We start from the raw sequence: 218297 nt of genomic DNA on the forward strand, positions 1-218297 counted from the left end.
CGCACAGCTACGTCCATCCCCACAAATGTTCTGTGGGATTCTTGAGCACATTGCTTGAACCAACCAGCCTCGGTGGTGTCGTGGTTACGCCCCATCGGACATAATGCTGGTAGGTATAACAAGTCAATGGGTAGGTGTAAGACCACTGCACCGACTTCTCTCGTACTAACAAGTTACCCACTGTCCTGGACACACAGCCCAGATAGCTGAGGTGTGTGCCCAGGACAGCATGCTTAAACTTTAATTGGATATAAGCACAAAAATAAGTTGAAATGAGCACACTGAGTCATGAAAGAACTTGTTTGCTAATGATAATCGGCATGGACACATTTTGTTACAACTCCTTAAAATTCATGTGATTTTAATTAACCGAGAACTTTCATATAAATAGAATAAGTTACAGTTGCTGAAAAATAAAATGTATTTTGGTGCCTGCTGTACATAACATAAGTGTAATTGAAAGAAAAAAGTGTAGGCCTGTTTTACACAAAAATTACAAACACTTTGAAACGGAAAGTGGTTTGTACGAAAACTAACATTCCTGACATTAAAGTGTTTAGTAGAAGATTATAAGAACTAATTTTTCTTCAGTAGTAAATGAAGATCCACCAAGTGTTAATTAGTAAAACATCTATGCAGACACTCCAGTCAAGAGAGTAGCTATTTTGCATGTTTTATAAATATACATGTGTATATATCCTTGCCAACCTAAAACAAATAAAAGCAGAAAGATATGTCTATACTGAACAACAAAAGAAATGTTAAAATAAAATTAATTGTCTTTCATTTTAATTAAATTATTAGGTTAGAATCACATTAGTTTTGTGTTGATTAAATAAATCTACATCTATGTCTTGTGAATATTTTACACCCATTTAGACTGTCTATTTTCAGAATTGATTTTACCATGAATTTGTTTTTTTCTAAAATTATTTTGTTATGTATTAATATATTGTACTGTTAACAGCACTGTCTTCTCTTTTTTATTTTTCGATCATGTATCACAATTACTGTATGTTAAACACCAAAATATAAACAGTGTGCTGCAGGGACATACATGTAGCGTGATCTGGACCTGGGAGGAAGTTCGATTATGAACCTAATGGACCCTTTTGTTATATTTTCCCTTCACCTGGTATATGAATAGCTTAATATTGCACTGAACTGACCGACCGATTGTGTTTTGTTTAATTTTTTATACTACCCGGTAGTATCTACAATGAAACATGATGTCAAGTTTTGTCCACCAAATAAAAAGTTTTAGCAAGTAAGAGGGATCCAGTTTTAAGATATTTCACTGAATATGTGTATACTAACTGCAATCTGTGATGATATTTTTCAGTGCATGAGGAGATTTAAAACCCTGATGATCTGGATATACTACGAGCACTTGATGTCAAGTTTGGTCCACCAAATGAAAAGTTCAACAAATCAAAGAGAAAAAACCTCTTACATCCAACACCAGGTGATGAGGATGATAAATTACATGAATAATACAGCATATCGGTAGTGATAATGAAGGAATAAATGTTTAATGACACCCCAGCACAAACTTACACATCGGCTATTGGGTGTCAGTAGTAGTGATAAATAAAGCGAATCCCTTCTAAATCGGACACTCACAGGGCCAGGTAGACAGTCCAGTTTTAAGAGATCTCGTGTAGAGAGGTTATCTTCTGTACTTATATTTAAAAAGGGACTGAAAATCAACTCGTTTTAATGGAATTACAGTTTAGAGAAGTTTTACTACGGTATATATGGATACATGTATCCAATTAAGGTTCAAATATATGTGTCGAGTACATTGTTATATAAAACATTTCCTTCATTCCATCATTAGTACTATAGTAGACAGCAGATGGATTTTTTGGTGGCTATATCTGCCATGACCATAACCTACTTTTAATGTACATAGAAATACACATCACTGTACTAGATATAGCAATAGTAGATATAGCACTAAGGTCAATGACAGTCACTTTTCGCACCCTTGTTTTGGCTGTGTTCACAATAAATAAAACATATCCAATGGTAATTTTTTGATATGATATATTTGACAAAAGGTACTTCTTATTTTTTTCATCTTTTAAAACTTAAACATAATATTTGTCCAGAATTATGAAAAATGAAAACATACCAACCTGTAAACAGCGTTGTCTGCTTGTTATAGAATTTTAACAGTTCTCAAGGTTAGTAGACCAATTTTTATTTTAATGTGGCAAAGCACTGTAATAATATAGCTAATTTTGAATTTGAATGACAGTATTCCAATGACATCACTTTGCATCTCCTTACAATAACCATAAACTGAATACATGACATTTCCGTTTTAAGAATGCTGGAAAAATTCCAATGCAAAACTTGCTATTGAAATTTTTTTGTTTGCACATTACTAATGTACCTGAATGTGTTTGAAGAAAATCTTGTGAGTAAAAAGTGATACCTTTTACTAAATATGGATTTCAAGTGAAATTGTGGTATGATATGTAGCCTATTTATTGTGTACAGAGCCAAAACAAGGGTGCAAAGAGTGACTGTCATCGGAAAATCTATATAGCTTCCTCTTTTTTTCAGACTTCCTACTTTCAAGCTGATGAACCTTCTGTTTATATGTTCCTGGTTATATTCTTGTAGTTAAACCTTTATACATGTATTTTTTAAATATTTACCAACATACAATAGTCAGTACTGTTTTGAGAACAATGCACATATAAAGTGGTGTTGTGGTTATGCCATCAGACATAAGGCTGGTGGGAACTGGGTTCGCATCCCGGTACCAGCTCCCAACCAGAGTGAGAGTTGATGGGTAGTCAATGGGTAGTTGTAAAACCACTATACCCTCTTTTTTTCTCTCACTATAACCGCAAACAACTAACAACTAACTCACTGAACAGATGGTCCAAATAGCTGATGTGTGTGACCAGGACAGCATGCTTGAACCTTAATTGGATATAAGCATGAAAATAAGTTGAAATGAAATGAATATGAAAGAGTTGATTGACCATAGCTGTGTGGAAGTTCACTATTCTCCCAAATGACTGGCTGTAATTTGTTTTTCTTTGACACCTAAAACGCAAATGCTTAACCATCGTCTGATAAATCCTCATGTTCACATGTGACAAAAAAACAACATCTTAATTCTCAATGTTACAAACTGCAGAACCAAAATATATTAAAGTAACAGACTCTAGTTTTTAAATACTTCGATGTATTTATCATTATTAAAGCCATTTTTGACAACTGAAATTAGACATTCCTTGCAGTTTATTGGTTAGATTATCGATTTCCATACATCTGAGTGTTTCTGGTGATCCTGGTGTTTGTAATACATGTGTACCATGAAAAGCATTTTCCAAAATTCTAAAAATGCATGTACATATATTTCTGAGAAGTAACAATTAAGAAGACAAGTTCTAGTCTATTTTTAAAGGGTATTTCCCGATTTCATCCGACGCCATATAACCATAATTAAAATGTGTTGAGTGCATCGTTAAATAAAACATTTCCTTCCTTCCTTCCTTCCCAATTTCATCATCACAGTCTCTTGTTTTACTCTGTTGTAACTTTATATGCATGTGTTACAGGTTTGTATAGATTAAACAAACTTGGTGTTCATGGGTTGAAACTAGGATCTGCGCCTTTAACATCACTAGATCCATCTAGTTTTCACAACATTCATTCCTTTATTTTGTTTATTTGGTGTTGCAAAGCCATTATTTGTTGAAACTTTCAAGGTTTGCGGCTGTTTGGAAATACTGTCACTGTTTCCACAATTACCAGTGGTTGTTAGGGCTGGAACTGGCAAGTGGTGATAAATGATTGGTAAATGTTTACAAATGTGTATGATATTGTTTGACTTTGCTGTTTTCAATATGGTGGTGTTGTCAACAAGCACAGATCTTTAAGAGATCACTGTCTAAAAATAGCTTACAGCCGGGGTTTTTATTTAAGTAGAAGTCAGCAAGGAAGATTATGTCAGTAAAAGTATTTTCACATTTTCACATCTATAAAGTACACTTACCTGATAATGTGGCATTAGCAAACAGGGATTGAGTTGCAGCACCTCTGAGTTTAAGAATGAACCCATTTCATGCCTCATTTCTTATACAGTTAGGGATAAAATGTGGAACCATATTGGTGTTTATAAGCATAATGGGTTGAATTTACAAAGCCTGTTTTTTGTCTTACATACTCACATACATTTACATCGTAACCATGCTTAATGCTTTAAAAACATCTGTGTGTAAGAAAACTCAGCGTTTAAGAATCAAAGTTTGGTTCACTACTAGTACTTGGTTCCAGAATGTTAAGGATTACATAGACCTTTGATTTGAATACATTAGAAATGTTTGGAGACGACAACATAATAAATATAGCAGGGGTAAAAGAGCCGAACTATGCTATAAGTATGATAGAAAACCAGAACCTTTTTTAAAATATAAAAAGCATAGTTTAAGTTAAAGCTTGTATTGTTTAATAATTCCAGTAGAGCATATTGATTCATAGATTCGGGGCAGGATGTAGCCCAATGGTAATGGCTAGCTTGATGTGCTGTCGGTCTGAGATCGATCCCCGCTAGTGGGCCCATTGGGATATTTCTCATTCCAGCCAGTGCATCACGACTGGTATATCAAAGGCCATAGTAGGTGCTATCCTCTCTGTGAGATGGTACATATAAAAGATCCCTTGCTACTAATGACAAAAACGTAGGTTTTTTTTCCTCTTTAAGACTATATGCCAAAATGACCTAATGTAGCCGATTATTAAAAATAAATGTGCTCTAGTGGTGTTGTTAAATAAAACAAACTTTTGATTAATGGATCATCAGCTCCTGGACTTCAAACATTTGCTCATCTTGACACAGATTGGTCAGGAGAAATCTGGTTGGCATGGGAAAAACATGATTAGTTTGCCAAGGAGGTTCTATCCTATGTCCCAAACACCTCACGAGAGCACTCTACCCATTGAGCTTAAACAGCATATAGTTTTCTATGTACTCCCTACCTCACCCATAAGAAGACATACTATGGTCATCATAAGTCAGTTATGATGCACTGGTTGTAAAGTGCATTTCATATCCTGTTCCTGGTCTGATAAAGATTGCTTTTTAGTCAAGATAATAAATAGCCAAAAGTATGTTAAAGGCACTGACCCTAATTATTAGACAGTGTAAACTATATTTTAATTATTACAAAGGATTTTACCATTAAATTACACATTGCTTACCTCTTTTTACTTAAATAATCAATTTTGGCAAATTCAGTGTGTTTCTGGCCATCATGTTGCTTTTGTATTAACTTAAACTACATTTGATAAAATAAAAATGGTATGTTCCTCAACTACTAAGAGTCCGTGATGTTAATATTGCTCTGTTAACCTGCATGCTGTATTATAATAGACCAGTAACCTTAAAACAATTTGAAACACTAATATTATTTTTGATCTCAACAATAATAATTATCATGACAACAATGTGTGTGCTTGCGAATGTTCTCAGATTTGAAATAATATGATTCTATTTTTACAGTTTTGTTTGTGAACAACAGTGCGTTTTACACGCTACATTGGTCTCTGGCAGGCATGTCTAATTTATAACACCCTTGTCTAAGAGTGTCATTATGGTGGAATTGAATGGTTAACTAAAGGTACTGAAGTTGACATTGTGGTGACAAGACAGCACCGACAGTCTTCGCTGTCAGTTCACCAAATGTTAGTGGCCCGAGGCGAGGTGATTTAATTTATTGGGTGTCCAGTTGGGTAAACCTCATTAGCTGACCGATGGTGGCACATTAATGAGATGACCATCAGTGTTTATTCTTTCAATAATAATCATTATCACAGTGCTTTTGTAAGGCACGGTCCCATTGGCTGAAATGGTATTGGTTTTGCTGCGGGACATTTTCCTAATTCAAAACATTCTTCTTGGTTGTGGTAGGGGGTGGGTGGGGGGGTGAGTATGGAGAATATTTGTTTACAATCATATTTTTGGTTAAGATGTAGTGTCTCATTGAATGTCCCCCATAAACTTCTCTTGCCAGTCAAGAACCTTCCCTCATGTATAAATTTATGCACATGTGTCAAGACAGTGTAACGTATTCCATTTACTTTTGTATGGAAATGATTAAATTGTTTGTTTATCATCTTACAATGGAATAGTTCCTGGCTTGTATTCAGAGAATACTTTTTGTAACAAGATGTGGCTGCTTAACACAGGTTAGACTGTATCTGTAATTACTGTACATCAGTCTGTTTGATTCTACGAAGGTAGAGGTTTCAGTATGCTATAGATTTGTAGTGTGTTCGACTGCCCTTGATGCATTCAACACCTTTCCCATTCCAACAAGTGCTCCACAACTGATATATCAAAGGATTTGGAATATGTAGTGCTGTCTTTAGAAAAGTAATATAAAAGATCATTTGCTGTTTTGTTGGAGGAGTAGATCCTTAAATTGCTGCATGTGTTTTGGTTATGAGTAGCATACGTGGCAGTTGTAGCTTTCCTTGTGATTAAGTGTCAGAACCACCATGTTTGAAGACACCATAAGTGCAGTAGTCTAAGCAGTACGTGAACTGCACTTTATCAAGTTCAGCTCTCTAAATCTGTATAATTTTCAGCAGCTGCAAATAACTATATTAAAAGACACCAAAATTGCAGTACCGTAGTCAAAAAGTACATGGGGACTCATTTTTCTTTTCTTTTCTTTTCTTTCACTTGTGAGGTTTTCCTTATCATGTTCAAATGTACATGTACATAGTTTAAAATGTACATGAAGATACATCTTTCTTTTCTTTTCTTTCATTTACGGTGAGGTTTTCCCTTTGAAGTAAAGCTGCACTTTAACACGTTCTGCCCTCGGAATTTTTATCATTTTGCAACTGAAATTTAATAGAAATAATACCAAAGTAAATACCTGATAATAATAAACATGTCATTGCAAATCACTTTTGCAACAGAATTTTGCAGTGGCACCGCTCACTGCTGAAGGGGCAGGATTTAGCTCAGTCTGTGAGTGTTCGTTTGAGGTGCTTGCATCGCAAGGTCGTACCACCATGGTGGATCCATTCAATTGATTGCATTTTTTCTTGTTCCAACCAATGCACCTCAACTGGACAAAGGCTGTGCTTTCTTGTTTGTGGGAAAGTGCATATAAAAGATCCCTTGCTGCATTAAGAAGAACGTAGTGTGTTTCCTCTAAGTATTATGTGTCAGAATTATCAAATGTTTGACATTCAATAGCCGATGATTAATTAATCAATGTGCTCCGGTGGTGTCATTACACAAAACAAACTTTTTTGCTCAGTGCTGATTGCCGTCGTGAAATTTGAGGGCTGCAAGTTTGAGTTTTGTGTGTGGTAATGCGAGTTTGAGACACAAGTGAACAGAGCTGTCAGTGTTCAGTGCAGTGGATTGACACCACTCGCAGTTACTGTTGCATGACACTCCAATCTATGGCACACCATGAGGGATGAATTTTCTCATTTGCCACAAAAACATGCATTCAATGGGACAGCAACAAACACCGTGACATGTTTTCACCTTTCATTTAGCTGGTTTTTCTCTCTCTAGTGCTACAGCTTTGGGCCATTTTATCATTTTGTAATGGCTCAAAGATTGAATGAATAGCTTCGTATTTTCATTTTTGAAATATATACTTGCTTCACTGGCTATGTGAATAATAGTGTAAACAACAATACCTTGAGGATTTTTTTTATCACAAATACTATTTAAATATAATATCCTGCATTTTTTCCCTGACTATGGCTCATTATAGCACTTTGCTGACATATTCTAATTTCATAAAAAAAATATACTTCTACAGTTTCACCAGACATTTTTTTTATTATATCAAATATAAACTTTCATAAAACTTTAATAAAAGCATTTAGAAGCCAATGGTATGTAACAAAGCATTTCCAAACACTAAATTTACATATATCCAATTACATTTGTACTTCATATACCGTAGTCATAAAGCTTAATTTGCATGTCAATCGGAAATTTGATTATTGCATGTAATGCTGCATAAACTTGTGATGATTAATGTTATATTTGGCAGATTAAGAATCCGTAAAAAAAATTAGCAATAAAATTATCTTTTGTAATGGTATCATAATACTTTAATATTGTGATAAATAATTTATACATATCTGAGAGCAACTATAGTTCAGATTCACCATTTGGAAATGTGGAATGGGATTCCACTGCACAGAAATCACATTCTACATGTAGTAGGTTCCTGGGAAATGATTGAATCTCCACACTTAGCAAAATCAAATGCAGCTTTAAAAAGAACAACTATTCATGCTATAAATAAGACAAAATCTGAATGAATGGTTTAAAACATATGAGAGAGCTATTGTTTTGAATCATGAATGAAATGAGCTATCCGATAACTTTCAAAATCTGAATGAATGGTTTAAAACATATGAGAGAGCTATTGTTTTGAATCATGAATGAAATGAGCTATCCGATAACTTTCAAAATCTGAATGAATGGTTTAAAACATATGAGAGAGCTATTGTTTTGAATCATGAATGAAATGAGCTATCCGATAACTTTCAAAATCTGAATGAATGGTTTAAAACATATGAGAGAGCTATTGTTTTGAATCATGAATGAAATGAGCTATCCGATAACTTTCAAATGCTATTAGGAGGATATCATGAGATACATGTATACTGGTTTTAAATTGCTTATTAGGGTCAGCAGGAATGTTCTCAATGACTGTGTAAACCTTTTTAATTGTCACTCATCACATACCAAACATTTGTTCTACCATTCATTCATTCATTCATTTATTCATCCATATGAAAAATATAGCGGGTTTCCTGTGATGACTAAGTGTCAGAATTACCATATGTTTAACATCCAATAGCCAATGATTAATTAATCAATGTGCTCTAGTGGTGTTGTTAAACAAAATAAACTTTAACTTCATTTATAGTTATATTTTCATGCTTATGTCCAATTAAGGTTCAATCACGCTGTCCTGGACACACCTCGGCTATCTGGACTATTTTGTCTAGGACAGTGTGTTAGTCATTCATTAATGGTTAGTTTGTGGTACCATACAGTGATATACCATATATGTTGGAGACGGATTGAAATTGAAAGATGATCAGATGATTGGTTGTTCAATAATGATTTAACCTAAATGTCAAAGTCAAACTGTCCACTGAAAATAACACTGGCGAACCCAGTTGCTACCTGATGTATAAATTAACTGTGCAAACACAATTGTTGTAAATAAGTTTTAGTTGAAAAAGATGCTTAAATTTCTTTTAAGTCTGTTTTTATAGGATATATATAAGAAATAGAGTATGTACATTCTATCTATTGGATATCATTGATTCATGGAGTCGAACACTGTTTTGCCAGATACCCATTTGACTCTGTGTTGTGCAGAGATACGGCCCTGATCATGTATTAATGTTTTGTCATTCAGATTTACAACTTGTTTAAAACAAAATCAATGTGCTCTAGTGGTGTCATTAAACAAAACAAACAAACTTTGTTTAAAAGATTTTCAACTCATGTTTTTTCAGTAGATATTTTTAGAAACAACTTATAAATAAATGGTATCTAATGGCCACTCATGTACTGTTTTGTTTCCTATTTATGACATCATAGGCAGAATATTTGCAGTAATCCGTTTGTTATCTTTTGGATATTCTCATGTTTATTCAAGTTACAACATTAAAGGTTAACTTTATAATGAAATAAATTTTTAAAAAGGCAAATATCGACTGGTACCATGCAGATCCCCCATGCATCACTAGTATGAGAAAGTTAAGTGTGTTACTGACATTCAGTGCCACAGTATTGACATTATCAGTCTCACATTACATTCCTGAGTTTGCTGCATTGTAAAATATTTCCAACTAATAAAATATTTCTACGATTGAACTTGCATATTAAATATATTTTCTTGTTTAGAATATCAGTTTCTGTATATTCAATGTATTTCTGGTCGTCTTAATATTTGTAAGAAGCCCAAACTGGATTTTGTCTATTTTTAGAAAATAAAATGAAATTTAACACAGTACAAATATTAGAACGATCAGAAAGATGTGTAATATACAGCCACTAATATTTTATGCAGAAAAATATATTTCATATGTAATTACAATCGTTAAAAAAGAATATGTTAGTCGATAACATCTTAAAAATTGCAGCAAACTCAGGAATGTCCCTTTAATACATACAGAATACTACATTAATTTTTGCTGGATAACATTTTAACAAAACAAATGAACTTCCCATGTTAACAATAGTTTGGTCAGATACCATGAGAAGTTCACGAGTTTCATAAAAATTATATCTAGCAAAAACAAGTGTGGTATTTTATTTATTACCCACCCTCAAATAATATAAAATTTTAAAATTGCTTTTAACATTACTCAGTGGGATGTGAATGCACACAGCTAAGACCAGTGAAGATTATGTCCGTTACCAAAATGATGTCATTTTGATACTAATCCACATACATGGTAGTTAAAAATATTCAGGGAAATATAATCAGTATGACACATGTGTCATAATGATTTTAGGTGCACAACGAATGACATAATTTTGGGAAGTGACATCTTAACATAATGCCACTTCTCAAGCCTTAGCTCTGTGTAAATGCTTACAAAAATAATGTCAGTTAAGTTTGAAACATTTTCACATGGTCCTAGCTTGTTATTTGTAAAAATAATATTATGGATAATAAAAAAATTATTACATTCGCGTGTGTATCGTACTGATTTTAAGAAACTCGTGTCAGGATTCATTTATTACCCTCCCACTCGCTCGAGCAATACAAGAATCCTGACACTCATTTTGTAAAATCAGTATGCCACACTAGCTTGTATAATAATCTCTATATACCTACTCTAACAGTGAATTATATTTGGTCTCAAATACCATATGTGTTCCCTTATTTCTTTCCATTAGTATATTTTGAAATATTCTTCATGTGATGTCTAAAAAGTCAATGGTCAAGAAAATGTTGAAGATAAATTCTTATTTTTCACACATTTTGTTTCTGACTGCTGTTTGATTGTTCAATTACCATTCATTTTTACTGCAGTTTAATTTATTTGTTGATTTACATGTTAAACATAACACCATTCTTTTGTCGTTAAGGTAGAGTACTTACAGAAATAAAGAGATTTAAAATTTAAATTTTGGACCAATTTAGATCATTCCGGATTTGGAAGTTGTGAGTTTAATTGGTTTTAAATGATAATAGTTCTGCAGAGACTTGTCAGCATCCATAGACTGTGGACCTACTGTGTGGTTTATCTTTGTTAAAATTCCCACACCCCATACACCTAGGGTCAGCCAGCTAGGGAAAATTTTATTGCAGGTTTCTGACTTGTGCTGACCCCTAGTGGTGACCATTGCAAAGTCTGGATTCAGTGTTTATAATTTAATGCTGGTATATTATATTTGTTCATTTTTTAAATATTTAAAAAATATTTTAAATATTTCATGCTTGTTAAATGTTTTTCTCAAACAGTGTTTTTATACCCACATAGACACACCTCATAATATAACTTCGCTTGATGTGCAGTCAGTCTGGGATCAATCCCCGTTGGTGGGCCGGGCTATTTCTCGTTCCAGACAGTGCACCATGACTGGTATATCAAAGGCTGTGGTATATGCTATCCTGTCTGTTGTATGGCACATATAAAAGATCCTTTGATGCTAATCGAAAAGAGTTGCCCATGAAGTGGCGATAGCGGGTTTCCTCTCTCAATATCTATGTGGTCCTTAATCATATGTTCGACGCCATATAACCTTCATAATTAATATCACTTGCTATTCCTGTTATATTCACATAATTATGATATATAATAGTATCTCATTAAAATAATACTATGCTGCATGTTTTAATGTTAAAAAGAATTATTCACAAAATCATTTTCCCACCACACAACAGCAATAGTTTAAATTTTAAAACAATTTTCAATCTGCACTACAGCACGTTTTACATTTTGTTTAACACCAAACAGATAATTGTTTTTGTGCAGTCAACAATTCCTTGATGACATTTGGTCACTTAAGATGTCACAGTGACCAGTCTATGCAGACAGATTATTCAGGTATTTTGTCATCTTTTCCTGCTTCCCACTTCATCTCACCAGGCTTCTATTTGTGTCCAGCATTAACTTTAAAACCCTGTCTAACATCGGAAATTCTTCAAGTTGTCCGCATTAATACTTCAGCTTTGTACTAAACATGTCTTCTTTGTGGCCAGTGAAACTGATCATTTACATTGCCAATTCTTTCACTTTCACGGGCTTCAATGTGTGAAGATTAAAGTTTAAACCTCTGAGCTATGAAACTGGACCAGCCAGATTTTGAGGATTAGCAAAGTGAAAATTAAAAAGGTGGCATATATGGCGCTTCTGATTGTGAATGATCTTAGTAACAGAAAAATGTAAAATTTTATTTCATTGCCAAGTAGTTGAATACATTACATTTCAATGTGACGTAAATGAAAAATGTATATGTTTGTTCATTATATATGAAACATTTTTTTTTTTAATAATCTCATTTTTGTTTTTACAAGAGCAGACTTTAGTCCATTGGTTGAAGCCTTTGCAGTAAAATAGTAATTATAAGATTCATTTGCAGACCCTTTGAGTTTTTTTTATATGTTGAATAAAATGCTGTATATACATGTACATGTAGCACTTTTAGCCACATATGTTACTATATTGTATTATGTGCGATTTTATTTGGCAGTATACACCCTGTAGCAGTTTTAGCCACATATGTTACTATATTGTATTATGTGGGCTTTGGTTTGGCAGTATACACCCTGTAGCAGTTTTAGCCACATATGTTACTATATAGTATTATGTGGGCTTTGGTTTGGCAGTATACACCCTGTAGCAGTTTTAGCCTCATATGTTACTATATTGTCATCTGTGCAATTTGATTTGGCAGTATACACCCTGTAGCAGTTTTAGCCACATATGTTACTATACTGTCATCTGTGCGATTTCATTTGACTTGGTGGTCATGGTGGGTGAATCAACTTTTGTGTTAAAGTTTTGTGTTTAAACCAATTTCTCACAAACCATAAGTCAATGAAACTTGGCTTATAGTTGGACCTATGGATATTCATCACAGTACATCAACATTTTTTATAAATGGCAGGCGAGACATTTAATTCTGCCAAATTCTCTTCTTTTTTTAACAAGACCTATAGTGATAAAAAAATTGTTTTAAAAGTTTTCAGATGAGTAATTTTGTTGATTGTTAACAAAAGTCTCATTGTTGTTTCTTTGAATGGCTATCAGTCCGTCTGCTACAAACTGCCGAATGAATGACTATCTATCAGATGTTCAGTACGTTATGCCTGGGATCTCCATTACACCCAGCCTGCTGCTGTATGTTGGAAAGGAGCTATGATAGCTGACGAGATGGCTTGTTTTACACAGGCTTGGGTTATTCACAGCTCCTCAAGCAGAAAATTACAGTGTTGAGGGATATTGTTTGGGGAAGACTATTGCATATTTATGGCTTCAGTTATATTAGACCAACATTATATGGCCCAGAACAAAATGTGCGAATTGTACAGTTTGTAAAAAACCCATAAAACTTGGCAGGTAGGTAGACTAGGGTAATGAGTCAAAAATCCTCTAGAAAAAATTGACAATAAAACCTGTCCTTGTTAAAACTTCCTTGAGTCAAAATCCTCTCCCTTAATCAGTTAGATTGGTAAAAGTTAAAGTTAAAAATTTTTTTATTTGTTTAATGACACTACTAGAGCACATTGATTTATTAATCATCGGCTATTGGATGTTAAACTTTTGGTAATTTTGACATAGTCTTAGAAAGGAAATCGGCTACATTTTTCCATTAGTAGCTAGGGATATTTTATATGTACCACACCACCGACAGGATAGCACATACCAAGGCCTTTGATATATCAGTCTTAGTGCACAGTCTGGAAAAAAAGAGGCCCAATGGGTCAACTGATGGGGATTGATAATAGATTGACAGTGTATCAGATGAGTGGCATCCCTAGATGGTAAAAAAAAACCTTCTCGTTTTCTAGTCTCGTTGAAAGTGACCATAACTTGAAAATTAAAACTGGCAGGCATACAAAGCCATATACTCCTCTTGACCAGTGTCTCTGTGATGAATGCAATATCATTGAAGATGAATTTCATCACATTGTACAATGTAAGAAATATAAGTATCAACGGTAAAAGTTATTTTATTTGATCTCTAACTACAACTACAACCCTTCATTTTTAAATAGGACACCCAAAGAGCAGTTTATTTTCATTATGAAAAATCAGGACCCAGCCAACATAGGTGTTATTTGCAAGTTGGTTTTCCAATATAATTAATAGATTGTAGAAGTGATATATATGTATATTTAAGAATTGACCGCAATTATTTTTTGGTTCATGCAAGTATGAACCGAAAAAACTATGTGCATATTGTATGAGCCCGCGTAGCGGGTCATACAAAAGTGTGCACATTGTTTTTTCGGTCAAATCTTATAATTAAATTTATATGCATACTTTAACGATACATAACTGAATTTATTTTGTTTAGCTTTAAATACGCCTGTAGTATTGTTTGTGTAAACTTCATTGATACTTATGTCGCGTAAGAATGCGAACGTTCATTCACTATCATTTGAATCAGGTGATTTTTTTGTAAATGACGTCATTTCCTCTAGCTGCTGTGCATTTTTACGGATCGTTTAGTTATATTGGAAGGAATTGTCCTATTTGTGTTTAGTTTATATTTTATGAAAGTGAATGAAGAGAACGTGTCTAACATTTATGCTGTTGGTGGAACCGTTTAATTTTCGCCAACAGCTGTAGAACATCGCTTACAAGTAAGTTACAGAAGTGAAGTTTCCTACATGATTTCTTTGGCCACCAACCGAGTCTCATGTAATGATTAGCTAAGAGGATGGGTTTTTGGGTGTGTTTTTTTTTTTTAATCAATGCGTATATATCTACATGTCTACTTTGCTATAACATTTTTCATTAATTTATTGTATACATTTTTTGTAGCTTTCACGTGTATTTTCTTTAAAATATCTAAATATGATTGCCAGAATAATCTGGCTTGTTGCACAAAAGTAGTGCGAGTCAGTAGGGGGGAGGGGTAGTAGGCGTGGCTTAATTTTTTTCGGTTCACCTCTGGACCAATCAGATTGCCATAAAGTGTATAGATGCAAAGAAAATTTAATTATATGTATATGAAACTTTAATCATTACTTGTTTGTTGATATTGCAACTTTTTGATGTTATTTTCTGCACTATGTTCCCAGGTGGATGTTTAAATGCAATACATTTTATCTTATCTTATCTTTAAACAGGCATATTTACAATTTAGACAAGCTGTTGAGAATTAAATGATTTTATTGACCTTAGGCTCATCTCAGCTGCTACCATAGTTTGTTGTAGTAAGAGGAACGTACATCTAAATTCTGTATATTAACAAACATTGACAAATATGTCAAAGACTATATATAACAAATATAATTAGACATAAATAAGGAGTTAACAAGAAATATATTAGTTATTTATGCCATCAATGCTTTGAGAAATATATCAGTTCTTTATGCCGTCATTGCTTTGAGAAATATATTAGTTCTTTATGCCATCATTGCTTTGAGAAATATATCAGTTCTTTATGCCATCATTGCTTTGAGAAATATATCTGTTCTTTATGCCATCATTGCTTTGAGAAATATATCAGTTCTTTATGCCATCATTGCTTTGAGAAATATATCTGTTCTTTATGCCATCATTGCTTTGAGAAATATATCTGTTCTTTATGCCATCATTGCTTTGAGAAATATATCTGTTCTTTATGCCATCATTGCTTTGAGAAATATTCTTGTAATGGATGACAATAGATTTGTTTTGTCAATAGGAATAGAGGTGAAACCTGGGCACTTAGCCTAACCAATCTGTCACTGGCTGCTCTTGTATCTGTGTAACAAAACAAACCAGAAATCAGCGAAGTCTGTATGTGTTCACCATATGATGGAATGGTATTCTGCTGAAAAGGTGGCCAACCATCTGCGACTAGCTCTGTCTGTAATTTTGGAGTTGAAGTGGCCAAGTACTTGTGGCTATAGGCTTGTCTGTCTGTATGTAAAGGCTTGTCTGTCTGTGTGTAAAGGCTTGTCTGTCTGTATGTAAAGGCTTGTCTGACTGTATGTATGTAAAGGCTTGTCTGTCTGTATGTAAAGGCTTGTCTGTCTGTCTGTATGTAAAGGCTTGTCTGTCTGTCTGTATGTAAAGGCTTGTCTGTCTGTATGTATAGGCTTGTCTGTCTGTATATAAAGGCTTGTCTGTCTGTATGTATGTAAAGGCTTGTCTGTCTGCATGTAAAGGCTTGTCTGTCTGCATGTAAAGGCTTGTCTGTCTGTATGTAAAGGCTTGTCTGTCTGTATGTAAAGGCTTGTCTGTATGTATAGGTTTGTCTGTCTGTATGTAAAGGCTTGTCTGTATGTAACTGATTATTAGCAAAAGGGTTATTATTTTATCCACAACCTCTCCTGTTTATATAAATTATATAACAAGAGTTGTGAGGGCTTGATATAACATGCTATAGACTGGCCTCGGTGGTGTCGTGGTTAAGCCATTAGACATAAGGCTAGTAGGTACTGGGTTCGCAGCCCGGAACCGGCTCCCACCCAGAGCAAGTTTTAACGTGTCAGTGGGTAGATGTAAGACCACTATACCCTCTTCATGGTAAAAGATAATGCAGTACAAAGATAAAGGTATGCTTTAGTAAACTAGTCTGGATGTGGCAGTCCTCTGTGGTGATGCAAGAGTGGTTGTTCTCCTATAGATGAAGCGGTGGGATGTAGCTCAGTGGTATAATGCTTGCCTGATGCGTGGTCGATCTTGGATCAATTCCCTTGGGTGGACCCATTGGGCTATTTCTCATTCTAGCCAGTGCTCCACAACTGGTGTAACAAAGACCATGGTATGTACTATCCTGTCTGTGAGATGGTGCATATCAAAGATCCCTTGCTGTTAATTGAAAAGAGTACATAAAGTGGTGACAGCAGGTTTCCTCTCTCAATATCTATGTGGTCCATATGTCTGACACCATATAACCATAAATAAAATGTGTTGAGTGTGTCGTTAAATAAAACATTTCCTTCCTTCCTATAGACAAGGCACTATATAGAGATCCATGGAATCATCCATTATTTTGCCAAATGCCTATTCAACTGCTTTGTGCAGAGATACTGCCCTGATCATGTATTATGGTTGTGTCATACAGATTACCTTGGATGTTCCATCAATTGCCTTAAAACATGTATAAAAAAAAGAAAAGAGTTAACCTATGCAGTTTGATGGTAAAGATTTTTTGTTTTGATTTACACTGCAATTTTACCCCCAATAAAATGTTATTTGAGATGGTATGGTTTAAAACTTAATAAATTAATATGTTTTTTATATGAATTTTATCTTTATTTGTTATGTTGGCGCTGTCAAAATATAGAACATGTTATATGTCTTCTGCTGCCAGATTTGTAGTGTGTTTTATCATATTCGATTCAGTGTCAGTATGTTTTTGTTTTGACTAGTACTATACTTGCCAGATGCTAAAATTGATGGCTGCCCAATGGACTACCTTTGTAAAATTCTTGGTGACCGGGCGACTGCTAATTTTCACCCTGGATATGAACCTAATACATATCAGTCCTAAATCCAAAGAAATAACAATCCTTATTGGTGGGTCCTTTGGGCTATTTCTTCTACCAGTCAATACTCCAGAACTAGTGGTAACAAAGGCTGTTGTATGTACTATATTGTCTGTGAGATGCTGCATATAAAAGATCCCTTATTGCTAATTGAAAAAGAGTAGCTCATGGCAGTGGGTTTCATCTCTCATTATCTGTGTGGTCCTTGTAACCGAAATTAAAACTTGTTGAATGCTTCCTTACATAAAGGTTTATTCCTTTTCTTTTTTTTTTAAAGAAGTAACCATGCACTGCACCTGACATGTTCTCATTAATCAGAAGTGATTTTCTTTTTGTCTGAGTCTGAATGCAGACACATGAAGATTTATAATGTGAGACCAGATACACGTAACTGATATTAATGTGAATATATAAGTCTGTAGGTGAGCTGACTAACAAATGAGGGTTGCATGTCTTGCAATTGATTTTTTACAACAGGTTAGAAAAGTGTTATAAAAGTAATTCACATTAATAAAGAGATTACTATTCATTTGTTTCCTTTAATAGAGCAAGGTTGTCTGTTTCACAAACCATTAATGACCTATTTGTGAGATATGATGTCACCGAGCTGTAAGTGAAATGGATATGCCATATGTGATATGCAGAGTATAATAAATGAGTTACCAGTTATTATAAAATGTATGTCCCAAATGAAATAATTTTCAGTTGTCACAAGTTTATCAAGTTTGACTTTAATGATGAATAATTTACCCATCTTTGACAGAGTTATGGCCCTTGAACTTAGGAGATATGAAAATTTGTTTTCTGGATTTTGTTTTTCCAAGTGTATATATAATTTATATAATGTACTCCCCTGATGCCACCAGTTGATGGCTTTGAGTGAAATAAAGTTCTTTTCTGTTCTGTTCTGAGATATTGAGCTGAAATTTTGTGTATAGCTTTAATCTATACTGTTACAAGTCACGTTTTGACTTTCATGGTGAGTTACCCATTTTTGATATAGTTTTGGCTTGGAACTTAAGAGATACCATTGGGTTTTTTAACAGATGTTTTTTATCACAGTGCCTCAAGGTACTGAGCAGATATTTTGTGTATAACTTTATCATGTACTGTTACAAATCAAGTTTGACTTTCCATGACATTGTACTACTTTTTCACAGAGTTATGGCCCTTGAAGTTAAGAGATACCAAAATTTGTTGGGCCCTGTAGGGGACATGTATTGCTTTAGCAGTGCTTTCAGAATACCTTTTTAAATGTTTACCAATAATTGTTTTGTTCTCTAAAACCGTTTAAATTTGTTTGTATATATCCTTACATGTAGGTCAATATATAAACAATGTAAAGTACTTTACACACTATTCTGAGTATTGCTATAACTTAAAAAAAAAATTCAAAGTTCTATTTATTTTTAGTTTAAAAAAAAGAAAATATCTGATTAAAAATTTGTATTAAAATTACATTTGGGGAATGGGAAATTTAACAGTGGAAACAAAGAGGCGTAAATGCACTCTTTAAACTATGTGACATTATTTTGTAAGTTTGCCAAATCATGATGACATGATATTTAGTATCAACAAGGTCATTGGTTTGTAAGCATCAAATGATCCAATCATACTACAATATTTCACCAATGTATATTTCTCGCTGAGAAAATATTAAAAATATTTCCCCCATTGTGAGTGATCAGTGGGGCACTGACTAAAATTTTAAGCATTGTTTATTCTGACCTTATGGACAATAAACAGATACATGTTGCTCAGTATACATGCCATGGTTGCCATACAGCAAGTGATAACTGACACTGACACTCGGCCTGCAATACCTGTGTGCAGCCTCGGTGGGTATTAAACAATCTGCACAATGCATATCGCCCTACACTGCTATAGCATGCAAACACCAATCAGCTGTAAATAGAGTGTCATAGGATCGAACCACCTCAGTTGATCCATTCAACTAATTAGGTTTGTTCTAGTTCCAACCAGTGCACCACAACTGGTCAAAGGCCATCATATGAGCTTTCCTCTCTATGGGAAAGTGCATATAAAAGATCCCTTTCTGCATTAGGACAAATGTAGCGGGTTTTCTCTGATGACTATGTATCAGAATTACCAAATGTTTGACATCCAATGGCTGATTATTAATCAGTGTGCTCTAGTGGTGTCGTTAAGTAGGACATATCATACCATGGATATACCAGTTGGGCAGTTACTACACATTATACAAGTAATCTACTATGGAGCTATATCCTACTCCACAAAAAGTTAAAGTTAAAGTTTGTTTAAAGACACCACTAGAGCACACTGATTTATTAATCATAGGTTATTGGATGTTAAACATTTGGTAATTATGACATGTAGTCTAAGAGGAAACCTGCTATATTTTTTCCATTAGCAGCAAGGGATCTTTTATATACACTTTCTCACAGACAGGCCAGCACATACTATGGCCTTTGATGTACTAGTTATGGTGCACTGGTTGGGATGGGGGGGAAAAGCAATCAGAGTCCACTGATATGATTTGTTTCTACGACACGAGCACCTTGGGCAAGTGCTCTACCAACTGAGCTAGATCCCACAAACACCCCCCCACCCCCCCCCCCACCCCTCCCACTCCGCAACGTCTCTGTTAAAGATCAGCAGAAAATCAGTTTATATTGTTATGTAGACACCATAGCTATATTTAATTTTTTTTTTTCAAAAACAGTTTGGTTTGTTTAACAACACCACATTGATTTATTAATCATCGGCTATTGGATGTCAAAACATATGGTCATTTTGACACAGTCATAAAGAGGAAACCTGCTAAATTTTTTCCATTAGTAGCAAGGGATCTTTTATATGCACCATACCACACACAGGATAGCACATACCAGCCATGGTGCACTGGCTGGGACGAGAAATAGCCCAATGGTCCCACCTACAGGGATCAATCCCAAACCGACCGCTTATCAAGCGAGCGCTTTACCACTGTGCTACGTCCTGCCGCCTTCTTTTTTCATATTCACAATGTAAATGTTATATTCTTTCTGCCACCTTGAATAGGAATTTGTTGAACCTCTTGTAGGGAAATGTAATAGTATTGTTAACAAATATTTTTGATTAGAAAATCATGTTTTCTTACAAAACTAGTTGGTTAATAATGGAAAACAATATTTCTTATAAACTCTTTACTCCTGCTTTGCATTATTAACATCTGGAATAATGTTTGACATTTCATCAAATACTAGTACAGCTTTGTGTGGAGGTATCAAAATAACGTTATTTCAAAGATATTATTTAACAAGTATTTCATGCAGTAACCATTTGTATGTGTCAGATTTACTGGCAAGCTGTTCTCCATTACATCAATATGGAGTATATTCGGTTTGAACTCTTAAATATTGGAAATGGTAACAGCTACATGCGAGTATGTAAGGGCCACCCATGGTAGCTATGGAAACTAGTCTTTATAACCAAGTGGCCATACTGTTCAAAGATATTTTTTTATATATATAGAAGACAGATATTTTTTATTTAAGTCTCACCATATGTACACAGGTTTAAAAACATTAAAATACAAAAATACAGGAATAAAAGTACACAAGCCACTCCTTACAGAATTACGAGAGAATGACATTAGAATAATACCTTAAATAAAATCTATATATACTATATTAATATAATTTTATATAGAAAGTAGATGTTATGCAAAGTGGACTATAGCATTGGCAGGTCGTCGTTTATTAAAGTGTCGCTTATAACAGGTTCAGTTCTAACGTATTTATAGCTGGTCTTAATGAGGTGTTCATGACAGGACATAGCTCAGTGGTAGAGCACTCGTCTGGGCTATTTATCATGCTAGCCAGTGCACCATGACTGATATATCAAAGGCTCTGTGGTATGTGCTTTCCTGTCTTTGAGATAGTGCATATAAAAGACCCCTTGCTATTAATAGAAAAATACAGCGGGTTTTCATTAAAACTATATGAGCGTATGTCGAATTAACAAGTGTTTGACATCCAGTTGCCAATGATTAATAAATCAGTGTGCTTTAGTGGTTGTGTTAACGTTTCATGTTCTTAAAATAATAATGGAATTTCCAGCAGTGTATTACATAATCTTACAGATCTTGCTGTCCAGCTGGCCATGTTTCTGTTTGTAGGTCTGACATGAGCCAATATACATAACCGTCACTCCAACTGTTGTAGTCCTGCTTTTGATGAACAAGCTTCTGTGGGCAGTTCCACACATAGGTTTTTGTCATTTTCATATGCATTCACAATGTAACATGTAGAGAAAAGAATGTTTTGTCCTGTGGTGTTTTCACTGGTCAGTTAGTCATCTGGACACATGACCTAACATTGGTTCAGATTAGATCTTCTATTGAGACCTCCAAAGCAGCAGACATTTGTCAGTAAGATCTTTGTTATATTTACGTTTACTCTAAACAAATGTTAACCACCTGGATATATTTTTGTTATACTTCCATACACTACAATGTATCAACCACACTCTAATGGGTAAATGTGTTGCAGGAAATTAATTTTTAATTTAATAATAATATTTTGTTTTTCAGTGATTCAACATGGCAACCGTGACCTTCGGCTGTGTTCCACCTGCCATTGATTGACGTGATCCTTGAGCCCACTATTAATAATATGAAGAGTACACATTACCCAAAGACAGAGATGAAAATTGGCTATCCCTTGTTGATACTGCCCACAGGTAGTTTGCCGGATTAGACACACTGTTGGCAAGATTATGCAGGACATCAAAGGCCTTAACATAGTAAGTTATGAAGTGTTGGTGTGTGTGTGGGGTGGGGTGGGGGGGTGGGGGTCATTTATAATCTGTTTGTTTATATGTACAGTCGGACATGTTTATTAAGACCACTCGAGGTTCCACAAAGTTTGCCATTTATGTTGAAGGTGGATATTTCCACCAGGACTGTACCTAGTAGGCTCTAGGTAGCAATGAGGGTGGTACGAAAGATGAAAATGTTGTTTTAGTGAAAAGTGCCATTTTTATCTAACTGGAAGACACTGTATTTCTATGCTCTCGGGGTTTTCTTCTTTTTTTCTCTTTTTTTTTAGGCAGTATAACAAAAGCAGTCATCTGTCTTAAGCTGTGTGTGTGCGTGCACACGCATACTCACGTGCATGCATGTATATGCATATGTGAGTGTGTCTGTGTGTGTGTGTGTGTGGTAGAAACATTCTTTGATTCACTCATCCATGGAAGTAACTATCAGAAAAACACAAAAAGAGCCTTTGCTGCTTTTGAGCAAGAATAACCTAATTGCTGCAGGTAAATCTCCCTCTTTCTCTCTCTCTCTCTCTCTCTCTCTCTCTCTCTCTCTCTCTCTCTCTCTCCCTCTCCCTCTCCCTCTCCCTCTCCCTCTCCCTCTCCCTCTCCCTCTCCCTCCCTAAGTGAACCAAATAGCTATATTTTAAAATATGCTGAGGTGTCATTAAACACATATTTTATTTCTTTGCTCTCCTTTGTATTTTTACTGTTCCCTTGCTAGCACTAGAAATTGATTTGGTGTCCGTTGTGTCAATAATGTGTCAGTTTACAGTCATACAGTTATTTTAACATAACTTAATTAAACTATTTTGGTTCATATCATTTTGACAAGTGTAGACAACTCGGTGAGTGATAATTTGGGGCCATGCTCAACTTTTATTTATAAATATTTTAAAATTTGCAATAAATAAATCTAAGTTGTAGAAGATAGAGTTCCATGAACTTTGGTATTTAATATGATCAAATGTGGATTTGAAATGATCAGACTAAGCTCACAGCAATTTAAGCTGATGAGAAATAATGCAAATGGCCACAAGAAACAAGCATTTGTCATTTAAAGACAAGGACTGGGATATGGAGATGGACAAAGACAGAGCAAATTTAGTTCAGAAAATTGGAAATGAATATTGCATATTAGTTAACTGTTTGTGTTTTACATGTCAAAAGTTGATAGTGGTAATGTATTTATCTTTCAATATTTAACTTATTAAAGGGACACACCCTAGTTACGTTTATTTGTTAACCATTACGGCGTTGTTTTTCGCTATTAAACCCCATTTTTCACAAATAAAATTGCACTTTACTTACATTTTATTATTTAGAATACACATTTCCATTCACCTGAAGTGCTTTTTGGTAATCCTGATGTTTGTAAAACCACGAAATGCATTTTTTGCCTTTTTTCACAAGACGTGTTGTCGAGAAAAAAACGTTAAGCAAGCGAGGTCCAATCTATTTTTAGAGGGGATATTTGCATTTCAATGTCACAGACGTTGGTATATCACGTGACCGTTATCATTTTGGTTCGGTTTGTTTTCTCGTGCACGGTTCGCGCAATCAACATCCGATTTGTTGTTGTTCATTTGTGAGATTTTTCTTCACAGTTCTTGAACATTTTCAGTAACAATAAAGTTCAGACAAGTAAGTGTCTCAATACAAAACGTTACAAACCCTTAAAACCAATAATTTTGCTAAGTCTTATGATATCTGGAGAGGGGATACAACCAGGACAGAACAGTTGGAACATGTCCAGGAGAGGTGAAACGAACGCACCCCAAGTCTGTGAAATTTGTCGTGACGTAGGCATTGTTTTGCTTCGAGCGACATCTACCGGTGACATCAGAATACTAACTTTCAAAATTATTTCAAGCAATTGGGACATGGGGATTCCCATGGTATTTATCGATATAAAACCTGCTTTTTCACTCCATTTGATAAAAACGTGATCTAAGTGTTATAATTTATTTTCACTGGATGGAACTAGGGTGTGCGGCTTTAAAACTTCAAAATAATATAATATTTAATAATGATGTTCAGAATTAATATAGGTATTATAAAAGATTTAATGTTATTGATTGTTATACTGAATGTAATATTATTACTCCAACGGACAGTCGTAATCAAAGAAATAAAAATCGTAAATTCTGACTGAGAAATTATCATACATTGGTATTACGTACAATATTATTGGATGATTTGGTGCTTACAAACTAATTATTTTGCCTGTTCTAAATATGACGTCATCACGATTTGGGAAACACATGGATTGATTGATGGCTATTGTTTTAGACACTCATATCTAGTTACGGTTCAGGCATGTCCACTCTCCGACATCACCACACCTCTTGTTCAGGGCCCCGTTCCACGAAGCAATCTTAGCCCTAAGATCACCTGAAGTGCATAACTACCTTAAGGTGATCGTAGCACTAAGATCGCTTTATGGAATGAGGCCCTGGGCAGAAAGTGAGAGAGGTAACTGTAATTTAATTGCATCATTTCTAGTACTTACTGCTTTGAATAAATAACTGAAGTTCATTATATCAGTAGATCTTTTAAAGGAAACATCAAACAAAATCTTTAAAGCGGTATTTATGTAGTATTAATTAACAGCAGTCCTGAGGTAGCTGTTAAGAATGTTAACACCACCATGTAATTAGGTTTACTAAATGAAGAGTCATTTCAGGCAGTCATTTGTTTTGCAATAAACACAAAACTACAGAAGCTAATACTAATTTCCTTAAAGGAAAAGAAAAAAGATGTGTGGGGTTTTTTTTGGTCGAGTTCTCGGTAACTCGTGTAGTGAATTACTTTACCTGTAGAGGTTTTCAGTGTTATGTTTTATTACTCAAGTGGTTTTACACGGTCTAACACAATGCATTTGTTGATTTCCTATTACGAGAGCTTACGGCACGCTTTACTCCCTTCATCACCAGCATTTCCACTCTGTTTTGTCTAATCTCGTAATGCAAAAGCCAAACAATGAGCCTCTCTCTGTACACACTTCCCTATGTTATTCAGAAGCCATCGGATACCGAATTGTCTGGCCCCTTCACAGGCTCTCTTTACAGTGAGGATACTGGCTGTGAGGTGGTATGTTTTATATTAGTTTTTAATCACCTTATCAATAAAGTCTGAAGGAGTGGTATCTTATTCACAGTCTCACTTCACACTAAGGATATCTTCTATTAAGTGGTATGTATTAAACTGGTTTTTAATCACTTTATCAACAAAGTCTAAGGAGGACCTATCTCTTCATAAAATATACTTTTTTTCAGTAGCTATTGGAACCCACATTGTCTGGTCATTCACTTAACAGTTTGAATATCACTTATAAGGTGGTATGTATTATATTAGTTTTTAATCACCTTATCACTAGGGTCTGAAGGAGGGTATCTTATACCAGAGTGTCTGTCTTTATTCAGTCTCACTTCACACTAAGAATATCCTGTTAAGTATGTATTATATATATAATCTGTTTTTTAATCACTCTGTCAATAAAATCTGAAGGAGAACCTATCTCTTCATCAGTGTTACTTTTTTCAGTAGTCATTGGATACCACATTGTCTGACCATTTAACAGTCTTACTTCACAGTTTGAATACCACTTGTGAGGTGGTATGTATTATATTGGTTTTTAATCACCTTATCATGTCATGTCATGTCATAGGGTTTTACATGCACATTCAGAACAAGCTGTTGTAGTGCACGCCTGTCATGGGTGCAAGAGCCGGCCTTGGCTGGCTCCTCCGTCCATGACAGGAAAGGTGGGGGGAGGGGAGAGGAGGGACCGCCTGCACTGGCAGGTGCAAGGGAGCACTAGCAGCCTGATCAAATCGGTAGCAGGCAGGTGGGGGTGGTGGTTGTGCTATGGAATTTGAATGGAGCAGTTAAATGCCAAAGAAAAAAGGGTGTGCAATTTTGATTGAGGGAATTTGGCGCAATTTTGAACGGTCAGTCGAAAGGTAAATGGCCAAGCTAATATAGGTTTTGATATTAGTGAATCGAGAGTAGCTCGTTAAATTATCACCTTATCAGTAAGGAGGGTTTTTTATACCAGAGTGTCTGGCTTTATTCAGTCTCACTTTACACTAAAGATGTCCTCTGTTAAGTGGTTTTAAATCACTTTATCAACAAAATCTGAAGGAGTGTATCTCTTCATCAGAATTACTTTATTCAGTAGCAATTGAATTCCAGATTGTCTGCCCATTTAACAATCTATTGAGAATTCCTCACTTTCAGGAGTGATAATGTAAATCATAAGCATTTATCCATGTTTATTGAAGCCTTATGCATTTTAGTCTATTTGAAGATTTATTTGGAGATTAAGTTTTAGAATTACTCCTCACTTTCTAGCAGTTTCTTCCAGATTAAAATTGAAAAGGTTACGGTTCCTTCTAACTCCCCAAAATCATATTATGTATCTATGATTAATTATAAATACAATGTATTTAAGAAACGGAAGAAAAATGTAATGTCATTTATTTGACTATTTCAACATGCAGCCATTATTAGGCAGTTTAACAGATGTATGAAACATTATTGTAATAGATCAGTTTGGGCAAATAAAATGAAGGAAATGGAAAGAAAATGATTGGTTGGTTGAATAAATGAATTAATATGTCTGGAATGAATATACTTGTTGTTTTCGGCCATCTTGAGAATAATGAGAATGAAATGATATTTTAATTATTCTTCTGGCCAGTTAACTGCCCTTTCTGATTGGAATCAGGCTTGACTGAACTTGATGTGATTGTGTTTCATACAAGTCTGCTGGGGGCAGACAAAGCGGTTCAAAATATAGCACTAGTATGTTTCATTTCCTTGTTTTATTATTTCTCTCGGTTTTTATACTGTTTTGCAAGCAAATATTAAATTTAGTAATAGTTCATATTTAAAAGACAACTCAGTATATATCAGTCAGATTGAAAGGGAGTGAGGGAGTTATAAACTATACTGACGTCCAAAAGAAACTATACCAAGAGAAATTTATTTAAATACCTATATAATGGAAATGAAATGGTGGTTAAATGTTTCAGCTTTTAAAGGAATGCTAAAGTAAGGCTTTTGGACTGGTATGCATATATTCAACGATACATAATGCACATTATTCCTTAATATCAACAAGTATAATCATATAGTTAATTAATAAAACGGTTAAATGTGACTGCTATTATATATAACGGGCGCAGCCATTTTGTACCATCTCAGTGAATACGCCCTCTGGCGAGCTGGTGGTTATGTAATACTTAACGTGTCACGTCAGGAATTAGTCTTCGAACGGAAGAAACAAAACATACCTGATTTTTGCGGATGCATCTCAATGTTCTGTAATAATATCCATCCCAGTAACACAGCATTGTGTATATGTGGTTTATTTTTCAATACAAAATAAACCACCATTGTCAAAGTGTTGAAATAACTGCATTATGTTTTGTATATAAATTAACCCACGTACTGAAATAATAGTCGGAGTGTTTTCTTGGTTAATTGGTCTTTTCTTTCCGTGGCCTGTACCTGTGGTTCTTGATTGGCAGGTGTATATTTAGACGGTCCCCAGACACTGTCTAGACACTAAAAAGACGTGCCTCTTTTATTAAGATCACAGGGTATTATGTGATAACCTCAAATCGTAATGGACTTTACCAGCCGTCCTGCTTTATTACTGTAAGTAATTCTGTAAAAGCCTTGATTAAGTAGACTTTCCCATCTAAGATCACAAAACTGACCAATTACGTAGTCCCAAAGAAAAGAAAATTATCATTTGGTATCGTGAGTTGTCGTTTTTGCTCGAACGTATCCTACCAATAGGCCTAATAATATGCATTGTTTCTTTGGATTTAAAAAAAAAAAAAAATACTACAACTCCATTTTGTTACATTGATGCAAATTGAAATATATTTAGTTAAATAGTTTATTATACTATCAAGTCATTTATGTTGTTTTACAAGTCAGGTTGATGAAAGCGAAGCGCCTTGTCATAAATTAGAGCGTTTGTTTACACTGTGCATAATAGAGAAGTTGGACCTGAGCTGACGTCACTTCGCCCCAAGCTATATACCACCGGACGTGGCTGCCCCCAGTTAGCAGGAATAATCATGGTTTTTTGTTAATTCTAAAATTACGCGTTTTTCATTTGTTAAAGTGTCAGTATTTGTTGGTGGTCCAGGTATGCATCTTTCCAAAACAAGGCTCTTGTTGGAGTTTAGTCTACCTTTAAGGAATGAAGTTTTTATGTACAACATGCCCAAACACCACTCTCATGATTATATATCTTTTGAACATGCAACATGATTTGTTTTTTCCTTGGTAGTCTCTCAGAGTCTTAGTATAGTTTCTTTTGGACGTCAGTATAGTTGTTACAAGCCATCACACACAAAGATTTTTAGATTATTTTAATATCCAGTTTTCTGCATTCGTCCAAAGATCAATGTTACAGCACACTGCACCTTAGGAAAACTCTTCTACCATTAAACTGCTGATTTTGGTGGTGATGGTGATTATTATAAACCAATGTTAGTGTAAAAGAGGAAACCTGCTGCCATTGTATAGGCTACTCTTATTGGTAGTAGCAAGGAAGCTTTAATATGCATTTTCTATACAAGTATATTATATATTATTATTATTATTATTATATATTATATATTTATTTATATTATTATATATTATATATTTATTTATTTATTTATTTATTTATTATCCACATAGTTCAAGAAATATAACCAGTATGACCTATGTATGTCATAATGATTTCACATGCATGACGTAATTTTGTGAAGTGATGTCATAATTAATGCAGCTTCCCCGGTTTAAACGCTTATCGAAATGTCATTTCATCTCTTTTTAGTTACGTTTGAAACATTTTGACATGGTCCTAGCTTGTTATTCATGAAAATAATATTTTGGATAATGTGGATAATAAAGAAATTATTACACTCGTGTGTGAATCGTACTGATTTTACAAAACTCAGTGTCAGTTTTCATGTGTCACAAAAATCCTGACACTCGTTTCGTAAAATCAGTACGACACACAAGCTCGTATAATAATCTCTCTATATATACTGTAGACTGAGACATCACCATTCCATTACACCTAGTAGAGGCTTTATTCACTGTGAGATAGAGCTCTTCACCATCAAGTGTGGTCTGGTCCCACTGAGCAGGGTGGGATGTAGCCCAGTGGTAAAGCGCTCACTTGATGCATGGTCAGTTTGGGATCGATCCCCGTCGGCGGGCCTATTGGGCTATTTCTCGTTTATGACTGGTATATCAAAGGCTGTGGTATGTGCTATCCTGTCTGTGGGATGGTGCATATGAAAGATCCCTTGCTGCATTAGGAAAAATGTAGTGGATTTCCTGTGATGACTACTTGTCAGAATTACCGAATGTTTGACATCAATAGCTGATAATTAATTAATCAATGTGCTCCAGTGGTGTCGTTAAACAAAATAAACTTCTTTGGTCCCACTGAATGGAACTTTGACATGAGATTCTGTCTTTTATAAGGGCAGGTGGTAAACTACTTGCTTGGTGTGTGGTCAGTCTGGGATCGATCTCAATCAGTGGGCCCATCTGGCTATTTCTTGTTTCAACCAGTGCACCACCACTGTTAAATCAAAGGCTCTGGTATGTGCTATCCTGTCTGGGATGGTACATATAAAAGATCCCTTGCTACTAATGGAAAAAAGTACTTGGTTTCCTCTCTAAGACTATGTCAAAATTACCAAATGTTTGACATCCAATAGCTGATGATTAATAGATCAATGTTCTCAATGTTCAGTACTTTATTTTACTGTCTTTTATAAAGAGATGATGATTTTAATAACTAGTGATCATTGGCCTCTGTGGACTGTTTTGCAATGTCTTAGCCATTGGACTTAAGAAGGAAGGAAATGTTTTATTTAACGACGCACTCAACACATTTTATTTACAGTTATATGGCATCAGACATATGGTTAAGGACCACACAGATATTGAGAGAAGAAACCTGCTGTCGCCACTTCATAGGCTACTCTTTTTGATTAGCAGCAAGGGATCGTTGTTACACCAGTTGTGGACTGGTACGTGTATGTACAGGGTTTGCCACTCATTACCAACTCCCATCCTAAGGCCTGATTACTCATCAGTGGTTCAAATATGAGAGGTTTACTCCTTTAATTAAGCTCCAATAAACTTGCTTTGCAATGGATTGTTGATCATGTTGATCAGTTGATGATCAGGGGCCTAATTCACAAAGCTCTCTTAGGCTTTGCTAGACAACAAAGCATCCTCTTTGCAATATCGCAAAGTTGCAAGAGTTTTGTAAATTAGGTCTCTGGCATGCAAAATTGTTCACTTCAAACAGATTTTGAGCAGAAATCAAAACTGAATCAATGGCATGAAATGTTTATTCTCTCTCAAATAGCATTTGAACATGTATTTGAAGTGTCAGTGTTAAATCTTAACAACTCCGTGAGGAGGTGTATATGGCCACTATACCAACTTTCTCACACTAACAACTAACCATTAATCCACTGTCATTTCATTTCATTTCAACTTATTTTCATGCTTATATCCAATTAAGGTTCAAGCACGCTGTGGGTTAATGTTAGTGGTTGGTTAATGTTAATGGTTAAGTGGTTAGTGAGAAAAAAGAGGTTGTAGTGGTTTTATACCTACCCATTGAGTCGTTAAAACTCACTCTTGGTGGGAGTCGGTACCGGGCTGCGAACCCAGTACCTATCAGCCGTATGTCCGATGGCTCAACCACGACACCGCCGAGGCTGGTAATCCACTGTCCTAGACAGACAGCCCATATAGCAAAGTCATATGTGCCTAGGACAGTGGGCTTGAACCTTAAGTTGAAATAAATAAATTATTAAATCTGGGGCCATATGTTTATAAAATTTTAGTCTTAAACTCAAATCTCTAATGACGTCACATGCATTTCATTTTATTTCAACTTATTTTCATGCTTATATCCAATTAAGGTTCAAGCACACTGTCCTGGGTACATACCGCTCTGCTATCTGGGCTGTCTGTCCAGAACGGTGGGTTAGTTGTTAGTGGTTAGTGAGGGAGAAGAGGGTGCAGTGGCCTTACACCTACCCACTGAGTCATTAAAAACTCGCTCTTGGTGGGAGCCGGTACCAGGCTACAAACCCTGTACCTACCAGCCTTATGTTCGATTGCTTAACCACGACGCCACCGAGGCCGGTCATCGCATGCATACAATTTGTACGGCATTGCCATGGCCTTAAAGTCTCAAACTCTATTAGAGTCTTGAGTCTACCGACTCAGAAAGGCCTTGTTCGATCTCACTATAAAGCTGAATGGAGCTTTGAGACGAGAGACTCTTGTCTTGTATAGAGAGATGATCCACCACAAAGACTTGAGCTGTGTGTTGATTTACACCGTGAGCTGGAGACATGTTGGCATTGTCACCAAACAGACTTGATTTATTGCAGCATCACCCACATCTCTTCACCACACCATGTCTTGTCTGTAATTAGCAGCAGAGGATATCCCTCAATTACTGTTTTCACTGCTCTAATTAGTGGGATACAGTTACTGCCAAGACTTATTAAGACATCCCCCAATCCATCAACTCCATACTCATCCACACTCGGATCATCTGAAGTTAACCAGCTGAATTTATGTCCCGCTGCACACTGGTTCATGGAATTTTTCTCATAGCTACTTGCATACTGGGCAGCATCAATTGTCACATATTGGGCATAACCTATGGCTATACACCTAGCTGGAATGCTGATTGTTGTTGCACTGAAGCCGAGTAGTATTACCTGATGAGTGTATTAGAAGCGATGGTATGTGTTACCATATCTGTTGTGCTGAAGTTAAGGAATACTACTTGATGAGAATGTTAAAAGCCATGGTAAAGTTTGTTTTGTTTAACAACACCACTAGAGCTTGATTTATTAGTCATCAGCTAATGGATGTCAAACATTTTGTAATTTTGACATATAGTTTTAGAGAGAAAACCCGCTACATTTTTCCATTAGTAGCAAGAGATCATTTATATGCAGGATAGCACATACCACAGCTTTTGATATACCAGCTGTAGTGCACTGGATGGAATGAGAAATAATTCAATAGGTCCATCAACAGTATGTACAACCCTATCTGTTGCATTTAAGTTGAGGAATACTACTTGATAGGTATAATAAAAGCAACTTTATATGTGCAACCTTATCTTTTGCTTCCTGCCTGTGGGAAGTGCAAATAAAAGATCCCTTGCTGCCTGTCGCAAAAGAGTAGCCTATGTGGCGACAGCGGGTTTCCTCTAAAAAACAGTGTGAGAATGACCATATGTTTGACGTCCAATAGCTGATAATAAGATAAAAAATCAACGTGCTCTAGAGGTGTCGTTAAATAAAACAAACTTTACTTTATCTTTTGAATTTAAAATCAGCAAAGATATATGATGGCATATTAAAACCATGGTATGTATTGCCATGTCTGGTGCATTAAAAATAAGCAATGCTACATGATATGTATTTTAAAGGCTATGGTATGTGTTACCCTATCTGTTACAATGTGAATGATGAGTACTCAATGTATATTGAAGGCCATGCATTACATTTACATTGAGAAAACATGCAGATGAGTTATTTTCTTAAAGAAGTTATCAATACATTATATATATATATATATCTCTCTCTCTCTCTCTCTCTCTCTCTCTCTCTCTCTCTCTCTCTCTCTCTCTCTCTCTCTCTCTCTCTCTCTCTCTCTCGTTCACTTTCTCTTTCTCTCATTTTAATGCCTTCTTCATACAGATTTAGGCAAATCTTTAACCTAATAACCCTAAGCATTACTGTACATGTTCTTTTGTCACCAGTGCACTGATTTAGATCTGGTGTGAGATATATAAGAAACAGTATTTCTTTTCCCTGGTACGGTGATAAGGATAATTAAGCCTAAGTTGGTCCTAAAATGCAGACAGCTTTGATGAATGGCTGAAATGAAGGAAGCAGATTAATTTGCTGTCTTGTTTTGGCTTGGGCCAGTAAGTCCCGACTAAAGATATTCAGAAAGTTCAATAATTGTTTTGCTTGAAGCTTTTCTCTATTTTTGCTGCTGAATGAGGCAGTGAGATGCTTCATTACCATGGAGAAGTCAAGTTTCCATTCAGTGTCTGCGCATAGTCTGATTCAGGCTCTCTTTGCAACTTGATTCGGTCCTTGATTTTTGGAGCACCATCCCTTGATCTGATATTTTGATACTCTATTTGCTGAAGATATTTAAGCTGTATTGTGTTGGGAGGCCATTGTGTCAATTAAATTATAAGGTGAGTGCCATGGATATTATAAAAGACTATACTCACAAACACACTCTTTGATGAGTATAAGTGTGTGTTGTTTGGGGTTTTTTGTTTGTTTTTTTGACTACTTTTATGTTACTCATTCATTTGAATGTTTTCCAGACTTTATTTTCAGAAGGCCTTGAGATATTAATCTGAAATTGTGTGTATATCTTTGTCATGTACTGTTACAGATCAAGTTTGACTTTCATAGCGATTTACCAATTTTTTACCAAATTACAGCCTTTGATCTTAGGAGATGTAAAAATTTGAGCCTTTGAGATATTGAGCTGACATTTTGTATATACCTTTATCATGTACTGTTACTGATCAAGTTTAACTTTTATGGTGATTTACCCACTTTTAAGTTTAACAGAAGTATGGCCTTTGAATTTAGGAGATACAAAAAACATTTGAGTTTGGTAGGTGACATGCATTGCTTTAGCAGTACTTTCATAATTCTTGTTATTAGTGCTATGTTCAAGCTCTTAATTTTGAACTTTTCAAACTTGTTTCAAACCTGTAGATACTGTCTGCTGTTACATTTTAAATATATTTTCTTCAGTCTTGTGCTGTTTGGGGTTTTTATTTGTGGCTTATATACTTGGTACTTGTGCATATTATATATTTGGTTAATGTAATTGTACTGTACATGAATAACATATGCAGCAGTGCTATATAACAAATATTTTCAGGAATCTTAATAGCAAGAAAAATGTGTTTTAAAAATGCAGTTTTGGGGTGAATTAGAAAGATTATAGCCATATCTAGTGGGGCAGGAGGGGAGATGCTCCCCCTCCTGAACAAATAACAACCTACCCAGTAGTGCCCTCCGAGTTGAGAAGTATTCCTTTACACTAGCTGGAAAAGGCCATCTATTACTACAGGTGTGTTCTGATTCTGTTGTACGGACACGGTGCAGCACAGCACTCCTACTTATTTTAGGCTAGGTACAGCAATGAAGATTGTTGTGCTTATATTAATTTTACTTAAAGGGACTGCATGTTCTCAAATTTCTACCATTGTAACATGTTTGCGACTAACAGATCATTTTTGATGACTTAAATTACACATTAAAGGTATTTTTCCTGTTTGGAATATCACTCTTTGTATAAATAAACAAGATGTTTGTTGTTGTCCTAATGTTTGTAAGAGCCAAAACCAGATTTTACCTTCCAATGCAGTGGCCTAGTGTGGGATTTTCAGGTGGTATGCAGACGTATTCGGTGATGGAATAAAAAGCTATTGGCATAGAGCATACACACATTTACATCATGTATTTTAATAAAACAAAAATCTCAGGTGATACGCAGCTGTGTACCTGCATATATGGGAGCTAGGCCCCTGCAGTGCATGCAATTTCATACGAAAAAACCCAATATTGTGAAGTAAAACGAAAAGTGACAGGTACAGCCATTAGCATATAACTGCAGACACATTGCATATACAGACACTAATGTTCTAATTAAATGTTTTAATGAATATAATGTCATTTTAGTCAGCAAAGATGGAAGCATCCTCCAACTGCTGCAAACTCGGACCAGTCCTTGTAATAAGGTCATCTTCAAACAATATTTATTTGCTCTGTCAGTCAGGTTAGAGCAAACAATTTTATTTTTAAAGGATGAGCAAGGTACTGTTTGTGAAGAATTTACAGAAAACAAAAGAGAAGTAAAAAAACCAACTGAATTAAATTTGTACATTCCAGAGATGAAAGTTTTTCTGGATTTATTATCATCTGTGCAATAGTTTTACGTTTTCTGCTGTTTGTCCAAAGTGTTCAGTATTCTCTGTCCATGACTTATGATATGGTTTCAGTTGGTGCTTTGCATACATTCTAAATGGATTCTACATGGGAGCTGCTGTTTTAGACCTTTATGCAGTCCTAACTCTAGGGCTAATCTTCATGCCCAACCACCAGTATTAAAATTTCTTGGTGGGTTTTTTCATAACCTTCTTTCATCTCTGTACATTCCATCCTGTGTTAAGCAGCCACCTGAGTGAAAAAGCTTCTTAAAAAGACACACACACACACATTCTTTAACAGGAAACCTGCTACATTTTTCCATTAGCAGCAAGGGATCTTTTATATGCACTTTTTGCACAGACAGAACAGCACATACCATAGCCGTAGATATTTCAGTCATGGGACACAGGTTGGGATAGGAAAAAGCCCAATCAGAGAATGGCTGCTAAATACAGTCTGACTTGACCCAACTTTAATACAATATTAATTAACATTTCCTCAAATTGAGGACCTGCCGTAGCCCAATCAGAGAATGGCTGCTAAATACAGACTGACGTGACCCAACTTTAATACAATATTCATTAACATTTCCTCAACTTGAGGACCTGCCGTAGCCCAATCAGAGAATGGCTGCTAAATACAGACTGACTTGACCCAACTTTAATACAATATTCATTAACATTTCCTCAACTTGAGGACCTGCCGTAGCCCAATCAGAGAATGGCTGCTAAATACAGACTGATTTGACCCAACTTTAATACAATATTCATTAACATTTCCTCAACTTGAGGACCTGCCGTAGCCCAATCAGAGAATGGCTGCTAAATACAGACTGACGTGACCCAACTTTAATACAATATTAATTAACATTTCCTCAACTTGAGGACCTCCCATAGCCCAATCAGAGAATGGCTGCTAAATACAGACTGACGTGACCCAACTTTAATACAATATTAATTAACATTTCCTCAACTTGAGGACCTGCCGTAGCCCAATCAGAGAATGGCTGCTAAATACAGACTGACTTGACCCAACTTTAATACAATATTCATTAACATTTCCTCAACTTGAGAACCTGCCGTAGCCCAGTGATAAAGCGCTCGTTTGATCCACAGTTGATCTAGGATCAATCCCCATTGGTGGGTACATTTGGCTATTTCTCTTTCTAGCCAGTGCATCATGACTGGTATATCAAAGGCTGTGGTATGTGCTATTCTGTCTGTGAGATGGTGCACATAAAAGATCCCTTGCTACTAATGCAAAAAGGTAGTGGGTAGAGCACTCTAAGACTATATGTAAAAATTACAAAAATATTGACGTCTAATAGCCGATGATTAATTAATGAATATGCTCTAGTGATGTTGTTAAATAAAACAAACTTTGAGGACCTCCAGTCCACCAGCAGGAGTGTAGGTCTGTGTGTGTGTGTGTGTGTGTGTGTGTGTGTGTGTGTGTGTGTGTGTGGTGAACCCCATCGCTCTGGTAAATCCATTTTTACAGTATAATATTAGGCTATTCATATAGATGTCCAGAGGAAATGTAAACAAGAGGGTCTGCTGAGTTCATGCCATGCTACTACGCCCCTGACTAGAATGTTTTCCTATTGTTTTCAAGTGAATATAGGTTACTTGTATCCTACTAAATCATGGCTATCTGCTTGAATCACACTTGTTGAGAATTAAAACCATTAAACGTCTGGGTGGTTTCATTACTTGCCCATTAGCTCGACAATAATAATAACTTTGCCTCTTTCTGCTCGGTTAAAGCAATTTATGCTGTATTAAATCTCCATTACTGCCAGCCTTGTAATATCGGTATTGTCTATTGGCTATTCAGACAGCATGATCGCCTTACCAAGGCATGCTGGGAAATAATCACTAATTACCTTCAGGATTATAAAATATAATTTCTGTCCATTTTCCTCAACAACATAACTGAATTAATTAAATTTATTTTGTCTGTTACTGCATCAACCTCACTTATATAAATTTGTCTGTACATACTTATATTTAAATATATCTTAGTCTAGAAGGAATAGAACAAAGATATTTGGTGCCATTAGTTTCTTGATCTGCTGTCCCTTCATCACAATAATTTTTTTCTATAAGACCCGCTGGTGAGAACATCATATTTACTTTTGATAATACACACTAATAACACATATATGTGTGACAATGATTTAAAAACTCCTAGGTGATGACAGGGCCCTATTCCATGAAGCAATCATAACCCTAAGATCGTCTTATAAAAGTGTAGCAGTTTTCCTCTCTAAGACTATATGTCAGTATAACCAAATGTTTGACATCCAACAGCCGATGATTAGTAAATCAATGTGTTCTAGTGGTGGTGTTAAACAAAACAAACTTCTTCTTTTTTTAAATTACCTTTAGTGCATAACTGCCACATCCATTCCATTCAGTGAAAAAAGGACAATCAATTTCTTTCTTTTTTTTCTTTCTATTCTTTCTTTCTTTTTTCCTTTCTTTTTTCACCGGCCTCAGTGGCGTCGTGGCAGGCCATCGGTCTACAGGCTGGTAGGTACTGGGTTCGGATCCCAGTCGAGGCATGGGATTTTTAATCCAGAGACCGACTCCAAACCCTGAGTGAGTGCTCCGCAAGGCTCAATGGGTAGGTGTAAACCACTTGCACCGACCAGTGATCCATAACTGGTTCAACAAAGGCCATGGTTTGTGCTATCCTGCCTGTGGGAAGCGCAAATAAAAGATCCCTTGCTGCTAATCGGAAGAGTAGCCCATGTAGTGGCGACAGTGGGTTTCCTCTCAAAATCTGTGTGGTCCTTAACCATATGTCTGACGCCATATAACCGTTGAGTGCGTCGTTAAATAAAACATTTCTTTCTTTTCCTTTCTTTTTTCCTTTTTTTTTTCTTTTTTTCTAGACCAAAGGTTAGGCTGTAACTCAGTATCAGAGCATTCACCTGAGGTGTGATGGGTTGCAGGATCAATTACCCTCTGTGAACATGGGTTTTCCCCCCATCTCTAGCAGTGCCTGGCATACCACATACTGTTGTGTACTGTCCTGCCTGTGGGAAAGTGCATCTAAAAGATCCCATGCTGCTTTATTGCTAGGAGTAGCTAATGTGGTGCAATGTGCTTTTTCTGGTTCTCACTATCGACCAATGACCATTTATTACCATTGTTTGACAACCAATAGCTGGGTTTTTTGTGTGCATTTATATGTTACATACCAAATAGCTGTAGTTTAAAATGTACTGAAGAATTGTTAGACATACATGTACGTGTGTTCCCATTCCAGATGTTGCAATTACCATCTGATACCTAATAATCGCTAATTATACCATGTGATGTGGTATCATCTGTTTGACACCTCTTAATCTCTAATTAAACCATGTGATGTAGAATCATATATTTGACACCTAATAATCACTAATTAAGCCATGTGATATGATATCCTCTGTTTAACACCTAATAATCTCTAATTAAGCCATGTGATGTGGCATCATCTGTTTAACACCTAATAATCACTAATTAAGCCATGTGATGTGGTATCATCTGTTTAACACCTAATAATCGCTAATTAAGCCATGTGATGTGGTATCATCTGTTTAACACCGAATAATCACTAATTAAGCCAGGTGGTGTATTACCATCTGTTTAACACCTAATAATCACTAATTAAGCCATGTGATGTGGTATCCTCTGTTTCACACCTAATAATCACTCATTAAACCATGTGATGTGGTATCCTCTGTTTAACACCTAATAATCGCTAATTAAGCCATGTGATGTGGTATCATCTATTTAACACCTAATAATCTCTAATTAAGCCATGTGATGTGGTATCATGTGTTTAACACCTAATAATCACTAATTAAGCCATGTGATGTGGTATCATCTGTTTAAAACCTAATAATCGCTAATTAAGCCATGTGATGTGGTATCATCTGTTTAACACCGAATAATCACTAATTAGGCCATGTGATGTGGTATCCTCTGTTTAACACCTAATAATCGCTAATTAAGCCATGTGATGTGGTATCATGTGTTTAACACCTAATAATTGCTAATTAAGCCATGTGATGTGGTATCATCTCTTTAACACCGAATAATCACTAATTAAGCCATGTGATGTGGTACAGTCTGTTTGACACCTAATAATCACTAATTAAATTATGTGATATGGTATATGGGATGTGATATCATCTGTTTGACACCTAATAATCACCATTTAAACCATGTGATGTGGTATCATTAAACAAACATTCAGTTCTTTTCTGTAGACTTAGTTTTCATTCACAAAGTAGTATTGAATGACTTCAGTGAATAAATAAAATTAAAGAGTTCAGTACACAAACATAAACACTTTGACTTGATAGTAATGTGATTTAACTAAACATTTTTCAAATAGGTTCTGACATTTGACTTCTAAGCCTCCAGTTAGGAAACAAACATTGTGGTTAAAAAACATGGGGTCAGACAATTTCGGAGTTACTGCTGACTTATGAATCAGTTAAACATAGTGTTTATCCCAAATCTTCCTTTTCAAAGTGACACGAAAATGTAATCATCCAAGTGTGCAAAATGTGAAATTCTGAATCTCTGCAGGAACTCTGTTTGACTCTAACTCCACACCATTGATGGGGAAATGCAGAAAAACATGGAACACAAAACCTCAATTGGGTGGAGAATTATCCCCACCTCCCTACCCGTGACTCTCTCTCTCTCTCTTTCTCCATTCACTTGGCTTTGCTTTGTCCACACCACTCACGCAGATTTTTATCTCCATCTTATTACTTAAGTATCGTCAATGGAAGCATTTTTTCGCAGGTCGGATAAAAGAGTGCTCACTGGTGGCGGAAAGTGCGTATTGTCGATGCTAGGTGGGCAGCCAGCTTGATGTTCCATTTTCTACATGGCTTAATCATCATCCCACGTTGATGATTTTCGCTACACTTGATTCTTTGGCGCTCGGTGAAGTGTGTCGTGCGCCTCGCTGGGTGTCAGTGATACAATGACTGGGGCCGTTTTATTGCAAATTTCTCAGTGATTGGGTGTCCCGGGATCTTCTCTATGCCTCCAGTGTGTGCCCAGTTGTGATAGCTCTGTTCATTGATGGCGCAATTCATGGGGGGTGCCTGCCAACAAAGGGAGGTAATTGGATGGTGTGCAGATTGCTAGGGGTGGTGAGGGCTTGACGTTTATGTCAGGATGAGGAGTGGCTGCTGATGACAGTAATTATAACATAATTGTTAGAATACAACTATTTCACTGGCTTTCGCCAAGCTAAACAGGTGAGCACTTACCCTAGTTATTTGGTTTTGTATCAATAAACTAACAATTTCTGTTTGTCCATGCAGTTGAACATGTAGTATGCGTGCCATTATTGTGCCTTGTATAGGGCCAAAATGGGTATTAATAAACTCATAATTTCTGTTTGTCAAAACAGTTGAACATTTCTCATCAACAAATTGTATTAAAGATTTTTGTATTTTTTGTTGTATCATTAGTATGGGTGACATTATTTTAGTTTGTATTGGATATGCTTCAATATAAACTCATAATTTGTACAGGCAGTTTAACATTTGTCATCGACAGTTTTGTAATTTTGTCTAATTTTTACTACTTTTCCAATGGTGGCAGCAGTACTTTTGTATTAAAGTTTCGTGTTTTCTCATTAACTAAAGGTCCTAGGTTAATGAAACCTGGTTTATAGTTGCATGTATGGATGTTCATCACAGTACACCAAAATGTGAAACATTTAATTCTTGTTTTCAGTATTGATAAAGCAACTTCGATGTGAATTTGATATTCAGTGGATTGTTGATAATGCATATCATCTCGTGCATTGTCCTTTAAAAATAAATGCCTCAAGTGTGTTTGAATAGATTTCCAAATAACCGCAATATCCAAATCCAAACAAATTTAGCATGCCCATATGCCCTAAGGTTTAGGTATGACCACCATGGCCATAGTCTCTGACCTCACAACAATACTTATTCTATCATGTTAATTAAGTACAGGAACTTACCCTTAGTGCATAACCTTATTTGGATTAAATAAAGTAACAGTGTTTAAGAAGTAAAACAAACATTAATTCTTATTGCAAAACACAGCAGCATCAAGAGTATGGGGTACCTAGGGCAGTAGCCTTGAGATCCAGGTTTGAAGTGGGAGATGGTGTTCCTTTTGGAAAAGAATCCTTGAAGCCAAAAGTGGTAGCTCAAGTGAAAAACCCTCCCCTATTACATAAAACTGGGGGTTTTTTTCTCTGCCCAGGGGACTGATTTTACTTTTGATAACCCTGCCAGAGTCCATTGATAACACACAAAGATCTCTTCTGAAACCTGATGTTAAATCATTTCATTTAATCCTTAAGTCACAGACCCTAATTTGAACCTGTAACACATCTGGATAAAGTTACAGTAGAGTGAAACAAGAGTCTGTGACATTGAAATGGGGGAAATATCCCCTGAAAATAGACTGTAGGGCTTGTCTCCATAACCATTACTTCTCAGACGTACCTGTGTTTTTGTAATTATGACAAATACATTTTGTGGTGTTGCAAACATCTGGATGACCATAAACACTTTGGCTGTACAGAAAATGGATATTCTAAACGATAAAATGTGAGTAATATCTGATTTGAATTATCATAAATGGCTTTAATAATGAAAAACATGACAGTGTTTAAAAACTGTGGTCTGTCACTTTAATGTTTTTGGGTAGGTTTTAAAAAATCTCTTCTACATGCTTTCCCACCCATTTGCCTATTGATATGCCTTCTGAACCACCCACCAGTGGATCTATCAAACCATCTGCCTATTCACCTGCCTTCTGAACCACCCACCAGTGGATCTATCAAACCATCTGCCTATTCACCTGCCTTCTGAACCACCCACCAGTGGATCTATCAAACCATCTGTCTATTCACCTGCCTTCTGAACCACACACCAGTGGATCTATCAAACCATCTGCCTATTCACCTGTTTTCTGAACCACACACCAGTGGATCTATCAAACCATCTGCCTATTCACCTGCCTTCTGAACCACACACCAGTGGATCTATCAAACCATCTGCCTATTCACCTGCCTTCTGAACTACACACCAGTGGATCTATCAAACCATCTGCCTATTCACCTGCCTTCTGAACCACCCACCAGTGGATCTATCAAACTATTTGCCTATTCACCTGCCTTCTGAACTACACACCAGTGGATCTATCAAACCATCTGCCTATTCACCTGCCTTCTGAACTACACACCAGTGGATCTATCAAACCATCTGCCTATTCACCTGCCTTCTGAACTACACACCAGTGGATCTATCAAACCATCTGCCTATTCACCTGCCTTCTGAACCACCCACCAGTGGATCTATCAAACCATCTGCCTATTCACCTGCCTTCTGAACTACACACCAGTGGATCTATCAAACCATCTGCCTGCCTGCTTCTGGCTTGTTACTGCTATAATTCAAATGCAGTAAGTTGTAGCAAATGAAGTTATAGAGGAGGAGTAGTTGTAGTAGTAGTAGTTGTAGTTGTAGTTGTAGTTGTAGTTGTGTTGTTGTTGTTGTTGTTGTTGTTGTTGTTGTTGTTGTTGTTGTTGTTGTTGTTGTTGTTGTTGTTGTTGTTGTTGTTGTTGTTGTTGTTGTTGTTGTTGTTGTTGTTGTTTACCAGCCTCAATGGCACAGTGGTTAAGCAATTGGACAGTAGGCTGGTAGGTACAGGGTTCGCAGCCCGATACCGGCTCCAACCCGTAGCGAGTTCTTAAAGGCTCATTGATTAGGTGTAAGGCCACTACACCCTCTTCTCTCTCACTAACCACTAACCAACTAACAGATAGCTGAGATGTGTGCCCAGGACAGCATGCTTGAACCTTAATTGGATATAAGCATGAAAATAAGTTGAAATAAATAAGTAGTTTTGTTTTGCTATTAACCAGGTGACTTATACTATCAACAACTTTTGTAGAAAACCTATACAAAAAAGAGTACAGTTAATTTAGAATCCATAATCCAACATCATTGGATACGTACCTCTTCTTTGTACGGGCGGGACATAGCCCCATGGTAAAATGTACGCCTGATGTGCGGTCAGTCTAGGATCGATCCCTGTCGGTGGGCCCATTGGTCTATTTCTTGTTCCAGCCAGTGCACCACGATTGGCATGTCAAAGGCCATGGTATGTGCTATCCTGTCTGTAAGAAGGTGCATATAAAAGATCCCTTGCTACTAATGGAAAAATATAGCGTGTCAAAATTACCATATGTTTGACATCCAATAGTCGATGATTAATAAATCAATGTGCTCTAGTGGTGCCGTTAAACAAAACAAACTTCTTCTTCTTCTTTGTACAGTTAATTTTCTTTAATGAATCCTGCGGGTGCATACCCCAAACTGCAAACTTGAAAGGGGCAGGTCAGGTTAGGTCAGAGTGTTTAAGCCGGCTCCTCTGTCCAGGAAAGGGGTGTGGTAAGTTGGAGGGGTAACAGGTGGAGGGTGGAAAGTGGCAGGACCTAGCTCAGACATAAGTACTTGCCTCACTCATTCTGTCATCTGTTCTGAGTGCAGTGAGGTTCTTTTAGTGCAGTGAGGTTCTTTTAGTGCAGTGAGGTTCTTTTAGTGCAATGATGTTATTAACAGCTGCTGAAGACTTGTGGATATTCAGAAATGTACTTCAAAGTTACTTCAACCTTAATTTATTAAGGCTTAATATTTGAATGGTTTGAGCTGAAATATTTTGAGGTCAGCATGTTTGTATTTAATTTAGGAGTGATTATTTTGGGCATACTACACATTTTGGGCAGTTCATTGCCTTGATGTTGGTGCAGTTTTAAAGCCTCACTGATGTGTAGTTGATCTATATCTCATTTCAGCCAATGCTCCACAATTTTGGGTACCAAAAGCCATGGTATGTGCTGTCCTGACTGAGATGGTGCATATAAAAGATTCTGTGCTGCTATAACAAAAAAGAGTATCCCATGTAGTGGCAGCAGTGGGTTTCCTCTCTAATTATCTCTGTCGTCCTTTACCATGTGTCCGGTACAATATAACCATAATTAAAATGTGTTGAGTACATTTTTAAATAAAATATTTCTTTCTCTTTTTTTTTGTACTCAAAAAGTGCAACAAAATCCATTGTGTAACATATATATGCCTATAATGAATGTATTTTTCTTTTGTGGGAACATGTAATATCTTGGTCAACTGGTTACTGCAGGTTCTCCTTCTTTCACATTAAATCGACACAAAACTCCTGCAGCCGCCCCTGATGATATATTTATCTAAATGTGTTTCTTGTGGTTCCTTGTGAACTGTGGCACTGTAAAGAAGCCATGGCGTGCTTGTGACCAGGGTTTATAACTGAACACTTGATTTTGTGTTGAGCAGCTCGAGGACCATTAAGAAGGTAAATGTGATGTTTGCATTCACTTCATTAACGCAGCTCTCACCACAGTGTCAAGTCTCTCCCAGTTATGTGAACAGCCTGTTTGCGGCTCGAGCGGCTTTTTACTTCTCTGTATGTGTTAGTATTTTTCAACAGTTTTAAATTGAACAAGTCACGTGTTGTTGAAGTGGCATACCTAGACATACAAACTTACAAATTGATAGTGAATATTAATGATGAACAAAGTTGTTTTTAACTTGAAGCATAATAAAAATGTAATGTGTTAGTATTTTGCAAGAATTTTTAAATTAAAGAAGTCAGATGTTGCTCATGTGGCATACCTAGATGTACAAACTTACAAATTCATAGTGAATATGAATTTTAACCAAAGTTGTTTTTAAATTGAACATAATAAAATGTTCTGTCTTTTAATGTGTTGGTATTTTTTCAACAGTTGTGAAATGAAAAAGTGACAGTATTAAGTGGCATATACAGATTTACAAAGTAATACATTTGTGGTGAATATAAATTATGAGTTAAAATTTTAACTGAAGAAATAATATTTAAAATCTCAGCCTTGTAAATATGTTAGTAATTTGACAGTTTCAAACTGAACAAGTCACATATTCTTCAAGTGGCAAACTATGTAGATATAAAAACTTATAAATATATGGTGAATATGAATTATAAACACTTTTTTTTTTTTTTACTTGAAGCATATACAATCCCTGCAATTGGCTGTGGCATTGGACTATATTCAGGTTTTGTTTTCAATGGCATGGGCTTTGTTTTTTGCTGTGGACATTTTCTTAATTGCTTGGGCTGAGCATAATAAAATTGGGTTTTAAATTCAATTACCATAAAGATATTTTCATCCAGTAGAACACTTAAGAAGTATGGTAAGATGGAATTACCGTACACATATGGGTAATTAAGACACTCCCTTCCTACAGTAATGATTTCTCACCAACTAGTCTTGCTATTATGGTAAAGTGTGTATACTCAATAAAGTTAACATACAGAGTACAGCAATTAGTGGCAGAGTCAAAATGGTACACAGTTACAGTCTTAACATGTTTGCTCATAACTTGTTTAACATACAGAGTACAGTGTACAGAAATCAGTGACAGAGTCAATATGGTACACAGTTACAGTCTTAACGTGTTTGCTCATAACTTGTTTAACATACAGAGTACAGCTCACAGTGGCAGTGTCAGTATGGTACACAGTTACAGTCTTAACGTGTTTGCTCATAACTTGTTTAACATACAGAGTACAGCTCACAGTGGCAGTGTCAGTATGGTACACAGTTACAGTCTTAACGTGTTTGCTCATAACTTGTTTAACATACAGAGTACAGCTCACAGTGGCAGTGTCAGTATGGTACACAGTTACAGTCTTAACGTGTTTGCTCATAACTTGTTTAACATACAGAGTACAGCTCACAGTGGCAGTGTCAGTATGGTACACAGTTACAGGTCTAACGTGTTTGCTCATAACTTGTTTAACATACAGAGTACAGCTCACAGTGGCAGTGTCAGTATGGTACACAGTTACAGTCTTAACGTGTTTGCTCATAAATTGTTTAACATACAGAGTACAGCTCACAGTGGCAGTGTCAGTATGGTACACAGTTACAGGTCTAACGTGTTTGCTCATAAATTGTTTAACATACAGAGTACAGCTCACAGTGGCAGTGTCAGTATGGTACACAGTTACAGTCTTAACGTGTTTGCTCCTAACTTGTTTAACATACAGAGTACAGCTCACAGTGGCAGTGTCAGTATGGTACACAGTTACAGGTCTAACGTGTTTGCTCATAACTTGTTTAACGTACAGAATACAGTGTACAGCACGTACTGACAAAGTCAGTACGGTACACAGTTACAGTCTTAACGTGTTTGCTCATAACTTGTTTAACATACAGAGTACAGTACAGCAATCAGTGACAGAGTCAGTACGGTACACAGTTACAGTCGTAACGTGTTTGCTCATAACTTGTTTAACATACAGAGTAAGGGCCAATAGTTTCTTTTGTTTAACAACACCGTTAGGAAGGGAAATGTTTTATTTAAGGATGCACTTAACACATTTTATTTAGTTATATGGCATCGGACATATGGTTAAGGACAACACAGATATTGAGAGAGGAAACCCGTTGTCGCCACTTCATGGGCTACTCTTTTCGATTAGCAGCAAGGGATTTTTTATATGCACCATCCCACAGACAGGATAGCAGACACCACATAACTGTAATTAAAATGTGATGAGTGTTTCATTCAATATAACATTTCTTCCTTTCTGTGTTCAAAACTTGCTAAAATAATAAAATAACATAACAAATTTTATTGCTAATTACACAGGATACACATAAGTTACACATAATGTACATGGTCATAAAGCAACATTTTGACAATAAATTGATACCATATAAGAGATAAAACTTCTTCTGCTTCAATCTTTTTACGGCTGTCATATCAGTAAACTGGATGTGGCGATGAAGTTTGCCATCTTCCAGAGGTCATGGACAGGTCCCCAGAGTTTGGTGTTGAGGGACATGTCTTGCGTCCAAACTTTCTGTAGAATTTTTAGAGATAAAACTGTTAACTAACAGTTATGGCTGTCATTATGGCTGTCATTAGCAAAAAGGGTTTTTGCCAGAGGGTACGGAGGGTTTAAATTACATGCCCTAAAATCTTGGAATTTAATGTATAGAATTTTAGAAAACAGATTTTATAGATAATAGTAAGAAAACTACTGTTTTAGAGTTGTTAATGTGCATGGAATACAGTGAGCAATCACAAAACATTTGCAACCTATAACCACCTAGTCGGGGCACTTGTGGTCTGTTTTGTTTTTATTACGGACCCTCAAAAAAATTTGGGGGCAGAAAACCTGGCAAAGAATTACCAAAAGTCTACTGTCCCTTAATGAATTGTATTGAGTATATAACTCAATTTTAAAATGCTGGCTCTGCTTCAAAATTTCATGTTTATTTTTGGGGGTAAATTGTCCGACGCACTTTACTTTGGCAGCCCATCAAAACTGTTCAAATCACCTGAATTTGTTTTGGCCGAGCATTAATATTTTCTCTTTGGTTTTAAATTTTATACGAGAGTAGAATTTGCAATTAATGACTTTTGGTTTTAGGTTCTAGACGTAACTTTTAACTTGGTATTCCAATTTCTGCCCATTTCAAACTTACCCTCCCCTCTTCTGTCCTGGACTGGGTTGCTGGCATGTCCACAGACTGGGCCCAGGATGGACGTGCCTGAACCTAGTTAGGATGTAGGCATTTTAATACAGTTACTCGATTCATCTCAAATGTATAACTCTTTTCATATTCATATCCCGTTCTAAGTTTCAATCATATTGTCCAGGATACATGCTGCTCACTTGGCAGCGAAAAGGGTTGATGTATGAATAAAACTTGTTGCTGCTACTTCTTCTGTATCTGCCGCTGCTGCTGTTAATGCATCAACTGCTGAGGTCAGGTCAGGTCATGGGGCTTAACATGCACATTCAGAGCAAGCTGTTGAAGCATACGCATGTCATGGGTGCAGGTGTTGACCCATGCTGGCTCCTCCATCTAGGATAGGAAAGGGTTTGGGTGGATGAGAGGAGGGACTGCCCACGCTGGCAAGTGCAAGAGATCACCAGCAGCCTGACCAGGGTCGGTGGTGGTGCTATTGAATTTCAAATGTCCCGTAGCATTAAGTCCAAAATATAAAGATTGTGCAGTTTTCGTGAGGCACATCATTTGGAACAGTTCATCAAAAAGAAAAAATGGAGCTATTTGAGCAATTTTGACTTGCCAGATAGTTTGCCAAATTGTAGCTGATCTTGCACACATTGCTTTTATACAGACAGGACAGGCAATTACGTTACTAGTCATAGGGTACAAACTGAAATGGGAATAAAGTTAGTGGGTCTATAGCAGAGAAATTTGGTGTGTCTTTTGTACCATAAGTCAGTGTGTCTGTAGTAGCAGAGATACATTAATCCCATGAACTTTTGCTGAACTGCCCTTGCTACTTCTATTGCAGTCGAAGTCAAAAACTTGTCCAAAAAAAGAGAAAAAAATGAGGGGGGGGGGGGTTTAATGATGCACTCAACACATTTTATTTACGGTTATATCACGTCAGACCACACAGATATTGAGAGGAAATCTGCTATCACCACTTCATGGGCTACTCTTTTCAATTAGCAGCAAGGGATCTTTTATATACACCATCCCTCAGAAAGGGTAGTACATAAGCATTTGATATACCAGTCATGGTGCACTGGCTGGAATGAGAAATAGCCCAATGGATCAACCGACGGGGATCGATCCCAGACTGACTGTGCATCGAGCATTTCTTTCTTTCGTTTTGATTTACCCATTTTTGACAGAGTTATGGCCCTTGAACTTAGGAGATACGAAAATTTGTGTTCCCGAACATTGTTTTTGCACAATGGCTCCAGATGTTGAGCTGAAAGTTTGACTTTCATGATGATTTACCCATTTTCACAGAGTTATGGCCCATGAACTTAAAAGATATTAAAAGTGGATGGGCCCGGTAGATGTCGTGTATTGCCTTAGAAGTACTCGCAAAATGTATGCATATGGAAATAATTGATGGGTTTGTATTGTGAAATAGGGACTGCTAATTTTGCTTAGTTTGCAATAACCAATACAAATTACTGATTATTTTGTGTTACTGTTGATAAGATGTGATACCCAATATTATTAAAAGGTAACATTTACTATGTTATCACTTACCAGTATATATGAAGTAAGTTAAAGTTAAACGTCAGAGTCGGCCACAATCCAGGAGCTGTAAGATTTACAATATTTGGGCTTACATTTTAGTGGCATATTTGTGCAACCACAAATGATCCTTTAAAAGAAGTCCAGCCATGAATGGTGTGGGAAGCCTCTCCCTCCATCAGAGCCCCCCCGCTGGGGACTTCCATGATCATCACTCAGTGATGAGATTTTTAAATCTCTTGCTGTCATCATTTAGTGGTTTTTTATTGGCTGCCTCTGATAAACAGTGACCCCCTACAGGGGTGATATTACACTATGAGTGGCATTACATTATGACAAATATGCATGCATGGCTGCACTACAAAGAGAGTGCTTCATAAACACCTTATGTGTCATGAATGCTTGCAAACAGTGTTTTACTGTGATACCCATCTTTTGAGACGTCGCTACATCCAGTCATTTGGAAATTTAACTTGAGAAATTTGTCGTCTTCTTTGTTAGAGTAGGAAATAAAAAAGAGAGCCAATTTTATCCTGGACGTGTGAAGGTTAGTATCACATTGGCTGAGTTGGGGTGTTCAGGCAGTATGGCTTGCTGTATTTTATTGTCATTGCAGGTATTTTCTGAACCACAAATGCACTGAAGCAGGAAACATTTGAACATAAAATATGTTTGTGGAATAGTTACTAAGCATCACTGACCTTGAATACTAATTTCCTATTTTGTATCCGGATGGTTACCCTATGGATTGTCTCATGTCTGTATATACTGTAGTCATTCGAGGTGATATCTGTACAGTTTTTGCTATAGCTATACTACAGACATTATAGGCAATAACTGTATGGTTACTGGGGTATTAATATTATAGGCAATACTGAAAGTAGCACTGCTTCACTGTACCGGTAGTCACAATTTGTACAGACGTTAATTACCGCTATGAAGTGTTAAACGTTTTTCAATTTTGGTTTTTTGGTGTGTGTTTCTTTTGTAATATTTAGATGGTTTTTATGATGTCTATATAATGGGCATTATAGGCAGTATCTAAATGGTTCTTATAGATATCATAGGCAATATTAAGACACATTTTTATTGTGTCTATACTAAGGGTATTATTGGCAATATCTAAATGGGTCTTATAGGGCAATACACCCATAATATATTTAGTTTTTATGAACTCTGTACTATGGTATAATAAACAATTTCTGGGTAGTCATTCTGATAATTACACTGTACAAATTTTAGATACTATTGGGATATTTTGGGGTTTTTATCTCGCTTCTACAAAGTAAAAAGGTGAGATACATGTATTACATTTCCAATGCGACATCAACTTTTACATTAACGTTTAACATTAAAATTTCACGTTTTGATCAGTTTCTCACAAACTGTAAGTCCTAGGTCCATAAAACTTGGTTTATAGCTGCACCTGTAGATGATCATCACTGTGCATTGGAAACTGTTTATGGTAGCTGAGACATTTAATTCTGCAGAATTCTTGTTTTAATGATCTCAACATTAGGATATTTAGACAATTATATCTCAACAGTTTCTTTCATATGACTTTAAACATTTATTTCATTAATTGACAAAGTGGGTGTTTAATATCAAATTGCCATTGGTAATTTTTAGTCGTGGTCACAGTGTCAAGTGTTAAGTTTTCAATATCTGACCCTTTATCTTCTCTTAATTCCTGTCCTGCCAGAATTAGCTGTTTCTCTTCTCACGTTTACTGCAAATTCTCTGGACAACAGGCTTGCCCTCGTCCTGTTCTAATCTCATTGGGACTCATAATAGGGATGTTTTTCCACTGTACAAGTGATAGGGACAGCCACCGTAAGCCAATTTATTTGAACAACGAGCTTGTTGGGGGTGTGGGGTGACAGACTCTCATCTCTTGACAGCCACCGATGGATAACCGTGCGACACGTTGGAGCTTTCTTCGTGTGCACTCGATCTTCATGCTGTCAGGAGTCTAGTAGTCCAACTCTTGGTGTTTTGTGGCCTCTCTGTCCTCTCTGCCCGGAGACCACTTCGAAATCCACTGTCGGTCAGTAGTAACAAGTCGTCGGTCACTAGTGGACAGATTGCCCGATCTCCAGTGGTGAAAAACTAAGCCTATTGGTGGGCGGGTGTATCCAATCTAGCTGCAGGCCGGGTCGCTAAATGGGATGGCTGGCTGTACACAGATGAAGTGGTTGGGATTGTTATGCAGTACTTCACACAGCTGTTGAAAGACGAGGCTTTAAGCATTAGAACATTAAAGTGTTTTCTTTATATTCTCGAAAAGCTGATCCGGAATTAAACAACTATTATTGTTATCAAAAAAGAGGATATATTTTCATAACTGCATGAAGTGAGTATTTTAATAATAGTTTTGAACAAAGTGATATATTTAATAACTTTTTATCTTTATCTAATAGATTTAATAACTTTTTGTCTATATCTAATAAATTTGATAGGTTTTTTTTATCTGATAGATTTAAAAACTGTTTGATTTTATATAAAGGTCCAGATGAAGATTTGAATCAAATAAAAATGAACAAGTCCAGTTTTAAAAAATGTTTGTTGTTTATAGTATTTCAAGACATGTTATAATTTATTGCAGTAGAACCAGGTCACATTTCAAACATGTAATAGCATAGGTATAAGTATGTTATTGACGTAACCAAATATTTATTATAATTAAAACAAACTTTATTAATAATAAAATGTTAATCTATTTACTGTTCTGACAAAAGAACAGTATTAAATTATAGATGTAGTTTTTATTATTAAGAATTTAAGAATTTTCCAATAAAATATTAATTGCTTTTAGGAATATATTTTGTTTTTATATTTTTGTCACATAAAAAATAGGCTAAATAATAAACTTAGTGTAAAAATTGTTTAAGATTATTAAACTCTGCATTAAATATTTATTCCTGCAAATTATTTGTCTATTTAAAATAATTTATTCAGTGAAAGATATTTATTTACTTTTTTTTATAAATAAATATTTTTCTTAATAACTTAATAAATAACAAAATAAATTATATACTTTATTATTCATTTTTTAACTTTTAAGTTTTACTAAAATCAATTAAAATATATAAATTATTTAAAATTAAAAATTTAATAACCAAAGTATAACCAAATAAATTATATTCTATAATACATAATTATTGTACATTTAAAAAATATTTATGAAATTTTATTTCGCAATAAATCCTCTAGGTGTTATAAAGGCTCTCTCTCTCTCTCTTTTTTCTTCACCATCGTCTGTGCAATATGTGTCGTACCTACCAAGCATGATAATACCATCCCAGGTGCAGGCATTAAAGTCTGAGAAAGGCTAACATGGATAAAACGCTGGATTTGGTTTGACATGGAGTGTGTGTTACTGGAAGCATGAGATGACTGCTTATTACATGTTCTTAGAGTGATTATACCACTGTGGGTAACAACACAAACCATGGGTCAGGTGGGGGGCTTACACAGTGTGTCATGCAATACAGGTACAGTAAAGTACACTTATAACGAACATGCTTAGAACGAACTACTGCATAGAATGAACTGATCGTGAAGTCTCATTTTGTCTCCCTATATACATTAATTAATAATCAACTTATGTGTATCTGTACAATGAACTACTGCTATAACAAACTAACTACCATGGTCCCTTCCGGTTCGTTATAAGAGTACTTCACTATATGTAGAGGTACTCAGGTATTTGTGGTGTCCAGCAGAAAGGCTCTTTAAAAACAAAATACCGGTGCATTATTGGCTATTAGGTTTGTAACTCAGGCCCATGTGAACAGTATCTAGAGGGGGGTGGTGGCACAATCTCTAGTAGAGTGGAGCACAGTCTGTAGGGGGTGGAGCAAAATCCTGATTTTTGTCTTTATTTATACAGTGAAACCCCTCTAAACCGGACACCCTTGGTACTAAGACAATTAATTGTCTGGTTTTAAGAGGGATCCGGTTTAGAGAGGTTACATTTTGTACTAGTTTTTAAAAAGGGATGCTGAAAAATGTCAGGTTTTCAGGGAATTCTGGTTTACAGAGAGTCCGGTTTTGAGAGATTTCACTGTATATAGGACAACAAAAAAAAGAGTACATTTTCACCCTCCCCTAGTTTGTAATTTAACATCTGCTCTAACCCATGATGAACTAGTTTATGGCAGATGTTTGCATGCTACTGTTAATTACGTGAGAAGTGTTTATACTAGTATACTGAGTACAGTGAAACCAGCTAAAACAGGCACCTCTGTAGCATAACTAACTGTATTACTGACCTAGTCTTAGAGAAAACATGCTATATTTTTACCATTAGCAACTAGGGAGCATATATGCACTTTTCCACACACAGGACAGCACATACCACAGTCTTTGATAACACCAGTCATGGAGCTCGTAAACAGATGCATTGCTTTAGTGCACAAAGACAAGAATTGTTATCATCAAATAAAAATGTATTTTAAGCAATATAAACCTAATTAATACTAGTGACAATTGTTTTCTTAATTTAGTACAAGTGATATATAAAGGTTATTACCAGAGTGTTTTTCGGTATCATCAGTATCATATATTAGGAATAAAAATTGTATTATGCGAGCCTCTGGCGAGCATAATACATTATTTTTATTCCTAATATATGATATTGATGATACCGAAATACACGAGGGTAATAATCTCTTTATCATATAAGCTCAAGCTTAATACAACATGTTTTTGTAAACTGTACACGCAACTTTAATTCCAGTCCACCATTACTAGATATTCAAATGACGTAAGAATATGTGGTGCGGTGTATTTTTGAATGGAAATGACGACAAACTCGAATGATGTCATTTTGGATGTCCTTGCATCAAAATAAAGTTATACCTAACGTTTTGTTTTCTGAATGCTGCGACAGCTTTCAGTGTCAAATTGCCATTGAAATGTTTTTATTCGATGACTATGAATGCATACGTCAATCATGGAGTGTCACCCAAGTACGTTTGCTTAAATGTCAATAAACCTAGTTCCGAGACCTCGACTAATTTACATCTAATTTGCAAAGTTATCAAATTCTTAAAGTATGTGATCTGAAATATATCACATACTTTGACTGCACTGAAAATGTAAGATATTATATGATAAATCAAATTATTTTACTTTATCAGCTGTGAGGAAACAATTAATTCCTCCCAGTTCCCACACATTTATGGAACAGCACCAAATAAAGGAGACTACTAGTCTTAATACGTATGTCATCAAGTGGGTTTGACAAATTCAGTTGACGGCAGATGTATCAGACTAAAGGGCTACAGGTATATCAGACAACCACCATTTAGGGGAGCTATCACTCTCACTTCCATACACTCCCCTGAGACTGGTTCAAGGAGAGTAATTTTTAGCACCCTTTATCATGTGAATTTGATGTGGTGTCAGTATATAAATATCTTAAATGGCTCCCCATAATCTAAGTTACAAGAGCAATTAATTACTCTTCATTAAAAAACAAATCATGGTAATTACGTTCTGGTATATCACAGTATGTTTGTAGTTTTGCCCTCTGTGTATATTTTAATATGATATATTATAACACTGTAATAAGCTGTAAAACTACAGTATAACACCAAGGAAAGGAACATTATAGTTTAATCAGCAACTATCAAATGTGAACACAGTAATCTCAACACTTACAATAAGACAATAAGATAAAACCTACAGCTACCACATAAACTATTCCTAATTAGCAGCAAGGAGTCTTTTATTTGCTTTTTCCAAAAGACAGGATTGTACATGTCATGGTCTTTGGTCAGAAATTATAAATCTTTTGTTTTGACCTAAATTCTGGATTGTAATGATGTCCAAAAACTTCATATTCTTCTTCTGTCCTTCTTCTTGGGCTCTGTCCTCTACTTTTCCAAACTCTACAAAATGTTCTGGATTTTTTGTCCAACATTATTTTCATCCCTATTTGATATTCCAGTGATAGAGCATGGGGTGGAATTGAAAGCAACCAACTGTACATACAAGAATGAATGTGAAAATTTAGGAAACTCTGGATTTGAGCCAGTAATCTTCTTTGCATTGGTTTGCATACTATATTATGTCCATCATTATTTTCATCCCTATTTGATATTTGATATGGGGTGGAATTGAAAGCAACCAACTATACGTATAAGAATGAATGTGAAAATTTAGGAAACTCTGGATTTGAGCCAGCAATCTTCTGTGCATTGGTTTGCAGACTAGATTATGTGATGCTTGATGTATGTGTAGTGAAAAGATCTCACAAAATTAAAACTGAATCATACTAGACACTACAGGAAATCACTAAGAGTTAATAACGACACCATTACACCGATATGAAGTACTTTGAATAAGTACCAACTTACACAGTGAAGTGTTTACATCCATCTTGAGTAGACTGGGATTGGTATTTGGAGGGAGATCACACAATCGGTGTTCTGTTAGTCAGGATTTGGCTATCTCAAATCAGAATCATCTTGTCAGTCATATTGCTTGTCACTCACTTGGTAGATGCACGTGATGTATAATGTGATGTTTTACAACATTAGTTTGCTATTGGTACGGTAAAATGATGACCAGGACTAGGATATGAGCATTATGCTGTGTTGAACTGGTCTAGTGATAGAGTATCGGTATTTGTGAAGAATTTTCTACATTCTAGTGGAATATACATAACTTGAAACTTACCAAAATGAAGGCAAGTTCATTTCACTTTAATTTATTTTTGTTTATATCTAGTAGTTCAATTCAAGTTGTTTTGAGACAAATAAAAAATATTTAATTATTATGGTACTTGTATGTCTCTGTTTTACAATTATATTCATTACCAAGATATAAATACCAACACTTGTTTCCCTTTAATCACAATACCATCTATTTCTTGTGTATAACGACGCACTCAACACATTTTATTTACGGTTATATGGCATTGGACATATGGTTAAGGATCACACAGATATTGAGAGAGGAAACCCGCCGTCACCATTTCATGGGCTACTCTTTTCGATTAGCAGCAAGGGATCTTTTATATGCACCATCCCACAGACAGGGTAGTACATACCACAGCCTTTGACATACCAGTCGTGGTGCACTAGCTGAAACAAGAAATAGCCCAATGAGCCCACTGACGGTGATCTATCCCAGACGAACTGCGCATCGAGTGAGCGCTGTACCACTGGGCTACGTCCTGCCCCTTTCTTGTGTACAAACGCAACGTTTTGCTGTTTTGATTTTGTTCCTGTCTGTATTCAAGAAACTGGTTTCTTGATACAGTGATTATCATGGTGTTTAACAAGATTCGATTTACTTTGCTGGTTCCACCGAGTCTCCTTTAACCACAGTGCCATAAAGACCACCAGCAAACTGTTCAAGCACACCTTCTGTCCAAAATAGGATCAAAACTAGTATTTTGTTCCTGTGTATGTTTGAGAAAATCTTCCCTTGATACAGTGCAAGTAGATGTTATAATGGTTGTGAACAAGACTTGATTTACTTTCCTGTTTTTCCCGAAGTCTCCGATAACCACAACGCCATCATGATTGGTAAGGCAGCAAGTATTTTGTTCCTGTGTAATATGTTTGAGAAAATCTTCCCTTGATACAGTGTGAGTAGACATTACAGGTGGTGAACAAGACTTGATTTACTTTGCTGTTTCCACCAATCTCTATCACCTCTGAGAACCATGGCTGTTACAGCATGTTGGCAGCATTCACAACACACAAGACTTAACACACTGACTGCTTGGAGAGTGAATTAAAAGACATTTGTCTTCCTTATGTTGTCTGCAGTTTGGGCAGATGATATTTCTTCCAGTCTGTGTGTGATCTTGTGAAAACACTTCTCAGACTCAGTTTGAATTTGGGATTATTCTATTTATTATATGAATTGGGTATATAGCTGAAGATATCACCAGGTGAGGGTGTTTTGTAAACTTATGATGTTTAATATGTATAGAGATAGAATACAAGCTTAGCCTATAGATTTTTAATCTGTTTTATTTTATTTAAATGTTTGCTAAAAAAAAATGGTAGTCTTTTTTTTAATGTTTGATTTGTTTAATGACACTACTAGAGCACATTGATTTATTAATCATCGGCTATTGGATGTCAAAAGTGATAATTCTGACATAGTCTTAGAGAGGAAAGCCTCTATATTTTTCCATTAGTACAAAGGGATCTTTTATATGTACCATCCCACAGACAGGATAACACATACCACGGCCTTTGATATATCAGTCATGGTGCTCTGGCTGGAGTGAGAAATAGCCCAATGAGCCCACCAATGGGGATAAAGTATTCCTTTAAGCATAATTTTGTACGGGTAGGAAGTGCCTAGTTCTAGGAAATAAACTTTTATAAGTGACAATGAAATTACATGCAGAAACTGTTCTTTAAAAAAACATAATTTAGAATCTAGTGTTCTGTTGTTGTCATTCTGAATGTAATGTTTTGATAAAAATAGCACATGTACTTAATATTTGGTTGATAACACAGGGCTAGCTCTGGCACTCGCCAAATCCGCCAATTGCGAATTTTGAAAGCAGTTGGCAGATTTTATTTGAGTTTGACAAAATAATTTCATGTAATAATTGACATTTTTTAGAAAACAACTGACAATTTCTGCAATTTTTGAAGTTTAATAAATAATTTGGCGAAGTGTTTTGCTCACCCAGAGCTAGCCCTATAACAGCACCTTTTTGTTTGGACTTTTATTTAACTGTTTATTATATATTTTTCAACCATAATTAAACAGTTTTAAAATGATGGCATATTTCTTTTTACCTGTTACTCTTCAGAAAACCTCAGTGAATAAAAAGTTACTTTAAATGTTAAATTAAATTTTCCGATAATATTTAAGCAATTATTAAATTATTGCATTTACATATCGCTATAAAATACTGGTTTTATTCTTAAGGGGACATACCCTAGTTTTTAAACACTAAGGCTTACACTATTAGAGCCATTTTTGATAACTGAAATCATACTTTACTGAGATTTTATTGTTTAGATTATCCATTTCCATTTCGGAGTGTTTTTGGTCATGCTGGTGATTTTATCACAAAATGCATTTCTCATATTTTTAAAAACGCATGTGCGTCTGAGAAGTAGCAGTTATGGAGTCGAGTTTTAGTCTATTTTTAGAGGGTATTTCATCATTTCAAAGTCAGAGACTCATGTTTCACTCAATTGTAACTTTAAGAAATTGTTTGCTTCATGGTCTTGCAAAGTACCGAATAAAATATGTATGTAGTATGTATTTAACTTTTTATTTACATTTCAAACCATATTACAGCAATTTTAAAATCATAGCATGTTTCTGTAGCTTTGTGCTATTCAGAAATTATTTATTTTGATGGTCTGTCAAAGTGAAACCTTGCTGAATGGATGCATCTGTTATTTGCACTGTTGACAGCACGGCTATAAACCTGTAATTTTAAGCATCGCTGAACCATAATGTTCACTAATAAGCACTTAAATATATATCTGAGAGACACCATGTAACGCTGATAGAAAGTTGAAAATTGTCCACGATTTTCACTCTTGTATAATAAGCAGTTACACTTGAACTTTGATCTGTGTTTTCGGTTGGCATGTTTTATTAATATTATGATTTCTGTATTGTGTATTTCATGATGTAGAGTAGAACTTGTTCCAAGGAGAGGCTGAATTCAGATTTTGCTAAGAGTTAGGAGGCTGTAAAAAAAACCTATACGGAGTATATTGTTAAATATACTGTTTAATCACTGACTGTTAGATGTTTATGGTTGTGGCACTTACATGGATGTGACAGCTATGCGGAAATGTGCTTTTCCATTTCGTCTAAAAAAAACAAAAAAACATGATGTTCAATACTGTTGACCACACAAGGTTCATTTGCATGTTTTCACGGTTTCAAGTTTATGATGTGTGCCTTATATTATAAGTTATAACCAGTTTAGATTTGTTAGCACTGAATGCAATTTTTGGCAGTTCCAGGGGTTGCAAACAACAATTTTCCTTTAGGGGCACTGGAGCAGCCCCTGGACACCGTCTGCAGTAAGCTGTTTTGTTCCAGTCCCTCTCACATCCCTGCAGTTATTTTAGAGTGATAGATAAGAAACCTGATGCCACCCTAAAGGCTCCCCCCATATGCTTAACATTAACATTAGAGATTAATTTATATCCTGTTTGTCACAGACAGGATAGCACAAACTATTTTTAAAGCACTGGTTGGAATTGGACATAATACAGTGGTTTCACTGAGGAGATGAGTCCTTTTAGCTACCACCAAGTACCTCAAATAGTAATATATAATACCTGGGCAGAATTTAGCTCAGTCAATAGAAAGAAAGAAAGAAATGTTTTATTTAACGACGCACTCAACACATTTTATTTATGGTTATATGGCGTCAGACATATGGTTAAGGACCACACAGATTTTGAGAGGAAACCCGCTGTCGCCACTACATGGACTACTCTTTCCGATTAGCAGCAAGGGATCTTTTATTTGCGCTTCCCACAGGCAGGATAGCACAAACCATGGCCTTTGTTGAACCAGTTATGGATCATTGGTTGGTGCAAGTGGTTTACACCTACCCATTGAGCCTTGCAGAGCACTCACTCAGGGTTTGGAGTCGGTATCTGGATTAAAAATCCCATGCCTCGACTGGGATACGAACCCAGTACCTACCAGCCTGTAGACCGATGGCCTAACCACGACGCCACTGAGGCCGGTACTCAGTCAATAGAGTGCTGGCCTAAGGTACTTGAATCATGGGACCCGTTCTCTGATTGGACGTTTGTTCCTGTCCCAACCTGTGCCTCACGACTGGTATATTAAAGGCTGTGATATGTGCTGTCCTGTCTGTGGAGAAGTGCATATAAAAGATCCCTTACTACTTGTCTAATTGTTATAATTATCAAATGTTTGACATCCAGTAGCCAATGATTAATTAATCAGTATACTTTAGTTGTGTTATTAAACAAAACAAACTTTAAACATTTATAAACAATTTATCGTTTTGTTGTCACCAGTCTCATCAGTATTTAAATGTTTTAATAATTTTTGGTTTATTTCAAGATACGGTATATGGGGGGATTTTCAGGAGATACAAAGTGGTAAAAAAATTTTTTTAGATAAGACATCATAAATGGAAAATGATTGAGTTGAGATTACATTTAGGAGTTGATTATTTCATAGCAAACAGTAAGTTTTAACAGTTGGCCTCAGTGTATCTGAGATACTGGAACCAAAACCACAAACTAGTGTGATGCTTCTTAGAGAAAAAACATAACTTAATGTGATGGTTTATGCGTAAAAAAAAAGAGTTACTTATAGGAATGTATGTTGTCTGCGATAGTTTTTTTCCTAGCTTGTAATCTTGTGTTGTGATCGTTAGAAAGATAAAACTGCCAGAACACTTCAGAACTTTTTTTTATGATTGGAGATAAGTTTACTGGCTTTGTGGACAAACAACGGAACAGTTCTCATCTCAGTGAAAGATATATGAATTGGATGATATTTTTATAGCTCTCAAATTATTACACATCATGCGAGGAAGGGTTAAGGAAGTATGCTTTGATAATAGTGACAGATGTATTTATGTGAAAATTGTAATTTAATTTCTGTAATATTTTGTAATGTAGAAGATATGAAATCTTCGTGTATGGTACATTGTAGATGTAAAGTTCTGTATTCATAATATATACTGCTTCTAGAATCATTGTATTTAAAGTGTCCAATTTTATGTACTTTGTTTTGTAAATGTAAAATTTTAAATAACCATGGTGTAAAATGTTTTAAATATGGTGTTGTTAATAAAACATTAGAAATGTTATAAATGTAAACAGTCAGAAATGTTGGTGGACATTGGATTCACAGTTTGTATGAAAAAAGGAGGGGGGTGGGGAGTAGTACATTAATGATACGTTTTTAGTTTAGATGGGGGGGAGGAGTAGTACATTAATGATAAGTTTTTAGTTTAGATAGGGGGAATAGTACATTAATGATAAGTTTTTAGTTTTACTTAAAAAAAAAAAAAACGTTCCCCAGGCTGTGTGCCTAAAGAAAACTCATTCTTGGCTTTCTTTACTCACTTGCTCGCCACCACATTGGATGAGCAATAAATACCAATAAAAATGTCAATGATTTTTTTAATCAGTAGATTTCTCCGATCCATTCCCATTGACCTTTAGTGTCATTGATTTTCATTTCATTTCAACTTATTTTCGTGCTTATATCCAATTAAGGTTCAAACACGTTGTCCTGGGCACACACCACAGCTATCTGGGCTGTCTGTCCAGGACAGTGGGTTAGTTGGTTAGTGGTTAGTGAAAGAGAAGAGGGTGTAGTGGCCTTACACCTACCCACTGAGCCCTTAAGAACTCGCTCTGGGTGGGAGTCGGTACCGGGCTACGAACCCTGTACCTACCAGCCTGTAGTCTGATGGCTTAACCACTGCGCCACCCCAAGGCGGGTTTTCTCTGATCCATTCCCATTGACCTTTCGTGTGATTGATAATACCATTTGCTGCCTCCAGTTGTCTGATAGTGTTTGCATGCAATGCTGAATTACCTGGATCCTCTCTCTCTCTCTCTCTCTGCACATTCCTCAGCTACTTAGGAACCATTGACTGACCCAGACGTAGGTAATTTTCATCCGTTTAGTTTGGATTGTCGTTCGGTGTGAGAAGGAAAATAGTACCTGCTGTGACCACTCACTGAGGATTAGTGGTTACAGCCCTGTTCAAGTGAAGTAAATGATGATGAGGCCAGCTAGATAAATGAGATTGGAGTGATGACAATATTGGAAAATTGCTCCTTCATCAGTGGCATAAATTAATCACTTGACCAGTGACTGAGAAATTATTCTATTATTTCTGTTGGCACATCGTATTTTGTAAAATGGTTATTTCTGGTTTTATCTATTTTCATCAGTCTGTTTATCTGACCTACCATTTCGTTCGTTCATTCGTTCGTTCGTTCGTTCATTTGTTTGTTTGTTTGTTTGTTCGTTCGTTCGTTCGTTTGTTCGTTCGTTCGTTCGTTTGTTCGTTCATTCATGCATTCAGGGCGGGACGTAGCCCAGTGGTAAAGTGCTCGCCTGATACGCAGTCGGTCTGGGATCGATACCTATTGGTGGGCCCATTAGGCTATTTCTTGTTCCAGCCAGTGCACCATGACTGGTATATCAAAGACCATGGTACATGCTATTCTGTCTATGAGGTGGTGGATATAAAATATCCCTTGCTACTAATGGAAAAATGTAGCGGGTTTCCACTCTGAGACTATATGTAAAAGAATTACCAAATGTTTGACATCCAATAGCCGATGATTAATAAATTAATGTGCTCTAGTGGTGTCATTAAACAAAACAATTTTTTTTCATTCATTTATTGATTCGTTCATTCATTCATTCACACATTCATTTATTCATACTCATTTGGGCATTCGTTCAGTTGTTCAGTTATTTCATTCATTCATTTATCCTTCCATTCATCATTATTGTCTGGTTTTGATATTTGAAGTATTTAGTCACAATATGTAGGCTTTAGCCTGTCAACCAATCCCAAATCAATTTCAGCACCTGGAAAAATATTAAAAATTAAAAATATGCTTCTAGGAATATTCATGCTTCTTTAAGGCATTTAATTAAAAACCCACAAAAAATCTCCCCCGCCCAAAAAACAAACAAAAACAACAATCCAAATAAACAAACAGACAGACAAAACTAAAAATTTTAATTTTGTTATATTCTACCCATGTTTCTTGCTGTATGTATTTTATCTACTTTTGTTGAAAATAAAATTGCTCACGTTATCTAGTATTACTAGTATAACAGCACAGACTGTACAGTTTATCATAGATTATGAATCTTCAGATTTGGGGGAGGGACATACAATGTAGCTCAGTGGTACAGCGCTCGCTTGATGCGTGATCGGTCTGGGATCGATCCCCATTGGTGGCAACAGCAGGTTTTCTCAAGTAGGTTTTCTCAGTCAATATCTATGTGGTCCTTAACCATATGTCCAATGCCATATAACCATAAATAAAATGTGTTGAGTGCCTTAAATAAAACCTTTCCTTCCTTCACTTCATTTTTTGTCCATAGTTTGACACCCAGTGGCCGATGTATTTTTCATGCTGGGGTGTCGTAAAACATTCATTCATTTTAAGTATTTATCTGAAATGGACCTTTCATCATTGTTTGTTATATATAATCTCAGATACTTTTTCTAAAACCAAACCTTCGGTCACTTCTATAATCTAGTTTGAGTCACCAGGTAAAATTAACTGATACAAGTATTTAGAAAACAGAGAAAATTGAGAGTTTTGAAAAACCTTCTCTTGTGTTGTATTTCAGGATGTGTCGGTTGGTGACAGCTGACTAATGGACCATGTAACAACTAGCTGATATTACCTGTGGAAAGATAACTTTACAAAAGTGTATGCACGGAAGCTATCTGGTGTAGTTGAGTGGGATATATGCACACAGCTTCAACAAATGTCACATTAGTTGGTGAATACAGGTAAGAAATTGGTCTGTAGTTGCTTAGGAATGAAGCAGATCTTTGTTTAACGATACTCCATTTTGTAAACATTGCAGGTGTTGGACATACTCATTGTAACTCACAATACACTTATTGTGATTGTGACATTTTTATTTGTGAACACACACATTTTGTAATTGTGACATGTCAGACATATTGTACATTTTTAATTGTGAACACACATTTTGTAATTGTGACATGTCAGATATTTATAATTGTGACACATAAGCCATATTGTAATTGTGACAAGACATTGTAATTGTGACAAGACATGTTGTAATTTTGACATAAGACATATTGTAATTGTGACATCAGTCATATTGTAATTGTAACACATCAGCCATATTTTTATTATGGCATCACACATATTGGAATTGTGACATCATAACTGTGACACATTTGGCATATTGTTATTGTCACGAATGGTCTCATACATGGAATCATTGTAAGCTTGTATTATCATTCATATCACAACATTTCTAATCTGAACAACAGAACAATAATCCATGATAGAAACCATATCTTGGCACAATGCAGAGTCAAATGGACATTCCATGAATCTATATCTAGGAAGGAAATGTTTTATTTAACAACGCACTCAACACATTTTATTTATGGTTATATGGCGTCAGACATGGTTAAGGACCACACAGATATTGAGGGAGGAAACCTGCTGTCGCCACTTCATGAGCTACTCTTTTTCATTAGTAGCAAGAGATCTTTTATATGCATCATCCCATAGACAGGATAGCACATACCATGGCCTTTGGTGTACCTGTCGTGGTGCACTGGCTGGAGCGAGAAATAGCCCAATGGGCCCACTGATAGGGATCGTTCCCAAACCGACCTCACAGCAATCTTTACCACTGGGCTACCTAATCTATATCTAGTGTTTCATGTATAGGATGACAGCCACTCCTAAGGAGATCTTTTACTGGACAACAATTCCTTCCTGCACCTGATATGATTCTTGTATCACTGAACTATATATACTGGGCTCATTTCAGTTTTGAATTCTAAATTCTTATTGTGAAATACCACACACACTGTGCATGTTGTATACAGAACATACTGCACACATGGGCTGGAGGTATTTTATTGCCAAATGTAACAAATGACATAATACCTGCAATCCTTGCCACCAGGGACCTGGGCAGCACTTTGATAGTTCTGTGACAAGGCAGGCCATGTTTACTGTGAAAGCAGCTCACTTTGAACCCATTCTTAGAAAATGTCAGACATTATTTTCATACACTAACAATATGGAGTTCATTCTGCACTCATTTTATTATGACAATGGCATGCAGACATTCACAACCAGACAAAGGATGGTTTTTGTTTCTGTTGTTTCTACATAAGAATGTTAGATGTATACATGTTGTGTGTGTAAAGACAACAGAAGACAATCTAATTGATTAAAAATATGACATTTGCTTGGCCATGTCTAGAATTAGTGATCAACATTCCAATGCACTTTGTCAGTTAAGGATTTTTTTTTACCAAATTAAGTAGGACTGATCATCAATAATTATTAGAACCAAGTCACATTAATGTTGGCAAATACTTAACAAAAAACTATATCTGATTACCAAAAACCTGTATAAGCAAGTACTTTTGAATCAATAAGAACAATTATCTAGTTATACACTTTAATTTTTAAAACATATATTCTGGAATTATCATTACCCACATAAGATTGCACTAAATATTCTTCAGTTAAGTTTGCTACAAAAGAGGGCACCTTTATAAAGGGCATAAAAATATATCATTCTCAGTTTTGACCTCTGAATAAAGGTCATTTGTTTGTTTGGATTGTTTAAACAAACATTGTTATTTTCCTTTAAAATATACATAATGTTATTGTTAGAATGCTATTGTCCTATGAAAATACCTGGCAGTGCATGTTGTTGTCAGACGTTTCCTCTCTTCATTATTTTTTTTTTTTTTAAACCCACTGGCCTTGGGGGTGTTGTGGTGAAGCCATTGGACATAAGGCTGGTAGGTACAGGGTTCGCAGCCCAGTACCAGCTCCCACCCAGAATGTGTTTGTAACAACTCAATCATGCATATGGGTAGGTGTAAGACCACTACACCCTCTCCTCTCTCACTAACCACTAACAACTAACTCACTGTCCTGCACAGACAGCCCAGATATCTGAGTTGTGTGCCCAGGACAGCATGCTTGAACCTTAATTGGATATAAGCATGAAAATAAGTTGAAATGAATGAATGCATTAATAAAACCCCCAACTAATTACAATTACATGTATATACAGTACCATCAGTCTGACTTGTAATAGTTTATTATGTTAGAAATTTATTGGTCTTTTATTAAACATACTTTAATATCTCTATCTTCCTTTTGCCTGTTACTGTTTAATAAAGTCAGTTTATTGGTTAATATCCCGGAAACTTGATTGTAATGCCCTTCACAACATTAATATTCTCACTGGGTGATTTTAGTGCTGTCATTCACATTTGCTTGAAGGAAACAGTTGTATAGAAAATACAACTAAGTATTTTCTATGACTTTAATGTGAACATTAATGCTTGTTTTTGGTAAAAGGAATTTAATTGATGCCAAAAATAATTTCTTAAGCAGTTTGGAAATCTGAGGAATTTTTAATTATATGTTAATTATACACCACACACGTGAATGCATGCATGCACACATGTACACACGCACACACACATTGGGTACTGTAAATCAAATAATTTTAGCAAGCATAAAATATTAGTGATTTTATTGAGGTCATACTAAACACTAATATCTTATGATGCTAAATATAATAATAAAGAGACTTAAAATAGACTGTTCCAAAAAACATTTGTGCAATTGTTTTGTCGATGATTAAATGAACACATAACAATGGTTACATACTATTGATTAAACCATAAGTATGGCAATAACAGTAGTTAGTTAGCATGCACATTACTGCAGTTTTCAACTAATTTTAAGTTGTCTGTAAGCAGCATAACATCAAAATAAATCAAAAGTATTCTCTCAGCCGATCCTGCAACTTAAATTTAATTTGTTTAATATCTAATAATGCTAACCTCTCTAATGTTTTGTGTTGCTAATATATGTAAAAAAAAAAAAATTTGCTAAATTTTAATATTGCTAATATTTTATGATTTTGTAATAGTGCTGTAGTGCTGTATTTGGAGAATGCTGGTTGGGAGGGGGGTGAAACTAATTCATCTGCTCCTGCTCCATTTTCTAGCATGAGCAACTGCAGTATATTCTGAGAATGAGCAGGAAACACCAATATAAACTCTTGTCCTATTGAAAACTTGATAAGGTGAAGCCTTCAACAGGTGTAAACCCAAATTAACTTTTAATTCTGGAATATGGCACATTTTGGTGGGTGGTTGGAATAAAGTGATGCCAGAGCTAGTTCAAGTTTCTTATCAAAAATCTTTCTGAAGCTATTAACATCAATGGTGTACACAGCTGTTGACATTTTAAATTTGTATAATAAGTTGTAAAATGTTTTTAACATTCAGCATTTGGTGCTTGTATAAATAGTCTTGTCAGATTACAGAAGTTGGTTTTGGAACTTTAAAGAAATAAATTTTAGGACATTAAAAGTAAAAAAAAAAAAAAAAAAAAAGGTTAAAGGACATACCCTAGTTTTTAAACACTAAGGCATAGTTTTTACTATTAGAGCCATTTTTGATAACTGAAATCACTTTTTTCTTAGATTTTATTGTTTAGATTATCAATTTCCATACATTTGAAATGTTTTTAATATTACAAAATTCATTTCTCATATTTTTAAAAATGCATGTGCATATGAAAAGTAATAGTTATGGAGTCAAGTTTTTAGTCTATTTAATGTGTTACAGGTTTGTAAATTTTCACGGGTTGAAACTAGGGTCTGTCTCTTTAAATAAAATAATGATAATACATATGCATTTGAAGATTCCAGTTGGTGCACGTTGCCACCCTTGCCTTCCCTCTTTCTGACACCTATCTAATAAAATGTTTATGAAAGCTACATTATCATGATCTCTTAGAGTGAGAACTATCAGTTAATAACAGAAGGTATTACCCAACCAATAAATCAGTGATAAGGTATTTTATTGGTGACGTCTGCTGACATGTTTGTGTGTGCTACTATCTAATCAGTCATATTGCTTTAATGTGATCGAAGTTTCTCTTCTGTCATTGATCTTTACTGCTGTTATAAGACAAAGACACCTTTATGACACTGTGAAATTCTTTCCAGCACTGTGTAAACTCTTTTGATTTAAACCCGTCTTATCTTTTGATATCCATTCAAATAAGAAGAACTGGTAATATATTTGTCTTGTGATTACATCAAGATGTCGGCCCTTGTGAACTGGTTTGGAAGGAGAAATATAATAGAAAAAATTATCCATTTTTGTTTGGTGCGCGATGTGAAATGTTCTAAATGAGACGTCGAGGATTAGAGAATTAGTAACAGTTATCCACCTACATGATTCGATAGAAGGCTCTCATGAAATAAATTACATTCCTGATGAAGGTTAAAGAAATTTGAGTTATTGTTCCCGTCCGACTACTTCAATTAGCCGTAATGCTGGCTTACCTCTTCAGATAGCCGGCCATAAGATATGTTTGAGTTAACGCAGCCGGAAACTTCATTTACCAAAGTAACCGACTGTAAAAAGTCATCATGAAATTGAATATGAAATGATTGTGTGTACTATTGACAGAATGCATTAATTAATGCCGTGCTTTGACGTCATGAAAAATTTTCATTAACAAGTAGGTTTATTAATACTGTCAAAAAATGCTATTAAAAAATAAGTGCAAGACATTTAAAAAAAAAAAATTTAATGTTTTATTTTCTATAATTAGCATCACTGATTCATTTGTGGGGGTTTTATGGTCAGTCATTATTTTATTTTATTGTTAAATATACAATGAACAAAAAAAGATGGAAAGAAGGAAATTATGGTTTTAAGGGGTTGGAAATTGGTTGGCATTTCATCAACAGATATCAGTTGTATAATTGGTTTACACTAATGAATCAGCTTTCAGTTATACAATCAGTTTGAATCGTTGAATTGTTAGGACAATACACTCCTCATCGGACAAATCTTGTTGATTTTTTAATATATATATATATATATATATATATATATATATATATATATATATATATATATATATATATATATATATATATATATATATATATATATATATATTTTTTTTTTTTTTTTCAGTATCTGATTTTCTTTACATTATGCATTATAAAAAATAAATCCATGTTGGCACTATTTAGCTATTTAGATACCAAAAAAGGGTCGGAGATATAAGTGTAGTTGATAGCTTTAAAATATTTGATACTATGATAACTCCAGTTTTAACTTAGGGGTCAGAAATCTGGGATGTTACTAGAAGCAAGGTAATAGAAGCCATTTAGATTAAATTTTGTAAACACCTTTTAAAGGTGGGGAAGTCAGTAAAAAATGATATGGTATTAGGTCAGTGTGGAAGAGCTCTTCTCCAACTTATTTACATGACTTGTGCTATCAAATACTGATGTAAATTAATACAGCTTCCTCTCTTCAGATTGCCCAGACTAGAGTTATGTCATGCTTAAATCTCTTGATGATGCAGGTCATACTACTTGGGCGACAGGCATTAAACAAATTCTTTTCAAACTTGGTTTTGGATTTGTATGGATAAGCTAGGATGTGGGAGACATCAGTAGTTTTATTAATATATTTAAGCAAAGACTATATGATATTCTACAACAAGAATGGGCATCATCTATGAACAGTTCAGATTCTTGCTATTACTATAATCAGTATAAATCTCTATTAAATGTTGAATGTTATTTACACATGAATATCCCCTTGAGATTCCAAATTGCATTATCAAAATTTAGATGTAATAGTTTTGGTTTATGTGTATATACAGGTAAGTTTAATAATATAGTATATGAGAGAAGATTATGCACTTTTTGTCAAGATAATAACCAGGTTTTTTTTATTGAAGATCAGCTCCATGTATTATTTGTATGCAAAAAATATAGTTATTTGAGAAATATGTACATTTTACCCTTTGTGAAAGTAAATGCTGGTCTACCATTAACAATTATCTTCATTAATCTGATGTCATCTCAAAATAATTTTTTTTTACTAAATTTATCAAAATTCTTATACTATGTATTTAGATTGAGAATGAATGGTGAACTTTTTTTTACACTAAATATTTATAAATGCACTGCCTTACTATTACTATAATATAAAATTAAATGCCAGGCCGTTATGTGACTAAATCATGTAACGCATGCTCTTAAATTGTGTAAATTGATTGTATTTTTGGCCAGACGTCTTTTACTGAATAAACTGTCTGTCTGTCTGTCTGTCTGTCTGTCTGTCTGTCTGTCTATAACAAATGAACCACCCCAGCAGAATTCACATTTATTTTATTATCTGAACTGTTGGGATAATTACAGTTAACATTTTCATTTCATAATCATTCATCACACCAAAAAACTCAACCAATGAATTTTTGAAATTGATCATTGGCAAATCATCACATGACTAAGACTCAAACAGTCAATTCACACATCAATTTGTGGATGGTTTCTTGTTTTTCATATCCAGATTGAACGTAACAGAGATAACAGTTAAATTTGAAACATACTTACTAATAATCTTTTTATTGCTATGGCTGTACCAATGGGATGACATTAAATTGTAATGAATGTGACAGAAATTTAATTATTTCTTTGTATATTAATATGTCTGAGTATTAAACAATGTTTCAGTATTTCGAGATGTAAACTAAGTTTGAAATTATGATTACATTAAAGGTAGAAACATCATAACTGAGACCCCAGTAAACTTTGCACATATATATATATATATAAAGAAAAAGTCAGAAACCTCCTTTAAAAGTCATATATCCCTCTTTAATTCAAATGTTTGCCTGTTCAGGCTTCATCAGGGAAATCTGTCGACAAAAATAAAAATACGCACATAAAACCACTAGCAAAAACAGAGTTAAAGCTGTAACTAAAATAATATATATATATATTTTTTTTTTTTATTAGTATTTTTTTTTTTTAATTTAGGTGGAAGAGTATATAAAAGAAAAGCTGTAAATACATGTACAGGTATACATTATAATATTTTACTTAATTATACATTTTTAAAATTAATAATTCCGTTCAGTAATTAAAACAAAACTTTTTGCAAGTTATCATAAATAAAGAATTAGTTGCAACATTTCATTTTATTATTGTGCAGGAAAAAAAAATCAGTTGATTTGTTAGACTGTTTACTGCTTGTTTACTTTAAAATGTGCTATTCACAAGACAACTTAACAGACGTGTAAACTGATATATGTTTTGTTTTGCCCTACCATGGTCATTCATTCCGACACAGACCGCACAGCACTGGCTCACCTCCAGGTGAATGAATGAGATCATGTGACTGGTCATGTGACCAGCAGGTGTTATGAGAGGCTAGTTTTGTCAGGTCTACAAAGAGATGATGTTAGTCTTTATGTGTGAATTTGTCAAAAACATGGATAATGTTTACCTGAGGAATCTATTTTGACAGTTTCAAGTGAGTGTTTGATTTTCTCTTAACAGTTGTACTTTTTACTGGTTATACCAAGTGGAAAGTGAAAAAAGTTAACTTTTAAAACTTTTTTTTGTTCAAATATATATAAAGTTTATTTTTCTGTACTGTTCAGTCTTTTTATTATTATATTTTAAAAAAGATTTCATCAGTGTATTAATATAAAATAACACAACATCAAAAATAAAATACATTTTTTAAAATTAAATATATATATATTTTTTTTGTGATCCTTCCCCACCACTTTTAAAAGAGTTTTTACTTGTATTTTCATTCATTATTCTGTTCAATTAAATGTATATATATTAGTAATTAATAATAATATGTTATTTATATATATATTCTGATACTGAAAATATGTCATCACTTAATTTACCTCTGACATATAAACTCTCTTAAACGACAGGTGAAAATCAATCACTGGTATTATCACCTAGCTGTTGTCATATCACTGTTATCAGTGTGTCACATTTGATAGACAATATCAATACCGAAATACATCTACCACGACCATTACAAGTGACATAATTTTCCTTTGCGCACCTTGAGGTGTTGATCACTTCAATTTGCTCGCTGTTCATCGCTTATAGCCAACATTTTTATTACTAATGTGCCCAGTATTATTCTAAAGATTGTCACCTGGGTGGATACATCATGTGTTATCATTAATCCCTGGGCTATATGGCTGTGGGTATTACCCTCAGGCTTCTGTAACCAGCATTATATCACCAGACAGTTCTAAGTGGCTATTACAGCATGTTTTACATCACAAAGTTACCACATTGAATACCACACATAGCCCCTTTAACAGTACTATGCAAGTGTTGGATTCATTGTACTGAATCTAAATATGAATTGAGCTTTGGAAATGGTTCGTGGGTTTTACATTATTTTGTTGTTCTGATTGATATGAGAATATGACCACCATATCAGATTTGTGTTTTTTAATTATTAAGAATTAAATTTGATTAAAATTACATTTTTAGTTTTTTATTATTTTTATTTTATAATTTATTCTTTGCTACTTCTGATTTTAAAATTATTAAAAATATTTGATGATTGCTTGGATATATCATTCCAAGTTCACAATAAAAAGGGTATAATTTAAATAGCATATCTACAGTGATGAAGTAGATTTCAGTGTAATATCTACTGTCTGGAAGTGACCAATGTTTTGGGGTGTTGAGTTTGTCTGAGGTTTAAAAAAAAAAAGAAAATCTATTTCAGTTTTCAGATTTGTTTTCTAAAACTCCTAAAAAAATTTAGTTGTATTTTGAGTTTATACATATTACTGGACAAATTTCTTTTAATTGATTAGTATGTATAAAATATATATCTATGTGGAATATATTTTACTAATTTAGTGCTAAAGGTTTGGGATAAAATTTATAAAATAATTTATAACTCTATGAAAAAGATTCAAATGTTTTGTTATATTGTAAACTCCACGTCAGATGGTGAATCATAGAATAATGAAACAATGAACTGTGTTTGGCTAAAATGTCCTTTCACCATTACCCGTGGTGTTAAATGTCACTAAAGAGTGAGATTTAGCTCAGTTGGTTGAGTGCTCGCCTGAGGTGCTTGCATCACAGGATCGAACCACCTCAGTGGATCCACTCAACTGATTGGGTTTTTTCTTGTTCCAACCAGTGCACCATAACTGATCAAAGGCTGTGGTATGTGCTTTTCTGTCTATGGAAAATGCATATAAAAGATCCCTTGCTGCATTAGAAAAAATGTAGCAGGTTTTCTTTGATGACTACAAGTCATAATTACCAAATGTTTGACATCCTATAGCTGATGATTAATTAATCAATGTGCTCTAGTAGTGTCATTAAACAGTGGACATGCACCACTCTCTAGCATCGTAATCCTAAATCAGTTTGATATTTTGCTATGTCATTTACAGTTGATCTAAACCACCAGTTTAATAAGACTACAGTTGATATCATACACCGTTACTAGTTTAATATGACTACAGTTGATTATCATATATTTAACAGTTTATTCAGCCTATAGTTAATAATAAAAAACACCTACCAGTTTATTAAGACTGCTATTGACAATCATATACATGTACTTGATAGTTTATTAAGACTGCTCATATACATGTATTTAACAGTATATTAAGACTACTGCTGAATATCATATACTAGTACTTACCAATTTATTAACACTACTGTTGACTATCATATAATTAATAGTTTATTAAGAAGACTGCTATTGACTATCATATATACTTAACAGTTTGTTAAGACAATAGCTGATTATCAAATACTTAACAATATGTTAATGCTGCAGTTGATTATTATAGATAGACTTACCAGTGTATTAAGACTAAAATACTGGTAATAAAGAACAGGAACCCGTATGTTTTTATTTGGTTTAAAGTGGTAATACAGTACCCTCCATGATAAGCTGAATTAAGAAAAAAAGAAGTCTAAATCCACTGAGAAATATTTGTTGACATGTTAACTCAGTGAAGTGCAGAGATCTTGTTATCTACCTCTTGGTTATTTCTGTAAACTCTGGGTGGTCCTGATTATATTTGTATTTATTTATAATTACTTGCTAGGGTGACATCATTGTGTAAGGCTAGTACGTTTTTACTGTATAATACCCTCTGATAACAGGGTACAGTATCGGCTTCAAAGATACTTTTACCTGCAGATCTGTATTAGGAAAGAGGGAACTCATAAATTAGTTGGGGTTTTTACCGGGGGAAACCTGTTGGGATTGAGTTACATGAGAGGAAAAGAAAATTACAAACTTCAGTTACAAGGAAGCATTGAAGAAGATGTGAAAATATTCTTTTGGAATGTAGTATCTATTGAACACTAGCTGCCTTTCAAATATCTTAATGTTTTTATTACAGATATTTTGAAATGCTTCTCTGTTATTAATGGAACAAATTGCATATTACATTCAAATAATGTGGTGTACTAATGTAATAAAATACTGGATATACCATTGTTAGTAATATATTTAAAATTAATTCCGTGAGCATCAATTTTGTAAACAGCAACTGTTTCTGTTGCTATTTAAAATATCTGTTAAAGAGACCCTGTATCAAAGGCAGGAACAGTATTTTTAATTTGACCTTTGGGTACACTTTTAATATAAAACCTTATATATATTGGTATGTATATGAACATTAACCAAATATATATTTTTGGGTATATGTGTTAGTTTTTAGGGGTTTTTTCTTAATTTATTTTTCAAAAATATTTAAATATGCAGTAATTGTTAAACAATAACAAAATGCAATTCCTGATCTCATCTCAACTTTCCTCACCTATCATGTAACTCGTTGGTCCCCTTTTGATGCAAATGGATCCTGTAGCACGCTAAGTTATCACAATCTCTTTCAGTATTTATCTGCATTCCCCCCCCCCCCCCCCCCCCCACACACCCTATCAATGTCACCATCGACATTGTACAATGAATGAATGAATGAATGAATGCATGTTTAACGACACCCCAACACAAATGGTAAGTATATGAACCGACATTGTACATCCCTGTAACTTCCTCATTGTTAAAAAAAATTCTATCCACTTGAATACACATAAATATCATTTTCCATTCTTTATGTCTACACCACCATTATCATCACTATCACCACCAAACCTGCATCATTATTACTGATTCAACAATTTCCATCTATCTCCACACACATCACTTTTCCATTCACATCTAATATTTCAAAATCTTAGGTAGGTAGTCACAAGTCAGTTCACCTGATTTGTAATCTAAGTAACTGATTGTTCGGTTACATGAATTTGTATAGATATTAGTATATATATATATATATATATATAAAACTGAGTCGTGTTATGACTGAGAAATACCACATAACATACTTATCAGTTACGCTGACTACAGCTTATTTCAGGGGTAAATAAGGTACTTTTTTCAGTTTGACTTCTTGTCTCTGTGTGGCGCGATAAAGCACTCGCTTGATGCACAGTCGGATCGATCCTCGTCAGTGGGCCCATTGGGTTAATTTTCGTTCCTGCCAGTGCACCACGACTGGTACATCAAAGGTCATGGTATGTGCTATCCTGTCTATGGGATGGTGCATATAAAAGATCCCTTGCTGCTAATTGAAAAGAGTAGCCCATGAAGTGGTGACAGCGGGTTTCCTCTCTCAATATCTGTGTGGTCCTTAACCATATTTCCAATGCCATATAACCATAAATGAAATGTGTAGAGTTTGTCGTTCAACAAAACATTTCCTTTCTTCCTTCTTGTCTCTGTAACACTATTATTGCTACCACAATCTCCTTCATTCGCCATCTCAGTACAGATTTGTTTTCTCTTCCATTCCTACCTCCATCACAATCCTCAGATGAAGTTACTTAAAGTTAAAGAAAACATTTGTTTTGCTTAACAACATCACTAGAGCACATTGATTAATTAATCATCAGCTGTTGGATGTCAAACATTTGGTAGTTCTAACACATAGTCATCAGAGGAAACCCACTACATTTTCTTAAATGCAGCAAGGCATTTTTTATCTGCACTTTCCCACAGACGGGAAAGCACATACCACGGCCTTTGACCAGTTGAGGTGCACTGTTTAGGTACTCATATGATTGGTGTAATCATTAGAATGTTCATATTAACACAAAGCTATAACCATCAACTTTCTCCCACTATGTAGTTGGGGCGGGACGTAGCCCAGTGGTAAAGTGCTCACTTGATGTGTGGTCGGTCTAAGATCGATCCCGTCGGTGGGCCCATTGGGCTATTTCTCGTTCCAGCCAGTGCACCACAACTGGTATATCAAAGGCCATGGTATGTGCTATCCTGTCTGTTGGATGGTGCATATAAAAGATCCCTTGCCGCTAATCGAAAAGGGTAGCCAATGAAATGGCAACAGCGGGTTTCCTCTTTCAATATATATGTGGTCCGTAACCGTATAATGCCATATAACCGTAAATAAAAAGTGTTGTGTGTTGTTAAATAAATAATTTCTTTCTTTCCTTCCATCTGTTAAGAAGCTGTAAAAGAGAATTTTGTCACAATTCTGCCAGAATCATAAAATGATGTAATATAGATATTTTGGCATTCAATCTTATAATCCTACGCTTTCAACCAAAAAATCTCGGATTTGAGGTAGCACGAAATCATGTCAAATTTGCAGCCTTCCTATTAAGCCAGATGGTCACTCAGCAGAGGTAGTCACTTGAGCAGGTTTGACTGTCATTAACTAAACCTGACACAAAACATGTCAAGTCTTTTCCTGCTGTGGTAAGAAAATCCAACTTTGATTTATATCTGATATCTGGTTATTATATATCGTCTCTACTACATATTCGGCAAAGCAGAACCATTGCTTAATAGAATGCTTGGCCTTTCTTTAGATTGTAAATCTGTGTAAATCAGACACCGACCAAGCCATCACACTTTTTTATAATGTCAGGCAATATATTTAAAGCTAATAAAAAGTAATGCTTTACAAGTTGGGTTTAAAAAGTAACACCACGCCAGTGTAATCTGTGGTGTTATGCATTATGTTCTTGTCAGACTGCTAATGGCTGCCATAAATCATTTCTTTATTGCACCTCTCACAGTTCAGAAAGATGAGACAGATCAGGATACAACTCGGGGACTGAGAGCACTTGATGGAGGTGTGGTGGGTTGTGGGATCAATCCCACTTGATGCCCATTGGAGCATCACTGTCAAAGGCTTATGATTTATTTTATGAGATGAAAAATATCTCTAGATTTTTATATAGTGCCCTTGAAAACTATACCTGTCCTTGATTTCTGATGACAGCTCAGAGTTAAAATAAACCCCCTACTTTTTATATTTTCTTTATTCCAGATCATAATTTATGATACTGTGGAGATATGCATAATATCCCATACCAGTACCTGTTTAGTTAATCTTTTGCTGCTCTTGCTGCAGTTATTCTCATTTATCTCAGTTCAGCACCCAATAGCCGATATGCGTTTCATGCTGGGGTGTTGTTAATCATTCATTGAGGTCTAACCACAGGATGTACAGAAGGAAGGAAGGAAAGAAATGTTTTATTTAACGACGCATTCAACACATTTTATTAACAGGTATATGGTGTCGGACATATGGTTAAGAACCACACAGATATTGAGAGAGGAAACCTGCTGTTGCCACTTTATGGGATACTATTTTCGATTAGCAGCTAGGGATCTTTTATATGCACCATCCCACTGATAGAATAGCACATATCACAGCCTTTAATATACCAGTTGTGGAGCACTGACAGGAATGAGATATAGTTCAATAGGCCCACCGACGGGGATTAATCCCAAACTGACTGCGCTTCAAGCAAATGCTTTACCACAGGGCTACATCCCTGTGCTTGGTGCCATAGGATCAAACCATGGTGGTACCATTGGGTTTTTACTCCTATGACTGGTATATCTGTGGTATGTACTGCCCTGCATTTAGAAGATCTCTTGCTGCTAATGGAAAAATGTAGCAGGTTTCAGCTGAGAGACTGTCAGAATTACCAAATATTTGACATCCTTTAGCCGGTCATTAACAAAAAAACCTTTTATATAGAGCCCAATGGTTAAAGCATTAAATTGTAGAAAGTACCTTTAATTTATTAGTATTGATTATTATTGGTTGCTATTATGTCTGGAGTCAGTATTTATTTTGGCGGTTATTTGTTCCAGCTGTATTAAAGCAAACAGTATGTTTATTGATTTCCGTTTCATGTCAATAAGTGGAAATATTTTGATAAATTGTCTTGGCATCCACCATGAATATAGATTTAAAACAAGAACACATTGTAAATAAAACAATACATGTAGCTGTCAGTACATTTAAACTCTCATATTCCAATGTGTGGGACGTTTTAAAAGTTAAACTGTAAATGTATTAACAAATCAGGGCCCCATTTTACCAAGCAGTCTTAGCACTAAGATCACCTTGTGCACTTATGGTAATCTTAGCACTAAGATCACCTTGTGCACTTATGGTAATCTTAGCACTAAGATCACCTTGTGCACTTATGGTAATCTTAGCACTAAGATCACCTTGTGCACTTATGGTAATCTTAGCGCTAAGATTACCTTGTGCACTTACGGTAATCTTAGCGCTAAGATCACTGTGTAAAACAGGGCCCTGGTAACTAAAAAAGGTAAAGTATTGTCAGTCACTAAAAATGTGGTGTTTTTGTCTATAAACTGTATAAAATTCAAAACAAAATTTTAAAAGTTTGGTTAAAGTGTTACAATATTTTTGTTTCATTTTAAAAGCTTGTTTGCATGTTTTACATCTCCATCTACTGGAGAAACATTAATTCTGTATATTCACTCATTGTGATGTTAGTAAGTAATAGTGTTGGAAATCGGTTGCAGTTTTATCATCAATCATTGGTTATAATCAGTTGGCAACAAATGATCAATTATTTATGAACATATAAGAAGAACTTGAATTATAATAACTGTGCACCTACATGTATTGGGAGCGGGCCGTAGCCCAGTGGTTAAGCTGGGATTGATCCCCGTCGGTGGACCCATTGGGCAATTTCTTGTTCCAGCCAGTGCTCCACAACTGGTATAACAAAGGCTGTGGTATGTACTATCCTGTCGTCTGTGGGATGGTGCATATAAAAGATCTCTTGCTGCTAATCGAAAAGAGTAGCCCATGAAGTGGCGACAGCGGGTTTCCTCTCTCAATATCTGTGTGGTCCTTAACCATATGTCTGACACCATATAACTGTAAAATGAAAAAATGTGTTGAGTGCGTTGTTAAATAAAACATTTCTTTCTTTCTTTCTACATGTATTGTTAATGTTCACCCTAATCTAGACCCAACAAATGGTAATTTTACCTTTAATGGTCACTATTTTAAAACAATTTCATAAAAATAAACCCCAACCCTAACATATTACATCAATTCCACCATCTAAACTGGAGGAACAGTTACAGTTAGCAGTTTCCCCACACAATCAATTATGGATTTTTATAATTAATCATCACATCGGTAGATCCAAATGGATCAATTTTCTGTTATTATTGATCACTGGAACATCACTATTAAGTAACTACTACTGAGTTTTTATTCCCAAAGCCACATGGAGTTCTTCTTGTTTGGAAGGTTCACTTTAGCAAAACTTTGGCATCTCAATTCCATTGGGGTGGGATAAAATTCAGTGGTAGAAAACTCGTCTGCAGTACAATGGGACATAGGATTGCTTGCCCTCAGTGAACACAGGATTTCTCCATCTCAGTGCTAGGGCACATACACTGTCCTGTCTGTGGGGAAAGTGCACATAAAAGATTCCTTTCTGCTATTTGGTAAGAGTAGCCTATGTGGCAGCAATGGATTTTCTCAAACTCATTTTATGATGCAGCTACCACATGTTAGTCACCACATGGCTGTAGGTATTGTTTCTTTGCTTGTCTCCATTAATCATCCAGCCCTTATCTTTTCTAAGAGAATTCTGGTCATATATATATATTTAATATTATTTGATGAAAATGATAGGCAGTGGGTGGTAGATATGAAAGATAAAATAAATTAAAACATCATTTGCTTGGCAGATATGAAAACTGTTTTTATCTTTAAAACTCCAATGTCCTGACTGCAAGATTATGAACTTGACTTCCTGCTGCTATCGTTCCAACCAGTGCACCACAACTGCTCAAAGGCCGTGGTATGTGCTTTCCTATCTCTGGGAAAGTGCATAAAAAAGATCCCTTGCTGCTAATGGAAAAATGTAGCGGGTTTCTTCTCTAAGACTATACCAGAATTACCAAATGTTTGACATCCACTAGCTGTTGATTATTTAATCAATGTGCTCTAGTGGTGTCGTTAAACAAAACAAACTTTAACTTTTACTGTTTATGTTTAAATGTTGTGGTAGATTATACTGTGGAACATTGAGGACGATTGTTCAAACAGTGAAGTCAGGAGTCAAGTTAGTCTGTGAGAAGATTTTCACTTGCACAGTTATAGACTCCGTTTCGGTTGTTAGCCAGTGAATGTGGCAAGCTTATGTTGTGGCATTTCATCTGTCATGTGTTGTTGACAAACTGTTTTCTTACCGGACCTGAGAAAATACTGAGCACCTTAGTGTATTAAGTCTGACATTAATCTGTATTTGAAGATGATACAGAGCGGTTTGCAAAACTGTTTTTCTTCTTCACTGGAGATATTTTCCCATGTGCGTCTATCCTCTCTTGAATGTTATACCTTTTGTCTGCTGACCCATGCTTTGGAAAACACAGGAAATCAAAATCTGGATGTGCTTGTCATTTCTGTGCTGATTTTAATTAAATGCTATAATAATGTCCTAGACAGACAGACCCATGCAGATAACTGAGGTGTGTGCCCAGGACAGTAGGCTTGAACCTTAATTGAATATAAGCATAGAAATAAGGATAAAATAACATTAATGAGATGAAAAGGCCAAGCACTGCTCACAAGTTAAGGAATAACTTGATATTAACTTAATTATATTGGATGTAAATACATTTATGATATAACATTTAGTGAAATATCTTAAAATATCAGTGAAATAAAAGTGTTATCAGTTACTCAGTGACTCTAAAATGTGTTATCGTCACTGTAGAAAGTGTTATCTTCACTGTAAGAAAGCCGGAACTATCTTGCTTTTGGCATTTTAAAAATAAAGGTAAATTGCCGAAAGTTATATAATAAATATATAATCAATCTAGTGAAGTTTGCAATTGTATCACACTCGTCGTGCAAGCGCGACTTGGGAGAGATGATTGCAAACTTCACTCGATAAAATATAAATCATATTTGACAAAAAACATGAAATATCCTCTCAGTTCCTCTGTATATTTGAGAACAAGAAATTGACTGAAAGCTGCATGAAAATATGTACAGAGAAAAAGAAAAAAGAAAAACCTTTACTCTAAAATATCAATCTCTTAGGCCATAATAAAATAAATCCCAGATTTTCTCTCCACATGCCATGAGGATAAAAGTCCACCCATGTTATGTTTCATCGGCAAAAAATAAATAAATAATAATAATAATTTAAACATAAATGATGCTCAGTGTTAGTTACTTCCAATGTCCTGAAAATATAAAATAAAAAATTAAATCCAGTGTCTCATCCATTTTGAAAAAAAGTGTGAAAATTTAGCATTTATTTTATTATTCCCTTATGAGTTTTTCCAGATTTTTCTGTTAATGGCAAATACAATTCCATTTATTAAAACAAATTTACAAATATTTTTCTTTCTCACATCATTGAACTATTATGACTGGAGTGGAAAATGTTTGTTTTTGTTCATTTTCAATCCAGTGGATTGATTGAGATAAAATCTGACAAGTATCCCCAACTAAGCTGCATGTTTACTCTCCCCGCAGTTCCGTGATACAGTTAGCCATATCTAACGTGGTGTGACTGAGTTAGCCATATCATAATGTACTATCACTGAATCACGGTGAGCGGGCTGGCTTGGCTTCTCTGTGTTGTAGCAACACACAGAGTGGGAGGAATTTGTCCATCACATCTGCTGTATGACACATTTCACCGCCATGAAGTTTGGGGGAAAACATAGATTATAAGACTTCCATCATAAGTGATCATGTGGGATGGAAAACATACACCCGAGGTGGTGAAACGTTTGGCCTGGGATGATGCTTGCCCAATCCCAGGGTTGAAATTTCCACCACCAAGGGTGTACTTTTTCTATCCTACAATGTGACCTAAGAATGAGAGAAATGCTGGTCTATCACTGAGAAATAACAACTAGAACTGGTTATGTCCACTTATTAAAATGACACCACCAGAGTACCTTGATTTATTAATCATCAGCTACTGGATGTCCGACATTTGATAATTCTGATATTCTTCAGAGGAAATTGTTACAGTTTTCCATTACTAGAAAGGGAAGCAGGGGATGGGGGCCTGTGTCTCACATATTGAAGATTAAAAGGCAAATTAATATATAATTGATCCCTTGTCCACACCGTCACCTCACCCACAAGTTGCTGGCATCTTGTAATGCTTATGGCTATGGCATTTTATTGTGGAGTGTTTTGGTGTTTGTTTTTTCGTAAGATACATTTTTAGAGGCACACATCTATAGCAGGAGTGATGAAGAGCTATATAATTTAACTAAAACATAAAATTGCTTACTTTTCAGATTTAACAAAAAATTCTAACTTGAAATACTGTTTTCTTGAAAACCATGATTTTGGATAAGACCATTTCTGGTTGTCCATCACTGACCACTTCTAGATGTGAAGGAAAACACAAACAGATTGGTCAATCACTGACCACTTGTCGTGACATTCTGACCACTTGACATGGCATTCTGGTGTTGTGTTTCTCACTGACCACTGGTCGTGATAGTCTGACTAGTTTTGTCCTTCATGTGATGCAACACGGTCTGTGTTAATACAGATCTCTTGATGCTGTCCGACAAACTCAGCACACGAAATATGGAAAGTCGTGATGTTACCTGATCTTGTCAGACAACATCATTGTCTCTTGGTGTGCTAACACTTCCTGAGTGTGATACGGTTCATGTATGTTTTTAAACTGTGCACAAGATTCACATTAGTAAAGAAAGACTTTCTTGACACATTATGATAACTGTAATGTGGTGTGCTGTAAACCAATAGACAGAGAGACAGACATAACCATGTGGACAGACAGACATAGATTTACAAACACAAGGCTCAAAATTGACAGGGAGCTGGCAACAGTTGAAAATAAACTCCACAAGGAGCTTTTGCTTTCCTAGATTTTCAGAAATGACAATATAAATCTTATTTATTTATCCACTTTTGTCTCAAGCCTTCCACATTGCTGTTAAGAAGTTACACTATAAGTCTAATTTTAAGACTTAATTTCTAAAACTGCTTCTTAATTTTTAGCATCTGCCTCCATCTTGAAATCTGAGAAGTAAAGATTGCTTTTCTGCTTCCTACTCCACAAAATAAATTTCTCTCCTTGCATACATACAAAAAAACACTGCAATTAAAAAAATGTCCACAGCAAAAAAACCTGCCATTGAAAAAAAAACCTGAATATAGTCTAAGGCAAGAAAATGCCATGGAGAATTAAAAACTCCATAATAATCTCAACGTCATTGCTGATTGCTGTGGGCAATTACAGGGGTTGAAACAAAGGCATAGATGGACAAACACACACATACACACGCCCATGCACACACACACACACACACACACACACACACACACACACAGAAATACAGACATATGAATAGACAGATAGATGAAACGATCTATAGAAATTTGCTATTTTCTTTTCTTAGGGCTGGGATTTAGCTCAGTCAGTTGAGTGCTCGCTTGAGATGCTTGCATCGCAGGATCAAACCACCTCAGTGGATTCATTCAAACAATTGGGTTTTTTCTCATTCCATCTAGTGCGCCACAACTGGTCAAAGCTGTGGTGTGTCATTTCCTGTCTATGGGAAAGTGCATGTAAAAGATCCCTTGCTGCATTAGAAAAAATGTAGCGGGTTTCCTCCACCACGATATCATTACCCTAGTTGTATACACACCACTGGTGTACTGTAAATCATACAACTGTGACAGGGACTCTATGCTGAGTATGATGGCACACTACTGCCACCATGATATCATACTGTATACACACCACTGGTGTACTGTAAATCATACAACTGTGGCAGGGACTGTATGCTGAGTATGATGGCACACTACTGCCACCACAATATCATTACATTGTATACACACCACTGGTATACTGTAAATCATACAACTGTGGCAGGGACTGTATGCCGAGTATGATGGCACACTACTGCCACCACAATATCATTACATTGTATACACACCACTGGTATACTGTAAATCATACAACTGTGACAGGGACTCTATGCTGAGTATGATGGCACACTACTGCCACCATGATATCATACTGTATACACACCACTGGTGTACTGTAAATCATACAACTGTGGCAGGGACTGTATGCTGAGTATGATGGCACACTACTGCCACCACAATATCATTACATTTTATACACACCACTGGTATACTGTAAATCATACAACTGTGGCAGGGACTGTATGCTGAGTATGATGTCACACTACTGCCACTACGATATCATTACATTGTATACACACCACTGGTATACTATATAGTCACACTACTATGTCAGGGACTCTATGCCGAGTATGATGGCACACTACTACCACCACGATATCATTACATTGTATACACACCACTGGTATACTATATAGTCACACTACTATGTCAGGGACTCTATGCTGAGTATGATGGCACACTACTGCCACCACGATATCATTACATTGTATACACACCACTGGTATACTGTATAGTCACACAACTATGTCAGGGACTCTATGCTGAGTATGATGGCACACTACTGCCACCATGATATCATTACATTGTATACACACCACTGGTATACTGTATAGTCACTCTATGCTGAGTATGATGGCACACTACTGCCACCACGATATCATTACATTGTATACACACCACTGGTATATTGTATAGTCACTCAACTGTGACAGGAACTCTATGCTGAGTATGATGGCACACTACTGCCACCACGATATCATTACATTGTATACACACCACTGGTATACTGTATAGTCACACAACTGTGACAGGGACTCTATGCTGAGTATGATGGCACACTACTGCCACCACGATATCATTACATTGTATACACACCACTGGTATACTGTATAGTCACACAACTGTGACAGGGACTCTATGCTGAGTATGATGGCACACTACTGCCACCACGATATCATTACATTGTATACACACCACTGGTATACTGTAAATCATACAACTGTGGCAGGGACTCTATGCTGAGTATGATGGCACACTACTGCCATCAGTGCTGCTTTCATGACAAAGAGCCTCCACTTTGAACTTGTATTTGAGGTTAATCTATACCTATTAGAGTGCTATTATGATACCCAGTCCACATGACAGCACACCAAGTGATGAATACTGTTCAGTTTAATGTACCATGGCAAGTCACTGGCCGCCAGTAGAAAATGAGGCATACCCATACGACTTTGATGTCTTGTTGGATTTTTTATGTTAATCAGATACGGCTCTTGGCATGACAGGTTTGAGAAATTTCAGAAATTGTTGTCAAGCCATTAGTACGGGGTATTAAGTCTTCATTCTGTTATGTCTAATGGTTTTATATGTATGTCGTGTATTAATTTATTTCTATTATTTGGCAGATACTGGTACATAGATTTATATCAAACAGCACTTTTCATCCATGAGTGATTGAAAATACCAACATATCAATAGCATTAACATTGTTTCTTGAAGGCGCGGACCCTAGTTTCAACCCGTAAATCTGGACACTAAGTTTGGTTAAGTTACAAACCTGTAACACATTTGTAAAACGTTACAAGAGAGTGAAACAAGTCTGTGACATTGAAATTGTAAAATATTGTTAAAATAGACTAAAACCCGACTCCATAACTGTTATTTCGCAGACACACGTGCATTTTTGAAAATATGAAAAATGCGTTTTGTTGTATTAGAAACACCAAGATGACCAGAAACACTAATATCTAAACAATAAAATAAAAGTAATATTTGATTTCAGTGATCTTAAATGGTTCTAATAGTGAAAAATATGCCTTAGTGTTTAAAAACTGGGGTCTGTCCCTTTAAAGGGAGTGGATGAAAACAAAAATCAGGAGTTGATGGTGTAATGTTTTGAAACTAAATAATTAAACATTTATGCATGGTCAGCAACAATAATATTTTCATATATTTATTACTCAGCAGCTGAAGTCATTGTTAAAAGGCATATTGTCACAGACCACTGACCTATTTAATGGTCTAACAAAGTATTACCTGAACACAAATAATTTGATTTGTCCCTAAATGAACTTTATTCAACCATCTTCATAACCACCATACTCCATTTATTAATGATATTTTGTAAAAATAATTGAATTATGGCAATGGTCCATAATTCAAAAACTAAAATTGCTGAGAGGGTTGACATGGATTTCACTCCATCATGGTACAGTTAAGGTGATGCGATAGCTAGATTTGGTTTCCAACAATTAATGTAATTTTTATCTATCCAATTTTAGAGAAATAAGGTCCTTAAATCCATGACAGTATGCCTTTAAATCATGATATTGAATATTTAGGCACCCTAATTTTATCTAACGGGTATTGCTTTCCAGCCCTACATGTAGAAATAAAGAAAGAAATGTTTTATTTAACAGCATACTCAGCACATTTTAATTATGGTTATATGGCATCAGAGATGATCAGACATATAATTAAGCACCACAGTGATAATTAGAAAGGAAACCTGCTAGTCTACATTTTGGATTAGTAGCAAGAGATCTTTTATTATGCATTTTCTCACAGACAGGGTAGTATATACCAAGGCCTTTGTGACACCAGTTGTTGAGCACTGGCTGGAACGAGAAATAGCCAACAGGACCCACCATGAAGATCAATCCTAAACTGACTGTGCATCAGATGACACTTTACCAATGGGCAACATCCTGCCCCCACACCCCCCTCCCCCATCAACCTGTTCTTGTTTTTCCTATAATGTGTTTCCTATAATGTGATTAAGACTCAAGGGATATGTGTTTTTTTCCTCTTACAGGAATATATTTATCATAAATTTGTAATAATATCTTATCTCTTGAGCTTTTACATAATTTAGGAAATGTTATATAAACATGTAGTATCAATGTCAGTTTTATACTTGTAAAAACCAATAACCTCATTGGTTGATTGACTACATGTATATACTGCTTTCTAAACTACACATGATACAAAGAAGTGTTTCAACAGTCTCCGTGTGTGCGCGCGCATGTGTGCATGCATGTATCTGACCTGTCCTTAATTAAATTAGCTGGTTGCTAATGCATCTATTTATATGATATGGCTAACAGAAAGTGTTTGGCTTAAAAGTATTTACTATTACTTACTAACTTCATTCATATTTCATGAATATATACATATACCTACTCCATATTTGTAAAAGTTAATTATTTGTTTGTTTTATAAATTTCAGTTTGACCATTGAATATATATACAGTGAAACCCCTCTAACCAAGACAAATGTTCGGTTTAAAGAGGGGTCTGGTTTAGAGAGGTAAATTTTCGGTTTTGAGGAAATTCCGGTTTACAGAGGGTCTGGTCTTGAGAGGTTTCACTGTATGTACATACATACTGTGGTAATTGTTTTACTATATTGCATGAGGTGTCTACAAAAACAAGTTAGACAAGTTTCATATGTTGGCTGGATTTTGTTGAATCATGTGGGCACTCACTGTTCCTGATAGTACAAGGCTTCTGATTGGTAATTACGAGGAGACATTAGAGCTTCACAGCCTCCCTTCTTAATAAGTGCTGGCTTGTAACAGAGCCAGACGAGTGGAAAATTTTGGACAATACCCATCATTTAGATATGCAACACAGACGCACTGTTGCGACTAACTTATTGATTTGTGTTGTTACCGTTGAAACCCAAATCAGTAAATCTTCATTACATAAACATAATGACCATCACCACAAATGACAATGTTAATTGATGTTTATAATTGGTGTATGAACTAGTTTCCATAGTTACCACATAAATCATATCTCGTCCAGATTTTGGATATTGCGGTTCATAATGTATAAGTTTATAGAGCTCTAGAAAGAGGTGTTTTTGTGTGCAAAATCCACGTTGGGAAGACTTGCAATTTGAAAGGATATATATTTTCCAGAAAAATAAGGTATTCTTCATTACTTATTTACAAAGAAACACATAGTTCAATACTTTTTATAAGTTAAATATTATTAGAATTTCATATGGGATTTTTAAATTCATACTTGTTGAAACCAGACCCTGAAAAAACTGGAATCCTGTCAAAACCAGTCAAGTTTCATGGTCCTGAGTTCTCTAAATTCTTTCTTTCTTTCTTTTACTTATTTTCATGCTTAAATCCAATTCAGGTTCAAGCACGCTGTCCTGGGCACATACCTCAGCTATCTAGGGCTGTCTGTCCAGGACTGGGTTAGTGGTTAATAAGAGAGATGAGGGTGTTGTGGTCTTACACCTACCCACTGAGTCGTTAAAACTTGTTCTGGGAGGGAGCCGGTACCAGGCTGCGAATCCTGTACCTACCAGCCTGTAGTCCGATGGCCTAACCATGACACCACCGAGGCCGGTTCTAAATTCCAAAACTTAAACCTCTAAACACCTGATTCTGTCTAAACTGGATAAATATCACATGTACAATGTAGGTCCTTGATGTGATCCGGTTTAGACCGGTTTCACTGTACATGTATTATGGTTCTCTTTTCTGAAGAAAAAAACCTTCAGCAGTTTTATTAAATAATCTTTCTTTTAAACGGCAGAATATAAGATGGGGAAAAAAAAGAGTTTTCATTCATCCTTCCATATGCTTGTCAGTCAGAATACTATTTTATTTAAAGAGAGAGACAGAGATAAAAATGCCGGTAACCATTAGTTAATGAATCTGTAACAGTTGGCGTAACTATATATACCCATACATTATATTTCACCATCACTGTTATTACTAAATCACAACTATACATCATTTCTCATGACAAAAGAAAAATGCCCCTACTTCATATTTCTTCACTTACAGCAATGAAAAACCAAAACCATCCATACTTGAAAATGTTTTCACCATCAGCAAACTTGAATGAAGTTTTATTTGTAAAGCAGTGCAGTACATAGCCATGTTCGAAATATGCTTCTGTATAAGCAGACGTAAAAATCAAATGAAAATGTACCATTTTGCATCACATCTGCCTCCTCAAGTGTATTGGCATGCTGCTGTTCAACACAAACAGCCCAGTGGAAGTTTGCATGGATGCCCACTTGAGATATAATATGGAGACTAGTGGAGCGGAAATTATGAGATCTTCAATAAGCAAGAAATCTCATGTGTGTGTAGTGTATTTGCAAGATGCTTTTTCATGTAGTAATAAGAAGGACTCGGTACTACAAGGGTGTGATAAAAGGGAATGTAACGACCGACCGTAGGACAGTTTACTGCAGGTTGGTGGTCATGTTGAGTGGATTTTACTGTTTTAATGTTGGGATGGGGCCTTTTCACAAATGTTAGTTAATATTTTATATGTTATTTAAATGTTGTATTAATATTAATGAATAGGTTTTTATTTGTGATAGGAAGTAAACAGTATTGATAACTGGTGGATTACGTTTTTTTTTAAATCCCACTGTCCCATTTCTTTTCTTTCCTTTCCTTTGAATGAATATCATTTCTGTTTTTCCCACCTTGGCAGTCCTTGCTGCTCCTTTTAGTCTACTTCTTTTGCTGTCCACCACCACATACTAGTCCTTGTCTGTCCAACCATGATAACAGTTACAATTTCTTAATTTACACCAGTAATTGAGTAATGATTTATGTATTAATATCCTAACAATTAATAAATCAATGTGCTCTAGTGGTGTCGTAAAACAAAACAAAGTTTAAAGTTTGAAAATATTCTTTAAATTGCATTTGATGATTTGACAAACGACAGTTTAAACCCTGGGTAATATGACTGTTCATCACAGTGTTATAACTAACCACATGGTTTCCAGACTTGATTTCCGATCTGTGTTTCAGGCCGTTTTACATGAGCTACTCTTTTGAAGGCAGGACTTACAAGAGGTTATCTGCGTTTATCGGTCGTCTTGTTGACTGCTGTTGTCATCTGTAAAAGAAACCCGCAATAAGCTCCTCTTTCTTATCTCACTCGGATCATCTCACGGGCTCTACACATTAGAGTTATCTTACCTGCCAGGTCACTTGGGGGCAGCACCGACAGTATTTTTCACCTAGGTCTGGATGAGAAGGGGTTCTTACCACCGGTCTTGGCCTCGGTGGTGTAGTGGTTAAGCCGTCGGCCTTAAGGCTAGTACGAGGTTTGCCCCTGATACTGGCTCCTACACAGCAAGTTTTAATGGCTCAATGGTTAGGTGAAAAATCACTAAGCTGAAGTCTCTCTCACTAACCACTAATACCTAACCATTAACCCCTGTCCTTGACAGGGGTATGGAATGTAGCCCAGTGGTACAGTGCTCGCTTAATGCGCGATCAGTGGGCACTTTGGACTATTTCTCATTCAAGTCAGTGCACCACAACTGGTCATGATATGTGCTATCCTGTCCATAGAATAGTGCATATGAAAGATACCTTGCTACTAATGGCAAAATGTAGCAGATTTCTTCTTTTAAGACTGTGTCAAATTACCATGTTTGACATTCAATAGCCAATAATTAATTATAAATCATTGTGCTCTAGTGGTGTCATTAAACAAAACAAACTTTAATTGTCCTTGACAGATATCCCAGATTTCTGAGGTATGTTACCCAGCCTGAACCATAAGGCTAGTACAAGATTTGCAACCCCCCCCCCCCCTCTCCAGCGAGGTTTAATGTTCAATGATTAGCTAAACAATGGCTCTCTCACTAACCGGGGCAGGATGTAGCCCAGTGGTAAAGTGTTCACTTGATGTGCTGTCCATCTTGGATCAATTTCCTTTGGTGGACCCATTAGGCTATTTCTCGTTCCAGCCAGTGCCCCACAACTGGTGTAACAAAGGCCGTGGTATGTACTATCCTGTCTGAGGGATGGTGCATATAAAATTCCTTTGCTGCTTATTGAAAAGAGTAGCCTATGAAGTGGTGACAGTGGGTTTCCTTTCTAAATATCTAAATTTCCTTCCTTCCTTCCTCTCACTAACCATTAATCCCCGTCTTTGTACAGAATTCTCAGATAGCTGAAGTATGTACTTAGGAATGCATACTTGAATCTTAATTGGATTTAGATGAGTACTGGTAAGTAAACTCATGATGATTGCGAATGACCCCAAATGGGGTGTCTATAGCAACTGTTATGTGAAGAAGTCAATGGTTATTAAATCAGTGTGCTATACTGGTGTCGTGAAACAAAACCAACTTTGTTGTGTGAAGAAGTCAATGGTTATTAAATCAGTGTGCTATACTGGTGTCGTGAAACAAAACCAATTTTGTTGTGTGAAGAAGTCAATGGTTATTAAATCAGTGTGCTATACTGGTGTCGTGAAACAAAACCAACTTTGTTGTGTGAAGAAGTCAATGGTTATTAAATCAGTGTGCTATACTGGTGTCGTGAAACAAAACCAACTTTGTTGTGTGAGGAAGAAGAAGAGACCGGCAGGATCTAGCTCAGTCAGTAAAGTGATCAACTCAGGTGCTTGTGTTGTAGGATCAATTCACCTCAGTGGACCCATTCACTGATTGAGTTTTTTCACATCCCAATCAGTGCACCATGACTCTTGTATCAAAGGCCATGGTATGTTGTGTCCTGTTTGTGGGAAAGTGCTTATAAAAGATCCCTTGATGCTAATGGAAAAGAAAGAATTGTTTTGTTTGAGTACTCCACTAGAGCACATATTGTTTAATTAATCATCAGCTATTGTATGTCAAACATTTGGTAATTCTGACTCATAGTCAACAGAGGACACCAGATACATTTTTCCTAATGCAGCAAGGGATCTTTTTTATGTACTTTCCCACAGACAGGAAAGCACATACCATGGCCTTTGACCAGTTGTCGTGCACTGGTTGGAACAAGAAAAACTAACAGAAAAATTAAGCAGTATCTAAGACCACTAGTAAATTTTTGTACCAAATGTTTGATATCCAATGGTTGATGATTAATAAATCAATGTGCTCTAGTGGTGTCGTTAAACAAAACAAACTTTAACTTTAAAAAGAAGAACATAATAAAGAATATTTGAAAGTTTGTTCTTGAATATCTACAATTAAAAGTGTTTTTTGTTTTAATCAGTAGAGATCTATAGCACAACATTTTGGGTTTTAAACTGACTTGAAGGTGGCAGGACGTAGCCCAGTGGTAAGGCACTCGCTCAACGCACGGTCGTGAGGGATCGATCCCCATCGTTGGACCCATTGGGCTATTTCTCATTCCAGCCAGTGCACCACGACTAGTATATCAAAGGCTGTGGTATGTGCTATTCTGTCTGTGGGATGGTGCATATAAAAGATCCCTTGCTGCTAATCGAAAAGAGTAGCCTATGAAGTGGTGACAGCAGGTTTCCTCTCTTAACTTCTGTGTGGTCCTTAACCATATGTCTAATGCCATATAACCGTAAATAAAATGTGTTGAGTGCGTCGTTAAATAAAAAATTTGTTTCTTTTTAAACTGACTTGAAAAACTCTACAAAATGAGACCTGTTTGTGATGGAAATGTATGTTGAATTAGGGATAGTCATTGTATGAAGAGGGTGTAGGTGGTCACACAAGCCTCTTTTCACTGAAGAACAGCTGGGTGTGAGATCAAAGTTGATGGAAATCTCTGGATACACAGGTAGAACCGAAACAGATTAATTCAATCCAGGGTGTTGTATTACACCTTTTATCTAGATGTAATACGCCGGTTATCTAGATGTAATGGATGGAAAGGTTGTTAAAGAACACGTCAATACATTGCTAATCAGTGACTATTAAGTGCCAACATGGCAATTGGGGCACGGCCATCTTTTACCGGCTGTTTCTTTTTAATAATTAGCACCAAATGATCCTTTGAAAGGACTTTCCACAAAAGGACGAAACACATACAATAGGGCCTTTTCATGGAACTCATGAATAACTTGTTGAATCAGAGAGGAAAAAAGCTTGTTTTGTTTAACAACACCACCAGCGCAAGACATATTAATCATCAGCCAAAATTGTGAAGGAAACAAATGGCAACAATGGATTTATGTTTCTTTGGGATATAAATAATGTTTAAAAATACAATTATTCCAAATGTAGCAAAAAGAAAGAAAGAAAAGAAGCAAACTCCTAAAACTTGACGTAGCAGTCCAGACTATATTGGATGTCAGACATTTGGTACCTTTGACACATTGTCTTAGCAGCAAGGGATCTTTTATGTGCACTTTCCCCACAGACATGACAACACATACATGTACCATTTGAATTTGATTTTTTTTTTTATGAGAGACTGGGTCCACTGAGGTGGTTTGATCCTATGATGCAAGCATCTGAGACAAGTTCTCTACCGACAGCTAGATTCCACACCAAATCAGAGGACATCAATCCGTTGGTGTCTTGTTGTCCTGAATAATTTTATTAAATAATATTATTAAATAATATTATTATGTTACACTGGCATAGGAAGTGGGGGTAGGGGAGGGGGCGGGCTTTACTTTACAGCAGCAGTGATGGTTTTTATATATTTATACATGTATTTATATGTGTATATATGTATGTGTGTGTGCGTGCATGCATGCATTTTGTTTTGGGATTTTGGGTGTATGTGTGGGGTTTTCTACCAAATGATAGCTATAATTAATGATATGATAAATAGAGCACCTTCTTTTGAAGTCTTTTTTTTTTTTTGTTATGACAAAAAATGAAACTAGACCAAAGAAAGGAGACGAGGAATCCCTGAGAATAAAGTGCTATCAGGTCCAATCATGAGAGTTGTGTCAGAATGCCAGCCCCAGGTATTGCATTACACCTGTTCACCTTGTGCAAACGTTTAGGTGGTGGAGATTTTACACAACACATTCTGACATACCAGGTGTTAGCTGCTTTAAAACATTGATCAGGCCAAACTACTCAACAACAAGTTCACAGACAAGCTTAGAGAAACAACTGCACTGGCTATATACAGTGAAGTCATAAACAAACATGGATGCCCATGTAGGTTGAGGAAACTTGCAAATCATACAGTTTTCATATACATGTACATACATTTGCTTGATATCCAATAGCCATCAACCGCTGCAATTAAGAAAATATCTGCAGCAAAAAAAAACATACCATGGAAAGAAAAATTGAATATGGTCCACAGCTAACAAAGGTGCCATGGAGAATTAAAAACGTCACAGCAATTTCCTTGGCATTGCTGATTTACATGGGCTGAGCCATTGTATTTGTTCATGCACTAAGGTGTCATTACAATTCATTCATTCATTCCTGTGGAAACTGCTTATTCACCTCAACCCAGTATTAAGATTAGATCTAAAAAGTAACACCACTCATTACCCCAAAAAGGCTAGTTTCAACTTTTATAAAGATCATTATGTTAACAAATAAAATGTAATATTTGATATCTTTTTTTTTTAGAAACTCAGAATATAAAATTTGGCAGTAACTGTTAATGAAATCTTTAAGAACATTCTTCAACATGATCTTAATCAATTTTAATAGTATGAAAAACAGTTGGGATTTCAAGCACATGACCAGAGGTGGGATTTTAGGGGCTGCAATTGAAACCCCTTTCTACCCCATGTACACTTTCTGGGTGTTTTCAATATATTTTTTTCAGGGGAGCATAACCTGAATCCTTTCTAGAAACTTCACTCACCTCTGTCCCACCTACACAATTTCCTGCAAATATGCTTAAATTTTCCAGGGTTTTATTTCTAAAATTTGACTTGACACCCATGGCTTTGACTGGGAATTTTAGTGTCATTTTACAAAACAAAAGACAAAATTTTTATCTATTAAACCAAGTTAGATTTTAAAAGAGTAATAATATACATATACACATACTTTTATTTATTCAAATTAATATATCTATTTTGTGTTATGAAATGTTATGGGTGAGGGAAGGAGTATTTGTCAAGTGTTACATATTGATTTCAGAATATATCTGTATATAATGATCAACAAAAGGAATATCTACATTCGGATTGGGAATGTTTTAATCCATAATTGGGAATAAAAAAACGACATAGGCTTTTGTGAATGTTGGGGAATGATGCCGATTATCGGGAGTCTAGAAACATACCTGATAAAACCTTGTTTTCATATCTGATTTAAAGTAAAATTGGGGACATTCTCTATCTGACTAAAACAGAGACATCCAATATCCCACGTAGATCTGCCTCTGTAAGTTTTGCTGCAAACACAACAATAAAACAACCCACAGAAAAATCTATGCTCATAAAAATAAAAACACAATTCCCTTTGGAATCATTCTCTAGAAGTGGCTGGATTCCGAAAGCCTCGAGAACCGTGCATGGTGGTTGGTCTGTTGATTCGTACATCAATAATTATTGTATACAAGAAGATCATGGTGTGTTTGTGTTTTTCTGCCCTTTGAGAGAGTCGTGTGGGACATGTTCGTTTTTAATAACAAACATGCCTATCTGCTTGTTGTTTTAACGTGGAAGATAAGGAATCTGGCTCCACAGCTGAGGAGAATCCTATCTACTTCATGTTGAAGTTCTTCATGATCGGTGGATGGGTATACAGAAAAGAGCGTGAACTTTTGTCATACACATGGGAGATGAGAATTAGATTTCGTCTAGGAGCAGAGTGTAACTCGGTGGAAGAACTCTCACTTGAGGTGGGTGCTACATAGGCCAAATAGGTAAAGCACTCACCTGATGTGTGTTCGATCTAGGATCGATCCCCATTGGTGGTCCCATTGGGCTATTTTTCATTCTAACCAGTGCTGCACAGGTGATGTGACAAAGGCTGTGGTATGTACTGTCCTGTATGAAATGCTGTAGATAAAAGATCCCTTGTAGCTAATTGGAAAGGGTAGCCCAGTGCGTGGTAAAACACTTGCCTGATATGTGTTCGATCTAGGATCGATTCCCATCAGTGGTCCCATTGGGCTATTTCTAATTCCAACCAGTGTTGCACAGGTGGTGGTAACAAAGGCAGTGGTATGAGTTATCATTTCTGTGAGATGCTGCATATAAAAGATCCCTTGCAGCTAATTGGAAAGAGTAGCCCATTTCATGGTGGCAGCAGTGGGTTTCCTCTCATTATTTGTGTGGTCCAATGCCATTATAACCATAATTAAAACATGTTGAGTGCATTATTAAATGAAACATTCCTTTCATCCTTCACTTGAGGTGTGATGAGTTGTAGGATATAGTGTATTTGGTGGATGGGCTGTAGGATATATTGTCTTTGGTGGATGGGCTGTAGGATATATTGTCTTTGATGGATGGGCTGTAGGATATATTGTCTTTGGTGGATGGGCTGTAGGATATATGTCTGGTTGACTGGTTAGGATTACCCAATTCCAGCTATGCCTGATATATCAGAGAGGTTGTGGTATATACTGTCCTGCCTATGAAAAGATTGTGTTCAGTAGGAATAGCCAGTGTGGTGGCAGTAGGCTTCCTCTCATACGCTCTAGACCAAGTGTCTCAAGTAAGTATAGTAAAACCTATCAAAACCACACCCTCTGTAAACAGGAATTCCTTCAAACCAGGATGTTTTTCATGGTCCTTTTTTTAAGGTAGTTGTGCACTTAAAAATGATCTTAGTGCTAAGATCGAAAGAAAGAAAGAAATGTTTTATTTAACGACGCACTCAACACATTTTATTTACGGTTATATGGCATCAAACATATGGTTAAGCACCACACAGATTTTGAGAGGAAACCCGCTGTCGCCACTACATGGACTACTCTTTCCAATTAGCAGCAAGGGATCTTTTATTTGTGCTTCCCACAGGCAGGATAGCACAAACCATGACCTTTGTTGAACCAGTTATGGATCACTGGTCGGTGCAAGTGGTTTACACCTACCCATTGAGCCTTGCGGAGCACTCACTCAGGGTTTGGAGTCGGTATCTGGATTAAAAATCCCATGCCTTGACTGGGATCCAAACCCATTACCTACCAGCCTGTAGATCGATGACCTAACCATGATGCCACTGAGGCCGGTTGCTAAGATCGTTTCGTAAAACAGGACCCAGAACTGAACACAACCTCTCCAAACCGGATATCCCTTATAACCAGACTTTTTACTTAGTCTATTATGTGTCTGTTTTAGAGGAGTTTTACTGTACCCAGTAACTGTATGTTGTACACTAAATAGTCATAGTTTAATATGTGCTGAAGTGTTGTTAAAACAAATGGGGTTGAATTTACACAGCCAGATTTTTATTTACACACATGTAATTACATACATTTACAATGCTGAAACAACTGGTTTTAAACAGAATCAAGCTTCATAAATTCAGCCCATATTCTTTTTCTTTCCTAGTCAAGTAGTTGTCAGGAAGCCCTGTTATTTTTGTTATAATAATATTTTCTTCTCAGTTTGAATCATCCTTTTATACTCCTTTGTATAAGTGAAATTATGAGAAAATGTGGTTTTCACCAGATCAGATTGTGAAAATTAAGACTTCTAGCTTGGTCAGTAGGATGCTTGCCTGAGGTGCTTGGATTATAGGGTCAAGCCCTCTTGGTGGACCCATTCAAAGGCTGTGGTATGTGCTATCCTGCCTTTGAGAAAGTTCATATAAAATATCTAGGAGAGGGCCTCGTAAGTTGAATAATTTGTACCCAATCCTTTTGTATATTATATGCAATAAAATATGTTTCAAAGAATATAAAATATCATTTACTGTTAAGACTGTATCTCGGAATTACAAATGTTTGACATCCAACAGCTAATGATTAATAAATCAATGTGCTCTGAAGGTGTCATTACAACTAAACAAACTTTAACTTTATTTAGTTATAGTTTGGTTTAACAGGGTTTGATACTAATTGCCATAGGTCAAGGTCTTTACCAATGGCAATTTTTGGGTTACTGAATACCAATTATTGCCTTTATTGGTTAAAGGGATCATTTTTGGTTTATATATTTGATGCAGATATCTCAAAATAGCTGTAGTTGAGCATTTTCATGACAAATTCTTAATTTCGAGCCTGGTTTTAAAAAGATGGAGACTTGTAAGTTGCTCCAAGACACATGATGATGTCTGTTATTATGTGAGGTTCCCCTTAACCAAATTGGTCAAGTATTGGCTGCTTCAGCAAGGTGTGTCAGTATTGGTAAACAATAGATAATCAGAGATAAATGTTTTGTTTTTAATTTATCCTGAATTTCAATAAAGGCCATGGTTTGTGCTATCCTGCCTGTGGGAAGCGCAAATAAAAGATCCCTTGCTGCCTGACGTAAAAGAGTAGCCTATGTGGCGATAGCGGGTTTCCTCTCCAAATCTGTGTGGTCCTTAACCATATGTCTGATGCCATATAACCGTAAATAAAATTTGTTGAGTGCGTCGTTAAATAAAACATTTCTTTTTATCCTGAATTTCAAATCTGTATGACATTTTCAGGTTTTCTGCTGTTTGTCAAACATTTTCCATATTCTCAATATGCTTTCAGCTACTACTTTGCATACACTCTGAATTGGGGGAGGGGCAACCATTTCAAGCCATTTAGGAACCCTACCCAATCTCAGTACCCAACCATTAATATTCAAATTTCCAGATTTTAGTTTTTTTCGTAACCTAATTTCATCTTTTTATAACGATATTGAAATATGATTGTAATTAGTACCATCTTGTTGCAGTGTCTGACATTAGATATTGTAACAGTTGACATCATGGCAGTTTATAAAGCCTTCCTCTACAGACACCACAAAGTAATACTGTTTATAGTTTAGACAATGTTGTTTTTATTGTAAAAATAAAAACTTTCTCTGTGAGTAGTAACACTTGACTAGATTCGGGTGATTAAAGTGTAATTTGGTTATCCTACTTTCAGCTATAAATGAGGATTCCAGATGGCAGCACTGTGTTCCTGCTTCAGAGACACAAGATGGCGCTGCTCCACAGGAATATACATTTTCATCTGGATTACGAGCCTGGCGCTGCAGACCGTGAAAGCAGGTGAGGTCTCCTCCAGTGATTAGTTTGTGTCTAAAGAAGACTTTATCGAGGAGCACGATCAGGCTCAGTTGGTAGAACGCTCACCTGACTGAGGTGCTAGGGTCTAAGGATTGAATCACCATGGTGGACCTATATTCTGAGTTCTTTCTCATTCCAAACAATCCTCAATGACTGGTATATTAAAGTCTTTGGTATATGCTGTCCTGTCTGTGGGAAAGTGCATCTGAAAGATCCCTGGCTGCAGTTGAAAATGTAGCAGGCCTCATGCTTATAAAAGTTTATGTATTTTAGAGCCTGGACTTAAGAATCTAATCAAATCTGAGACTTGATGCATGTGACATGATGAGTCTAGACTCTAGAATTGATAAGCACAGGCACAAGACTATATGTCAGAATTACAAATATTTAACATCCAATAACCGATAAATGTGCTTTAGTGGTGTTGTTAAACTTAACTCCAGGGCCCGTGCTTATAAAACATTTAGAGTCCAGACTCTATCTCTAATGACGTCACATGCATACAATTTGTATGGCGTTGTCTTGGAATTAGTGTCTCAGACTAGTCCAGACTCTATCTCTAATGACGTCACATGCATACAATTTGTATGGCGTTGTCTTGGAATTAGTGTCTCAGACTAGTCTAAACTCTAAAAGTTTTATAAGCACCAGACTAGGTATTCTGTTACATCAGAAAATATACAGGCAGTTACCCAACAGTTTATGTCAGTCGTTGTTAGCTGTAGAAGTATTACATAATTAATACAAGCATTTGGTTTTCACTCGGTTGTACTTAAAGATGTTACAAGATATAAAATATATAAGTAGTTCATCCTCACCCAACAATTAATAATATCAGCCATGTTGCACTATATAATATTTATACAATACACATCTGAAGAAGTTGCATTTCCAATAGCTGATGATTAATATATCAATGTGCTCTAGTGGTGTCATTAAACAAAACCAACTTTAAAGTTCAAGTTGCATTTTATCTGTAATGTATATATACCGGCCTCGGTGGCGTCGTGGTTAAGCCATCAATCAACAGGCTGGTAGGTACTGGGTTCGGATCCCAGTCGAGGCATAGGATTTTTAATCCAGATACCGACTCCAAACCCTGAGTGAGTGCTCCACAAGGCTCAGTGGGTAGGTGTAAACCACTTGCACTGACCAGTGATCCATAACTGGTTCAACAAAGGCCATGGTTTGTGCTATCCTGCCTGTGGAAAGTGCAAATAAAAGATCCCTTGCTGCTTATCGGAAAGAGTAGCCCATGAAGTGGTGACAGCGGGTTTCCTCTCAAAATCTGTGTGGTCAATAACAATATGTCTGATGCCATATAACCATAAATAAAATGTGTTGAGTGTGTCGTTAAATAAAACATTTCTTTCTGTAATGTATATAAGTTATTCTTCTTCATTGAACAGTTAATAATAGAGTATATTTGTATAATATCTGAAAATATCTGAAGAAGTTGCATTTTATTAGTAAATATACATGTATAAGCCATTCTTCTTTATCCAACAGTTAATAATGTTAGCCAGGTTGTAGAGTATGTTCCTGTAGCAGTTATCAGAAAGGAAAAGAATGCTTGTTTAACAATTTTTTAAATTATGGCTTTTTTGTGTCTAACATATACAAGGGGCAGAGAGGTACATTAATATTATGGTGAATTAATATTAATATATACACACACACACACCGCCCCCCACCCCTTACCACCCCCACCCCACTTCTATCGCCATTGCTGGCATCCTCCAACACCTGTGCTACTCAAGATAAACAATGGTTCTCCTCTTTCTTATTAACTGAAACTAACTTTTTTGCCAAAAAGTACATTGCTGAAATAAGTCTGGGTCTATTAGGATTTTGGTAATGATCTGGTGTATTTTAAAAACTAAAAAAAACTTAAAGATTTCAGGTACCTGTGAAGGAATTTATGCAGGGGGGTGTCTAGACTCAGTCAGTCTAGTGGGGCATTGAGTCATGCTCCCCTCCCCCAGAAAATATATTTAAAAAACAAACAAAAATTGGTTTCAGTGGGATGTTTCAACCTCCTCCCGAAATCCGCTTGTACATATACATTCATTGGTGCTGAATTAATTGTGTAACACCACCTGACAATACACCGGAACCTCCCTGCCTGGGAGGTGATCAGTGGGGCACTGCTGAGCATGCATAACATGCCTGATGTGATCTAGCCATGCAATAATTGGCTGCATAATAGAGGCTGGTATGAGGTGCAGGGAAATATTGCGCATTCTTTCGCTGGGGAACTTTACAGATAGCTGGTGTACAACAATGTAACGGGTGATATCGGTGAGGATAACAAAAAACAACCAAACAATGATGATTACATCCAGTTAATTAAAAGAAAGGAATGTTGATTTAACGACACCTCAACACATTTTGAACTTTATGACATGGATATAACTGTAACTTAATAATTGTGGTGCAACCAAGTGATATGCACACATACACACACACATACACATACACATACACATGCACACACGTGTGTGTATATGTATATATATATATATATATATATATATATATATATATATATATATATATATATATATATATATATATATATATATATATCATATAATATCTTACATTTTCAGTGCAATCAAAGTATGTGATATTTTTCAGATCACATACTTTAAAATTTTTATAACTTTGCAAATTAGATGTAAATTAGTCGAGGTCTCGGCACTAGGTTTATTGACATTTAAGCAAACGTACTTGGGTGACACTCCATGATTGACGTATATGCATTCATAGTCATCAAATAAAAACATTTCAATGGCAATTTGACACTGAAAGCTGTCCAGTGTTCAGAAAACAAAAAACTTTATTTTGATGTAAGGACATTCAAAATGACGTCATTCGAGTTTGACGTCATTTCCATTCAAAAATACACCGCGCCACATATTCTTACGTCATTTGAATATCTAGTAATGGCAGACTGGAATTAAAGTTGCGCGTACAGTGTACAAAAACATGTTGTATTAAGCTTGAGCTTATATGATAAAGAGATTATTACCCTCGTGTATTTCGGTATAGTCAATATATATTAGGAATAAAAATAATGTATTATGCTTGCCAGAGGCTCGCATAATACAATTTTTATTCCTAATATATGATATTGACGATACCGAAAAACACTGGTAATAACCAGATGTTAAAATAGATTACTATTGAGTGTTTTGTCGCCAAATAAACACCACAAGTCAATAGGTTTCTAATTGATGCAAGTACACAATCAGTGTTAGGTTTCTAATTGATGCAAATACACAATCAATGTTAGTGATATTTTGTTTCTTGTTCAGCTTGGGGAGCAGTGTAATCTCATCTGTTGAGTGTAAACACGTTATTTCCTGACCAATGCTCAAATTATAGATCTGAGGCTGGTTTCTCTTCACTTGTATTATGTTGGACAGGTTAAGAGAAAGGGTTGGAACCACAAATCATAGAATGTGCAGGAGTTTACACTTTGCAATTTGTTTGGCCTGCCTTCTAATATTACTTACTAGAGCATAGTGTTTTTAGTAATTACAACATCGTGCAGCAGTGATGAAGCTCAGTCTGCTTAGGATTTTTGTAATGAGTTTTAATAGCTCGATGGAGAAATCTAAGATCAGGGCACCAACCTTTCTCTCACAAACCACTTACAACATATTGGTTAAGCCATTGACCTTAAAAACAGAACCATCTGCCACCCACAATGAGTTTTAATGGGTCACTGAAGAGATTATACAGTCATTTTACTGAAAATCACCACTACGAAGTCATTAACCTTCAAATCACCAATACAAAGTCATTAACTCTCATTCTTGACAGCCTAAACATCATGGCTACTCAATGAAATTAATGTTTATAGGGATGCATAATATAATGTCATGGTATCAACTTAAAATTGAAGATTAAATCTTTAACGGGCAGGATTTAGCTTAGTCAGTTGAGCTCTCGCCTGAGGTGCTTACGTGGCAGGATCGAATCACCTCGGTGGATCCATTCATCTGATTAGGTTTTTTCTCATTCCAACCAGTGCACCACAACTGTTAAAAGGCTGTGGTACATGTATGTGTTTTTCTGTCTGTGGGAAAGTGCATATAAAAAATCCCTTGCTACTAATGAAAAATGTTAGCTGATTTCCTCCCGATGACTACGAATCAGAAATGTTTAATATCCAATAGCCGATTATTAATTAATCAATGTGCTCTGGTGGTGTTGTTAAATAAAACAAACTTTAAATCTATAACAGCACCTTTCAGTAATGATACTGTAAAACATGAAACAATTGCACATACTGAGATTTTAAAAGAAACCTGGTGGGTTTTTTTTTAGGAATTCCAGATATTAGCACTATATGAAAATAATTCCTATCTTTGATCTTTGATGATAAATCCACAGTAATGCATTGATTTTTAAGAACCTTCAACATTTTCCAAATATTCTTCACTGAACATTATATTATAAACCATGTCTGTAGAAAGGAGGGTTCGAACAAACCCCCTAAAATTATCACAATCATGTAAATGTAAATCATTTTAAGATTAATGGTGTGCATCCTCTTTCCTCATACTGCACCTAAATGCAATTTAAAAAAAAAAAATCCTATATATGTAGAAAGAAAAAGGGGTCAAATCTTTTTTTGATCACTCTACTTGTCAAAACATCTCTTTCAAGATCCACCCCTATAATAATTTGAAATCTGTATGAAGAATGATATCAATATAGATAGATATTTGTGGCTGAATTTACAATGACTGTTTTTGTCTTACACACATGTACACTTCTACATTGAATTACAATGCTTAAACACTTGCATTTAAGAAAAACAAAAACAAGCTACGTAAATTTGGCCCTTGATGTTTATTACTGCTGACAGTCTGCACTGCACATGCAATTAAGAAATGCATGCAGCGATTAAATAGCAAAATGGCTGCCCATAGGGTTCATCTTGTGTCTCTTTGATTTGAATGGCATTAAGCACTAAATGGTGCTGCGTGTTTGACAGCCATGCTAATCTACATGGAGAGGTGGTGAGGTGGCGGTGCCAATCAGAGTTTATCAACACATTCAAATTGTCGTCCACAATTAGCTCAACTTGATGAAATCAGCTGTTTTATCCCCACTGCGAGATCCACTTTTTACAGCTCACATTGACCCTGCAACCTCAGTCATACAATTTGCCCATTCTAATCAAGATAGACGAATAATGAGATGGGGAAGTTCTAGTACAACTTGAGGAAAAAACCCTACAAAACATGTACAGTTAAACTTCAAAAGATTAGCCTTTTGTCCTCTATTTCACCCCCACAGCCTCAAGATTTTCAATTTGGCCAATTTGGAACCTAAACGGTCTGCTTGGCTGTAAAACAATATTTCTTAAAAGTGACCATTAAATTTGAAAAGGAATTTTCAGAAGATGTTTAATGAAACTAATCTTTGTCTTAAAATAATAAATTTGTTCATGTTATTTTAACCAAAAAAGAACTAGCATTAAAATACGTGTAACATGATTTAATTTTATTTTTTTGATTTAAAAAAACATTTGTGATAAATCAGCAGCTTAGCAGGCTTCTTAAAGGGACATTCCTGACTAACAGAGACTTTTAAACGACTAATTACATATCAGATATATTTTTCTGCATAAAATATTAGTGGCTGCATATTAAACGTGTTTCTGATCGTTCTAATATTAGTACTAGGTTAAATTTCATTTTAATTCCTAAAATATATTTTTGTCATACATACGAAATTATATTTTCAGGCGAATAATTTTTACATGCTCATATACCACTAGAGTTTTGAGCATGTCTGTCTCTGGATAGCCAGGGGCTTGTCCCGGGACAGATTTTTTCAAGCATTCTTGTAAAACCAATCTAATTTGTTGGATGCGGTTGTGGTGATAATATTTAACCAACATTTTTTTGTATTTTGAAAACCTAAATGTGTAAATTCTTTACAACACTCTGGCTTCAAGAATGTATTAAAAATGCCTCGCTAATCCGCTTGTGATTTTGCTGGTGTGTGTACATATCACTTTTAATGACACGGACTAAGGGACAAATACTTTTATTACATTTGTTTAACGCGACTAAAGATATGGCTGCAATACATTTCACTCTTTTGTCAGGCCGTGAGTTAGGCTAATCCTAAACAAGTATTAGGATTTACTGCATTTACTGGAGCTATTTGCACCTGTATCAGTAAATCTCTTACATGATCTTGGGTGGCAGATATATAGACCATTGTAAGAGGGTAACTATTGTAAAAAGCAGCACTTTACTTTAAATGAAAATGTCCTTAGTTAGTATTAAGTAGCATGTCTTGAGAACAGAATCCAAACCTATATTAAGATGTATATCAACTCCAAACTTGATGTCTTTTTTTATTTTTTATTCCCCCTTATTATATGGTGCAAGTATATTGTAATGTGGTTTTATGCTTGTCCTTCCATTTAATATATATTTATCCATCCATCCCCACATCAACATTCATTCATCCATATGTTCATCCGTCTGTCCGCTGGCCCATCCATTCATTCATTCATCCATCCATCATTCCCTCAGTCCATCTATCCATTCATTCATTCATTCATCCATCCATCCATCCATCCATCCATCCATCCATCCATCCAACCATCCAACCAACCAACCAACCAACCAACCAACCTACTAACCAACCAATCAACCAATCAACCAACCACCTAGCCATCCATCCATTTGTCCATTCATCTATCAATCTGTAAATCTATCCATCCAACCAACCATCCATCTACTCATCCATCCATAAACACCTATACTAAATATATTTTAATTAAATGTATTCTAAAACCAAGCACAGCTGTTTATGCTGTGGTCGGGCAGGTTTAAAACAAGGAATTAAAAAAAAAAGCTGCTAAAATATGCTATTCTTTTAAGTTAACACACTTTCTAATCTGTTTACACTGGACTTCTTTCTTTTTTTTTTCTTCTTTTTTTTTGTGCAGCATTATTTTAACCACTTCACAGGAATGATTTAAATGCAATTTATCCAATTAACCTTCCATCAATTTCAGCCATAAAAACTATGTTTCAGTTAGCTCACAGATAAATGACACCTGCTTCGTTTTATTTTCACATGAGATAAGCTGCAATTCTTTAGTGTGTCTGTCTGTCATAGATTTTCTTTAGATGATGCAAACTGCAGTGCCAAGTATTTCCTGGTATCGGTGGGATCACCACCATTCTGCAGGTTATCGCCTCCATCTGTAATACGTACCTGGTTTCACTAAACTTGGTTACTGTTACAGTCTCAGGTTTAATGCTTTTGGTTTTCAGAATTTTTGAATGATTCTGTAGCTGTTAACAATGCATAATAATGTCAACTGATAAGAAAGATGAAGAATAATGCATTAGTGCATTAGTATATATATGAGAAGGCTGTAACAGACAGTTGGGTATGTAGAATAATCAGGAATGGTGTATAGTTGGAAAGTCGTTTAGAGAAGGCAAAGGACATAAGTAAAGGTGTTTATCTATTGGAAAATTGTATAATTTGTGGTGGCTATCTAGTGGAAAATGGTATCATTAGTGGTAGCTAATTAGTGGGAAATGGTATAATTAATGGTGGCTGTGAAAATAGTATAATTTGTGGTGGCTATCTAGTGAGAAATGGTATAATTTGTGGTGGTTATCTAGTGACAAATGGTATAATTTATGGTGGCTATCTAGTGAGAAATGGTATAATTTATGGTGGCTATCTAGTGAGAAATGGTATAATTTGTGGTGGCTATCTAGTGAAAAATGGTATAATTAGTGGTGGCTATCTAGTGAGAAATGGTATAATTTGTTGTGGCTATCTAGTGAATAATAGTATAATTAGTGGTGGCTATTTAGTGGAAAATGGTATAATTAGTGGTGGCTATCTAATGGAAAATGGTATAATTAGTGGTGGCTATTTAGTGGAAAATAGTATAATTAGTGGTGGCTATTTAGTGGAAAATGGTATAATTAGTGGTGGCTATCTAATGGAAAATAGTATAATTAGTGGTGGCTATTTAGTGGAAAATGGTATAATTAGTGGTGGCTATCTAATGGAAAATGATATAAATTGTGGTGCTTATGTAGTCACAAATGGAATAATGTGTGGTAGTTGATGTTTTTTGTTTTTAAAGAGCTTTACTTGCAATTCCAACCTAGTTTCGTGTTCACATTTACAGACATGAAATATTTACGTAAAGTTGGCACGCTTTGTAAAGAGCATACCTTTGTATAACAAGAGTTGGCAATTAATGTCGGAGTAAAAGGAAGATAGAAATCTTGCATTATGGGATTGTAGGATAATCATACTGTGTGCACTTTGAATTATCTATTTGTGGAAAGTTTTGTCTTTTCTATCAGCCTTGTTTGACATTTACCAATATTGAAGAACATATCACAAGATTTCATAGTATTAAGTTACAAAACAGTTTTGAAACAACTTGTATGCTACACCTTCTATTGTGTCATGGTTATGTTACAAAACAGTTTTGAAACAACTTGTATGCTACACCTTCTATTGTGTCATGGTTATGTTACAAAACAGTTTTGAAACAACTTGTATGCTACACCTTCTATTGTGCCATGGTTATGTTTGAAACAACTTGTATGCTACACCTTCTATTGTGCCATGGTTATGTTTGAAACAACTTGTATGCTACACCTTCTATTGTGCCATGGTTATGTTTGAAACAACTTGTATGCTACACCTTCTATTGTGCCATGGTTATGTTTGAAACAACTTGTATGCTACACCTTCTATTGTGCCATGGTTATGTTACAAAACAGTTTTGAAACAACTTGTTTGTTACACCTTCTGTTGTGCCATGGTTATGTTTGAAACAACTTGTATGCTACACCTTCTATTGTGCCATGGTTATGTTACAAAACAGTTTTGAAACAACTTGTATGCTACACCTTCTATTGTGCCATGGTTATGTTACAAAACAGTTTTGAAACAACTTGTATGCTACACCTTCTATTGTGCCATGGTTATGTTACAAAACAGTTTTGAAACAACTTGTATGCTACACCTTCTATTGTGCCATGGTTATGTTACAAAGTTTTGAAACAACTTGTTTGCTACACCTTCTATTGTGCCATGGTTATGTTACAAAACAGTTTTGAAACAACTTGTATGCTACACCTTCTATTGTTCCATGGTTATGTTACAAAACAGTTTTGAAACAACTTGTATGCTACACCTTCTATTGTGCCATGGTTATGTTACAAAACAGTTTTGAAACAACTTGTTTGCTACACCTTCTGTTGTGCCATGGTTATGTTTGAAACAACTTGTTTGCTACACCTTCTATTGTGCCATGGTTATGTTTGAGGCAGGACGTAGCCCAGTGGTGAAGAGCTTGTCTGATGTATGGTTCGTCTAAGAACGATCTTCGTCTGGGGGTTCCATTGGTCTATTTTTCGTTAAAATATAACAGTTGGCATATCAATGGCCATGGTAGTGCTATCCCATCTGTGGGATGGTGCATATAAAAGATCCATTTCTACTAATGGAAAAATGTAGCAGGTTTCCTCACTAGAGCACATTGATTTATTTATCATTAGTTATTCAATGTCAAACATTTGGCAATTTTGACATATAGTGTTAGAGAGCAAACCTGTTACATTTTTCCATTAGTAGCAAGGGATCTTTTATATGCATCATCCCATAGACAGGGTAGGTGCACTGGCTAGAACGAGAAATAGCCCAATGGGCCCACTGACAGGGATTGATCCCAGACCAACCATGCATCAGGCAGGCACTTTACCCCTGCCCCAAATTTCATAGAGGGCTCCTTTAAAATAATTTGAGGGTAAACTTGGAGATAAGTTTGATAAAATAGGTTTAACCATTCATTGGTAATTAGTGGGTATTATCTCTCCTTTACAAAGTAAAATGGAGACATATGGTTATTACTTTCTCAACAGCTGTAGTGGCAGTGACGCCATCAACTTTTGTGTTAAAGTTTAACCTTAAAGTTTTGTGTTTACATCAGTTTCTCACAAACTATAAGTCCTGGGTCAATGAAACATGGTTTATAAATACTTCCCTAGGTCAATGAAACATGGTTTATAAATACTTCCCTGGGTCAATGAAACATGGTTATAAATGCTCCCCTAGGTCAGTGAAACTTGGTTTATAAATGCACACCTAGGTCAATGAAACTTGGTTTATAAATGCTCCCCTAGGTCAATGAAACTTGGTTTATAAATGCACACCTAGGTCAATGAAACTTGGTTTATAAATGCTCCCCTAGGTCAATGAAACTTGGTTTATAAATGCACACCTAGGTCAATGAAACTTGGTTTATAAATGCTCCCCTAGGTCAATGAAACTTGGTTTATAAATGCACACCTAGGTCAATGAAACTTGGTTTATAAATGCTCCCCTAGGTCAATGAAACTTGGTTTATAAATGCTCCCCTAGGTCAATGAAACTTGGTTTATAAATGCACTTCTAAGTCAATGAAACTTGGTTTATAAATGCTCCCCTAGGTCAATGACACTTGGTTTATAAATGCTCCCCTAGGTCAGTGAAACATGGTTTATAAATGCTCCCCTAGGTCAATGAAACTTGGTTTATAAATGCTTCACTATAGGTCAATGAAACTTGGTTTATAAATGCTCCCCTAGGTCAATGAAACTTGGTTTATAAATGCACCTAGATATGGATGGATGTTCATCACAGTGCACTAAAATGTTTATTGTAAGTGAGATATTTAATTCTGTGAAATTCTTGTGTTCAAGGTCTGGGTTGTTTGGTATACTATCAAACCAAATGACTTTAATGTCAGCCCTTGAACAGGTTTCCTGCTGTGATATGTAAGATGTAGGTGTATGAATATACTTTATAAACTTCTCCTGTTTCTTGCTCGACAAAGCTCTATTAAAATGTTGCCAGATCTTGCTGAGTGTGCTCATAGACTCTGGTTCATCTCAGAAGGTGTTCGTTGGGTGGCCTTCACCAACTGGCTATGATCAGTCGGTTGTACAAAACGACCGTGTCGTACTGCGTAATTGGCTTTAACAAACAGGGATTAGGTGTCGAGAACCCGAGATACCCCATCTAGTCAGATGTGAAAAGACTGACAGAGTAGTGAGCAAGTGTTGATGGTGATCATCGTTGATGACGGGTGGCAGTTTTAACACACAAGACAAAAGTGTGATCTAAGACACCTGTCATGTGACAGACTTTCAGAATTAACTCTTTGTATGCTGACACTCCAGGCTTAGGTTGGAGGCTCAACGTCATTATGCTGGGTTTAGTCTTATTATGGAACTGGTGGACTTAATCTTTAGTGTGTTTAGAGGAAGAAGGAAATGTTTTATTTAACGACGCACTCAGTACATTTATTTACGGTTATATGGCGTCAGACATATGGTTAAGGACCACACAGATACAGAGAGAGGAAACCCGTTGTCACTACTTCATGGGCTACTCTTTCGATTAGCAGCATTTTATATGCATCAGTCCACAGACAGGATAGTACATACCACGGCCTTTGTTACACCAGTTGTGGAGCACTGGCTGGAACAAGAATTAGCCCAATGGGGCCACTGATGGGGATCGATCCTAAACCAACCACGCATCAAGAAAGTGCTTTACCACTGGGCTACGTCCTGCCCCTTTGTGTGTGTTTAGAAAGAAAGCTTTGTTTTATAGGTGTAAAAACTTTATAAAGGATAAACATGTGGTCTTAATATCTCAGTCTTTGTATTGTTATGAACTGGTGGATTTAATCTTTAGTTTTGAAAAAGAAATCATTATTTTATAGGCCTACAAACTTTATAAAGAAGGACAATTTATGGACTTAATAATTATCATAAAAAAACAAATTGTTTGAATGAATGTTTAACAATACCCGAGTACGAAAAATACATCGGCAATTGGGTGTGAAACAAATATATTTGTACATAAGTGGACCGAGGATCACCATCAGTATAAAAATTCAAAAGTTAAATGTTGATCTGAAATATGGTATTGTGTATAACTTTATCATGTAGTGTTGTTGATCAGGTTTGAATTTCATGGAGATTTGCTCATTTGTGACAGAGTTATGGCCCTTGGACCAGTGCTCCATGACTGGTATATAAAAGGTCATGGTATGTGCTGTCCTATCTATGAAAAAGTTATTCTGATGGGTTTCCTCTAAGACTATGTGTCAAAAATTACCAAATATTTGATTTCCTGTAGCTGATGATTAATTAATCAATGTGCTCTAGTGGTACCATTAAACAAAACAAACTGTAACTTTTGAAATGGTTTCACAGTACTCACTTAATACAAAATGGTATCTTTGTTTTCCAACCACCCGCCTCGGTGGTGTCGTGGTTAGGCTACAGGCTGGTAGGTACTGGGTTCAGATCCCAGTCGAGGCATGGGATTTTTAATCCAGATACCGACTCCAAACCCTGAGTGAGTGTTCCACAAGGCTCAATGAGTAGGTGTAAAACCACTTGCACCGTCAAGTGATCCATAACTGGTTCAACAAAGGCCATGGTTTGTGCTATCCTGCCTGTGGGAAGCGCAAATAAAAGATCCCTTGCTGCCTGTCATAAAAGAGTAGCCTATGTGACAACAGCAGGTTACCTCTAAAAAACAGTGTCAGAATGACCATATGTTTGACGTCCAATAGTCGATGATAAGATAAAAAATCAATGTGCTTTAGTGGCGTCATTAAATAAAACAAACTTTACTTTTTTGTTTGTTTTCCAACCAGGATCTGGCTGTGCTGATGGGACGCGAGATGGACTAGAGAATCATGAATGGATAGCTGCGTGTATGGGGCGATGGATGGGCCACATCTCCAACAGCAGCTCCCTCTGCTCCCCGGGGTGGCGCGTGTGTTCATGGTACGATGAGGAGTACCTGCACAACATCAAGTGGAAGGAGGCTGTCTCCGTGGCTGGTTGCTATGCCTACAATGCTGCACAAGATGGCGGCCGCTGTCGGGAGTGTCGAAATGATATGGAGCAGGTAAATTTTATAGTACTTAAATGCTGGTGGTTATGGTTTGAAAATTGATGGTGAGCAAGAAACTGCTCTTTGTATGCAAATTCATTGTAATTTTGAATAAATAAATGAGTGTTACTGGCATGTCACAAGCAGTGTTTGAACTAAGCACTTGTCCTTTTGTCGTGACAAGTGAAAATCTGCTCGGACAAGCAAAATGTACCTCAGTAGTTGTTCAGTGGACAAGTCAAAATGTTCAAGTCAAAACCATAAGGACTGGAATGTAGTAAATATTTTAGTATGGTATTTTAAGAAAAATATAATATGTATTGCATTTGATGTTGGTAAACTAAGCACAGACATGGAAAGGCCTCATTTATCTAAGCATATTTTAGTTGTTTATTGTAGAGATCAATGATGGTGTGAACAGTCAACTGTTAACATTTGCATTGTTGATAGACATTGGTGTTAATTTTATTGGCCAGTTAGCATGTAACACATAGGTCATCACCATGAAGCAGCCAATCATGTTTCTAAATTGATCTCAAACATGTTGGATATCACAGTGTGATGTCATTAACCCTTTCATAACATGATGGTTCAAGGTGTGTCATCACTTTAATAACATCATGCACTTGATTGCGTGTTTGAGCTACTCTCGGCATACTAAAATTAAAAAACATATGTAACTCCCTCTTTATCTTTCTACGGACTATTCAAAATTGCGCCTAATTTTCTTCATAAAAACTGTGCACCTTTCCCATTTGGCATTAATCCTATGGGACATTCCAAATTTCATAGCACCGAAAACCATCCTTCACCTGTTATCGACTCTGGTTACGGTGCTGGTGCTCTCTTGTACCTGCCAGTGCAGGCGGTACACCCTCCACCCCACTCCACCCTTTCCTGTCCTGGACAGAGGAGCCATCTAAGACCGGCACCTATGCCCAGAACAGGCGTGTGCTACAACAGCTTGCTCTGAATGTGCACGTTAAACACTCTGACCTGACCTGACTTGATGGCTTGTTGTACATGGCTATGAGTTTGACATCTCAGAAAGGCTCAGTCTATGAAGTCATTCCAGCATGTGGCTGGATCAACCCTTGCAGTTAAGAAAATGTCCATGGCAACAAAAACATCAGTGAAATAAAACTCTGAATATAGTCCAAGGTTAAAAAGTGCTGTGGAGAATTAAAAACTGCACGGCATTGCCGATTGCCGTGGGTAACTGCAGGGGTGGCTGGATATAATCCAGTGGTGAAGCGCTCGCTTAATGCCACATCAGTCTTGGATCAATCCCTGTCGGTGGGCCCATTGGGCTATTTCTCATTTCAGCCAGTCCTCCACAACTGGTGTAACAAAGGTCATGGTATGTACTATCCTGTCTGCAGGATACTGCATATAAAAATCCCTTGCTGCTAATTGGAAAAGAGTAGCCCATTGCATAACGCCTGCAGGTATTCTGTCTCATGATCTGTGTGGTCCTTAACCATATGTCTGACATCATATAACTTTATTAAAATGTGTTGAGTGCATCATTAATTAAAACATTGCTTACTTCTAGCACAGACACGAAAAGGTTAATTTCACATATACTGAGCGCAAGTAGAAACTTTACACTGCGTAAATTTGACCGCACAAATTAAATACAGGGTGCATGACTATAAAACTGCTATCTAAGGATGTCGATATCATTTGAGAAGCAATACAGATTGACACAAGTCGATGTGGGGATCAATTTATTGCATATTACCGCCTGATGTCATGTGACCCCGCAAAACAATTTTCACATGATGAGATCATGACACGTTCTGAAATCAGTAACACGTGTGACCGCCTCGCGCAGCCACCACAGCCGCACAACGTCTCCTCATCTACCGGAAGTCGTCGCCATTGCTTGATCAGTGCCTGCTGTCTCAGTCGTCTTCCCAATTCATCCCAAATGTGTTCGATGGGATTCAGGTCAGGCCAATCCATGACGTTGATACCGGTGTTTCGCAAGAAATTGCGCGTCAAGATCGCTGTATGGGATGTAGCGTTGTCTTGTTGAAATGTCAATCCTGGACCGTGTTGTTGCATGAATGGCAACAGTTCCTGTGTCAACACTTGATCACGGTATTGTGTGGCAGTGAGGTTGCCCTGGACGACAATCAATCGGGAACGACCATGGGAACAAAATGAACCCCAAACCATTACGCTGCCGCCACCAAATCTGTCGACCTCCTGAACACAACACTGCGCATAGCGTTCTCGCGGTCTACGCCACACCCGTACCCTGCCATCAGCAAACCTAAGTGTGAAACGTGACTCGTCACTAAAGACGTTATTCCAGCGTCTCTGATTCCATCTAACATGTCGTCAGGTCCATTCCAGACGTTGACCACGGTGAAATGGCATGAAAATGGGTCCTTTGTATGGTCTCCTAGCTCGCAGACCAGCAGTCCACAGTCGATTCCTGATGGTGGATTGTGACACCCGACCCCTGAACAATTGTCTGCTTGTGGACGCGGCCGTCTCGAACTGATTACAGAGATGACGTAATCTGATTTGTCCATCCTCTCGGCGTGACGTCACACGCAGATGTCCTGGCCTCAGACGATCTGCCACTACACCTGTCTGTTGCACATGGGTTCTGAGATTATGAATGGTCTGTCGGCTGCATCCTAGTGTGCGAGCAACTGCTGCAACGGATTGTCCTGCGTGTAGTCTACCCACAGCACGCTCACGTTCTGCATTTGTGAGGCGTGGCATTCAGTCACTAATTTGTCACCAGAAATTTTAATGTGTTTTCCTGTTAAACAATACACGTGTGAATTGATTTGAAGGCATACCCGTTCACTGTGTTGATCACGTGACCCTGTGCATGTGTTTGTCAGGTTTTGCGCTTTAGACGTGCAGAAAGGCAATATGTGCGCTTTCACTCTTCCCCGTCCGTGCAGTATCATCGGGAAGACCTTTATCATCCATTATGTAACGCAAATTTCAACTGATTTGCTCCCAAATAATTTATGATAAAAAATATGATTGTAAAGTTTCTACTTGCACTCAGTATAGATGGGTGTGTAAGAAAACTATTTAAAAAACATTACCTTAGAAATTGTAGCGTGTCTAAAAATGCTTACAGTACAGAGAAGAAAAACATTATAAGGAAACAACATGATGTTGCATAACCATTTAATAGGGTAGTGAGAAGGACTCATAAATTATAGGCTTAAAACCTGATGTTGCATAACTATGGCAGTGTAAAGGGCAACAAATATAAATTGTGAGGTTAAAATCTGACCTCACTGCATAGAGTAACAAATGAAAAAAAATTGTGTATTGTTTTAATGATATTGTTTGTGTGTGTCTGTTAAAAAAATAATTGAGAAAATAATGTTAAAAAAACAAAACAACCCAACAGCATTACAATGGTTCTGTGATTCAATTACAGAATTTGTCAACACATGTACAGGGAATAAAAAAAAAATAATAATAAAAATTTTAAAAAACCCAGCATTGTAGTTGTTATAGATTTTCGTTTACAGAATTTGTCAACATGTACATTGGTATTCAGGACTGTTCCGGAATTTATACACCCAGGCTGTGTGTGTGTGTCTGTGTGTCTGTGTCTGTGTCTGTCTGTCTGTGTCTGTCTGTGTGTGTGTGTGTGTGTGTGTGTGTCTGTGTGTGGTGTGTTTGTGTCTGTGTGTATAAGTGGTGTGTGTGTGTGGTGTGTGTGTGTTTGTCTGTATGTGGTGTGTGTGTGTGTGGTGTGTTTGTGTATGTGGTGTGTGTGTGTGGTGTGTGTGTGTTTGGGGGGGCAAGGGTGGAGTTTGAGGCCCTGTAATTATTACTTTATTCCTTGTGGATTTGCCACTTGTTTTCCCTATCCTACATGGTTCAAATATCACTTCTTTTGTGGGTGTTGAGTATATAAAAAAACCAATTGCATGCTATCCCTACCTCCTTCCCCTCCACCCTTCCCTTGTGATAATTTCTGGAAGCAACCTAAACCAATAGATGTCAAATACGAATATAAATGTGTATGGAAATGCTAGTTAACAGGATTTAAAAAATTTCTGTCTGTTGACCACCAGTTTGTATAGAAATGTTAGCAATTTGCAAAATGTTTTGTTTGTTGAAAATACCCTGAATACAATACTTGTTAAATTATGCATGGCACTAAATGATGGTCGTTGAGGGTACATTGCGGCGATGTTAGCACTGATAACTTTTAGACACGTGTGCCGTGCATGTCAGGTTAACGTAAACATGACAGACGACAGTAAGCAGATACCTTAGCACCTACAATTTACTTCACCTGAGAAATCATTGCATAAAAGGGAAGAATGGGATACAGGCACTGAGATTTAGGGGAGATAATGCGAATCGGAGAAGGGCCTTTTGAGACTGGAGTGAGCTAAACGAGTAGAAAATTGACTGGCCGAGTGTGACAGGACAGATGGAAATCGAGTGCCGTTGACGGCTCAATCCGGCTCATGTTGAGACGTGGCGTTCTTGAAAAATTATAAATATTTTACAGTCTAACTGCTTGTAAGAAAACACCCTGTATAATAACCACTGGTTAATAAGGGACAAAGAAGAATTGGTAAAATTATAAATATTTTACGGTCTAATCGGCTGAAAGAAAACACCCTGTATAATAACCACTTGTCAATAAGGGACAAAGAAGAATTGGTAAAATTATAAATATTTTACGGTCTAATCGGCTGAAAGAAAACACCCTGTATAATAACAACTTGTCAATAAGGGACAAAGAAGAATTGGTAAAATTATAAATATTTTACAGTCTAATCGGCTGTAAGAAAACACCCTGTATAATAACCACTTGTTAATAAGGGACAAAGAAGAATTGGTAAAATTATAAATATTTTACAGTCTAATTGGCTGTAAGAAAACACCCTGTATAATAACCACTTGTCAATAAGGGACAAAGAAGAATTGGTAAAATTATAAATATTTTACGGTCTAATCGGCTGAAAGAAAACACCCTGTATAATAACCACTTGTCAATAAGGGACAAAGAAGAATTGGTAAAATTATAAATATTTTACAGTCTAATCGGCTGTAAGAAAACACCCTGTATAATAACCACTTGTCACTAAGGGACAAAGAAGAATTGGTAAAATTATAAATATTTTACAGTCTAATTGGCTGTAAGAAAACACCCTGTATAATAACCACTTGTTAATAAGGTACAAAGAGAAGACGGTCAAGCTTTTTTGAACAATTAAAAAACACCCTGTATAATAACCACTTGTTAATAAGGGACAAAGAGGAGTTGGTAAAAGTATTTTTTTACAATTATAAATATTTTACAGTCTAACTGGCTGTAAGAAAACACTGTATAATAACGACTCATTGATAAACGGCAAAGTAGAGTTGGTAAAGCTTTTTGTTTTACAAATATAAATATTTTAATCAACTAGCTGCAATGTTTTTTAATTTTTTTATTATAACCACTTGTTAAGAAGGGATAAAGAGCAGTTAGTAAAAGTTTTTTCTTTACAAATATAAATAGTTTACAGTATAAATTATCTGTAGCTGTAAAGGACACTTTGTATAACAACCACCTGATAAATAAGGGCAAAGCAGAGTTTTTAAAGCTTGCACAAATATTTTACAGTATTTAAGGTATAAATATTCTGCAATCTGACTAGAATACCTTGTACAACAACCATCATCAGACACAGCCAACCATTTGAAGATCATTTTTTATGAGAATTGTTTATATTTTTGTGTGAATTGTATGTATTCTATAAAATCACGTAGCACAGCAAACCGATTATATACTGTTATACATCAATAAATATCACACAAAATGGGAAACATTTTTTATAATTACAAACAACACAACTTATTTTATTTTAAAAAATAGACATAAATCTGTTTCTATAAAGTCCTTTTCATGGCCTGTTTTACATGATGACATCTCAGTTGACGTAATGGCATCATTGGTTTAGGGGGTCGGGACGTAGCCCAGTGGTAAAGCACTCACTTGATGTGTGGTCAGTTTGGGATCGATCCCTGTCAGTGGGCCCAGTGGGCTATTTCTCGCCCCAGCCAGTGACCATGACAGGTATATCAAAGGCCGTGATATGTGCTGTCCTGTCTGTGGGATGGTGCATATAAAAGATCCCTTGCTGCTAATTGAAAAGAGTAGCCGATGAAGTGGCAACAGCGGTTTTCCTCTCTCAATATCTGTGTGGTCCTTAACCATATGTCGGATGCCATACATGTATAACCGTAAATAAAATGTGTTGAGTGTGTTGTTAAATAAAACGTTTCTTTCTTCTTTCTAAAGTTTGCTAGACTGTTTTTTACATTAAACAGTAAACCAAATGGCCGCTGCAAGTACCAATCAAAATAGTTTGCAAACATTTAGCGAACAATGGTTGGCTGAACTTAGACTTGGAGTAAGAGAAAAATATTTTTGAATCTGTGATTTTTTGTTTACAATTCAGGATGACCTAGCAGGCCTGGGCCACGGCTGTTCGAATATTCACCAGGGTCAGACGTCTTGTATCAGCGGGGGCCGGATTGACGCCAGTTGCTGTGTGGATGCTCACTTCCATCGCGCATGTCAGTACCAGCCCGGGATTGCCACAGGTGTCCTATGCTGCAAAATGCCAGGTTTGTTCATTGACCTGTCTGCAGGGTGGGACGTAACCCAGTGGTAAAATACTTGCTTGATGTGGTGTCGGTCTGGATCGATTTCCATTGCTGGACCCATTGGGTTATTTCTAATTCTATCCAGTACACCTGGTCTGGTATATTAAAGGCCGTGGTATGTACTATCCTGTCTGTGGGATGGTGAATGTTATTCTTGAAGACAGTCTTAGGCAGGACGTAGCCCAGCGATAGAGTGCATGCTTGATGTGTGCTCAGTCTAAGATCAATCCCCATTGGGTTATTTCTAATTCCATCCAGTACACCTGGACTGGTATATTAAAGGTTGTGGTATATACTACCGTATATCGCTGTGTATTAGCCGACTCCATGCATTAGCCGACCCCCTAGTTTCACCCTCCAAATCGGCTTTAAAATTATAGACCTTGTATATAAGCCGACCCCCCTATATAAAACTAACCAAGTCAGATGTCTGTGTGGTCTACAAAATGACAAAGTACATCTGCTTTCAAACGTCATTTGTCACGGCAAACTTATCCGGAAGCAGTAGCCGATTTCTGTTTATAGAAACGGTGTCTGGTTAATTTATTTCTCGTAAAATATAAGTACCAAGATAGCGAAAATACCTAAACATTCTTGATTGCAGCCACACGTTAAAAACACAGTGACTGTTTGCATTGTTGGTTGTGCTAATCGGTCTTTTCATTACTAGTCGGCTATACCCTACCATACCCAACCACCCGTGTCGATTAATCCCAAGCCGACAAACAAAACAAATGAAGCTGCAACAATTAAGATGTTCACCGGTTTAGTAAGCAGTTTTGTAATGACACGTGACCTGCGAAGTTTTCCGAAATTGTTTTGATCGGTCACCATTTATTGTTGTTTAAACAGATAAATATTACTAAATAACTTTTAAACACCAACATTTATTAAAGATGAACATATATATACAATTTTAATATCTTTTATTTGTAATAGCTTGTGTTAAAATGCAATATTAAACCTTTATGAAAGCGGAAATGCAGAGCACAATAATGACAATAGATCGAGTCGATCCGTGACGTCACTATTCTAACTTTACATTTCCAATAAAATGTTGACTCCTTAGATAAGCCGACCCCAGCCTTTGACTTGATAATTTTTGTATCAAAAAGTCGGCTAATACACAGCGATATACGGTATCCTGTCTGTGGGATGGTGAATATAAACGATCTTTTGCTACTAATAGAAAAATGTAGCGGGTTTCCTCTCTAAGATTATATGTCAAAATTACCTCCGATAGCCGATAAATAATAAATCAATGTGCTCTAATGGTGTCATTAAACAAAACAGGCTAACTTTTTGTTGATTAACCTTTGGCTGTGTTGATATAGATAGGAAAGAAGAAACCTGTTTTGTGCCACGTAAGTTACTCCTACTAAATAGCACATTAAATAGCTGATGATTAATAAATCAATGTGCTCTACTGGTGTCTTTAAACAAAACAAACTTTTAACTTTTAACAGTGTTCATATGATGTAAGAAATTGTTTTTAGACAAGGTGTCTAGAGTTGTCCCCCCTTTTCAGACCCATTGTGACATCTCATTTTTCCACCTTTTCTTCTTTTTAATTTTTTTTTAGAAGGGTGGGGAGGTTTCATATATAACAACAATATGTAAAACTTAATAAGACTGGATCTCAATAAACAAGAATCCATGTAACAGATCTAAAATGAATACATCCAGTCTCAAAAAAATTAAAAACATAGACTACAAAAAAAGAAGAAGTAAAGTTTATTTTATTTAATGACGCCACTAGAGAAAATTGATTTTTTATCTTATCATTGGCTACTGGATGTCAAACATATGGTCATTCGGACACTGTTTTTTAGAGGAAACCTGCTGTCGCCACATAGGCTACTCTTTTATGACAGGCAGCAAGGGATCTTTTATTTGCACTTCCCACAGGCAGGATAGCACAAACCATGGCCTTTGTTGAACCAGTTATGGATCACTGGTCAGTGCAAGTGGTTTACACCTACCCATTGAGCCTTGCGGAGCACTCACTCAGGGTTTGGAGTTGGTATCTGGATTAAAAATCCCATGCCTTGTCTGGGATCCAAACCCAATACCTACCAGCCTGTAGACTGATGGTCTAACCACGACGCCACTGAGGCCGGTCTAGACTACAAACAAATTCAAATGGCTATGAGAGTAGATCATGCAAAGTGTTCATCATATCAGGGCCAGGTGACTCATTGATCATATCAGGATGAGTGACTCATTCATCATATCAGGGGCGAGTGACTCATTCATCATATTAGGGCCGGGTGACTCATTCATCATATCAGGGCCAGGTGACACATCATATCAGGGCCGGGTGACTCAATATGAATACACAGCATAACTATTGAAAGCCATATCTACTGGACTTTGTTGTGTAATAGTTGAGCCATCAAACTAAATTCTGGTAAAGGCTGAGTTCACTTCCTGGTACTGGCTCCCTGTTATGGGAGGTGTATGGTCACTACATAGAGAATACTACATGAGTGACTATTACCTGTCATGGAGAACTCGGAGGTTGTGCCCACGACAGGCGTACCCACACCCACAGTGGCTATTAGATGCCACTTATCTTACAACAAGTTGTTTTAAAACATTGTACACATTTTTAAACAACGAGTTGTAAGATAAATGGTATCTAAAGGACACAAATGTAGTATTCTATTTCATACATAGCCTCAAAAATCAGGTTTTAAACAAATTTAAATGTTTTTTCCAACTAAATTCGATTTAGCTTGTAGCTAACTTGTGCATCACAGACTAATCAGTCTCAGGTCAATGAAACTTGGTTCATAGTCGCACCTATGAATGTTCATCAAAGTGCACCAAAAATGTTTATGGTAGGCGAAACATTTAATTCTGCATAATTCTTGTTATTCCTAATTCTAGCTTGGTTCACAGTGTTCAACTAGATCCATTTTTAACCAAGTGTCTGTATTGTTTCAGTAACCAAGTGTCTATATTATTTCAGTGAAGTGTCTGTATTGTTTCAGTAACCAAGTGTCTATATTATTTCAGTGAAGTGTCTGTATTATTTCAGTGAAGTGTCTGTATTATTTCAGTGAAGCGTCTGTATTATTTCAGTGAAGCGTCTTGTGTTATTTCATTGAAGTGTCTATTATTTCAGTGAAGTGTCTGTATTATTTCAGTGAAGTGTCTGTATTATTTCAGTAACCAAGTGTCTGTATTATTTCAGTGAAGCGTCTATATTATTTCAGTGAAGTGTCTGTATTATTTCAGTGAAGTGTCTGTGTTATTTCAGTAACCAAGTGTCTGTATTATTTCAGTGAAGCGTCTATATTATTTCAGTGAAGTGTCTGTATTATTTCAGTGAAGTGTCTGTATTATTTCAGTGAAGTGTCTGTGTTATTTCAGTAACCAAGTGTGTATTATTTCAGTGAAGCGTCCACGTATCGCGGTGAAGCCGCCGGAGAAGATGCATGTGTACACGGGTCTGATCTTCCTGTTGACGTGCCAGGCCACGGGCATGCCACCCCCGCGTGTCCAGTGGTACAAAGACGGAGTCCAGATGAGCAGTGACAATCCACGCATTTCTGTATTATCATCAGGTACACACGAAATAACCAGGCTTTAAAAGTGTCATCCATAATTTGTTATTTTGTTCTCTAGATGCTAAGAATTTGCATTTGAGGTCAAGTGATGATAAAACCTATACAAGAAAGCATGTCACCTCACCCACCAAAATACTGAAAACTGGGGGTGGGGGTATGTGTGTTTAAACTGTAGGTTGTACAATTTATAGACATGCATTATTTTCCAGGTTAGGGTGTGCTTACTTAAGACGATGTCAGTTGTTAAAAAAATTCACAACTTTCACGCTAAAGTGCTGTTTTGCAACAAAAATAACAGTACTATTAATCAAATTACAGTAGCTTGTCCCTCTCCCCCAATTCAAATATCCTTCCAACTAGTCCGATAAGATATTTCAATAGTTTGATATATTATCTTCAGGAGACTTAGTATGACAGTTGTTTATAATATTAACTTAAGAAGACTTAGTATGACAATTATTTGCTATATTAACTTCAGGAGACTTAGTATGACAGTTATTTGCTATATTAACTTCAGGAGACTTAGTATGACAGTTATTTGTTGTATTAACTACAGGAGACTTAGTATGACAGTTATTTGTTGTATTAACTTCAGGAGACTTTGTATAACAGTTATTTGTTGTATTAACTTCAAGTGACTTAGTATGACAGTTATTTGTTGTATTAACTACAGGAGACTTAGTATGACAGTTATTTGTTGTATTAACTACAGGAGACTTAGTATGACAGTTATTTGTTGTATTAACTTCAGGAGACTTTGTATAACAGTTATTTGTTGTATTAACTTCAAGAGACTTAGTATGACAGTTATTTGTTGTATTAACTTCAGGAGACTTTGTATAGCAGTTATTTGTTGTATTAACTTCAGGAGACTTAGTATGACAGTTATTTGTTGTATTAACTACAGGAGACTTAGTATGACAGTTATTTGTTGTATTAACTTCAGGAGACTTTGTATAACAGTTATTTGTTGTATTAACTTCAAGAGACTTAGTATGACAGTTATTTGTTGTATTAACTTCAAGAGACTTAGTATGACAGTTATTTGTTGTATTAACTTCAGGAGACTTACTGTAACTGTTATTTGTTGTCTTAACTTCAGGAGACTTACTGTAACTGGTATTTGTTGTCTTAACTTCAGGAGACTTACTGTAACTGTTATTTGTTGTATTAACTGCAGGAGACGTACTGTGTTTGTTATTTGTTGTCTTAACTTCAGGAGACCTACTGTAACTGTTATTTGTTGTATTAACTTCAGGAGAGTTACTGTGTTTGTTATTTGTTGTCTTAACTTCAGGAGACCTACTGTAACTGTTATTTGTTGTATTAACTTCAGGAGACTTACTGTAACTGTTATTTGTTGTATTAACTTCAGGAGACTTACTGTGTTTGTTATTTGTTGTCTTAACTTCAGGAGACTTACTGTAACTGTCATTTGTTGTCTTAACTTCGGGAGACTTACTGTAACTGTTATTTGTTGTATTAACTTCAGGAGACTCGCTGTGTTTGTTATTTGTTGTCTTAACTTCAGGAGACTTACTGTAACTGTTATTTGTTGTATTAACTTCAGGAGACTTACTGGTGACACTAGCACGGAAGTCTGACACAGGTTTGTACACGTGTGAAGTAATCAACGAGGAAGGGATCGACATGGCCAGCTCGTATGTGATGGTGGCAGGTACGATACGTTGATTTGTTATACATGTACATTTACAAAACCTATTGTGTCATATCATCAGGTACACAAACAATAACCCGGCTCGTATGTGATGGTTACAGGTAGGATACATTTATTTGTAATTTATTATTTACAAAACTTCATTTCTGATGTTGGCAGTTAGGAAACATTAATTGGTTATTTGTTATCAAAAAAATAAGAGATTTTGGTATTTGAGACAAAACCTATCTTGTTAAAGTGTAAAATTACTTACTTTAGTAGTAAAAGTACCACCGTTTGTTCCATATTGTGTGAAATTGTACATCACATTTTTCACATGTATGTTTAAAATTATTCAGGATTTCAAAAATACTTCCTGACTAATATATAAATAGATAACAGACCTTATAATTATTGTTTGCATGAAAACATGATGACTGAATCTCTTTGACATGCATATAGTACAAGCATTGTACAATCATGGGCATATACTGGGGAAGAGAGCAATTCTGTATAACACAAACACTTTATACATGTATTATATACAACAACAAAGCAATATGTAATCTTGCTCAGCATTCTAGGGTCATTATTTAAAGTTACTTCTCAATATTTTCTTGACACCAACAGAATATTGGGACGGGACGTAGCCCAGTGGTAAAGCGTTCACTTGATGCGTAGTCGGTCTAGGATCAATCCCTGTCGGTGGACCCATTGGGCTATTTCTCATTCCCGCCAGTGCTCCACAACTGGTGTAACAAAGGCCGTGGTATGTACTATCCTGTCTGTGGGATGGTGCATATAAAAGATCCATTGCTGCTAATCGAAAAGAGTAGTCCTTGAAGTGGCGACAGCGGGTTTCCTCTCTCAGTATCTGTGTGGTCCTTAACCACATGTCTGACACCATATAACCATAAATAAAATGTGTTGAGTGCGTCGTTAAATAAAACATTTCCTTCCTTCCTTCCAACAGAATATTCGTCTGGCTGTAAGGACGGGTCGACCGAGGGTCTCCACCTCCACCGCGACATCCATGCGTGTGCCGGGAAGTGGAAGGGTCATGTCAGGCACGGCAAGGCGCTCTGTCGGAGGGGCTGGAGGGTGTGCAACCCCAGAGATCGGTCAATCCTCAGGGAGGTCACCTGGTTGGACATCTTTGACCTCGAGGGATGTTATGCTTACAACGCAGCAAACAGCAGAGGACGGTGTAAAAAGTAGGACTGGAAATTGTTTTACTAGTTGGAAAATGAGATTATATATATCAATACATTTTTAAAAAGTAAAACAATGAGAATTAGAGTGTACAAAAAATGTGAAATCAAAGTGACAAAACATTGTATTGGTGTTGAAATTGTATGTATTTAGTGCCATAGCTTTGGGGAGGAGGTTGCTTGCCTACAATTAGCCTTTTTGTAGCTGGAGACTAAATATTTATTTAATATATAGAAGATCTTTTGTAGATTTGAAAGGTATCAGTTTTTCTGGTTAAAGGGCCAATTCCCTGTCGCCAACTCCTATGAACCTGATACTATATGACTGTTTTCTTTCGGTGTTTTGAGGGGGAGGGTTAGTGTTTGTAGAATGTCTTGATATTGTCACTTAAATTTATGTCAAATACTATTTACTAGAAGAATGTTTTGATTAATATGATCAAAAGTATTCAAAAGTAAAAATAAATTAGATGTCGATAGACAGCATTTTAATATTTTACCTGTGTTTGATACCCGATTGCTGATGTATTGTACTTGCTATGATGTTGTTACATTTAGCCAGTCATTACATTTAGTCACTTAATCATCCATCAGTCAGTCAGGTTGTCAGTCAGTCAGTCAGTCAGTCATTAATTCTTGGTCAGTCAGTGGTCAGTCAGTCAGTCGGTTGGTCAGTCAGTTGGTTAGTAAGTTGGTTGGTCGATCGGTCAGTCAGTCAGTCAGTCAGTCAGTCAGTCAATCAGTAAGTCAGTCAGTAAGTCAGTTAGTTGGTCAGTCAGTCAGTCATCCATCCATCCATTTACTTATTCATTCATTTCATTCATTTCATTCATCCATTCATCTATTCATTCATTTATTTATCCATTCACTTATTCATTCATTCATTTGTAGTATTTCTTATTTTACTTGCTAGGTGCACCAAGGGTAAGATGGCCGGTATAGGTCAGCACTGTGGATTCCTGCGGTACTCGCAGACTTCGTGTCTGTCTCAAGGCCGGATTGACGCGTACCACCCTAAGAACAAAACGGCCTGTGTGTTCCAGGACGGTCACATCTCGGGGGTGGTCTGCTGCAAGAAGAAGAAGAAGAATAAGAGTATGTTTTTCATAATCATCTTTTTATTGGCCTTAATTTTAAAAAACATATTTCCCTTTTTTTATTGTTGTCTTCTGCAAGAAGAAGAATAAGAGTAGGTTCTTCATTTTTTATTGGCAGGCAGTAATTAATTTTTTATTTTATTTTAAACCCTTTTTTCTTGTCATCTACTGCAAGAAGAATAAGAGTAAGCTCTTCATAATAATCATCTTTTATTGGCTGTAATTTTAAATTATTACCATCTGCTGCAAGAAGAAGAATAGTAGGTTCATAATAATCATCTTTTTTTGGCAGTAATCTAAATATATATATACATTAAGCTCTTTTTTATTGTCAGCATGTTTGATCTTTATTTTATTATGTTTTTGGGTTTGGTTTTTTAATATGACTGTGTACATGTATAATTACCACAATATTTCCTGCCCATTATCAAAAACTTAGGAGATATGAAATCTTGTTAAATCCAGTAGCAAACAGGTATTACTTAGAAGTACTTTCAGAAGGCTTATTCAATTAAAAACTAATATGTTTTGGTACAAAATTATGAAACTTTGATCAGACACATAAAATATTTTCAAGTGTTCCATTTTCTCTTCATTCCCTTTCAGTACTGCTATATACATGTACTTAATACTTTAATATCTTTTATTTAAATTATTTGATTTAGGCAGGGCAAAGAAATGTAGCCCAGATTGTGAGAATGGTGGCGAGTGTGTTGCCCCTAACCGCTGTCACTGTACTATTGGCTACAAGGGAGCTCGCTGTCAGAACCGTGAGTATTACAGAATGAGATTACACTGAAATTATCATTAATATTAATTAACTCTTAGCTTTACTCTGAATTTTTACCGAATCAGAATTACACTGAAATTAGCAATAATTCTCAGCTTAACTTTGAATTACTACAGAATCAGAATCAGTGGAGAATGCCCCAAAACTTCCCCAACAGATCTCGCTCCCTTTGCAAGCTTGATTATTTGTCTTCGACAAAATCAAATGGCCCTTTTAATTTTTTTGTGGACTCCATTTACAAAATTCTGGATGCACCGCAGGAATTTCATTGAATTAGTATTAATATTACACTTAAATTTACTGTATGAACTATTACAAGTTTGCTCATTATCAAAATTGTAAGTATTACAGATTCAGAATTAAACTGAACTTAGCATCCATATTAACTAATATATATGCAGGGTTTTATTTCTAACATTTGACTTGATGCCCATGTCTTTGACTTGAGAAATTTTAGTGTCAAAGAAGAGGGAATTTTCAGTTCCTTTTAAAAGCTAAGTTAGAATTTAAAGGAGTAATACTATACATGTACTTGTATTTGTTCATATTATTTTGATTATGAAATGTTAAGGGAGAGGCAAAGGGTGTTGGTCAAATGTTTTGAAAATTTGTCTTTATATACTGTTCAAAATAATATGGGGATATTCCCTTTCAAATATCAATAATTATGGAATGAAATGAGATATAAAACTCAAAATAAGTGCACGATGTGCGTTAATGTTCACACTGAAAGAGCATGAAAAAATGCACCGATTGTTTTGATCACGAAGCATGCACATGATGTTGCAAAGGGTGCGATTTAAAATTGAACAGTTAGTTTGGGCACATGTTGTGTGCACACTGTGGCAATATTCTTTCAAATTTATAACAAATTAACCCATGAGATCTTCATATAGATATTGCTTGTTGATTATCCTGATATGTTAGAAGGCAGAAATAAATATTGTTAAAGCCAAAATAACATGTATATATATTTTAAGATGGAAACAGTTGTATTATATTTTGATAGACATTTTTAAAATGTAGAATGTTTAAAATCTTTAGAATAAGAACTTACAATTATTGGTCGATATTACTGGTTATTACAATAGCTACATAATAAAAAATTAAAATGTTCCATAAAAGATATTTATACTGTTTTAAAAGAATGTCCATGCTGAGTATTAACATGATTATTTGGTTTGGTACATCTGAATATTCGCCTCGAAACAAGTCGGGCCGAATTTATGTAGCCTGTTTTTCTTGTATGCATGTTTTTAAGCATTGTAAATGTATGTAACTGCATGTGTGTAAGACATAAACATGTGTTTAAGCATTGTAAATGTATGTAACTGCTTGCGTGTAAGTCATAAACAGGTGTTTAAGCATTGTAAATGTATGTAACTGCATGCATGTAAGACATAAACAGGTGTTTAAGCATTGTAAATGTATGTAACAGCATGCGTGTAAGACATAAACAGGTGTTTAAGCATTGTAAATGTATGTAACTGCATGCGTGTAAGACATAAACAGGTGTTTAAGCATTGTAAATGTATGTAACTGCATGCATGTAAGACATAAACAGGCTTTGTAAATTTGGCCTGTCATGTCGGAGGAAAAGAACACACAAACGCAAATTGTATTCCACAATATTTAATTACTTAATACACATAATTGATTTTTGTATTTCATGTACATACTTGCTAATCTTTTTACAGCTATCTGCACACCCAGTTGTGGCAGCAAAGGAGTTTGTATCCGCCCCAACAAGTGCAAATGTTCGGCTGGCTATGGGGGGCGGTACTGTCGACGAAAAGTGCTCAAGTGCAAGAAGGCGTGTTTGAATGGCGGGCGCTGTGTGCGAGGAAAGTGTCGCTGTCGGTCATCTCACTGGGGCAGTTCCTGTCAGTATTGTAAGTATCACTGGTGGAAATACACATTCAGTAAGCTTTGTTTTAGTCTTATTCAACTTGTCGTACCAGCACAACAACCATGCTATATGGTCTGCCCATGCACGGGTGTAGGCTACATTATACATCCGGCAAGGGAGATAATTCTGCAGTGTAGGTTTATGACTCGGGGTCATATAGCATTGTTGTTGTGCTAGTACAAGATAAGTATGAATAATAATGAAAATTAAAAACAAATTTTCTAAATAACTGACCAATTAAGGCAATGTCACATGATACAAGTGCCTCCAATGGCAATAAGACAAACATTACGACTTCATGGGCTGTTTTCATATGAGGCGCTCATATTGAGTGTGATTGCCTTTTGTATTTAATGCTTGGGTGGTATGAATTTAATTTTGTTTTAATGTGCATTTGTTATTTAAATGAAATTTAACTTTGTGTATTGTGCGTTTCCTGTGATCAAAAAGGCTGTGTTAGTCAGAAACATCTTACAATGGAAGCAAATTTGGGACAGTCCTTTTAAGAAATGGACATCGCTGTTAATGAATTCTCAAAAATGGAACTGGTAAAAAAAACAAAAGGACAAAAATTACTTTTTTAAAATTATGATTAGAAAAGTGAGTCATAGTGATGTTTATATGTTATTTTTAGTAATAATAATAAACTCTTTTGTAAGAGTGGTGTGTGCATCTTTTATTCTTTTGATAATTTATTATTGGTCATAATAATATCACCAACTTATACAGTAGCTTAAATGTAATTTCTGCAGTTGTTGTCAGGTTTACATAAACCTGTTCTTTAAATGTTTGATTATAATGGAAAAATGCTTGATTTCAGTGTTGCAGCATATACTGCTGTCAAGACTGAACAGGACGGAAAGGTGAAAGGAGATCTGAGAACGAGAGAACACCAAACTACACTGCCAGATGAATAAAAAACATTGTGCTGTGGTGTTGGAGAATGACAGACAGCCTACTGCTGCTGCTGACACTGCAGTTTTAGTCCCTTCAGATTCACTAGGAACAGTAAAGCTCACAAAACTGTGTTGAGCTGAACAGTGATGTGTCCAGTTCCTGTAGGAAGGATGGACACACGATGTGACACATTTGTGACAGTCCCTTCATCCCTCCATCTGTGTTGGAGCATGAACCTCGTTTGTGATTAGTATATAAACCTTGATGTGTTGTGGAATACTGACATCTGACCTCTTGAAGAAAAATAGCATAGCTGTGTTTGAGCGGAAGTGCATTATGGATAGATACCAGTATAGTTCAGACGTGGGTTGTAAAACTGATGTGCATATAGCCAAGTGGGAGATAAGGTTATATTCATATAAATGGATTTTAGATTGATATGTGTATAGTTTATGTCTTGGTTATATGCATATTAATGGATTCTAGATTGATATGTGTATAGTTTATGGCTTGGTTATATGCATATAAATGGATTCTAGATTGATATGGCTTAAACAAGAAGGAGATGATTTCCCAAAACACATCACGTATGCTGCAGTGTTTATTGTGAAATGTAGTTTATATATTATTGTTAATGTTTATGTCACACCTTACATAACAGCATCGTGTTTACTAATAGGTTATTAGTGTGTTTACCGTGTATAATTTTTCACATATTCATTGTATCATACACATTTCTTCACCAGCTTTTCCTCCCAAGATCTAGATAGATAAATGGGTACACTTTCTGCAATGTGTTATAAAAACCCTAATAAAACAATAGTCTTATACAAAAAAATAGCTACAGTATTACAGATAGTAATTCTGAAGAAACATTATTTCACACAGGAAATAATATTTCTTGTAGCCATTTTTCAAATATGTAGAATACATGTATTTCATTGAAAGTGGTTAAAAGTGGCTAATTAAAAAAATAAAAATATATATATATATATATATATATTAGCCAAATGCTAAATATTGTAGTCACTTTGTATAAAAATTAGCAACATGCTAATTTGGCAGTGGGTAGGGCGAGTCCTGTAGATGGAAGTCAGCATAATGCTTAAGAAAACAGTAGAATCCTCAAAAGTTTTTAGGACTCTACTTCAATTTTTAAAAGTATAAGTAGCATGTTGTTAGATCTCGGCTGTTTGGGAGCCATAATGGAAACAGTAATATGTTAGTCATGGTTCTCATCATCTTTGGACAGATATGATTCTGCTATTACATGTATTAGGCTTTTAAATCTGTTCTGTGTTTCATGGATCAGTATGTTTTAAAGTGACAGACCCTCGTTTTTAAATCTGTTCTGTGTTTCATGGATCAGTATGTTTTAAAGTGACAGACCCTCGTTTTTAAACAACAGAACATGTTTTTCACTATTAGAGCCATTTTTATACGGCCATCTATGATGGGTCGTATTATGGTATGGCATTGTCCATCCGTACGTACATAGGTCCATCCGTTAACTTTTTCTTGTCCGGACCATATCTTGCATACAGATGCATATAGATGCATACAGGACCATCAAACAACATATAGGAACAACTTGGGATGGTGTTTGGTCCAAAACAAACTGTTCATCCATCCCATTGCAAAAATTTCACATAATTAGACTTGAATCATACCCGTAACATATTCATTAATATAGATAGTGGTTTTCGTGATGGGCGTATCATGTGCCTCACCGGTACTCTTTGTTGATATTTAAAATCCATTTCCATACATGCGAAGTGTTTCTGGTCATCCTGGTGTTTGTAATTCTAAAAATGCACATACCTCTGAGAAGTAACAGTTATTGAGACAAGCTTGTCCAATTTTAGAGGGTATTTCCCCATTTAAACGTCAAAGACTATTGTTTCACTCTACTGTAACTTTATCCAGATGTGTTACAGGTTGGTAGATTAACCAAACTTACTGTCTTATTTTCACGGGTTCAAACTAGGGTCTACAACTTTAAAACTGATTGGCTGATGTGGCAGTATGTTTATAGGGTGATAACCTCTTAATGAAATTAGCCACAGACAGGGTTAATTTTAATTTTGACCTGTCACACTGTTAAAGCTATTATCTCTCCCCCACCCCACCTTCTGAATATGAAGCACTTTTTTTTACTGACATTTCAGGGTTTTTCTATTAAAATAAAGCTAGTAAAGAAGTAGCATCTGTATATAAAAAAAAAACCTGGCCTCTGAGATTTTAACATTTGCATAACCTATTTATGGGTTATGCAAAATTAAAATATGGTAACCAATTTCCTTTTTTGCTCAACTTGTCTCGTCCATATAAGGAAGGAAGGAAGGAAATGTTTTATTTAACGATGCACTCAACACATTTTATTTACAGTTATATGGCGTCAGACATATGGTTAAGGACCACAGATATTGAGAGAGGAAACCCGCTTTCGCCACTTCATGGGCTACTTTTATTCGATTAGCAGCAAGGAATCTTTTATATGCACCATCCCATAGGCAGGATAGTACATACCATGGTCTTTGTTACACCAGTTGAGGAGCACTGGCTGGAACAAGAAATAGCCCAATGGGGATCGATCCCAGACTGACCACGCATCAAGCAAACACTTTACCACTGGGCTACCTCCTGCCCATCGTTCATACAGGGAACAATGCTTAAACTTCAAAGGGAACCACTGTCTATGTAGAGGATTTCCCAAATTTAAGGCGTGAACCAAAAATAGGTTAGGCCTGAAAAACAATAAAATGAAAATCAGTAAAGAAAGAATCCTAAAACCTAGTGTAACTGCAGCATTTGTACACAATAACTTGTGTTTAATGGTGTGTGCTTACAACAAAAGTAGATGCTGTATAATATTTGTTGCAGATCTGTACATAGGAAGCCATATTTATATGTAGAATATTTCTTGTTTGTGTTTGTACAACATAATAATGTATGTTTAATTTTTATGTTGAGAATTTTGCTGACAACTTAATTTTAACTTGAAGTAATAATAAAACTCAATATTGCAATAGTATAAAATATTTCTAAACTTTGTTTATATATAAACAGCTTTTATACCCATATATTTACTGTATAACAGCACTGAATTTAAAATATTTTTATAGAGAACTTTAAAATTAATGTTTGTATCTGCTAATGACTTAGAACACATTTCACATAAAATATTTAGCAGATAGTCTAATGTTGTTTATTAATTACAGTGAAAGTTGTGAAATTTTGTCCAGTTTTAATTACAGTAAATTATTGCATAATATTATTTCATTGCTGTCATAATGTATGATTGTCATTTCTGACATACTGTGAAAGGTTGTGGTGCCAGAAACATTTAACAAGTTTGTTTAATGAAATAAAAGTAGAAAACAATTTTTTTAAAACAATGAAATATTGATGTGCAAACTATATTCCTAATAAAGATAATGTTGAGAATAAGACCATATTTTGAAGGGAAACCCATGTAAAAGAAAAATAATAAGAAGAAGTAAAATAAATCAAAACAAAACACTATTTTATTCTGTGCACTACATTGATACAAAAGCAAATACTATTTCTTTATGGGAACTAGATTTATAGAAGAATCACACATCATGGAAACCATTTCCTGTCTTGAATGGAGGAGTCGGTGAAAGTCGACACCTGCATCCATGACAGGCGTGTGCTACAACAGCTTGTTCTGAATGTGCACGATTAAAACCTATGACCTCATCTGACCTGATCATGGAAAAAAAGTTAAATTGAATGATCTATTCCAAATACTTGAATATAAAATACACTCCACACTGCAGCTTTAACAGACATATAACACTGTATTAACACAATACTAACAAATATTGAATTTGTTCCATTTTGTCCTAAATATATTCTGTACCATACATCATGAATAGTGGCCAGTGACTAATTTAGAAATCGGGAGCAATGTCACAAAACATCGTAAGTTTAAGTCTGCGACTAGAAGTTATTTCGGCCATATGTTTATATGTGTTCAGCATCTATTTCACGCAGAACATTACATCATTACAGACAATGGAACATTTTAAGGACAAAAGAAATTGAAATAAGTATATTTCAAACTACAGTAGAATCTTGTTGGGTCGAACTCGTAATGGTCAAATCTACTGCAATGCTCAAACCAAAAACGAAGTCCAGAGTTACACTTACTCGTTGTTGACAGAATGTTTAAGTCGAACTACCGATGGGTCGGAACACTTTCTCAAGCACTGACGGGGTTCGAGCCAACGAGATTCAACTGTATTTTTGTTTTACTATTACAGCAAAACTCCTCTAAACCGGACACCCTTGTGACCAAGTAAAAAGTCCAGTATTAAGAGGTATCTGGTTTAGAGAGGTTCTCTTCTGTACAGATATTTAAAAAGGGACCATGAAAAACTTCCAGTTTTGAGGGAATTCCGGTTTTGAGAGGTTTGACTATAGTAGTAATATTCCTACTAAGAATTGTGGTTTAGTCATAAATTTACATTTACGTGCAAAACTAGGCTTACGATGTTTTGTGAAATTGGGCTCTGTACTTTAACCAGTAATACTTTTGGTATCAATACTGTATTGTTGCTAATAGATTATCGTGTATTAAACTACCTCATGCTTACATGTATGCAAAACTACTGTCCTGATTGAGTATACAAAATGGGAATATTTGTCAAGACTATTTTGTGTAAAACTCAAGTACCGGTATGTTTATGTACGCCGACAAATTTTATTCTAGATATATTAGTACTAGAATTGTACTATAAAATATCTGTGGGTAACAACTTTACGCAGTGGTAGCTGGGCCTGTGAAGAATACTAATGAACAGTATGTAAAAATGTAGTTCTAGATGTATTAGTACTAGAATTGTACTATAAAACATTGGTGGGCAACAACGTTACGCAGTGCTAACTGGGCCTGTGAAGAATACTAAATGAAACAGAGTGTAAGAATGTAATGATAGATACTTGTCTTAATTATTGAAATCATGTCAGTTTAAAATTACTCAAAATTCTGGCAGAAATCAAAAGAATAGGTGTAGAGTTGTTAGTTGTTAAGGGTTATTATTTCGATCAATGTTGTTTGTATATTTTGTTATGGTGTAAATAATACTTTGTTCATAGTTGAAGGCTTGTTTTGTTGTTTATTCACACTAGTTGTTAAAGGCATATTGTCACAGACCACTGACCTATTTAATGGTCCAACAAAGTACTACCTGAACAAAAATAATTTTATTTGTCCCTAAATGTACTTTATTCAACCATCTTCATAATGATATTTTGTGAAAATAATTGAATTATGGCAATGGTCCATAATTCAAAAACTAAAATTATTGAGAGGGCCGACATGGATTTCGCTCCATCATGGTTCAGTTAAAGTGATGCAATAGCTAGATTTGGTTTCCAACAATTAATGTAATTTTTAGTTATTATTCATTTTTAGAGAAATAAGGTCCTTAAATCCGTGACAGTATGCCTTTAACACATACATGTAGGTATTACTTTTCAGCAGCAGCAATGTTGAAAAGTTTAAATTTGTGTTTGGCTCAGTTAAGTTTCAGTCTTTACATGCGTGCTTACGCAGAATTTACACACAGGGGTCTAGACTGTTAAGAACAAAGTTGATGGTGTACTCGAGTCATGCTCCCTGAATTTATTTATTTTTAAATGTGCTCAAGTAGGGGTGAAGGAGTTAAACAGCTGACCCCACCCCCACAAACCCCTAGTTAATTTAGCTCCATTTCTCACAAATTATAATCCCTAGACAATGAAACTTAGTTGATAGATGTGCCTATGATTATATGTTCATCTCGCTGCATGTTAAACATTTGTAATTTATTAAATTGTAATTTTAATTAAAAACATTTAGTGTTAAGCTTAGTGTTAAGTTTTCACGTTTAGCTCTATTTCTCACAAACTACATGTATGTATCCTAGATAATGAAACTTGCATTTATAAATATTCATCACTGCATTTTTTTAAGGTTAAATTTATTATAATATTTTACTATATACTTGGCATTTCCAGTAAAAAGTAAAAAGTGCTATTCTTACTTTTGCTTTTACATAAGTGCCACAAAGCATCTTTGAAAAACCCTATGCTACACATTCCAAACATTTAAAATAAGGATGACATGTTATTCATACCTGATGTCATTCTTGGTAATTTTCTGTACATCATTACATGGCTGTAGTTAGAAACTTTCATTTCAACTTATTTCTGTGTTTATATCCAATTAAAGTTCAAACATGCTGTCCTGGGCACAGATCAGCTATCTGGACTGTCTGTCCATGTCATCTGATATTTGACTACACCTTGGCAAAAAACCCAACAATTGTCTGGATTTAACTTTATAAAGTTAACTTTTAAGTTAATTTTTATATATTATTATTATTCAATTTTTATATATTATTATTATTCAATTTTTTAACACTTTTTTTTGTTTTTGTTTTGTTTTGAGAACTAGATTATTACCTACTGAACTGTACATTATAAAAAAATGTTTAATAATAATACACAAAATAATCATTTTTGTTTAAATTGATTTTTTTTTAAAACATACTAAATAAGGTTATGGTACCATAAGCAAACCATTTAATTCCATGCAATTCTTGCCGATTTTACACCCAGTTATGAATATGACCCTGGACAAACATTTCAGAAAAACGTCTAATGATGTAGGATGGTAGTTTCATCTCGGTACACCAATTTAATTACACTAGTTAGTATCTTTGTATTTTCCAATCATAGGTAGAATATCTCTGGTTTGGTAATAACATACACATGTAACTCATATGAGAGGACCATGTATCGCAGGAAGGTGTTGGTCATGATTGATCTGTTGTGAGGAAATAAAAGGTGTTTTTTTAACGACATTACTACAGCACATTAATTAATCATCAGCTATTGGATGTCAAACATTTGGTAATTCTGATATGTAGTCATCAGAGAAAACCCGCTACATTTTTCCTAAAGCAGCAAGGGATCTTTTATATGCATTTTACAACATACAGAAAAGCACATGCCACGGCCTTTGTTCAGTTATGGTGTACTGGTTGGAATGGGAAAAAACAATCAGCTGAATGGATCCACAGAGGTGGTTTGATACTGTGATGCAAGCACCTTAACAGACTGAGCTAAATCCCTCTCTCCCACACACACACCCCCCCCCCCCCCCCCCCCCGAATAAAGCTTAAAATTATGTTTTTCTTTGCATTCCAGTCAGTATTTCAAAAGGGATGCTATGTAAAAGACTATAACTCGTAACCATCTAATTCTTTATTTTAAGAGTAATCACATTTAGTAAATGTCTAATTTACAGACACAATGTACAGGTATCTATTAACAAACACACAATAAGCAATAACAAAATATACCTGTAAAAGACAAAAATATATTTGAAAAGAAAATGGTGATTAATTCTTACTAAAACTGAATTTTAAGTATTTACTTGGATAACAATTGTTTTTTTAATTATTACAGTAAAAATAAATAAATAAAATGTTATCACATGTATATGAATTAAAATTAGTAATTAAAATTAATAAAATAATAACAGCAAAGTAAAACTATTTACAATAACGTGGTTAAAAAAGTATGGTAATTAGTCAAAGCAATCACAAATATAACAAGTAAAAGCGTGTACAGTCAAATATGTAGTACTACTTGAAATTAACAAAATAAAACTTCAAAACAATGCTTACTGTTCGTGAAAGGTAGTATAGTTTTGTAGTTTACTTACATTCATTCCATAAACATTTTAATTAAAATGCAGGTAATCACATAAATGTAGTATTATCTATTTCTATAACTACTGTGGATTCTATTTAAAACATTAATTTACATATTATATGCAGTTAATAAGAACTTTAGTTTTGATTATAATTTATATTTATATAAAATAAAATTTTATATAGTATATGCACTTAATACATTTTCTGTGAATTTATTGATTATTATTTATATTTATATGAAATAAAAAAATTTACATAGTATATGCACTTAATACATTTTCTATGAATCTATTGATTATAATTTATATTTATATAAAATAATTTTTTTACATAGTATATGCACTCGATACATTTTCTAAGAATCTATTCTTAATTTATGATTCATACTTTAAAACAAAATACATATTCAAGACCTCGAAAAAAAGGAGTTGAGCTTTAAAACGAAAATTTCATTAAATACCATAACTAGAGCTGGGTGATATTATCATATATACCGTTAAGTATCGATATGTTGTCAATACCAATTTACTGTACAGAGCAAATTTCATTAAATACCGTAACTAGAGCTGGGTGATATTATCATATATACCGTTGAGTATCGATATGTTGTCAATACCAATTTACTGTACAGAGCAAATTTCAAAATACCGAAATGTTTAACGCCATTTAGTATAGCACTAACAATACATCTGACAAATGCAAAAAATGGGTTGGGTATAAATCAGACGAGAGCCGTGTGTATGGAATTTAATTTTATTTAGATGAAATTAGTGGGTGAGACTTAAATAGGCATGTGTTTAAAGCTGAGTATACGAAAATATCGCTCGATATCGATGTTGGTGTTGGTATTGTGTCAATACTGAATATTGTACTGATACCAAAGTAAATCACCCAAAAGATACTGATACCGAACCTCAGATTTCAATACCGCCTAGCTCTAACGATAACACTGGGATAAAATGTATTTGACATTATATAATAAAAAGCTTAAAATACAAATACATAATACATATTACACTAAATAATCAATGGCATAAAATTAACAACAATAAAAAGACAATATTATAAAATAATTAACAGTATAAAATATACGAAAATAACATTCATCACATTAATTATTAAATTAAATAACAGTACAGCAATAAAAATTGTTTATAATAATCGCATTAAATGTACAATACCCTACAAGAATATAATGCACATTGTGGTAATAAAAGACTTACCATATTAAATAGATAATAGTCACTGGGATAAACATTTGTATTTTATTTTTATTTTTTATTTTAGTACAGCTTAAAGTAACCGATCCTACTTTTAAAACATTACTGCATATTTTTCACTATTAGAGCAGTTTTAAAATAATTAAAATTAGACATTACTTAAATTTAATTGTTTAGAATATCCATTTTCCTACATCCGAACTGTTTCTGGTCATTCTGGTGTTTGTAATACCACGAAATACAGTTTTCATAATTCTAAAAATCCACATACTTCTGAGAAGTAACAGTTAAAGGCATACTGTCACAGATTTAAGGACCTTATTTCTCCAAAAGTGGATAATAAATGAAAATTACATCAATGTTTAGAAACCAAATCTGGCTATTGACTCACCTTAACTAAACCATGATGGAGTGAAATCCATGTCAATCATCTTGGCAATATTAAGTTTTAAATTATGGACCATTGCCATAATTCATTTATTTTTTACAAAATATCATTAATATGTGGAGCATGGTGGTTACATAGATTGTTGAATAAAGTACATTTAGGGACAAATGAAATACATATGTTTTACATAATACTTTGTTAGACCATTTAAAAGGTCAGTGGTCTGTGACAATATGCCTTTAAAGAGACTACTGGTAGCTCAAAGTCTATTTTTAGAAGGTATTTCCCCCATTTCAACATCACAGACTAATGTTTCACTCTATTGCAACTTTATCCAGATGTGTTACAGGTTTGTGGATTAATTTAATGTAAGTGTCTATTTTCAAAGGTTCAAACTAAGATCTGCTACTTTAAAGTATAAAATGTAAATTTTTGACAAAAATAAAATAAAAATAAAATTTGAATTAAATATTGCAATGCACAATTCATTACACATTGTTACATTTCAATCAATATATATGCCTATACACGTTTTTTAATGTTTGTGCAAAATGTTTTTCATCAAGGGTAATGGAAATGTTTACACTGAATTAGTTTTAGCCAATCAACATCTGAGATAATACTTTGTGTTTTTTTGTTATTCCAATGGTGTCGTTAAACAAAACAAACATTAAAGTTAACTTCTTGTCACATTATGGAATGTCTTGCTTAAGAATCCTGATATATATTAATGGATAAAATAATTTAAAAAAGAAAAAAAAAAAAGCACATTGGGCCTAGATATTAAAAAAAAAAAATCCAAAATTGGTCATCAATGGGAAAATGTCCATAGAAACATAATGACTAATAATTAGCATAGCACAAGAAGCAGTGGCTGTCTCATTTTTAACTTGTGTAACATTAGTAACCTCCATCTGGTTCTCCCCTTACAAAGATTTCTTTTTTTTCAGTCTGGGAATCTTTTTCCATTTCCTCTGTGACATTTTTGTCCACTTCATTCTGGGCATCTTCTTCCATTCTGTTATATGAAGGTTGTCCAGCTCCGCCTGCTACCTGGCATCCTGGTCCAGTTGATCCTTGTGATCCTTGAGATCCTGATCCAGTTCCTGTTTGTGATCCTGATCCAGTTCCTGATTGTGATCCTGATCCAGTTCCTGATTGTGATCCTGATCCAGTTCCTGTTTGTGATCCTGATCCAGTTACTGATTGTGATCCGGATCCACCCTCGGCTTGTGATTCGGATCCACCCTTGGCTCGAGATCCAGCTTCCTCTTCTGAGGATTCCTCAGCCTGCGATCTACTTTGTAAAACATTTTTGAAGTCATCCAGCCCAATCTCATGGATAGTGTATGGAACCTCCATCCACTTCTTGTACATCTTCGGCATGCCGTCTGCATCAATCACAGACAGGTACTTGATGCCAAGCGACGGGAATGACACGCCCTGGTAGATGAACATCACTCCCCAGAGACTGTGACATTTCCGGCACCGGATCTTGCCCGTGATGCGGATTCCATCGAAAGGTTTCTTCTGGTTCTTGTCGGGCATTATCTGCACCTTGGCATTGAAGTCATCTCCAATCACCACGTGGTGTGTCTTATTGATGGTGCGCAGGTCGGTGCTGGCGGTGCAGTACTGTCGGCAGCGACTGCAAACAAGTGTGAACTCGCCGCCCGTCTTTCTGTTGGTGAGATGGCGACGCACTTCTTCCTTGATGTCTTCTTTCATCAGCGATTCCTGTTGCATGTTTAAAATCCTTTCCTGGTATTTCTTTCTCTCCATGCTCTTGACGGTAACAATCGCCTTTTCCATCATGATGCCACGGGCAATGTTCAACATCTCCTTCTGGCGAATTTTGCTGCTTCCCAGGAGAACTGATGTTCCACCAGCTTTACGACTTCGCCCTACAGTGAAAAGGAAACACACAGAAAGGTTTAGATAAATATCGGACAAATGTATTAAAAATGACATAACAAACAACACAGCAAAGTTTTAAGTGATATAAAATATATCAGAAATAGAAATGTGAGATCATGCTTAAATAGCAATAATATTAGTTAAATATATCAGAAATAAAACTGTATGGTCAACTTTAAAAGCAAACTAATTATGTTGTTATCAGACCCATTTTTAATCAGTGGGTTCATCAAATTGTTTTGTTTTTTAATTTGATTAGAACAGAACAAAACAAAACAAAATGACTCGAGTCCATTCACAGGACTCAAGTACCCGTGCAAGGAAGAGCACTCTAATTTAGTTATATTCTGGACGTCATTTTGCCATATGCTTGCCTCTGGTTACATTATAGGGCTATCAGACATGAAGGGAACACAAAAGTAGAATGTGTGGAATGCAATACAATGACATGATTTGGCATCCATGTTCAGCGCTGGAATTAAGATGCATAATGCTATTTTACTTTGTTCCTTTGTCTCATTATCATCTAGTCAAGTGTTAGGTACTCGGGTCCAGGTCGAGTTTCACCCTCGAGTACTCGAGTCCAATATTTTGGACTCGTGGAGGCCCTATGAAACAGTTAGCTAGTACAATATTTTGGACTCGTGGAGGCCCTATGAAACAGTTAGCTAGTACAATATTTTGGACTCGTGGAGGCCCTATGAAACAGTTAGCTAGTACCCTATGAAACAGTTAGCTAGTACGATATTTTGGACTCGTGGAGGCCCTATGAAACAGTTAACTAGTACAATATTTTGGACTCGTGGAGGCCCTATGAAACAGTTGGCTAGTACGATATTTTGGACTCGTGGAGGCCCTATGAAACAGTTGGCTAGTACGATATTTTGGACTTGTGGAGGCCCTATGAAACAGCTGGCTAGTACGATATTTTGGACTCGTGGAGGCCCTATGAAACAGTTAGCTAGTACGATATTTTGGACTCGTGGAGGCCCTATGAAACAGTTAGCTAGTACGATATTTTGGACTCGTGGAGGCCCTATGAAATAGTTAGCTAGTACAATATTTTGGACTCGTGGAGGCCCTATGAAACAGTTAGTTAGTACAATTTTTATGAGATGGTATGTGTTATGTGGCAATAATATTATGAATGCTGAATATTCATCAAACCAACATTATTTGTATCTCAGGCCCCATTTGTTGTCAAACTTTACTGGAATTTATTTGGATTTCTTAAACGTTTTTACACCATTAACATCCACATTCATTGTGGATTTTTTTTTTAATGATGTATTAAAGTGTTTTTAAAGTTTTTAAACACTATGACATATTTTTCACAATTAAAGCCGTTTTTGATCATTTAAATTAGAAGTACATGTACTTAGCTTTTATGAATTAGAATATTAATTTTCCTACATTTGAAGTGGTTCTGGTCATCCAGGGTTTTTTAATACCCAAAATGCAATTTTCATAATTCTAAAAACGCACGTTCATCTGAGAAATAATGGTTATCGAGACAAGCTCTAGTTATTTTTAAATGGTATTTCCCTGTTTAAACATCATAGACTTTAGCTTTTCTTTGTTATAACCTTATTCAAATGTGTGTTGCAGGTGTGTAGATTAACCAAATTTAGTGTCCATTTTTACAGGTTCAAACTTTGGTCTGTGCCTTTTAGTGGTTGAATAATTCAGAATTTCATGCCAGTAAAGAATTTTTCTAACGTTGCCTGAATGTTGGATGATGGACTATAGTCCGTCCCACGGGGAACACATTTTTTCATACTATGAAATTTACTACAAGTTATTTATTTTTAAGCCGATTGTTTTCTAAATTAAACACAAAAATAGTCTATTTTTGTTATTCCCAAAACACTTTTATTTTTATTTTTACATCAAACCAAACTGGAAATGTTTTTTTAACGATTGACATTTCAGGAACCTTCATTCCCAGGTCTCCATCATAATATGATTCCTTCAAGTAAAGTTTCTTAACAAATACATGTACCTTGTTCATATTACAGCTGAAATCTATTTATTATTATTATTATTAGATACAAAAAAGCTTTGTTACCTCTGGTTTGTATTGTTGAGATTTCATTGCCAACATGGTTGTACTTTAGTATAATGTTGCATTCTGGGATATCCAGTCCTTCCTCTGCCACTGATGTTGCAACAATAAGTTTAATCGACCCAGATTTAAACTTGCTAATAATTGTTTCTTGGTCATTCTGTGTCATTCCTGAAATTAATATTAATAAAAATTGTCAAAAAGATATTTTGTGGAGACAAAATGATAAAATGTGATGTGGATTCCAAAATAAGATTTTAACAAAAGAGAATCTGAAGCCATGATTTTGACCATGGTGATATTTTCATTTATGATTATGGATCAATTTGCAATTGCTTAAAACATATTTTGGTTTCTTTTGAATGTCTCAGTTTATATTGTAAGTTTTTATCCTGTAACTTACCCATAATATCCATGTGATAAACCCATGTGATACATAGAGGATAATAAATGAGTTACCAGTTATTATCAAATTTATGTCCCGTGAAATAATTTTCAGTTGTCACGAGTTTTATTTCACGAGGGACATAAATTTGACAACTGGTACCGAGTTTGTTATTCTATTTATTACCTCAGCTATTTTTTCTCTAAAATCATTTATTTTCGACACACATGCACGTACATGCATAGAAACGATGTAAACCACTTTATACACTGTTCTGAGTATTGCTATAGCTTTGTATATTAACCATGTTCATATATAATTGTCAAAAACAAAAGTTCTCTTTAGTAGGGTACAAAATCTATAATGAATTGCATTAAAATGACATTTTGTTACAAATTTAACACCAAAAACAGAGAGCCGTAAATGCAAACTAAAGTCTAAAGGTTAAGTACCTCCTTCCTCCTCATGAGCTCCAGATCCTGTAAAAGGTGTGGCATTCAATCTCTTCAACATGTCACTGACCTCATCAGTGCTGAACCAGTTGGTAAGAGCGTAGCAAGTGGCACGAGTTCGGACAAATATTATTCCCCTGCCATCTTCTCCTTTCTCTTTCAGCAACGTTTCCAGCGTACTCGCCAAGATAGTCAGGTTTGGGTTGGGGTTATTTCCATTTTTTTGCAACTTCATCAGATTTTTTTTTAATTCTAAAACCAAAACACAATTTTTTTTTTTTTTATTACATACCAAAATTTGGTTCTTATTCCAACATTTCTTACTTTATGTATTAGTCAATGAACACCGAAATATGTCCCAGACCCTGAGTCATAACGGGTAGAGCAAAGTGAGCACAAATACAGTTGTGAATCCAATGAGATCGTGCTGGGATTGCACATCCCCCTAACTTTGAAATGCCAAGACATTTTTTATATGCATCATCAAACAGACAGGATAGCACATGCCACAGCCTTTGATATATCAGTCTTTGTGCTCTGGCTAGAATGAAAAACATGCTCAATGGGCCCACCGATGGGGATCGATCCTAGACCAACTGCACATCATTTTTTACCACTGGGTTACCAGATAAATAATGCATGTGAGTATACCTTTGAATAATGTAGGTGCCCTTTTTAAACATTACAACCCCTCCCTATAAAAAACCTGCATCTGTTCCTAAAATGGTAACTTTCTACATCAGAGAGGAGGGACATGTACCCCAGTGGCAAAGCGCCCACCAGATACAAGGTCTGTCTAGGATCGATCCTCGTCAGTGGGCCCATTGATCTGCTTCTCGTTCCAGCCAGTGCTCCACAAATGATGTAACAAAGGCTATGGTATGTACTGTCTTGTCAGTGGGATGGTGTATACAACAGATCCCTTGTTGCTAATTGGAAGATTAGCACATGGAGTGGCGCCAGTGGGTTTACTGGTACTTTGTGATTATCTGTGTGGTCCTTAACCATATGTTCGAAGGAAGGAAATATTTTTTAACGATGCCTCAACACATTTTATTTACAGTTATATGGCGTCGGACATATGGTTAAGGACCACACAGATATTGAGAGGGGAAACCGGCTGTCGCCACTTCATGGGCTACTCTTTTCGATTAGCAGCAATAGACAGGATAGCACATACCACGGCCTTTGATGTACCAGTTGTGGTGTACTGGTTGGAACGAGAAATAGCTGTTGCCACTTCATGGGCTACTGGTACTCTTTTTGATTAGCAGCAAGGGATCTTTTATATGCACCATCCCACAGACAGGATAGTACATACCATGGCCTTTGTTACACTAGTTGTGGAGCAACGAGAAATGGCCCAGTGGGTCCACCGACGGGGATTGATCTAAGATCGACCACGCATCAAGCGAACACTTTACCACTGGGCTATGTACCGCCACCCCCCCATATGTTCAATGCCATATAGCCATAATTAAAATGTGCTGAGTGCGTCATTATATATACTATCTTTATTACAACAGGTAAACTATAAAATAGAAACTATGTATGGTGCAATGCAATTCAGCTACAATGTTAAATTACCTTTAAACATTTCAAGGAGTTGATTCTCTTTTGGCAGATGGGTGTGATCAAAACAGACATGAAATTTCTTGGTCAGATAATCAAGGACATCTCGAATATGGACTATGTCGTGGATCTCCAGAGCTTCATTGTAAACCTGTACGAAAATTACAATCATGGGGATAAAGACTATGTAAGTTATACTCTGTATGGTACCAACCTCCATTTTAAGTGGGGGTTTTGTGAATAATTTGTTTGGCTTGACATAAAGCAAAGGAAATGTGTTTTGGAAATTACAAATGTTCTATTTTAATGTGAATTTGTAGGCTAATAACAATGTTGGTTAAGATATAGATTAAACACCAATACTGAATCATAGAGAAGACTTTGTTACCTGTTCAAGAAGTTCAAAATTAAATTTTATCCATTGGTTTATCCTACTATATTTGACAGACAGAAAGACAGACAGACAGACAGACTGATTAACAGGCAAACAGCAGCAAAGTAGTTGCTATTTTAGTTCAACAAATATTTTATCCAATAAACCAAACATATTGGAATATTGATGTAAAAAATTCTAAACTATAATAAATTATTTAGTCATTTTAAACACCTTTAAAAATAAATAATGAAAACTTACAATTAAACTCTCAGCTAAACTGAAAATAATCCGAGCCATTTTTTCCTTTTCAGCATTTTTAGTTTCATGTTTTTCAGTTGTTATTGCCAATCTGGCTCTATTTCGCAACTGGACAGCCCACTGACCATAGGCCTGGCAATTCCTGTCGTTTGGAAGGGACATCAGAAGTCTGTCAATGCTTCGGTCATCCAAATCTAAACAAAAACAGATTAATCAAATAAAACTAAATGTTAGTCCAAGATCGCATGTGTAGTAGTGTGTATGTTAATAATGAAAAGTCCGCGTTTTAGTACAGCCATTGTTGGTTCGAGTTTTATGTTACTATCAGAGTTGTCTCCCTTGGTGGATATAAGTATGTAATTGACTAATGAAGAAATGTAGTCATTCACTCAAAATAGTAGTGTTATTACAGCTTGAAAACAGATAAATCCATTTTGATTAGTATGTAAATACATTTGTTTTTTAAATTCCATTCGGTTAGGAGGAATTAAAAATTCCAAACATTTTCACAAGCATTTCCTCACCCTTTTTCAAAGTGTATGTAGGGCTCTAAATTAAGGCATGTCCACTTGCCCAGGATGAGTGATTTTGAGAGTAGCACAAGCGATTGCTTCTAACAACTAGTTCAGGTCAATTTTTAGTCAAACGGTTTTACGTGCACATTCAGAGCAAGCTATTGTAGCACTAGCAGTCCGACTGGAGTCGGTAACAGGTGCTATGGAATTTGGAATGTCCCGCAGGATTAATGCCAACAGGAAAAGCCACGCAATTTGAATGAAGGAAATTGACCACATTTTTTAACGGTCCACCGAATTGAAAAAGGAGAGCTATGTATGTTTTTGAAACTAGTATGCTGAGAGTAGCTCATTATTGGGACCTAGTTGGTGTTGAGGTGTCTCCCTAGGTTGCCCATAGTGACCCTTAGAAGTGTCAGGGCCCAATTTCACAAAACATCATAAGCCAAGTTTTGCATGTAAACGTAAATCTACAACTAAACCACAATTCTTATTACTGTTATAGTTCAACAAATATAGTTTGAAGAACACATATTTCATTTTCTTTTGTCCTAAAAATACTCCAACTTCCGTAATGATGTAATGTTCTGCGTGAAATAGACGCCAAACACGTGTAAACGCATGACCGGTATAACTGCTAGTAGCAGATGGAAACTTACGATATTTAGTGAAATGGGCCACTGATCTATTCAGATCATACAACTAGTCCCACTGGACAAGTCAATTAAGCATCAACTTAAATATTGCTTGACTTTTTTAGCGGAAAAGGAGTCACATGTCTTACAGACCAAGTGTTACGTAGCATTTACTCTTCAAGCATACAGTTTGAAAACTCGTGAAATTTTTTTAAATTGTGACTGGTCCCTTATATGAAAAGAAATATTCAAAACTGCAATCACCACAACAATTGTATTTAAAAATATGTAACTCAAAGTTTCCCCAGTTAAAATTTTTTTTTACAAAATTGTTTTGTTTAACGACACCACTAGAGCACATTGATTTATTAATCATTGGCTATTAGATGTCAAACATATGGTCGTTTTGACAGTTGTAGAGATGAAACCCACTACGTTTTTCCATTAGTAGCAAGGGATCTTTTATATTTTCTCCAGTTAAAGATTATAAATAATAAATGTAGCAGTTTATAGACACATCATAAGATACAGCACACGTACTACCAAATTTATCCTCTGTCTTAGAATGTACACTTTTCCCCAACAAAACCAGTGGCCAAGTCATTTGGGGAAGTGTGTATCAAGTCCTGTGCTAGTAACTTTAAAAGAGTAACTTATGTAGTAGCAGCAGATTGTGTATGGCTGTAAATTAGGAGCAGTCTCATTTGATCATGCACTAGAATATACTGACTAGATACCACATTAAACTAACAGCAGGATCATTCTCCAAGGTATCATAATTATGCTAGATACTACAAGACAGGACCCATATTCACAAAACATCATAAGCCTAGTTTTACACGTAAACGTAAATCTCTATGACTGAAAAGCTATTCACGAAACAACGTAAACATAAGTTACATGTAAAGTTGGACGTAAATATAAGAGTGCCTCTGGTTACAACTAACGTTGCACATAAGTCGTGTTCATATGATAAATCAAGCAAGATCACCGTTATTTACTATTATTTGCAGAAAATGGCAGCATTTCCAATAACTGAAGCAGTTAGCAATTGCGAAAGCCCACGGATTGAACTTTCTTCTTTTTTTTCTGTGATTTTTTCGACTTGGCCACATTTCTCCTGAGTTATCTTTTCCTTTTTAAGAATGTCCTAAAGTGCGTACCAAAATACGGATCCTCACCAGTACCAAATTGTCATGGTTTGCCGTTTGCAATGTTATTGTTAGCAGATGGCATACAAAATAGCATTTTGCGCATTCGTTATTTACCTGGTAGCCATCGTTTCTAATGGGTTTTTTTTAATTTCTCATGTGAGAGAGTTAAATCGTAGATTTACGTCCAACTAAGTTATGTTTATATTTACGATCGTCTTTGAGAATAAGGTGCTTCTGGCACGTAAACGTAAATCTACGGCAGACGTAAGTGCTAGTCATAGACATAACTTAATTTACACCTTTTCGTGAATATGGGTCCAGCTCATTAAACAGTAACATAATTCTTACTGAACAGATATACCCCGTTCTTTACCATTTTCATCTATTAACATTTCTTCAATTTTCATCATTATCTTCTCAATCTCGTTTCTCCCAGGATCATTGCGTTTTTCATTGAGTGGCACAGACTCTGTAAAATTGCATAGCAAAATATTTAATTCTTATTATACAGGTATAACAGGTTAATGTTATGCTATGACCTTGACATTTGGTATTTATAAATCTATAAAAATCAAGTACAACAAATCATACAGTTTAAAAATATGTTATTTATGTTATTGTGTAAACAAAACATTTAACACATATCTTTAAATGAATCCTAACATTACTTCATCAGCTTCATAGTGGGTATCCATAAAAATGGGCATTCTCCAACTTTATTTCTCAGGATGTAAACATTTAAACATATTTTTACAGCTATGTTAATGGTGTATTAGTAGAGATATAGCTAGCAGAAGTTGTATTCTTACTTTCTTCAGGAACGGGCACCATTTTCAAAAGTTCTTCCTTGTTATTTTCCACAGTTGAAATGCTCTGTGCATCCATGTTGGCACACAAGTTCAAAATACTTAGTTTTGCCTCTTCGTCGGTTGTGGCTTTTTCCACTCCAAGTGATGCTGTTAAGCCAACTACCTGTAATAATTAACACAAAGTAAAGTAAAGTACTCTTATAACAAACCGGAAGGGACCATGGTAGTTAGTTTCTTATAGCAGTAGTTTGTTGTACACATTTACATAAGTTGGTTATTAATATACAGGGAGATAAAACAGGACTGTAAGATCAGTTTGTTCTACTTTACTGTAAATTACAACTAACTTTTAACCTTCTGGATATTGCAGGCGAGATATCTTGAGAAAAAAGATTAATTGAGACTATGGGGGATGTAGTTTTTAATTTTTCAATGGAAAATACCTGGGAATATTGAGTTGATAAAGTGATTTTCAGCAAGTATTTACGCTTGACAACAATGGCAGAATGTTGCAGTCATATGAGGAATCGACAGCTGATTGTTACAGCTAATTTGATAATAAATTTGATAATTTTGCCAACAACGAATTATAGGGATATGAATCTTAGTTTCTAAAAAAACATGTGGTCAGAAAAACATAGTGATTGATAATAATGACCATAGATACCAGACAGCTAACCTCAATTGCGCGTAAGTAAGTGCGATTTTATAGATTTATTTTTTTGCATAATTTTAAACCAAATTAATTGATCTAAAATATCACAAAAATGTGAAAAACCCAGTAGTCAGAAGGTGAATGCATACATCATTGTCCGAAAAATTGGCCCACTTGTAACCATGGTCACTGTCACTGTGATGTTTTCTTTCTTTTGTACACTTACATTCTTTGAAAAACACCTTCATACTTTTGTCAAAGACCTTGTGTTCCAACTAATCTAAAGTATACTGATGAAAAGAAATAAGGGATTGCATAGTATTTGAGACCAAATGTAATTCACTGCCAGTATAGTTAAGTCTGTATAAAATACAGAGATATATCGTGAAACTGCATGCCAGTACTGTGGGGTTGACGTCCAGTAACACAGTTAATTTCCTGATACTTGTGGATGATGATTTTGGTTGTAGTCAACATTTGATGTTACTACTTGCATGTTCCTTTATTTCTTTCCATCAATATATTTTTTAGCAATTACCAGTAAGTGTGCTAAAATTTAATATTTGCCAACTGTAACCACTGGTAAATTTTTGGTTTTACCTACTAACTCACAACTCATAGTAGTTACCTACAAACCTGAAGTAACTTTGTATTTTTCCCCTCAGTTTGGCCTTGATATTTCTCTGCATAAGCTTGTAACTTTATAGTATTTACTTACTTACCTGTGTTAACTTTGTACTGTTTCCACCCAGTTTTGCCTCGATATTATCCCAGCATAAGCGTATACCTTTCTTTTGTTTATCCAATGCTCCTTTTCTTTCTCTCCTTTGAATTCCATCTCATTTCTTCCCGATCTGGCAGCTCCTCCTATCTTTCAAATTCTTTTGCTGTCCACATGAACATCCCAGTCCTTGTCTCTCCAACCGTGATAGGTGCTTGTCTCTTGTGCCACACACCTGCCATTCCCCATCAGCTTTGGCGAGTGTTCAGTGGTTACTTCTGGCATTGTCAAGAGGCACTTGCAACCACCTACTATACTCCCCTACTACCGACGGTCTTTAGTTAGTGCCATGGGTGCAGAGCTTATAACTCTTAGCATTTATGTACTGACCTGATGTAACTTTGTTTTGTCCACTCAGTTTGGTTTTGATGTATCTCTGCATGAGCTTGTAACGTTTAGCATTTACTTACTAACCTGTACTTTGTATTGTTTCCACCCAGTTTGGCCTTTATATATGCTGGCATGAGCTAACATAACTCTTACTAACCTGAGGTAACTTTGTATTTTTGCCCCTCAGTTTTGCCTTGATGTATCTCTGCATGAGCTTGTTATAGGGCTCGCCCTTGCGCGTGTGATGACACTCATCAAACACCATCAGACTGAACGTAGACAGTGAATTGATCTTGTTCATCTTGAAGTGGTTCTCCAGAATCTGCGGAGTCAGCACAATGATGTCGTAATTCTTTAGAAGATGATGCAGATGAGCACTGTCCTCATTCTCCCCCGACATGGGCAGAATCTGAAAAACAAAACCACAAAATAATGAACTTGGTAGAAATGTTGTATTTAACAACGCACTCAATACATTTTATTTATGGTTATATGGCATCGGACATATGGTTAAGGACCGCAGAGATATTGGGAAAGGAAATCCATTGGTGCCACCCAAATGGGTTATTTTTTCCAATCAGTAGCAATGGATCTATTGCAAGCAGCACCCCAATGTAAAAAATAAAAATATCAAATTAAAATATAACTGTCGCAAAATTTAAGGGAGGGGGGACCAGGCCCCTGCCCACCTCTTAGATCTGCTACTAATATATAAAATAAATCCTCTGCATACATTCATGAGGTAGATGTAAAAATGGATACTCACTCTGTAGTCATCAGAGAGGTGTCTCACAAAGGCTGAGTGTTGCTGTGTTACAAGGGGAACAGTGCGAGCCAAAAATATCACTTTCCTTTCATCTAAAAAATAAAAATGTATACTTACACTAAAATAATTCCTTTTAAAACTGATTAAGGTCCAAAGTACTTGCTCTACTTGACAATCTAATGTAATAAAAAGGCATTAGAATCTAAAGTATAACTTCAATATGGTATCTAGCCTGAGTACACTGACGGTAAGAGAGCTAGACAAATATTTGGACAGTTATCTCACTCTCTGACTGTTAGAGACCAATCTATATTAATTAATATTGCACAATCTCTATGCAAAAACTCTATTACAACAACATTCTAATACAACAACAATCCTATGTTTGACGTTAAAGGCAACACACCACCATTTGCCATGTTGTTACTTGCTGTAGCAGCTTAATATAGTCTGGTTTTGGAAATAGTTTCTCATAAAAAAGTATGAAATCTTTCTTTGATGATTACATGTAGGCTGACCTCTGGAGTATTTAAATAACCCACTGGTTTGAAATAACTTGTTATATATAATACTAGCTGATAACAACTGTGCAAGTGGTATAGTGCCACTTGTATAACAGGGGCCATTAATTGAAACATTTCGTGGTCGACCTTTGTTGATTTTTTACATGGTACATTTCAGTTGAGAGTACTCCCTAAAATTAGTAGTCACATGACCCTCTCAACAGTGTTATATTTTTCACAGAATATATTCTTACATAGATTTTTTATTGAACTGCATGGACTAATTAATGGTGGTTTTTAAGCTAAATACTTTTACATCAATCATATTTCTCACATTAATCACTAATATTAGTAATACACTCACTACAGGAAGAAATCCTACAGCATCCCCTTTCAATAATGTTCCGGTTAACTACATATTTTCTATAATGTGTTATTAATATTACTATCTACATGTACATATGCATTAATATTAAATATATCATCATCTACATTATTTGTGTAGGTATTACTATTACTATAATCAGCATACTACCACAATGTGTATGTACTCCTAGTATTTAGTGTGTATAATTTAATTCATCTTCTGTGAAGCAATGAATCAGGGCACCCCAACCCTGGCATGGTTAAAATGAGCTGGGGACAATAAAATATTTTTTAAAAACACAAAAAAACACTACATATTTTCTGACAGGTTTTTTCCTGTAATTGTGTGTATTAGTGATTACTATGTGAAATGTTTTTTCATCAGAGAGCTAGAAAATGATTTATGTAAAGGTAGTTAACTTCAAACATAGGACTGCTGTTGTATTAGAGTGGGAAATCTTTGACTACCGTTTGGTAGGAAGAGATTGCACAATATTTATATTGTCTATGTCTATTATCGTCTGAGTACTCAGGCTATATGGTACCCAGATATTTCTTTTCTACCCGATATGATTATTTCACCACTTAGGGGTCATTCAGATATAACACTCAAGGGGGTGGGTGTACATGTAGGTCCAAACGTTATGTGGCATTACAGGAGCTGGGTGGGTATATTTAACAGCATTATGTAACACACTTTTTTTTCTTCTTTTTTCATAAATGCTCTGTCATGGCAACAATGCCTAACATAGGCCTAGTTATTTATAGCTAGACGTATACACACAATAAGGATTATAAGAGTTGAAATCTGTATCCGCGCTTTCCCAAATTGCAAAAAAGTACATTAAAATTACATTACACCCATCACATTACTTGTTTGTGAATGAGATGGGGGGTCCAAACGTGACGTAATATTTTGTGGTGTGTATGGTCTAGCGTTATGGAGCATTACAGGGTCAAGGCGGTGTCTAATTTTGACAAAAATAGTGTTACGTAATATTTGAACAGAGCATCGTTCTATGCATTTTTCCATAGACAGAACAGTACATAGCACAGCCTTTTCAGATGTACATGGTTGAGATAAGTGAAAAGCAGAATTCACTGATGGTGACTGATCCTATGACCCATAACACCTTAAGGCAACAATATCACATCCCACATGAACAATGCAAATAAAAATGTATGTAATAGTCATGGGCGGATCCAAGGGGGGGACCAGGGGGACGCGTCCCCCCAAAAAATTGTTCAAGTGCCCTCAAAATGTCCAAGTGCCCTTTTTGTTTGTAGAATTTTTTTTTTTTTAAGTAAACAATAATTATATTGTAGATAAATGAAATCAAGATTTTCGTGTACATGCGCAAGCTTGCAGATATGTGTCTGTGTTATTGAGTCTCAATGGGGCCCCATTGAGGTTCTAATGCGAGTGACGCCAATTTACTTCATTATTGCTAGTATATTATGACGTAGAACTGTAGGAATTCATATTAATTGTAAATATCAAAACTTGTAGTAAGGTGCCCTTTTGACGAGTCAATGTGCCCTTCTTTTTTGGTCCCCCCCCTAAAAATATTTCCTGGATCCGCCCATGATAGTGTTCTTATTTGTAACATGCATCTACCAATTACTGATGGCTGTCATCAGATTTTCACCTTCATCATTTCGGTTACTAACAGCTTATATTTTAATCTATTTTTCACCTGCTTTACCTTCATGACCACCTGGTTTAGGATTTCAAAACAAGAATCTAATGATGCTATGTTCCTTGGATGAATTTCAGGGGCCATCAATAATTATCAAATTATAATTATAATTAACAACATAATATAATATAATTATAAACTAATAATATATACTACTAATTATAATAACATAATATAATATAATTAATGTAATAATAATAATAATAATAACATAATTATAATTAACATTTTCAAGAGCATACAACCACAAAGTAGGGAGAAGGGATTAATGTCAGTGGACCCTTTTAAAATGTAACTGTAGATTAAATATTCCTTACAAAATGAAACAAGAATTATGGATGCTTTTTGGAGGTGGAATGGGGTTAAAAAACAGTATATGAATGTTCATGAAAAAGTTAATTGTGAATGTACCTACCTAACAGAGCATGTCTAGATAGTTTACAAGAACTGAGAGAAATGACCACACTGACTGGCATTTTCTCTAAATGTGACCCGCTCTGGCGAAATCAGTCGCATGTCGCAGTTGTCGATTTTGCGTAATGAGGCAATTAGTGAAAAAATACACTACCTTGTGAAAATTGCGATTTTGACAGAAAACAGTACCTACATGTTTAAGGTATCATTTCAAACTACCCTCGTTTAATTTAATAATGTCTAAATACTTTTTATTACGATTTTTAGTTGGGGTTATTATTCAGAGAGTCGAAACAATGGTTCGAATTAGGCTGTTCTTTGTTCATTTTCACCACTTTGAATTGCAGTAGCCGTTTGGTGAATAGCTTCATATTTAGTATCAAATTGTGCCAAAATAATTCCTCTACACCATCCTTTCAGTGACGTGTGGGTATGACTTAGCTGTAAGCCAATAGGAATCGAAAATTGACCATACACAAACTAGTTTGTTACTAGGCAGACATCTTAGCTAAGTGATATACACCTTTTGATTGGTCAGTGACAAGGTCACTGCGGCTTTCTGGGTAATCTAAGCATTCAAGCCTGCAGTGGTTCGTCGAAGGAAAACACAAAGGAAGAAAAAAAAGATGGCTGCGCCTACGGTTTTTGTTCGAAGAGCAATTTTTAAATGTGAATTTATGTACCATTCCAATCAGTTATTTTACTTTGTGATGATATTAAAGTAAGTAAAAAAGACGCTCTTCTTGCTAGAGCTTTCAGTGAGCTGAACAATTTATATTTAAGTGGAGCCAATTTAGTTAATGAGTGGACAAATGTAATTTTTCGATTATTCCTGGGATGTGGACGATCACGATGACGGGGACGGAATTGGAAACCAAAATTTGTTCCTGGGTGGCCCAGGATGTGACTTTAGGAAAATGATGTTAGTTATTTCAAGAGAAAAAAAACAAGACCCAAAAAATAAAGGAAACAAAAAAGAGGAAAAAATTACCGACAAAAAACACACACAACCCTCCATGGATTATCTCTGGAATCGGTATGTTAAAACCATCTAAAAGTTATAATAATAATAGTTTCACTCTGTATATTGTGTTTAACTTATTATTTTAGAAATTTACTATCTACTGGATTTTACTGCTTAATTTATAATTTGGAGCTTATATAGCTCATAAATTTGCAAAATGATTTTTACCAAATAAAAAAAAATAATTACTATGTATTAAATTATTTAATTTTATCGTATTTAACCACCCATAACCTACAAAACTTTTTATTCATATAGTTTATGATTTAAACTTAATGTGTGCATAATTGGAGAGTTGTACCTTTATTTTAAGTATATTGTTGCTATGGTGTTTTGATACCAGTGACCAAAATTCAGGACCTTATCTTCGGCAGCCATTATCTCAAAATAATGATCTCACATATCACTGAACATGTTTTGCTCAAACTGTCAAAAATCAATATATTTTAATAATTTTTGCACCACATTGAAGCTGAGACTCTACAGGTTAAGAAAATGCATAAAAGTCACAAATGGTTTACAAGAAGAAAGAAGTGAAGGTATCTGTTGGTATTTTCTTTAGATAGTTTAAAAGAACAGAGAGAAGTGAACACATTTGCTGGTATTTTTCTCTAAATATAAAAGAACAAAGAGAAGTGAACACATCTGAGCACTGGTATTTTCTCTAAATAGTTTACAAGGACTGACAGAAGTGAACACACTTGCTGGTTTACAAGAGATAATTGAACAAACCTGCTGGTTTACGAGAAGAGAGAATTGAACAAACCTGCTGGTTTACAAGAAGAGAGAATTGAACATACCTGGTGGCATTTTTTCCAGATGGTTCTTTATGATGTAGAGAGCCACTCTAGTCTTGCCCGACCCAGTGGGTGCACAGATGATCGTGTTCTGACCATTGATGGCATTCTTTGCCAGCTCTAGCTGATACTGCCTCATGTGTAGATCCTCCACCTCGTCTTCTCCAGTCTCAGACTTTTCCTTACCTATATATTTAAAACCCCCAGTGTATTTTGTTATTCAAAGTCATACAGTACCAGGTACGGATCCAGGATTTTATAATAGAAGGGGCCAAAAACCTGTTGTTTTTTAAAATAGAATTTAAAGGTCCTTGACAGGTGGATGGGGTAAATTAGCATTTTTTGTGTGTATTCTGTAATCTATATTGTTTGACCATAAATAGGGAGGCCCAGGCCCTTTGTGCCCCTTGCCTTAATCTCTACCTCTGTACCATTTGTGTGCCCAATGAGCTGCTTCAACAGTGTACAAACAATGAATCCAAGATAATAATATTAGAAGACATGAAGAAAATATACAGTTTTAACTGATTAAACCAAGCATTTGAAGATTAAATTAAATTAATGAGTCCTTGTAGCTTACTACTTAGAACATAATGAGCACATTAATTATTTATACTTTCATTTAGTTAAGAAAAATTAGTTATTTTTGTTTAGATTTATTGAATATGAACTGACGTTTAGACAGGTATAAATTTATATGTTAATTATATTTTAATTACCAAAACACAAAACAGACTCAACATAAGAATATTTAATGCAATATATACTGCAAAGTACCACAAATTGTTAAATTGGTAAAGTAAAAATATCTTACAAAGAACTGATGAAAAAAAAGGTCCTCAATTAAAAATGTAGTGAGATTAACAAAGAAAATGAAACCTTCTCTGTCTTGTTTTTCTTCATCAGAAAATCCTTCACTGTCACACTCGCTCTCCTCACTCACAATCTGCAAGTTGCCAACTTGATGAGTTGTCGAGTGGCATTCACCGCCAATGGCCTCAGACACCACTTCTGTAAAACAAAGATAAATCTGACAGAATTTTTGTAGTCATTATTATTATTATGTGAAAATAAAAAGTAATCTACTGCATAAATTTAATGCATCATACAAAGCGAGTTAGAATATACTGAATATTAGGCCAAAACAAAACAAAATAGTTGGTCTCTGGTTGGACCAAAGTTCCACAATTGATGCGGTGATACTGCTTCTGTTGTTTTCCTTCTTGGAAAAGCATGGACTGCTCACAAAAAGGTGGATATACATATAATGTCCTTCTCATTTGCCTTGATCCATCCTCATTTTCAAAACCAGAGACCAGCAATATTTTTGTTTTTGCCTTAGATAAAAACTATAAAGAATTACAATTAAATATTATCTTGGTATGGTTTTTGAAGTGCAATCTTTAAACAGTAATTGCACATTTTCAAAGAAAAGCTGAGTTGTGACATGCAGAAGTTTTTATCGACTAAAGTATTTTTTATTGACAACAACAAAGTAGTGTTTACAATTTACCAGTTTGCAGTAAGTATAAATAATTAGCAGTCCCATGTAAGTGCAGTGAAACCTGTCTAAACCGGACCCTGAACATAGCAAAATCTTGTCAAAACTGGCCAAGTTTCTTGGTACCAAATTTTTTTAATTCTAAAATGCGACCTTTTAAACACCGGATCCTGTCTAAATCAGATAAATATTAGGTCCCCGGCATGATCCGGTTTAAACAGGTTTTACTGTATACGTACTATTTTCCATGAGGAACTTTTTTACCCAACATAAATATCCCTATATCTCCAAATGGTTACAATAAATTTTATTCACCTGTTGCACGAGACATTTAATAGTTAAATAAATAAAAAATAATAATTAGACCACCCCTAAGTCAATCTATTTCTATAGACATCTGAATGAGTCGCCAGTCCTTATTTTAAATGCACTGCAAATGATTATAGGATTGGGATTAAATAACGTTCAAGTGCATATTACATCTTAATATAATATCTGTGCAACATGAAATATGTGTCATGAATTTTTTTTTAATAATAGTAATATCAATCAGCAAACAAAAATCTCAAAGGGCTGTCAAATTTATCCCCACCCTATAAATATAGGCTACAAATAGTGACAATGTAGTTATTGGGCTACATGGTTTACATGTGACAATGAGGTTAAAATTTAGTTTAATGGTGTTATTTTTGGCATGTATTATTAATATGGAATTAATGGATCACCATGCACACATCATTTCCAGTTGTTTGGAGTTATTTTTCTTGAATATCGGTCATTCAGAAGTTATCTGGATGTTCCGCATCAAAGTCATACCGTATCAAAATGATTCGAATGTTTCAGTATACACATGAAAACTAAAAATAGCAACATATACTGAAGTTAATGTTTATATTTTAATCATACACAGTGAAACCTCACAAAACCAGAACCTCTGTAAACCAGAATTTTCTCAAAACCAGACATTTTACTTGTTCCCGAAGGTGTCTGGTTTAGAGGGATTTCACTGTATATAAATATTACTCTATGTCTCAGTCAATGATAACAAGGCAAACATTGTCATTACTGACAGATTGTTACTTATCCACTTCAAAGCCCATACCGTAAGGATACATAGTATGTGTAATCATATATTCGCATTCACATCATTCCATAAAACTGTGTTTTGTAAATAATTTCAGTTTGATTTGACCTAAAACGGAAAGTAAAAGTGTTTTTGAAATAACTGAAAAATACTATTTTTGTGTACAATTTACACATCAATTGGCTAAATTTCATAGTATGAAAAAAGCCGTTCCCTATGGAATGGACTATAGAGAGTCTTTAAAAAGGACTTGGTTGTATATATGATAGTATGTGAGTGCATGGTTGTATTTTTACTTTAGTTTTTCTGTAGGCAGTGTGTTTAAGAAATTAATTACTTCACATCACCAGTTTGATATCGTGTCTTAAACTGCATGCTCTTATAAAATAATAATGATTAACTCAGTATTAGTCCTACAGGAGGCATCTAAAGAGATCTTTTGGCAGATTCTGCTGCAGTTAGGACCTCGATAAGTCCAAAATATTGGACTCGAATAGTCGAGGACCAAACTCGACCCGGAACCGAGTACCCAACACAAGATAATACTGAGACTAAGGAATAAAGTAAAACAGCTTTATGCATGTTAATTCCGGTGCTGAACATGGATGCCAAATCATGCAATTGATACGATAGCTCATTATATTTCATTCCACACTGTTACATTTGGCTTTTCTTTTCCCTCCATGTCTCATAGCCTACCCCTATAATGTAACCAATGGCGGCAAGCATAATATGGCAAGTTAACATTAAAAAATATAATTAAATGAGAGTGCTTTTCCTTGCACGGGTACTCAAGTCCTGTGAATGGACTCGAGTGTTGCTCGACTCGGCCCGTGCCTGAGTACTTGAGTACTCGTGGAGACCCTAGCTGCAGTACTTGTGATATACTGACCTGTGACCTGCGTGACACCAGGGTCAGATTGTGGTGACATGGTACTACTTGCTGTACAACTGGCATCTGATAACTGACTGTTCTGTTGACCATCACATGAATTAAGTTCTTCATCTTGCGGCATCGATTCTTCAAAATCTGTTAAAACACAGCTATGACATTTGTATCATTAACTTACACATTGGACAATATTTCAAAATGTCATATCAAATGTGGTCTATGTTATATTTATTTCAAACAAGCTAAGTTTTTTGTCAGATTGATATCACGTCTATACATCACATACAGTTTACTCTGAATCAAGATTACATTCATTGTCAATATTTTCTTTAAAACATGATAATTTTACTTTGCTTTTTTAAAAATTTAAAAATCAACCTGGGTAATTGGAGTTATTTCTTCAAGTCCACAAGTGGACGTGACAAACAAAATATATATATATCACCAACAGGTCAATAACTTGGCTTTTGCTCGATTTAACTAAAAATATTAAATTGAAATGCAAAGCACAAAAATCAAATCTTAACTTTTTACATTTCAAAAAAGAAATCCAATATAGATATACAACAGAACAATCAGTTTACCGACAAATAAAATAGCCTTCTCTTGTTTAAAAATAAATGGGTATTGTATTTGTCACTGTTTAATAGAATGTCCAATTAATTATTCTCTTTGGGCTGACTTTGTTTACAACAGGTCATTCATGTATTATTTGCTCTTTTATACACAACTGCTTGCTCTTAGCAACAAGAGATCTAGGAAGTGTAATATTAAGAATGATGTGAGTTTGTGTGAGTGTGTATCAAAATAATGAATGAATGCTAAAACAATATTTTTAAAATGTTTATGTGTATCTTCTGAGGGCTCTTCCTGGTTGTTATCTTGAGCTTCTGGTCTTGTTGACCACTTGCCCCCTGTTTTCACACTGAACTGGGGGTCGGCCTTTGTAACAGGGAATAGTGAATAATAAAATTTAAAAAACCAAAAAAACACCCCAAACATTATGTATGTTTTGACATTTTTCAGCAAGTCAAGGCATTGCCGTACTTTTGTTGATTAGTCTTGTATAATTATAGTAAACATATGGGGCCAAATCAGTGAAGCGTGTGTTTGACCAGTATGTAACTGCACACATTTACAAGGCTTAAACACCTGTGTTTAAGAAAAAACAGGCTTCGTAAGTTTAGCCCATAGTTTACACCATATTTTATTTTATATATTAGTCAATTAATAATTAACATACCTTCACTCCTGTCTCCATCCAAGCTTAGCAATGCTATTAAAATAATTAAAAACAACATATTCTATGAAATCGCCAAATAAAAATCCAACCATACACATACATAATTGTTTTTTCTTTCTTATTTTTCTTCACATATTATCATAAATTATGAGAAAAATGATGTAGGTGGTAACTTTTAACATGTACAAAATTAACTGGCTGCAAAGTTAATCAGTGTAATTTAGGCAAAACTTTAAATAGAAATAAAATGAGGAACCTGTGATTAAACAGAGTCCTAAATTTTATTTGTAGGCCTATGACATTGTGTTCATTAGTTTTGTCATAACCTGAATAACGTATTTTCAAATTATATTTCTTTTAAAAAACATTTCTCAATTGACCAAAAAACCCACATCAGAAGTAAACAACTTACCCCGGTTTTCAAGTAATTCAGGTACAATTTGTTTCACCAGTAGAGGTCCATTTCGTTCATCATGATTATAAATAGCTTTTACAAATTTTGCTGCCCAATCAGAATGTTTGTTTTTAATCAATGGAAAAAAGAACTGAAACGCTTTGATGGGTCCTTCCCTCTCTTCTTTTCTGATAAGTTGTTCATATTCTGATTCTGATATAATGTCTTTCATGAATATTATGACATTAGATGGAACAATTTTAAACTGAAGGTCTCCTTCCATCCACCTGAGAAGTACTGCAAACACATCACTGATGCTCTGTCGGTAAGGGTCGACATGCTTGTCATCAATAATGTCCAAAAAGCGTTGATAATCTGTTAAATAAAAATAAAAACACTTAACACCAGATTCTAAAGCAGATTCCAGATTTTTTCAGGAACAAAAACATCCCTTGCATATGTACATCATACAATCCAAATGTTACTCTGATGGACACCCCTTACATATGTACATCATACAATCCAAGTGTTACTCGGATGGACACCCCTTACATATGTACATCATACAATCCAAGTGTTACTCGGATGGACACCCCTTACATATGTACATCATACAATCCAAGTGTTACTCGGATGAACACCCCTTACATATGTACATCATACAATCCAAATGTTACTCTGATGGACACCCCTTACATATGTACATCATACAATCCAAGTGTTACTCGGATGGACACCCCTTACATATGTACATCATACAATCCAAGTGTTACTCGGATGAACACCCCTTACATATGTACATCATACAATCCATGTGTTACTCGGATGAACACCCCTTACATATGTACATCATACAATCCAAGTGTTACTCGGATGAACACCCATTGCGTATGTACATCATACAATCCAAGTGTTACTCGGATGGACACCCCTTGCGTATGTACATCATACAATCCAAGTGTTACTCGGATGGACACCCCTTGCGTATGTACATCATACAATCCAAGTGTTACTCTGATGGACACCCCTTGTGTATGTACATCATACAATCCAAGTGTGTTACTCGTTCTAACAAGGGCTTCCTTTTTCAAATGCACTGAGTGGGAACATTGCCATATATTGTGCACTTATATTTAATTTTATTTCTCGCTCCAGCCAGTGCACCACGACTGATATACCAAATGATGTGGTATGTGCTATCCTGTCTGTGAGATGGTGCATATAAAAGATCCCATGCTACTAATGGAAAACTGCAGCAGGTTTCCTCTCTAAGACCATACGTCAAAATTACCAAATGTTTGACATCCAATAGCCGATGATTAATAAATAAATGTGCTCTAGTGGTGTCGTTAAACAAAACTTTATTTTTATTTTGTTTTACCATGTTTCTTTTAATAATTATTCATATTTGAAATTAAATATATTTATTTTGAACAGTATATTACAGGGCACGATATTTCACGTGAACCGTTGTTCTGTTCGAGTGTTGGTTACACAAAATTAAATTTTACGCGAACCACAAATTGGTTACCTCATGACCTGTAAATGCATGTTCAGAAATTAAAACTTGCAAACTTCACGATTACATGAAGTTTATTTATTCAGACATACTACTACTAGTACTAGTATTCCAACAAATGTTTTAGGCTGAATTTTAGATACTTGATGCAAGTTACATGTTATTACATGTTATATTGCAACTTGCGACCAGTCTAAACCTTTTTTAAAGTTTTAAAGAAATGTGCTCAGACCGCTAGGGATGGCTAAATTATCTACTGCTATTTTATCTCTTAAAGGTATATATGTAGATATAATATTGGATTGGCTATAATTTTGCATATATTAAAAACAGTTTTAACATAAACAGGAATCCAAAAGTGTCACAAAAATTGAAAAATACTAACAAAATTGAAAGTAGCATAGCCAACGCAAAATGCAAAAAAGAATCTCTCCAAATGATTATGTATATATTTCTAAGGCGTAGCGCCCATTACACACAGTACACATGTGCGTAATGCAAAAACAAAATCCGGGAATAGGTCGAGGCTGTCTGTAATTGTTCTATAAAATATCCTCTTAAAATTGACTCGAAAAAAGATTACAAAAAAAAAAATGCCTCCGAAAAGGCTCAGACTGCATCTACAGGCATCCTGATTTTCAAAATTTTCACAGGGGGGGGCCCCCTGAATATCCCCGCTAAGAAAATTTCTGGTTACGCCCCTGTATTTTGTTTCAGTACTGGGGCTGATATTCAGTTCTTTTATAATATTGTTAACTTTAGCAAGCATTAAATTTTTTTTTTTTTTTTTTTAAATGTTTTCTTTTGTATTTGTTTTAACTTTATGTTTGAGCTAAAAACTAGATATTTAAAATATGATTTCAACGTAATTTTGAGGTAACCGATCAGGTAACCCACGGGTTACTCAAATATAATTCACGTAAGCGAACAATTGGTTACCTAGGTAAAAACCACATGAACTGACTTCCAGTTCCCTCATATTTCGAAATATTGTCCCCTGATATTACCATGTTTCCGTAAAGCTTTGACAAACTGCTCCCTGCATTCTGCATACTGATTAACTTCAGCTATCATTTGAGACACCGCCTGCTGGCGTAAACCATTATCCACTAGTAGCCTTAGATCTTCCTTCAATGTATCTGAAAAAACAAAATTTAATATAAATCAGGGAATTTTGTGACCCCCTTAAGAATATTTTTAAGGGGGGTCACAAAATTCTAAAAAGTGCAATTGAGTCTGTTGAAAGCAAATGAGTCTAGCTTTGATAAAAGAACAAGGTATGAAGCGGTTCGGGGCATGCTCCGTAAAAAATGCTGAAATAAAGATGTTCACAAACATGTTTACAGGGCAATTTAGTGTTAATATTGTCATTAAAAGGGTACTTCAAACAAGCAGGGGTGGGAGAAAAAAGTTTTAAAAACCCCACAAAAACACCCTGCTCAAGTAAATTTTCTTCCCCCCCCCCCCCCCAATACATTTTTCAGGGAAGCATGGAAAGTAAAGTAAAGTTTTTTATTTAACAACACCACTAGAGCATAGGGGTGCAACGATACGGTCAAAACCGTATTGCGATATATTGTGATATAAGAAACTGTATTACAATATGTATTGCAATATAGTTTATTATTATTATCAATCCAATTAAAATTAGCTCCACTATTACCGGTACATGTGGATCTAACAGCAGCCCGTTGGAGCTCATGTCCAGTTGACCTTTCATTCGACCAATCAAAACCTTACTTGCAAAATCATGCTAGTGATTTGAAAAGAATTTGAAAACATTCGGGATTATGCCGAGGGTATACGAAATGATTCGGGTGAATTACGGATTATGCCGGAAACTAATTCCATAGTTTCAAGATGGAAAAAAACCTGTGATGGTATAGCCATAAAATCTCTTTATACTAGTATACAATCCAGAGTTTATTACTGCACTTTTACCCCTGTTTTTTCAATGTTTAAACAGACCAACAAGTTCGCTTATTGCATAGATAGTCTTGCCCGGTATTTTTAGAATTTGTATGCTCCCGAATAACACTATAAAAGGCGAAGTGTAATTGCTCGATATTTAAATTGTTATTTATAGATGAAATGTCACCTAGACATGGGAGTCCATGTAGTGCTGTTAGATCTACTGGCAGACCCAGTAGAGCTAATTTTAATCAGATTGTGTTATTATTGGGTTTTGGGGTGGGTTTTTTATCTCACTGCCCCCTTTCCTTTCTTTCCTTTGAATTCAATCTCATTTCTTCCCGATCTGGCAACTCCTCCTATCTTTCAACTTCTTTCGCTGTTCACCTCCACATCCCAGTCCTTGTCTCTCCAACTGGGACAGGTGCTTGTCTCTTGTGGCTATCCGTACCACACACCTGCCATTCCCCATCAGCTTTTAGCTGTGGGCTTAGTCTGACCATTTTGGGGAGAGTTCAGTAGTTACTTCTGGCATTGTTAAGAGACACTTGTAACCAACTACTATGCGCCCTACTACCGGTGGTCATTAGTTAGTGCCATGGGTCAGACCAGCTTTATTAGCGACAGGGGACAAGGATGCCAGGTGGGTGCAGGGAATACACAGAGACTGCACCCATGGAGGAAGTTGAGACAGGTAGGTGATGGTGTAGACAGCTCAGAAGACAGTCGGATGAAACTGACAGAAAGAGTCGAAACAGATTGAAATCATTGGAAAGTTTTTTATATTAAGATAATGAGAATGATAGGCAGAGGCTGATAGATGAGGAAGATGAATGAATGTGTGAGCCAGCTTTGACGGGATTTGAACCACTGTCGTCAGCTTGATTGTCCAGCATTATTATTTAAATTTAATATTTATGGGTTGTTAACATCAAACGCATCATCATAAACATCAAACACGTCAGTGTTTCTTTGATGGTCAGTTGCTAAATAATTGTTGCACGCTAGTTTGAGTTAAATAAGTAATACTAAGTATTTAAATTGAAATATTTGTAATATTGATTCCATCATTGACCTAAATGATTATATAAACCACAACATTTATTAGTAGCATAATGTTCTTCTTGGTCATTTTTATTTTTTAACACAATACTAGTCTACTAGAACACTGTTGTGACGGTGTCAAACTATTTATAAATTGTCACATTCGGAAATCCTTACTATCAGGCTTTTCCATTGCTGCTTGCTTGACATGGAAATGTACATATTGAGTCGCAATGTTTCGGAAGATCAACCGAACTAGAGGTTATTATTGGCCGAGGTGTTTTGAACAATCGGCCGAAGTATTTCGAGTTCAGGGAAAAACAGTGAAGTGCGATTCTCACTTGTTGGTTTATTACTTTGGAGATGATAGCCGTAGTCGTATTCCAACATAAATGAACAATGAATAATAATGTGCAAGTAACAAAACATTTATTTGTAATTATCGTTAACTGGTTATTTTTATTGGACTTTTAACACGTTTTGTTTAGAAGTTAGAACCAAGTATAACCGACCTATCACTTCGTATGCCAACAAGTAAGCCGACGCCGCTTGATGTGGTTGTTACATTTCCGGTCATCACCAATTAATAAAATGATGGGGTTTTTGTTTGTTTGTTTGTTTGCCTTAAGTCAAATAAGATCCAAGGAAAAAATAGTGTGTAAAAATCACGATATGCAAAACTGTACCATGGTTTGTATCGAGCTGATCAGTTATCGTGGTATACCCGTTTATTGTTGCAGCACTACTAGAGAACATTGATTTATTAATCATCGGCTATTGGATGTCAAACATTTGGTAATTTTGACATATAGTCATAGAGAGGAAACTCGCTACATTTTTCCATTAGTATCAAGGGATCTTTTATATGTACCATCCTATAGAGAAATAGCCCAATGATCCCACCGATGGGGTTTGATCCAAGACCGACTGCGCATCAAGGGATCACTTTACCACTGGGTTATGTCCTGTTCCTTGTTACAATAGAGCTTTTGTTTGAAATCTCACCATCTAATAACGGCATGTCAGGAAGTATATCTGCTGGTTGAAGATATGTTTCAAATATCGGCTTCAATATTTCTATGATTTGCTCTAAATATTCCTCTTCGGAATATTTCATCTTCTTTGGGCTGTCGTCTGACATCATTCAAAGAGTTGTGAGATCCTAAAACACAAAAAAGTAAATATAACACTTTTTGAGTGAAATATTTATCAAGATTTCTTTATTGCTGATATCTACATCATGTAGTAATCAAGATTCTTCTTCTCTCTTGAATTTCCATTACTTACCAGAGAATCGAAATAAATGTGTAAATACAGTGAGACCTTGATATTCTGGAATACCCTGTTTTAAGGACACCCGAAATACAAAATGAACTCTATAAATGTGTTCCTTAATCCGATTATTCAGCTTCCGGAACCAGATGACCATTATTGAAAACAATTTGTAAAAAAAATAAAGACAATTTGCTTCACTTGACCAGATGTAATTTTTTCCAACAGGTCATTTAATTAGAAACAAATGTATAACTTGCTCTAAGTTCATTCAACCATGGCCAAGAAGCAGCAGTAGCCACCACTATGGCTAGTAAACGCCAGTAGACAACTAACATGTGCCAAAGTGATGGCAAAATGTTAGGCCTCACACATCCGAATATGTTTAATTGTTGGTTCTTTGTTTGATAGTTTTCCTTCAATGTGGGAATGAAATGGGTTCGCTAATCTAGGATACTGTTTTGTTAACATTTTTATTTAATTATAAAATGTAATTAATAAAATTAAGACTAACAGTCACTGGTAAAATGTAACAGTCTATTATTTTTTGCACTAATCCCAAGAAATAAAAATGTCACAAAAGTACAGCCTTTAAATTGAAAGAAAGATGTCAGTAAAATTAAATTTAAAGTTTAAAAATCCAGTTAAAAAATGACTTTTAAAATTGAATTGTTTTCTTAAAATGTACAGGTAGAATAATTTTATGCCTATAGATCTGTTAAATGTTTGTGGAATATAAATATTTGTTTTTAAAAAATGTATATACAAATCTGAATTTGTTGCTTATTTCTTTTAGTTGTTTTGCCATTCAAGGGAAATAAGTCTTTGCGTATGATTCAGTACTACGAATTTTTTTTAAACCAGACACTTTTAGGAAAAACCCACACCATCCAGATTAACAGGGTTCCACTGTATATATAAAAAAGATATGTAAACCTAGACTTGCAAAAGCAACACAAACAAAATGATCATTCGTGCAATGTTCAGAGGTCTGTGTCTTAAGAAGGAAATGTTTTATTTAACGATGCACTCAACACATTTTATTTACAGTTATATGGCGTCAGACATGTGGTTAAGGACCACACAGATATTGAGAGAAGAAACCTGCTGTCACCACTTTATGGGCTACTCTTTTTCATTAGCAGCAAGGGATCTTTTATATGCACCATCCCACAGACAGGGTAGTACATACCACAGCCTTTGATATACCAGTCGAGGTGCAGTGGCTGGAATGAGAAATAGCCCAATAGGCCCACCGACAGGAATTGATCCCAGATTGACCTCACATCGAGCGAACACTTTACCATTGGGCTACGCCTGTGTCTGATGTTGCTTTGTGACCGGAAGAGATGATCACAGTGTAATGGTATGATGATGGACTGTGTTTCCCACGTAAGGCACAAAAATATTAGTTTTTATTCTATTATATATGGTATTTAGTAAAAAAAAGAGTCATTCTTGTAATTAGAAAATGGTATTGGGGGTGAGATGGTGGTGGGGGGTGTTGATGGTTAAACCCCCTGCTCAAAGTGAAGTTTCTGTCATGTGAACTTTAAGTAACAGTTTGTCAATTTGCAACAACCAAACGGTGGCCAAGTAGTGTGTCTAAACCACATAATGTTTTACAATTTTCTGAATATTTTTTTGATCCACAGATCTTCAGTTCAGTTAGACAGACATTTGGACGGTTGTGATCACTCTCTCAGCCAAAGATAACTCTGTAGCGAAAAACTCTATGTTTGATGCTAAATACCATTACATTGATAATTTTCAAGTGTCAGTAACAAATATTTCACGTATTAACCACTAATACACACGCTACACCCTTTCAACAATGTTCCTGTTAGGTGCCGACAGGTTTTTTCCTGTAGTGTGTGTATTAGTAGTGAATAAGCAAAATCTTTGTTATCAATGAACTCGAAAATTATCAATGTAATGGTATTTAACATCAAACATAGGATATTTGTTGTATGAAAGTGGGAATCTTTGATTACCCGGTGGTAAGCAGCATTTCTGTGTTTTCACTATAGAGTTATCTCTGCTTCAAAGAGTGATCATAACCGTCCAAATGTCTGTCTAGCTCTCGAATGGCAAAGTACTTGGGCTACGTCCTTTCTAGTGTGAGTCACCTCTAGCCCTCCTCTTATCAGGGTGTGCACATTACGGTCGCCCGATCGCCCATGGCGAGTCAAAATAGTGCCGGGCAAGTCAAACCCTGATCACATGTCGCCCGCTTGGCAACCGAAAATTTCTGCATATTGTATTATGTATCAAAATGCAAATAACTAATGTTTGTAAGAGATCGGAAAGTTATTTTTTTATTTATTGTTTTCAGTTGGTTTCCTATTAATATCTGCACAATCAAACCCATATAGGACATAATAGCGACCACTTCCCCAATCTATCGAACAGTCCAAAACCATTTGGAATGCCTCGGCTGGTTTTGATTTTATGTATTCTGAAAACCATGACCGTCTTTACTTTCCATTTAGTTACAATCGGAACAACTCGTCACATTTCGCTACGCTATGTTTCACAGAAAGATTTTTTTTACGTGCCTGAGGTTTTCCGAAGTTACATTGTTTTGGAACATTTCGTTTCTTATGGAATATACCGAGTCTACTATACCACACACCCAATCATCACTGCCAATGATGTCAACAACAGCTATCATTGCCTGTGCACGTGTGAGTCTTAAACAGGAATTCTGGTTAACTCGCCCCAAACTTTACTGTCCGTAAGTAACTGTGACAAAATCAACGTGTACAACTTTGGTTTTATATTGGGGAGATCTTAATATCGGATAAATAATAATCTATTAGAATGAATAGTCACTCGTAATTTAACGATGTTTGTGAGTTTGTCCCTTATTTCCTTAAAGGACTGATCAGGTAAAGCTTTTGGACTCCGATTGGTGTGCATATTCAACAATATTTTATGCACATTAGCTTAAAATGTTGTAATATAAATTTTTAAAATGGTAAAGATATGAGTTGATTAAACAGTGTGGGGCGAGTTGACCGACCGCGTTGGGGGCAAGTTGGTTTTGGAGGCGAATTGACCTGCTCCCGTTATATAGTGATAATTAGTTGTATGTTTATTTCTCTAGTGGATGTGATTATTGTTTGTATAGATTGCTGTCAGCTTAGTAACTTTTTTAATTCCTCGTCATACAGTTATAAAAGCACATTATTCATTCCAAGACCGAACCTTGGTAAAACATTCCAGATGTTTGATTGTATGGGTCCCATGACAACATAATAATTGGAATTTAATTACAACAGTTTGTAATAAAACTATAAAACAAGTTCTGTTTCCTTCTTTTGTGTTGTTATTATTGTTTGTATGATATGATAGCATGTTCTTAAAGTGCAATTTAAGTAAGTTCTTTTTTAAAACGAAATTCGGTCGCGGGCCATTCAAAAGTTGTACGGGTGAGTCAAAGTGTTGCTGTGAGTGGCCCGATTAGCCAGTCAAAAAAAATCCCAAATGCATACCCTGCCTTATTGATATGTTGTAGGGGACGGCTATCAACAATCGTCGAGGACCAAATGGTAGCCAGCTACTGTGTCTAAAATACACAATGTTTTCCTAAATCTGATGTCACAGAGCTTTAGTTTGATTATTCTTGAGTTCTGGCATCAGTATTAGGAAAAAAAGACGTGTATTTTAGACACAGTAGTTTTCTACTATTTGCTTGTCAACATTCCCAAAGCATTACATAAAGTTTCATCTAGCCTTCCAGCAGGGTTTCACATGACACAGGAATCCTGCGTATTTAACGCAATATTTACCTAAAATACTCCTAAATAAAATCTGTGTGCGTCATGGTTGACACAAAATATTTCCGATGTCAATCGATTTTACATAAACATTTAAAAAAAAACAAAAAAACATAACGACTACGAAGTTCAAAACAAAAATAGCCAAGCGGTTTAATTGGTTCCCATCCTCATCAATACGTTTAACATAACTTAAGTGTAAAAACCAGTGTGACTAATATAGTGTGCCAGTCCATTTGTCTAAATTCACATCACTGCAACATCGAATGCGAGGTTTGTTTACGAATACTAGCCGCGAGTTTTTAGTTTGGTCTATATATCTAATTTTATTAATTATTATTGTTTTTAACACTTGTTTGCCTTTATCATAGTTTGATACCCAATAGCCGATGCATTTTTCGTGCTAGGATGTCGTGAAACATCTATTCTATTCTATTGTTTTTAATACATGTAGATGGTTGAGCATATCTCGTAATAAGAGTTAGTCATAATTATTGCGCAAATGAAGCTATGCTACAAAGCAGGTTAGCATGCAGTATGCATATTAATAATGAATATTATTAAACCATTGATTACTTCCATTTCTTTTCTTTTCCTTTTCTGTCCTTTCAGTTTATTCAATAATTTTCACAAATGTTTACTTTAATTGATTGATTGATTTATTGAAAATCGCAGTCGCCATTATTAATGTACAATTTAATGTTTGTAATTACGAGAGGTCCTCGTAAGTTGGATAACTTGTGCCCAATCCTTTTGTGTGTGTGTGTGTGTGTTCAACTTGGTCTAATGGCCACCTCTATATAATGGCCACCTGCCCATAACGGCCACCCTGAAATCCCCCCCAACACATTTCTTTCTTTATTTTACCTCTATAGAACGGTCACCTGTCCCACACGGCCAGCGGCCACTATTTGTCAGCAAAAATAAGGTCAGAACCTGCATTAGCGGCCAAAATATTATTTTAAAAAAAAAATCAAATTCTTTACACCTCATTTGATCGTACAGCGATTTAGTTCACAGTAAATCCCATTGTTTTCCGCCATTGTTGTGTCACGTGACCGGAAAGTTTGGCGATTTGAATGACTTGACAAAAAAAACTATTTTTGTGATGTTATCATATGATTTTATTGTCGTAAACAAATATACGTTTACTAATACTATGCATTATTTTAATCCTTTCGTTAATTTGGTAAATGTCAACAGCTGTTTGGTTCTGGCGGTTGTATAATTTGCATTCAATAGTTCAGCTTGAATCGTTACTCAATAACAAGGCGAGTTTTCATTGGCTGTAGCCTATGAAAGCAGAATATATTACGGTATCTGATTGTTGCGGTATTATCAAAAGCAATTATAACCAAGGTGCACAAGTAGTCCCCACTGTCAATCATCATGATTGTTGTTCACAAGCAAATTGCACCAAACGGCAAACATTAATAAATTTAGTGAAGCCGATATCATGGTATGCTTGGGTAAATCACGACCTTTGTTTACCAAAATTGTTTTGTTTGCAGTTCGCGATATAATCCCAATGCAAGTACCATACCAATGGATTAGCGGCAACATAAACAAATAATGAGTTAAACATGTCACCGACAAATTGTAGAGTAGAAGTTATCAGGAAGTCAGAGAAAGATTGTTTAAGTGCTAGAAAGTATTGGGGTTGTGGAATTAACAAAGGAAATCAAACTGTTACAACAGTTAATAATGAGATATATTATATATATATGCAATAAAATATGTTTTTAATCAAATGCAGCATTCGGTGACTAAAAGCTAAATTATTTACAAGAAGAAAAACAATGGATATACATGTATATGTATTATACAGATAAAATAGTGTATATAATATATGCATGTAATATAAACAACACAGTTATTCAGTTAATTATGCGATTTAAGAAATATATCATAGATAACTACCATTTTTGAATGGACGACTCCCAAAATAAAACCCTGTGAGCCATGATGACTCCCATTTTCTAGATGCTGGACTCGAGCTTAATTTCTTCTTGCAGTGTCTGTACAATTTGGAAAAATATAATATTAATATACCTACCTCTAACATACAGATGTTTTTCCTCGAGTCTTCCCTTTCACGACAGTCGGTGTACTCCAACACCGAATCAATGTACTCTTGTGCAATTTGTGGTGTCGTTAAACAAAACAAAATTTAACTCTAACATGAAATAAACACTCTAAACATATCACGTAGTACGTACAAATTCGATCTTCGTCTGTATCAGAACTGAATAAAACGCGTATGGACTGTGTAATAAATATGCTGTCATACTTTCACTTTCGAAAATGGTTCAACGTCAATGGACTTTCCTTTCTTGGAATTCCCGGTTTCGAGTCTTGATATCGTCAGTCGGTAATGGATTTTCATTTTCGTTTTCCTTATAATTTGATGAAAGAAAGAAAAAAAGGTAACCTAATTAAGTTGTGTATATATTTCGTTGAATTTAACTATTCGTTTTAATAATGCATGATATATAAATTACTGAAACAATTGGACAACCAGAAATATGTACCGTACATGAACAATCGAGGTTAGTACGGCTAATTATAAACATGATGTCATTCCAAAAGTAGAAAATTATCGGATAAATATCATTTCAAAAGTACTTCTAAACCCATCTCACCTGTGTATCGAAACTTCCAGACTTCATTAATAAAATATAGCGACAAGATATTTATTAAAATATGATGACAAAATAGTTTATTTAAATACTAGTAACATGAATTAAAAACAATATATATGCAGGGGTCTCACGGTATCGCGGTACTTAATGATAGTGCAGAAATATATAATATACCTACATACATCAAGGTAAATACACGTTCGTTGGGTTTTACCTCATATGTCAATGTTCTACACGTCATATATTTGCATATAAATCCTGTTTATAAATAAATATTACTGGCGGAAGTGTGCCCTACCGTTGCAGGCTTTTTCGAAGTGCTTCTCGTGATATCGCGGCAACTCAAAAATATGGTGTACAATTCACCTGAATGGTTAAATAGTAGCTTTTATTCACAAATTTACAGTAAAATTGAAGAAACAAAATTTTGAAAACAAAAAAGATCCTAAAAGCCGTTCGTTTGTTCAATTCAGCTATATGTCTAGAGTTTCCCTAAGAAAAACAGTTTATTTCTGTGTAAAAGAGAGAGCGCATTTAAAAACTCGTCTGTGCCTTATCACTCGAACGTATGATCAAAATATCCGGGCTGACAGGTGTCCACTTAAGACAATAAGTTATATTCTGCCTATTTTACAAAATATTTTTTGGACCCTTAAATTTCCCGATATATTTCTACTTCGGTTGCATTCTAAAAATAGTAAACACGTCACCATACGTAGTCTCATTTTGATTGTCAACAACCAGACAATAGTCTTGTATGACAAGCAATAACATTTTAAATTTGCATTGCAGGTACTGGGGATTTTAGTAAGCATACGGGTGTCAGAAAAATCACACTATTAGTAATTCTGTGAGGAATCGGTAAAACATTTATAATTTTTAATACAATTTGAAATTATTTCAAATTTCTTCACAGAGATGACAGAGTACCATCGGTCAACGTGTTTATTTAATTAAATTTGCTATCAGGCGGATTTGCGCGTGCTAAACTACGAAAAATGCAAATACCGCGATACCGTCGTAACCGTGGAACCTGCGGTAGATATTTTTAAACATATAATTATTGGGAAGCGGGGATCGAAATAAGTTGAGAAGGGTCATTCAAGCTACCAGGAGGTTACAACATATCAAAGAATGTCGGGAACGGTACTTCGCCATTGGCGTAACCATAGGAGAGCCAAGGGACAAGGTCCCCACCCACCAATATCATCTCCCCCACCAAGTTGTACATATTTTCTTGTAACAGTGTGCTTTGACGGTTAAAGAGAGCTAGACTGACATTTGGATAGTTATCAACGCTTGCTAACCGTCTGCGCAATCGCTGCCTCCCAAACGGTATTCAAACATTTCCGCTCTAATACAACAACAACAATCCTTTGTTTCACGTTAAATACCTTTACATCGTCATTGATAATTTTCGAGCTACCTGATAAAAAAAAAATATATATAATTAAAAAATAATAATTTAAAAAATATATATATATTATAAACTAATTATACACGTATACAGGAAGAAACCCGACATCACCCTATTTCAATAATGTTCCGATTTACATTTTATTTACGTATTTGCTGATAGTATACAGTATGATCAGTAAACACAGAACAAGAAGGAAGGAAATGTTTTATTTAACGACGTACTCAACACATTTTATTTACGGTTATATGGCGTCGGTCATATGGTTATGGGCCACACAGATATTGAGAGAAGAAACACGCTGTCGCCACTTCATGGGCTACTCTTTCCGATTAGCAGCAAGGGATCACCCCACAGACAGATAGCACATACCACGGCCTTTGATATACCAGTTGTGGTGCACTGGCACACCGAGAACAGTGGTATGGAATAATAACAAAGTATGTTATAGTGTGTCTGTGAAGGTATTTTATAGTAATAATCATATAAATGTGTGTAACAAGTCTGTGAGGTTTTGTTGTTGTTTTGTTTTTGTTTCTTGTTTGTTTGTTTTGTTTTTGTTTGGTTTTTTTGTTTGGTTGGTTTTTTATGTTGTTGTTTGTTTGTTTTTTTGTGGTTTTTTTTTTTTTTTTGGGGGGGGGGAGGGTACGGCAACCTGCACATCGGTTACCAGACACATATTGCTTATTGGTCCGTGGTGAAGCATTTAAAAAAAATCTTCTACTTGTAGCCTAATTTCAGTAATTTAAGAGACTAAAGTCTTTTGTTTTCTTTTAATTTGTTTTCAATGCATTTTTAAGGAAACGTGTTTCGACATCCCCCCTCCTTATAAACTTCGTTCTCCCCCTTCCCCTGTTAAAATTCCCGCACACGCGCCTATTAGGCTGCAATGGTGATGCTGAAAGTAAAAGTAATATTTTTAATGGGATCGCAAGGGAAATGTAGATGAACAGAAAACAACCAATCAACATTACAACTGTCAATTGTAATTTTTATATATACCAGAAAGCGACAAGATCACATGACAGAGATCACGTGATGTATTAAAATGGCGGATCAGGAAGAATGTAACGACTCTATAACTAATTCTGTAACTACGTCCAAAGACTTACCGAAGAAAAGTAACATTAGTTATCGCCCGATAGCTGAAAATGAATTCAAAGTATATAAATGGCGATGGTATATGGTACTTGTAGTCTGTCTCATAAACATGGCGAATGCTTTGGTAAGTTTACAAAGTGGGTAGACCGTAGGGTAGAGGTAGGCTAGTGGCAGTGCAGGGCGCACATTAGCCTAGGACTTTTCTTTGGCACAGTCACGTATACAGACCTGTCAACCTTTAATTTTCTCTCTTCAATTTTACTGTAAATTTGTGAATAAAAACCACATATTTAACCATTCAGGTGAATTGTATACCATGTTTTCGAGAAGCACGTCGAAAAACTCTGCAATGGTAGGGCACACTTCCACCAGTAATATTTATTTACAAACAGGATTTATATGAAAATATATGACGTGTAGAACATGGAAATATGAGGTAAAATCAAACAAAAGTATATTTACCTTGATGTATGTAAGTATATTATTTTATTTCTGCACCATCATTAAGTACCGTGATACCGTGAGACCCCAGTATACTTGTTAACCATAGATCTTGGCATTAAAAAAAATTTAAATTAAAGTTTAAATATTATTATGATTTAATACATATTTAAAAAATATTGTCCAAAAATGTTAAGAACACGAACAAGAAATAAAAAATTTAATTAGTACATTTATGGTATTACACTTACAGGTTATGTTACATAATCATAATCATTTGTGGTATCGTCTCGGTATGTATTATGACGCAGTATGTATTTTGGTGTGTTATCTTTAAATAGCTGTTGTGCATCATCAAGGAAAACTGACATCAAATGCAGAAGTTTTTTGTTGACGGAAATATTTTTTATTGATAATAATAAAGAAATGTTTACAATTTGCCAGTTTGTGGTAAGTATAAACAAATTAAAAATACCATGTAACTAAAAGTACTATTCTCCGTAAGGCACTTTTTTAACATGTATAAACATCTCTGTATCTCCAAATTTTCACAATGAATTTTACTCACCTGCTGCACGAGACATTGTCGTCTGCTACTAATGAAATAAACACAAGACAATTATACCTCCCCAACATCAATCTATTTCTATGGATGTCCGAATGAGTCTCCTGTCCTTATTTTATATGCACTGCATACAATTATATTCGGTCAGGATTAAACGACGTTCAAGTGCATATTACATCTTAAAATAATATGTATTCAACATCAAATGTGTAGTGGACATTGTTTCGAATATTAGTAATAATAATCAACAAACAAAACACCTCCAAGTGTTGTCAAATTTACCCCCACCTTATAGTGGCTATGTTTGCACTGGGCTATATGGTTTACATGTGACGATAAGGTTAACATTTATTTTAATGGTGTCATTTTTGACGTGTATTATTAATATGGAATTTATGGACCACCACACAACGTTTCCAGTTGTTTCGAGTTATTTTTCTTGAATATTGGTTATTCAGAAGTTATGTTGATGTTCCATTTCAAAATATATAGGGCCTACAGCATCAGTATTACAGTATATGTGCAAGTAAACCTAAATTAAACCGTAAAATCTCACTATATGATTTATATTTTATATTTTAATGACATATATACATACGGTTATGTCTTTGTCAATATTAACAAGAAAAACATCGTTATTTTTACACTACACGAGATCGTTGCTAATCTGCGCCAAAACCCATACCGCGAGGATACCTAAGTACCTAAAATAAATTATATAAATCTTATAAATTAATATTCAATTTTTACTATTTACTATAATGAGGAACAGTGGCGTGGTACTTATTTAAAATCATAATGATGCAATAAACATTGTATTTTCATTAATCATAAGTAAAACTTCATTACTGACATCGTGTGAAATATACCGGAATTATACCAATTTCCGTGAGTAACTTTATGCCAAACACCACATTTATTAATTGTACAAAAATAATCTCTTGAAGTGTAAGCTTGTTACCAACATTTTACTGAACCAACATACAAATTAACTGACACAAGTATGTTTATGTAGCTAATTGGTCTTTTCGTTGTCTTTTTGTGATTTTAACATGCATCGTATGTATCGCTGTCAACTGGGCCAGAGTCTGGCACTTCAGATTCGTCATAGTTGCATTATGTAATCTAGTTAGAAGACGTTTTACAATTCAGAGGCTTTATTAGGACTAAATTGGATAGTTTTATATATGGCAACACTGAATGTCAATACACAACCTGTTAAATCAGCGGCAACATGCTTCGTAGCTATTACGTTGACAACAGACATTATAATAACACATCATTTTATAAACTCCATGTGCTATTTAACAATATAAATATCCCACAATTCTCCCTTCAGCAAATGTTAAACAGGCGGGACAATTCGGCTTGTTACATTCTCGGAAAACCAAAAGTACCCAACGAATGAGAAAAAAAGCCGGAGTTACTTCCCTTACGTTATTTTGGCAAAAGGGGATCAATTTATTTTTATGCTTACAAAAATGTCATTCAACAGGAGAAATTGTCTCCTGCGCAGGTTTTGTGGGAGATTTGATGAAATACCGGGAGACTCCTGCGGTATCCGAGAGGTTTGACAGGTCTGCGTATAAAGAACATTATAAATACTTATGATAAATAGAGTTAGGGTTAGGGTTAGTGACAATGACAAAGGAAAGTCCTTCCATTTTCAAGTTTGCAGATAACAGACATTTCACATATTAACCACTAATACAACACTACAGGAAGAAACCGTCAGCACGTCCTTTCAATAATGTTCCTGTTAAATATGTAGGTGCTCGACTGTATTTTTTGTTTTCTTTTGATTTATCTATTTGGTAATGATTCTCAGTTACAGTAAATCACAAACATTCAGGATACATAAATTAATGTGGTTTTTTTGTTGTAAAGTAAAATATGCTTACTACTATATAAATTTATGTAAATATGTTTATATCTTTTTCTAAACTGATACTAAAAACTGTTTTACGCTATGACGTCAGTGCGACACCTCATAGCCCCTCTGATATCTTAACATTGCGATAGCTTCAAAAATATGGACCCTGGATTTTTCTTTTCACTGGATATAAATGTGGATTTACTATGTTCCTGTTTTATGTTAAAACAACAGATCTGGATTTGCTTCTCTCCCATCACAAGCATAACGACCGAATACTACGGGATTTCGTCATGGCAGGTCAACTGGCTGTCTCTCATCTTTGTTGTTGTGTCCATTCCATTTGGGTTCACTGCCTCCTGGCTCATCGATACCCTAGGACTGAGAACCAGTGTAAGCCAACATTTCAGAATCTTTAATTCCTTTACTGTTCAATGTTCTTATCAACACGGACAGTGATACTTAATTTCAAATCTTTATTATATCTGGTTTGTGTTTGGTGCCTAGGGATCTCTGCATACAAAATATATAATAAACATTTGTTTTTCTTTTAAATTTATGTTAGTTTTTACTGTTAAAATGTTGTTCCTTTTATTGTTATAACACTCATACATTTTACATTTGTCCAAAATGCATAATGTGTTATATTTCAAAAGTTTCCTTGGGAATAACTTCATTTCGAGTCCAATCAATGATGTTTGTAGTACTTGCATATAGTATTGTTGGAACCTTGCTTAGAAATACATGCGCTTTCAATATGACTATGCTATTTTTAATTTTCAGATAATTTTAGCTGCTTGGCTGAATGTTATTGGCTCCTTGCTGCGTAATCTGACCACTGTTGATAGCATAATCCCTCACAAGGATCGCTTTCCAGTGTTACTAACAGGGCAGTTTCTTGCTGCTGTGGCTCAGCCTTTTGTGATGTTTTGTCCCACCAAGCTGGCTGCTCTGTGGTTTTCTCACTCACAAAGGGCAATAGCAAACACAGTTACATCTATGGGTAAGAACAATGTAGCTCTTGATGCACTTTTGCTTTGATCTTAAAACATATGGAGTTACTAAAGTACTGAAAACAGAGAGAATACTACAGGAGTTGTTACTGATACAATTTGACGAGTTATTTGTTGTAAGAAGGTATTTAATGGATACAAGTGTAGTAAGCTTCTACCCTGTTATGGATAGAATACTCTAGCCAGTTAAAAAATAAATTTGAATGTATTTTTCAACTAAGTTAATGGGCTACTCTTTTTGATTTGCAGCAAGGGATCTTATATATGCACTATCCCATAGACAGGATAACACATACCACGGCCTTTGATATACCAGTCATGGTGCACTGGCTGGAACGAGAAATAGCCCAATGGGCCCACCGACGGGGATCGATCCCAGACCGACTGCTAATCAAGCGAAAACTTTACCACTGGGCTACATCCCACCCCAAGTTAATTCTGATGTACATGTGCAGTGTTTCCATTAGGTTTCATGCGCTGACCCCATCAATTCACCAACAAACTTTTTTAAATGCAAAATCTAATTATCATTAGCATAGGCAATCTCTAAAATTTATTTACCTACCTGCATATTTTGTTTAAGTCAATATTTTGTGACTTTTATTTCAAATTCATAATGTTAATTTTGTTGATTATGTTAAATCATGAATAATAGTGCCTTAATAAAATATCTTATCAGTAAATTGTACTTCATATGAAAAAAGATTGTACTAACACATTTGTGTGAAATTATGGAATGTTCTGTTGTTATGCATTATGCCTTTCCCACTTGCAACAAGGAGAATAACTCCTAGCAAAGTGCTATATAAACAATAAACTAACTAAGAATTGGGTAACAATGACATAAAGTTATCCAGCTATACAAAAAGGGCAGTTTTTAAACTAAAAAGGACATTTTCACGTGGTGACCATGAAACAGGTCGTAACTATAACGTGTGTAACTGTTTATTTTGTTTCAGCAAATCCACTTGGTATCCTGATAGCGAACCTGATGTCCCCACGTATGGTCACTACGGCTTCAGAAATGCCAGTAATGGTGAGATTGACTAGTTTCATATTTATCCTTCTCATATATTCATGAACCTGACACCCATATAATATATAATTACAGTGGACTCTTGTCTAACCTGGTTCTCATTCCAGCCAGTGTCTTACTGTCTTAAGATATCGGCAGGGCCTTGCGACATTCACTATTCTAACTGTAGCAGGATAAAGCTAATATCTTAATTAAGTTAAGACAGTAACTAGTTATTCTCTATAAATAATGTAGCACTTAACAGGGATGCAGAAAGTACTCGCCCGCTCGCCCGCTCGAGTTAAACAATACAACTACTAGTCCGACGGGCGATCTGGTTTTGTTAATCAAGGTGTGGGGGTGGGGAGAGTGTGTGTCTTTTTTATTTCATTTGTCAAATTTTTTGGTCAAATTTATAGCTTATCATTTGAAGGAAGGAAATGTGTTATTTAACGACACACTCAAAACATTTTTATTTCTTTTATTTAGGTTATATGACATCAGACATATGATTAAGACTATCATTTGAAGTGTATATAGAGGATTCGTCATGAATATTTTTTAATATGGAAAATATCAACCGAGTCCATGTTAATCGGTATTTGTCGAGGCTCTGCTGAGACAAATACTGATTAACTAGACGAGGTTGATATTTTACATATTAAAAAACACGAGTAGCGAATTCTATTTATTCTATAACACTTCTAAAATAACATTCTAATTTCTTTTTTAGTAAATCACAGTACTAAAGTCGCTGCCATCGATAATATGACGTCATCGTGATTAGCACAGATTAATTTGACGTCACGCATTTTAAACAAATCTTTGAAAATGTTACGCTCAGGTACACAGGTCTTGTTGGCTTGTAAGCAAATGACCCATCCACAGCAACAAATTACTTAGAGACCTTGCAGATTTGCATACCATTATTAACCGGGTTAATAAAGCAAATTATCACATGGGTTTATGACATGGATATCATGGGTAAGTTATAGGATAAATTATAATATTGTTAAACAATAATATTTTGATCTATGGGCTGGCAGACTGGTAGAAATACTGGCAGGCTAGTACATTTTAGTTGGTCCTGGTCCAGAGGGCTAGTGAAATATTTTCCATTTCTGCGCCTCTGCTTAGTAGTGATAATGACAACCACCCAGTACAAAAATACTCATCAACTATTGGGTGTCAACAATAGTGATCATGCTATCCTGTCAGTGGGATGGTAGATATAAAAGATCCCTTGCTACTAATTAAAAAATGTAGCAGGTTTCCTCTCTAAGACTATATGTTGCAATTACCAAATGTTTGACATCAATAGCTGATGATTAATAAATCAATGTGCTCCAGTGGTGTTGTTAAACAAAACAAACTTTAATTGTCTAACTCAGATTCAAAGGGGAACTGACGAAATTTGCCAGTATACACAGTGTTGGATTACAGAGGTGTTCCCCACAAGTCAGGACTTTGAAGTTAGGTCGATTTATAAAGAAATTAAGATTACACATTTTTGGTTAAACTGCACTGTAGCCTATTTCATACAGCATATAAATCTGTCCCCCTTTTTTTTTACAATGCTTTGTAACAGTGAAAGCCCACCCCTTGATTTTAAAATGGAGAGTTATTATTTTTTCCATGTAATATAGATAGCAAGTAATAGTATTGAGCCAAATAATATTGAAGAATGATGTTGGATGATAAAAAAATTAATGTTAATGTTGTTTATTGGTGTTTTTGTTGTTGTTTATTTCAATTCTTTGTCCTCAAAAACAGTTGATGTTAGGATTTGAGATCCCTGATTCATCACCTTACATATATTGATCTTTTACTTATTCCATATGGCGAAATACACCAGTGTATTTTAATAAATTATATTTTTTTTAAATTTCATAAAATAAAATTCATACAGACATTTTTACAAGACAACATAGATACATTCATTCACACACACACACACGCACACACACACACACACATGCACGCACACACACATGAAGGAAGGAAATGTTTTATTTAACAACACTCAACACATTTTATTTACAGTTATATGGTGTCATACATATGGTTAAGGACCACACAGATATTGAGAGAGGAAACCTACTCTCGCCACTTCATGGGCTACTCTTTTCGATTAGCAGCAAGGGATCTTTTATATGCACCATCCCAAACATAATAGTACATACCACAGCCTTTGTTATACCAGTTGTGGAGCACTGGCTGGAACAAGAAATAGCCCAATGGGTCCAACGATGGAGATCGATCCTAGACCGCATATCAAGCGAACACTTTACCACTGGGCTATGTTCCACACTATTTAATGTTACAATTAGCTATTTTTGCTCATGCCTAGAAATACTTGTCGTAAAAAGAAAATCAATATTGATGGTCTGTTCTGAATAGTTAAATGATAAAAGTATACCCGAGACTGCAGCTTTAAATTGTGAACTCCATTGACAACACACAAGTCTGATTACCAATAGCAGTTGTTAAAAGGATTTGAGAAGAAAAAACAATACATTTAACTGATGTTGAATAACTGGGTGCATTGTGATAAGCAGTAATTAACCCAAAAAATTATATACAAGGGTTAAGAGTCATTGTGGTTTATGGAACACTCACACAAGCCGAAGCAATAACAACTGAAAATTGAGTGGTGTGCTTTCAGTGGAGTTCAATGTATGTTTCTTGGTTTATGTTTTTTTGCTCAGCTGTGGACGTGTACAGGTTTTGCAGGTGTGGGATGCATTCTGGCAACATTCGGTGTCTGCAGCTCAATTCCACCCTCACCACCCACATCCAGTGCTGCTGAATCTTCCGAACCATTCCTCGCAGGACTTAAGAAGGTAGCCAGTTTTCTTAATATTTAACTCCATTTTTCTACCTATAATCCACTGAAGGCTAAGGGCTGAATTTACGAAGCCTGTTTTTCCTAAATGTAGATGTTTAAGCATATTGTAAATGTATGTAGTTACACACGTGTAAGACATAGCAGGATTTGTAAAGTTGGCCCTTAGTTTTTGTCTTACTCATGTGTAACTATTGAATTTAAGAAAAACGGGCTTCGTAAATTCGGCCCAGAATTTTTAAGCACTTTGTCCTGAACACACATTTCAACTCTCTAGGCTATTTGTCCAGGGGTCTATTTCACAAAACATTGTAAGTTTACGTCTGCAGCTAGCAGTTATACCAGCTGTACATTTATATGTGTTTGGTTCCTATTTCACACAAAAAATTATATCATTACAAAAGGTGGAGCATTTTAAGGACAAAAGAAAATTAAATATGTGTACTTTTAACTATATTTATTGTACTATAATAGAAATAAAAATTAGGCTCACTGTGTTTTGTGAACTTGGGCCCAGGACACTGGGTTAACAGTTAATTGTCAGTGATCAGTGAGAGACAAGTCGATGGAGCAGCCGTACACCTCCACATTGAGCTGTTATCATTCACTATGAGTGGGAACTGTACAGGGATGCGAACCCAGTATCTACCAGCCTGAAGTCCGATGGCTTAATCACTACACGCTTTCAGATGCCTTTAGTCAATATTTACAAATGTGATATTCTAGTTTGTAAAATATGAGTATGCCTCAGATGTCTGGCATTTTACCTTCATATTATAGACGAGGCAGGATATCATAATGGCAGTTAATGTTATGCCCGTTTTCCATTAATACAATTCCGCGTGTTATCCTCTGTGTGTGTTTCCACACGTGGAAATGTGCCTTTCCATATAGACATTTTCGTAAGTGGATTACTATAAAAAAAATTACGTTGTCGAAGTGTACTTTTAAGCCGAAAATAAATCCTTCACGTTATGATGTCACTACACTGAAAAGCTCGCACATGGTAAAATTGCTCTTCTAGACACTTTTTTCAGCATGCCGAATGCTCACAAAGAATCACACATATGTAAATACATTGTATTGATAAACTCGCACACAGAAAGGTGGTGAGAAAGCGGGCCTTAGAATGTTCCTTATTAGGATATCTTTACACAGTTGATGTTGGGATATTCCTGTTTAGAACTAATAAGAGTATCTTTACACCGCTGATATTAGGATGTTCCTGTTTTGAATTTGCATAGGATATTTTTACACAGTTGATGCTAGGATGTTCCTGTTAAAACTTGACAGGATATTTTTGCAGAATTGATATTAGGATGTTCATGTTTAAAACTTGACAGGATAACTCTAGACAGTTGATGTTGAGATGTTCCTGTTTAAAATTTGACAGGATATCTTCAGAAAGCTGATGTTAAGATGTTCCGGTTCAAAACTTGGTAGGATATCTTTAGGACAATTTGTTTTATTACAAATAATTAGTATCTTCACGGTCCATAGTTGGTGTTCCTATCTTTCAGTTTGGATTGTCTTGGGTGTCGCATTTTTACTTGAGTTTAGATTATATTCATTCAGTTTTTAAAGGTAATTCTGCAAAATTAGTGATTTTCTTTGCAGATAATCCGCATCAAAACCTACTGGGTGCTGTTAATTGTGTTTGGCACTGGCCTTGCCCTTTTTACATCTGTTACGACATTCATTCAACAAATTCTTTGTCCCAGAGGATATAATAATGTAAGTTTTTACTTATTCATGTGCGTTTATGTGCTGATTTATGAAATCAATACATGCATTACCGTTCTTTTTTTAAAAAGGAATTCATAATCAAAGCATTCGATATTAAGGAAAGTTAAGCCCCATCTAAAACATTACATCGGAGTTAGAATTTGTAGATTTTTTTTTAATGTACAGGTGTTACACATATTATGACATCATAGTAACAGCTGGGATCAATCCCCATCGGTGGGCCCATAGTGCAATTTTTCGCTCCAGCCAGTGCACCACAATTGGTATGGGATGGTGCATATAAAAGATCTCTTGCTGCTAATCGAAAAGAGTAGCCCATGAAGTGACGACAGTGGGTTTCTTCTCTCAGTATCTGTGTGGTCCTTAACCATATGTTCGACGCCATATAACCATCAATAAAATGTTTTGAGTGCGTTGTTAAATAAAACATTTCCTTCCTTCCTTCATAGTAACAGTGTTTTAATGGACTGGTCAAAACTGAGTAATGTATTTCATACAATTCAAACAATATGGTTCTATGTTTTGTTTTAATTTATAGTCCCCTACCAGTCCAACTGGACTACAGGTTTCATTTCCATCCCTCTGTCTATCTGTCTGTCTGTCTGTCTGTCTGTCTCGCATATAATTTTCTGGACTTTTTTCCCACAATGTCTCAAGATATTGAGCTGAAATTTTGTGTATAGCCTTATGATGTGCAGTTATAGATGAAGTTTTACTTTCATGTCAATTTACCTATTTTTGATAAAGTTATGGCCCATGAACTTAGGAGATGCAAAACAAATTTTGGCCTATTTAGGGACATATATTACTTTGGCAATACTTTGAAAATGATTTATGGGGTTTTTCTAGAATAACAGTAATGATTTGAGAATGAACTCTATTTGTTTGAGTAAATTAGCAGCCATACTGAGTGAGCGATCGTTGCAGTGTGTTTTGTGATTGTAGGATTTCTCAGGATTGTGTGGTGCCTTGATGATAGGACTGGGAGTAGTTGGTGCAGCGACAGCAGGAATTATCTGTGATAAAACCAAACGCTTTGAAGAGGTCACAAAAATATCTTTTGCCTTAACAGTTGCATTTGGTATCTTGTTCCTGGAAGTAAGTTCTTACTTTTTAGTGTGGATATAGGGACAACCATTAGACATATATCATAATATTGTTATATTCTGTTTTCCCAGAATACAGTTTAATAGGTAACAATATTTATATTTTTTCAATGTCAGAATATTTGTATTATTATTAATTCATTTAGTACTCATTAACCCATGACTATGTCAGTAGTAAATGATGACATCAGGATTTTGCAAATGTGCAAAATGATGTCCTCATTTCCCCACCTTTATTTTCTAATAATAAATAGCTGAAAAACTGCTATTTAAAAAAACCTGTTTTTTATTGATTGTTCTAACCTAATAATTATACAGTAAAACCTCTCAAAACCAGACCCTCTGTAAACCGGAATTCCTTCAAAATCGGACATTTTTCTTAGCCCATTTTTAAATATCTGTACAGAAGAGAACCTCTCTAAACTGGATACCTCTTAAAACCAGACTTTTTACTTGGTCCCGAGGGTGTCCGGTTTAGAGGAGTTTTACTGTATATTAGTTTGTGTTGTTTTTTAATGAATTATCATTGAGAGTAAACAAAAGAAAAGATTACAGTAGTGCTGAGAATAGAGTTTAGAGTGGTTCGCATTCACTTTCTATATATCAACATTTAAAAAGAGTAATAAAATTTCTACCAGTTGGCATTACATTTACCAGTAGGCCCCTGGTAACCTGTTTATTATAAGTAATATTATATGGCAATTGAGTGATAAATGTGATGGACAAAACATTTTGTTTGCATTGGATTTTTTTTAATGTATTGAGGTGTACTTGTTTTATTCTGCAGTCACCCTTTAAAATGACAGAATATGAAGAGCGAATACGGTAAAAGTGTTGCAAGACACACGCCTGACTGTTTTCCATTCCAACCAGTGGTCCACAACTGGTTCATCAAAGGCTGTGGTATGTGCTGTCCTGTCTGGGAAAGTGCATATAAAAGACCCTTGCTGCTTATCAGAAAGAGTAGCCTATGTGGCGGCAGCAGGATTCCTTTAAAGAAATATGTCAAAATGACCATATGTTTGATGTCCAATAGCCGATAATAGGATAAAAATTAATGTGCTCTAGAGGTGTCGTTAAATAAACTTCAAGCCTGACTGGACTGGTTTACTTAGGACTATATATATATATATATAGAGGATAATAAACAAGTTACCAGTTATTATCAAATTTATGTCCCAAGTGAAAATTATTTCACTCGGGACATAAATTTGATAATAACTGGTACCGAGTTTGTTATTCTATTTATTACCCCAACTATTTGCGTTTTTTTTTTTAAAAAGCCTTTATTTTCAATATAGCCTACATCTGCTACACGTCCATGTATATAGAAACGACGTAAACTAAGTTACTGTGCTGGGTATTGCTATAACTTTGTATTTTATTCACGGTTCACAGATAATTTTCAAAACCTAAAGTTCTATATATTCTGTAAAAAACAAATCTATAATGAACTGTATTAAACTATCATTTTATTAAAGTTTAACACTGAAACCAGAAAGATGTAAACCCAAACGCTGTAAACTACATGACGTCATTGTTGTGCTTTGCCAAATCGTGATGATGTCATATTTAGTACCGACAAGGTGATTGGTTTGTTGGCGTGAAATCATCCAATAGTTGTGTATGTTAAACCAATTCTTGATAATTTCTCGGTAACAAATTATGATTTTTATTTTCCCCGTTATGAGTGCCTGCTGGGGTAATAAAGAGAGAATAACTAGTTAATGACATAGGATATCAGCTTTATTCTCACAGAATTTCCCATTTGGATTGAACAGGATAAAGCCGATATCGTACGTCATTAACGTTACCGGTTATTACCAAAACTATGTTCCAAGTGAAATAATTCTCACAGGCTTTTGCATGGGCTTCTCTAGCAATTTTGTTTGGTGGAATTTTAAGAATAGTTATCACTTACTTCTGACCACCCATCATTAAATTCATCACATTATTTGGCAAACATTGCAAAACTTAAAATTTTATTTTATGTTTTTTGACATGACAAATTTTTCTATCAGCAAATAAAGCTAATATTCTACATAATTAACATAGATACATCACAATTATTATGTTTTTATTTATTTTGTTTCAGATTGCCAGGTTCAGAGATATGGAAGTGCATATTGCTGTGGTCATTTCACTTGTTGGTTTGTTTGGCTTTGCCATATATCCTATATGTATGGAGCTGGCAGTCGAAGTTACCTACCCTGTTGCCGAGGCAACAAGTTCAGGTCTTTTGATCATATCTGGGTAAGTGTTGCTACAACACCATCATCATGTAATGTTGATAAATCATTGTGAGCTTTGAAAGCTAGTACTCATTAATAAAATTAATTAATTATTATTTATTCTTAAATCTTGAAAACACTTAAAGGGACAGTTTCATGAAATATAAACCGTATATTGTTGGGAAGATGCTTACCTGGTGCACCAGTTCTATTGAAGCAGGGCTAACTCTGGGTCAGCAGAAAATTTCGCCAAATTATCTACTAAACTTCAAAAATTGCACAAACCCAGCTCTTTTGTATAAAAATATCAATAGTACATGAAATTATTTTGCCAAATGCAAATAAAATTTGCCAGTTGTTTTTGAAATTCGCAATTTGTGAATTTGGCGAGTGCCAGAGCTAGCTCTGTGAAGTAAATATTTTGTTTGTGATAATAATATACTGAAAACTGTATTTTTATACCATCAATAAAACATTAGGTTTAGTGGTAGTAACTGAAACTGAGTGTTAGCTGTTGTGAGAATAAGGGAATATATTTTTCAGGCAAGTTTAAAGGGCGGGATGTAGCCACAGTAGTAAAGTGCTCGCTTGATGTGCTATTGGTTTAGGATCAATCCCCATCGGTGGGCCCATTGGGTTATTTCTCATGCCAGCCAGTGCACCACAGCTGCTATATCAAAGGCTCTGGTATGTGCTATCCTGTTTATGGGATGGTGCATGTAAAAGATCCCTTGCTACTGATGGAAAGATGGAGCGGGTTTCCTCTCTAAGACTATGTCAAAATTACCAAATGTTTGACATCCAATAGCTGATTTGTCGTTAAACAAAACAACCTATTTCATTCAAGTTTAGAGTATTATATTCATGTTGGTTAATGGTAACTAAAACCCGAGTGTTACTGTTGTGAAAATAAAATGTTTATGTTTTTCAGTCAAGTTCAGAGTATTATATTCATGTTGGTTGCTCAGGAACTTCTCCAGCCCCTACCTCTAGACGAAGTGAACCTGCCAACTGGGTGTGTCACCAATGGTACCCATGTAACTGCCGAGTTCATACCTCAAGACTGGACAGGTAGTCGGAGATTTCTTTTTAATTTTTGCTCCCAAATTTGTAAACATTTAGACAATAAGCTATTGGTATATGGTACAAATTTATTTATTGTACAGGACTTATTAAGCTGTCTGAGCTCATCAGAAGGTGCAATATATTATGGTGCAAGTGTCATATGTTGCGATTTTAATACTGTATATTATCACCTATAAGGCACATGCTGTAACCTCACCGTGGTGTAGGGGTGTAACATTCTCTTTGAGAATGGCCAATACAGCACCGATTGAAATTTTGAGTAAAAGTCAGTAGAGTCTGGACGAGCTCGCGATGAGACAAGACGCTGTACCTTGTGCTCTCGATTTACCCCCCACCTGGGAGGTATGATAGCTTCGTTTGGGACTTTGCTGGAGTTCCGCGTCACGGGCTACCGTGACTGGTTTACGGCGACGCGGACTCTAAGAAGAAGACGAGAAGAAGAGGAAGGAAGAAGGAACGTGCGCCAGGGACGGCACAGGGGGGATCAAAGTGGGCGGCTCAACCGCCAGCGGCGGTCCCTTCTGCGTCGCCGCCCCCCACTACTTCGCCAAAGAGGAAGACGACGCCACCAGCGGAGACTTCTTTCGACGCTACAACAGGCCTGCTGGACACCGCCATGACCCAGTCGCCGCCGCAGCCTCCTGTGTCGACTTCTACGCCCATGCCTGCTCCGGTGCAGCGGTCGACATTACAGACCGCTCCCGTTGAGCCGCATGTGGATGTTGTTGGTGCGACGGCGGCTGGAAAGAGGAAGGCAACATCTCCTTCAGTCCAGCCAGCGCGACAGCCTCACGCCCCTGCACGCAAGGATGACTGGCACTTGGCTTTGGGGAAACTCAAGGCTCAGTTCCACGACTACGTGCAGGGTGACACCACGGATACAGCGAAGCTGAGGGGCCGGTTTTCCAAACAGAACTGAAAACCACTACCAGACGGATGCCACTATGAGCTCCACACACTCAGGCTACAAGAGAACAGGACGGGACTCATCGTGACCCAACGGCGCCAGAAGATCTACCGCCAAGCGATTCTACTGACAGAAATGGACTACAACACCATCCATCGAATCGTCAAGACGATCTGCGGCGCCGGCTACGAAGTCGTCCTCCAAGACTTGGCCACGAAACGTCATCTGCTCCCGTCCCTGAGTGTGACACCGCTCCTCAGCTCGCCGTAGGCTCAGCCTCTGCACCCTAACGGCCTTAACGAGGCCACTCACGTGGACATATAGGTCGGACTTTAAACATTTAGACCTTCGTTCAAAATTTTATGTCGAAATTACCTCTTTTTTTTAAATATTATTAAATAGTCCGATCCTCTCTTCTTTCTCTTATTTATTTTTGGACTGTCATTCAAAAATGCTCCAAATTATATAAATATTCGGCCGAGCAGTCAATTCATTTTATTTTTGGCTTGTAATTTTTTTTTTTTAATCCTACTAATTGCTTTTACTAATTGCTATTTTTAAAATTCTGTCCATCCCCCCCCCCCCCCCCCCCACGTTAAACTAGTTATCTATCTATCTAATTTCTTTTTATTTTATTTATTAATTATATTAATTTGAGATGCGCATCAAAGTTTTAAAGGCCCACTAATTAATTTTTGGATGTAAATTTCAAAATTGTCCCCTTAATTTTTTCTGTCCCGGAGCAAGTCACTGGCTATCCAGAGACATGCCCCGGGACGGACATGCTCGAAACTCTAGTGGTATATGAGCATGTAAAATTTATTCGCACTCGCAAAAGTCAGTATCTATCTGTGGTATTTGTATTTTTGCACAGTTCTTTACACTGTTTTTATTTAAATCTTGAATTTTTATATTGATGTTGATCATCACCTTATTTGTTTGCATTACCATAGTTTGACACCCAATAGCCGATGCATTTTTTGTGCCGGGGTGTCGTTAAACATTCATTCATTCATTCATTCATTCACCTATAAGACAAGGGTTTTTTTCATCAAAATATTATTTTATAACTTAGGGGGTTGACTTATATGGGGGTCAGAAAATTGTAAACACAAAAATATTAGCATTTTGGAGAAGGTATTGCAAGGTTTTATTAGTGAATTATCCCAGTGTTTTTTATACTCAAATGTGTTCATTTTACAATTTAATTTTTGTAACTTTCTGGTTTTTTGGCATTAGATCAATTTTGGTTATAAAATGTGCAGTGAAAGTAGAACTGATCTCAGATGTTAAGACAACAGTCCACTTCATCAAAATGACAACCATCACTAATAGCAAAACTGTAAACAGTAGTATATAAGCACCTGATGTCTTTGTTTATTCAAAAATCTGGTCATTGGCATTAATCGTTGTTCAAACAATTTTTTTACAAAGTATATATCAAACACACCAAGTTGTGACCAACACGTTATTGATGAACTTCATGAATGTTAATCACCTTTTACTAAAAATAGCTTAGACTAATATCTAACAGGGTGAGAGAGATTGGGGGGCGAAAACCAGTATATTATTTACAACAGAGTTATCTTTCTTTAAATACTGATTCATTCAAGTTGAATGCCAACTTTTGGTTTTACACTGTATATCGTACTGATCTGTGGATAAATAAAGTCATTGTTTATGCATAAAACTATGCTGTACAGTGCTATAAAGTAACAGTCAAACAATATTAAGAACATATTCCCTTTTGATGCCACATGTAATGAGATTTGATTGAAAATGGAATACCGCGATATACAAAGGCGAAGTTTTTAAAATCATTTTTATTTGTTCAAATAAAGTATATATGAGCCATTTATGATTCTCATTTGCTGAAAGTAAAAAGATCAGTACATTTGAAATAAAAATAATGTTTTATTTATGTCTTCTTTTTTAAGTCTCTACGTTATTCCTGTTTGGTGTGGGAGCTGCTGCCAGTGTGTTTCTCATCGTGTTCTTTCGACCATCGTACCGGAGATTACGAGCAGAAGATATAGCAAGAGCAGAAGCCCTTCTTAATTACGAAATTATCATTGACTCAACATAGCTCTAGGAATCAGTGTTTGCTATGTAGTAGTGGCTGATCCAGAGGAGGGTTCCAAACACCCAATAATCAGTATTTTTAAAATAAGCTGCATGTACATTTTTTTGGTGATATACAAAATCCGATTTAAAATTACTGATGTAAGATGAAGGTGTGTGTCCCCACTGGATGGTGTTGTGCATGGTTATTCACCACTCCAAAATAATGCCCGACACTTTTAGCCAGTTTAGGCTTTTTCCCAAACATTCATATTTTGTCACTAAACAACTTAGTTTTCAAAATATACAAAAGTCAGCTGAAATAATAAAAAAAACTGATTAACACTACCTCGGAAAGCACCATTCATGTGGGAGCATGACCCTAGATCCCACCTAAAAATCAAACACTTTTGTGGGCCCCTCTTACCTATCAACGCATAAGCCTGAGAATATTACTGAGAAGATATCTCAATAAGGAAAGAATAGGATTTCAGACATGTCAGAAACTTTCAATAGCCACCATTTCTCACTGTCTTGAGTTTGGGCCTCCTTCAAGAATATTCTGACTCAACTGCTTTGTACAAAATGTGAGGACAGGCAGTGAGGCCATGTTAGGCTGTCATCAGCAATTAGGAATCTGCTAAAACCTTGTAGGAACACTGGATTGCGTGTATGTCTTCTGACATTAAACATAGCCCCCGTGTTCCTAGTGATATTCCAGGTGTTATGTTGAGTCTGGTGATTATCAGTATCAGGTTCCAGCTGCTTAAAAGACTTGTCACTTAAAACATCAAAACGGTCAAGTATAATATTGAGTCGGTTAAAAATGTTGAGCATAGGACTGAGAGTCTTGTTAGGTGCTTGATACTGAATTTTCAGGGATATATATTTTTTCACCACAAAGCCTAGTGACTGTTCATACCAAGATTCCAACTTTTTGAAGGGCTGTTGCCATAACCATCAAAACCATCAAGTCTCGTTACAAGTGTTGAGTCTTTTGAAAGAGCTAAGCATGGAGGACTCTTGGTCGATTTACATCCTTGACATTGAATTGTCATGGATGTTTTCTTTTTCACCATAAGAAATGGTCACTGAATATCTTGAAGGAATGTCAGCAGCATCAAGTGTTATGTTGGGTCAGTTGCTAATCAACATGACTCTCTTCTTGAATTTCCAAGGATGTTATCTTTTTTCCATAAGAAATGGTGACTCGGAATACATTGATGGAATGTCAGCATCATCAAGTGTTATGTTGGGTCAGTTGCTAATCGTCATAACTCTAACTCTTCTAGAATTTCCAAGGATGTTTTCTTTGTCACCACAAGGAATGGTAGTCCTGTGAATGTCAGGATCCAGTTCCTTGAAGCATTGTCAATATAACCATCAAAACCTAGTCACTGTAGATTCCTGCTTTTCAGAACTGATGAAATTTCTTCCAGCTCTGTGAACACACCTGTTCAACTGAAGTCCTAATCAAAAGTATACTCATCTGGTATATGCTTATTACATATGATTCATAAAAGTTTCTGGAATGAAAACTTGAAAATTGTATTAGCATTATAATGGTATTTATTGCCGTACTCTATATAGTAAACAACAGGCATAATAAACATCAAAACTTTGCCTTTTATAGATGAAATGTGTTCAGTTCCCCATGGAATTACAAGATTGTAGTGGTTCATTTGCAAATATATTCCTTTTTTTTTCTATAAAAAGAACTATAATCATGTGTAAAAAATGTTTACCTTAAAATGTCCGATATAAAAGGGTGGTGTTACGTCAGTGACCAAAGTGGAATGTCATGTGTGTAGATTGTTTACCAAAGAAATTTGTCTGTTTCCACATAACACTCTCCCAATAATTAGTCATAATATATTTCCAATAAAAAAACAACTACATATTATTTCAACTTATTTTTGTGCTTATATCCAATTAAGCTTCAAACACGCTGTCCTGGGCACACACCTCATCTATCTGGGTTGTCTATCCAGGGCAGGGGGTTAATGGTTAGTTGTTAGTGTTTAGTAAGAGAGAAGAGGGTGTAGTGGTCTTACACCTACCCAATGAGTTCTTAAAACTCGCCCTGGGTGGGAGCCAGTACCGGGCTGTGACCATGTACCTACCAGCCTTATGTCCGATGACTTAACCACGACACCACCAAGGCCGGTAACAACTACAACCTTCTGAAGCAGGCAGATCTTATCCTTCAGTGTCCAGGAAATGACACTATCCGCTATTCAACACACTTTCAAAATTAAAATATTGCCATCCTTAGGAACATAAAACATAATGATAATGATAGTCATAATGTCCATTATTCTCTCTCTCACATATGGTATTTACCAAAAACGAACCTTTCTATTTATAAAAGGCAACTTTTTGATAGTTATTATAACTGTTGTGTTTATATAATACTATAATCCGTCCCACTGGGATCGTCTTTTTTCATACTATGTAATTTACTACAAGTTATTTATTTCTGAGCCGATTGATTTGTAAATTGCACACAAAAATAGTATTTTGTTATTTCCAAAACACTTCTTCTTACGTCAAACCAAACTGAAATTATTTACAAAAAAAACATTTTAATAGAATGATGGGACAGGACTATAGGTCATAAGGCTACTTCAGTTTTCATTCCAGGGGTTTTATGAATTGTCTATAATAAGCAAAGAACGGTCGAGTATAATTTTGATTAGGAATTTAGTTCAGAGACTTATAATTTAAATCTGAAGAAGAAAAATTATATTTTGGCTATAAAACAATTATGATTGTATATTGGATATGATTGGGTGTACATATATTAAACAGCATGTATTTGGATGTAAATTTGGTTTCAAAACATTTAATTTATAATTTACTCTTTTTTTTTTTAAATTTTATAATTAATGGAAAAAATAATATAATAGTGTTTGTTTCCATTTTATTTTATTTTTTTAATTCCCTTTCATGAAATCACAGTGACAGTGTTTTACTTGCCGTCACTGAAATAAAACAACCCAGCACAAATAAATCCTCAGATTGCTTGCATCTTAAAAGTTGGATGTCTACCGCCTTATAATGCAAGTTACTGACTTGTAGCATTTAATTCTTATAAGCAGATTGTGATATGAAATCATTAACATAATTTTGCATTTATTTTATTTTCACTTTCATTCATGTACATTGAAAAAAAAGAGAGAATAAAATCAGGTATTCTATTAAGAAAATCAACTCAATAAATCATGGAACAAGAAAAGAACTAGAACTAATTTTTATTGATTTCCAGTTTAATATCATATATATTTAGTACTGATAATGATTTACCTGTGTAGGATTAGTCTTTTGGATGAACATATTAAATATTGTACTATATGCGTGATTAAATGTGATAGTAACATCCTAGTTACATGGAGACTAGCTATCACATAAAAACATTTGTCACATTGACTTGGTTGCATACAATCGAATCGCACTGTGAGCACACCTAAATCATAATGACATTTAGCCGTATACAACATGTCATGTCGGAATCGTAATAAGTAGACCATGTCCTATTTCTCACAATACGACAAGTAATGTCGGAATCGTAATAAGTAGAACATGTCCTATTTCTCACAATACGACAAGTCATGTCGCAATCGTAATAAGTAGAACATGTCCCATTTCTCACAACAATACGACAAGTCATGTCGGAATCATAATAAGTAGAACATGTCTTATTTCTCACAACAATACGACAAGTCATGTCGCAATCGTAATAAGTAGAACATGTCCCATTTCACACAATACGACAAGTAATGTCGGAATCGTAATAAGTAGAACATGTCCTATTTCTCACAATACGACAAGTCATGTCGCAATCGTAATAAGTAGAACATGTCCCATTTCTCACAATACGACAAGTAATGTCGGAATCGTAATAAGTAGAACATGTCTTATTTCTCACAACAAACATCAACTCTCGGCCAATCAAATCACATTAAAGTTCAACCGTCAAGAGTTTTGTAACTTTGTGGTTATTTGTTGTTTACAAACGTGAAAATGTCAGGATTTCATGGGTCCTTAAAACCTATTATTGTCCAAAATGTGTTCAGTAACAGTTTTATTACATAATACCATCAGTAAATTTCATTCATTCATATTTTGCTTATTTCAGGAACTGTATAATGGTAACAAACTTCTTCTTTTTTAATTCCATTCATGGTAGTTGTTTTTTCACACTTGAAATTTTGAGATGGGAAAAACGTTCAGAGATGGTTGTGGAAGATTTAAAAATTTGAGTGTGAAAGTCTTATAAATATGTTATATTTATTTTTTGTTAATAATGTCCAATAATAAATTATTTTTCACTTTTTAGTATTTTTGTTTTTTTCTCTTTCATATTTGTAGTCATGATCAATTTTAATAATCAGTTTATAAAGTTCCAGTTTTTCTTCATTACTTTTTGAAAGAATATAAATCATACCTACTAACAGGTTCTTTTTGTGCACTGGAACATGGGTTTTCATAATTCTTGAAAGTAGAATTATCTACATAATGCAATGAATGAATGTTTAACGACACCCCAGCACGAAAAATACATCGGCTATTGGGTGACATAATGCAATGAGGTATTGGGCTATAATTGTTAAAAAGGTTGTTTTGTTCAACAATATCATTGGAGCACAGTGATTTATTAGTCATCAGCTATTGGATGTCAAACAGTTGGTCATTTTGACATATAGTCATAGAGCAGAAACCCACTACATTTTTCCTTGGGTCTGATCTAAGGTTTTAAGGTGCACATTCAGAGCAAGCTGTTGTGCATGGCTGTTATGGGCACAGGTGTCGACCCATCCTGGCTCCTCGGTCCAGGACAGGAGTTTTTCCATTAGTAGCAAGGAATCTTTTTATAGGCACCATACCACACACACGATGTTTGATATACCTGTCGAGGTGCACTGGCTAGAGTGAGAAATAGCCCAATGGGCCCACCGATAAGAATCAATCCTAGAGTGAGAAATAGCCCAATGGGCCCACCGATAAGAATCAATCCTAGACCGACTGCATCTGACATGCGTTTTACACTTGGCATATGTTTGTGTGCATGAGAAGTAGGCTGCAGCAGTGGCAACAGCTGTAGCGGTCAAAAGTTACAACTGCACATTAACTGGAAACCTCATGTCAAGAAAAAGTACAACAGTAGATATGGTTTTCAGGTTTAATGAGCATAATCAACAATGTATAACTACAGTATTGCACAATCCTGTAGTAGTTTTTAAAAAAACTCTTGTAAAAGGCGAAAATCTGAACATGCCACTCTGTGAACAATGTAACAATCACACCAAATCAGTTTAGGAATCAACAATATAAGCAATACATTGACACTGAAAAAAGAAAGAATACACATACACATGTAGTTGCGCAGGTTCACAATACATAATATACAGATATGGGGTAATGAAACATGGATATTAATAACATGAAAGTGAACTAAATGAGACATTTTTAGTTTTCTGATGACAAAATGCACATGAGATTCTGTTTATGTTATTTCATAAGTTATTAACCAATGAAGAAGGCTATTAGTTATTTACTACAGAGAATCATCCGTATATGCCATATGCAGATTTCATTTTGTTAAAATACAAAAGCATATCTATGTTATGAATAAAACAAACTAAAGGGAGATATAATTTGTATTTATTATCGCAGTCAATAAACATGAGGAACATCTAAAGAAAAATATTTTTTAAAATCATGAAATATATAAAAAATGTAAACATTAAACCATTTTGGCACTACTTCACATTAAACATTTTATTTATAAATATTACTACATCTTGTTATATGAATAAAAATTACTGTGAACTTAATATTATTAACAAACACATCTATCTATATTTGTTTGGACAAATATTTAAATATGTAAATACTAACCCATATAATGCTTAGAAACTTTATTTGACATACACAAAACTCATGAGATAATTACTCTTAATTTTAACTAGTTTCAAATGTAAAAAAACCCAAATTAATAAATGTTTAAAAAGACAAAATTAAAATTCAACAAAGGAATTAATATCTGTGAATATATTTAATAACAATAAAAAGGAAACCGTTTGAAACAGTTTGCTGTATATCCTTAATTTTGTTTATGGTAACTGAATTTCTACTAATGTCTAACAGATGACCAATGTTTGAAAAACTGTCAGTTTCAAGAATAATTAATCATTTTATTTCCTCTTAATAAGTGACAAACTATCCAAGTGTATTTATTAAAAAAAAACCATCAAAATAAATCATTTGCACAGCAGATAATAAAACAGTATTTAATGAAATGTAATTAATTTTTATATTTAATGTCACAACCCCTGCGATTAAGACAATGTCCATGGCATAAAACATTCCATGGAAAAAAGTTTGAATACACGTGTACTAGTAGTTCACGGCAAAAACAAAGTGCCAAGGAGACTTAAAAACTGATTGCTGTACAAAAAATTGCAGGGGTTGATGTCCTAGCCAATGCTAACTAACTTCTCTGTAATATTTTGTTTAGCCAATAGCAAGGTAACAAATATGCTGTGTTATCTATATGGTTGTGTATGTTGTTTATCGCATGGACAGGTGTGATATGACTTCTCATATTTGTTAAAATTATATCACATTATAATTATAAAAAATCAATATTACATGTATGGTGAATCAAATTTACAAAACACATTTGTGAATTTTATAATACAATTTCGAAAGAAGTTGAATAAATTTCATACACCTTACACACGTATGCAACACTCTGTAATTAAATCAAATGGCATCATGTTCAGAAAATAAGGATATGTTGCATCCTTCCAGGAGAATGAAAAAAAGAAAGAGAATAGTACGCCGTCAGTAAACACTTCATATTATGACGTTGCTGTGTGGAAAACTTGTTCATCAATTGACTTTTTTCCCAGCGCATTGCATGCCCAGAATCGCAAACATGAAAAAAGTAGTGTGTACATGTATCTGCATTGTATCGATAAACTCAAACCGAAATGCATTAATGGAAAGTTGGGTAATGAAAGTATGGGTTGGCAATGGATGCAAGAATGATATAGGATCTGACAGGATCAACAAAACCAACATATAAACCATGTTTCCCGAAGAATTAAAACAAATAATTTACCACACAAAAAAGAAGAAGAAAATATGATACGTTTGACAATTTTTTTTTTATCATGCATAGGATGACTGAACAGAAATATATCTATCTACAGAGACCAAACATGCCATTTGTTCATCAGTTCTGGAAATGGAAAACGATCACAACATCTCATGAAAATATACAATATCATATATAAACATGTTTACTGATACAGATTTCTGTACATTAATATACATGTCAAGAGTTGCATATATTATAAACATATGTGCTATACACATTTTGTGCGGATCGTTGAAGAATTGGTAATGGTTACGTCTGTACATGTTTTTGTTTATTTACAAACTACATAATTCTACATGATTATGTACATATAGTTTACATCTCTCTGCTCAATGCTCAAATCTTTAGGTGCCAAAACAATGTTTGATCCTGCTCATCATAATACAACTTTAGGTGATGACATTTAACCAGGGGGTTGGAAGGAATTAACCTTAAAATTATTACGACACCTTTTATTTCCACAGAAGCACTATGTATAGCATATATTAACACAATAGTTAGAAAAAAACAAATCATATAAATAGTTGCAAGAACTTTACCCACCTCAAGAAAAAAGAAAAACACAAACACAAAAAGTACAACAAAGAAGGATCTGCCTTACAAAAAAAAAAATTCAATTTGTCATGAAATATTCTCCAATTCCAAGTTACTAAATATTCCAAAGAGACTACCAATACTATTAACGTCTAAAACAAGAAAGGAATGCATAAACACTGACACAACATACTTACCAGGTGACGTCTGTTGGGGGAGTATTTTAAACCAAGTTTCAAAAATATAAATAATATTAAAAATTGAAGGCCATTAGTTATTTAGGGTTGCATCATGGGGGGGGGGGGGGGGGGGGGGTTGTGGGAGTGGCACTTTAATGGGGTCATTTTAAATTCTCCTTGAACTTATGATGCATTCTGAAACAAAAGTCGTGTGTCGAGGCCATTGTCTCACCACCATCACAATGGCAACATAAGAAACTCTTTGTTTTCAACATCTTGCATTACGACACTGATCACAATTTTTGTCAGCCTACCTTTTGCTTACTGTTTTATGTTTTTAAAACACAGTATGCACTGGAATAACTTGACGAAACATTATTTTGCAGTGTGTTAAATGAAATAGTGTTTATTTTAAAGCTAATGGATTCCTTGAATAACTCAACATTATTTTTTAACAAAATGGCATCACCTGAGAAAAGACAACTGTTGAGTAGTATTCTCAAATTCACTTATATTTAACTTAATTACAAAATATCTTGCAGTAAATAATTTGTGTTATAAAATTATAAGTGGCATATTGAATATTATTACCCATATGGTTAAAAATATCTTGGTTCATATTAAAGTGTTAAGTCAAACTAGAACGCAAAGTGACACGTAACACTTCGTGACATCAACAATGTCATCGATTGGCGCACTACAACCTTTCAGGAACATCAACCAAGAGTTGAGTGATATGAATTAAGATTGAATATGGGTAATAAATAGAATATTAATCTCACTACTATTTCATATCATATTTATGTCTCTCGTGACAGTGAACATTATTTCACGAGGGACATAAATATTATACCAAATGGAAGCTTGTTTAATATTGTATAAGTAATATATCAGAACCACTAACGGTTGGAGTTACTGCAGAGAAAACTATGTGTTGTGTTAAAATATAATACTTTATGTCAATCACTGTTTTGATATGTGACCATAAGATTAAAAAATCATTATAATTACAGGTGGATTTTGAGTGTTTTTGGCTATAGATACTTGATGGCATGCAACTAAAAATACCCTTTAAAAAAACAGAAGCAATAACAATAATTACATACATATAATGAAACAATACTTTACATATACCTCACATTCAATCATATATCTAAATATGTAAAATGAAGGGAGAGGTCTTAATATAAGCTAAGCCTGTTGACCAATGCCATTATGTTTTGCCATATAAATATTTATTTAAACCAATCACATCATGTATCAGTATGGTATACTGATGGACAGAAATGAGGGATTAAACCAACACCAACAGGAAAGAGTGACTGCAAATAAAACCAGCATCCATAATGTCATGAAGTTAACCTTGTTACTGACATTTTTTACTTAACACTAATAGTGAAAGAAATTTGGTCTACAATACTAAGTGTTCCCATAAGTCTTTATCTCAGTTATTTTAACAATGTAGCTGTAATGCTTTGTAAATGTAGCAAAAAAAAAAAGAAAAAGGGTACCACATAAACTTATATTATAAAGATGTGTGTTCATGACAGAACATTTGACAATACACTAAGATTAAACAGTTTAGCAATTTGGTAAATGTTCTTAAATAAATGAAAACCTGTAACTTTCAAAGTGAAATCAAGACACTGAATTTAATTGATGCAATAATTGTCTGTGTAAGTAACGGAAGATTTTCAATATAAAATGAAATGCGTAACTGTCACATCATTGACAGTAGAAGAAGGAAATGTTTTATTTAATGACGCACTCAACACATTTTATTTACGGTTATATAAGGCGTCGGACATATGGTTAAGGACCACACAGATATTGAGAGAGGAAACCCGCTGTCGCCACTTCATGGGCTACTCTTTTCAATTAGCATCAAGGGTTCTTTTATATGCACCATCCCACAGACAGGATAGCACATACCACAGCCTTTAATATACCAGTCAGGTGCACTGGTTAAAACGAGAAATAGCCCAATGGGCCCACTGACGGGGATCGATCCCAAACTGACCGTGCATCGAGTGCTTTACCACTGGGCTACGTCTCGCCCACTAAAATGCAGTATTAGCAAATTGCTAAACGTGTTTGTCTTAGTACACACATGTAAGCAAAGTCACATACATTATCAAAAGGTTTCAGTAAGAACATGATACACTTTTCTATTATTACGGCTCCTCCATAATGGTCATATAAATTGAAAATTCTCTTTTCACAAATATTAAATCGAATACAGAAACAAATTACTCTTCCAAGTTCTTGTATGTATACATGTAAACATGCAGAAATTAGCTGTAAATTGAAGCAGAATTTTGATGCATATATTTCAAGTTTGAAATGGGAGCATATAAATAATGAAACATCACTGATGCATGTATGTATATATATATACCACCAATCATTATGGTAGCAGGTTCTATAACAAGAATCTGGGGGTGCGTAACTTATGAACAAGGATATCATTTTACCATTCAAACATATTCACCACCATGCAACACATTAGTTAAAAGTTAAAGCTTGCTTTGTTCAATGACATCATTGTATCATAATTCACACTGATTATTAATCATGAGCTATTGGATGTCAGACATTTGATAATTTTGATGTAGTCTTTGACATGCATCATCCCACAGACAGGATAGCACTGGTTTCTCAGACTTACTGGGGGGATGAGAAGGAAGGAAATGTTTTATTTAATGACACTCAACACATTTTATTTATGGTTATATGGCATCAAACATATGGTTAAGGACCACACAAATACTGAGAGACGAAAACCCACTGCCACAGATAACATAAATTTTTCCATCATATTTAAAACTGGATGAGAGAAACATTTTGTTAAACAGTCATAGTAGGAAACAATGGTTCTATATATGGGTTAAAAACAAGGCATCATTCTCAACCATCCATTCTACTACTTGTATGCTTTGGTGAAAGAAAAACAAACAGAAAAAAACAGAGTCACAGTTACATACATGTACATGTGCATGTAAATGTATTTACAGTTGTGGTTTTACAGTTTCAATTAAACTGGGCTGAACTAAATGATGATAATATTACTAGCGCTATTCACATTTCACATTCTGTCACCCAGTGGAGCCAACATCCACGTTCATATTTCTTACTCTATAGTCCAATCATAACAGAGGAAACACATTTCATACTTTTCTCACTGAGAAAGAATCACACCTTGGTATAACTCACCAAGTTATTGGATCATTCAGCATTTTCTAATGTATGACTGTGTCCAAACATTTTTCCATTTTCAAATAATCATATTTAAAGTGAACAAAACAAAGGTTATAGTAATATTACAATTAATGTGTACAATGGTTTTGACAGTGTTCACACTGTAGGTACATGTATATCAAACATAAAGAATTTTTTTTTTTTAACCTAGCTTGTTAATAAACAATGACACTATTGCCACTCCAGTTATTATCAAGTACAGTTATATAAATTACATACATGTCTGTTGTAAATTAATTTTTAATTGTCACAAAATTGGCTTAAGAATAATTGGTATATATATAGTTCATTTATTCTACTTCATATACAGTTCTAGGCCCAAGTTTAACACACACAAAATAAAAAATTGCCACATTTAATTTTTAAAATCTCAATTGAAATTTTACAAACAAAAATTACATTTAATAACTGGGTTCAACTTTATTTCATAACAGTAACTCTGGTCCACAAGACCAGTTTTTGAAGTGCAGGTCACAAGCCATATTAAATAGGGTATTTTCCTCTGCAAAATGTTTATCTTTGGGTGACTTTAAATGTGATTTCGTTAAATCTAGATGACTATTTTGGTCTTCACACCAGGAAGCACAGAGGCTCCCACAAATGGTGATCAATGCTCCAGCTCCAGCTGCACTGGAGTAGGAAGTGGGGGGAGGGGGCAAGGGGGAGCATGTATGTATATGTGTGTGTGCCCCCCCCCCCCCCCCCCTCCTCCACACACTTTTTGGCACCTTCCTACTATTAAAAACAAGTGTTGAATTTTATATTAATTTAAATAACAAAACAATTTCATGTAATAATTGATATTTTGTCAGGGAATAACTGGGTTTCTACAATTTTTTAAGTTTAATACAATAATAATAATAGATAATTTAGCCAAATGTTCGGTTCACTTAGAATGGACACAAAAATGTAAGTGTAACATTAAGAACTTGTAAGATAACAAAAAGGCTATTCAAGAATGACAAAATATACTGATTTAGTATTTTTAAAAAGCCCATCTAAATGCTGGGTATAATGTTGTTTTGTTTTAAGGATTATTTAAAAAACAAACACAAAATAACAAATCACCACGTTCATCTTATACAGGGCTAGCTCTGGCACTTGCCAAATTCGACAATTGCGAATTTTAAAAACAATTGGTAAATTTTATTTTAATTTGGCGAAATAATTTCAAGTATTAAAAAGTGTTACAAAATAACTGGGTTTCTGTAAGTTTAGTAGATAATTTGGTGAAATTTTCTGCTGACCCAGAGCTAGCCCTGTTACACACTTTTACATTTTTTATCACAATTGGCAAGTGTGGCAATCAAAAGGCCAAGACCTCTTCATGTACATCAAGATAAAAATTTACATAAAATAAATACAAATCTTACCGATATACTGTAGTAGACATATTAAAGTCTATGTATTACATATAATTACAAATATATATAACTTTGATATATACCTGTATTTCTATTTTTAAAACCATTAACAATATTCTTAATGCTATTAAGTTTACAATTTACATACATATACATGAATTAAGTGGGAAGATTCTCGTGTAGTTTGGTTAATTAATAGATATACAAACCTGAAACACATTTGGATACAATATGCATTAGTGTTTAAAGACTACTCTGTCAATTTAACATGGCAAAAAAAAAAAAAGAAGACCAACTAGTACAGAAAACTGTTTAGAATAATACAACACAAAACACCCAAAAATGGTACATATCGCACCAAATTCTAAAGAAAATAATTCACTTACAAGCACAAGTAAAATCAGGACCATATTTAGTGCTGACACACACACACACACACACACACACACATCAATGTTTCAAAGATAAAATAAATTATTTATATTTGATAGATTTCTTCTATGAGATTACATTTAAATATCAAGTAAAATGACTGAGAAAGTGGTAATTTTTTTAGTTACAGTTATCAAATTTGCAATCTCAAATTACATTTTAACATTTTGAATAGATCCAATTTACACCTGTTCTTGTAAAATGCTATTCTTTGACTTAAACTTCTTTCTTCCTTTGATCTAAATAAACTAAAAACAATGGTTGGCCAGTAAGCAGCTGTAAAAATAATCAAATTCTAAGCTCTTTATCTATCACATGAAAACAAATAAATATTTTAAACACATTTTAAACTATGCCTTATTTAGTGTCAAAACATCCATGGGCATTTCGACATTTGGTCAAGAGAGAAAGAAAACTTCTTTTCAGCCACACAGACCATTCGTAACGATAAAGCAGCAAAAAAAAAAATTGTATGTATATATATGAACAGGGCTAGCTCTGGGTGAGAAGAAAATCTCCGTGAAATTATCTATTAAACTTCAAAAATAGCAGAAATGTTGATATATTCTGTAACAAAATGTCAAATTGACAATTATTACATATAATTTGTTTGCCAAATTAAAATAAAATTCGCCAATTGCTTTTAAAATTCGCAACTGGCGAATATGGCGAGTGCCAGAGCTAACCCTGCATCACATCTTAGCACTGCTCAAAATAGGATTCAAAATATGGCCTGCTGGGATCTTTTTTTAAATATAGTAGGTGAGAAAAGAAATATATCCTGCTGACAAAAAAATATCGTCTGCTGAAAAAAAAGATACCAAAGGGTGAGGCGAGGGTTTGGTATATACTGTGTGAAAAATATCACCTCCAATATGAATTTTAGAGCATTATGAGATTAAAATATAACAGAATTATAAACTAAATAGCATAGATAATCATAAGATTCATTCAAACATCTTTTTCTCTTGAAAAAACAAACTGCGAAATTTTGGTGGTATTAACAGGTGAATTTCTCACTAATAAATGGACTGCTTTTCACAGGACGCTATTTTGAGCCCAGGTCAGGCGATTACTCGTACAGCCTCGATATACTAGTTAACAAAGCAATCTGTTGATTAACGCAGACTGGCATTAATTAAACTTATTACTATTAGTACACATAAGTAACTGTAGCTACGAGTATGCGTGTTTTACATTAATTAGTATCCTAAATAATATTACAGGACAGTATTTTAAAGATAAACTGCAGCTTCAGCTACAATTCAAACTCTTCCATATCAATATCGATGTTGGCATTAGTGTTGGAAAAGGCCGCCTGAGCAGCCAGTGTGGCCTGCTTGATTGCAGAGCGGTACGGCCCTCTCTTTTTCTTGTTGTACCTCAACTTGAAATCTTCCAGAAACGGATAAAGTTCTGAGCACTGCATATGTGACATGGTGGACGAGCCAAACCAAGAAACATGAGCTGTCTGAGTGATGATGATTCCGTTGTCTTTCTGCGTCACCATGATGGACATGACGCGCCCTGGCCACCACGGGAATCCTTGAATCTTGCCCCACACTATGTCCTCAACGTGTATTGTCCTGTCGTCGGCCATCACACACTTGGAGACGCTCTGAGATTGAATTTTCATCATGAGAGGCCTCAGCGTGTCCACGGGGGAGTCGGTCACCTCGGACTGCGGAGAACCCGGATAATCGTTACACACGTCCGAATCAGACTCGTTGTACGAATCGTTTGAGTCGCTGGCACTGTACCGGCTCTCTGTGTCTTGGTCCAGGTCATCAGATGACATTGAACCTCTGTTGTCACCGGTCTGGGAACTGCCCGTCCGTGGTTCAACTCTTGCCAGGCCTTGATTCTGCTTCCACATATACACAAGTCTTGGCCTTTCTGCCGAATTATCCTCATCCAGTGGTCTAGCATTTTCATGATCTTCATCATTATTAGCTTCAATATGATCAATCCAGTCTGAATAATTCTTCACCGTAGATATTTGGTCAATATTTTCATCTTTCCCATCATCTGTCATATTTGCACCTTCATCTATTACGAGTGGTTGTTCATCATATTCAACATACATGTATTCTGTGTCATTGCAGCCGTTTTCCACTTTGGAATTATCTGTATCATTGAAAACATTTGTCTTTTCATAATAATTACTTTCATTACTTGTTTCTGTACGACTTTCCCCATTTCCATTCCAATCACTTTCAACGTTTGAAACTAATTCAGCCATCACTGGTGGTTTGTCACCGTCTTTTGTATCTGTGGTATGGTACTGGTTTGCATGGCGATGTTTATGCTTTCGTTTGTGTTTTTTGTGATGACTCGATATTTTAGAACCTTTCTCATCCAACTCTACACTAACTGATTTTGTCAGCTGATCTCCAGATCGATGCCGTTCTCTCTCTTTAGCCTTTTTCATGGCTTTTTTCAGTTTCTTATGAGACACATAGTTTTGAACTTCCTTTTGTGGAGATGCAGATGGGTCTTCAGAACTACTTTCTACCACACCACTGTCCATCCCTGGAAGTCTAGGTGGAATATTCAACACAGCACCATCACCGTAAGATATCTTAATGAATGGAGTAGCCTTAGGACTTGGCGGTTTTTCCACTTTTGTCGATTTAGGCTTCACCGGATTTTGTTCTACTGTTTTGTTTTCTAAAAAAGTTGATGTTGCATTTGAATTTGACCTTTTCTTAGTAGGTTCAGGAAGACGTAATAACACCTCTTTTGAATTTGATCTGTTTCTCAAACTCCATTTACAAGTGGTAACAGTTCGATTGGACACATAATGTGAAGGACTCCGCGAGGAGCTGGGCTTTGTGTGTTTAGGTGGAGCCAGATACCGTGATGGACTTCTTGTTGAAGAAACAGAAGATGGCTTTCCTGGCCTAGAAGATGAAAGTGTATTATTTGATTTTCCTTCATCATGTTTATTGTATTCATGGATTGTATTTTTGCAATTTGAGCAAAGAGTTCGCCGCGGCCTGAGGCGAATGTCCCTCACAGATTTTTTGCCAACTGGTCGAATAGTATTCTTAGGACCAAGAAGTACCGGTTTTTCACTGTATTCTGATGGATCATGGTTGTATGTAAATCTTTGAGATGTTGTTGACACTGAAATTTGCTGATGTCCAATATCATTCCCTGGAATTGAGGTGCTGTTGACATCATTTTCTCCTGATTTATCAACATTAGCGGGTTTTGGTGCAAAGCAAATCCCATGTGGAACATTTCTGAAATAAAAGAACATATTCATTTTATTACCCCATTCAATATATGCTGCACCCTATTGCAATTGCAAATGCAGGGTCTGTCAAAAATGGTTTTCCCATATGTCAAAATTCGGTATTTAGTCCACATTTGGAGAAGAAAATTCAACATACCTCTTTGCTGTATCCAACAAAATTCCTCTGAATTCTTTAGATCCAAGTTTCAAGCAAACAACGATTACATCATCTAATGCTTCTTCTATCAAAACAGGTACTTTTGACCACTTTGAATTATGGTACTGTTTCCGCTTTTCATCCGCCATTTTATTTTGGAGTTTCCCAACATCAAGGTGTGTGAAAATATTTTCTAAAACGCTATTGAAATTTTATATTAATAATTTATTTTACGTCTATAAAATAAATATAATCTTTATATAAGAGTAATTTTCTATTGAACGATATAGTGACTTCTGTAATATACGTAAATAGACAACATTAAAACTAATAAAAATAGTTTTAAATTAATTGAAGCTTGTCGTCTTCCAAGTATTATTATTTTAATATAGTTTTTGTATTGTGCGCATGCGCATACAAGGAAAATTATAAAGTGTTCAAGAAATGTTTGTTTTAAACAATTTAAAAAAAAAAAAATGATATAAAGACCATCTGGTTTTTTGGTATAATAACCATTATCCTTTTACACTTTTTGCTGTTAAATGAAGTCGTCTATTTCTGTTGTCAATGTCGTGATGACTAGATTAAATATTTCTGTCAAATCGGTTGGACTATACCAATTCAAATCCCATAGGCGACCATGTTAACGTTTGTGTTTAAAAACACTATATACAATATATCAACCAAACTGTGACCCATAAATATCAGTACTACAACCCCTACCTCAAAGTATTAACTGCAGAAAGTGGTACCTTTCATGGCTCATCAAATAAAATTGCATACATTTTTAGCCCAGATGAAACTATTTTTTTTTACAACCAACACACTCACATTTATAACCAATCACAGGACTTGTGGTGTTAACTGCACCTCGAACTTCGACCCAGCCGGAAATTAATTGGTATAGTGCAACCTTAAAGGCGCATGCTCCCATCTGAAATTGTCAAAGACGTGCCATCAGTATTTTAGTCTCATAGCTAGTTTGTAATACAAATAATAAAAAAAAAGAGGTTCCAAATGCTACAGACTGATTGTTCTACTTTTAGTTTCTGTTTGGACGAGTTACTGAATCAAATCAACAGAATGAGGTTAGTATTATGATGAAGAAATGAAAGGAAATAATTTCGAGTATTGAAAATAATTTAATAAATCTGTAATAAATATTTGTAAATGGAAAATAAATCATATTTTGCTGGGATAATTTAAAGCAAAATAATAATAAATATGTTTGTACCACGTTTTGGTGTCTGTTCATTTGATCTTACCCGTGGTTTATCCCACAGTTCGACCACGGGCGTGTCTAACCTATTTTTTTTTTTGCGATTGTTGAATGGACGAAAAACGTTACATCTACATATTACACATACAGTGCAGCAGGAAGTAAATTGGAACATTGTTTTAAAAACTAACACTTCCACTAACGTTAATTTAATAAAGTAACAATACAAATCTGTAAAAATAAAATGATTATTTTCTTCAAAAGAACTTTAAAAAAATAAATAATTATCAAACAGTATCGCTTCATTTTTCATTAACCTGCTAAGCTGTGACAGTGTAATGCAGGTGCAGATGGAGCATTTTTCTAGGGAGGGGATGCAGCATTTAAAAAGGCCATCTGCATAGTTACGGCTATTTGTTAACCATTACGGCGTTGTTTTTCGCTATTAAACCCCATTTTTCACAAATAAAATTGCACTTTACTTACATTTTATTATTTAGAATACATCTTTCCATTCACCTGAAGTGCTTTTTGGTAATCCTGATGTTTGTAAAACCACGAAATGCATTTTTTGCATTTTTTCACAAGACGTGCTGTCGAGAAAAAACCGTTAAGCAAGCGAGGTCCAATCTATTTTTAGAGGGAATCTTCCTGTGTAAACGTCACAGATGTTGGTATACCACGTGACCGTTATCATTTTGGTTCCGTTTGTTTTCTCGTGCACGGTTCGCGCAATCAACATCCGATTTGTTGTTGTTCATTTGTGAGATTTTTCTTCACAGTTCGTGAACATTTTCAGTAACAATAAATTTCAGACAAGTAAGTGTCTCAATACAAAACGTTACAAACCCGTAAAACCAATAATTTTGCTAAGTCTTACGATATCTGGAGAAGGGATACAACTAGGATAGAACAGTTGGAACATGTCCAGGAGAGGTGAAAAGAACGCACCCCAAGTCTGTGCGCACTCTGTGAAATTTGTCGTGACATAGGCATTGTTGTGCTTCGACCGGCCATGGTGGCGTCGTGGCAGGCCATCGGTCTACAGGCTGGTAGGTACTGGGTTCGGATCCCAGTCGAGGCATGGGATTTTTAATCGAGATACCGACTCCAAACCCTGAGTGAGTGCTCCGCAAGGCTCAGTGGGTAGGTGTAAACCACTTGCACCGACCAGTGATCCATAACTGGTTCAACAAAGGCCATGGTTTGTGCTATCCTGCCTGTGGGAAGCGCAAATAAAAGATCCCTCGCTGCCTGTCGTGAAAAAGAGTAGCCTATGTGGCGACAGCGGGTTTCCTCTAAAAACAGTGTCAGAATGACCATATGTTTGACGTCCAATAGCCGATGATAAGATAAAAAATCAATGTGCTCTAGCGGCGTCGTTAAATAAAACAAATTTTACTTTTTGTTGTGCTTCGAGCGACATCTACCGGTGACATCAGAATACTAACTTTCACAATTATTTCAAGCAATTGGGACATGGGGATTCCCATGGTATTTATCGATATAAAACCTGCTTTTTCACTCCATTTGATAAAAACGTGATCTAAGTGTGTTACAGGTTTGTAGATTAACCAAATTATAATTTATTTTCGCTGGATGGAACTAGGATGTGCGGCTTTAAGGGAGATATGCGGTGTTCAAACGGGCCCCTACAGCAAGGTCTACAGGGAATGGGGGGGGGGGGGGGGGGTCCATCGCACCCCTACCAGCCGTACTTTTAACACCTAAAATTCTTCTATTTTTTTTCGGGCCCACAAATACATGTACATGCATTTCTATCCCAGACTCGTAAAACCAAGTCAAGACCCTTCTAAAAAAAAAAAAAACCCACTTCAAAAACATGTGGAGACAGCGTCTGCATTCGGGGCCTGAAGGGAATGGCATCTACCAGCTGGACAGGCTGAAAATCTCTCACACGGACGCCAGCCCACATTCTCCAATCCTATCCCATCCTATTTGTTTTTTCGTTACGGTACTGACATAGTGTTACGGTACTGACACATTATTACATAATGACTGACATACTGGGTACCATAAAGTTCAAAATAGATATTAATATTTGTAATTTTATATAACAGTATACTAAATTAGACCGAAATAACTCAAAACAACCAAATAAAGTATTCTTACCGTTTCACATAGTAAATCGAACTTTTCAAAATTACAGGAAACTTTGTATAGTAAGTTTATAGTTACTTAACTATACCATATTTTCGGGTGCGGACCCTGTCATAGAGGAAGATGTTGGAAATCTCATCTGCCCCCACCCCCACCGAACTTCACAAAAAAATCCAGTGTTTAACGAATAAATATGATGGAGGTAGTTCATTTAGTAGTTAAAAATGTAATATCATGGTCGGCTGTTGTTTTCCTGTTTGTTTGTTTGTTTGTTTTTGCGTATGTATGTATTTTTTGTGAGGTTTTTGTTTGGTTTTGTTTTGGGGGGTGGGGTAATTTTTGTTTGTTAAGGAAGTTTGCTTTCGTCAGCATATAATGCATGTTTGTTTAACTTACAGTACGGCAAAAGGCATTTTTGATGTTGCAACTTAGCATTACAAAACTGCAGTCGTCATTGAATTATTGAGATAAACGATATATAGAATAGTTGTCATTCATTTAAAGGACTTAAATCCGTCAAATTAAGGTGATTTTTCCTTTAAAAAAAAGAAGAAGACATTTCATATTGTTTCTGTAAGCCTTATACCAAAATAAAATTTATCGAAAAAAGATCGGGCACTCCAGGAAACATCAGTGTTGAGTTGTTCTGGGTCTTTGATTAGTACATCCAAAACACTGACGTGTACGCCAACAACGCCACCACCAACAACAAAAACAACAACAGCAACAACAATTTCTTTTCTTTTTTTAATTAAAAGTTTAACCACTAATGTGTAGCTTTATGATTTTCATTGACATTCCTTTATCACAACACACACACACACACACACACACACAAAAACATGTCCTCTCCCCCCCCCCCCCCCCCCCCCCCACACACACACTTTTAAAGCCGGATTGACGCCCATGTGTACCGTACGTGTGTCCTGCCATTACATCGTTTCTGTTCAGGTTACCGATATCAAGTAGCCTACCAGTGTATCAACTGATTGTGCTTAAGTGACTATGGCAGTTGCCAGCGTTTAAATTCATGGTATTTGTCAGCAATTACAGACAGACACCTGCCTATACGAGGGCCATAATAAATTAAATCTCAATCCCCACTGTACCAAAATAATTTTGTGTAGTCAGCAGGCTACTGAATATGAACAGAAGACTGACATTGTTTAACCATAATGACCATATTCACATATTTTTTATACAGAGTAAAATAGTTCAAAGAGAATAGCAAATAAACTTTCATAATACTTTCAAATCAACTTTCTTTAAATTAGCGAGATAAAAAGAAAGTACGGGGAACCAGTTTTTACAAAAGTACATGGCTTTGTTACCCACTGTACCAAATATGAATTCTATTTTGTGTGGCACCTTATATCTCCTCCATACTCGCCCAACTCTTCTGTGTGGCATACCATTTATGAACACGCAACAGGAAGCATTTTTTTTTCCACATGTCGCACTGACATTGTTTAACCATAATGGCCCAAGCACATCATATGGTCGTTTCTATTTCATTGCTGTTATAACGTTGTGAAAACGTTTTAACATCCGGACAATTTTTCAGCTAAAACACTGGAACAGTTTAGGTATAAATGTGAACTCTTTAGGAAAACGCTGAATCAAAATAGTAATACTAAACATCTCGACAAAGAGAATAGATCAAATACTCAAAGTTTGTCATGTTTAGTTTCTTTGAATACTTTCAAATCATGTGTAGATGTGAGGTAAATACGGATCGCCCTATTCATTGTACAGGTAGGCATGTTTACAACCGATGGTGGATGGGGAAGTGTGTTAAAAATACATTTTAAACGAATGGAACTGCCTAATAAATGCTTTGATTTACTTATTTTGCTGTTGTTTGGTTCAGGAATTAATTTGTATAGTATGGCAATTTCATTTTCCAAATTTCTTCTTTTTTCCTTTAAGAAAGACAATATTTCAGTTGTGATGTTTGTCAGTACCGTAACGTGTAAATCAGTACCGTAACAGGGAATAAAATCATTCATGTGTGCTCCAAATGTTATTTTATTTCATAAAGTATTGATGCAACATCTCATTTCAAACGAAGTACTTTAATCAACGATGAAAATGTTCTATTGCACGAAAAGACTAGCTCAATTTTTTAAAAGTTGTATTTTAGAAAAGTGTCCTTTTAAAAAAAATTGTAGTTATTTTGACAAGAAGCTCAACTTGTAGAAAACCTTTCAAATGTAGTTAGGAATAAAATGTTTTGATTATGTGTTTTGTTAATAATTTGTGATTAATTTACACTCCTGTTACGGTACTGACAAAATGAGAAGGTGAAATAGTTTTGATAAGGTAATTTATTACTTTTCTGGAAGAAAAGTACGGAGCCCCGGAGATGACAGACGTGAAAATAATGTTATTATGTTCCCTCATAATAACATTATGTTCCCTCATAATAATATTATGTTCCCTCACAATAAATACTGTGTTCCCTCATATATTATATATACGTGGTGTTTCGATTAATCGAGTTTGTCGTGCACTAGGCCTACTCACTACTCTACATGTTCAGCATTCTAGTCAAAATTAGCCCATTCTGCTACCTTGTAATAAATGTGTACATTTATTTTCATTCGGGTTGATGAAAATGTACTGGTAATTATTTCTGATGAAGATCTGGCAAAGTATTTGCCTAAATATGGTGACAGACTAGCATCAGGCAATTTCGCCAGAATACATTTTACAAAGAACATGCCCCAAAGGAATGAAAGAATAAAAAGCTGGTAAAACGTCTACCAGATGCGCTAGATGGTATACAAAACCCCCCCGCAGAATATGAAGCAAGATCTAATTCAAACACTTGAAATATATACGCAAAACGGGAACACAAGCGTATAGAACTGGGCTGGGTGGATTACAGTGAAGATATCTCGGACTATAAACAAGTTCGCAGCCAAAAGGGTGGGGTACTCGGCAACGCAACGTAGCTATATCAAAACGAGCCAAAGATTTACTCAAGGAAGCAAAAGATTTGTGGGTTTTTTCCTGGAGGAACGTCTATCAAAGGATCCGAAGATAACTTTAAATGTCATATTACTGACTTTTATAAACGAAAAATCGACGATGAGATCACTGTTGGAGAATTATATGAGAATACAAGAGTGAAAATGCTACGGTTATTCATGCGTACAAAGAAACAGCTAGGAGCACATTCACAGGACAAGAAGAAGAAGAAGTGTTTTATTTAACGACGCACTCAACACATTTTATTTACGGTTATATGGCGTCAGACATATGGTTAAGGACCACACAGATTTTGAGAGGAAACCCGCTGTCGCCACTACATGGGCTACTCTTCCGATTGGCAGCAAGGGATCTTTTATTTGCGCTTCCCACAGGCAGGATAGCACAAACCATGGCCTTTGTTGAACCAGTTATGGATCACTGGTCGGTGCAAGTGGTTTACACCTACCCATTGAGCCTTGCGGAGCACTCACTCAGGGTTTGGAGTCGGTATCTGGATTAAAAATCCCATGCCTCGACTGGGATCCGAACCCAGTACCTACCAGCCTGTAGACCGATGGCCTGCCACGACGCCACCGAGGCCGGTTCCACAGGACAATGACATGACAATAGAATTTGGACCAGTTCCCAATGACAACACAATAAACACCTTGAATTACACAATACCTTTGCAACAGCCAGTCACCGAAGTAGTACATACAATGGAAGAATTAGATAGAAATGAATTTCAAGAGTTACCGAAAGAAGAAATTTGGAACGAGTTGCCAGACATATTGAACTGCACTGCAAGAGAAAGCTGCACGCCTAACAGTACTATTATCAGCACCGAAATCGAACACTTCCAGGAGTTGCAAGACGGGTACGAGTCGTTGGATGAACCGTCACGTTTTCTGTCTTCCCAAGTACCCACATCATCACCATTAAGAGAATCTGCAAGCCAATCTCCTTTGTTATATATCTCAACACCAATCCCGACTCTCACCTTGAACAGGGTTAACATTTAAATGAAATGATTGGCTATTTCAAGGAGAATAGACTGTTACATAAAACAATTAGAATACCCATGTGCAGTTCATACAGAAACCAAAATATGCATTAGACTCCATAGCAGCTGTAGCCCGAACTTCACTAACAAAGAACCACTTTAAAACTGTGCAAAAGCTCAAATCATTCCTCGGAGAAAGGAAACCTACAGACCCATGGGTGACAAATAGGGAATAACTGGTTACTGTCTTAAAATATCGGCTTTATCCTGCGAAGGTTAGAATGACGAATGCAGCGAGCCTCTGCATACCCAACAACATATATGTACATGTTTTTGGCACTAAAATCTGTAATGTTCGAGATGCTCAGTTTTCATTGGTCGATGAGCAAACATTCCTTTCCTTTGAAAATAATACCGGTAGTCTGTTTGAAAGCTACTGTGTCTGAACTTTGACCTTCTCAAAGCAGCTGGTGAAATAATATGCTGTTGTGTCTATAAACAAACATTTCTTTCCTTTTTATAAATTGATGCATATGCAAAGAAAGTGTTTCTCATCTCATCCATGTTGCAGCTGAAAAAACAATGTGCTGGTTTGCCTTTCCTTTTTATAAGTTCATGTATATGGTAAAATATATTAACTTGGTGGCTCTTTTAACCTTTGACATTTCCAATAACAGAAGTGTTGACAAGTATAAACAATTGCTGAATGTACAATCAGAGAGGTTCGCATCCCGGTACCGGTGTCACATATTATTTGCACTCCCCTGGATTTGAACTCCCCAGTCAACATTATATGTAGAATAAGCACTCCCCAGTGCATATTATACGTGAAATATATGTATAATATGCACTTCCTCTGAATAATATGCCCTCCCCTATTACACGTAGGGTATAATATATTTTTAGTGTTTTTGACGTTTGTATAG

At 35.4% G+C, this 218297-nt stretch overlaps 4 protein-coding genes across 8 annotated transcripts; 2 read left to right on the forward strand and 2 right to left on the reverse strand.

Moving 5' to 3' along the window:
- Positions 1-25445: 25445 nt before the first annotated feature.
- Positions 25446-131621, forward strand: LOC121384521 (hemicentin-1-like). 5 transcript variants are annotated; one of them, XM_041514946.1, is made up of 12 exons: positions 25446-25676; positions 63989-64154; positions 99285-99409; positions 112170-112426; positions 118870-119038; positions 122479-122649; positions 124223-124330; positions 125283-125523; positions 126434-126615; positions 127283-127387; positions 129105-129299; positions 130137-131621. In XM_041514946.1, exons 3-12 carry the CDS (start codon positions 99304-99306, stop codon positions 130181-130183), a joined length of 1581 nt encoding a protein of 526 aa, XP_041370880.1. In that variant the 5' UTR covers positions 25446-25676; positions 63989-64154; positions 99285-99303; the 3' UTR covers positions 130184-131621. The 5 variants fall into 5 exon arrangements, with proteins under 5 accessions (XP_041370880.1, XP_041370878.1, XP_041370879.1 ...); XM_041514944.1 differs by lacking the exon at positions 25446-25676 and adding an exon at positions 40698-40799; XM_041514945.1 differs by lacking the exon at positions 25446-25676 and adding an exon at positions 51595-52001.
- A 7780-nt stretch (positions 131622-139401) lies between these two features.
- Positions 139402-173950, reverse strand: LOC121384536 (probable ATP-dependent RNA helicase DHX58). Its single transcript, XM_041514967.1, has 17 exons — positions 173727-173950; positions 167622-167778; positions 164669-164800; positions 162161-162517; positions 161749-161781; positions 160506-160643; positions 157908-158039; positions 157032-157214; positions 152225-152316; positions 151616-151867; positions 149693-149855; positions 149257-149352; positions 146580-146773; positions 145961-146096; positions 144374-144625; positions 143540-143707; positions 139402-141458 (listed from the first exon to the last, which is right to left on the reverse strand). The coding sequence occupies exons 2-17, from the start codon at positions 167758-167760 to the stop codon at positions 140455-140457; spliced, it is 3471 nt and encodes a 1156-aa protein (XP_041370901.1). The 5' UTR covers positions 167761-167778; positions 173727-173950; the 3' UTR covers positions 139402-140454.
- Positions 173951-176777: 2827 nt separating this feature from the next.
- Positions 176778-195718, forward strand: LOC121384673 (solute carrier family 49 member A3-like). Its single transcript, XM_041515158.1, has 10 exons — positions 176778-176954; positions 179944-180102; positions 180493-180712; positions 181682-181758; positions 184446-184580; positions 186200-186316; positions 187274-187426; positions 189530-189687; positions 190597-190736; positions 193596-195718. Exons 1-10 carry the CDS (start codon positions 176778-176780, stop codon positions 193742-193744), a joined length of 1485 nt encoding a protein of 494 aa, XP_041371092.1. The 3' UTR covers positions 193745-195718.
- Positions 195719-206027: 10309 nt separating this feature from the next.
- Positions 206028-210201, reverse strand: LOC121384234. Its single transcript, XM_041514521.1, has 2 exons — positions 210053-210201; positions 206028-209902 (listed from the first exon to the last, which is right to left on the reverse strand). Exons 1-2 carry the CDS (start codon positions 210199-210201, stop codon positions 207913-207915), a joined length of 2139 nt encoding a protein of 712 aa, XP_041370455.1. The 3' UTR covers positions 206028-207912.
- Positions 210202-218297: the final 8096 nt, after the last annotated feature.

This window comes from Gigantopelta aegis, chromosome 10 (assembly GCF_016097555.1).
Source record: "Gigantopelta aegis isolate Gae_Host chromosome 10, Gae_host_genome, whole genome shotgun sequence".
NCBI classification, from domain to species: Eukaryota; Metazoa; Mollusca; class Gastropoda; order Neomphalida; family Peltospiridae; genus Gigantopelta; species Gigantopelta aegis.

Bases quoted from the DNA above. Each gene is read 5' to 3' on its own strand.
- LOC121384521 (XM_041514946.1), top strand. From the start codon at position 99,304: ATGGCAGCACTGTGTTCCTGCTTCAGAGACACAAGATGGCGCTGCTCC. The intron at 99,410-112,169 runs GTGAGGTCTCCT...TTTTCCAACCAG, and splicing joins GCTGCAGACCGTGAAAGCAG to GATCTGGCTGTGCTGATGGG. The intron at 129,300-130,136 runs GTAAGTATCACT...GCTTGATTTCAG, and splicing joins GGGCAGTTCCTGTCAGTATT to TGTTGCAGCATATACTGCTG.
- LOC121384673 (XM_041515158.1), top strand. From the start codon at position 176,778: ATGGCGGATCAGGAAGAATGTAACGACTCTATAACTAATTCTGTAACT. The intron at 181,759-184,445 runs GTGAGATTGACT...TTTTTTGCTCAG, and splicing joins CTTCAGAAATGCCAGTAATG to CTGTGGACGTGTACAGGTTT. The intron at 190,737-193,595 runs GTAGTCGGAGAT...TTCTTTTTTAAG, and splicing joins CATACCTCAAGACTGGACAG to TCTCTACGTTATTCCTGTTT.
- LOC121384536 (XM_041514967.1), bottom strand. From the start codon at position 167,760: ATGATGTCAGACGACAGCCCAAAGAAGATGAAATATTCCGAAGAGGAA. The intron at 151,868-152,224 runs GTGAGTATCCAT...TTTGTTTTTCAG, and splicing joins ACCTCTCTGATGACTACAGA to ATTCTGCCCATGTCGGGGGA. The intron at 143,708-144,373 runs GTACTTAACCTT...TATTAATTTCAG, and splicing joins AGCTCATGAGGAGGAAGGAG to GAATGACACAGAATGACCAA.
- LOC121384234 (XM_041514521.1), bottom strand. From the start codon at position 210,201: ATGGCGGATGAAAAGCGGAAACAGTACCATAATTCAAAGTGGTCAAAA. The intron at 209,903-210,052 runs GTATGTTGAATT...CTTTTATTTCAG, and splicing joins TTGTTGGATACAGCAAAGAG to AAATGTTCCACATGGGATTT.